Consider the following 254,665-nt stretch of genomic DNA (forward strand, 5'->3'; position numbering starts at 1 on the left):
CCTAATCTAACCCTGCTTTTCTTTGATGGAAGACTGGTGAGAGGATAATTTTGGTCATACCCCTGATAGCCACTGCACCTGACCCATGGGTATTCCTCAGTCCCAGACTGCTGCTGTTCCATCTACAGCCAGTGTGGTGTTTCTCCCTGTGCTAGATGAAAGATAAATAAGGCAGAGCCCTTGCTTTCATTCAGCTTACATCTTAGACCAGTACAGGTGAGGGAGGATGATATTATTTTTTACTTACTAGAACATTGTTAGCTGTGTAAATGTCATCCTGAATTGTGCTGGCAAGGATACTCAATTTGTTATTAACTCCTTGTTATTGCACATATGGCTGTAGTAGAAATTCTGCCCTTTGATCTTGTAAACAGGAACTAACTCTGACTCCACTATTGTTATTAGGTTTGCAATTTCATCACTGAGGGAAATCTGGATGAAAGCATATCTGCAAACTCTGGTAGACACCTCATAGCATTATATCTGTCTTGCTAAGCTGGGGACTATAAAAATTTTTATTTTAATGGTGCTTAAATCAGCAGTGATAATGGGATAAGACACAGTAATCTCAACTGCTTTCTTATCATTTCTTCAGAATGTCTTTTTATTCTAAAGAAAAAAGTATCTAAATTACATATGATGATAATAATAGGAGAAAAGTTTCCATCCAGTCTTAAAATTACGTATTTGAATGAGATCTTAAAGCTCCCATACAACAGTGTGGTGAGCAGAAATCAAGGGATGACACTACTTGCCTTTAAATGTCATGCTCAGTAAGACTTGTAGGAGTTTCAGCACTGAGCAGAAGAGATATTGTGAAGGGTTGTGGGCCCTAGAACTACCTTTTAAGCACTAACAGAAAAACTGTATGTACGCTCTTGGTCCTCAATATTTATTTGGTATTTAGTTTTTGTAAGTTTAATATTTAGTTCATAAGATAGGTTGTAAGTTTGATACATAGTTCTCATAAGTTCTTTATCCTCCCGATAGTCTCTTGTCCTGATGCCAGCATGAGGATGGTTAAATTTCAGAAGACTTGGGTCTTTAGCCAGCTCTTTCTGTTGTATCACCCAATTATTGTGGAGCATGGCTATCTTTGAAAGAGTAGTGCTGCTGATACCTTGGGTTAGTGCAGAACTTACTCACTGGTCAACTGGGATAGACATTTGGCCTACATGCCATTCCAAGAAGTGATGTAACCCTTCCTCACGTGGCTTCCACAATTTGTTTCTCATGCCTCATTTGAACACCTGGAGTTCTGGCCTGGTCTCTGATGTGATCTCAGTGTCTGGCTAACAGTGTGACAAAGTTAGACAGAAACAGCCTGGGCACAGAGCCCTGGCACTGGTGTGTAACAGTGCCATGTTCCAATGAACAGTCTGACCCACCCATTGCATTTGAGGACTCACACAAGGCACAAGCTGGTTTTGCACTCAGTATTCAAGCCTGCTCTTGTCTCTGTCTCGAATGAGTCTTCCATGCGGTCCGGCTTGTGCCAGTTCCTGTTGTGCCAGTACATCCTCAGCAATCAAAGTCATTGCACTCTCTTCACTACTGTGTTGTGATTTCCCATTTTTCTGGCAGACTGTGTCATTGAACCTGGAGAGCTTCCACCCCATGCCTTTTAGCAGAGCTGGGCTTCCTGCCCCTTCTTTGCCTTGCCTCTCCTCATGAGGCTGATTTGTGGCTGATAAACCCCACAGCAGAGCTCAGATGCGTTAGGAGTCTCTTCCTGTCTGTGTTTCGTATCAGAGAGACTTTTCTTATTCTGAGCTAGTGGAAGTTCTTCCTTCAGCACTGAAAATGCTAAAATTATACCTTCCACAAAGTAATAAAAATATAGTTTGTTTACATTTGTGGTGGTGATACTTTTTCAAGTGAAGAGGTACTCTGGCATGAGCAGGAGTGCAGTTATGAGCCCATATCCAAAGGGACATCCCAGTTACATGGAGAGATTGTGAGGAATGGGGCAGAGATGATGAACATCTGGCACATTCTTCTCAGGTTTAGGAAATGGTACCAATCCTGCTCCATATTACTGTTCTTGTGCATACTATCTCTGGAAAATCTAGCATAATTGGAAGCAAAACCATGTAGTCTGGGAGAGCGTTGTGCATCTATTGGTCTACTGGATCCTTACCCAAGTGAGAAGTTGTGCTGGAAAGAACTCTATTTGGTTTTTTTTTAAGTTTCTACTGTGCCTTCTATTACCTGGCAATTATTCCCAGGCCTTACAGGGAATATGTTTCTGTCCTTTGGTCCCCATCTCTAAAATACTTATGAAATCACCTGCTTACCTCAGTGATAGAGGGTGATTTGCTTAGCTACCAGATTAAATGTAACTTCTGACCTACAGAGGTCTTGATCAGCAGCAAATTTGTCTCTCTGGAGGCATTCTGCACATTGAGATGATCTGAGTGGGCTTCTGTGTAATCCTCTGGGATAACCTGGCAAGTAACAATGAATTGCAGTAGTACTAAAGCATTGGAGTCCGTGGTCTGATCTTCACTATTTCCTGGGTAAAACTTTGTGTTCACTTCAGTCTTGAAGCCTGTTGACTGGACCCTTTTGGGAGGGGAAAACCTGAAGGCAATTTCTGGATCTCTGGGGAAAAGTCTGCTATTTATTTCTCTTACAGTTTGTCTAGACAGCATCTAGCCAAATGGAGGAAACCGTAAATAGCGAACAGAACAAATGTAAAACAAGGCTACTGGCGGAAATCAAATACAGCAGATACTTGGAGGATGTGGCTGACGCAAGGTATTTCTCTGATAGTAACAGAAGTGGTGACAAGGCCCGCAGCCTCATAAGTCAGGACACTGAAGAATGATTTCCACAATCTACAGTATTCCTTTTGCCCAAAGTATTTTGGGCCAGTAACTTTTGAAAGGGGCCTAAGTAGGTCTTGAAGCATACCCATCTCTCGTCACCAACGAATGGCTCCTTTTGTGTCCTAGCAATGCCGGGTGTGCATCCTCTGTGTAACTGCATGTGAACTTGCAAGTTGTGCTGCTGCTGTAAAAAAGGATTTCTAATAACCAAGCACCATCCAGCTGCAGGAGGACCACTTCCACTGTGTGAACTTGATCTTAAGGTTAATTTAAAATACATACTCAGGACAGTGCAGCTTTCTGGTACTGAATTTTGTGGCTTTTGGTCACGCAGTTACACTACCACAAAGAACTAATAGCAGTCCAATTATAGTCCTGTGCAGTGCTCATTGTGCTGCTTCTCAGTACAAAAGCAAAATATTCTCTTTGGCCTGATCTACACACCACACTGTGTGGTTTAGACTGTTCAGAAACTGCACTGCCTATACAGGCATGCACAAACCTGTATGTCTAGGTGATACTTCTTAGTAGGTTAACTTTTCTTCAAAATACTTCCTAAAACATAGATGTGGTTGTGCAGAAGCCTCTTTTAACTAACAGTCAAAATGCTGACTGTAGAAGGCGGAAATCTGGCTCATGCCTGTGTTCTCCAGCTATACTGCTGACATGAGAGTGGCTGTGAGGGAAAGAGCATGAGAAACCATGGGGGGAAAGGAAACATCAAGACCTCGAAGATCAGACTGCAACAGGTTATCTCAGGCTCTGCCTCTTGTGTTAGTAATATACATGGTCATTCTCCTGCTCATAAGAGAAGAGTTTAGTATGTCAGAGTGTATGACCATGCTGGTCATAAAGAACAAAATAAAGAGGGGTTTTGCCCAACACAGTCACAGTATGGCGTCTGTTGGAATACCCAACACTGGTTGCAACTTCATGTGTCTCAGTGATATAGAATAAAAATAGAAAGGAACCTACCCACAGCATCGGGTTGTTCCCAAGCAATAGTTTGATTTATTTATGCTCCAGAAGAAAGAACAATTGTAGAATTTTTCCTTTAGAAAGTGTGCTTACAATTTCTCCCTCTGGAGAGGTTTGCTCATTGACAGATTCGAGACCTCTCAGACACCGAAATACTAAATACTTAATGAAATGGAGCCGTTTCTACTTCAGACACAAGTAATCCAGTACTGAACCTATGTGATGCTCTTTCTCACCAATGGCTAGCTCTGTGATGACAGGCTACAATATGGTTCTATCTAAAAGTAGTTGCCACTGGTAATGGTGTTGACACAGCTAGAGCCAAACAGCAGAAAGGCTGGTGCACGACTTTTGGCTTCAGTCACTGGCCCATTTTTCTGAGAAAAGTGCCTCTATGTGGATTACTTCTGTAAATGGAACCCAAGGATCCTGGTGCCACAGACCCTCGACAGCTAGTGAATCACACAGGGCAGCCTAAAGTTAGACTTCATTTTCCCATTGTTTCACTCTCATGATCTTTCTGGTACACACCCTTATATTTCAGGGTAATGTGACATACAAAGAAACGGACTTTTCAAGCAAGTTTCTAAAGCAAGCTCTTTCTGCTACACAGCATGGGGCACGGAGACTAAAGAGGGAATACTTATTTATCACTCTTCCTCAGTTTCCTTGCTGCTTTTCAGCAGCATTTGGGATTTGGATTAATGGTCATGGCTATAGGTTTCTTAAATCACTTCTCTTCTACTGTACTTTCCCTCTGAACCCTAGAGGCTCATTGTGTTTTTCTGCCATGATAAATCTAGCAATCCTAAATCCATCTGACTCAAGCAACACAACAAGTGTTGTTCACAATCCTGCTATATGAAGAGCTGTGTTACTCTTGCTCCATTTCCCTTTTCTGAAACTGGAGGCCTAGCCCTTTGTTTTTGTTGTTCCTACTTATAGGCTTAGCATTGGTTTGGACTTGAATTTATATGGACACCTTCCTGTGTTTGGAAATCCTTCTATTTCAAAGTGCTGTAATTGCTCTTGCAAAGACTTTTAGGGTCTTGGTCTACACTCACTTCTGCATGTAAAGCCTTACAATGACACTGGACTGTACCTGTGTTTTCATTCTCTGGAACTCATATATGTTCCTTTGAGAAGAAAGATTCAGTGAACAGTGCAGTGCATGTATGAGTTCTGCATTTACAAAATCTTGTCCCTGGGTTAACTTTGGCCTTTATGGGACTTGGCACAGCATATCACCAACAAAGGCAAACACTGCCGAACATTAACTGCTATGTCACCGCTATGGGTTTTCGAATGACAGATTGTCCACACTGTCTGGTATGAGTAAAATGTTATCAAATTATTGATCTAAGCTAAAATTTAAAGGGAAAAAAATAAATCAAGTATTGGGCTGAGGCAGACATCTATCACAGATAGTTCTAGCCCAAACTCATAACATTTAGCAATATTGTAAACTGTAGAAAACAGATGCTTCTAATGGGAACTGTTGCACACACTTAAGAGCTGGCTGTATGAGTCGCACCTACAAGCACCCACCCATGCTTCTGTACAGTACTTGCATAAAGCCTACTTGTGAAAAAACACAGTGTAATTTGTCAAAGGCTCTTCCTCCTACTCATGTTTCAGGGGGTTCCTTTCTATATTAAAGCTTTTTTTCCTCTCTCTTACCTAATCCCTTTCCAAAATGACAAGGTCCAGTTAGCAGAAGGTCCTGAAGTCACTCCTATGACTTCTATTAGTTATACTGCATGAAAGAAGACGGTCTATGGGTTAAGCTGCCACCCGGTCTAGTACAACCTAAAATCAATGTTGTTCTAGATTTCAGACTTTCTCTTTGCTCTTGAGCATGTAACTGCATGTAGTTTTCTAACTATAATCACATGCATATTAAAAGTGCTATTGTGTGAGTAAACTCACTGAAGATTCAGCAGTGCTTACCTAGCAAGGTATTGCTAGCTTGAGGTAGGTAGGATGGAAGTCAGTAGGGAGCTCACATGCTGAGAAGATGTGGGTGGATTTTTCATACATTGAGTAAAACATAAAGAACTTCTGGTCACAGACTTGCTGTCTTGCAAGTGAGCGTGTGTGGCAGAGGAAGACTTGAAACTTAATGATCTCAGTTTGTTTTGGTAATGGAAAGTTAGAACTAATGGTTGGTTTTCTCACAAGAAGCTCCACCTACTTCTTGCTCACTTTGTACCATTACTGTAAACATACTACATCAAGAAGGTGATAGAAGAAAAAAAGGCAAAGAAATTCATATGGTAAGTGCATATTATTAAAGGCTTAGAAATAAAACTGCCAGAAGTAGTAAAGAGAGGCCCAAACATTGCACAGCATATGTGACTGATTACAGATTGTAAAATAACGCACAATGGAACAGTGTACACAGGCCAAGGGAAACACTGTCCAGAAGGAATTAATGAGGGGCTTCATTATTTTGCCAGACTGTGGCTGGGCATCTGCTGGCATGGCCTGCAGCTGAGGCAAGCTGGGTCTGTAGGAGCAAAGAAACCGCAGGGGAAACAGCTTTGTTAGAAGTACTGGTGATAGCTTAATAGGGTTGTTTCTCACTTGCTTAACAGAAATAATGCACTGGAACTCAGATAAGTGTCTTCTGCAGATCATCACCTGCAGCCCATGGAGGACCCCACGCTGGAGCAGGGGGATGCCCAAAGGAGGTTGTGGCCCTGTGGGAAGCCCCCACTGGAGCAGGCTTTTGGCAGGAGCTGTGGCCCCGCGGAGAGAGGAGCCTGTGCTGGAGCAGGTTTGCTGCAGGACTGGTGACTGCACAGGGACCCATGCTGGAGCAGCCTTTTCCTGGAGGGCTGCACCCCTTGGAAGGACCAACACTGGAGCAGTTCATGAAGAACTGCATCCCGTGGGAAGGACTCATGTTAGAGAAGTTCATGCAGAACTGTCTCCTGTGGGAGGGACCCCGCGCTGGAGCAGGGGAAGAGTGTGAGGAGTGCTCCCCTAAGAGAAAAGGAGCTGCAAAGACAATGAATGATGAATTGACAGCAACCCCCATTCCCTGTGCCCCTGTGCTGCCTGGGGTGGAGGAGGTAGAGAATTTGGGAGTAAAGTTAAACCTGGTAAGAAGACGGAGGTGGGGGAAGGTGATTTTAAGGTTTAGTTTTATTTCTCATTACCCTACTCTGATTTGATGGGTAATAAATTAAACTAAGTCAGTTTTGCCTGTCACAGTAATTGCTGATCTCTCCCTGTCCTTGTCTCAACCCATGAGCATTTCCTTATATTTTCTCTCCACCATCCGGCTTAGTAGGGGAAGATGTAGAGCAGCTTTGGTGGACACCTGGCATTCAGACAGGGCCAAACTCTTTTATGAGCTTATCATAAAACAGTAACAGTAACCATATAAGAGAGATTTGAGATGAAGTCCTTTCTCATGCCTATGATTTATTTGCATATCATCCCTGCTCTGTAGGATTGAAAGGATGACTCAACTAGCTATACAAATATTCTGGCACAGAAATGCATGCTTGTAGTCAGTCTGAAGCTGTATGAGTTTAACAAGATATTTTCTGGTGGTATATGTGGAGACCAATAGGTTAACGGGATACAGAACTTTTCTTCCCTAGCAACTGCTTTCAGATCAACCCATCTCAAACTGAGCCACTAGTAGACAAATTTTCTGCTGATGTGAATGAGAGAAGGTGTTCACTCCAGTGGATGGGGACTTCTTAGGAAAACTTTGGTCCAGAAATCTTGAATGTCCATTTATGAGTAAGAAGGTGCTTGCCTTCTAGGGAACAAAAGTTTTCCCCCCACTAACTTTCTTTATGGCTGGGCATTATCTGCTCCTTTGATCTCTTGAAAAACCCTTGTTTGAAAATTAGTTCTTTTGACAAATAACCTACTGAATGCACCTAAGAACAAACACTAGATGTTAAAGGATCCTGTTTTCTGTGTGAAATTTATACTGCCCATTAATGGCTGGAAAGCATAGCCAAACAAATTCAAACAGGAAAGCAGGCACACATTTATTTTTATCTAATTCTATGTAAGGCTAAAGCTAGTTCTAGTGGTTTCCAACAGTCCTGCCCTGATGGTGAGGACTTTCAACAGAATCTTTGAAGAGGGCAGTTTTAGTCTCTCCTGCATGAAGGAAAATATCTACTATCCCTACTTCAGGAGGATATGGGGAAAAATCTGTACTTTTCTTCCAGGAAAATATTTCTAAAAGACATGCTAACAAAGAACTGTAGTTAAAATACATTGAACGAGGGGAGACTTGCTTGCCTTCTAGAAGGAGCCATTGTTTCTTTTATGTCTGCAAATCAGGGTGAGGTGATAACTGGGTTCACGTTTGAAGAAGAAACAAAAGCAAAGATCTGATTAAAATAAACCCCCAGATTCTAGAGTTACATCACAATTTCAGTTGCCTCAAGTCTCAGGCTGTGCTGTTTTTCAGAGAAGGATTGGGAATGACCAGTAATTCACCAGCATAATGCCAAATGTCACATTAATACAATATCTTGCTGCTACATCATGAGCAGACATCCAGAAAAATTAAGCATCTAGGTGAATGTGCTGGGAACTGCTCTTCACCTCCAGCCTTTGCCCTGACTCAAATGTGGACTGAAAATTCTATTTCTCATTCATTGCCATGGGAATATATTTATTGATATGTCTCCAGGTATTTTTTAATCTGGTTATTCATATTTTGGTGCATGAGGCTATATAGACTTGGTAATGTTCTTTCTGATGCGTTGTTGTGTGTAAAACCAAGGTAACAGTTCTAAAATATACTGTCTGCTCTTTAATCATAATCTTATGTGTCAAGCAAGTAATAACACTTACCTTGTAGGGTGGAATGAGACCTACTGTAACAGCCAAAACAGCACTTGATTCATTGAGGGGATTTTCCGGGCATTTTTTATTGTTGTTAGACTTCAGGGAAGACTTAAAGGTTTCTAGATGTTGGATCTGAATGTTGCATTCCAAGGCTTCTTGGGTGAAGCAAATTGAGGCATTCAGAAATTCAACATCCATCATAAATCTATTCCTAGCTCTGCCTTGGTACAGGATTCTTTTCTGGTGATCTCTGCACTGAGTTTTCAATTGTAGCCCTGAATGGGTTTTTGAAGTGAGTGAATGTCTGGTGCCCTGAGGTTTTGTGCAATGATGGAGTTCAGGAGGCAGTTTTAAACCAGTGTCACTGTGTGCTTACCCAGCCAATACTTTCAGCTTCTCTATAAGAATGTTGTAGGAGACCATGCCAGAAGTCTTGAAGTAGAGGTACGCAACATTCACTGCTCTCCCTGCTGCACAGAACAGGTCTAGTTGCTACCTGGACTACACAGTCACTGCTGAAGCCTGTTATCACTAGTGGATGTGCTGCAGTGCCAGCATGAAAGGCCAAAAATAGCCCATGGAAATAAACTTAGTTAAACTTCCAGAGTACACAACTGTCCTCACTTAACACGTGCTCCTTTTCTTCCCCAAAAAATGCTTAAATGCTTTTGTTCTTCTGAATGATGTCCACTGCTGGCATGCCTGTTGAAGGCTTGTGCCTTGTCTTCTGCCTTATTGTACAGAGGCTCTAAGTGGCCATTTTGATTTGTAGCCTGCTCCAAAGCAACCTCCTCTCCTCAGTCTTACGTATCAATAAGAAACATGGTTTGATGCATAGGTCTCTGAGTAGGTTTAGTTGTGAGCTTTTAATAAAAGATTTTTCCCTAAAATCTTTTGATTTAAAATATTTTTATAAAAATCTTTTGGCAAGCGCCTGAACACAGGGAAAATATAAGTTTACATCAGAATAGAATAGAATAATAGAAAGCCCCACAAAAGCAACTGGCATGTGTTGATGTGTAGTTGGAAGCCTGTAGTTTGGGGCTTGTCATGCTCCTAACAAAAGCTGAACATATTCCCAAGCTGCTTCCTGCCACCAAGCTTCCTGTGCTGTCAGTCTGGGAAAGCATGAGGAAACAGATAGGGCAACTATGCCTTCTATTTTTCACTTCTCACAGCTGGGTGAAGATAAATTTTCCATTAGATGTTAGGGAGCTGGAGGAAATGCTCTACCTCCAGTACTGACAGGGTGCCAGCACTGTTGACACATGACCCTAGCTTTCTCCCTCCTCACCCCCAAAAATAATAACCTGAGATCTTTTCTTTAAGTCATAGAACTATAGAATGGTTTGGGTTGAAAGGGACCTTAAAGCTCATCCAGTTTCAATTCCCCTGCCATGGGCAGGGACACCTTCCGCTGGACCAGGTTGCTCCAAGACCTGTCCGACCTGGCCTTGAACACTGTCAGGGATGGGGCAGCCACAGCTTCTCTGGGCAACCTGTGCCAGTGCCTCATCACCCTCGCAGTAAGGAACATAAAGGTTCAAGTCATGCCTAACCATGTCCTGGAACAGAAAAGGGGCTCTAAACCTTGCTTTTGAAAATTACTGTGCCAGCGTGGGGTAAACTGTGAATAGCAGGGTTAAATAGAAATGTTTGTGGTTTATTCATCTTTAGATACAAGAGGATCCTTTAAAATTATCAGTCTTCCCTTTCAGGCTGCTCTGCAGTTTCTCTCCCACCATAAAGAGATATTGTCTCTGACTAGAACACAGCTCCACTCACACCTGATCACAGTTGGCACTTGAGAGGACTAAGTGGGCCCTGCTGTTAAAGCAGATGTCCTCACCTTCCTGTCACTGGCCATTCCTTTCCACGCCTGTGGTACCCTGCCTTATGGCAGTCTTGTGGTAAATCAGACCACAAAGTTAACTTGGTTTTGCCTGTTGAGATCTCCAACTCCAGTGAGCAGCCACATAAACTTGTACCAATGTCAGTGAAAGGGACACTCCAGAGGTAGAAATAAGCTGACAACAGTGGGGTGGGCAGGAGGGACTTCGAGGACAGTTTGTGATGGCACAAAGTGTTCAAACAGTAAGTGCTTTGTTAGATATAAATCCTGCTGATACAACAAACTATAGATTGAGAGGGAGGCTGAGATTTCTTTTGCTTTCATCTTTAGCTCTGGCTGTACCTTTTGTCGTACCTTTATCCTTTTGAACCACCCCCTTGTCTTAAAGGGGGCCGATACGCAGCCCGACACAAGCAGTGATCCCAGCTGCTTAGTTCCCTACCTTCTAGTTCATTACCGTCAGCCCCATTGTCCCAGCATTGGAGCAAAGAGGTGATGATGTGCTCCCCTGGTTGACGGGTAAAATCTTTTCGCATATTCCATAGCTCGTTTGAGGTCCAGGGTCGAGAAGTCACCTCTTCTTCCTCTGATTCACGTAATAATAATTCCTGATCAGATGCTGTCCCGTGTAGTAAGTCCACTGTTTCTTCGTTGCCTTCCTTCGCCTTCCTTCACCTTCCTTTCTTGCCTCTTTTTTGCTTTTCTCCTTGCGTACAGGAGCAACCGATACTGGGATGAATTGTTCCTCTGGTTTAGCTACAGAGATCATCACTGTGGTTGGAGTGCCTGCAGTATCTGTTGTCAGGGTTTGGGTAGCTGCTGTACTTGTCTCTGGGGTTGGTGTAGTTGCTGTGCTTGGAATTGGATTAGCTGCGTTGTCTGTTCTAGTCAGAGTTTGAGTAGTGGCTGTACTTGTCACTAGGGCTGGTGTAGCTGCTGTGCTTGGAGCTGGAGTAGCTGCACTGTCTGTTGTCAGGATTTTTGCCAGCCATCCTGAAAACACCTGGCAGGTCAAGCCTATTTTGGCCAGTGCTCTGTCAATTTGGGCACTTTAGCACACATGTTACTACTTCACAGACATCAGAGGATACAGGAGCAAAAAGACATGAACTCCTCATAATGGTTTCTGAGGTAATCCAGTCTTATTCTACCTAGAGCATGTAGACTTAGGGAAACAAATCTACCTGCCACTTTTGTCCATGTGTTTATACACATGAAATGAAAAGTCGCTGAAGTACGCTTTTTCCTGTTCATTTTCTGTTTCCAATGTATGAATCATAGCATGTAGAGCATCCTTCTTTTCTTCTTACTGGTTGGTGTGATAACTTGTCAGTGGGATGGCTTAGATTTGAACCCTTGTACGAAGCTTCAGAATGACTGTGAAGTGAGAGCATCCTTGGGTCTCCCAGTGCTCCTGTTCACCATGCTCAAACAGAATAGTAGGGATATGAAGGGACTTGTACTAAGGAGTTGTTACACTGAAGTAGTGGTAATGTGGCAGAGACACAGCTGGTGGTGTTGAAGCAGCCTCTGACACCATTCTGTAAGAGAACAGGGTGTGAGGAGAGTTTTATGTAATCCTTTGGGGCAGACTCACCAAGTGAAAAAATGAGTCTGTGCTCTCTGTTGTGCATGCCTGCTGGGGAAGGACTGAGCCTGGGAAGAAACAGTTCTTATTTATGGGTACAGGGAGAAGAATTATTGAGGTTGGGGATTTTTTTAGTGTTCTTTTTTTTGTTTGGTTGGTTTCTTTTTTGGAGAACAACCGTTTTGGTCTGGAGTAAGTTGGGGGCCGGGGGGAAGGTCCCATAAAAAAGTAAGCTTTTTTTAAAAAACTTTTTCTCCTGCTGCTGTGGTTTAACCTTGGCCAGCAAATTACCACATCCCAGCCCCCAGGCCCCAGCCACTTGCTCTCTTGCTCCTCCCGGTGGAACAGGGGAGAGAACTGGAAGAGTAAAAGTGAGAAAACTCGTGGGTTGAGGTAAATTCAGTTCAATAAGTAAAGCAAAAGCTGCACGCACAAGCAAAGTGAAGCAAGGAACTAATTCACCACTCTCCATGGCAGATGGGTGCTCAGCCATTTCCAGGACAGCAGGGCTCTATCATGTGTAATGGTGACTTGGGAAGACAAACACCATCACTTTGAGAGGGTGAGAGGTAGAAAAAGCCTTGGCTCTGTGTAAGCACATTGCCATTGCTGTTATCAAAATGTTGCAGACACAATACAGTAAGATAATAAGCAGTACAGCAAGCAGTGAAAACAAAAAGCAGCCACCAGTGAGCATTAGATTCTAACATACAGTATGGCAAGCAAGCCCCACAGCAGCACAGAAGCCTGCCAATTAATACCTAAACAGCTGTAACAGCTATAAATTCAATCTCACACATTCCAATCAAATCTGTCATTATCACATGGTGAACACACCAGTAAGATGGGTGACCAGTGAGAGAAAGGAAGAAAAGTTCTTAGTTGCTCTGGTAGTTGCCCAGGAGCATGGGCTGAAACTCTGACTGTAGAAGGCTTAGGTTGCTCTATCCACCCTCTTTCAGAAGGATTTGTGATGACTTGGAGAGTAAATAGACCAAGGAGTAGGGTTACAGAACCCTGTGGGCTCTGGTACATGAGTCTGATCTCTTTTATCCCTGATGAAGGATAGACAGACTCTAAGCCATTCAAACAGAAACTGCAACAAAGGATGTGAGATATTTTTCTTTCTGGATGAAAACCTGACCAATCTGGAAAAAGGGAAAAGAAATGTAATAAGTAGAGCTCAACAAGAACATATCCTGAATACCATCGACACCAGAGGGCTGTTGCTAACCTAGGGCACATCTTTGTTGGTATCCATAAAATTTTTACTTGCCCTGCAGTTTGTGAAGAGAGAAAAGGAAGATGAGTCTTCCTCTGTGTACTCGCTTTGTGACATTCTTAGTAAGAACCAAGCAGAGTTCCAGCTTTGGGAATGGTCTTAATCTAAAATAAGATTGCTGGTGGAGTAGCTGTTTGCATGTAGATTTGTATGTGTAGGTGCTCAATGCTTGCTTAGCTCCTGCAGAAATGAGACTGAGCTGAGCATGACTTGCGTGCAGTCAGATGATGTGCACTGTGGAAATCATTTACCACAATAGCTACAGATACCAGTTAAAGTCAGTGCTGTTTTCGGCTTGCTAGCCTTTTGATAAAGCAGTTAGGTTACCACAAAGAATTAGCAGTAGTTTTTGATAGCCTCCAAACTGCTTATTCTTCTAGCTCTTGTCTCTGCGTTCATTCGCATTGTGTCAGCTCTGCAGAGTTCAGACTGTGTTGTGACCAAACAGTCATAGGTGACAACAGATGGATGGAATGAGGCTGTGTCTATAAATGTGACAGGAGCAGTTTCATGGCGCTGTGTCAGCAGAATCGTTGACTGCATTCTCCAGGTGTCATTCTGCAGCAACCACCCAAGGCAGCAATTTACACCAGTTTATCTGGCTGCACTAGAAAGGATGAAAGGCAGCAAGGTAGAGGCCTAAAAGCTGCATGAAGGAGGGAGTGCAGTGATATGGCATTTCCTATAAAACTAAACAACATTTCTGTATGTTAGTGTGCTGGGACTGAAAAGCTTGTTTGGTTTGTGGTTTGGTATTTTCTTAATTACTGAAGTTTAGGTGAGGTTTTGGCCATGGCTCCTTCAGTTGCTGGTTCAGATGTGAAATGAGGCTCACAGACCTTGAAATGTGGTCAGTCATGAGTAGAAGCAATGAATGAACAACAAAGATCAGAATCATGTTCCAGCTCTGTGGAAACCATGGAGTTCCCTGTTCTCTACCCTCTCCTTTTCCTTGTACATGTATATCTCCTTTCCTCTAACTCAGCCTTAGACAGGTTCTGTTCTGGGGTTTGGGCAATCACCCACCTTGTCAGCCTTAAACCTGGTCCATGTGTTCAAGGCACTACAAAGCTAATAAATCAGGCTGAGGTTCATTAATTCCCTCAGATCAGCTGAGGTTTGTGGACAATTGTGTAGGCTTGCCCCCTCAGAGAGCCCCAGCACCCAGACGAGTTTAGTGCCTTGTCTTCTGCGTTTTACCTTCTCTGTACCATATTAATGCCTCAATTCTAAGCCCAGGTCGCTGGCGGAGAGCTACTACCAGCTATGTAACCGATACTCCAAAAAATTAAATAGATGCTATAACAGATAACGGGAGGGGAGAAAAAAAAAAAAAAAAAAAGGAAAAGAAAATTAAAAGAGAAAAGAAAAAGGCTGTATTTGGAAGGGTTGTGAAGAGTGTAGAAAGGCCCAACAGCCCTGTAACCTGGGCATGTGAAACACACAGACACAGCGAAGCATGCCTAAGCCTAGCAAGGCTGGCTGTGGTACCTTCCCACTTCTGCCTTTATGTAAGCTGATGTCTCACAGGAATATCATTAACATCTCATTGTGGAGATGTAGCAGATTGGGTGGGACATGAAGCAGGTTGCATTAGTCACATTGCTGCCATATGCTGTGAACTTGCTGACAACAGTCACTGTCCCATTGTCATGGCCTTCTTCCCTGGGGGTAAAGCTGCTCTCCAGGACCCAGGAGATCCGAGCAGCCGGCTTCCCTGCCACTGCCTTGCACACGGGGTTCCCATGGTCATCGCAGTACAGGGTCAGCCGGGGGGACACTGCAAAGTGTCAGGAAAGGCTGCCAGGGCACAGGCTGGCTCATTCATCGCTGCTGACTGTTGTTGCTGGAGCTGTGCTTTCCAAGAGTCATTTTATCAAACAGTTCTGGACAGCAACCTGCACCTTGGTCAGTGCAGCTGCTGCTTCAGTGCTGTGTTGTTTGCTGGTTAAGTGCAAAACAACCATTTCTCATGTTCAGAGGCCCGCCAAGATGCAAAGATCACATTCAGACCACTGCAGCGTGAGGCTTACCATAGTTTCAGCCACAGAATTTGTGGGTGACATAGCTCAGCACTAAATGGCAGAGGCAGCAGGAAATAGTGGTCCAAGTCATGAAAATCAGAAGCTTCCAGGGTCCTAATTACTTGGGTTTTAATTGTGCGCAATGCATCCAGGCACCTCAGAGAATCTAGGGTCATTTTGGAAACTAAGACAGGAAAACTCCTGATAAATGGGAAGGGAGAATTCTCTACAGCAACATGTGGTGCAGCCTAGTCCAGCTATCTTTGGGGTGAGGCCTAATTTGATCACAAATTGTGATTTTTTTTTTTTTTTGGTAAAGATTCCTCTTGCTCTCTGACAGTGAAAATCGTGTTTGTGTTTCTTCAATTAACCTTTTGGGTTTTGACTCTTTGGATTACAGTCTGTTACAGACTACCATCAACAACTGTGTGATATCTCCTTTCCTCTGTGTTGTTTCTTGCTTGCTACCTTACTGTTTTTAGCCATTCTGTAAGAGCCCCGTTAAAGAGCTCTATAGGTACATCATGCCTTTAGCAAAGGGACTTGCTTCCCCCTTCTTCCCACCCAGTTACTGAGGTACCAACTGCTGGTTTTAGCTACCCTCCTGTGTGTTTCAGGGTGTGCAGCTGTAGAGTTGCTTAGTGGTTCCTAACAGCTCAGCCCCTGGGAGAGTGCAGTTCCGCAACGTTGGATTTGTGCTGCTGCTGCTGCTGCACAGTCCCCTCTGTGTGGGCTTTTGCCGGGGCCCAGGCTCTAGCTGCACCTTCCATCTCCCTGTTCACATCACACTTGTGCTGGAGCCCTTTTACAAGGCTAAAGCAGAGCATGTACCTGGTGAGGGTAACTACTGCAGGGTAATTTCAAGCAAACAGGTCTGCTGTCAGCAGCGGTGAGCTGCGTGGGATGCTGAGGCAAAACACTTGCTCTGTTTCTCATGTCACAGTTTGGCACAGAAATTGGAAACCTGCTTACTAGAGTGTTTACAAGCATCACCTCTGGCCACTGCGGTTTTTCTGTTGCTAGACTCACCAGCAGTGTTTCTGAAGTAATTCTTGATAGGTTTATTCTTCTGCTTAAAACCACGTACCTATGGCTATTGCACCCCTAGGGATGGCAGGAGACAGACCTGCTCTGTGGATTTCAACTGGTTTAGAACTAAACAAAGGTAATTTGTAGATTTATTGGGGAGTGCTTTTCTAAGCATGCACACAGCAGCCTGTGACTGTGGTCTGTCCCGAGCTATGTGCATTTGAGCTCTGTCTTGCTGTGAAACAAAGCAGGTTATAAGAGGCCTGATTTACATGGCTAACATAGAATAGTTTATTTCCCCTGTGCTTACACCATTAGCCTGTCACCAGTAATTGCTTTCACTGATCATGAATTTGAGAAGGAGGGTATGTATCTCCAAGACAGTTTGTTTTATTCCAAAAGCCGTGAATCTATTTCTGAGGAACATGCAGGTTTGCTGTCTGGCCTTTTCTTAGGGGATAGAATTTCCTCGCTAGAGCTTTGCAACCAGGCTCAATAAAAGAGTACGATATATCCTGTGTTATCTTCTAATGGTCCTTCCTGGCCTTAAATCTATTCACTGCAATAATTAAACCTGCCAAACTTTCAGGGCTTAATACAGAGGACTCTGACGGCAGAAGAAGAATGTGTCTGTCTCAAAGGAGAGGCAGCGTTCCCCACGGCCCTCACACTGGCCTGAGTGCAAGGTCGAACATCACACCGGCTCTTAGGAAAACGTTATCAGTGTAGCTGAGAGACGGAGCGTGCTGAAGGACATTGCTGCTTTGCCCCGTTTCATGGCCAAACAGGGCTCCAGCGTACAGAGCCCGCAGCAGCCCAGCGGTGTTTCCGGATCTGTAAAGAACAGAAGACGAGCAAGAGCCAGACACAAAGACCCGAGCCTAGAAAAGACGTGCTTGGAGCCCTCTGTAGCAGATCGCCCCGCGACCAGGGCACCCTCCGCACGCTGCACTGGGCCCTCCCCGCAGCGGCCAGGCGGGGGCAGCCGGGGGCCCCGCTCCGCCCTCCCGCCGTCTGCCTTCCGAGGCCCGGCCGGGCCTGCGCCGCCCCGGCCTTGCTCGGGATGCTGCTTCCGCGGGCGGGGGTCCGGACCCCGCCGCCCCTGGCGGCCCTGGCGCAGGTGCTGCGGCTGGAGCAGGGCCGCCGCACCGGCCTCCTGTTCCCGCTGCAGAAGCTGGAGCGGTACTTAGCTCCCGGCACCGACACGGCGCGATTCCACCTCTTCCAGCCCGGCCTGCCTGCCCTACAGCGCGCCGAGGCGTTCTTCAAGTCTGGCCGCGACCACCCCATCGACTACGTGAGCTCCGCCGTCCGCATGGCGCACGCTCCGCTGCTCGCCCTGCCCGAGGTCAGGTACCACGGCACCGCGGCCGGGTGGGCTGGCGAGGGGATGTGTAAAGTGCGCTCATTGCCTCTCCTCCTGCAGGTGTGCTTCATCGGCCGAAGCAACGTGGGGAAATCATCTTTAATCCGGGCCTTGTTCTCACTGTCCCCAGAAGTGGAGGTCAGAGTGTCAAAAACCCCGGTGAGTGACCTTTGTAACTTCCGGCACCCTTGGTCAGCGGTTGGTGCCAGCCTAGAGGATGGGGCTGAGAAAGGCAGGAGGAACCAAGCTCTTGGGTAACTTGAAACAGCAGGAGAACGTGCCAGCCATGGTGGCTGCCAGCCTGTGGCTGATGCGGGCCTTGCTGTAGCAAAGGAGAAGGTGGAAGGAGCCTAGTTTTAGCCCTACAGCCAGGGCTGGCACATGTGCCAGACAGAAGAGTCATGCAAGCTGAGCAGAAGACCCATGAAGGCATTTTTAGTCTCTTAAGGATAGAGCCACAAAGGATTGCTACAAAGGCAGGAGACCAGCTTAGAGCAACTGTAGTATTTTTGCAGCCTTCTTTTGGGCAGGGGATGGTGTGGTGTAGGATATAGACCAGATAAGCACCGTTTTGTGGGACATCTCCTAGTCCACTGCTCTAAAGCAACTTTTTAAAACCATCTCCTTCCTTCACCTTACCTACATACTCTCTGCAGGGTCACACCAAGAAGATGAATTTCTTCAAAGTAGGGAAGTACTTTACTCTGGTGGATATGCCAGGATACGGCTACCGTGCCCCACAAGACTTTGTGGAGATGGTGGAGGCTTACCTGCAGGAACGGCACAAGTAAGGGCCCTACAGCGCAACGAAAACCTGATATGGTGTCATGTAATTAGATGGTAAATGCAGGAAGAGCAGCAGTGATACTGTTGATTAGTTCTGACATTGTTTCCCTGGGAATCACTGTAGCGTCACTCATTCATGCTTAGATCAGAATAACAGAGAAGATTATGGTGCTGCTCCATGCTGGCCCTTGGCTCCCGAGATTGGCTTTTCTTGGCCCTTCCTGTCCCCAGATTCTATGTTACTTGTTCTTGCTTATGAATTTGGAAGTAGCAGAGCAGGCATGAAACAACGGTTGCTTGTGTTTCTGGCAGCTTGAAGAGGACTTTTATGTTAGTCGATGGTGTAGCAGGACTTCAGAAGACAGATCATATTGCAGTAGAGATGCTGGAAGAGTTTGCGATTCCTTATGTGGTAGGTAATGCTTTGTTCTTATTTTGGTTATAAGCTATAGATCATCTATAAAGGTGTGTACCCTCTACCTGATCTTATCCAAGTTATCTTACCAAAGTAGTAACAACCTCTTTATTGTTAATAAATATGTTGAAAGGGGTAAGTGGGATTTAAGGGATTTTTTGCTTGATTTATTAAATGGACACTTTCTTTTTCAGTGCCCACCTTGAGGGAGCTTGAAACAGTCCGCTAGGTATGCAAGCTAGAGAAATGTTTTGGTGAACTGTACTGTACTATTTTTCCCCCCAGATATGCTTCAGAGCTTTCAGCCTACCTTGGAGGATGGCCCAGGACTCTCACCAGGTTGCAGGCTAGCAGCAAAATAATCCACTTTTCCTCTGTTAATTCCCCCTTTCTGGATCCATGCAGATAGTGTTAACAAAAATTGACCGAGCTTCCAAAGGACTGTTATTAAAGAATGTACTGGAGATCCAGGAGTATGTGAAGGAGAAAACTCAGGGATGCTTTCCTCAGCTATTCCTGGTCAGGTAAAGCTCTTCTCCATTGCAGCCATTTCCTGTCAGGTGATGATCTCTGTGGGGCACACTCCCTGAAAAGGGTCTGCCTGTTCTAGAGGTGACAGCCCTCTGTGCCCCAAGATGGAGAGTGGGTGGCTGATAGTGGAGCACCCCACATGCATGTGCATGGAGTTCAGTTTTCAAGGCTGCTTCTTCCTTTGGCCTTTCTCCGAGGGGCAGCAGTCCCTGTGCTGCATGCTAGTGGGCTTTGCCATTCTATTTGGAGTTGTGTTAACAGTAGCAAGTGGTAGTTGTTGTTTACCAAGGTGTAGTTTCCCGCTAGTCGTGTGGTGAGGGACGGAAGCACTAGTTCCCTCCGAACTCGGGCTGAGACATAGAGCATTCACGGAATGCGGGTCATCAACGATTTATTGCGCAGTTACAATTCCTTATATCTGCCGCCCAAGCACCTCCCCAGAGTCAGCTGGTTCCTGTCCCTCCTAGCAGCTTCCCGTCCATGCACCAATCCCTACACCAAGGTTGTACTGCACTGCAGGAAATTACATTTAATACAGCCAGTGGCTGAGTTTGCTTGTATTGCTCCAAGCTGTGTCAACATCTCTTCTTTGTTTCCACAGTTCCGTGGAGTTTTCAGGAATTCACCTGCTAAGGTGTTTTGTAGCCCATGTTACTGGAAACCTGCCCATGGTAGAGGCCAGCTGAAAAGACTGGTTTGTCACCTGCTCAGCACCTCCAGAGCAAAAGGTACAAACCCAAAGGTCTGGATTATTGTAAATAACCCAAGGTACTAGACTTCATTTTTTTATAAATAAATATTTATAAGGCTAAGGTTTTTCTTTAATAGGAAGTTTCTTTGATAGGAGGTTCAGGAAGTTTGCAGTATCAATTTATCCAGGTTATTACAAAACTGTTTTATAAAACCTCTGTGACTGTGCCAAAGAGAGAAAGGGAAAGAAGACCTCTAAAGAGAAGCTAGGGTTTAATGCAGCATTTCCTCTCCTTCCACCAAAATGTTGAAAAAGCTACCACTGCATGCCTAAGCTGTACTGTGTTTAAGATGTGAGAGATGATAGTCTAGTAATCCCATTCATAAAAAGGCACTTCGTCTAGAAAAGAAAAACTATAGCCCTAACATTAGGCAAACTATACTTGCCAAGTTCAGTTGAGTGACAGAGGTTTGCTTCTATGTTTATGTAGCAGGGGCTAAACCGCAGCTCCTATGCAACCTGCCTGCTTTAAGGTGATCTTGAATAGAAACAGCCACATTCTTTGTAGAAGATGTGTTTAGGAGTTCTCATGTATCTTATTTTTGTAACTCTTCTGCATCATGTTGTCAATAGGTCAGTTGGATCTAAAGCTTCCACGTCTTAGCAGAGATCAAACCTGTGACTCTCTTAATATTTTACCTCTAATACCAAAATGCTCCAGAACAAACGAGCCGACGGGATGCTTTATCCTAGGGGGAAGTGCAGTAGTATCTAAACATATGAACACATGCAGGGCAATACTTTGGGAATAATCTTTTCTTAGTATCTTAAAATGACCATAAATCTTGCCAAGATCTCAGCCTTGTCTGAAGAGCCTCTGAAGATAAGCCTGTATATATAAAAGAAGGTTAGTTCTGTTTTTAGTCCCTCTTCTAAACAAAAACCTTTAAAGTGCTAGGAAATCTTTTATTAGTCACTTTAAATGCAGTAGATGTGTCTGGTAAATCCATTTATATTAAAAATGCTTTGAAATGGCAGCAGACTGTGAACTGGACCCCATGATCCTTGCCTTGAGGTGTCTCCTTAGCAGAAGTCATGTGGAGCTAGGTCTTATGTTTTGCTACTGCTGTACTAGAAACAGTAGGTACAGCCTTATCCTGAAGAACCAGCTTTACCTCTAGACACATCTCAGTTTTCTGCTGTGTTGGTCAAAAGATCTTCATTTACAAGTGCTTCAAATACTGGAATCACTCTCACATTTCGCTCAGCCGTCTGCAGGAGGGAACACCACAGTTCGTTACACTCAGGAATCGGTGCCCCTTTCTTCCTCCCTCACTGATTAGTGGTGGGCCTGGCAGTGTACTGAAGCAGTGGAGATTGTTTCAGTTTTAAAAGCTTTTGATGTCTTAAATTGTTTGCAGTGTATACACCACACTGCAGGCACCCAGCATTGCCTTGTAAAGCTTTGCCTGTTCTGCAGCTCTTATTTACGGAAATTATGTTGAGTACTGGCTTCTATGAAAAAGGATTTCACTTTGTGCATCTTTTCTGCTCTTTCAGCAGTACTTTCTCGTTTTTCTTCCCCTGGTGTCTGGTCTAGTCTGTTACTATAACCCTGACACTACAAAGCTGGTATTTTTGCAACAGTCACTATAGCATAGAATGCATTTTAGTAGGGACCTTGACCAGGTACTATGTCAATAACTCTATTTATGCTTCTTACAGCATTCTCCTGATTAAGTGTTGTGGAAACAAAGTAGGACCAGAACCTATTCTCAGAAGAGTGAAAGGAGGGAGAAGTAAGTTGTGGGTTTTCCCCATCCTGCAAACTGGGCATGCTATGACGAAAGGAACAGAAGTAAGAAAAGGCAAACTGACCTTACATTACATCCCAAAATAAAAATTACTAGTGAATAAATTACAAGGTGTGACTTAACTCTACAGCCCTCTAGATGAGAAGCCACCTTCTCTGCAATACACTATATCCAGTCGTGTAACTTCCGTTTCTTCTCATCCGATGCATTTACAGCCAATTGGTATCTAAAAGCACCACCAATGAAAAGTAAGCATCCTTTCCTCACCTGTACAAACGATATTAATACTGGTTGTGGTAACTGCAATTTGATCTGCTCCTAAGAAATACCTGCAGCACTAAGCCTGTAAGCACAGGTTTATTTTAACACTAATCTAACACTGTCCAAGCACTTCTTGAATACTGGATCTCTAACTACTTCAGATATAATTAGTCTGCTTTTAAGCATTTCATATATAACCACAGAAAACTGGTTTGCTCAATAAGGTAATTACTGAGACCCATTAAGTGTTTAGTTAAATACACAGCAGATTTTTTTCAGGAAAGGTAGCTCACATTTCTGTATTCTAATAACCTGCAGTGGCATTTGTGCAATTGTGACACATTTACAAAGTTTATACAATACAATAAATCCACCACTTGCACAGACATTGCTATGTGAACCAGTATTTTGTTTGAAAAACATTGAGAATGATGGAGAACATAGTATGCCAAGCAGTAAGGGCGTTTGTGGGGCAGGGAATAAATCTTATTACTCTTCTTGCTAATGCTGTTCTCCAAAAAGTTCTCCTCTGCTAGATCTTGTGTGATGAGACTTGCTGTCACTCCTGATGCAAGCACAGAAGGTGGTGTGTAGGGATGGCACCAGCTCCGATCTCCATCAGGGAAGGCTGTTGAGACTCAGACACCAGAAGGCACTGTACTCACTTCTTTTGATTTCATTCCTTGGGATCCTTCACTGCTTCATCAAGAATCTCTGACTACTCTCCAGTATGTTCTTGCTTCTTTAATATCTGCATCTCAGCTGCACCTTTTCCTTCTTCAGCTTCCTAGAGAAAAAAACGTTGCCCTGTGTGAACAAGGCATGTTCACGCTAGGAGAGTGAGCCTCCTACTGGAGACATAATGGATTTTTCTTTATAAGGAAAAATTAAGAGAAAGTTTTTTCTTAAACCAGAACCTCACAAAGACACAAGAAACTTGTGTTTCTCAAGCATCAGCAATAGCTGCTCACAACAATTTATGAAGGATGTAAGCTATTGTACAGTTCAGAAGTAGTATTTAACAGGGCAAAACAAACACACTCGAATCAAGATCAGTGTAGATTCAGCAGGACTTCAGAACCACGGCTGCCTTTGTGCCTGGACATGATAAAAGATGCTGCACTGATGTTTAGAGATTCTTTTTCATCTGAAAAAACATGTTATTCGGCCCCAATTACAAAAGATTTCAGAAATTCTAGAAACTGGTGATGGAAAAAATAAAATACGGAACAATACCTGCCAAGCATGATTACATGTTCCATGCTCACTTTATCAAGCAAGGAGGAGGAACTTATCCCAAATTATGCTAAAAACAACAGAGAGAAAAATAAAGCCTAGTCTTCTGTCTTGTCTAAGCCATATTGGTGCTACATTCAAGCACTAAAACTGCTTGCAGTTTTCTCCCTTTCTATCTATATTTACTTAGCCCGTATTTAAAACCATGGCATTTATAAGAACTATCCCAAAAGGAATAAAACCCCTACAAGTTTACTTTCACCTTTCACCTCTTTCTGTTTTTTAATGGTCTAAGAGCTATAAGGTCTTCAGTATTTAGAATTCATGCAGATTACAAGGACATTTATTTGTGTGAAGCCTGACAGGGCAGGCACCAGTATCTTACCTTAATATTGTTAAGTTTTCATCTTCGGTTTCTCCTGAACAGACCTGGGCGTCAGCAAAAGTGTGTTGTCTCCCGAGTCACAGAGGATCTGAAAGGGAAATTCCAGGATTTCATTTGGGATCCTCTTTCCATAAGACCCTGTCACAAAGCAGTGTACCATCTTTCAACTTCTTAGTACCAGCAAAAAACCCCAAACTAACAGGCCCACTGACTTCTGTGTGACACTGTAGCTGCTATTTCTCCAAAAATGGAAGATGTAAATTGAAATTTACTTTGAGCTTTGATACAGCACATCCACTGGTTTTCATATTTGCAGAGCACACATATTTATGTTCAGTATATACGTGCATAGGAACAGTCAGCCTCAAGTCACAAATCAACTCCCAGCGAAAGGCAAAGAGGAAGTTGATCTCATTAGCTGTTCTGTAATTACCTGTTACAATGATAAACATACCTTCTTCACAAGCTTTGGGATGAGAGGAGATGCAATAGGCATGACTGCATGGTGAGAACATGTCACTACCTAACAGGGTAAGAAAGTGGATGGACATTTCACCCTTTTCAAGTACCTCCAAGAAGTTTCTGTACCAGACACCTCACGAGGCCCCTTTCAAACCACATTATCCTCATCTGACATCCTAATAATGGGTATCATATGCAGATTTGGAGAGGGTTGCCACATCAATCTCAGAGTAATTCCTTTGTGCCACAGTTCAAATCTGGAAAAATACAACTTTTCATTTCGTAAATTAAAGAAATGAAAGAAAAGGATGCTCACAGCATCCCTGCTTCTGCAGGAATAGGATTTTACAGGCTTAAGCATGCTCATCTTTGCATTGTGGGCAAAGCTATTTGCTTTACAGTTAGTTATACAGTCAGTAGCAATAGTGATTGATTCAAGGTAAACGATCCATACTCCAGCTTCTCCCTGCAGTCCCCAAGTTACCCCTTTCTGGGCCAAGGCAAGTGCATGTACAGCCCAACCCCAAGCTGTGTGTGCTGAGTCAATGTCTCCTCCGGAACCGTTATGCTGATACAGGCTGGTGTCAAAGGCAGCAGCACCCCAGCCAGGGAGAGAGAACTCTCTGGTACCCCAGTGTTTCTTTTCATGCATCAAACCGTTTTTCAGGCAAGGCAAGCGTTTGCCTACACTGGGAAGTGGCTACATAGGTAGTTGCTGTAGCCAGAGAACTAAAACAAGTAACAAGGTCTACACCTACAAAAGGAAAATTAAACTTTACACGTTTTTTTTTTTTTTTTCCTCCTGAAGAAAACTCACTGTGTTAAATTCCTTCTGACATCAAAGCAGCTGAAAACGACATTGGCCTTGGAAGCACCAACTGCCGTCAGGGGGGCGCTTACAGCGGCCACGCAGACGGGTACCGACCGCCCCCCGCTAGGGTACCCGCCGCGACGGCGGCCGGAGCCGCCCCCACGGGGGCGGGGCTAGAGAAGCGGAAGCCCTTCCGCCCGCCCGGAAGTGCCCTGGGAGGTCTGGCAGCATGGCTGACGAAGAGGAGGACGCGCCGGTGAGTGGTGGGAAGGGTTTGTGTGCTTTCCCCTTCCTGCTGGACGGGACCCTTTGGGTCATATCCCAGATGTGGGGAGAGGGGAGGGAAGGGGAAGGAAAGGGGTCCCCCCGCCCCGAGCGCTGACGGCCGTCTCTCCTCCGCTATGCTCGTCTAGTTTGAAGAAGACGCGGAAGAAGCTGGAGGCGGCTTGGACGGTGGACAAGGCAAGAGGAAGAGACTGTTCTCCAAAGAATGTGAGTCGAGACCGGCCAGAAAGCTCAGCGCCGCGCTGACGGGTCTCTTGCTGGGAACTTACTGCAGCATTGGTTTAAGGATGATGTCCTTCCCTCAGACACAGCTGAAACTCTGAGGAGGCAGCTGTGGAGTTACAAGTTTGTTTTCCTTAAAAAGCCTGCGACTTCCATTCTATGCCCTGGCTGAAAGTGTGCAAAACTGTTGTGTAGGCCCCATAAAAACATTGCTAATTCATTCTCTGAACCGAAGTGTGCCGGCAGTCAGTCACACTGTCAGTACCTGGTAGGCTAAATCCATATTTAAAGGTTGTCATTGGCTATGCTTATGTATATACAGCACTGGGGTTTTGTTGCCTTCTGTCTATCTGCTTATTTCCTGTATGTTTGTTCAAGAATCATCTGGCCCAACAGATAAGTGCTATCCTGGTGCACGTATGTGTGGGCTCTAACTAGATGCATGCACCTGAAATGGATGAAAGAAGCCTCATGCTGAGTGTTTCTTTCTGCAGTAAGATGCATGATGTATGGATTCGGGGATGACCAGAACCCTTACACAGAGTCAGTGGACATTCTTGAGGACCTGGTAATAGAGTTTATCACAGAAATGGTAAGTCAGCTCTAGACAGCATTGTCAAAACCTCCTCAACAAAGGTTAATACCTCTGACTCAAATACTGCATTATCCCAGGCCCAAAACTCTGATGCTAGTAGCAAAAAGCTAAACTTAAACCTTGCTCTTCCAAGATTAAAGCAAAATCCATGCATCTTGCTCTATGTGGATTTAAAATGGTGTCTGAAGTCCTTAAGCTCAGTATTGGGAGGGAGAGGGGAAATACACAACTGACTTGGGATTTGATGTGGCATCACTGCATATGTAGCTGACAGAAAGAAGGCCCAGCTTTGAAAGTCTGTTGACTTTTTGTGTTCTTCCAGTGTCTTTACATGGATGGGAATGTAGCTCTGCACTACAAAAGAAATGCAGGTGGGACTTGAAGTCATCGCTCTCCCAGATAATTAGATACTGTTTGAAAGTTTGTTTAAAAAACAAAACCACACCAGTTATTCTGACTGTTTGCAGATCCCTTTTCTCTGCAAGGTTGGTCTTGCATTCCCCACATCAAAATGCCCTAAACTGTCCTGTGATAGTTACCTCACATTGCTTCCATGTTCTACCTGCTGCTGGTCACCTTCAAGCACTCTGCAGGCTGGGAGTCCTACATATAATCTGACCTCAATTTTGATGCTGTTACTATTACATCTATATAGTGGTATGTTCTGGGTATAAATGACAGGCAGACAGGGACAGCAGAGCAACAGTAAGCCCATGGTTTACTGAGAAGTTCTCTTGTGACTACGATGGTGCCCAGATCCTGCAATTGCTTACTTTTTGATTATAAAGTGGCAAGAAATTAAGTGGAATTGAGAGCTTAAAAAGGAACTAAGGAGCAAAGGAACTCTGACTCTCCTTTTTATCTCTAACAGACACACAAGGCCATGTCAATTGGGCGGCAAGGTCGTGTACAGGTTGAGGACATTGTCTTTCTGATACGCAAGGACCCCCGGAAGTTTGCCAGAGTTAAAGACCTCCTAACTATGAATGAAGAACTGAAACGAGCCAGAAAGGCCTTTGATGAAGCAAACTATGGATCCTGATTCTGTGCACAAGCTGTACTGAGGCATTACTTGGGCACTTGCTGCCCAAAAGGAAGGAACATCATGCATGTTGTTTGGAGGAACTATTCAGGATGGAGGTCACTGCTGGGATGTCTGCCCTCATTTCCAGCCTCTTCTGAGAAGTATTCAAGCAGCTGGATGTTATCTGATCATATGTGGTATACTTGGGTATTTTTGTATTGGTCTATGAACTGAGAAAAGAGCTCTAACGATTCTTGTAATGGCAGAAAGTCCAAAGTAGAACTGTGTTGAATCAGATATCTAAAGGGCTAATTATGCATGATTCTCTACAACTGTTTCAGTTACTGCTGGGTATTCCTGTGACAGAAAACCTAAAAAATGGATCTCAGTTACTGAGACAACTTGTCTTCAAGCCCGATCTGCTATAGGAATTCTGCTCTTTGCTCTGTACATGCTCTTTGAATAAAACATTTTAAGTTTGTCCCCACTTCTCATAACTGGATTGATCAGTTCACACAAGGTCTGTAATACAGGGGCTTTTATCACTTCCTTGGCTAGGAAGGTTATTTTTTCTTCTGTCCCAGCTGGCATAGCTCTTTTGTTTTCTACCAATATTAAGCCTAGAAAATGGCAAGTAGCTCTGGAATAGGTTGACTTCACTTACAGCTTTTCCTTACTGCTGTTAAGACAGGTGCTCTACAACAAAGCAGATTTCTAGTCTGCATCTGGGGACAGTTTTTTCTTAGTATATCCTGGTGATCCATTACGAGAGCCTGGCACAAAGCATCAACTCCACTGCTTGTTCTAACATTATTTAATAATACATGTCAAGAGTAGCTGTGCCTTACATTGCCAAGCAGGCAGAAATTGCACTTAACTTAAAAAATTTTGGGAACACATGCACTAGTCAGGAGTTTACTGCTGCAGGCCATGGCACATGGCTGTGCGGGGGAAACCCTGTTTCTGGAGCAGCTCAGAGGCAGGTTCAGTTAATGCCTTGTTTCAGGACAAGGACAACGTTGAACAACAATAATACTGCAAGTCAGGGCTGTCCCCTAAACAAGCAGCACAGAAGGAAGGGTGTAAGACTGCTTTGCTGGAAAAGTGGCAACAAGTCTTTTGTCCTAAGCAGCAGGAAGTGATCAGCCACAAGCTTCTGCCATGGATAGTAACTAATTGTGCTGTGCGTTTCACAGCAGCGCTTAACGTGGTTGAACAACAGAGAAGGGATACTGAGTAAGGATAACAAACTCTCCGTTCCAGGACAAGGCTAAGTGAAATGATGATTATTCAGGTTTTTGGTACACCCTTCCATAAAAAAAAAAACAAAAAACAAACAAACAAAAAACCACACAACAGCTGTTTTACAAAACTCTAATAAACCAGTTGCCACTTAGCAGAATTCAGAGTGTGAGTTACCAAGACACCATTAGGGTTCTGATTGTTTTACTTAAAAAAAAAAATTATATACATAATTGGAATGACTTGACCCTTTTCCTCCTTGCATATCCAGCGTCAGACACCTATTGCTGCAAAAATAGAATCAATATCCATGTTCTCAGTAGCTTCTTTCCACACAGGGCTAGGGCTTCCTTCTAGCAGCAGCCGCTTAGGGGTCTCTGCTGTGCTTAGTTTGACACAGCCTCTGTCAGCACTGGAACATCCTGCCTGACTCCAAGGCCCATCCTGGTAAGCTGGGAGAATGGATGATGCACTGTGCTCACAGACTCCAACAAGCTCAGGAGGTTTTTGCCAAACAGTCTTCAGAGTTCTCTTCAAACGTGCAGACGATTTGAACCTCCTTTGACAGAACCGTGCCTGGAGGTGCTGCTTTGGCCAGCGTGCCTTCTGTGACCCGTACAGGAGGTATTTACAGACAGATGTTTTGACACAGCACAGTTTTTTCTTCAAGCTTAAGGGGAGGAAGGTGCACAAATCATAACATTATCACATTATCAGCTGCTCAAATATTACTTCATTTGGGGTTTGGAGAGATTTGGTTTATTAGCCTTTTCTACCATTTTCCCAAGGAGATCCAATAGCACCTTGTTGTACTCTTGTACAATAGTAGCCGAGGTGAATGCCCCTTGTCTTCATCTTCCATGAAGAAAGATGACACCCCCGTATCATCTTTGTTATCATTAAACATGCACATGTTTAATGGTAACAATTTAAGTTGCATTTTCATCCTCTCTCTTAAGTATTGGTGCATCTGGTAGCCTTTAAATCCTTCACAAAGGAGTGAAGCTAAACACAATGTTCACGTCCGAGCATGCAGTAACCTGAATTAGTGATCCTGTTAGAATTTACAAAGAATGGGTTAGACCACTGTATTTCCCTACACTGTAGCAAAATACATAATATTAAAATGTAAAGTGTCAGACCCAGAAGCCCCACACCCATGCAAAATTACCTGCATCCTTGAGCCTCCACATGGTGCAGCCGGGTGCTTTTCAACAACTTGTTGCGCAGAAAATAAGCTTCTGGCTTGAATTTGTTGCCTTTGCACCACAGAATAACTTTCCTGAGCGCCTCTGACAGTTCACCAAATGATGTAGCTCTTTGTACCATCTGTACAAGAAACCCAGCATGCTCCAGTTTTGCTATACGAGAGGAAAGTGATGCCAACTTTGCTTTAAAAGGTGTTGATGCTATGCTTATACCCTGAAATAAAGAGTAACAGAAATAGTTAAGTCTTCTAAAAATATGACATGCCTGATTCTGATTTCAGAATTCTGATTTAAGCCCAGGCCGTAAATCAGAAACACAGTGCTGCAACAGCTACTAAGAAGGAGAAAAACTGACTGCTACTGCTGAACCCAGGACACCCTCTCTGCTGAAGAGGAGCAGAGCACAAAGGTTGTTGTGAGAACATTCCTTACTTCCTAAGGAGAAAGTGGAAGTGCGGTCTTGTTTTGTGAAATACAAGAGGCAGATAATAAGAACTTGTATTGCTGTCTACTACTGGCTTGCTCTCTGGTCATTTCACTTGACATACCAACAAATGCTCAAGCTCCTAAGCAGAAATTAGTAGTGATTTTCAGTGCAAAGCTTCCATGCTGACTTGGCTTGTTAGACAAGCAAAAATAAGGCAGGAAAAGGGACATTTTCAATCAGGGATATAATTTTGAGTGTTAGGGTCTTTTAAGTTAAAAAGTGTAAAGTGGTACCATACAAACCTCTTGTGCTGGAGGTCTAGATAGCCTAAGTAAGCTCTTCACATGAAGCCCCAGATGCTTCCCTACAGAAAAAGGGGAAAGTTCCCATTAGAAAGTGAAGACCGTTTTAAGTCTTTGCACACACACTGCAATGTTCTCAGCCCTGTTGAGCTCTCAGATCTACTGCCACCTCAGCAGCCTCACACCTGCACTCAGCACTTCAATGGGACTACACTCAAGGGATGAAGAGGATGCAAAGATTTACAGATGCTGGCAAAGGAGAACTTAATGGGCAAAAGCTCCATGCAAACACCTGAATGCCTGGAGTCACTGCCCACGGCCCTGACTGCAGGGGAAGACTTGGGCAAAGCCCAGAAGCAGTAAGCACAGGATACCTGCATCCTGTATTTACAGCTTTATCTACTCTTGTATGGACTGCAGACAATGTTCCTAGCTTCCCTCACTATTCTTGGGCCCCACCTATGCAGAAGCAGGAGAATACAAATAAATATTTACAAGACCAGTATACTGCATTCATTACCTGCTTCTCTGCAAGCATTGCTATGGAACAATGTATCATGTTTAATAAAAACAAAACCCCCAAACGTCACAACACTGACATTATCCACAGCTTTATAAGGCAAGAGTGGATGCAGCATTCTCCTCCTCTTCCAAGGACAGCAGAGGGGAGTTTGTACTAGAACTGCACTCTGTGTGTAGTAGCACTGCTTGGCTCTGTTGGACAGAAGTTGGGGTCAGTCTCTGAGATGTCAGAAACCAGTAGCACTGTGGCACAAGGCTTTACCTCTGCTGGCTCCAGTCACCAGAACTGGCTCTCCAATGTCCATGGGGCACGGGATGCTACAGTTTTTCACAGCACTCCTGCAGGTCACAGAATTTCTCTTTTTCCCAACATCTGACGCTGCCTCTGGCATTGTTGGGAAGAATTTCTTCATCCAGCTGGTAGGTTTCTTTGCTGTAAGCATTCTAGCCTTTTGCTTCTTCATCTCAGAAGAAACATTAATTCCAAGGAAGTTACAGATATCAGACGGGAAGGTAAAACCCCTGATGTAAGGCATCTGTTGGGTCTCAGATACCAGATGAAGCGATGTCAATAACATACCATACAAGGACACGAGGCTCTGCAATACACACCTGTACTGAATCCTGAAGAGAAAAGACAGAAAGGTATGGAGTCTCCTCTAGCAAAACCTTAGCTCAACTACCTTCAGCTCAAGCAGAGAGCTGATGGAAGAGATTCCAAGCTGCCCTTTCCCTACTCCCCATCAATACAAGTTTATCTTGTATGGTCCCATCACCACACTTCCTTAATGTTAGCCTGACCATTAATGAACAGCTCAAGATCAGAAGGTAGGAATGACTTGACTCATAAATTCCTGATTAGGAGCCCCTCTGCTTCCCTAGAGCTTTGCCGAGTTGCACACCTGGAACTTATCAGCTAGTCAGGTCACAGCCAAATCATTTGACATGAGGTCTTCCCCAAAAGCAACCTGTACCACCTCGGGACAATGGTACAAGCACTGATGCCATACAATCGCCTACTTGATGTTTACTGAGGAGACAGATTTCTTGTTGCAAAGAATGTTTTACCAAGTTCTTTACATAATGCTGTTACTCCTTCAGCTACATGTTTGTTACTTTCTCGAACCAAGAGACCCCAGAACACCGATTTTCCTGGAAAACTCAGCAGTATTATAGAATAACTTTATCTCAGCCTTTCCATTTCAGGTTGAGGCAGGACTTATGCCTGCTGCAGAGTACCAGATGTTAGCCTTTGTGGCAGGCTGGCATTAACTCTAAGATTTCATAAGTGCTACATAACATTTGCTATGAACCAAGAACAAAGCCTTCTGTAACAGCATGTAAGAAGTCTCTCTCCACTTATACAATTCTTCAGATACTATAATCAAGTCCAAAAGGATAGAGGGACTCCTCTCCTCCCAACTGAATAAAGCTCACTCAGCAGCAAGGACTAATTACAAGCCTTCTCCCTGACAGGCACATCAAACAGACAGACAACAAACAGACTTTTGAACACACAAACCATAGCCGGCTCAACAACCCTGAAGCCACAGTGTTCAAAAGTATGAATTCTTCTGAGCAGAGATGTTTAACGGACAAGCTGAAGATTATACCAGTTAAGGGTAAAAAACAAACAGCATGTAATGAGACTTGCTGAACACATCAACTAGAGGCAATTCACCAGGCAATATCCTGGATAATTTGAGAGATGAGTATCCAAATTTTGGGTTCCTCAAGGCCAGAACAGCAGCCAGCCAACAGCCCAAGGTTCCTACATAATAACTTGAAAATAAGGTGTTTGGCTATCAAAGAAACTTCAAGTTGCACATATGAATTGCACAGCTGAGTATATCAGCAATACAGGGCCTAGAGCAGACCTAGTTCTGGCCTCATGAGGTGCTGATGGTGAACTCTAAGAACACTTTCACTATGAAAAAAGGATACAGAAAAGCTTTACAGCAACAGTCCAGTAGACGCATTATGAGCTTGCAACCTCCCAATACTTTCAGAGCCACTGTTTCCAGTATAGGCTGGCTGGGAACCAAGCACTCTGCATGGCCTTGGGATGTATTTTTCCTGTATTGATACACAGACAAGGAGAGATGGTTATGGTCTAGCATCCCATCCCTTTAGCTCTGCAGACTGTTACTGGATAGTAGAACATAGGGGATCACAACACTTACTTGGGAATCAGTTCTGCCAGAGTTTCAATGCAGCCCACCAAGTTCATTTTCCATAGGCGCTTCAAGCATTGTTCTACCTAGAAAAAAGAAAACCCCTTTGACTGGCATTTTGAGAGATGGGAGTGCATTGGCCTAAGAACTGTTACTCTATCAAGTGACACTATCAGTTTAACAGAATAAATTGCAGGTTTGCATAAGGGAATATTCTGGCATGTTCCTGTATCTGCACTATGATGAAAAAGTTCCCTTTATCACACCACTGTCAATACAGAATGCAGTGAAGGTTTGGAGTAGGCCACTGTTAACTGGTGCTGCATACCTTCGGTATTGCATATCCTTGGTTTTGGCTTTAAAGAATGAAAATGCATAAACAGAGAACATAAGATTTTTCATCAGGGACTGTAGCAATAAGACAAGGGGTAATGGGTTAAAACTTAAACAGGGGAAGTTTAGATCAGATATAAGAAAGAAGTTCTTTACTGTGAAAGTGGTGAGGCACTGGAATGGGTTGCTCAAAGAAGCTGTGAATGCTCCATCCCTGGTGGTGTTCAAGGCCAGGCTGGACAGAGCCTTGGGCAACATGGTCTACAGTGAGGTGTCCCTGTGCTGGCAGGGGGGGTTGGAACTGGATGATCTTAAGGTTTTTTCCAATCCAAACCGTTCTGTGATTTGGTAATTCCTGTTCTATATAAAACTGTTATTTGAAGATACTGACAGTCCCTTTACTAGAAAGCTGGTAGAGTTCTTAAACCAGAACATGCCTAATATAGCAGCCTAGGATTATTCTCACACCCCCCATTATTACAATTAATTGAAAATTAAATCCTTATATTACTGTGTAGTACCATATATTACACACAGCCTGTATTCAAATGTATGCAATTGTATCTACTTTAAGCTACAGCATGGGTATAAAAATCCAAGTACTGAGTCCAGAGGCCTGGAAAGCCGAAAGTGCACTGGTTGCACAGAGCCTGGAATCCCACTGAACCAAACCGTGAAGAAGTTTAAAGACATCGAAAAGGTGCCTGCTCCACACCACTTTTCGCACGATGCGCCACGCATCGAGCACTAGCCAGGCGACTGCTGACTGGGGCCCGGAGCGCAGCGACGAGCCGCCAGGTACCTGCTGCACAGCCAAGGCCGCTCCTCACCTGCTGCAGTGCTAGGTACGGCCGGTGCCGGAGCAGCCTGCTGTGGTAGACGTAGAGCACGGCCCGCAGCACGCGTCCCTCGACGGCCAGGCCCGTCCCCGACAGCCGCTTGCGGGAGATGGCGCACAGCCGCCGCAGCGCCGGCAGACACCTCACTGCGGGCGGGACACAAACACCGTTTCAGCACCAACCGCGTACCCCAACAGCCCCCACACACCCCCCAACGCCGCGAACGCCGTGAGAGTAGTTTAAAACGTCCCTCCCACCCTCCCCGGCCCACGACGGGGACCTGCAGGGTGTTCGGCTGCCAGGACCACCGTGGCGCTGCTCGCGGGCCACGGCACCTCCAACCGGTTCCACGCCGCCTCGGGCGCCGCCATCTTTCCCCATGCGGAGGTGGTGCCGCGCAGGGCAGGAGGGAGGCCGAACACGGGCGGGACTAAGTTGGCGGGCCGGACTAAGTCACGCCGGCGGGGATGCTGCTCCCCGCGGTAGGGCCGGAGGAGGCGGGCGGGCGGCGCAGCAGCTGTTTGGGGTGGGCCTTGGTGCTGGGCTACGCAGTGCCTGGTATGCGCTCACCTTTTCTCGCACAGCACAGCGGGGCTTGTGGCTGACAAGCGCCTCAGAGTCGCTTAGGAGAAGCTCCCGGGCCTTCTGCCTGGCAGGGCCGAGCCGGAGAGCCGAGCCGAGCCCAGCCCAGCCCGGCCTCACTGCGGTGCAGATGCGGCCCGGCCATGCACCATGACTAGGCTGATGCCGGCTGTCCTGGGTTCAGCGCTTGAACCAGGACGCAGGGGCAGGCTGGAGGCCATGGGTCAGCCCAGAAAGCAGTGCCCGGCCGTGGTGGTCATTGCTGGCTGTGAGCGCTCACCACATGGCGTAGTGACACCAGGACACGCTGGCCTCAACGTGTTTCCAAGGCCCGGGGCTTGACTCTGACACTGCATTCCTAGAATGTCATAAGTGAGAAGGGAAAGAAATATGAAATATTCACAGTTCTTAAACCTCACAGTACTTCACAGTGCTGAAGGCCAGGCTGGATGGGGTTTTGAGCAACCTCGTCTAGAGGAGGCGTCCCTGCCCATGGCAGGAGGGCTGGAACTGGATGATCTTCAGGTCCTTTCCAACCAAACTATTCTAGGATTTTGTAATTCAGCGCCTGCCTTCAGAATTCAGCTGTTCGGAGCCAGGGCGGCAGCAGCAGCTGAGGTCCTCACAATGTGCTGCAGGCACTGTGGCTGCAATAGAGTTCTTCAGGGGATGATCCCATCACAAGCCATACAACTGTCCCTTCCCATCTCACACACACCCTTAAGGGCAAAACCCCTGTGTAACTTATTCACACCACTAGCAATTCCTGTCAGCATTTTGAACTGCCCCTGCTCTCAGTGCTCACCTGGCTTGCCTGGTGTCTGCATGCACTGGTTGCTCCCAGCCCCAGCTGTTGGTATTTCTTATGGCAGAGCCGAAGGGTGAGGGCCACGCAGGAGTGGGCCCTGTGGTGGACACAGGTGCCCTGTGGAGTTGATTGCTGTAATATATTAGTGCTCCCAGAATAGTTTCCCATGAAATGGATTGACTTTTCATGGTTTTCTGTGAGTTACTCTCTCCTGAGTATAAGACATTATTTCCTGCCTCCTTCCCTCTGCCTGAAGTTGAATGCAATCTTTTTTTACTTGCCAGCATTAGTATTCCACTTAATAGATTTGTTAGGAACGACAGAGTAAAAATTGAGTATGATTTTTTTACAGTCTTATGTTTAGAGTACATTTGTTGTATAGTTTGTATTTTCTGTCAAGGAGCCTCATGCAAATGCAGATTAAAGTGGTGTCCCTTTAAAGCTATAGAGCAAAATTAGCATTAATGGTCACACCTGTAGGGAAGAGGTGAGAGCAAACTAAACCAGCAGGCAAAGAGGATAAAAGGCCGCAGCCTGGCCTGGAAAGGAGAGTGTTGGATTTCTTAGGGTAGGATGGGAGCTGAGAGGTAAAGGTGAAAATGGAGTTTCTGTGGTGTGAGCAGAGGATTACAAAGGTTTCTCTAGTTGAGATTCTGAGGTGTTTTGAACATCCTTTGAGTGAGGAGCAAGCCTGGGCTGTCTGCTTTCAATGTTGCTGTAAAATGAAGCAGTTGGCCCAAGGGCTGTGTCCACCTCTCCATTCTGTATTCATAAATGGTCCTGAAAGCATCTTTATCCATGCTGATGGTACTGCTTCTTTCATGGTGTACCATGAGTCCGGTAAGTGTGTGTAAGGGCTGCCAAGGCTTGTTCTTATAACGTGCTGGCATGTGGGGCATAAAGTGGGGAAATACCCTTCCCTTCTCCCTACTTTCCCTTTTATTGTGTTGTCATGAAGCTATTCTGCTGCTTGAACTCAATTTCAAAGGGCCATAGATGAGTGATAATACACACACATAGCCTACTAGCTTTTCTGGTAGTGCCCTAGTGAGTTATTTGTTCTAGGGTATAGATGGGATAAAATTTTGTTACTGCTTATGTTATTTGAAATAAGTAGTGTGAGGCTTTATTAAATGTCCTTGTCTGTTAATCTTCCTATGTATGGTTCCTTTGTAATTGTAACTCTCAAGACAGGTCTATGATTGACCGTTTCCCTTTTTTTGTCACTACGTGTAGCTAAGAAGTGGCAACATGCTTTTCTTTTGTATCGCTTGGTTGCACTACTGCACTGGTCAATGCTGGGCTAACCATCTAGGGACAACAGCAGGTAATAAAGAATAAAGAAAAAGATCCTGGGTCTTCCTTGTGGTTAGATATGTGTTAAGTGTATATATATATAAGAAAGTATCCTGCAGCTGTTATTTTAGGGTTAATGCTGATAACAAAGAGAATGTCATGTATTGCTTTTCAGGAGTCTCTAAATATATGTCTGCATTCCCCAGGGGGGACTGATGTTAGAGGGGTTTGTTTTCTTATTGCCAAGAATAACAAACAGCCAAAAGCTGTTTGTTAGTGCCTATGCAGTTATCTTTTTCTTCCTCCGTTCTTTCCCTTTCAGATGTCGGCAGCATTCAGCAGTCAGAGGACAAGGTAAGCCTGTGTCTTCACGTTTGTTATGTGTGCAGATGCAATGCTGCTGTAGTAGAAGGTCAGTTCAGGAGATGCAGATGTCTTTTTAAACTATGAAAGTGCTTAAACTTTCTGTGCCCTGTGAGAGTGACTGTCCCTTGCAATCTGGAAAATGAAACGGAATGCCAGGACTGAACTCCAGCAAGACAGTGGGGCTGGGAAACAGTGTGGACAAATGCTGCCTATTGTGGAATAGCCGACAGTCTTTTTTATCTTAATAACATAGAGGTGCTAGATAAGGCTGCTTTAAAATCTTAAAGCAGCTTATTTAGGTAGTATCTCAGGCTATCCAATGAGCATCTGGCTGCCTTTTGGGGCCTTCTCGTCCAGAGAGAGGTGCTCAGCCCTGAGAAGCAGTGGAGGGTACACTCATGGTTGGGAAGTGATAGCTGTGAAGTTTTCCACACCACTTTGCACTACACTGTTTCCTTGGTCTCTGTCTGCAGCTGTTGGAGTACTTGGGAATGGTGATATATGAAGCCCTGGACTGGGGAATCAGTGACCAAGTGGAGCGAGAACTGAGTGATCCATTGGAGAAACTGCTGTACCTCATGTTGAAATTGGATGATGGGGCAATGAAACCAGCAGTCACCCTGCAGGATGTTATCAAGGTTTCCTTTTTCCCACTTAATAAATACAGTAGCTTTAGAAGAGTTGAGGAACCATGCTGTTAACTAAGGGCAAGACCATTTCTGGGAAAAGGCTCAGTAGCTTGCTGGGGGGCATAGAGGGAGCATGTGGCTTTCCAATCAGAGGAAAATCACACTCAAATGCCTATGGAAAAGAAATAAGAAGGAAGACTGGACATGGCTCTTGTATAGCTGTGTCTACAAAGCCCTTCTGTATGTAGTCTCCAAATTCAATACCTAGAAGACTGTGGATATTGGGGGGGGGATCACTTGTCCTTACTTTTCAGTTTCTGCAAAAGCTGTGATTTGAATGTCTCAACTCAAACTAATATTTTCCTCTCAACCATAATTTAAAGGTGTGAGGAACTTTCCATCTTATGGAGAACAAGATAAATAACACAGCTACTTACATAATTGTGCTTATAAGATGGGATGTCTTGCTGCTTTGTTCCTCTGCATCTGCAACAGTTGGGGGGGAAAGGTACAATGGGGCTGTGAGGAAGATGTTTTTTAACTATGGATTGAGAAAACTGAATCTTGCTTTATTCCATCCAAACATATTTTTCATTTCAAGATTTCTCTTAAATAGCTGCACTTCTTTCAGGCCTGTGAGGAGCACTTGTCCAGGTCTTCTGAGGCTACCAGCCACTACCAAATTACCTGTAGGAGACTGTTTACTGGATATATGGAACTCAAGAAGCTTATAACTGTCATCCAGACCTCCAAAGAGGTACATTTGAGATCACCCCTTAGCTGCCTATTCCCTCTGCATTTACACACTCATCTAGTTCTAAAGTAACCTTCCTGCTGCACTAAAAATAGAGTACCTAGTTGAGTACCTTGCTGAAGGGTTATTTTCACAATGCGAAGGTCTACTGTTTCTGCACCATGTCAATAAGTTGTAGCTTTTGATATTTTAGGTGTCTGGGGCTTCTAGGCTTTTCAGATTAACATTAGTAATTTGTACTGAACAGTACAAGATCATGACTTCATGTGCTTCCTTCTCAGAGTCTGAGAAAAATGGATGTGGAAGGTGTGGTGGAAAAGTCCCTTCAGAAGAAGGACAAACACTGGGTAAGGGATCTAATCCCTTAATTATGAGGGGTGTGGTTTTTGTTTACCTTGGCTCTGTGGCTTTTCATTGACTCTTCTATGAAGAGCAGAGCATGAAATCAGATGAAACTTCTTAGGTTGTTCAAAGCTTAAGTAGCTAAAGAGTTGTCTGCAAAACAATCTGGAGAGTGGACTTGAAGTTAAACCAATTTGTGTGTTAATCTCACATGGACATTTATTCCTCACAAAGATTGTCTTTGTGGTTGAACTTAAATACCTTCTAAAAAATGAAGTTTGAGGCAGTCTTTGGAGTGTTCCTTCCTGCAAATGAGCCTCCAGCTCTTGGCAGCAACTGATACTTCCCAAAAGCAATCTCTTCCTCCCTTGTAGCTGGACAAAAAACTGTTCTGTTGGTGGTAGTACTGGGGTGGACTAGTTCAGTCTTTCTGTGTGGAGTCTGTGCTGGTTCAGGGCTGGATGGGACTGAAGGCCAGTAGTTGTGTCCATCTTTGTGGCTGTGTAGCTCCAGCAGCTCAAGTGAAGGGCTGAAGGAGGGCGAGGCTGGAGATGTACCTCCTACCTTCTGCTCACTGCCTTTCTTGTCTTTCCATTCTCTCATTTCATAGATCTTGGACTCTGTTTGGGGCAGAAAGCAACTTATTCTTTTCAAGGCCCTGTGCAGTCAGGGCTCATTCAGAAACAAATAACTCTTCTGGCTGGAGCTCTGCCCAGCATAAACAAATGCACTGTAGTCTGGAGTCTGTGGAGGCAAGCAGCAAGCCCCAAGAGACTTGTGGACTTGCTTCCTTTGTCTAAATAGCACTTGCTTTGAAGCTTGCTCAAACTATTTGTATGAAAATGTTTGTGAAATGTGTGTTTGGGCATATTCTCAATTTTGTGATCTCTTAAAATAAACTGGCAAGCTATCTGAAACCACAAACTCATCAACTGCTATAGCTCTTTTCTGCAGGGAATACATGAATAAATACGCGGGCTTTGCCATGTGGCCTGAAGGCCAGTGTATTTGGCCTCTACTCCTTCAGGAGGCATAAATTCCAAAGCAGGATGTCTGTTGCAAGTCCTCTGCCTCTAGTTTCTAAGTCCCTAAGTGCCAGTTGGTTGCACTGCTCTGACAAACTCTTCAGTTTAAAATAGCCAGAATGCCAGCTTCACTGGGATCCCACAGATTAGAGGTGATGCCTTGAGTGGTGCCAAGCAGATAATGCTCTCTCTGGGCCACATTTTTTTGTGTGGACTGAAACCTAGATCACAGCCTGATAGCATGTAGCCTCTGCAGAGCTTATCCATACATGTCACAAGACAATCTTTGCCTTGAAATCTAAGCAGTGAGAACACAGCTGTCTTGCCACTCATCTGTTGAACTGAAGGCAGTGGGTTTAGAGTGTTGCAGCATTTTGTGTGTGACAGTCCATGGAATGGCTGAAGGGGTAAGTTGAGGGAAGATGCTTCATACTGTAAGTGGAAAAGGGAGAGGAGTTTAAGTCAAACTTTGTGCTGAGGCAGTGGTCTAAAATATTTTGCTTCCCTTTCAATGTTTATAATAGAATCACTTGTTCTCGCTCAGTTTGCCTTTGGGATCCAGATAAGCTGTTGACTTAGCACTTCCATTACAATGTTGTTTAAACATGCTATTGAGTTGATTTTTTTTTTTTTTTTCCCCTGCTTTTAACTTTTGTTGGGTTATACTGCATGCCTGAGCATCCTCAGATATTAATACAGGAACAGGATGAGCAGATGTCAATTATCAAGTTGTGTCTCCAGGCTGAAACTGCTAATGTAGGCTGCTGGGAAGGTTGAAGTATGAGATCCCCTTTTTGTTTATTTCTTTGTCTGTGGACCCTTCAGCCCTTGGTTTCTGAAAGTTCAGAGTATTTTAATGGTAAGATTAGGTATTTAATTCCCAAGGTTTTCTTAGATCAAATAATATGAAAAAGCTCTGGCACCTGGAGCACTAGCAGGAAGCGTTCAGGTATTCAAGAAAATGGCTCTAGCTAGCTGGCAGCAGAAGCTGTGTTTTGCTGAAGTATGTTCATGAAGTTAATGACAAAATTTGGGAATAAGCCTGGTGAGCCAGCTCCCAGCTCCCTTGTTGTAAATTGACTTCTGCAAAGATAAGCAATTCTCTGCTGTGGTACTGGGCCCTAATCTGGCAGTGAGTTGAAAGTAGTGTTAAGGACACACTTCTTATTTCTGAATGACTTCAGCTGCTAAGTGTGCCCTATTACATGGAGGGAGGGGATGGGATGGGATCTACTCTATGTGTTCTAGCCAGCTGTTGACTAGGCCCTAACTGGTTTTTCTGAGGCATTCCTGTGGCCCAGTGTTGTTTGTGAGCTGCAGAATGGTGTGAAGCTGCGTAAACCTACTGAGCGACCACAGCATCGCTTGCCTCCAGCAGAACGTATCCGTTCTCCCTATGAATTACTTTTGGATGATATTCAGTGCAAGAGGTTCACCCTTCGGAAGGTGAGTGACTAGAGTCAATGGACAACTTTGAAACCACCTGTTCTACCTCATTTCTAAACAGTATTTGTTGAGACCTCTCCTCCAAAAGACTGGCTTTCTCAAAGGTACTTCCAAGTCCAAAAGCATCTGGACTTAGAAGTACTCTCTCAGCTGCAGCTCAGCATTAATTCACCCTGTTTGTCCACTCAGGTTCTTAATTTCCTATAATTTTTTTAAGTTGGGGGTATCCACTCTTTCCTAAAGCTGAATGGTGAACTTCTCTTTCCAGGGGTCAGCGACTCCCTTTCCTGAAACAATTGTGTTGCCTTGCATGCAGCAGTTTCATGAAATGCTTTTGCCTACTTATGCTTCCGACCTTGGACACTTGTGTCCTCCCAGGCTCCTTGAGCTGAGCTGTACCTGGCATCTCTCATTTGTTTCCTTGTCTTCCCAGATATGGGATATGTGCAAGGGCAAAAGCGCTTTTGAGTTCTTCGCTCAGCCTCAGGCAGAGGCCTCTAGGCAGTGTACATGAGCTACTGCAGGAGTTTACTCAGGGTAAAAAAATTGCTGATTCCCTTCCAGGGGCAGCTGCTGTGCTGACTCAAGACAACAATGTGGCTGGTTGGTGAAGATGACCAGATACAAAAATGTCTGGGATGTCTCTAAAGGCTTGTGATGCTGTTCACTTGTTGCAGCTTGATCTGGGAATGATGAGCAGATCTAAAACATTGGCATAAGGCTTTGTGGCATTGGCATGCTTTGCAAACAGACGCCTTGGCAGAAGATGAGACAACTCTACTTGTAATGAAGAATATTTTAAAAGTGAAAACTTTGCATACAGCACTAGACATCGGCTTTTTTTCTCCTTGTTGGTGCTGCTAGGGGGCAGGGGGGTTAGAAGTCTCAGCTAAAGCCTGTACCTTTATAAAATCCAAGCTCTTGTTTGTCTTGGCTGTGACTCCAGCTTCCAGATAAAGCTATGACATTTCTCTGGAAGTGATCTCTTCATTGATATATAAATGAATAGTAGTGGAAAGGAGACAGTACATTGTAACTACTTATGTTCCTCGCAGTGCACTGTGTATCAATGCACTGTGCAGTACAGAACCATAACTCAAGGTGGCAGGATGAGCTGGGTCTTTATTTTATTTCCTTTTTTTATTTCTGTGGTTGACAGAGAAGCACAAACATGCTTGAAGAGTAGTAGTCAGAAATGCTAGAAGAAAGCACAGAGTGCTACTGCTCAGGTCTTTGTGAAGACTCTTAAGCAAGGATTTCCCCATCAGCTATTGTAAAGCTTCTCTAACAAACAGTACTCTAATTTGCAAATGAATGAAAACTACAGCTATTGTGGGAAGCTGTAGCGTTGTTCTACCAACACTCCCACCTGTTCGGAAGCTGTACACACAGGGAAAGTAAATGGCATAGCTTCAAAGTAAGAATAAGTGAAATGAGGCAGCTAAAGACATGCATGTGCAAGTTTACTTTTTCTGTCAGCTCTCTTCTATGCAGCGAGCACAGGGCTTGATGATCATAGAATCATAGAATAGTTAGGGTTGGAAAGGACCTTAAGATCATCTAGTTCCAACCCCTCTGCCATGGGCAGGGGTAAAGAAGATCACTACTGGTGCTGCCAGGAAAAAGAGATGGGTCATAGTGGTAGGGAACTCTACTTTGAAAGGGACAGAGGCACTCATCTGTCGGCCTGACCTGGTCTCGAGGGAGGTGTGTTGCCTACCTGGGGCATGGATCAGGGATGTTGCAGAGAGGCTGCCTGCTCTAGTGAGTCCCACAGACTATTACCCGCTTCTGGTCATCCATGTGGGTGCTAGTGATGTTGATAGCAGTAGGCTGGAGAACATGAAGAAGGACTACAGAGCCCTGGGAGAGGTGGTTAGGGGCTCTGGAGCTCAGATTGTCTTTTCATCAATTCTCCAGGATATAGGGGGGGACCTTAAAAAAGCTAGGAGGATTGGCCAAGATAATAAATGGTTAAAAGGATGATGCCATAGTCAGGGGTTTGGGTGTTATGATGGAGACAGTCTGCCTCCTGTGAATACCTGCTCTGCAATTCTATCTTGCTGTTGTTTCTAGTTTACATAGGACTGTAAGCCAGTCTCTGGCTTACATATAGCTTATGTATACAGCTTATGCATGTATATGTAGCTGTATGCATAAGCTACATAGATAATGTAGCTTATGCATACAGCTGCCTGCTTCTACTGTTCCTGTTACAGTCTTGTTAACCCATTCAATTACTCTCCTCCCTGGAGCTGAGTTGTTGCTGAATGTGATCCTGCTTGTCAGGATCATTCCTGATATTAAAATTTGAGTACAATGTTATTTAGTGGCTTTTCAGATCAGTTCACAAGCTAGAAGGCTGTATGCTTCTTGTGCAAGCCTCGTAAATCTGTGTCTACCAAACCCCATGTAAGCTAATCTCATAATTCTTGACTTCCCAACTCAGTTTTGTTATGCCTTTCCCACCTCCCCATTCCCAAATCCTCATTTGAGTCATTCACTGTGCCACTGAATTGGGAGTGTGTATCAGGAGCAGAGAAAGAACTGTTGTTTAAGCATGATTTCTGTTCTTTCAGGTGATCGAGCAGAAACACAGGACCCCCAAAGCTGATGTAGCTGTCCCCAAGCCTCATCTGAAACCTGTAGGTGACCTGGTGCTGCATCTAGTGATAGCAAAACAAGATGATTCTGCAGTTGACAAGACAACTTCTAGGAATATAGAGTTACTGGTTTGGGTTTGGGTATATTAATCATACTTAACTTTTGGGCACACCCTACTGCCAAAATACGTGGTTAGGAAAACGGGAGGTGACATCTGCATAGAAGAAAGATGATCAATCTGCCTAATTCCTCCACTGTTTCTCCCATTTGGAACATTTTGTGGTCCTGAAAGTACTCCTGGAGTTCTCAGTTTCAAATTTGAGAGTTGCTTAAGTATTCTAGTATGCATTATCTAGAATTTCTCTTGTGTGCAGGGCCCAGTGAGTGACAGGCACTTGTTAAAAAAGTGCCATTGCTGAAGAAATAGTTCTGTTGCCACTTTGCTCTTGACTTTTTCTTTTTGTATGTTTTGCTTTCAGGTGCTGGAGAGGAAGCTGAAAGAGCACATGCCGCAGGAGTCCAGCTGGCATGAACAGCTCATGGCAGAAGTAAAACAACCGCAGAAGCTTCAATCATCAGCAGCAAGGGAAAATGGGAGCGGGCCCAAAGGTACCTGCTACAAAGTGACCTATCAAGCATGCAAGTAAAGTCAGTGTTAACTAAAAGTAATAGATGGCTTTTGAAATGAAAGGCCACTCATCTTTTCCATAGCATGTATAATGCAAGGGAAGTGGGGATGCTAATTTTGTGTGATAGAGGTGGTATGGCATAAAAATGGTTCTTTCCAGAAAATCTGTTTGTGGCTTATTAAGTCTCAAAAGATGTTTCAACTTACCCTTTATTAAGTGGAAGTTCAAATTTGTCTGTCCACTAAGTGAAAGAACAAGACTTTAACCATTACCTAAAGCTAAAAGATTGTTACTCACCTGACAAATTCTAGCCAAATATCAAATTCTGATGTGTGGATATCAAATTTGTTATTTTGTCACAGCACAATATCTCTATCTTGTCTGTGTGTATGGGTGTTTTTGTTCCCTTCTCCCATGCAGAAATGCTTGTGACACCAAATACTGCCCTGAAATCTCCAAGCAATAGTTTCCAAACTCTCCAAGATGGCAATACAGGGTTTAAAATTGTCAACACTACAAGACGACAGCTGGGACCAGGAGTTCAGGTAAGGCTTTAAGTGAAAGGAGTCTGGAGAGGCACTAGATCTGCACACATATGTAGCTTGAGACATGAGGTTCAAATCCCAGTGTGGGCAATCTTGTCTCTCCAAAGTGAAGGAATGTGGTATTATTAGGCTCCCTGAAGTCCTTCCTGCTACAGAAGCTCATGCCATGTTTAAACACTTCTTTCTGTGGCATGACAGCAGTCTATAGAGCCAAGGCCTGCTCTGGTCTCTTAAAACTAGATCCTGCAGAAGTTTTAATGTTCACAGGAGTTTGGCCAATATGGGTTAAAACTATTCCCTGTCTTTGCTCACAGTGAAGCATTTGATGCTAGATGTATTGATATGTTTGCATTTCATGTGGTATGTGAGCTTGTGGAAGGAAAGCCTAATGATTTTTTTTTTTCAGGAAGCAACTTCTGGTGAATTCCCACTGCCTGTGGAAAAATTTTGGGAGCACCATTCTTCAGTAAACTATGATACATAGTCTTTGGGTTCTTTCAACTTCTGGCTTGGTCATGAAAAGCTTGACTGCCTAGTTCTGGGATCCAGTCTGAGCATATTCAGAAATTCTGTGGAACAGAACTTAAGCTCTAACACATCATGTCTAGCACAGATGCACTGGCATACAAACAGGAATCTGTTTCTATAAACACTTCTGTCTGAAATGCAATTGCTTAACTGAGGGAAACATATATGAATTAAAAACCTTAGCTATATTTGCACAAGTCTATGCTATTTGTAGGAATGTTCCACATTTGGGAACCCTGTGGCCTGATGTATTACTGCTAAACTAGAAGGACCTTCATATGGAGACTATAATGTAACTTCTGCTTTTCTAGAGAAGCTAGAAGCAGTGCTGTTGAGATACAGCTTTGGGTTTGAGTTGGGTTAGTGGGGCACAGTCTTTTGAACTGTTCTCTAGCATTGCTGCATGTGAGCTGGAGTCAAGAAAATAGTCCGGTGTACTCACAGTTGTATAGGGAGGATTTTGTGAAGTTGGTTCCTGAACAGATGAAACTTTGTGGCTAGTATCTGGATTGAACTTGGGTGAGAGAGAAAACAGGTGAATTTGAAATTTCACTAGCTTGGCTGGAGCTTCCAGAGGGAGAATTAACTTGCTATTACCTCTTGGAATGTAGACTTGCTAAATATACCACACTGATTTTTTTCCACTCCACTTTTGGCTGAGCCTTGAACATTTCTGGTCAGTCCTGGATATCGTGGGGTTTGTTTGGCAGCAGCTCTCCTGAGGAAGTGGACTTGGTATCTTTTGTATGTAGCTTATAAGATTGTCCTGTCCTCTGGCCTACAGGAAACTGCTCTGATGCTGCCCTCCAGCTCCTGGCTTGCCTCATCTAGGTCAGCAATAGTATCCAGCAACAGTGCAGGTCAGTGTACTTCTAGCTGCACATTTAGATCAGGTGTTGGTGGCCTGCTGGGTTCTCAAAGCCTTCGGTTGGGCTCACTGTACCCTTTGATCACCTGAAAACACTTTAACAGGAGAAGCTCCAATGCTAAGTAATGCTTCTGGGGAGGTGCCCTTAGAAAACCATTGCTCTGCAGTTGACTGAAGCTTGTATAGCTCCTGCAGCTTCAAAACATTGATAACATGTCCCCAAAGGCCTAACTGGAATCCACAGTAGACGCTAAATGGGTGTTTTGAATGTTCAAGTAGAAAGTGCACTACTTGATACTATTAAACTAAATAGTGCTAATGAAACCTTGTCACTGCCTACTGACAAGCATAATTACTGTAACCTCTGCTTTTTGTTATCTGAGCTAATGGGTGTTGAGAGAGAGAAATGTAAGCCTTGCTACCTTCAGAAGGCAGTGTAATGCTCTTAAGCATTCAGCTTTTGGGGTGAATACTTAGAAACTGCCTGCTGGTTTTCTATACCCTCGAACTGTCTTCCTCTCCAGGTCTTGCTGCAAGTTGCACATGTCCTCCTGTGAGTGCACCCACGCTAGGAGACATTAAACCTAATGGCTTCCTGAATGCTGGCCAAATGCAGCTGCCCCCTTACAGAGGAAGGTCCAAATCTGTAGAGAGAGGCCTTCAAAAAAAGAAGCTTGTAAGTCCAGCATGTCAGCTAGCACACCTGCTCTGATACTTCTGGTAATGACCAGAGCTTGCACCTTGATCTCTGTGCAAGCAGTAAGCCTGTTTTGTGGTTTTTATCTTGCACCATATTGTATACTGATATTAAGCTGATATATTATTCTCTCCTTGGAGGTGCTTAATTGAAGACTGGATGCTTTAGCATCTTTGTGGAGGCTCCCAGTTTGCGTGATAGGAAATAGAGTTGCTCCTCATACAAGAAGGGAAAAATACCACTGCATTACTTGAAAGTGTCTGTCAAGGCTTCCTCAAGCAGACTGTAGTTGACAGTGTAATTGACAGTTTATGCTTTTTTTCCATCTCCCCCCATTCATTTTAGATTCTGATACAGTAACAAACTTGTAAATATATGTGGTACTGAAGTTATCAGGCTTTGAATGACTGTTGTTGGAGCAATGATGTTTTGCGTGCACCTGTGCAGCCTTCTGAATTATGGCCTCACCTGACAAAGTGTGCTGTGCCCTTGCCTCCTTTCCTTCTGCATCCCTCCCTGCACCACCCTGGCAAGTCTCTAAACTGGCCACAACTCTGTGTGACCTCTTTGTTCAGTAGTGGATGGAGGTGGGCTGGGCTCCCCACCTGGGGATAAAAGCACTGTTGTCTCTCCTGGTTAATCACCAGACCATAGCTGCCATTGGTGTGGGACCAGTGAGTCCTGGGAAAGAGGAGGCAAGAGGGTGTTATGCTGCAGAAAGGGATCCTGTGCTGAAGAGGGGCCAGGAGGCCATATGTGCTGTGATCTGTACCAAAGGGTAAAATTCCCTGAAGGCTGGCTCTGGACATGGTATTAACTACTGTGGGGACCGAGTGACCTGCTTACCTAATGAGGTGTCAGGAAGCTGCTTGAAAACTGTAGCAACCACTAAAGCCCCTGTAGTAGTTCCTTTGCTAATATTGTCAGTCAACTGATGTTCCTCATCACTGGCACAGCTGAGTTTTGGGAACGAATGCTCCTGAGCCTTTTGGGACTGAGTTTTGAGCGTGACCTCCTCAGGTATCTACTTCCTTCAGCTTTCTCTGAATGCTTAACTTCTGTCTTTTTGATAGGACTGTCCCTTTCCTACAAAGTGGCCAACACCTACCATTGCTGAGCTGATTGGAACCAGATATGCAATGACGGTCCTGGAAGGGCAAGGCTTCTTCCAAGGAGGTAGTGATGGCGTCTTTCCAAGAGCGAAGGTATGTTTCTTCTCTTTGTGCTGTCCTTGCCTTTTCAAAAGCTGGCTGGCTTCATGGCCTTTAGTGCTAAACTCTGAGGTGCTCTGTCACGATATATCCTGTTCATGCAGCTGATCCATGTTTGGCCCGATGCTGTAAAAATCTTTTAATACATTGTGTGGTAATGGCTTCTAATCAAGCTTAAGCTGTGTGAGTTGTGTAGAAAGTAACCCAGCCTTTGCTTGATACTTCTTGTACTATTATTTCCATGCTAGGAGAGCAGACTGCCAAGTCTGTTGGCCAGCTCTGAAATCACGAAGTAACTAGCTGGGGTTTGGTACTGCTAAACAGACAAGGGCTCTTAACTCAGGCTCCCACACCTGAGTTGTGCTGACTGTGAAGGCAGCTGAATTGCTGAGTGAAGGCAGAGGTTAGTGAGATGAGAGGGACGGGGTGATCTGCAGCACCATCCTGTTGGCTGTCCACTCTGCTCAATTGCTGGCTTATTCACTGAGCCCCTTTAGATGGCATGTTGTAACCAGTCCTGCTATAACAGATGTTATGAGTACAAGCCCTTTGCACCACAGATGTGAGAAAGTCTGTGCTACCTGGCTTCGGGGTCAGTTTCTTGCCCTCACTTATTTAGCAGTACAGGCAGAGCCAAAGGGTTCTACTAGCAGAGCTGTGCTACTGCCACAATCTGTTTGATGCTCCTGAGACTGAATCCTTGTGTTCTTCTTGCCTAGGACTTACTATCCCTGCTTTAACTTGCCTGATGCCTGCCTATTCTAAAATGGCTCTCTTTTTGTTGTCGCTGCTGAAGTTCTTTTAGTTTTCTCAAGCTCTGCTTCTCAAGATAATATCACTTCTGACTGCCAGCTGTGTATGAAAGTATTCTATTTTTTTTTTTTTATAAAGTTCAAGTGACTCATCAGCTTCCTTATGACTCATTTTTTGCTTCAGGATTTGATTGAAATTTGCCCTAACTTAATCTCTTTGGGACTGCTGCAGTCTACCTCAAAGAATGTCTCTCTTCTTCTCTCTGTCTTAACTAGCTACTGTTCCACTCTTGCACAATACAGCTATTGTTTGCTCAAGAGCGCTTTTTTAACACTCCTGTTGTCTGGCAGCTGCCCCAAACCTCTGCATCATAAAAACACTGGCCTACAAGTAAGACCTTTTTTGCCTTTTTAGCTTTTATAATTCTTGTGTCTCTGCTATCCTTTATTGGATTTCTGTTATTGTACGTGAATCTAAAGCCTTTAGAAGGTTGGTTTATATGCTTGCTCTTTGGCAGTCAGTGGATACTGTTGGTACAAAGATATTTACCATTTGCATTCACAAGTAACTTTTCTTTCCACAGATCTGTTTCAGCTGCCATAAGCAGATGTTCCTTAAGTGGCCTTACAGCTGTTACCTCTGCAGCAGGTGAGCTGGTACAAAAGGACTGAATAAGGAGGGAGAAAAGAATAAAGAAACAGTGCTGAAAAATACTCTGTATTCTAACAGTTGCAGCACTGGATAGGAGCAGGTTGCTGAGCCCTTCAGTTTTGTCTTAATGCACAAGCCAGGCTGAAGTGTCTACAGCTGCAGAGGATGTGGAAAAACTTGCCTCTGAAGTGGTATCTCAAATTTAACCAATATATTGTTCATGTATTAGATTAAATTTCTCTGAGATCATGCTCTACATTCTGCTCTAAAGCCTGGATTTAACTTCTGTCAGGGGCTTGAGCAGGTTCTGGGAGAGGCTGTACACCAGAATATTCTGGTGAGCACCTAAAAAGTGAACTTCAGACCCTGTGACTGGGAAGGGAGTTGGACCTACTTGTATCCACTTATTCATCTGAGGGGTTTTGCTCATGGGAGGGCAAAAGAGGAACTTCAGCCTCATCAAGGCTCATCTTACATCTATTTGAAGCACTGAATTGATTAAAAGCAACAAGTAAACAACCATTGGAAACTGAGTAACTAGCTGGTGGTAGCGCTGAATGAAAAGTAGTGGGCGTTTGCAGTTAAAGCCTTCAAACAATGTATGCTTCATTACAGATCTGTAAATAGGAGGGTTGGCAAACTGAATAGTTCTAAGCTTGCTTACTTTGCCATCAAGTGATTGTGCCACAGTCACAAATTAAGACTTCCCTGGGAGAGTCACCCTTAGCTGCAATATTGGTATCTGCATGGAGCTTTGCTCAAATGATAATGCTGGGAACTGTTTTTTCTCTTAGTGTTGTCTGCTGTGACTGCTGCATCAAGGTAAGTCTAGTCTTTACAACAGCATATGGATGTTTTACATTTTCTGTTTTCCCTGCACCTCAGCTAGTCATAAGAAGCTTTCTGTCATCCCACTCATAACTCAGGTGTACACTCTAGCTTGTTTCTGAGAATAAAGGAGAGGGAATACTACAGGGTGCAAAAGCAGCCAGGGTGCCACAGATGTATCTTGTCATATTTGGCTAACGCAGCTCTGGTTCCTTTTTCTTTCATCCTGTGTAAAGTGGTTGGGATTACTCTGTGCTCTATATATACAAGGGTCAGACAGTTCACTGCATTAATGTCTATCTTCTAAGTGCACCAATAAATCAATTCCATGCCATGTGAATTTTCCTGCTAAGGAGGAGCATATGTTTTCCCTGAGAACTCAGGTGACTTGTGGTGTGATTCCAGATGTCCATGCCCTTCAGAACATGTGTACATCTCCCACTTCACTTTCTGAAACTTCTGAGACTCTCTAGAGAGGAGGACCCAGCTACTCAAGAGCAGAAGAGCTTAGAGTTGCTGCATGAAATAGAGCACTGGGAGTATTTTGGGTAAGCTGGGACAGGGATGTTCTGGTTTGTCTTAGAAGATGTTGCCTGTATATGCAAGTCTACAAACATGCTTACAGCAGTATGTTGTATTGTGCTGGTCAGCTGAATGTTATGCTGAATGACTGGTTTAGCCACTCATCTAGCTAGTCTACTGTTCTCTGCAAATATTATGAATTTTGGATGACCAAAAGGAGGATGTGTAGGTGAAATCCATTTTGCTTTAAGCTAACAGGCTTCTGACTTGGGTTCAGATGTGTCCGTGTTAGTCCAGACATAGAAGGTTCCTTGTGACAGCTTCATTTGTATGAGTTTCCAGACCCTATAATACTCTGCCCCCTGCAGCCAGAGGTCTGTCACTACAACCCAAGAGTAGCCCTCTTCTACCTAGTGTGCTAATGGTCTCAGCTGCAAGTGCCTGAAGAGTAATGCCACAGATGGCTTCTCAGTCCCTCCAAATACGTACAGACACCTTTTCCTTTTTGTCCTCAGAAAGGGAGCTGTTTCAAAAAGAGCTTTTGACAGTTCTGGGTGGAAAAGAAAGACCTTGTGGGTATAAGTGCAATATCTAGGGACTGGAAACATGTATTATCTCTTATCATCTTTCCAAATCAGTTATATGTTGTACTGGGGGAACAGGCATCTTTTCTCTCTGAACCCATTCTTTAATGGGTCAAAGTCACAGCAGTTTCTGGTTCAAAAGCTTGTACTTCAGTTGCCAAAAATCAGAGGTAGTGTTCACTACTGAAGTTAGCTATGTGGGGTGGTGGTTTGGTCTGTCTTATAATGCAGGTGCTGCAGAAGAGGTCTGAGTGACTGCATTACTTTCATACTTCAGGATGGCAAAAAAAAAACCAAACCCAAACATCCAGGATAAGGATGTGGCCATAACCTTGGATCAACCAGATACCCATTAGCCCTCAGCCCTTTGGCTGACATACTGTCAAGAGAGAGAAGGTGCCAGTAAATTAATCTGTTCTGGTGCTTAGTAGCCTTCCTAAGTGAAGCTGGCTGCTCTGTTGAACTCGTGCATCTAGCTAAATCACTTAGCAGTGTTGGACCACAGAGGGGGGGAAGGGTGGAAGAGTGCTACATACATCCTGCAACAAAAACCTCTGCCAGCTTTCCTGCTTTTCTTTTTCCCCTCTCCCACTCCAGTGTACCTGTTACTTTGGAGCCCTGTTGCCTAGCACGGCCTCTGTGCTGTTACACAGGGCCTGTGGCAGATTGGCTGACTGCAGACATCTGTAGACGATGTGAGCAGTATCTGTTGAACATGGCTTCCAGTCAACAGCAGAGCATCCCTCTCAGGAGAACTTCCTGTCCTTGAACCAAATTGGAATGAGTCTACTATACATTTCTCCTGTCACTTGTTCTATACCTGAAGTAAATTAAATGGCTTCATGCTCCCACAGACATAAAGGCCTGAATACAAGACCTCCCTGCTGGTTAGTCTAAGTGGGAAGCGCAATTGGTATATATGTATTGTGAAGTATTATAAAGCTTTGTGGCTTTTAGAACTGTTTTAATTCTTTCTGTGTTTTTGAGGAAAATAAAAGTTGAAGCACTGTCATGCCTCTAGCATTTCCTCCTTTGCACCTGCAGTTATTGTTCTGTGGCATTGTTTGCATTCATTGCTGAGCAGACTTTGTGCTATGTCAGAACTCTTAACCTAAAACTCTGTCACAGAGAGGCTTGAAAAAGTGAAGCTCTTAGTTACTTGTTCATATTACCATGCATTTTGAAAACACTTAGTCCCTCCTGGTAACTCACTAGAAAGCACTTAAAACTCACTGCTTGGCATGTAACACTTCTAATGGCTGTCAGGCAGCCTGCTCAGTCTGCTTGCTTGGGAAGCTAGCTCTTGATTCACTTTTTGTGTGCTCTCAGTGCTTTGCCACCATAGATCTCCAGTACGTATCACTGAATTACATAGTATATCTCAATGCCATCGTCACCTGAGGGGTAGATTGTTCTCAACAGATTTATTGCTCTCTGTATTGGCCTTAAGTTTTGCTCTAAATTAGACAGTTATGATGTATGACCTAGAAAAATACTGGTAAATTCATTGTGTGGTTAAAACGAAACGTGGTATGTGATTGTCTGCTTCTCAGGAATTGCCTGTATGGAAGGGGTATAGGTGCTCAGATGGAGTTCTCTAGTGTGTTTTGCAGGGCCTGGTTAGGCAGTGTTGAAGGATACAATGGACTTGTAGTTGGAATGAGTGATGCTGAAGAAAATAATGATTGAGAAGGGCCAGTCCTTCCATGAGACGAGAAGGGAAGAAAGACATGTTTAAGCTGAGCCCAAGGTCTGCATCCAAACTGCCAGAAGGGTCAATACCTCCAGCTGCTTTGTGCTGGCCTAACTCTGCTTCCTCTAATTTGTCTGTCTGCAAGCTGATGCCTACTTGCAGGTTTGGGCAAGCTCAGCAAGTAAATGAATGTGGGGAAGCTGGAGCTTGTGCTTCCTTTTGGAGCAAGTTCAAGTGTTCGTCTTCCTTGAGTCAATTAGGAGGGGTGCAGCCTGTCTGCCCAGGTCCTCTCCTGCATGTGCTAATTGCTGGTGCTGCTCGGAGGCACATCCATATCAGGCAGGTGGGCTCCTTGCAGGCTGCAGAGAATGGCAGCCAAGCCACAGCTGCGCTTGCTGGCAAGATGGGTACAGCATGGGGCCACGGGCAGGAGGTGCTCTTGGACGCTTGCTGAGTGGTTTAGAGAGAGCTAGAAATGAGCCTGGAGCAAAGGTGGTTCTAGGTTCTGTCTCTTGCATCCCTGCTGTGGTGCCATATGGGCTCTTTTTACTGGCTTTTCCTCTTCCTGCGTTGTGGCCATGAGTGGAGTGATGAAATGCCCTCACTTGCAGAACAAACAGGCAAAAGGGGGTGGGAGATGGATGCTAAGGGGCATCCTGATCTTCCCTGCCCCTGATCTAGTGAGCTGTCAGTAAGACAGTAGTCCTCTTCCACTATACTGGTTGCACTGGCATGCAGTGGGCTAGTGAAACCTCTGTCCACCTGTACAGGAGTGACATCTAGTCCTCTTTCAACTCTGGCGTGCAGCCATTACTCCTGACAAAGGTAAGTAATGAGAGCTTTTGGGCACACTTCACAGTATCACAGTATGTTAGAGATTGGAAGGGACCTCAAAAGATGATCTAGTCCAATCCCCCTGCCAGAGCAGGAACACCTAGATAAGGTCACACAGGAATGTGTCCAGGTGGGTTTTGAATGTCTCCAGAGAAGGAAACTCCACAACCCCCCTGGGCAGCCTGTTCCAGCGTTCTGTCACCCTCACTGAGAAGAAGTTTCTTCTCAAGTTTAAGTGGAACCTCTTGTGTTCCAGTTTGTACCCATTACCCCTTGTCCTATCATTGTTTGCCACTGAGAAGAGCCTGGCTCCATCCTCGTGACACTCACCCTTTATATATTTATATACACTAATAAGGTCACCCCTCAGTCTCCTCTTCTCCAAACTATAGAGACCCAGCTCCCTCAGCCTTTCCTCATAAGGGAGATGCTCCACTCCCTTAATCATCTTAGTCGCCCTGCGCTGGACTCTCTCCAGCAGGTCCCTGTCGTTCTTGAACTGAGGGGCCCAGAACTGGACACAATATTCCAGGTGCGGTCTCACCAGGGCAGAGTAGAGGGGGAGGAGGACCTCTCTCGACCTACTGACCACCCCCCTTCTAATACACCCCAGGATGCCATTGGCCTTCTTGGCCACAAGGGCACAGTGTTGGCTCATGGTCATCCTGCCGTCCACTAGGACTCCCAGGTCCCTCTCCCCTATACTACTCTCTAACAGGTCGTTCCCCAACCGATACTGGAACCTGGGGTTGTTCCTGCCCAGATGCAGGACTCTACACTTTCCCTTGTTATATTTCATCAAGTTTCTCCCTGCCCAACTCTCCAGCCTGTCCAGGTCTCGCTGGATGGCAGCACAGCCTTCTGGCGTGTCAGCCACTCCTCCCAGCTTGGTGTCATCAGCAAACTTGCTGACAGTACACTCAATTCCCTCATCTAAATCATTGATGAATATATTAAATAATACTGGTCCCAGTACTGACCCTTGAGGCACTCCACTAGATACAGGCCTCCAACTGGACTCCGCCCCATAGACTACAACTCTCTGGCTTCTCTCCTTCAGGCAGTTTGCAGTCCACCTCACTACCTGATCATCCAGACCACACTTCCTCAGTTTGGCTATGAGGATGCTGTGGGAGACTGTGTCAAATGCTTTGCTGAAGTCAAGGTAGACCACATCCACCGCTCTGCCATCATCCATTCACCGTGTTATTTCCTCATAAAAGGCTATGAGGTTGGTCAAGCATGACTTCCCCTTGGTAAAGCCATGTTGACTGCCCCTCATAACCCTCTTATCCTTGACATGCCTTAAGATGGCATCAAGGATAAGGTGTTCCATCACTTTCCCAGGGATGGAGGTGAGGCTGATCGGTCTATAGTTACCCGGGTCCTCCTTCTTGCCCTTTTTGAAGACTGGAGTGACATTTGCTTTCCTCCAGTCCTCAGGCACCTCTCCCATTTCCCAAGACTTGGTAAAGATGATGGAGAGTGGTCTAGCAATGACTTCCGCCAGTTCCCTCAGCACCCGCGGGTGCATCCCATCTGGACCCATGGATTTATGGATGTCCAGATTGCTCAGCTGGTCTCTAACCCATTCCTCATCGACTAAGGCAAACTGCTCCACTGACCTGACTTCATCTGAGGTCTCAGGAGTACAGGGCTCTTCAGGACTGCCTCCGGCAGAGTAGACAGAGACAAAGAAGGCATTCAATAACTCTGCCATCTCAGTATCTTCTGTCACCAGGGCACCCACCCCATTCACCAGTGGGCCAACCTTGCCTCTGGTGTTAGTTTTATCAGCCATGTATTTGAAAAAGCTCTTTCTGCTGTCCTTGACCCCTCTTGCCAGATTTAATTCTAAGGAGGCCTTAGCCATCCTAGCTGCCTTCTTACATTCTCTAGCAGCAGCCTTATATTCCTCCCAAGTGGCCAGCCCCTCCTTCCATGACCTGTAAACTCTCCTCTTCCACTTGAGCATACCCAGCAGTTCCTTATTTAGCCACGCAAGTCTCCTGGTCCTCTTCCTTGACTTCCTACATGTCGGGATGCTCTGACCTTGAGCTCGGAATAAGCAATCCTTGAATGCCAACCAACTATCTTGGGCCCCTTTACCTTCAAGCAGCCTTGCCCATGGGATTTCCCCTAGCAATTGCTTGAAAAGGCCAAAGTTTGCCCTGCTAAAGTCCAGGGTTGCAATTCTACTTGCTATTGTACTGGTCCTACCACACAAGATCCTGAATTCCACCATCTCGTGGTCGCTGCAACCAAGGCAGCCCTCAACCTTTACTGCTTCGACCAGACCCTCCTTGTTAGTGAGGATGAGATCCAGCAGCGCTCCTCTCCTGGTTGGCTGATCCACCATTTGGATGAGGAAGTTATCACCCATACACTGGAGGAACCTCCTGGACTGTGGCTGGGTTGCTGAGTAGTCCTTCCAGCAAACATCAGGGAAATTAAAATCCCCCACGACGACCACGGCCTGTGACTGTGAGGCCGCTCTCAGCTGCCTGTAGAAGGCCTCGTCAACTTCCTCACCCTGATCTGGTGGCCTGTAACAGACACCCACAACAGTATCGCCCCTGCCAGCCTACCCCTTAATTCTCACCCACAGACTCTCAACTCGCTCGTCCTCTGCCCCTGGACAGAGCTCAGTACATTGCAGCTGCTCTCGCACATAAAGAGCAACCCCACCACCCCGCCTGGCTGGCCTGTCTTTCCTGAAAAGGACATAGCCCTCCATGACTATATTCCAGTCATGTGAGCTGTCCCACCACGTCTCTGTAATTGCCACCAGATCATAATCTCCTGACTTAACACAGGTCTCCAACTCCTCCTGCTTATTTCCCATGCTGCACGCATTGGTGTGCAGGCATTTCAAGGAGGGAGATGAGCTCACCGATTCCACCCTAGGATTATAGGAGGCCTCCCAGTCTTCATCAATCCTAGAGTGCTGCCCCACTGGGGCAAGCCCAGTTACAACCCCATCCCCCTTCGAATCTAGTTTAAAGCTCTCCAAATGAGCCTTGGTAATTCATGCCCCAGCATCCTTTTGCCTCTGTGAGTTAAACCTTTCCCACGTGCCATCATCCAGACTGGAGCCTTATAAAACCAGCCGTTATCAAAGAACCCAAAGCCCTGCCTGCAGCACCAGTCTCGTAGCCAATTGTTTACGGACTGAATTTTCCCATTCAGTCCCACATCATCACTGGAAGATGGAAGAAGTGAGGAGAAGATCACTTGAGCCCCAGACTCTTTCACCATCCGCCCCAAGGCCCTGTAGTCTTTCTTCATCCCCCTCAGACTGCGTGGAAGCAGCTTCCCCCCCACCTGTCTGGAAGACCAGCAGCGGGTAGTAGTCTGTCGGGTGCACCAGGTTGGGGAGCGCCCTGGAGATATCCCTGATCCGGGCTCCAGGCAGACTACACACTTCCCTATGATGAGGGTCAGCTCTGCATATCGGGCCCTCTGTTCCTCTCAGAAGGGAATCGCCTACGACAATGACCTTTCTTTCTTTCTTATCAGAGGCAGTCTTGAGGTGCGAAGTCGACCGCCTTTTCCTATGCGACCTTGTAGGCCGGCCTTGCACCACATCCTCACCTACCTCTCCATCAAGATCCAGGGCCTCAGACCTATTACGGAGGGGCACCTGGGGAAGCAGGGCAGGAAGGGATGTACATGTATTTTAATACAGCTAAAAGAGCTGATGCCAAGGAGAGCCCATTGCAGAGAGTGGAGAAGAGCTGGGAACTGTGGGGTGGAGGAGGCACAGGCAGCATGAAGCTAGGGTGGAGAGTGTGAGATTACCATATGGAACAGATCTGGGACTGAGCTTTAAAGGCACCAAGAGCAGCCCTTTCCAGGGATGCGGAAGTGACTGTGCAAAACCTGCTCTGTTTGGAGCCCCCAAAAGGTGATTGTTTGGAGTACAGGATTTGATCTGCTTTCTAGTCTTTGGGTTGCTCTCATCATATTGGCTAGAGCCTTCCCTCCTCAAGAATCAACTGATTGTTATTAGTGTTGTGTTGGGGTGAAACCTCCCCATGGACATGGGGACCTTCTGGTATTCTCCCACCACTGCAGGAAGTACAAGCTCCACTGCTGGGTCCCATCACATGGCTCTCTACCTTAAAGCATATGTGCAATTTTTAGTCCTATCCCAGTAGTGAGTCATGGCTGAAAAACGGGAGCAGAAGTCTAATTGTTATTACTGGCAAGAGCAAGGGGCCTGGACTGGGGCACTGGGAGCAGAGGAGGGAGATCTAGAAGTGTTCAAGGATGGTGCTTTTGAGCAACCTGATGTAGTGGGAGGTGTCCCTGCCCGTGGCGGGGGTTGGAACTACATGAGCCTTAAAGTCCCTTCCACCCCAAACCGTTCTATGTTCCGTTCTATGATCTGTCTAGGCCAGTTTACTCCCACCTTGTTTCCTCCTCGGTTCAGCTCTTTGTGTTTGAAGGTAGGGAGGAGCAGTCAGGACTGAGGTGGGACACTTTCCATTCTGCCTCTGCGGGGTCTCCGAGCAGTGCCCCGCCGAGCGTGGTGGCTCTCCCGGCGGGACGCCCGGCTACAGAGGCCTCGCAGCTCCGGCAGGCAGCATCTGCGGGCACGGCGGGCGGCTCCCCCTCCCGCCGGCCCGGCTACCGCGGATCCGGGCCCGGCTCCCCACAGCAGCCAGCCGTGCAGCGCCGCTCCGGCAGGGGGCAGCCGCGGGCCGCGCCGCCTGCCGAGGCCGGGCTGGGAGCAGGTGGAGCGCGGTGAGGCGCGGGCTGCCTCGCAGTGCCGAGCTGCAGGCTCCGTTACTGTCCGTGCCCCGTCTTTATCCCCTTCTAGAACATAAGAGGTTTTAATCATCCTCGTTTGCCTTTATTTCTGTCTGTCCCATGGCACTGTCCTGAGCCCGGTACTGGGTGGGTACAGTGGATATTTCCCACTGGCACACTGCGTCTGGGCAGCCACAGTGGCTGTTGTGAGGTGGAAAGTGAGGATACATGGGACAAGGATGGCTGGGACATGTACATAGCAACACAAAAAGGAGGTTTTAGGTGGAGGTGAGAAGCAGGGGAGGCCTGACTGCAGTAATGTTGTGTGGCTGTCACAGTTGTGTGGTGTTTGATGCTTGAAGCCAGCGGGGGAAACTCTCTCCTGCAGGAAGGAGGTACAGACCCATTTGAATAACCTCTCCCAGGATGCCGCTGCCAACAATGTCTTGTTCGAGTGAAAGGTGGTTTTGAGAGGGGTTTCATCCTGCACCCCATTCAGCTTGACTTAAGTTTTGTTTTCTTTTGTCATAAAGAACAAACATAAGGATATAATACTTTCCACGTGAAATAAAAGTGTAGATGTGGTGTTGGGAGGGACTAGATTCAAAAACTCTGTCAGCAAATTGGGGAAATGGTGTGGAAGAAACAGGAGGCAGTTGAATGAGGGTAAGTGGAAGGTCGTCCACTTGAGCAGCAATATGAACTCCTCAAGTACAGAGGAGGGAGTGATGGGTTAAGTAGCAATTCTTCAGAAAAAGGATCAAAAGCTGAACACGAGTCAGCTATGTCATGGTGTTGAGGTGATGGAAAATAGGTTGGGGGGAGATGTGGGGTAATTAGATCCAGCCTGGCAGAGAGAACAAGCCAAAAATCGAGAAACCATTACCTACCCGGGAAGCCTGAAAGAACTGAAATTCTCTAACCCAAAGGAGGAGAGAACTGAAGTCTTTAAGCACATAAAAGGACATAATTGTTGCTCCTTGTCTGGGATGGGGAAGAGAGAAAAAAAAAAAAGTAAAAAGAAGGCTTAAGTCACAGCAGGAAAGACTCAATTTAGATGTTAGGAAAAACTTTCTAATGACAGGGATAATAAAGAATGGACTGCCTGGGGAGTGGAGAGCTTTAAGATCAAGTTAAGCAACATCTGTCAGGGGTGTCCGAGGTTTAGGTGATCCTGCCTTGGGTTAGCAGGATGGACTGGTCTGACCTTTCAAAGTCCCTTTCAGCCTTAATTTTTCAGTGGTTCTGTGGGCCAACATTAATCCTCTTAATGGTATTTAAACAGTCAGCAGCTTCTCATAAGTAACTGCTAGCAAGTCTCTTCTCTTGCCTGTGGTTTAAAATTAACTTAATTTCCATGCATCACTTTCACCCTCCAGCTCCCAAGTCCTGCACAGTCAACCAGCAGCTGAGTTCCTTGACTGCTTGTCAGTATCTTCCTTGCAGCTCTGTAGCCATCCACAAAGAAAAAGAAGGGATAGAAATGTTGCATATGGGTGGCTTTGTCACGCATGTCGGGGTGACCTCCTTTTCTGCTGCATATGGGTGACGGTGGCCTCCTTTTCTGCATTTGTACATAGAAGACATGGTCCTCCTTCTGTGATATCTGGATCTCATGTGTGGTTATTTCTTTTTGTGTGCTCTAGGGACCTGCCTTTCTATGTTAATTGCAGCTTTCTGAGGGAGCTGCTTGTGCCCTGCCTCTAGCAAAGACTGGCCTGTTTCAGAAAGGAGTCAGGTCATGCCATGGGTCTTCACTGTTGGTTTGTCACAGGTCAAGGCTTGAGTGTCCAAGCCCAAATATTGCATAATGTGTGCAGCACAACAACATTAATTAATACTTTAATACAATGTATTTAATACATCATCCACAAGTGGAGAAGCTGGCCCTCAGTCTGGGGGTGTATTCTTCCACTCCTTGAAACTACTAATGAAAGTGAGTTAAGTTTTTCACTTGCCAACAACAGAATACAAGGGGGACAAAAAGCCAGACCGTGATGTGCAGTATCTGCAATCCTTGTCTAGCGTCCTTGGAAAACAGGAGAGCCGGTGTGGCAGTGTCTGCAAACTTCTTAGTTATTTGCTTAAAACAGGAAATTTCCATAGCTGGGAAGAACTGTTCCTAATGAAAGAGGAACCCACTGTGTAGGAGTCCTCACCTTTGGCAAATAACTTATTACCAGGCACTGAGCTGCACCTGTGGATTGAGACTGTGGTGATGCTGCTCACTCAGTGTGACCATGAAAACTAGGTGGGTATGGCACCAAGAGGATCACTGACCCCACATCACAGCTAGGAGATCAGGATAGAGGAGACACCTATAAATAAAAACCAGGTTATCCGAAGTCAGGAAAACATGAGGCTTCCAAACCTTCTTTGCATTCTCCTTAGCTATTTACCCAAAACAGAAAAGATGATAGCTGAGGAAAATCCTCCCTAATTCGAGAGGGAACCACAAGTATCTTACTTGCCTACAGAGAAGCAGTCACAATTTCTCTCACTAATGTTCTCCAGTGGTTTTAATCAGCCAAGATAATTGTGGGCAAGATACACAGGTCTTCACATTTGCTTTTGTTAACTGAGCAAGCTCTATCCTACCTCTGTGTGATGGGTAAGTATTAAGAACATTATTTTATATGTGGGAGTAACATATAAAGAAACACAGGGTCTTTCACTCTCAGCCCTGAGCTCCTTCTTCCAGACCATGCTGGCAGCTCTGAGATCGGGGGGGGTTGTTATTTTTACGCGTAATAAAACACCACCTGAAGGCAGCTGAAGCCCTACCTTCGAGCAGCATTGACACGCTCATGACTTCATTTACAGCTATTTCACTTTGCCTCTCTTGATGCAGGGAATGAGAGTTTCAGGTGCGCTCCCATTTTAAAAAACCACTGTGAAATGTGCATGTTAAAGTTGGTTGTGTTTTTGTGGAGCCTATATCCCAAGCTATACAGTAGCTGCTTTGTGCACAAATTGCACAAAGTCACAGTTCCACTCCAGTGAAAACATGTTTATCAGAACCACGACAGTATGAATCTGACTCATTAAATAAGACCTCAAAATTTTTAAGGGTATGTTAGAAATAATACAAATACAGCAAGCTTGTCAAGCCCTTACAAGGTAAGGGTGAAGCAAGCTTACTCTTTAATTGTTGAAAACTGGGAGAGGTCTTTTGGAAGTGCTATAAAAATCGTAAGTTTTCTTAAGACATTCTGAACACTTGCTGTATCCCACAGGATTCGGGAGAAGGATGAGATTAGCCACCCAAATGTAAGTTTATTTGAATGAAGCAATTTATCTAAAGTGCAGTGGAATATTTCAAGATAAGAGGAAATTGGGTTCTTTTATTTTGCACAGTCACCACCACCTGGGGAACTCAGGTCCAGCGACATTTGAGCATCCTGCGTTTGGGCATTGCAAACTCAGAAGTTTCCCATCTGAAGAGTGTTGCCAGCTGCAGCAAGCTTGATCTGTGCTTAGTGCCAGAGCTGGAGCCAGATTCCATGCTAACACAGTATGGCTGCAGGCCTTTTCGGTGTTTTTACTCTGTGGAGTTTTTATGAGACCATATCTGTCAAACGTATGTGTGAAGATAAATCAAACAAGCACAGCCACGGCTATTAAATAAATGTGAAATCCGAGTGGCTTCTACCAGCCCTCAGTCCCTCCCCCTCAGCTGCTGTGCATACTGAGTGTTTTACAGACACAGCATGGTGAGGAATGGCTGGTTATGAGAAAGGGGAAGCAGTGGGGAGGCAGCTGCTAGGGAAGGGGGCGATTTCCTTGCAGGGGGAAGCAGAGAGCTATAACATAGGTTTGGGACTCATACTGCTGAAATATTTGGGTCTGAAAAGAGCCTGGTTTGGGTCTTGGTGACTTTTGAAGAAGGAGAAACAACAACTTCCATTAGGGATGTGATCAGACTGCTGTCATGGCATCCAAAGTGCACTGAACATAGGGACTCAGCAGAGGAGGCAAGAAAGTGCTGCATGCAGAAGTGTAATGAGGTACTCAGTCTCAGACCATGTCTGGGACTAATGCTGTGTGAGCATCACGAGGTTTCTGCTCCATGAATACCAAAGCATGAGAAGGACATCAAGCTTCTACATGCCTCACAGTGTGTCATCTTCTGGGAAATAAAATAATCTTGACCTGATCACTGCTCAGATTTAGCCCCTATTCCCTAAACTGTCTTTCCCCCAGGAGAAGGGTGGTCCTTCCAAGGTCAAGGTGGAGGTTACTGACAGGTCGGGGAGGGCAAGGTCAGTCTTGAAGCTGACTGTCTGTACCAAAGCTGTCCCACATAGGGAGAGGGCCTTGCAGTTTCCAAAGTCATCAATCTCCTCCCCACTTTCACCAGCTATTCACCTCTCCCAGTTTTAAGTGGAAGAAAATACAGCCAACCTCTTCAAGCCCTTGTGTCGCGCCTCTGGGAGCTGCATTCTTGCTCTCAAGTGCTCAGCCACCGAAACAGAATAGCCAATATATCACTCCCAGTGTCTTTATTTGGGGGTTGAAGTTGGATCAATGTATTTGAAGGCTACTGTAACCAGGAAATGAGTCTTCTGATTTCTGACAATGAGGCCACTTCTGCCACCAAAGAAACATTTGTCACTTCTCCCTGACTGCACTGGGGTTTTACCAAACACACTTATTTACCCCTACATGCAAGGAGAGCATCCTCGCAGAGGAGATGGGGACCCAACAGGAGTCAAAGTTAAGATATTGCATGGTAACAAAGTGCATGATGCTGGTGCCAATGGTGCAATAGGAGGGACAGCACTATACCATTCTGGACATGGCTCATAAGGCAGGAGTGGCACAAAGATTGTTGGACCTGGCTCCTGCGCTTGTGAAATCATTGAACCTCCATTGATTTTTAATGCTGATTGACACTAGAAGAGGATTTGACCCATAGGAATATAGTCTGCCGTGCACAGGTTGTCATGACGTCTCTTGGTCCTTCTGTGTATATCACCGGTGTTCAGCTGAATGAAAATAAATACTCAGAGATGGTTTTTTTGCCAGTAAATACATACAAGGAAAGAGAAGGCTAATGTACTTACAAGCGCATTTCTGCTGAGATGTTAAGGCGGTGCAAATTCTTAGTAGCAATAATTACCAATGCACATGAAACTACCATTGAACAAGTGATCTGTGAACACCCAAAAGGCCAGTAAAACACTTAGAAGAAACTTTCTTTGAAAGTTAATAATTTAGATTGCATTCTGTGGGCTCACAGGGCCAGGTTCCTTACTTAATATGCTGGCCCTGTTACTTTCAATGAAATCTAAATCAGCCAATTTACACAAGCTGAAAATCTTATAATAAGCTTTCTGTTGATCATCAGAGCCATTGTAATGTTAAACATTTAAGAGGCTAGCTTTTCATTGAGTGTTGGAGTTGGGTTTTTTTAAGATTGTTCTGTAGGTTCTGCTAATATATATATGCAGTTCCAAGTGATTCTGTTGCCACTTACCAGCTGAAATGCTGAGTCTGTACCATTATGTTACTGGAAAATAATTTGATTCTGATCCCAAATAACAGCACAATTCAGAGGTCCTGCAGCGCTTGGTTGTCAGGGCAGAGCATAGAGTGCAATTTGAGTTTAGAATGGGAACACAGAGGAAAAGGTGGTTGTGACAGATAGTGGCTATGTGCCTGCATCTTATCTGTGCGTATAGATACCTAACGACCCCTACTCTGCCATCCAAGGATGATATGTAGGTTTACAATATGTTTTACTCCTAAAACTGTGTTTCCCTATAGTACAATTCCATTCACAATGCAAGTTTTTGTGGAACAGACATAACACAGTGGGAACTTTCAGTTCTCTGGTCTTCAGTTTGCCCTACCTATCTCTCCTGGGGTCACCAGTCATTTTCTGTATAACCAGGATAAGAACCTTGTTAAGATCAGGTTAGAGATGCAGATTGGCTTTGACATTTACCATACTGTCGTTGTGAGGAAAAACCCTTGTGCTGGGATCTGTAACACGCTCTAAGGCAAAGGCAATGTTGCCTTGGGCACCAGACTTGAAGTCTTTCTCTTTGATTAGGGCCAGAGGAGACAGGCACAGGTTGCTGCTGAGGAAGCTGAGAGCAAATGCCAGTTTTCTGACCTCCCCAGGACAACGTTAGTCTGGACTGGCCCCTCCTGCTCTTCAGGCATGCAGCAAAAGCTGGGGAAGCACAACAAGATCAGTGATACCCGATGCAGGTAGGGGACCACGAGGGGAGTAAGTGGAAACAAGGCTCTGTGCAGACAGGAAAGGAAGTTTTGGGGGCAGACTGAGGAAGAGGGAAGGAGAAACATCCTAGCACTCCTCCCTGTCTCACTCAATACTCCTAACAAGGTCCTCCACTTACAATGGACCCAACCCAGCCCTCCTCCTCAGTCAGCATCCCCTACAAGAGGTGCTGACTACCCCCCAAATCTCTGTGCCCCCTCCAGATCACTGAGGCAGGATATATCTGTCATTCCTGACATCTGTCAAGCCTCTTCTTGAAGCTGTCCTCGTAGGGAGGCTTCACACGTGGATACTTTATGTATTGCTTCCATCTATTTGCTTTAATATTTTTGTAACATAGGTTAGAATCTTTCTTACTGCAGTTTAAGCCTGTTATTAGTTTTTAACCTCTCCATTTTGGGCAGGTAGAACTGACCAGTGCCTTTCTCCCCTTGGTGCAATTTTTCCTGAACTGAAAGACTCGTGCTTATCCTTGGTGTTCTTTTCTTAAGGCTAACCTTTACCAAATGTTTCAGATTTTCCTCCCAGATCATGTTCTCTAGACGTCTGATTATTATTCTTGTTTTCTTCTGGACTGTATCTAATTATCCCACATCTTTTTTTGGCTTTTCCAAGAGGATGGCACTGATGACAAACAGTTCAGTTTTCAATCTGCACTAAACCTCAGCTCCAGTAGTTCCATATCCATATTTGTACAGTCAGTTATTCCTCAGTGTGGAGTCTTGCATGGATTCCTACTGTGTCCTTTCTTTTTTTTTTTTTTCCCTGTTTCTTTAATTTGTTTTCTGTGGGGTTTTTTGGCTTCTTTTTTTTTTTTTGTTGTTTGTTCTGTTTTAGTTCTAATCCTGTCTTCGATGTATTTGCAGATCCTTCCAGCTTTGGGCACCCTGCACATTTAAGCATCTTTCTCCTAGTTCACAGTCCAAGTCACTGATAGACTGGAGTTAGAGACAGAAATCAGAACATCTCCATTCAGTAGGTTCCTGTATGTGGAGAATGAAGCCCTCTGTCTGCTCTGCAGTAGATAGACCACATATTCCTTGATGGTTTATGAGAATTTCAGGCAATACAGTGTCAAAAGACTTGCTCAAGTCAAGATACTGACATCTGCTTCTCCTTATTGGTCTACAAGATCTGTCTCCTTGTTTCAAAAGGAAATTAGATGGGTTTGTCAAGACTAGACTATGAAGCTAATATTGGTTGTTAGTCATCCCACTACATTCCAGTTCCTTACAAATAGCTTTTTTTCATGATGCATTCCAGAATTTTTCATGTAATTGAAATTTAATTCATTAGTCTATAATTCCCCAGCTCCTTTATTTTCAAAGACAATTTTTCTGATTTTGACTTTCCTTGCTTTTGCTATGCTTGTACAGTAATCCTCCGTAATCCAGCCTAAATTTCATTCTCTGTACATATATGTTCAAGGTCAACTGCAGCAGTCTAGTTCTTTTGTTCTTTTCTTGTACCCTTTTCCTTTCTGCACTGGTGTAGAGCTTGCTTGGGCAAACAGTTTCTTGCTGCCTTCCTGTCCCAGCAACTAGCTGGGTGCAAAACAATCCACAGTTACCACCAAAGCCTGGACTGTGTTTGAAATCTGCTAGTTGCTTCCTGGATGATGGTTCACAGGAGGCATGTCATGGTGACGAGGTCTACATCTGGTGATGTGTAGGCTACCCTAAGCTTGTGTTTTCTCCCTTAACTATATTAGCTGTAGCATTTCACCTGGTAGATGTTCTGAGCCACCCAACTCAGCACTGGTGCAACCTTGCAACCTTATTTGTTTCTTTTTTCTTCGGTCCTGTCAGAAGTGATTGGCATGAATGAGATGGCCACATCTTCAGCCATGCCCAGCAACTATCTGTTCCAGAATACTATGCAGGAGAGGGAAGGGATACTGAGCACCACTGGCAAACTAGATCCACCCCCTGCCATTAGTTTTCTTAGCTTTTGAAGTCAAGATTTGATCTGCATTACCACATTGCCATACTGGCAGTGAAGTCCTAATTCAAGCCATCTTTGGATAATGTTTGCTCAGGTGTAGTATCTTGGAAGTGAAATCATCGCTGCTTTTTCCCCAGAGAAAGATAGCCATTGTTTGCCACATTTAATTAAGTTTTCCCCTCTGTTCACACAGCCTCCCACATGCCGATCTGAAGTTAGTTTTATAGTTTCCTCTCAGCCTTCTCCTTTGATCCTAAAGTAGCTGTCACCTCAGTACCTACAGCCCTTCCTTTCTCACCTTGGCCAGCATAAAATGTGTTTGTGTGTTAATGGCTTTCTCCTCAGGGGCAGCTGACTCTTTTTACTAGTCAGCTGGATGCTAGATGAAATCATTCTCTCTGCTGGTTCAAGTATATCACATATATATATATATATATATCCCCTCCTGCATTTTTATGTTCCATCCCAACTTCATTCGTAGGAAATGATTCTGGTTTAGTTCATTTTGTTTTGGAAAGTGGATCCATTGCCAGGGGAATGTGAGAGATTTCCAGAGACAGGGTCCAAGTTTAGTGCAGGAAGGTGCTGCACAGACTTTGCCACACACAGCCTGCTGCTCCTCACTCCTGCACTGCAAGAGGCTATTCCCTCTTTAGTGCCTCCTCAGCACCAGCTACACTCAATCCAATGTGTCTTGTGTAAAGTCTCCGCTCTGGTCAGCTGTGCCTGTGACCTGCTGTCTCCACCTTACCTGAATTCTGTCGGCCAACATGCTCTATACCCAAACTAGAACCAAGGCTTGAACCCTCAGGTCTGTACACTGGGGAAAAATAACTGCTTTGATAACAGAGCCCTATTACAGCAACCAAAGCAGGGTAGGAGCAAGATTTAAGGTTCTAGTGAAGAAGGCTTAAAATAGCAAAAAATACCCCAACACAACCCCCCCCCCAAAAAAAAAAAACAAACCACCAAAAAAACCAACCAAACAAACAAAAAACCCCCACTTGACATAAGTAAATAACAAAAGAACCCTGTGGTACAAGACGTAAGTGCAATTAGTGCAATTAGTACCATTTTTAGATGTTTGTTGGGATAAAGTTCTGCAACAAAACTTATTAATAAAATGCTTCACCGCAAGTGTTGCTTCAATAGCATGACTCGGAAACCTCAATCTAACGACAGCTTGTTTGTTGTAGAGCCTAACTTGAATGCTGCATTCAGTTATGCCACAGGAGGTTAGATTGAAAATGCTCAATTAGTATGGTTAATTCAAATTATAAAGTAGACTGCACATTTTCTCTGGTGTGCCATCAAATCGATGCTCTTTAGCTCTGGTACTGGAATCAAGCAACAGGATCCGTCTCACAGGCATGGTGTATGAAGAGGGCTAATGGAGGAGAGGGCTGATTTGAGAAGGGCCTGGAAGAACAAGTCTAGAAGGGAGGAGTGACAGTGTGTGAAGTGAGATGTGTGCAGCTACATACAGGGACCTTAATCTGCCCCTCCTCTGCTCCTCAGAGGTGAAATCTTAAGCCACTGTAATTAGCGACAGATGCCGGCTGCTAGACCAGAGTTCTGCTCTGTCTCAGGAGAGGAAGGTGAAGAGGGCATAAAAGATGTGTGTTAGAGTGGTATGTGAGGAACTATTGCAGACTGCGCTCTCCAAAATGAACAAATGTGTTCTAGTGTTTGTGTTCTAGTGTTTGCTGTAGATTAACTTTTAATTAAAAAGTGCCCACATTTGTAAGGAAGAAGGTCTAGAGAAAAGTTCTGTGATTTTTACTCTTTTTTTTCTTCTTGGTTTATTACTATGTCAGTGAGCTTATTAAATCTTACTCGTACAGATAATTTTCAAATTTATGCTTACATTACGATCCAAAAGAATGAAGGAAAAAAATACCTTCATCCAAAAAAATGGCTGGCAGAGGATGAACAAAATGTCTGCTTTGGAAAAGAGCACTGTCTCTCCCTTTCTCATACGTGTGTACCTATACCCTTGCTGGGCAGATCACTGCTAATCAGGGTTTCTGAGAAGAGTTAAGGCCAAATCTGGAACAAGGGAAAACTCTGTCAGTAGAAACAGCTCAGCAGATGCACATTTATTACGTTCACTGCAGCAGCAAAGAAAACAAAACAAAAGAAAGCCATTTCTTGGTGCCTGTGTCTGATTTGCCTGCGATGACCTCTCTTTCCTTCGAGCCAAGTCCTTTCTTTCTGCAGATCTCCATGTATGGTTGGCATTCCACAATTAGGGAGGCATCAATAAATCATTGACAGACAAGCAAGGACTTCAGCCTTCCCTAGAGCTTGCACTTCTAAAAGTTCATCTCCAAGTGCTCCCTTTTAATTCCAAGCAGCAGTCAGGGTGCTTAGGGTTTGCGAGCAGGAACAGCATGGGCTGAATTTTGGCCAGGCTCTGAAAATGGAGTTGGAGGGGGTGGGGATGCAGATAATATTCAGTTGAACTGAACGCCGTTAGATATTGGACTGCACAGTGAGCCAAGAACTTGGGTGGTAGCTATTGTTGTGAATCACAGTCAAGAAATGTTGTTATTACATAGTGCTTTACAATGGGTTGAAGTCTGATACAAACAGTGGGGATCCAGCTCTGCAGAACATACAGACCAAAGAAAGGCTCATGAGGCAAAGGGACAGAAATGCATGTATGGAGAGAGTACAGTGTGGCAGAGAGGATACACTGTATGAAGCATCAGTGGCAGGGTTCAGTTGCAAAGATGGTTCCTGTGGACAGGACCTTTGCAGAGCTCCAACCTTGGACCTCACTCAAAACAAGGCTGCTTTTAAAGTTAGGTTATGTTGTCCAGCACTCTGTCCAGTTGGGTTATGAAAATCTGCGAGGATTTCACAATCATTCTGTAAAACCTGTTTCAGTGCTGAGACATCACAGAGCCATAGAATGGTTTGGGTTGGAAGGGATCTTAAAGCTCACCCAGTTCCAACCCCTGCCATGGGCAGGGACACCTTCCGCTAGACCAGGTTGCTCAAAGCCCCATCCATCCTGGCCTTGAACACTGCCAGGGATGGGGCAGCCACAGCTTCTCTGGGCAACCTGTGCCAGTGCCTCAGCACCCTCACAGTGAACAATTTCTTCCTTGTATCTAATCTCAGTCTACCTTCTTCCAATTTAAAGCCATTCCCCCTTGTCCTATCACTCTATTTCCTCTTAAGAAGTCCCTCTCCATATTTCTTATTGGTCCCTTTAGTTACTGTAAGCTGCTTTAACGTCTCCCCTGAGTCTTCTCCAGGCTGAACAAACATCCTCATAGACAGGTTTTTTTCCTTAGCTCCAATGAGCATTTCTCTTGTTGCAATTTGTGCCTATTGTTTCTTACTCTCTCACTGGCCTCCACCACGTGCAGTCTAGCTCTGTCTTCTCTTTAACCTCTTCAGATAACTGAAGACCTCAAGTAGATTCCCTGTTAGCCTTTTCTGCTCCAGGCTAAACAGGTCCCTTTCTCTCAGCTTCTCCTGATGGGCCCTCTGTAGCCTCCACATCTCTCAGTATGAAGTAATTTTCCTCTGCCCCTCTGTTTAGCCAGCAAGGTCTTTGGAATGGGTATCATTATTTAGTACATATATGGCAACCTGAGACCCCCTGGATCTCCCTGATAGGGTCTCACAGCTCAACTGCACACAAATAAATAATAGAGCACAAATGAACTTTGGAAATACACTGAGAATTTGGGGTGTGCAGAGAGGCCTGGCGAGGTGATGAGTTAGAGTGGGGGCACGTCAGCGATGTGGGTCGGGGGAGAGAGGGGCGGCCATGAGGGGTAAGAAGAGATAGTGAGGGGTCAGGGGAGAGCAGGAGTGGCCATGAGTGGTGAAGGGAGATCGTGAGAGGAGAGCAGGGATGGACATGAGGGAAGACCACAAAGGAAGAGGTGGGGCGGTTGTGAGGGGAAAGCAGGGGCGGCCATGAGGCATGAGGGGAGACCATGAGGGGACATGAGAGGTGGCCATGAGGGATGAGGGGAGATCATGACGGAACAGGAGGAACAGCCATGAGGGGTGAAGAGACATCGTGAGGTGAGAGCAGGAGCAGCCACAGGCTGTGAGGGTTAGCCATGAGGGGAGATCTTGAGGGGTGGCCATGAGAGGTGAGAGGAGGCAGCTATATAGCTATATAGTGTGGGCCGCTATGAGGGGGCAGATGAGGGGTGTCTGTGACTGGAGATTGTGAGAGGCAGCCATGAGGGGAGATCAGTTTGCCCTCAGTGACATGGTTTTGCGGTGGACTTGACAGTCCTGGGGTAACGGTTGGGCTCGATGATCTTAAAAGGTCTTTTCCAGCCTTGTTGATTCTATGGTTCTAGTAAAGCAAGGGTGGTGGATGATCACTTTATGGAAAACTTTCCTCTTGGGTAACCCCATTCCCTTGCTTTCTAGAAGTCAGAAAGGCGCTGTTAGTAAAGCTGCAGGTCCACTTTGAGAGCAGGACAGTGAAGGAGCACACCACTAAGTACTTGGTTGTGGTCTTGTAGACCATCTTCTGAAGGAAGATTCATTAGGCCTGAGCCGTCCCTGACAGGCATCTGTCCAGCCTCCACTTAAATGGTGCCTGAGAAGGAGAGTCTGCACTACCCCTCATCAGCTCCAAAGCCTCTCTATTACTGCTTTGTTGTCCTAAATCTCTGCTGCAAATTGACCCCAGTTCTCCCCATGCTCCCCCCTTGGACTCTGTACTCTTTAGGACAAGCCCTTATGTATTGAGAGACCATTATGTTCCCTCTCAGTTTTCTCTTCTCCAGACTAAACAAACCCGATTCTTTCAATCTGCCCTCACAGATTATTTTCTGAAGCTTTTATCGTGCTTGCTTCTTGCACCTTGGAGCGCTCCCCAGTTTGTTTACCCAGTTTGGAGAGTGCTGTGCCCAGCATCCCCAGCTGAGGCATCCCCAGGGCCAAATTCAGCACAGTCATTTTCTCCTATGCCTGGCCTATCAATCTGTCATTAATGGATCCCCTCAAGGGACTTGCCTGTTTTGAAACAGCATGGTAGTGTTGACTAATTTTTTGTCTGCGATCCCGGGAGCCTTTCCTGAAGCGGTGCCCTTTATCCAATTAGTCCTCATCTTGCATTGAGTTCCAACACCTCGCTGTGGTGTTTTGCACCCACTCTTGTGTGATTTCCATCCTGCTGATTTGAGAACAATTCTCCAATTTATCTCTATTGTTTTGAAATCTGCTGGTGCCTTCCCTCCACACACCCCACATGTCTGCAACTCCTCGCAGGTCAGTGGTGTATGTACATGAATGTTGTCCTGATTTATCCGCAATCTCCTTGGTGTTGTGGTCCCTATTTTATCTATTCTTGTGGTCAGGCAAGCTGTTGAACCAAACGGGTCCCAGGGCAGAGCCCTGTTTGCAGCAAATGCAGTCGCTAACCTGTTGGGACAGTGTTACAGTGAATTGCACACCTGCCTGTGGGATGATTTCATGCACCACAGGTTCCTGGTTGTTTATGAGGCTGATTTCCAGCACACTGGAGGACGTGGGGTATTGTTGGGCTGTGGTCTCTTCTGCTGGTCTTCTGGGAGCAGCACTGTTAAGTGATAAGCAAAGGATTGGTAAAATAAGCTACCTCGTAGTCCACAGCTGTGAAGAACTGAGCTGTGTAAAATATCCAGAGGGAACTTTCAGGCAGAAGGATGCACTGAAGGGTCAGGCAGACTTCCCTTTCTGCAGCTCCACAGATAGTTGAAATACCCTGGCCAGCTGGGGAGAGAAAGATTATCCCAGGGTGCATCCTCGGGACCTGAGGGCTCATGCAAGCCCTGATTCAGCCCCATAAGCTCTCAGCTGACTCCAGGGCCCCAGGAAGCACCATCCTCATGCCCCGGACCAGGGGTTTCCCCACGGGCTGAGCCCAGAGCAGGACCTGTCAGTACTGTGGGGGCTTCCCTGCACTCCCCTCCATGCCCGGCTGTCTCCAGGCCCCGGCTGCCAGGCTGGGATGTGGGTTAGCAGATTTTTTCCACGCTGTTTCTCCAGGATCCCTGACAGAGCCCATCAGAGCTGCCTTTTATCAGCACTGCACGCCTTAGTGAGCCTGTCGTGACTCACACACAATGTGCTCTGTGCTGGATTAATCCAGACGGCTTTCATGCTCAGGATGTGGGCGGCGGGTAGAGGGGGGGGCACGGGGACAGATGCAGGGCCAGTGAGAGCATGGAAGATGGGCAGAGAGGAGGACCCTGCAGTACTGAGGAGGACTTCATTTCAGGATGATCTGAAGGGGCAAAGAGAGAACAAGGGCACAAAAAAGAAAGGAGAAACAACAGGTGTGTGTGCTGCCTTCCAGCTTAAGATGCTTGTTGCTCCAACTGCAATCCGAGCCATGCTAGGGAGTCATGTAGAGGTTTTCAGCCCCATTGGTGAGTTATTTGTATGGCAGCACCCTTGGCTTTGCGTCGTCCCCATTCCTGGAAGTGCCAGGATTTGTGTCCAAAGGACCCAGAGGCAGGGGGCATCCCCTGCCACATCTTCAGTATCTCCAGCTCCCGGTGCACCTCGTGTTATTTCTGCCACCACATCATCCTCTCAGCCAACAGTGCCCTATCCCCAGCTTGCAGGGTCACAGGGTAGTAAGCAAGGTTTGGAAGATTTCCTGCAGCTCTGCTGTGCCAGACACCCAATTTGTCCAGCTGGGATCATGCCTACATGTTGCTGCAGGTACATGAGAATGTAGTTTGGTGTTCACCCAGTTAAAAGCTCTATCCAACCCTAGGAGAGAGGGAGAAACAGATATTTGCAAACTCAGGTGCAACAGCATTCCTTAGAGCAGCTAATACTTTTGATTTAAGTATAACATTTCTTTGATACATAAATACATCAGCAGAAGCAGATTGCTCAGGGGCTTGCACATCTGGGAGACCAGTACGTTTGAAGCCTTGGTCCATGAACTGAGGGAGGACAATGTTTGTAGCTTGCCTTTTATCTTTTGAGGAATGAAATTTCAAAGTATTTGCAGTTCTCAAAAATGTACTGGTTATCAAATAGATGTCTTCAGAAAGGGCTGCCATGAAGTCCTCCCTGAAATGTGAGGCAAGCTTGAGAACAGCTGCTTGTTTTCATCCCAGAGTTACCTGCATGCCGTGTAAATTTAGGATCTCTTGCTGCTTATTTTTGGAAGGTATTTGCCTCTCAAATGAAGAACTATGAAGCTGAGCTGAGAGAAAGTTATTTATACTAAAGGTAAAAAATACCCATCTATTTGTGCTCCCTGCATAAGTAATTTCTGTGAGCCCATCATCATGGGCGTTTCCTAAATCATGTTCAGACTGTGACAATTCAAGAGGAGTGAAGAGAAGCGTATTTGTCTTCCAGACTCTCTTTGGAGCAAGCATCCCCCTGACATGAGCTGCAACTGAAATAATGCCTTTTGGTGACAGTCACAGCCAGGTCTCCATGCAGGCTCCATCAGGAAGCCTGACCTGATAGAGGGAGCTGATACACCTTGTAGGGCAGTGCTACAGGCACTGCTGCTGCCTTCACTGCTGGCAGCTGCCTAGTAGAAATACCAAAAGGGGCTGGGCAATTATGCCTTGCAGTGCCAAAGGGGATGCTCAGACTATTTTGAGAGTCTTCCTACAGTGCATCACTCCAGGGTTTGGGGCAATCAGTCCAGCCCCTGGTTAAATGGCCTGGCTACTTTTTATTTAAAGAGGTATAAATTTGCTCAGAGAGCCCAATTCTGCACTAACAGCTTGGTTGATTGTTTAGAAGTATGCTGAATTCTCAAACATCACCATGCCTTTTTGAACAAAGAAGTGTGTTTCACAGCCTATTCAATTTAAAGAAAAAAAAGAATACACGGGAAAGTTTTAAGTATTTCTTGCCAGTTAAAGGTATTCAGTCATAGTGGAACAGTAAGGTGTGTAATATATCACCACATAGCTCTTTTTCATTGGTTGATTATTCCATCTTCAGCCACCAAGTAATGGTGATTTTCACTCATCTCCATTATATGCAGGGTGGAGAACCTAAAATGGCTCATTTTTCCAAAAGCTTGTCCTCTGCTTTAGGAACTATTTCCTTTTGCTTTCCTCAGGTGCAAGGCCCTCATTTAGAAAGGTGTTTAAGCACCTCTTTAAGCTTAAACATGTGATTAAGTTTATTCCTACCCAGCAGCACCTCTAAGCATGCTCTTGACTGTGTTGTCCAGCGGCAGTAAAGCTAGTGATTAAGCAGGTGCTTTGCTGAAGCAGAACCTAAATGACTACTTAACTCCTTTGTAAGAAGGAGTATAAATCCTCCTTCTGACAGGGGTGGGAGTGGGGATAGGTACATGTTATTATCATCCTCCTCTTTAAAGCTTGACTTGGTTTTGCCAGACTGCCTGGGCCCTTCCTCATTCTTATGGCCAGCTGGTAATCAGCTGTCATCTCTCTGAGAGCTGCGACCATGTATGAAGAGTTCATATTTACAGCAACACTGACAAGATCAACATCCTTTTTATGGAAATCCAACCTGGTGGCAAGGCAATGGGGTGTTGGGAGCTGGCTTGTGTTAACCCAGGCAGGGAGAAGACAGCAGGGCTGCCCCAGTTTGCACCTGCTGAGGACAGGGTGGTGGCAGGAAAGGTTAGCCCTGGGTTTATTTCACACCACACCGCTATCTTCTCATGGGAGCCGTGAAGCACTGCTGCGGTCACTGTGCCACTTGGAAAATGAATACCATCTCTGTTTAATTTTAATGCAACCCATTAATCTAGCTGCCTCGCTGCAATTTGTCCATCTGGGTCACCCTGTGCACACCGGAATTTCCCTTTCATATTACTCCCTATCAATTCAGGAGGCCCTTTTGATTCACACACACACACACACCCTCTCTGCAGCTCATCAACATTGTATTGCTGCAGCCTTTTCTTGCATCCCGGTGCACACACGGAGAGGATCCAACCTGTGCAAAGACAAGATGCATGCATGTTTCCCCCCATCAAAAAGCACTTGCTGCCATAAGAAAGGGAATAAGCACAATGGAGGGAGGGCCACAACTATAAGAATGCCCAGTTATTAACCAGGTTAAAAAAAAAAGGGTAGGGAGGAGAAGAAGGAAATAGAGGATAGAAGTAGCAACAGCAGGGGCTTGGGTGGGAAGGGGGCTGGGGGCAAGGGAGGCAGCCAGACAAGTAGGGTCCCTCTGCTGAGGCCATCAATTACAGGGCCCAGGGCCTGTTTGTTGCTGTTGTTGGCAGCATGGAGGGTTGGGGCTTCCTTAATTTTCTTCTTTTATTTTCTTTTTTTTTGTGCAACTCTGCCAAGGAGGGGTGGGGGTGGGGAAGCAGTGAATATGGGATTTTGCCCAATCCACTGATTCTCAATGGAAGCTCCAGACAACACTTGAGGGGCTGTGTGGCAGCACACACCCAAAGAAGGGGACCCTTGGGGGCCGTGGCAGGAAGGTGGGCAACAGCAGGCATTGCCACCCCACTCCCATTGCCAGGTCAAACACTGGGGATGCTGTGGAGATTTTGGCCCCTGAACCCTTGCCAGGCACTTGTGCAGTGCTTTAGGACTGAAATGGGTAAATAAATACAGTGTCCAGAGCAGCCTTTGGCTGGGGAGATGCTGGTCTATGCCTACAGGAGCTATACGTGTAAAGTTACACACATGCATATGTGTGTATACACACATACATACATACATATAAAAACCACATTCCTGCACAGACCATGGGCTGTAAGACTGGTGCTGGTGGCGATGGCTGCATCTCTCCAGCCTGGCCCCGCACAGTTCCTGCCCTGAGCCTGCCGTCCCTCCTAGGTGATATCATCTCTTCCAGGAAAACATCTGGTCCTGATTTCAGGCCTGCTGGTGACTGAGCTGCCGTTGCCCTTCTACGTAATGTGCCCTACAGATTAATTACTTTCACAGTTGAAAAAGTGCACCTTGATTTTCAGTCTGAATTTATCCGGCCTCAGCTGCTGGCAGCTGGTTCTCATAAATGACCTTTTCTGCTGGATTAAAGAACCCTTTGATATCGGGAATCTCTCTCTCCCTTGAAGTGCTTGTAGATCAAATTGCTCCTGGGAAGAACCAGGGAGATTATGCTTTTTCAAACTGCACACCATAGGGAGGGTTATCCAGACTTCAAACCCTCCCCCCATCCTGCTGAAACCTTTCCAGATTAAGCCATACAGCATTAAATATCCTCTGTCATCCACATCTGTTCCTGCATCCCTCACCTGCACTGTGGAGTGCTGCCTCCCAGCGTGGGATGCTCAATGTCTTCAAGATGGCAGACACAGCCCTGTGTGGATTGCTGGAGGAGCAGAGGCTTTGGGGAGACCTGATGGCTGTGTTTGGCCACAGAGGAGCTGCTCCTCAAGCACAAAAGGACCAATCAAATGAAACTTGTTGCCATTTTTGCTGCTCAGAAAGTCATGGTGCGCTGAGTGTGTCACAGCAATTCAGGCTGATCAACAGTGTGAGGAAGATTTCTAGCTGGCCAGCTCGTTGTGTACCAGCAGTCTTGGAGAAACAGATTAATCTCATGGATCAAAGGATGTTTAGCCACAATAATTGCTATATGGAAAAAAAAAAAAAAAAAAGAGGTTTACTTTTAAGAAAAAAGACTTTGGATTCTTGGTTTGCAACATTTTTTTCAGATTATAGCTTTTCATGGCATAAAATTAAAAACATTTCATTTTCATAGAAGGTGATAAAAGGCGGAAATGTTTTTAATGAAGCCTCAAGCTCACGAAGTGTGAGTAGCTTCCTGTCCAGCTTTGCAACAAAGAGGTGTCTGTGTCAGAGAGGGGACCCTGCAGAAGTTCATCTTGTCTGAGATGGAAAAAAAAGCCATGTTTTATCCCCATGCTATTATGTTTTACAGCTTTTGTTTGGTTGTAAGCTTTGCATCCAGTATTGCTGCTGCATTTATTAAGCCCAAAACTCAGGCAGAATGGCACTTCCGCTGTCCAGCACATGTCTGCTTGATTGCTGAAGTACCACAGTCTGTAATATGCCTCGTCTAAGAAGCTCTACCATGCTTGCAACCACCTGGGGTTATGACTAGCTGAAGTTTCAGCTGGTGGGGTATAACCAGCCCTGGTTACACCAGCTGAGGAACACGGAACGCTGCAGTTGGCTAAAGTGATTTGCAAAATGTCACCCAGGGCATTGGTTGCAGGGCAGGACCTGAATCCTGCTCTTTTAACTCTGCCTCCTCATCACTGAACCACCTCCCAGGTGGAGCCACTCAAGTGTTTCAGGTCAGGAGGAGCTGTCTGGGCAGCCTTTCCCACTAAACTGCATTTCTAAAGCAAGGGCTCTCGGTTTTGTGTTTTAATGCAGAGCTACAAGTCTTAAAGTGAGAGCAAAGCAGACTTTTACTGCAAAGCAGACATCTACTCGCCACCTCCTGAGCCCAGGAGGTAAATCCGCAGGGTGTCCCAGGAGGGAGGACCATGACAATCTAATCCAATGCAGACTGCAAAACTTTCATCAAAAGCTGAATTCAAATTCACCTTTCAGAAAGGTTTCATTTCTTTACAGACTCAGCGCAGTCTCCAATTCTGTCTCTAACCGATGCAAACTGAAGCAAATCGTATAAATCTCTTTAACCTGCCCAAGCAGGACAAGTGAGGTACTCCATCCCACTGGGGTGTCTCCTGGTGGGATATTTCCCCTAGGCCTGTATCTCCATCAGCAAAACTAGGGAGAGAAGTTGGCTCTTCAGCCACCAAACCTCTTTCTTCCTGTGTGGTGCTCAGTGCTAATGGGAATGGAAAGGAGAATAAAAATCTTCTTTCTTGCTTCAAATCCTTCTACCCCCATCCGAGTCCCAGAGGTCCTATGTGATATGAGACATGTGTTTTCCTTTCATCCCTGCCTAAGAAACTCATGTTTCTGCATTAGCATGCAAGACGGAAGAAATCCAGCAGTTCTGTGGGGCTACTTTGGGAGGATTTCATCCTGGAGATCAGTTTTACCTTTTCCTGACTGTTTCCCCATGTTGCCTGCTGCAGGAAGCCCCTGTCAGTTTGTTACCCATTCACCCTTCGAGGTGGTGAGCTGGATCTCTTGACCCTGTCAGTGATGCACTTAGACATGGTGACAAGTACCTCTCACTGCAGGCTGCTTTCAACAGCTCAGGTAGGAGATGCTCTATGGAGCGGGTGGCAAAGGAGGCGTGGAGAGGGGAGGTGGCTTTCTTGTCTCACTCTGTGAAGAGGTGTTAATTAAAGAGGCTTTTTTGACTTTTTCATGCCCTGACATTCTTTGTCAACTTTTCTACAGCCCAATGAGAACGCACATGACCCAAGTGGCCCCCCAGCAAGCGCCCTGGGAGATCCACTCTCCTCGTTGGCCACTCTTCACCATCCCCCCTTTGTCATCATCTCTCACCCCCCTCCTATTTGGTGCTGCTAATGCATTTCCATTATTTATGAGACATCCGTTGGCATTTCCAGTTCAGCTTTTCTCATTCTCTCTTTTACTGCTTTTTGCTTGGCATGTTGAGGTCCATGGCCCAGAATCAATGTGGTTCAACACTTAGGTACTAAACACAGATCCCTTGAAATTTCCTTTCTGGCAAGGTTTGCTTTCAGAGACATTTCTAAACAGCAATACATGATCATTGTACATTGTTGTATGAATGAAACAAAAGTGAGAAGCTCTGGATTAATGGCCCTGGAAGCCAGTGACTTCTCAGGTTGGCTGTAAAATATGTAACATACCAGCAGCAGCAACATGCATAAGAATCCTGTCAAAAGAGGGAAAAAGAGTTAATATTTTCAGGCCTTTTTTTTTAGTGATCTACCAATGAGGCAGCCAGCTGGTGCCTGTCATGGTAACAGGTTTCTTCTGCCTTGCTGTGCACAAGGAAATAACATGAAAAGTGATCAGTGCATGAGCAAAAGAGATCATACATGTGCCATCATCTGACAAATCCTTGTCCATCACCAACCCCTTGTTCAGGATCCAGAGCATTTTGTTACCGAGGGTTCTCTTATGTGAAGAATACTTAGTAGGTTTGAACTCATTGCAAGTGAGTTCACTCATTGCAGTGCTGCTCTGTAGGGAAATGTGAATATGTTATTCCTTTTTACGAGGCCTGCGTTTGCTCATGCAGAGAGGAGGCCCAGAGGAATGCTTCCTCACCAGACATCAGCCAGACCTTAGCTGTGTGACCTTACAGCTTTCAGACAGCAATTTTACTAGCATGTCCAAAATAAACCTATCCTTTGTCCTGATGAAGAAACTGCACGGAGGCTGTTTCATTTAGAAGCCATTCCTTGGACAGCTTATTTCTCCAGTGGCCTGGGAAGGCTGTCAGCCTCTCTTGTGAACTATTTACTACATCTGCCCTTTGTAATACTGAGTCTTATTGCTGCCTTGCTTGCTCCCCAGCACCCACGGCTTGTAAATAATAGTGCACACCCAATTCAAGCCATGCACAACTCCCCCAGCGTCCTTTGACAGCCTTTATGGATGTCCATGGGTTTTTTCATTCCAAGTGAAGGTTTCTCATTCCCACTGTAATAGCCTAGAGCTTGTCTAAATCTGATTTTGAATTAGGCAGGGGTCCATGGTTCAATGTCAATGCCAAGCTGTGGGTGGGGGCAGAGGGGAGGAATTTTTTTCCTAGGGACTTGAAATCTCTTCTTATGCTGTTTCTGAAAGATTTCATCTCTCCAGGAAGCAGAAGTCTCTCGAGATGAGCTGTTTATGCAAGACTCTGCCGTGTGGGCTTGAGCTGGAGGCTTCAGATGCAGCCAAACCAAAAGACTGCTCTTTTTCTGAGTTGGGTCCAGTCAGGATCCAAATTTCAGGGGAGGATTTTGATCCAAGAAATTGAATCTGAGATGCTTTTATCTTCAAGTGTTTCAGATGAAAGGATTTGAGACCAAGAAGGCATGTGAAATGCAGTCACCCTGCCTTAGTTGTGTCTCCAGGCGGGAGATAAAGCAAAGGACCAGTAAGTGAAGCTACTCTGGCTCGGGTGGGTGCTTGATGAAGTGACTGGAAAAGGGACACACAAACAGCCTGTGGTAGAGACAAGGGGGGTGAAAAAAATTACATACTGTTTTGTTATCCCTCTTTGATCCACAGAGACTACTTCGGGTGGGCCAAATACACAGCTGGCGTAAGAGCCTCCATACTATCCAAGTGTCAAGGAAAGACACAAATACAGACATTGAACTAGGGGTGAGTGAGCCCCATTTCTAACTGGCATTTATGACAAGAGCCAAAGCTAGGGTTCACATGAAATGCATCCTGTTTCAGATCACCAAAGCCCATGTCTGGGTTGGATTTCCTTCTATACTAAATATCAGGACTGAAAGCGTGGGAATGCCTTCTCTTAAAATATATCTTATTTCCAAGGTCTGGCTAAAGAGCTAAGATCTCTCATTCCCAAACCATTACAGCCTTTGTTTCTTTCCTAAATCTCGTAGCACCAGCATTTGCCGTGAAATCACTGGGTCAGCATTCCCCTCCCAGCTTTACTCCCCCCTTCTCTGCGACCTTGCCATGTTAAACTCCAGGTTGCATGCAGAAAGGAGAGATGTGAGTGCCTGGCAGCGGCAGTTAAAACACCACTGCATGAAACCCACACTTGTTGCAGAGTCGTGTTTTAACCTCACCCCATCCCTCCCTTTCCAAAAGCCAGGCTGGGTGGGAAAGTCAGGGAGAAATAAGACATTACGCTCATCCTGGGGAGCTGAGAGACAGGGGGATTTGTAAGCAGAGACCAGGGTAGAGGGCGGGGGGGGGGGAGAAAGAAACACGCAGAGATATTGATGACCCCCTATCTCGGTGGCCCCCTTTCGCAGCATGTTTCACATCTCTCGGCGCCGTGCATCCCTCTATGTGCATGTCTCTGTGTGCATGCGCGGGCAGAGGGATGGAGGGGGGGCCTTAGAAAGCTTCGCTGAGAAAGGTATTTCTTGTGGGGAGAAAGACGTGGGGGGGGGGGGGAAAGAAAGAGGGCAGGCCCCTTCGCTCCCCACTGAGCCCATTTCTCCTGCTTTGCCGGAGCTGTCAGCCTTGAATCCCGGTGGCGTCCCGTAACTAATTGACAGCAATGGGGGCCTTTGGGAGCCAAAGAATACGCGTCCTTGCTGGGCGAGCGCTGGAGCAGGGGCTGCGCGGGCAGCTGTGGGGGGACATAAAGGGCGGCTTTTAAAGCCTTTGTGCCTGCCCGTGAGTGCGTGCGTGCGTGTGTGTGGCGGTTTTGTGGCAGAGGTGAGGGGATGCTGAGCAGGACGGCGGGGGGAGATGGAGGGAGAAGCCTCCGAGGAGAAGTGAGTTTATCCCAAAGAAAAGGGAAGGGGGGGGGGAGGGGGGGGAAGCTGTAAACAGCACGATGAGCAAGCTCCCTGCGTGCTTAAAGGGTGTTGGTGCCTCCAGGAAGGAGTGGGGTAGGATTTCGGTGTAAAGCCAGGGCCGTCGAGAAACTAGCTCTCTGTTTTTCATCCTGCCCTGGCCCCGACTGTAAAATACGACCTGCCAGCTCCGCCGCTGAGCTGCAGCTTTGAGAAACAAAACCCCCACTGTGCTTTTTCTGGGCTTGGGAAATGGGCAAAGAAAGTCCCCCCTCCCAGGTGTAACCTGCCAGCATTGTCTCTACAGTCACCTTACTCCTTCCTGAGGATGTTCAGACACGCACCGAAGGAAGGGCTGGATCTTTGTTGTTGTCCCAAAGCCAGTTGAACAAACATGTACCAGCATCACAGACAAAATAGTGTCCGGGAGACATTTTTATGCGTTTGGCTTTACTTATACAAAAATGCCTCATTGTCTGTGACATTTAAAAAGACAATCTGTGATAAAAGTATTTTCACATTTACAGCTGGAAAGAAAGAAGAAACCTCTTGCATTTCTCCCGGGTCTGTCACTGTGGAATTTAATAACAGAAGCAATCAAACTGGGACAAGTGTATTAAAAACAGCTCCTGAGGCAGCTGGGCAAGGGCGCGTCTACCAAACATGCCCAGCACAATGGTACTGGCAACATGGGACGCTTATATTTTAGACCTTATCTGCAACCCAGCTTGTGAGAGAAAATGAGTGAAAGATGGACATTGGTTCATAGGTTTGAAGACCAAAAGAGATCATTAGACCAGCTAGCCTGATCTTTTGTGTTATACAGACCCTGGGATGACACCCAGTTACCCTTATATTGAGCTAAATTACTTGTATCTGACCAGTAGCCACTTTTTTTGTCACAGTTTTTTGTCTGTGGATTTCAAGTAAAAATGCAAAAAAAAATAATGGGTGGATGGGCTTGACCAGTCAAGAGTTCCCAGGCATTTGGCAAAGGGCATGTTTTTATTCTGCATTTGCCTCATTTTAATAGATGCTGTATTTTTGCCACCTCCTATGTGCGGTGATAAAGCATGGAAGTCCAGATCCTCAGAGACTGGCTTGCCAAGCAAGGCTAATCGCTTCTCTTGGCTAATAGAGAGAGGTACCAACCTATCTCCCAGTTCAAGTCCAGAGGCTGTTGGAAGTATCTCCATCCCCAGCTGCTGTGGGTGAGGCAGAGCCCTCATTCTTTCTGTTGCCTCAGAGATTTACGTTGCTGCAAAACAGGAGCTGTCTTTCCCAGAGACATTAAACAGGTTTTTGCTCGGCAAAGGTCACTGTGGCAATCCAGCTCCTACGCATAGTGTGTCTGTTAAGGTTTTCTCATGAAGCCAGAGTGGGCATGCTAAATGCAGAGAGCAGGGCAAGCCCTGGTGGGCACAGCTCAGGGCAGCCGGCTCCGCTGGTACCCATCTGGTGGCTGACTAGTGCCACTGCTGGTGTGAGTTAATGCTATTAGAAGGCGGCTGGTTAACGTGCTGTTAAAAAAGGGGAACACCTTATCTATCAGATCCTGCTGTTTCGAAAAGCAGTTCCTCATGTTTGGTGTTTGGTTGGTTGGTTTTTTTAAGAAGTAGAGAAAAGCAAAAAAGAAGTATACTTATTAATATTATTTAAACTTGATTTCTGGTTTGGTTTTAGGTACATGGATGGTGCATGTTTCAAGCTTTGAAAAATGACGCTTGGTCCATCTAGCAGCCGCTGGCTTCAGCCTGGGCTCCCAATGAACTCAGTAAAAAGATTGACTCAGCTTAAAAAGGAACATGACCTTAGTCTGTACCCTGAACAATGGTTCAGAAATGCCTGCCTAGCCACAGGCTGCAGTGACCTGTTGCCACTTGTGATAGTTGCACTGTGAGCTCTGGGCAGCACGTTTAAGCTCCATGTTTGTAGTGCACCCTGCAGAGGATCAATAGCAATTTTCTGATGGGTGCTCCTACAGATTGCCACAGCAGATTTTAATAGCAGAGCCTGCCTGTGCAGGCATGAGCAGGGATGGCGCTGCTTTCACCCTGCAAGCTCTGTAATGACAGGGAGCTGCACTGGCAGCCGTTTTGTCCACAGAAGGGTCACCGGTTCCTATGGGAAGAACAACAGGCTGTAACTGCTGGTGGAGGCATCAGTTCAAGCCTCCTGTTTGCTCTCTCTCAGCTGGCAGTAAAAATAAGTCAGTTTTAGATAATAAGGTGCTGTTCTTTCCATGTGGAAAAATCGGAAAGGCATGCAAAACTCTCCCTCTTTTTTCCTGCTAATTGCCTTGATTTCTGCTTCCACACTCCCAGCTGCCTCTCCTCTTCAGGTTGCCCTTTTTGACTCCTCAATTAACTTCTTTGTCCACCCGTTTACCACTCAGGACATGGCGACCTTTGGATGTAAATCTGTGCTGACGTCTCTCCCACTTGTGTGCTTTTGTCAGGGCTGACATCTGCAAGACTCCTTGTGGTGGAGGCGGGAGGGAGCTGGATGGATGGGGGTACCAGGCAGTGCCCTCCTCTGCCAGGACTGCTGCCCCCCTCCACCCTGCACTGCCAGCTCCCCGTCCCAAAGCTCAGCATCTTAGCCTAGGATGCAAAAAACACAGATTTTGGTCTCCAGCTACCAGGTAACATGAGCACAGATGTAGCCTGCACCTTTTGGGTCTCTGCTGGCTCAGGACGGACTGCCTGCTGTCACCTCCTAAAGCCACAGTCTTTATTCATTAACTTAATTGGGGCAGGCATTCTTGGTGAGAAAGCAGAAGCTTGTGTATAGGTCCAGCCCACATACAGTGCCCTGTTTGAAATGGGAGGCTTGTTCATCTCAGGGTTTGGGGGGCTCCTCCACAGCCAGAACAATGCATTTGGTCCTAGTGTTGCCTCATGTGGAAACAGGTCCTCCCTGAGCAGCAAGTCTCTGACAAGCCTTGCAGCTGGGAGGGGGCCAGAGACCATCACAGAGCCCAGTTGTGCACCTGACAGGTAGGGTGGCCACTGCACCATTTTCCAGGAGGGCCCTGTAGACTTTTGAATGAGATACACAGCTCTTTCCCATATGATGTCCCAGGCTACAGTACGAAGGCATTATTTGCTCTGAAGCAAGCTTTATTCTGTATGGAGTCTGACTTTGCCTTCTGGGTCACTGTGATTTTTGGTAGTATCTCCCAAATCCTGCTCTGAAGCCTTCTGTGTACCTCCAGGCTCAGCCCAGAGCCTTTATAAGAGATGTGAGCTGCCAGTTAACATTCAGCTTTCTAGCACCACGTAGGGCTTTTGCCTTTAACTCCACAGGCAGAGCCCCCTTCCCCCAGCCTTCCACTTATCCCCACCACAATGAGTTCAGACACCTGCAAAACCGAACTTCCAGCAAAGTTGTCCCAGTGCAGGACAAAGGCATGAGGTGGGGGGACGTGAGGGGCAGGGAAGCAGCTGCAGCAGAGGGGACACAGCTGGATCCCTGCACACAGCGCTGCCTCCCTGCCTCTCCCTTCTTCATCCTTTTAAAGCCCATTAGCTTCAAGCAAAGTAGTTTCTTCTTGAACCCCATGCCTGGCACCACTGCTGCCAGGCTAAAGTCTCTGGACAAGCTCCTTGCTTGAAAGCCTCACTGAACAGTAAAGGGAAGTAGTCTTGTTTGATGTTTATTCATTGAGCTCTTTTCCTCTGCTCAGCATTATCCAAATCGAGCATGACAACTTTGAGGAGGCTGAAATAAATGAGCTTTCCCCATTGGACCTGTGAACACCAGGAATGAGCAAGCTAAAAATCCCTGCCTTGTTTCACTAAGATCATGGTTTTTCTTGCTTCATTGGAAGTGGCACACAGATGACATTGCTGTCCTGTTGCCAGGTGCTTGAAAGATTTGGTTTAAATACTTTCCTGTGCTATAGTTTTCTTTCACATAAAAGGAACCATGAACATTGCAACTGCACAGTGTTATGAAGTTGGACCTACATGCTCAAGAGGTCTGTGACCCTTACAGAGTGCTGAAGGCAAATGGTTTTTAATGAAATCATATGTGAGTTGAGCTTTGTCCAGGGTTTTTTTGCCTCTTCCCACTCCAGTGAAAGGAAAAAAGAGGACATACCCTTTTCTTATAAAGAAAAAACAAAAAAGGAGTGGGAGGTTGTGTTAAGAAAGAAGCAGAGAGAAAAGAGAGCCAGACTCAAGGTGTCCTCTGTTCTACCTGAGACTGTCCCATGGATTATCTGAATTGCGACTGTGATTTGATATGGGATCTTTTCTGTTCCTATCACTGATCTGCTCTGTATTGCCATATGTAAATGGGAAGAAAAAAATGAGTAGATAAAAAAAGGGGATGACAGGTAGGGATGAGTAGAAGGATCATGAGTTTAAAAGAAAGATTAAAAGGGTCATCAATTCTCATGCTTCAGGATTCAGCTCAATATTTATACATTAAGTGCCATGAGGAAATCTGCAGAGTTGTATCATTCAACTGCTTCCAGCAAGATTTCCTGCGCTTCTTATTGACATTTGGCAAGTGGATCTTGGACAAGTGGATCTTGTCCAAGAGTACCTGCTTTCCACAGCACTTGTCCCTAGGTAAGCAGAAAGCATTGTATGAACATTGTATGAATCTGATGAGAAAGCATCTCTTACTAGAGATGCTCAGTTGGAAGGGCCAAGTGAATTCTCCACCCCATAAAGCTCTACAGTGGGGCAGTTACAAGGCAGCCAGTTAAGCATGAGCTGAGTTGAGGACTTCCAGTTTAGCCTCCCTGCCCTTTAGGAGGGGTCTGTTCTGCCCTGGGAGGAAGGGTGTCAGGCTTGAGGTCCCCTCACTGTCACACTGTGGGAATGTTGCTGGGGGGGTGCTGTGCCTCCCATCCCCTCTCGTGAGGTATGACCCACTGTGCTGCCTCCTGGGCTGAGTGGTGGTGGCGAGGGATGGGGACGAAGGTGGGGGGAAGCTGGTGGAGAGAGGAAAGGAAGCAACTTTTTAAATAAAACCCAAAATAAGTGATGAATAGATCGGCTAATCCCGGGAAACCTTGAGAATATAGAGCAGCGTCTGTGGGGCCTCCCTTTTTTCTTTTCTTTTTTTAATTTTCTTTTCTTTAATTTCGCTGCAGCACGTATAATCAATTATGGCTTGAATTGGGGATAAGGGGAGGGAAAGTACTTCAATTCATAAATCAATTTTATACGGTCATCAGTCAGGTTGTGAATGCAAATACCTCTGTCGGTTTAGGTTATTCAGAATTAATTGACTCCCACCGGGCTGGGCTGCAGATGGATAGAAGCTTTCTCACAACGTCTGCTCGGGCTCAGCATGGGGGCAGGCAGGCGGGCCGGCTTCCTCCTCCTCCTCTTCCTCTGCTTTCCTCTCCTGGATCATTATACTATTGGCACTGGGGAGAGTTTTGTGTGTGTGCGTGTGTGTGTCCCCCCGTCTCTGAGAGGGAGAGATGCTTGAAGAAAGAAAGGGATATGCAAAGATTAAAGTCACAAGCCCCCTCTTCAGCCCTGGCCTGCGCAGACACTTTTATGTGATTAGGAATGCTTTGCTTTCAAGGGTTTGCTTTTAAGCCTTGAGCTTCTCTTGAACTTCTCCAATAAGAAAACAAACAGCAGTGTCAAAGCCTCCCCCTGTGCCTGGAATTTGAGCTCAAGTCGTGTCATTAAAAAGCCACTTTGCTACTGGGACTTTGGCATCTGAGTCACTGTTTCAAAGCCAGTCTGGGGCAGGAGAGATCGAAAGTTGTTAAACATCTAGTGGTTGTTTTGGTGGCCTATGGAAAAATGAGGTTTGGAGGGTTTCAGGGCCACCAGGAGGACACAGAACAAATGCTGCCACCTGAATCCCCCCTGCTCCTGCACCTTCTCCCTACATGCCCAAAATGGTAAAGGGGGCTGTTTGGAAAGAACCCGAGAGATGGATTTGCTGGAAGGGTGAAGAAGGGTGTAACCTGCAGCACCTCCTTTCCTCCCCCATTAGCACTGCCTAGCTCAGCACACATCCTGCGCCAAACAGCAGGGCAGAGTTGATGCTGGTCCTCAGGGGAGGCTCTCTCAGCACCTCCCTGCCCACTTCAATCCCCTCATGGGGCTGCACCCAGCCTAGGAGGTTGTCAGCTCACATATCACCCTGGGGCTGTTACCCCACTCTTCTCCTGGCCCTGTGACCCCTTCTCTCCTTCATGGCCATCTCCCTTTGTCTTACTGATTAGCTGATGCTCTGGTCCTAGCCACGAGTGCCCCCACCCAAGGGACGGTTGTCTTAGCTTTGCGCAGGGTCTCACCAACCAGCCAAGGCTTCAGACTGGCTGGTGCATCCCTCAGGCCAACCACCCTGTTGCTGGAGGTTTATGTCTGTTCTGGCCCTTCCCAGACGTCACACTGGCTGTGTCAATAAAAGGCAGCATGGAGTGGGTGGGGGGCACCACTCCATGACACTCCATGGGAAAGAGGACATGCAACCCCCTGGCTTTGCTAAGCCAGAAGATGATACTGGCACGAACACCCAGGTGTACACCTTTCCCTCTTTGTTTTGGCTCATCACACCTAGAGCTTTTCAGACCTGGACATTTCAGCTTCAAACTGCAGGAGGTCATCTAGAGAAGAAGGCCTTCAGATATGCATCAGTAGATTGCTAATTGTGAGATCAGTTGTCAAAAGCACTCAGGGTATGTAACCCTACTTTATGCTTGGGGAAACTGAGGCACAGATGAAAATGTGTCTCAGTCCAAAGCATCACCCTTTAAAAAGTGGCATAGAAGGGAATAAAGCCTAGGTCTTATAATCTCTATTATTATGCCCAGACAGTGGATCACCAGAGCTGAACACAAGGGTCACTTCCATGTTCACTGCTGTACAGTGGGCTAAGCACGCCAGGTTTCAGTGGGGCTGGAGGAACTGGCATATCAATGAAGTGCTGGAGCTGACCTGATGGAGCTGATCTCTGCAATCCCAGGGAAACAAGAGGTCAGAAACACCAAAAGCTCAGAAGAGGCTGTGGAGGTAGCATTAACCGGAGAGGAAGCTTGGCTGTGCTTACAGCACCCTGTGAGGAGGAGGCTGCAAAGGAAGGTGAAAAGAGCTGTCTGTAACTGTTTGCAGTTAAGCGAGGAGGTGGGGAATGGCTTTACAGTTCTTCAGCAGGAAGAGTGGAGAGCAGGTCTTGGCAAGGGGAAGTGAAAAGGAGAAGCAGAACAAAAGAGCCATGCAACTTCCACTCAATGCTTTCCTCCATTTAGGGCAAATCTGCTATTCAAACGATAACCAAAGAGCCAGGTGCTTTGGATGGCCTTCCACAAGGCTCTGCCAGCTTCACAGCACCCTTTACCTACGAAATCCTCCACTAGTTTTTACAGATGCAATTTTGTCAAAGCCTCTTCCTGCAGCTCATGTTCCCTTTGCCTCCACTGTAGTCCTGGGCACCAAACACACACCATCCTGCCAGACCAACAGCACAGCACCCTATTTCCCCTCGGTGCTTCCACTTCATGATAAGCAGTGTCAGCTTGGCACTATGCATGGCAACTGAATGCCGTAAATTCCTTGTCTCATATCTTGCAAAAGGAACTTGTGTCATAGTCTAGAGGAGGCAAAGTTGGGTTCATTAGCTCCAGCACCAACTTGGAAACCACAGGGAACTTACCACTTCTGTCACATGCCAAAGTGCAACCCATTAGGAAGGGTGGGCCTGCTGTTTGCGAGCCTGTCAAGTCTTTCACACTGAAAATGAGAATTATGCAGACACTTCAGGCTCCCTTCTGCTGGGGTTGTTGTGCCTTGTGGGTCATCCACAGCCACTGTGGTGTCTCTGCTGCCCCTGGTCCTTATGGCAGTTCCAGTTGGATGTCATGCTCCGGGGCTGGCGGTGGCTGGGAGCAGAGGACGGGAGCCCATCGTGTGTGTGTGGTGCAGGAGGCATGTCAGGCTTGTGGCAGTACCGAAAAGCTTTGGACATATGGCTTATCACGTGGGAGCTGTGTTGCTCTCTCTTCCCATGCCAAGCTCCAAAAAATTAATGCATTAGATAAAAAAGTGTTGTTATGGCCCATTCTGTTCTTTGTGCACGTCTGAGTCCCACCTACCCAGCAGTCTGACAGTAACCAGGTCTGACTCTTGCTAACCACTCGTCCTGGGGGCCAAAAGCTCTCTCTACAGACCCTTGGTTAAATTCCCTACTGAATGCCCCTGAGAAGCTCTGCTTGGCATTCATCAGGTTGGAAAACAATTCAAAAAATCCCAAACCACCCTTCCGGACCTTTGAGCAAAGCTGTAGTATATGAGAATTAACCTATTTTTAATGCACCGCCTGCTTTCCCCACACTGGCCCGAGGCTGGTTCATCTTTCAGAGCCTAACAATGCCTCGTGTGTTTCTGTTTGCTCAACATTTAGAGGGGAGGCCTCCCTCTCTTCAGTGCTTTCTTAGCATTTTTTAATCATGTATATAAAGTCAAATACCTAAGTGACCAAAAGAGTGGCGAGAAGTGCTTCTCCGCTCAGCAGGGTACTGAAATCTCTTCTTGAGGTCAATGGGGAGAGCTATGCCCCGCTGAAATCCTGATCAGAGCTGGGGCTTTAGCAAAGGGGAGGAGTGAGACCCTTATGTTACTACATAGCCCCTTTCACAGAGGCCCGGGGAAGGAAGGGAGAGGTAGGGGGGGAATCTTTACACCCATGGTGGGACTTCTGAAGAATTTACAGTCATCTTTCCTAGAGACACTAAAGATTTTATAGCCTTGGTACCAGTGGTTACAATGCCCTATGGAGTGCAGAGCTGAGTGTATGCCAGGGACCCCTTCATCTCACCAGAGGCTGGAAGGTGGCCAGGAGCTTCACACGGGGAAGTTTATTTCAGAGAGAGAAGGGAGTAAGGAAACGGGAGGGAGAGAAGAGGGGAGAGAGGCCGAGTGGAGGGGGAGAGGGAAGGGAAAACAAAGGCATGTGAGATGGGAGAGTGAGGAAAAGAGGCAGGATGGAGAGCAAGGGTGGGGGAGTGGAGGGAGGCAAAGGAGAAGATGCCAGTGTGGGAGGAATAAGAGGAGAGACCAGGAGAGGAGGATCAGAAGGGAGAAATGAAAAGGAGGGAGAAAACCATTTTAAAAGTGGCAGAGGGAGGAAACGTGAAAAGAAGGAATAACAGAAAAGGAGCCAGCGACAGGGAGAGCAAGAAATAGCAAATATGAAGAAAGTTATAGAGCAAAGCAGGATCTGAGCGCAGGTACAAGAGGGAGGCTCAGAAATAGTGTACAGCCCAGTCCCCCAGGCGAACTCAGCACAGAAAATGGGGCTTTTCAGTGACTGTCCCCATTCTCCTGCCAAGTCTCTCAATTGATGAAGGAGCCAGAGAGAACTCTGCATACGCAATTCTGCACAGACCTACATGCTCAGGCTGCTCTCGGGCAGATACTCACGAAAATGAATACGTATCTACATAGGCATGCATGTGTGTGTGCACCCCTGCACATACCACACAAGCATATCGTACATCCAACGGTGTGACATCCATGCTTTCCCTCTCTTCACACTTCTGTGCACCTGCTATGCATATGCAGACTCTCCACGTACCTTCACCTGCCTCCACAGCCACCCGCACATCCAGCTCGAGCCCCACTCCCTCTCTGGCTGGCTGCAAAACAAGGCTTACACTTTGTGAAAAATGCTGAGGTTTGGCCATTTGGGCTCATTCCATTCTGGGGAGAAAACGAGCCTTTTTTCATGGGGAAAAAAAAATCCAAGAGAAAAATGAAGCCAGCAAGTGCTCCACCCCAGAAAATTAAACACGGACACACATTCATACAGCCTGGTGGTCTATGAATGCAGAACCCAGATTTAATTACAATTGTAGTGGCCAATTATAGCCTGGTTGTTTCGAGCCCTATGAGGTTATGCATAGGGCCACTAGCCTAGGAGATACAGCACTATCAGGGTATAAAGACTCAGTTTTATGTTCCTGCTCTTAAGTCTGGCAAAATCTACGTGATGGTATTTCCCTGGATGCAACGGAGTGACTTCTAGCATCCCATCTTCTTGGCTTGCAGCTGGGGGGAATGTTTGCTGGGGACTCTCACACAGTGGTATCCCTCCTGCTAGTGGAGCCCCGGCAAACCAGGGTTTCTCGGGCCAGAGCAGGCATAGAGCTGCTGCCACCTTCCACTGCTCATCACTGCATTTCTAAAGCACAATATGCCAATTTACTATCAGGGAGGATCAGCAATAAACTTAAAAATCCTTAAAGTGAGCATTGCACTCAACACACTTCTCTCTCATCATAAGGGACAGAAAGTGGTTTGTAGCAGAGAGTTTTCTAGACTTTTATAGGTGTTGCTACAGCCAGAAAGGGAAACAAACCAAAGGGCAAGAGACCTGGCAACTGTACATTGGGATGAAGAAGCAACAGTGGCTTAATTTACTATTAAAATCACTCTCCACAAGCTGTGCAAACTTTCTCCCATTAGACAAACACTGCACAAAGGCCCTGGGTAATATGTAGTTAATGGGACTCTTCTGTACTGATGGTAATCACAGCTCTGTGCTGGAGGACTCACAAAACACCAAAAGAGGTAGGTTTGTGCACGCCACTGCTGCAGGAGCATGTCCTAACATCCAAGTACCATAGTTAGAGTCATGAGGATGCCAGGGGAGCATCATTTCCATAGCAGTGTTAATGTCAGACCTCCTGTGGGACAGCTGAATGTTTTTGGAGGCCTATGGGCATGCTGTCCCCTGCCATAAATTGGCATCAGTAGAGTCACTCTGACTTAAGACAGATGAGATTTAGAGAGCTAGATCTCCAGTTAAACAGCTGTCAGGCAACAGCTCAAGGAAGGGATGCCTTTATTTCAAGTCCTTCCAGAGGCACATTTCCTTTGGCTTGTAATTCAGACTTTCACCTGTTTGGGAGTGCTCACCTAAAGCCACTGCCTTTTACAGCCTCACTGTGAAACACAACTGCTCCACAAACACCCCTTCCATCTTTCTGCCCTCATTTTCTTTGATTATTTTTTTTTGCTTCCCCATAGAATAACCATGAAATGCATAGGATACAGTGCAGGGGAGAGAAGAACATGGAGCAGGAGAACAGGAGTGCAAGCTAAGCACACCCTCTGGACCCAGCAATGGAATTTAAATGTACTTTTACTATTCAGGCCCTGTTCTTGTTTGGTCATCAGAGGTGGCTGTAAAGTCAAGGCTGCCTGCTTTGGAGATGTGTGGTCATTACTGCTAGAAGAGAGCACCAGGGAGCCTACATGTCAGGGCAGGAATAGAAAGGAACTGGTTCTTGTGCCACGACTTTCTTGGTAATCCAAGAAATTCACCCACAAAAAATGCTAAATGAGTTCAAACTATAGTCCAGAGGGGCCCTGGCATCCTCATGCCATAAACAGAGAAAAGTATCCAATAAAAATGCATACTTCTGGTAGGCTTGGAGGAACGCTACATGCTTTGTACATGGGAGTGGGAATCGGCATGGCTGGGCACAGGACTTTACTCTGAGGCTGATGCACTATAGGCTCATTAAATCTTTTACTCCTGCTGGGGAATAATTATCCACCTGACCCATTCCACTGCAGGCAGCGAGAATACCCTGTTAGTGACTTCTTCCCCAAAAATGGGGGTGCTTTTTCCTTGCCTAGCTCTACTTGGCCTTTGGTAACAATGCTTGGACCAGAGGTCTCAGTACTGGGTGCTGGCTGCTGGCAGGGAGGTCCCCATGTTAAGATACTACTGCAGGAGACCTGGCTTTTGAAGGCAGGGAGAGCGCTGGGCTCTTGTTGCCTCCCAAAGCAGAGCTCAGCACCTTGGGAGGTGTGGCTTAGGGCCTTCATTCTGATGTTATTCTGTTCCCTGATTTTGGAAGGAGCAGTGGAAAACAATTAGGTCTCTTAATTTCTCCGAGGCAAGACCCTAATACAGAAAAGTACACATCTCCCAGGCAGGGAGAAGTGGGGAATTAACTGCCTTTTTTTGGATGAGATCAGAGAAAGCTGATTTATGAAGCAAAGAGAAAGCAAAGTGCTTTTATGGGCAAAATGTTCCCTGCTTATTTCCTTTCTGTCAGACTACGTTCCTCCCACGCTTCTGGCTGCAAGCTTGCTCCTTGGAAGCCTGTTTAAGCATTTCAGCATGTGATGATTTAACTGGGCACGGATTCTGACAGATCTTTGCAAATAACATCACAGGAGTTGCTGGAGGTGACTGCCTAATGCCGTCCCGGGGCACGTTCCGGAGGACAAGGCTGGCAAACACAAACGCAGCCAGCCCCGTGCGTTCACAGCCTCTCCCAAAGCACCTCTGGGCACCAGGCTTTCGGGAGATGCCCCTCGCCATCTGCCGAGGTGGGGTGCATCTCACAGCCCACTCCTCCTGCTCTGCTCCCTTGAAGAGATGGAGGTGAGGCTGGTCTACGGCAGAGGGCTCAAGAGCTGAAGTCTCACAAAGAGCGGAGGCGTTTGGTTACAGCTCAGGCAGAGAGAGGGAAAGCAGAACCAACAGGAGAGAAATTCAAGAGGGTGGGTGGGGAATGAGAACGCTTCTGCAGTTGAATTTCCACACACAGGGCTTTCAGCTCCTGCCAATGTACATATAGGATGGGATGAACTCAGGAGAGCTCAGAGGCTTATGTCTAATAAGGGAGACTGTAGCAAGTAACTGATGTTGAGTTACAGAGTACCAGAACTACATCTGGAGTATCTTAAATGTTGATGGTTGGGCCATGCTGTCTGTCCTGGCCATGTGGTTCCTAGTGACACAGATGTCCCACCATGGTAGATACAAGTCCTGACAGATGTAGCTGCAAAGATTCATCTGCTGCATCCATACATCCACCCATGCCTTGTTCTCACTTAGATAGGTGCAAGCATTGGTATTGTCTACACTGCCACATCGGTGATCTGTGATGCACAAATGTGAGGCAGTTCAATGCATAAATGTAGAGTGTTTTGCACATCAGCCAGATCATTCTGGGTGGTGCTGTCAGGTTTTGGTACAACTGGCTGTCACTCCTGCTCAGGTATCAACCTGTTGATGACATGTCACCCAGAATGGACTCCAGAGCACCCACAAGGACACTGTAAGGTCCAGGGACAGGAACAGTCTAACACTTGACATACCCTCACAGAATAAAATTAGCAAAAGAAATGAAATTAAATTAATCCCTATGAAGTCGGGCAAAACAGGAAAATAGAGTTTAATAATTGATAATGATACAGAGAACCCTCGCACCCAGACCCCAAACTGCGGTAGGTTAACAGGGAGGAGGGAAGGGGTGAGAGGTGGGAGTAGGGAAGAGAAAGCTGTACAGATTGACCTCTCTCTCCCCCCTGCCCCCTCCTTTTTCTTTAAATCCCCACCTAGTCAGGAGTGCTCATTAAGGATGTCTCTCGTTCCCCTAATTAGGCTGCCCCCTTCTCTTCACAGGGCTCCAGATCTCTGCCATTCAGCAATAACAAGAATAGCAAGAAACTTGTTATTTTACAACCTGGGCTGAGGAGGAGGGGGAGAGGGAGAAGATGGCTTTGTGATGTGCTGCTTGGAGGAAAAGAAGCTCAGAAAAACCTGGGTCGAGGGAAGAGTTGCTCCTGTTAGTGAGACCTTATCTGCTTAAATGCTGCCTTGCCCTTGAACGTGCCTACACTAGAAGTAAAGCTGTAAGGAAGGGGAATTCAGGGTTTTTCCTTTTCTGCAGGCTCATTTTTTAAAGTTGTTTTTCTTCACAGCAATCACAGGTATGTGCACATGCTTTTATGTGAAAAGCAACCTTTAGGGACTCTGACACAACATGGGCCATCCCAGCTCTGAACTTGGGAGGAGGAGGTGGCAACGGTGGCCGTGGGATGCACAATGTGTCATTGTGGTCTGTCTTAGGCATCCATCAGCTCGAGGGAGGCTGCGATGGCTCACCTTGGGGAGGGCAGCAGCAGTAAGCCTCATCTCAGCCTGGGTTTCCAAGTTCACCTTTCCTTTTGGATGCTGTTGCCGTGCATGCTCGCCCAGCAAGTGAGCCCACTGGTGCTCCAAGTGTGGGGGGTTCACCGCCCAGCCATGCCACCCTCTCCACTGTGACAGAGGCAACCCCTATGCAACTTCACTGTCTCTGTTCTGCACCCAGCATGGCCCTGGCTGATGACCCCCTCTCACAGCATCCCAGCCAACCTGCTCACTGGATACTCATTTCATGAAGCTGCTGTGAAAATAAAAAAAGAAAAAAACCCTACTCCTGTTTTATACCCACTGAGCAAAAGTGGAGCGTGAGTGTAATGAAGGCCCCCTGACAGACTCCTCTGCGTCCCGATTACAGGATCAAGTGATGATCTTTCCTCAGCTAGCGTGCTTTCCCTAAACGTCGTGTTGTGTAGCATCCTGCCCCAGAAGCAAGCATGCCAAGTCAGCACGGCCAAGCATGTGTTTAAGTGTTGTTGTGGATGAGAGGAAGAAAAATAAATGCTCATCACCTTGCAAAATCAGACCCTCCCTGAGCATTTGGAATGGATTTGATCAAAACCATCTTATCATCTCCATAAACTGTCACAGATCCACTCTGCTTTGCAGAGCTAAACATTTCAACATTTTATCCGCATTACCAACTAAACCATCTTTGCTCAATTTATGCCTCATTTAAATAACTTATTACATCAGATATAGGGTTTTTTATAGTTTGGTTTTAAGTCTCTTTCTCATACTCTCCTTAAGACTTGCCTAAGTCTTTCAAGATGTTCTTTCAAGCCCTCAGACCAAATTAAAACATCATTCACTGCAGCTTCAGCGCTCAGCAGTTTCTCACAGATCTGGCAAGTACTCTTTGAAATACCTCGGGAGCAGAATAAATGCCAGACAATGTCTGCCTCAGCTTATCCATTGGCATCTGCAAGCATGAACGTCCAAAGTTATGCCTCAAAAGTAGGTGCAAGCATGTAAGAAAGTCGCCCTGATTTTTTCCGAGGTGACAAATGTCCCACAACAATATCCTGAAGGATTTATGATACTAATTATTTGGATTTCGCCTCCGAGCCTTTCTTTCAGATGATGGGTCATATTGTTTTCTAAATTCATGTTCATGCCTTAACTCAGTTACATCTCCTAATGGGTTCAGATTGTCCTGATTGTAAGTAGACAAACAAATATGTATCTGCTGGGACTAAGATTCACTGTGCCAAGCCCTCTTTAAACCATCTTCTCTTTCTTCCACAAAAAAAATGAAACCCCAAAACCACCAACAATTCCTCTCCCCCCCAGATTTAGAGGAAAGCAAATTGTTTCAGCTGGTAGGGGGTTTTTGTGCCAAACCCCAAAAATTTGGGTCACCTGAAATATTTAGCAAATTCACATCAAATTTTGCTGAATTATTTTGACTGAGAGAAAAGAAGCCATGTCTGCAGGGATGAGAAACAGCCAACCTCTTGCTTACAGCGTGGCCATATTTCTATAAGGCGTCCCAGCAGGTCCATCAGTCTTGGGAAAGATGATTGTTTGGCCTTTGGTTGTGATCAGCTTTCTCCCACCAAGAAACACTTAGCGAGGACACGGGCTGGAGAGAATGTGTGTTACAGGTTCATGGACGGTCTGAGCTGGTGGAGCCTCTTCCAGCCCATGGAAACATTCAGCATGTTCAGGACTTTGTCTTTTCCTGCTGGTAAAATATGGCTTTGCTTTTCCAGTTACCATCGCCCTCCTGCCAAGAGGGGAACTTGGATGTTTTGTCTATGCTGACCCTCCAGCTGGGGCCTGGAGATGTCTTTGCCACAGCAGGAAGGAAGAGACTGCCCCGGATCACACATCTGGTTTTACATCTCCTCTCACTTCTCCTGTTTCAAGCAGAAACATATGGCAGGTATCTTTAGAAGCACAATTATACCAAGTGCTTCTGCGTTGCACTTGGACAGTGGCCCAACAGTTGCTTTCAAAGTCAGATTTGCTGTCTATATTGAGAGTGGACATGGGAGTGTGAGAAGGACCTGGTGCGCCCCATGCTGATCCGGAGGCATCAGTGTGGTTTCGCAGGGGCTGGTGGATTAAGAGCACAATGTATTTGTGTATACTCTGGTTCTGTTGCGTTCATTTACTCTTTAGTCCTCTCATTAACTGTGTTGCAGTCACGTCTGAGTGCAGTGGTCAGGATCACAGCTGCCAGAGTGATAAGTAGTCCCATCCTGGCAGAGCTCACACCTTGTGGAGGTGAAGGTGGATGTGGATGTAGAGATGGGGGAGATCTTGGCTTCAGGCAGCTGCAGAACTGGGGTCACCCGCACACAATGCCTGCCACACTCCCCTTCACACGCGTGAGCACAATGGGGAGTGAGGTGCTCCCAGCTGGAAAAAGCAATTTGCAGTTATTCTGAGCTGTACTGGTTGGATCCCGCTTGTGAAAACAAACAGAGAGATGTCCCTCGTCGCTATGGACTTGCACTGCTGGGACAACACAGGCAGCTCTATTCGTTGAGCAAGAGGATGGAGGAAAAAGTCCCAAGTATTCCCCCAGTCCTGCCCCGTTCCATCCCTGCTGCCTTGGGGTGTATTGTCCCCTTTTGTCCCCAAGAAGCATGTGTGTCCGGTAGCACTGAGGTTATTTTTAGGAGGACTTGGCCAGCATCCACAGTGGTGGTGGCTTTGGTGAGCTGGGAGAAGCAGACTTTTCTCTCTCTGCCTTTCAATGTTTGGAAACAGTGAGGCTGCCAAGGCAGCCCGTCTCCTGCTCTGCACTTCCAGCCTCTGGAAAGCGAGAGTGAGCCCTGAAAAGCCTGGCAGGATGAGCGGGAGAGCCTGCCAGGCAGCAGGCAGCACCCTGCCAACACCACCAGCCAGGGAGAGCTGGGCAGGGGGGATGGAAAAGGGGAAGCAGCCGTGGAGGGAGAGGCTGGAAAACTGCACTGGTCCCCTCAGGGAGAGCCTTTTAATTTCCTGAGCTGACTCTCTGCATTCAGTATGGATGCAACTATGGAGGGGGGACAGAGCCCCACCACTCCAACAGCACGGAGCCTGGAGCAGGGGGAGGTGGGAACGGGAGAGTTTCACTGCAGCCCATATGGGATTTCTTGTATTTGAGACAAGGTCGATCTTGCTCAGAGGAGGGAGGTTGCTGGCATCGGCCAGGCTCAGGGACCAGAGCAGCTTGCAAGTGACAATACACTGGCCTGAGCCGGGACACTTGTGGGGCTCCTCTGGCCTCCTGACCCCTGGTGAGCAGGGACAGAGGCACCCCTCAGTGGGTCAGAAATGAGGAGGCAAAGGACTGCAATACCAAGGGGTGCTGCAGACCAAGAGCAAAGGGTACAGGCTGTGGCCAGCCCAGCACCTGGGTAATGGCAGTGGGGGACTTGATCCCCGATGGAGCAAAGAGCAACTCTACACAGCCTGTTGACAACAATACTGTTATTTTTGCCCCAACTATTCAAATCCCACCTCTCACAGAAAGCGGTTCTTTCTCTCTTCCTACCAAAAGCATTGCAGATACCCTGTGCCACAGCAGAGAACACTTGGGCCACCAGCAAGGCAGCTGGGACTGGGGGACAAGTCTTCTGGAATCGTTGGCATCCATTTCACCACAGACTCTTGTGGCAGGCCCTCACCATCAGGCCAGAGCCTCTCCTCTCCCGGCTGCGGTCCAGGGCAGCAGGTCCAGGGCAGCAGTCTGGAGCCCCCTTTTTCTCTCAGAGCCCCACCACTCCCGGCTCTGCACTGTGCTGCTGCCAAAAAGGCGAAGGGCTCCCGTGTGTGAAGGGGAGAGAAGAGGGAAAGAGGAGGTGCCAGCGTGTGTGTGTGTGTGTGTGCTGAGGGGGGGAGATGGAGATATCGGGTAAGAACAGACCAGCTTTCAGAGTTTGGCTAACACCCTCTCCAGCCTCTTACTCAGCATACGCAGGGTCCCATGATCTGAGTAGCAGCCCTCTCATGCTATTGTGTGCCTGACCTGCTTAAATAAACGGTGTTATTTTGAGCAAGGGCAGTCGAGCATTTGCCGAAGGTCCTTCTCTTTCTCCCATCCTCCTTCCCCCCCTTTCCCGCTGCTTCAGTTTCCCCTCCCACCCCACTTTCCTTTACACAGCACGATTAATCCATCAAACCGAATGGGGGGGGAGGAGGAAGGGCAATGAGCCCGCACTCCAGTGAGCACTGAAGAGGCCCCCATTCATAGGTCAACAAAACCAGGGAGGACTCTTGGACTTAATCAGCCAAGGAGCGCTCAAGTCCTGGAGACAATTAACATCAAAGCAGTGCAGGAGAAAGAGGAGACAGGACAGTCAGGAAGCCTGGAAACCCACATACAAATCCCGATTAAAAAGGGAGGGAAGTTATGACGGAAGCGGAGAGAGGGAGGATGCTCAGCAATGTGCTAGAGCTGCCATTTCATGGCTGCCTCTGGGAGCAGGAAACTGAGGTGCGAGGAGGAGGAAGGCCTTGCTCGAGGCCGATGCGTGGGGCGGTGGCATGGCCTCGCTGGGGGTAGAGTCCTGATCTCCTGACTTCTGCCCAAATGCTCTTGCTGAGGCTGCCCTGAGGTCAGATGCTACACAGTCAGTGGCTGGGACACGTATCCCTTACGCCAGCTGAAGTTTAATGAACGTCAGTGAGACCAGGATTAAGAAGCAGCACGTGGCTACGTGTTGCTAGCCTCACACACCTCGTTTTGAAGGTTGATTCCAACAGCCTTGTCACAGTATTGTCACAGTCCACATAATTGAAAAAGCTTAATAATACTTTATTACTACCTTTGGGCACCACATCAAACACTGCGTGCACCTAAAGATAACAATCATATATTGCCTTTGTAACAGATGGTCACTTGACTGCTTATGTAAGCTTGCAGCAGGCCCACTCAGTTTTAGGGAGCAGCAGGGGCTCCATGGCAAGAGCATGGGGCCCAGGCTGGACTGCCCCTGGTGAAGTCAGGCAAGCATGGAAACCATCCCTGCACTGGAGCTTGGGATTTATTTGTAGCTCCCTTTGGAGATAAAAGCAGCAGATGAGGTTATAGGTGAAGAGTGAGCAGCTCCTGCCCCTGTGGCTGTGGCCCCTACCCCCTGAGTGCACTGAACCAAAAAGAAGGGGCTGCTAAGAAGGGTAATGGCAAAAGAGCTCTGCAGGGCAGCTTTCCAAGACTTTTGCTGCACGCTTCCCCCCTTCATGGGCCTCACTCTGCAGGGATCTTTCCACACCTTGGGAGCACCAGGAGGAAACATTAGGCTGCAAGTGAGCTGTTGCAGTTGCAATTTACCATCTTCTTGAGTTACCGTGCGGGTACTGAATGGAAAATCAGATCTGTGCCACAGCCTGCGAGTGTATTCCTTCTTCTCGGCCCCAGACTGTTTAGACATCTCCTCCTAAGAGCTCTGTGACAGGTAGAGTTGTGGCCAGCCTGCAGCTCCAGCTGCTGTTGTCCTATCTTGTGGTCCATGTCACAGCATCTGCTACCATGAGGTTTGAATTACCTTTCCCACCATCACATTAACACTGACATAACATCACAGAGGAGCCGGACCCTCCTGAAGGAGAGTGGGGTCTGCAGGCACTGCCTGGTTAAACCCTGGCATCTCAGGTGCTCAGCAAGAAGACACGGTATGCACACAGATGCCACCTCCCCTCTCAGTGACCCCTCCATCAGCATTTTCCCTGCTTGTGCTTGCCTGTTTGAACCAGGAAAATCTCCAGGACTGGGACTTTCTCCTGCGGTGGGAAAGTATAAATCCTTGGAGCTCAGAAGTTGTCACCATAATCCCATTTGTTTAAAATATATAGGGAAGGGGGAGAGCATGGTGCATCACGATGGTCAGGCTTAACTTCTTATTTTGGGCTCACGGTTTCTGAGGAAACAGTTTACAGATACAATTCCATCAGGGACTGTGAACAGAAGCTAGGGAAAACAGAGAATAAAGACCAGGAAAAGCTGGGCAAAACCACTGCTAACATGAGCTACCTCTTCTAGTTAAAAAATGAGTTTCATACAAAGAAGAAAGGGAAGAAGAAAAGCTTATTGAATTGCCAGGTAGCCCAATGAAGCACTGTTTCCATATGCCGTGGTTTAAACCCTGGAATACGTCACCCAAATCAGAGTAACTTTTGGAGCATTTTGAAAAGCTTTTATTATGTTTTTCAATGTGAAAATGGTAGTTCCAGCCTTCTGTACGCTTGAAGCACTGATCAACACAAGCTTCACTGTTCAGGGACAGGCAGCCAACAAACTTTCCAAAGCCATGAACTGGCAGTGGATAAGGGTAAAAGGGCAGAGCTAAGCACATCCCTTGAAAAGCAGTACCCCGAAAGATGAGCTTGGACCAAGATCCTGTCCCTGGGCTGGTTCAAGCACTGGACCAAGCAGATCCTGTAGGAGAAGGGGCTCCTCTCCTGCCACAGAGGCAGCAGGGCATTGGTTAGGTCCCAACGTCTCATGAACACGTAGATGGTAGCCTGGGCAGGTCCACGCAGCCAGTTATTATCCATGGGAGAAAGGGTGACTTGAAAGCAGTCCCCATCTCACACCACTAACATTTCCCATGCTGGCAGCTGCTCTGGCAGAGGTTGGCTGACCGGGCCAGGTTTGGTAGCTGTGTGGCAGCTCTGTAGAGGAGGATTCATGCCTGGGCTATTGCCATCATGATGACACTGCTGGTGGTCAGACAGGAGAGGAGGAGATGAGGGAGCACCAGCCCAAGGAAGCAGCTCTTCGTGTATCAGTTACATCTTAATTGCAGCAGTCTGGTTGCAAGAAGAACAGGAAAGGGAGCAGAGGGCCAGCCTTGGCTTTTGTTTCATGTGCTGAACTTTTGGTCTCCTCTTCCCTTTCTTACACCCGCTTCCTTTTGCTCAGACAGAGTCACACGCATGCACCACACTTGCTTTTGCTTTCTCATATTGTCCTGTCATGGCTCTTCTCCAAGAGCTTGAAAAGTCTCTTGAAAGAGGGAAAGGGGGGAGCTGGGGTTGCATGGAGGTAAAATGCTGTGCAACACATTCCTTCACCTTCCTCCTCCTCCTCTGCGTCTCTTGAGCATTCCTCCCTTTTCCTCAGCAGGTACCTGAGGAAAGTGACCCTGTCAACAAAACCCCAGCAGGATCAGCCTTTGGTCTTGCTCAGGCAGATGGTTCCCATTAAATATTCTCAATCACTGAGAATTCTTTCTCATCTGAAATATTTTATTGTTGCTTTTCCTTTCTTTCAGTTTCCTAAGGAGAAAGGAGAGAAGGTTTATGTGTGTGTGTGCAGTGAAGGAAAGAAAGGGAATTTAGAGCTTGATCTTATCGTGCCCATGTGGAAGGCTGTGTATTAGCCAGCTGCTGTAATATGTATCCCCTCTTATGCACCCACTGAATTATTGCTCATCTTTCCATTCCCCTGCTGTCTCAGCTCAAGTCCTTGGGGATGAAAAAGGCCGCTGTTCCTCTGAGCATGAGCCCCTCATCTGCTTAGCTGCAACTACGTGTGGCCAAGATTTAACTGGGCTGGGTTACCCATGGTGGGAGGCTGAGAGGACTCATAGGAACAGCTGAGAGCTGTGGCATTCTGGGTTTTCTCCAGTGCGACTGGTTTTGGAGGACAAGAGGAATTACTTGGCCAGACAGTTTTTAAGTATCCTCTCTCCTGGACGGACACATGTAAGACCACTGTCTGGTGACACACATAAAACCAATGTCTGGGCTCTTCCTAAATCTGATGAGGACAGGATTGCCCATCCAGATGCGGACTGGTCCCAGTGTATGCCCCTTGAGTGAAACACGCCTGGAGAAGCTGAGCATGGAGGCCTTGCCAAGGGCTGGGGGCTGTGCATAGCGCCTCTGTGTCACAGAACACCACTCTTGTCCCATCTGTGCAGAGATCCTTTTGCCCAGCAAGCTTTCACCTTCATGTTGGGTACAGATGAGTGATTTCAAGCCTGAGGTGGCTCCTTGCTGCACTGCCTTCAGATCCCAAAGCTGTTTCTTCTCTCCGTGCAGCTCCCTTGCCTTGGGAAACTCCCTGGGTCAGGATAGGGGCTTTTCACCTCATACCAGGATTGGACCAGGCAAGATTATCACATTGCTGTTTTCACTGGGAGATGCTGAAAAGAGCCGGGGGCACTAATCAGGAGGTACGTAGTTTTGGGTGGTTCCTTGCCAGGGTGGGAGTTTCTCTCCTTGAAAAGTGGGTATATGGCTGTATAAACCCACCAGACTCCTGGCCTGGATCGCTCAGGTAAACCTATGACTTACTGCAGAGCTGCCATAGCCCAAGATGACAGAAAGTGTTACATAAATTTTCCCTGGTAATTGTCCAATCTCTGTTGCCTTCAAGCAGACAAAGAAGCCATGAAGCCCCCTGCTCTCTAACAAGCAAATGCCTGTACTTGGTTTTCTCCTCTGGAATTTCAGCTCTTTGCCTCTGCTGTTTGTTTCTGCCCTGCTGCCTGGCTGTGGCCTGGTGCGATGCCTGCAATATTCCTCCTGGGACAAGAGACACGTTTCTCCTCACAGCTCATTAGTAGGAATTGTCATATCATCTTCAGCCATCTGAGAAAGTATCCTCATCTGCTTGCTTGCAACTGGCTTGTGAGCAGCTTCCCCACAGGGCTGGATGGCAAGGGATCCTGCAACTCTCCTGCCTTAACATGAGAAAGAAATCAATCCCGAGTGCTTCGCAGTAGGGGTGTAGCGCTGGAAGGGATCTCCTATTTGACCACGTCTTGTGCCTTGCTATTGTCAGCAATCACATCGTGCAATCTTTTGCACAAATGTGAAGCTCCAAACAATCCTAACAAGTTTTAAGGTTCTCCTGCTGCCCCAATTAGTAGGCTTCTCCCCAACTTGACAGCTCTGAGGCTTAAACCATTCTTATTTCCAGTCTCAATTTATTCCTGGCTGGAGTATGCCCACTTGTTCTTGCGCCAACATTGTTTCAAGGCTTAAATAGCTCTGCTCCCTCCCTGGTGCTTATGCCTCTGATGTGTTTACCAAGAACAATCATATCCATTCTCAGCCTGCATTTTTCTGGGCAAAATAAATCAACAGTCTCCTGCCCCACGATAGGCACTCTCTTCCCCTGACCATCCTGCTAGCCTTTGTCTGCATCCCCTCTCTTCTCAAGCCTTCTATTTCCAGTGCAGAAGGTGAGTACTGGAGACCGTTCTCCATCACCTGTGCTCAGAATAGAGTCCCAAGCAGTGCTCAGGGTTTTGATGGTGCCCCAGTGGCCAGAGAAGGTCTGAGTTGGGGAATTTTTAGTGGCACAAACTGCCTCACCCAACTGATCCTGGTTTTGACCCGTGTGTGTTGTGCAGAGTAGTGCCTCGTCTCAGGGCAGTTTCTCAACACCACTAAGGAGCCAGGTACCCCACTCTGCTCTGAAGCTATTGTTGCTTGGCTGCTGGTGAAGCATGCAAGACTTGCTTGCAGAATCACAGGTATAAAGTTACTCTGGAGGTTTTGACTCATTTGGTGACACTAGCTGTTAAAGTTGGCTCTCCAATTTCACAGTTCAGTGAGGCACCCTCAGCTGTATCACTGCATAGCTTCAGCAGAAGGTTGTATTTGTCTGGTGGTTTTCTTACAGAGCAAGAGGTCCACGTAGGTGTTTTTCAGTGATGCTTTCCAGGACACTCTGAATTCCTGTCAACAGGATATTGAGAGGCCCAAGTACAAAAACATAAGTGTGGGAGTGCTTTTTACATAATTTAGTATGTATCTGACCTGGTACCTCATCTACAACACTTCCTTTTTCTCCTATGAAAGATGTGCAGGGTGCAGATGACAGGTTTTAAGCTAGGATACACTGCAGCAGAAAGAAACAAACAGGTCTACTTTTCAGTTAAGTCAAACCTGGGCTTCATGAAAGACCAAGCCAGTTTCAGCTCCTCAAAGAGCAGGAACTCAGCCATGCTCCTGATTTATTGGTTTTATAACTCTTTGACTCAACCCTTCTACACAGGATACTCTGTTAGTACCATGCCCTTTAGATTTGGGAAATGCAAGCACGTGGGGAAGTACAGTGCTTTAGGAACTGGCGTTAGAAGAAGTGACTAGCCAAAAGTGACTGCACACAGGCTGCAGTCCTTGGGGGCAGTGTCTTCCTCTGGAAGCTCTCATCAGCTGTCCCTTGCAGCCTTGCATTATTCTTCTCACTTCTACAAGGATGATATAAAGACATCTCTTCCCCCCCCCCCGACAGATCTCACTTTGGCCTGCAGTGGACCGTTATGGGTACATGTTCCCAAGTCTGCAAACTTATGCAGATGTATCACTACACAGTTGGAGGTTCAGAAATAGTGGGATATGATACTAGGAGAGGGGTGTTGAAAGGCCCCCTTCTCCCTGCACCCTTTCTGCCACCTGAGAAGCTCTGAGTTACAGAATTATTTTCTCCTTACTGATAGTTCTCCATCACTTCCATGCAATCCTGCTTTGTACATCTGTAACACTACTTCTTGTATCTTATATCTTAAAATCCTGTGTTTTGTCTCTGCTGGGACCCAAGAACTCAGAAAACACCATGTTGCCTAGAAGCAGCACAGCACAGAGATCTGCTTCTTGATGGACTGACTCCGCGCTTGACCAAATTGGTCTTTCTGACAGGGAACCTGTAGCCCAGACTGGTTGGGGTCCTTCCCAGTGCCAGGCAAGTGCTGCTGCTGTACCATGGCATGCTTTCTGTCTGCACAGGAAGGCTGAGGTACAACAGGAAACAATCCTTAAAACCTCAACGGCTTCTTTCCCCCCCTAAAGTCTTTTGTTCCTGAAACCAAAGCAGAGTAAATCAAGGGGTTCTGCCTTAAATTAACTTGAAGTGCTCTTTATTAAAGAAAAAAAAAAAACAACCCCAAAACAACCAAATCCCTAAGTCCCCGAAAGGAAGAGGAGGAGGAGGAAAGATGGGAACTCAGAGAGGATTCATAAATCACATTGCAATGGACCTGGTACAGATGTTCCTGCATTCAGCCACCAGGCAAAGCGCAGCACCAGAATGGGACTGACGGGCCATGTGTGAAAGCAGACAGAACGCAGCTGACTTGGAAGAGACGTGCTCTCTCTGGCACATATAATACACGCTCGGTCCCTGCCCTGGCCTCCCTCAGTCTCTCCTGCCAAAAATAAACAAGCCAGATCAAACCTGTCATGGTCTGGAAGTCTTCAGCTATCCCTTTATTTTAACATGGTGCGCATGGTCTGGTTTTCCAGCACTTAACGCTTTGGCACAGAGCTGAAAAACTGTTAATTCTCCAGTTCTTGGACTGTGGCTTCCCACCCAGCTGTGCAGGGAGTGCCCTGGCCCCAGGCAGCAAGAAACTGGAAGGAGGGGAAGGAAAGGGCCAGGCATTTCTCCACAGCCAGACCTTTCCCAGACTTTTTTGAGGAGACTCCTTTCTGAGTTGCCCAGGAAGCCCTAGCACTGCAGCACCCAAAGTCTGGAAGAGGAACCACATACCCTGATGCAAGCAGCCAAGGACTGAGGCAAGCACTGGGGCCCACAGGACAGAGCCTATGGGGTGGCTGTGGGGCTGGGGCTGAGCCAGGCATACGTAGCCTCACGTGGGTCCAGAGGAGTGTGTGTCCATCTTCTTCGTGCTGCTGCCCTGCCTGCATACCGAACTGGGCACGAGAGCACAGTCAGTCCCAAAATCCTCAATCCCTAAGTGTGCTCATTCACATCCAGGGGGTTCACAGCTCCTTCCCTAGTTTTCCAAGCAACCCGAAGGTCAGAGAGGATAGAAGAAAACAGCTCATGCATCAGGCAGCAGCCATGCCCTCCACCTAAGAACAGGCAAAGCAGGTGGCAGATGAAGTTTAAAGCCATGTATTTCTGTTGTTTGCCTTGGAAAATGACTTGTCCTATTGCACTGCCGAAGCCCAAAATCCCCCTGTTGTCAGAAATGGCCTCAGGATATTCACCAGGGTTTCCCTCAGTGTCTTCTGGTGGGTACCCACAGCAATACAATTGGAAAGAAACTAAGTCTAGGTCTCACCTGTGCTGCAACGAGCTGCATAGCAATTATGCTTGTTTCCTGTGCATCCTGGTACCCATCTGCCAGCATTTCAGGGCCCCAGTGAGTGCAGAGAGAGGCAGCCACCTTGCCTTTGGCCTCCAAGAGGCACAGAAGCAGGCAAGCGTCACGTGACTTGGGCACAGGATGTGTTATTTTTCTCCCCCCCTTTTTTTTAATTCCTTTGATTTGACCTCATTTCAGGAAGAAGGAATCACTCCCATTGGGACTGTTCTGTCCTTTGTGTAAGCGAAGGAAAAGACATGTAGGGAATTCCAGTGGGCTTTGGGGCAGCCAGCACCTGGGTGGTACATTGTGTTTAAAATGGTCTCCAAAAATAACCAGCAGCAAAAGGGGAAAAATTAATAAGGATAATTAACTGGTTTCCATCTCCAAGTGCTTTGGAGACATGAGCTAATCAGTCTGTAGGCGCACACAAGCACACACAATGTCTGTAATTAGTTTGCTTTTCTACTTCCTTACCTCTTCCCCTAGCAGATTGCGCACTGAGATCCCTACCAAAAAGAACAGGTCTCTTTCTGCCCCTTCTGCAGAGGCCTGACAGTCTTGCCCCTGCTCACAGTGCACCATCTCCCTGTCAGTCTGTCTGTCTACTTCCTTCCCCTGCTGGCCACGATCACATTTCACTAAATGAATCACAGTCTAGTGGAAACTCCCTCCGATCTTTGCCAAGAATTGCAAAGTTGATGAAAATGGGACTTGCAGCCAAAGGGAGGTTAGCATGGTGCCTTACTGGTTCTAACCAACTGCCTTCCTATTGCAGTTGGCTGCTTCTGGTTGTCCTGTTTCCGCTCTCAGCCTGGCACCCTCCTCCACCTAAAGCATCTTCCCCAGGACTATCATGTTGATTACCACACTTCCAGGGCCCTCCTGGCAGTTACAGCTGTTAGGGAGTTTCCTTCTACTGAGGTATTCCTTGTTTGCTTTTATTTTGCAACGAAGAGAACTTGTTGAGACCAAGTGCCCATCTATCCAGATCACCAGTGTGGGTCCAAATATCTTCTCTGTTCCCAGTTATCTGCTGCAGTTTTTCCCTCTATGATGACTTTATGGTTCTGCTGGTCTAGCAGAGCAGGTACCCTCTGACTACAGGTAACTACAGGTCTTCTCCCAGATGGGACCTGGATTCTCTGCGGAACCCTCAGAAATACTACTTTGCTTTTCTGACCTTCATTTTCTCTGCCAGTAAAATGAGTGGAATAAACTCCCTTCTGTAGCTGCTTTGGGTAAGACACTGGATTTAGTGCTAGGGGGGTATCTCATGGTGGAAAGGAACGACTGTGTGGTCTCCTGGGGCCCTCCAGAACACAGAAGTGAGGTTGCTTCATACCCTCAAGCTAACCTCCAAGGACTGAGTACAAATCTCCTCAGCCCTATGCTGATGATGAAGCAGAGGGCCTGGGAAATGTAGCACAGGAGGTCTTCAGGTTCTCAGTGTAGACCGAACTGGGGCAGCAGGTCATTTTGAAGTTATTGAGAGAGAAAAGCCCCAGTGCTGTCAGCATTATCATTTCCTCTCTGTGATCACCAGGAACGTGCTATGGAGTGTCACCATGGCCCTGCAGGACAGGCCCAGTCAGACTCATGGCTGCTTGTACGCTTTTCCAAAGTCTCTTTGTACTGGTGGTGTCCACACATCCAGAAACAGACCCATACCTCAGGCAGGTCCTGAGAAGCCACTGAAGAGAATCGTCTGGGAGTTTGTCTGTTGATAGAAAGCTCTTGACCCCTGCAGCTCTGCAGTGGAGTCCCAGGGCTCCTGGGCAGGACAGCATGCATGGTTCCCTTGGAGCTCCCCAAGTGTGGGGTCTGTCTGGAGGCTGCAGCCCCATCTGGCTGCTAGCATAGCACTGTGGGTGTTGAAGGCTGCACAGGAGAAAGATCTACATAAATCACCCCATCTCCTTATTCTCCAGCCTTCACTTCTCCTCCTTGCTTTTTCCCTTGGTAGTACCTCCTGTTCTCTCTTTCCTCCCTGAGCCTGTTTCATCTCTTGCCCTGCCTGCTCTCACCTCCCCACCCCTCTTCCCTCTCATTTTCTCTCTCCTCTGCACTTCCAACTCACCTACAATCACCCAGCTGGTGCCTCTCCTGGGAGCTGCCCATGAGGTGTGACATGCCCCACATCAACAGGGAGCAGCGGCTCAGGCTCATGCCCTGGCTCCTGGCTCTTGGCTCCCAGCTTTGCACCAGGAAAGATCAAGCCAGTACAGGAGCTGGTAAAGCCCAAGTGTGCCCCAGCTCTGCCTTCCTGCCCCAACATAAGCACCAGCCTTCCCACAAAAGCAGACCTCGGCACAGGCGTGGGGTCTCCACCAGGAGAAGGCAACGTGCTTGTGCTGCTGCCATCCCACACACGACCACCTCGCCCTGGGGGACAACCACAAGCCCTTATCAGGATTCAGCGCCTTGCTGTGAGGAGGAGGAATCGTTTTTCTTTCTGGGTCTCCCTGCTCTCCCTCTAACCCTCTGCTCTCTCCTTCCTTCTCATCCATTTCCTTTGACACTGGTCCCAGGCCCACTGCCAAGTTTCAGATCCATTAGCGAGGTGCCTTGCTGACTGAAGCACAAATCAGGACGGATCCGGGTGCAATTAGCAGCTTCTAGCACCTCATCTGGAAGGCATTAGCTTGGCTTTTTTTTTTGGAGGGGGTTATGGGTTTGGAGGAGAAGAGAGAAATAAGAGGGAATGGATATAGATGCCAAACAGAATAAATAAGCTATTTCTGCCACTCTTAGGAACCACCATCTAGCATTCAGCAGCAACATACAAACAGATGTGCAACAGCCGTCTGCGGGGGACATAGTTGATGTACCAAGTCGGTGTGACCCATATACCTCCCCTCCTGGGAGGATGCAGTTATTGGCTCCAAGAAGGTATCAAAGATGGCATGAAAGTGTGCAGTTGGCCACAGCCTGTGAGCAATGTCCTTCCTGGTTTTCCCTCATAGACCAAGGCTTGCAGTTACGGTGTCTGTGCATGCACTTTGGTCTACCTTGCCCTCATGTTCCTTTGGTGATCTCCTCCATCTGGCTCTCAGCACACTAAAACCCCTAACAACACAACAATGTGGCATCCTACACTTGAAGAGCCAAGATAGGCTAGCACGTACTAGTTATGAAGGCCCATGTGTGTGTCGTAGACACAAGGCCCAGATAATCAAGCCAGGACTCTACAAAATGTATTAGCCTTAGTTTTCTTCACCCAGCCTTGCAGATACCTTTGAGGAAAACCTCAGTATTGCTCTCAGCAGAGACGCCCCCGCTCCCTTGCCAGCTTGCTCTGGGCAACAGCCAAGGTACATGGATGCGCAAGAGCATGTGACTCTTGGGCAACCTCGGTCCCAAGCTAACAGGACAGAGCAAACATACTTGTAGTGTGGCCTTAGAGTTCCCAGAAAGCTCCTGCTCCTTCATGGGCACAACAGTCACAGAACATGTCTCTGAGGGATTATGATATTGCTGACCACTAGAAAATGTGACTGTCAGAGTGACTTTGAAAGCATTCTTGTGCTCCAGAACAAGGGTTGGCAACTGTATGCTTGTCCTGTCATCTCTGCAGAAAAATATGCTGTGCATTTTCTTTTAATTTGTCCTCCATTCCCTACCTTATGGAAGGGGCCAGAGCCAGCCTGTTCATTCCCTCTGCTCTTCCCTTCTGCTGGATCTCAGCTCTGGGGAGCAGGAACAGGCAGGTGGGGGAGCCAAAGGCTGTGCTGGGTCCCTCTGTGGTGACAGGGCTGTCTGCTGGGAAGCAGGACTGAGGGCCATGGCGGGCTGCAGGCAGCAAGTGGCTGGCATGGCTCTGAAATGGGGTGTTCAGGGATAAACCCATCACTGACTGCAGCCTCCCCTTGCAGGAGAGCCCTCTCACCAGCAAAGCATGGGCTGGCTTTTATTTACTCGTCTGGGTATTACCCCAATACCTAGAGGCGAGGTCCCCCTTGCCAGAGCACTCACAGGCCATTCCTCTTCTCAGGGCCACCTGCTGATGGGCAGGGGCTGGGGGAGCCAAGGCTTCCTCTGAGCCAGTGATCTCATGTTTTTCCTGTGCAGGCAGCAGCTGGAAGTAGCTGGAAACATCTCCAAGAGTAATTTTTCCTACACTGGCTGTTGCCAGATGATGGTCTGTGAAGCCCTGCTGGTTAGTGAGCTCATGGAAAGAGACCTGCACTTGGGCTCAGGGGCCAGCCACCTCCTCAAACTGTGGTGACAGAGGTGTGAGGCTGCCTGGCAGTGATGCTGAGGGAAAACACTGTTTGTTCAAAGATTTTGGGACATGCTGTTATATTCTGTGTTCTGTTGTTTTCCCCCAGGCAGGTACATGTATAACAAGGTAAAGGTCGTGACGGTTTCTCCTGCCAAGAGAAACAAGACTGGCAATGGATAATATTGGGATACCTTAGCAGGACATTGAACTGGCTGGAGGGACCCTGTGACTGTTCTGATGGGTTTTGGTACAAGGAGGCAGAATTTCAAGGCACCAGAGAAAGCCAGCACCTCCTCTTGTCCCCTCCATGCCTCTTGCCAGCAAGCTGTGACGGGAGACACTGTAAATTCTCCAAAGCCAGGACTGCTGAAGCACTTTCTACTATGCCAGTAACTGTGACATTCATCATTTCAGCATCCTGTTCATCTGATCAGCATGTCTAGGAGGCAGCCCTGCGGTACTCAATGTTTCCAAGCAGTCAGACATGCAATACACAGAGAAGGACAGACTCCTCCGGGTGAGCAACACCAAGCAGATGGGAGAGGGGCAGACATGGGGGAGTGGATGTACAATGAGGGGCACGAGAGCTGTGGTGGCAGGAAGCACACCCCATGCCGGGTGCTGCTGTGCAGTAGCAGGGGACAAGGGAGGCCACATGCCCCGGGGGCCACAGAAATAAGCGAGTGCCCTCCCTCTGTCTGCGAGTGTCTGTGCCTTGCCTACATGCTCGGAGGCAGAGGAGGACACCCGCACACGCGCTGCCGGTGGCTGCCTGCACGTACTGCCTTGTTTTCCTGGCTGGGGTGGAGGAGAAGGCCTGGTTTTGGTTAAGCCCTCAGTCACACAAAGATGCCTTTCCTATTACTCTTTTGTTTTTCCTTCTAAGCAATGTTCCCATTTAACTCTTCCAACTCTCCCCCATAGTGTAGGCTGCCCTGCCTGGGGGCTGGTCCAGGTCAGAGGCAATTTGGGAGCAAAGGGGAGTTGTTGGAATCCAAGGCTGGAAACCCTTCAGCCTTGCAGAGGGGCTTTGGGAACCTCAGCAAACAGGAAGGATGACACCACTGAGAAGAGCTAGGAGGCCAGGATGGAGATACTCCAGTGGTGTAGTGCTGAGCATGGTAGAAATACCTAAAGAGTCAGTCATGGCATTATCATGACTGAATTTGGCTCCAAACTTCAAATCTGCAAAGAGGGAGTGGGGGAGGCGGAAAAGAAAACATGCAAAGGCCTTTTCAAAACCCAAGACCACAAGCAAAAACTTCCTATAAACAAATCAGATGGAAATATTTTTTTAGCTCTATAAACATTTTCCCTTGAAGCGTTCAACCCAAATATTGCATCACTGTGCTAAGACATAAACAAATCTTGCAGTGAAAGAGATGCACACCAACAATAGACTAGCCTGTTTGCCTTGTCCGGGCTGGGAGAAGTGCAAAAAATAAACAAACAGGGCAAAGACTGACAAGCAGGAGAGAGATGTCTGAGGACTACTTGCTTGAATATTCGAGGGAGGGAAGAAACACATACCCCACCCCCCAAATCCCCCTGAGGGTCAATAAGGAATTTCAGGTCCTTCAGGGTCCTTAGAAAATCACAGCTCTGGCAAACTTGTCTTTCACAAAGAAAGGCAGCTTCTGGTTTTCTCCAAATGCATTATTTAAAAAACTTATCTGACACAAGTACCTCATGGGTAGAGAGATGTATTTATTTTTTCAGCAATTATAATGGTGGTAGCAGGAACTAAACTGGCCAAGCTGTGCTGTGTTTTATACCAGTGTCGTGCTTCCCCTACGGGGAGCCCGGCCACTGACCCATGGGAAGGCTGTCCTCTGAGCAGCAGTCAGCACGCTGCCAGTAGGAGGCAGGGGTCTGAGGCCTGGCTTTTGGTTGGTGAAAGTCTTTAGAGGCACTATAGAAGGAAGAATTTGGCACCAGACTAGAAAATGCGAAGTACCTCCTAAGAAACACACCCCCCAGTAACAGCAGTATAAGGTGACATAAGGACCTCCAGGCTGCCATTTGCTTATCTTTGCGGCATATAGGTACCCCTAATCTGGCTCTACCCCCCTCAAGGAGCGTTGACAAGGACATGCTGAGGTGGAGGAAGACAAAGGTGAGGGATGGGGTGGCACGTACCATAGCACAATTCCACCTAGCAACTTCAGTGCTGCTCAGTATCATGTGCTTAGAGTCACGGGACCATGCTGGGACCAATATTTGGCTCATCCTTCATACAGACACAGTAAAAGCTGTGAGGAATCTCATGTCTTTGTCTCTGCCACCAAGAGAGACAGTCATTGAGCTGCACAAGCTGCTTTGGTGGGAGGGGATTTCACTCTTGTTCCAGCTCACGCGAGAGACACTGAAGAAAGGGCCACCAAAAAAAAGCTGCTCAGCAGTTGAGTCCCACGGGAAAGTTTCACCACCAGAAAGCCAGTATAACTTGAAACCTCTTGGGCAGATAAACTGGCTCTGTGTGATGCTGAGATGAAACAGAAATACGACTATGCTTGATCCCTCAGCTGGGGTCATTCTGCTCAGTCAGTGCAATAAGCAGAAGCGACTATGATTTCTCTGTGGCTTAACATCCTCCTCGTGTGCTTTCTCCTGGTGCCGGGCTGTGCGACACACGGTCCTCACGCTCAGCGACCCCAGCCGAGCTGCCAGCAGCACTGCAGGGAACAGCAAACCTCCTGAGGCCATTTGATCTCCCTGGACTCCTGGCAAAATGTTCTCCATGCGTGCTTTGGTCTTGAGAAAATGACTTCAGGTGCTGCTGCAGGAGCTGATTTATGAGGGGAGGTTGGGAGAATAAAGGGCCTCACACACTTCTCATGTTACATTGCATCTAGCTGGTGTGAATTCAGAGGCGTTTACGCCCAGCTAACTAAGGGAGAATTGGGCCCAGACCCACTGTATCTCTCTGACCAACAGAGAGGATCAAAGACCTGTAAATGCCAAGCAAAGGTTGTCCAAAAATATTAGACTCAGAAGTAATGGGATGAACTGTATCAGAGTAAAAATTCAATTTGTAGAGAAAAGATTGCAGCCGACATCCATTCCCTAAGCCAGTGTTCTGCTTTCCACAAGAGGCTTCTAGATATGGCTTGCATCATCCAGGAAAGGGGATTAAACGGGTTTTGGGTTTCGCATGGTCTGGCATCAGCAGGGCAGACTAGATTGTGAGTATTTTGATGGCTTGCAAGACTTCAGAAGGTGGTCTGCAAGTGGATTACAGCATCCTTCTCCAAATTCCCACCCATGCACTCTTGCCTCACGCAATATCTAACACATGCCGTCAAATGAAATGGTGACAAATAAAAGCAGCTGGCAGAAATGAAAAATGCAGAATTTCAAAGCTTAGCCTGATTTTTATTTGGTTATAACCGCAGGCTGCTGCATGGTATCATGCCAAGAAAGAATCTGTGGATTTCTTTTTTCTCCCCTGAAAGGTTAGTTTGTTCTTTAGTTTAAAAAGGGATCAGAAACACTAAGCTGTAGAACCTTTTACAGTTCATCTAACCCTTGTCCTCAAAACCCGCAAATTCCTGAGCACCATGGCCTCCTTATCAGCTGTGATTCTGTTTTCTAAAAGGAGACCTGGTTTCTAAAGTTACAAAGAAATGACTGGAAGGTGCTATGCTACCCTGCTCTTTAAAATGCAGTAGAAGTGTATGTGTGCACAGTCTGATGAGAAGACAGATCAGGGCTTATAAGCACAGAGCCACAGAGCTGCAAGAGCAGCTCTTTCTCTTTTTGCCTTTTACACAGTCTCCAGTCTGTGGCAGGATGACAGCATTCAGTGGAGACACCATGTAACAGTAGAGAGGAGAGTATTAAAAGGACACTGCAGATAGGCAATGCATAGCCAGATTGACCCAAAGGGGAGGGACATAAAACAGTTCAGAAGTCAGCGCCTGCAAGGCTTAACAATGGAGAGTTGGAGATACTGCTGAGGATTATACAGCAGGATCATACTAGGAGTAAAGAACAAAGAAAGGGAAACTGCAGGTTGGGAAAATAGTCATGTTTTGAGAGGAGTGTCTCTGGATTAGACAAAAGTGCTGCAAGGAGCAGCCCCATCTTGGGGCAGTGTCTCCTGCAGTCTCACAGATGGGCTAGCTGCTGGGGCATGGGTGGAGAATGTAGGTTCAGGGAGGGTGACACCTCTGACATTCTTCGGAGGTCACGAATGTCCTCTGGCCAGCTGGTCCCTCTGGGGAGAAAGGGGTTATCCAGGGTGCATCCTCGGGACCTGAGGGCTCATGCAAGCCCTGATTCAGCCCCATAAGCTCTCAGCTGACTCCAGGGCCCCAGGAAGCACCATCCTCATGCCCTGGACCAGGGGTTTCCCCACGGGCTGAGCCCAGAGCAGGACCTGTCAGTACTGTGGGGGCTTCCCTGCACTCCCCTCCATGCCCGGCTGTCTCCAGGCCCCGGCTGCCAGGCTGGGATGTGGGTTAGCAGATTTTTTCCACGCTGTTTCTCCAGGATCCCTGACAGAGCCCATCAGAGCTGCCTTTTATCAGCACTGCACGCCTTAGTGAGCCTGTCGTGACTCACACACAATGTGCTCTGTGCTGGATTAATCCAGACGGCTTTCATGCTCAGGATGTGGGCGGCGGGTAGAGGGGGGGGCACGGGGACAGATGCAGGGCCAGCGGGGGCCCGGGAGACTGGGGATCCCCAAGCTTTTCCTTTTCACTTGCTGAAACTAGGGACCTGTTTGAGGGCTGTTTATGGGGACAGAGAAGAACGAGCCACAAGCAATGAAAAAGAAAGAAGGAAAGGCAACAGGTGTGTGGGAAAGTGGTGAAGGAGGAGAGATTATAGGTAAGTAATAGGTGAATAAATGGACTGCAACAAAGAGTGAACGTGATGTAAAGGGAGATCTGCATGCCTTAAAATGTAAGCTCCCTTGCTGATAGACATGACAGGTAGTTATTTCACATAGGTGTAATTACTCAGGGACAGTACCTCAGCTAAAGGGATCTTTTCAGACTTCAGCATTAACCTAGAACACCTTTAAGATGCCTCCATACCTTGACTGTTGATGTCTGTAAACCCTCAATAACTTACTTCAGATTAAGGGAATCAGCAAAAAGTGTGAAATCCTAAACCCAGCCACTTCTGTACTGATGGGAATAAGACACCCATTGACAATTGTAGCACCAGGTTTCCATGCATAGTCTCCACAGAGAAAATAAGGGGTTCATCTAACATGAGAAGAAAAAAAATGCTTTTTTCCCAACCAATCTGCAAGCTTCAAATGGGTATCAGGGGAAAAGGATTGGTAAAAGTCACCTGACCTGATACTGCACAAACATCTCATACTCCCTATCATGATTCCTAGCTGAAGGTGTGCACACACCAAAAGAAACCGTGTTTTTCTAGGAGATGGGGATGTCGCAGACATGCGTATACGCATAATGTGAATGCATATGCTAACACATCTATATTGCACATATGCACATATATATCTCCTCCCACTTGACATTCACAATGTTCATTTGAAATTATTAATTCTATCTATTGCATTTTACCCAGAACACCTTATTTTCAGCACCTACTGCCTAAGTTCCCATCTCCACTTGGAAGGGTGAACTACTTCGTAACATCCTATCCTGTCTATCCACTGCACACGCATCCTAAGGTTTCCAAATAATTTCTCGCTCGAGGACCTGCCTGCTGCTGAAATGTCACCTTCTCTGCGATAAAACACAAGACCTATCAAAAGCACATAGCAACACTGTCATAGCAAAAGATGACAAGCATGATCTTGTTTTTATGTCCTGTCCATCAAGGGAGCATTTCTCACCATTACCCTGAGATGGAGTTTTGGTCATGAGCCATTGAGGGCATGTACTACCTCTTCTTGCACACAGCAGGTTCATGCTGCTCTTATATTCAGTCTCAGAACTTCCATCGTCCAGCACAGGCAGTGAGGTGTGTGGTCATGATCGCAAATGTGGTTGCCTTGGCTTTCACTGCATGAGAAGTTTTATACTGTAGAAGAGTTGTTGTCTAAGTTCTAACAAAGGAAAGCAGGATCCTGGGGGAAAGTGGGCGGAGAAGTTATTTATTTAGGGCATTTCCCTGAGCTCCTTAATCAATCAAAAGGTTTTACCCACTGCATTTGATAATTTCCAGTTAACAAAACATTTTCTTAAAGAACCTGTCCTCCACCCAAAACATTGAGTGACACTGTAAAACACTCCCCATACACAAGAGGATCTCTCTGACTCCCAATCCCTGAACATTTTAAGACAAGGAAGCAAATGGACCTGAGCTGGGTCATCTCATACACATAGGAGCCTACTGACTGTCTAAATATTTCCTATCAATGAACCAACTACAAACAGAATGGTAGCTCTTTACAACATCTCCTGCAGATACATACTACAGAGCATAGGCACAGCTGTACCATATGTAAAATATTTTATACAAATATACCTATCACTGTGCAGAAGGAGAATGATAACCTTTGTGGGGATACGTTTCTTTTATATTGTTTTTACTGTACCAGTAATCCTGTTGCCAACCCCTCTCCCACGGAAGGCAGAGCTAGCACTGGTTCACTGAGATCTATTTCATTTCAGAATACATGCATTACCCTCGTGCACATTCGTGTTTGCGTGTGAGGGGTAATGTATATATTCTGAAATAAAATAAACCTCAGTGCACAAATGGTATTTCTGACATCAGGGTGAGCTCGTCACAACTCAGGCTATGTCCCTGACTTGGACCCTAGTGGTAAAACTAAACTGACATCGAGCTGGTTTAGTTTACACCAGCACAGATTTCCCAATATAGGCAGGCCCTATCTCTTGTCCTCCCATCCAACCCCCTACTCTTTAATTTGGTTCTCTTGAGTTTTGATGACTGAATCACTTCCCCCTTTGTTTCTCTGATTTCTTTCCTAATCTTCTGCTCCTGAAAGATGCTTAGTTCCTGAATCCCTGTACAAATACACTTTCCTTTCTAAGCTTCTCAACAGCCAAAGAAGGTTTTATTTGTTTATTTAATTTGACATGCCGAGAGAGAAATGATCCCATTTCCTATGGATTATCGAAGTAACAAATAGCTTTACAAGAGGGTAAACAAAGTAAAACTCATGTTGAAACCCCTTTGAACCAAGAGCTTCCCACTGATGTCACTTCCCAATGTGAGTCTTTCCCCTCTCCTCCCCACTACACACAGGATGAATTTCTCGTCCCTTTGGCCCATGGCTGCTGCCCTCAATCCAGTCCGCTGCTGGGGCTGAGACAGTCATCACCTCCTCATCCTTGCTTTCACCCACCATCAATCTCCCACAATATGGTCAGACAGCTTTGAGCTCACTCTATGAATGAGCATTTTCTCCACCTTGTCTTTGGCTCCATAGCTCAATTTCCTCCATCAATTTTCCACTTTTGCAAAGAGTCAGAGCTAGAAAAACCTGTGGGTGAGCGCAGGAGCTTCCATGGAGGCAGGGATGCCACATGGATTTTTGTGGGGAGTTTTGCCTAACTCAGGCAGCAGGCGTGGACACTTGGTAGCATAACTCTGCATGCACACCACCTGCAGAGTACATTTCTGGAGGAAAAATAAATAAAACAGCAGAAAACAGGCCTGAATCTGAGCTAAAATTCAGAAGGATTTGGAACCAGGGTGCTGATGGGCTCCCCCCAAGATGACAGATACCAGAGTGTGCTGCTCACACTTTTTTGGGGTGCTTAGGTTTGGTGGCTGGGGCTTAGCCAGCTCTCCCCCTGCCCCCAACATGCCTTTCTGTTTATTACTCCTGCAGTAATTGGGAGGCATGTGTGGATGAATTAAACATAGCAGGACAGATGAGAAAACTCTCCCTCTTAGCTGGCTGAATGAGCAAATTTAACTGAGCCTGTTACCCACTGAGTATCATGCCGACATGCCAGGGTCCGGTTTCCTTTGAGCTCGCCCTTTCATGCGGAGTCCCTCCGTGCCCCCTGCCTTGCTCCGCACAATATCAAACAGCTGGAGTTTTTGTGGCCCCAACGAGGAGCCTTTGCATTTGACGACAGCAGCAGTGGGAATTTCGCCTGGGATCAGAAATGGATGGGGCCGATCCGGGCAAGCTGGTAGCTGAGGATCAGGGGGCTCTGGCACATCCTGAGGGGAACAGGTCCTCCCCGCAGCCACAGGCTGCGCCTGGTCAATGTCCATGGTAAACTCTTCCTTATGGCTGAGGGAGTGGGGCTAAAGAAGGGGGGATTTGGCTTTCACACTACTCCTAGCTTCAGCCAGGCCAGTGGTGCCCGGAAGTCATTCTGGTGGGTAGTTTGAAATAAATGAGCGCCAGCCTAGAGCCACCATCCCCAGTACAGTATTAAGGCAACCGCCTTTGGCAGGACAGCCACTGTCTTGTCTGGGGATGCCAAGGGGATGCCAAGGCTGCATCAAACATCCTGCTTTGTCTCAAGGCATTTCTTCCAGCATTAACAATGGGAGCAGGTGGGAAGAGAAGTGCCCTGTGTTTCCCCTACCCCCAGGGGTAAACAGGGAATGTAATCCTGCAGGGCTGCAGTCTTATTTTTTTTCTCCCCTAGTGTTAAACAAGCCCCAGGGCACATCTTTGCACAAGGTAGCTCCAATTCTGCTCCCTCACCACTTTCTTCCCACCTCTGTAAGCCCCAAACTAGCCAGGGCTAATTCAATTCCTGCTTTAATTTAGGACAGTTTACGACTGCTCTAAATTAGGAAACCACTGTTTTTCAGGCAAGGCAGGTGCTAGAGGTCTTAGCACTTCTAAAAATCAGGCCACTTAGTGAGGTGTCTACATATGGATTTAGCACCTGAGGACTGGGTTACCGAGCAGCATAAGGAAAAGCTTGTAATCTGGGAAGCAGTTATTTAAAAGATAATTAGACAGCAAAGTTAACATTGTGGAGGAAGGAAGTTTGTGTTCAACCTGATAAGCCTACCCATTCAAACGCAAGTTGAAGAGCCATCAATACCTATTCCCCTGGAACTCAAATAACCCTGTGGAAAGACAGGTTTTGACATTTTCAGTATCCTTGTCATAAACCAAGGAAGTAGGAAACCCAACTCCAAATATAAAAAGACCAAATCCTTCAAATCATCCTTATGTGTGAGAAGTGGGTAATTCAAGAACACAGGCCCCTCCTACATTGCCACTAAGCAGCAATAACGCTGGAAACTGATGATGACATGAGGATAAACTTTAACTCTTTCACCTTCTCTGACTGAAGGACTTCAGATTTAAAAACTACAGATCATATTCACAAGCTATACTTTGCACGGCATAGATGTGAGAAACCTATCCCAGTCTTTCAGTGACACAGGTTTGTTCCAAAGAAACAAAGCCCTTTATTGAAAGGCTTTGAAAGATGGAGTATATCCTGCACCCCTGGGTAAATTCATGTTTTGGGGCATATATTCATCCTTTGATGTGGTAGGAAGCAGTGAGCAGGAGCTGGTTTGGTTTAATCCCAGAGGGTGGTGTCATTTCTTTTAGTGAAAATTTGCACCTGAGACGCATTCCCTGAAAGCAAGAACCTGCCAGGAGGGATGGCTGGAGGAAAAGATCTTTGCCTTCTTGTCTCGGTTTTCTCCATGTCACCTCCAGAGAAGCTGCACACCTCATGGTTTAGGAAAAGGAGTCAGTCATCTTCTTTGCAACTAGCTGAAGTCACACATAGACTGACCTCCATGGAAAGGGACTGTCACCATTTAGCAAAAAATTAGCCCCTGTGCTTAGGGGGAAACTGCGATTTGAAAGAACTATTTGGATGCACGCATCTTATTTAACCTGGATGCATGCAAAGTTCTGCCTTTTACATGGTCATTTCTCTTCCTCCTTCACTCCTTCCCTGCCTTCACTTTTGCTTCAGGTGTCTTGATGTCCTGATCCAGATGGTTGAACTTCAGCCACACAACTGGGGAAGCTGAAGCATGTGATCACAGGATGTGCCTAATCCCACCCAGCAGCTCACATATGAGGAGAAGGACCCGGGGGCACTGGTGGATGAGAGATTGGATATGAGCTGGCAGTGTGCACTTGCAGCCCTGAAGGCCAACCGTATCCTGGGCTGCATCAAAAGGAGCGTGACCAGCAGGTCGAAGGAGGTGATCCTGCCCCTCTACTCTGCTCTCGTGAGACCTCACCTGCAGTACTGCGTTCAGCGCTGGAGTCCCCAGCACAGGAAAGACGTGGACCTGTTGGAGTCCAGAGAAAGGCCACAGAAATTATCAGAGGGATGGAGCACCTCTCCTGTGAGAACAGCTGAGAGAGCTGGGATTGTTCAGCCTGGAGAAGAGAAAGCTCCGGAGAGACCTTGTTGCGGCCTTTCAGTTATTGAAAGGGGCCTATAGGAAAGATGGGGAGAGACCTTTTAGCAGGGCCTGTTCAACAGGATGAGAGTAACGGTTTTAAACTAAAAGAGAGGAGATTCCAACTGGATGTGAAGAAAAAACTCTTTACAGTGAGTGTGGTGAAATACTGGCACAGGCTGCCCAGAGAGGTGGTGGGTGCACCACCCCTGGAGACATTCAAGGCCAGGCTGGATGTGGTTCTGGGCAACCTGATCTAGTTGGAGATGCTGCTCATTGCAGGGGGTTGGAGTAGATGACTTTGGAAGTCCCTTCCAGCTCAGACTATCCAATGACTCTTTATGGTTGCTCCTGCATCCTTCCAGCAGGTGCCTGGCGCTGCAGGGACGGGTGCACAGAAAACGCGTCGCTCCCTGGGAAGCTTCACAGGTGGCGAGAGCGATTTCTACACAACTTCCCGGGCTTGGTCCTTCCCGGGAAGATCTCCCAGGAGGTCTGCCACAGTGTGATGTTTATCAGCAACCCATTTCATTACAACTAACGGCTGCCCGAGGCCCCACCACTGCCCGGTTTCACAGCCAGGATGAGGCAGAGATGGCCGCCGGTACAGGAGACTCGGGGGGTTCCGTGAGCCGCTGCTCGTGGCTGGGGTGACCACTTCAGCCATGAAGGCTGGCGGCTGCCACCGCCGGGCCCGGGGTGTGTGGGGGGGCACGTCCCCCGGCCCCGGTTCCCTACAGCGGCAGAGCCACCTCCGGGCGCCCAGGCCAAACTTTCCGTCCCAACTTTCCCGCTTCCGCCTGCCGGGGAAGCATGGCGGGCGGCGGGGAGACGCCCCGGCCGCCTCCTCCGGGGGTACGCACCCGCCAAATGATGCCGGCCAGTGCTCGGGGGTGCGCAGGGGGCGGACAGAGAATACGGCTCTGCCGCTGCCAGGCTTTTGGGGAAGGGGTTTTATTTTGCGCTTTCTCCCTCCTCTGGCTCCTCCTCTTCTTCCCTCCTCCTCAGGGGGAGGGGAGGAGGGAGGCTCTGGGGCAAGAGTAGCCGGAGCAGGGAATTGTTTGGGAGTTCAGTCATCCAAAAGCCGTCTCCCGTATGGAGGGTCTGGCTTCCCGCATCCCGGCGCCTCTTCCCTCCTCCTCCTCCTCCCGCCGCGCCTGAGCTCAGCGCGGCCCCCCATCCCCAGCGGCAACCCGCAGAACAAGCACAACCACCACCCCAAACCAACGTCCCCCCCTTTCCCCTACCCCAAAACCAGGCTTTCCCCCTCTCTTTTCCTCTCTTTTATTATTTTTTTTCTCTGTGTGTGTGTGTGCTGAATTCCCCGCAGATCCGGCCTGGAAGTTCCCAGCTCCTGGAGTTAAGCCTCTTTGTTGCTTCCCTTCGTTTGGGGCATCTTTGTGTTATCCCCCGCCTGCTCCGTTGGAGACCGCGGTGAGTGAACCGAAGGGGGCCCGGGGCTCGGAGGATGGCTGTGGCGGGCGGCGGGGCGCAGGGCTTTCTCCCCTTCTTCAGCCGGCGGCGGCAGTGGCCAATCTTTGTGTCAAGAGTTTGGGAAGTTGGTGTGGGGATGCGGGGAAGCGGGTCTGCGCCGGGACGCGGGAGACTGACAAGGGAGTAGGGAAGACACGCTGGTCCCCACCAGCATGGGGCTTGTTTTGGCTCAGGCAGGTGAGATGTGGGGGGGCTCGGTTGTTTCCTCCAGCTTTTCCTTCTCGGTCGGCGTTAATGGAGGGCCCAGTGCGTACATACAGTCCGCGGTTGCCTGAAACTTGCCTGAAAGCTTGGTCCAGGATGTGACCCCATCCTCATTGCCAGCTAGTTGAGGAGGGATGGAGCGCAGTGGACGGGGAGAGAGAAAAGTTGTGCAAAATAAGCCCCAGATTCATCCTCCGTTGCTCCAGCTCTTGTCAAAAGCTGATGGGAATTTGCAGACAAGATCCAGCTCTTGGAGATGCAAAGGCATTTGGGTTTGTGCCCTGCTGCTGCCTCAAAGAAAAGCGGGAGTGGGTAATCTGCGAGTAGAAATCTTGTCGTCTTCTTATGCAGCCGTAAAGTTTTTAACCCTGCCACGATGAGGAGCGATTTGGGTCGGGGGAAGTAATGTTCTGCTCGGTGGTGGGATGCTGTAGGATTTGTGCATGCCTGCCTCGCTGTTTGAATGCGACTTTGGCAGGTCCTCTGCATAGTGACTGTAAATAGAAAATGTGTTGTGGAGGAAGTGGGATGCTGAATTTGCAGCAGTGTCTGAATGAGACCTTTTAAAGTGTTCTAAAGATATTGATACTTTGAAAAATAATAGTAGACTTGAACCAATACCCCTGGTTGGCAAAAGGTATTTAATACAAGTGTTGTATCTTTCGGCGCTTCCCTGACTAATTCTGATACCCCAAGTGTTATTTCACTGGCATTGTGCTATAGGCAGTTCAGGTCTATTAAAGAGAGGGTTTTGTCCTTGTTTGTTTTAAAGAAACTCTCTTGACCTCCCTGCAGCGTTATGCAAGTGGGATAACAGGAATTCACACACACACACTCTGCACCCGCATGTAATTCCCAGCATGTCTGAAATTGATTGGTTTTCTTGGTGCCCAGTTCTCTTACTTTCTACATAGGTACCGTGGTGTCCTTTTGACACGTTCACTTGCAATCTGCCATTAAAAGTTTCTTTTCCCATGGGCTAGAAAACTGCTGTGGAAAATATCAGAAGAGTGTGGGTGTTTTGTAAGTTGGGTTTTATCTTAGTTTTCTTTTCTTTTGAAACTGACTGTCTCAGTGTGCATACTTTTAGAGGAGGGTTCTTGCATATTTATGGATATATACATACATGCAGATACTTTTATTCAGCGGGCTAAATATTGAGGTTTATGGCTCAGGGAACGGTTTCAGCAGAAACACTGGGTTTGCAGTGAAGATTTGCTCTGTTTATTGAAGTGACCTAAAGAAATGAAGGTGAAATAACTGCCCATGCTAATAGGAGTCATCTTGGGATCTTCTGAAGTAAATAGCACAATTAGGGAGAGCTGTGAGCTCCCTGCTGGGCGCATGATATTCTCTGACAAGAAATAAATGGAGTTTTGTTCCATGTACTTTTCTTAACCCGCCCCTTCAGATACAATTAGAGGGACTCATCCTGTATGTGCAATGGAGACAAGGTCCCAGAAGGTGTTTGCTGTGAGGGTTGAAGTCAGATACAGTGCAGTTCTCCCTGCTGATGTCGTTCCTATTGAGGAAAATGAGGCAGGTTCATCGGAAACGTGCACAAGGGTCCTGTACAGATTTGAAAAGCGAGTTCTGTTTTCTTCCTATCTCATACACGCAGAAACACCTACAGAATCTTTCTTTGAGAGATATTCCAGAACAAGCAGTTGAATCCACACATTTCTCTGCTTGGTGCAAAGAAGCATTACAGGTGAATTCATGTGCTACAGACTGGCATGTCTTATGGGTGCTTTGTAACCCTACAGTCTGGAAAATACAGCTTTTCTGTACCTTGTCCTGACATGATACAGAAGCACAGAGTGAGATGTTCTTAAAGATTGCAAAGTGAAGGCCATTACCTGGTGTTTGCAGAGGTCTGTCCAGTCCTGTGGGTGTGAGATCCCAGCTTGGAGTTTTGCTCCATTGAAGGACAGGTGCCTGATTCCCTCACTCCTTGAAATCCTGCTCTGTTCTCAAAACTAACAGCACAGATCCCTCCGAACCTTCAGTACCAAACTGGCAGCCCCTGCAGTGCTTTCAGGATGCTGGTATAGCTCCTTCCACCTGACCAGGTCTGACAGAGTTGGCCCTTTGGGAGCCAGCTGAAGTTTCCTGCCGAGCAAGGAGCAGGCAGAAAAGACACTCTTCAGGTGGAGACATGGTTGGATGGGGAGGTGTTTGAGCTGTGTCCTCAGCCAATGCAGGCCCTTTGTGAGCTTAAACAATTTCCTCTGCAGCCCTGTGCCTTGGTTTTCCCATGAAGAAAATGGGGCTAAACCCTGTGCAAAGGTAGGGTTTAGCCCCATTTCCCAGGCGAAAGCAGGCTGTCTCCCAAAACTCCTCCTTGTGAGCCTTACAAAGTAGAGGAGCAGTGGCAGGGAAGAGCCCTTTGGGGACCACGTCAGTTGTTTGAGCGCAGGTTGGCCTGTGGGTGGGTTTTCAGATACCTCAGGTTCAGTTAGGCTCGGTTTAGTTACCCAGCCTGCAAGAGGTTACAACAGCAGTAGCCAGTGCAGCTCCAGGTTAACAGAAGTTTATTTGGCAGTAAATAAAGGTGGCTTGTTTGTTTTAATGCCTAATGCTGAGTGCCTCAGAGGTATGAGGCATGATTCCTTGGACTTCTTTAATTTGCAGAGGTGTGTTCGTGCTGCTGGCATGTTACGGACCAAGGCTTGCAAATCTCTTGGTTTAAACTGTTGCTTCCCTGGCTAAAAACTTTGCAGTGCAAAGTCTCCAGTTAGGATGGGATATCCCGCAAGGAAAAACCTCTCTTGCAAAATCTTCAGAGACTTCCTGTTTCTGGTTAGACTGAAAACATCCTGAGGGAAAAACCTGCTGCAGTGTATTTTGGTGCTCCTGTGGTCAGTCTCGGTTTAAGAGGTTGTTACGTATTCCAGTTCCTAGGCCACAAGAACAATTTAAGGTGAATAATGACTAAATAAATTGCAGGTCTTTAGGTGGAACAGGGGTGAATATCGTCCAGTTTTCTAAATGTGCTTTGGGCAATTATTCAACAAAAGGTATCACAAGCACTTTTTTTTTTTATTTCCTGGTGTTCGGTTTAGTTCCTCTTGGCCCCGAATCATACGACATTGTTCCTGGCGCTTTGTTGGCTGAACATATAGCACTTGGAGCCGGTTTTCTGGAGGGAATGCTTGCAGGATGGGAAGCTTTCAAAATTTGCTTCATATGCGTATTTGCACATAAGAGATTTTTAAAATACTCTCCACAGGAGTGTGTGCTCCAGCAACACAGCTGTATGAGCATCTGTGGGAAGCTGAGACACGGGGAGCATGGATGCAGTGGGAGCAAATCAGCTGAAGTGCTTAGAGAGGTACTTGTTGCAGGGAGGAAAAACACTCAATGTTTTGAAAAACAATGACAGTCCCAAAGGTGCCACAGGCAGTGCAGGGTTTTCTACATAAATAGGGATGAACAGATCCCTGCCCTGAGGATGTTGCATGCTCCTTTTATTAAAATGGCCTCTCTTCTTCCCTGCAAAAGGACAAATGGGATGGGAGGCTCAGCTGTGCCTGATGGGGTTGTTAGCAGAGCACCTGGCACAGTGCAGACAGGGTGCCTGAGAGGGCTCTCAGGGCTGCTCTTGTGTGTTGTAGGAGCTCTTGAGCATGACGCAGTGCCAATTTATTTTGGCTCTGGTGGGATTGATGGAGGGAACTGTGCTTCAGGGAGCGTGTGGGACGTGCTCAAGCTTCTTTGCCCTCCTCATGGGCACTGTGCCAGCACAGAGGTGAGAGCCAAACTTTACCCTTGCTTTCTACTCCACTGCTCTGCGGTGGCTGCTGCCCTGTGGCCGAAACCCATCCTTGAGCTCCCCTAAGATGTGAGAATTGTGACTGCACCTTGTGTCCATGCAGCGTGTTGGAGGCTTGCTGGGCAAAGTCCAAACCACACCACAGCATGTTGCCCCTATGAAAACCCACTGTTGTCAAGTTCACAGAGGTTTTGGGCTGTGGCATCTCTATATAAGTCTGTGAAAGCCAGATGGTGTTTTGGAAACCGGTCATTTTTCATTAACTTCTATGCCTGGTGCAGGCAGTAAGTCTTTCACCCTGAGCCCTGTGGCAATGCCATTTTGGCTGTCTAAGGTCCACTCTGGCAAAGAGATTAGCCAGCAGGTCGTACTCTTATGCAGAGACACAGTCCTAAGGCTCTGCCAAATGCAAGGATGTGTTCACTGATTGCAGTGTCAGCGAGTCTGAACAAGCTTGCGGGTCTAAAGACTGTGCGTCAGGACCTTCTGCTGTTCTTTAAATCATTAGAGTGAAGAGGAAAAGGGTGTAAAGAACCCTGTCAGAATTGTGTTGTCAGCTTTCAAACACTGAAATAATGTTGCTTTTTATTTTTCTTTAACTAACAGAAGGACAGGGTTAGCAGAGCCCTGTGAATCAGTGTGTTGAGCTTAGTGTGGTTAGTAAAGCTTGTGGTGATATTTGAGAAATAAACCTCAAATGTGTATATGCTGGCCTAGAATATAGCATTTATATGCAAAACATGGCTTCCTCCAATAACGTCACTGTAACTTATCCTGGTACTTTTAGGTAGAGCTGTTACCTCGCTTAGTGATGCCAGTGCTTTAGGGCAGAAGCCTGGGAAGTGAAGAGAGCTGGGTTTGGTTTTCTAGATTGCAGATTTCCCCCCAAGTTGGGGCAAGTTGTTCTTTGCCTCCACTCTCCACCTGCAAAACATGTAAGTGGCACTTCCCTGCCTCCTTGTGGTGTTGAGGATAGGTCTGATGGAGATTAGGAGAGACCATAGGTTTGCTGGCCCTTGAAAAACCTCTTAGATGAAGGCCACAGTGGATTTCAGCAGGGCATTGGCAGCCCACTGGGAGGCTCTGCAGTTGCCTCTGGGGGCATCTACCCCTGCATGCTGGGTGGATGTGGGCTCTGTAAGGGCTGTGTGATGCTTTGGTTTGGAGGGTAGGCTGGGTGTGAGGCTGTAGAGAAGCCCCTCTCTGAGCGTGACCCTTAGGGAGTCTCCTGTAGGTAGTAGCACTGCAACTGCACCGAATTTATGGCTCCAGCCAGTGAAGGTACAGAGAGGCCATTGTAATCCTCTGTACTGTACAGTGTACATCTCAACAGGCAAAGTGGCTCCTGGGTTGCTTTCGCCCCCTCCTCTCCATCCCTTCACGTCTACTTTATGAAGTTCCTCCCCTTAAATTGCAAATTTGGCGTTATCTTCAAAGAAGCTCTTTGGTGCCAAGCTTTTAAAGGTAGGGAGGAGGCGAGAGCAAAAACATCAAATCCATTTACAGCCCAGTTGCCAGAGAAAATGTTTTTTAAAACAAAATCTGAAACCTTAGTGTTTGAGATCCAAAGCTGAGATTGAATACAAGTATGGACCTTGTCCCTAGAGAGTCACAGTGCTGGGAATACACTGGCAGAGACCATGCAGCAAGGATTCTTGTGCATGCACGCACACAAATAGACAATTATTTGGAAGCCAGTAGTGTTCTGGATGGTGAATAATAATTTACTTCATCTAGTGCCTTCTGTCCCAAATTGCTCCTTGAGCTGTAGCTGACGTGGAGAGCATTCTCGTTGCTCTGCTTTATTGCAGTCCCATATGGGGCAGGAAGGTAGTGCTTGATTGCGTGTTACTCAGCTGTGGGTGGTAAAAAGGACTATCTGGCCCTGCTTCTTTAGAGCCTACCCCTGTCATTGAGAGATTCCTTTGGGCCCCCTGAATGGTGATGGGAATGTGATTTTTATTCCCCCCCGCCAGGAGAAAGCTGCTTGTTTAACAAATCCAAGCAGTGTCAGATTGAAGGAGTAGGTTTGAGACCTGGCGTCAAGTGATGCTTTCAGAAACATGCTGGGTGGGATATTTCACAAACACCTGGAGCAACTTTAATGATGTGGTGGAAAGTCAATGAGACTTGTGCATTGAGAGCTCAGGCAGCTCTCCCCTTGCTTTTAAGTACAAGGTCGTGCTTGGTGGGTTTGTGAGACTCTCACTAGTGTAACAGCTGCCCAAATTAGTCTCGAGTGGAGGAGGACACTTTATCTCAAAAGTGGCTATCAGGTACATCTTGCCTTGCAAGTAGTTGAAGTGCATCTGCTAAAACAGAGCCATCTGGGCAGATGGAGAACAAGGTGGTCCAATTATCCAGCTGTAATGAAGTCTGAATCCAGTGAGGAGCACTCCGTCACTGGCTCCTCCTTGCACCTTGCATCATGGCCGGTTAGACCACAGCAGAGCTGTGGGACCCTGGCAGGAGGAGGGCTTGACATCCACTAGCTTTTGAGTCCCTGTGGGGACTTCCCTACCCCTTAGCTGGCCAAGCAGGGTATCTGGCTTGTAGCTGTCAGCTGCCTTGGGAGCTGGAGGCTTGTAGGGTGAGACAGGGCTATGAGAATCTGCAGTGTGGAGGTCTCTCCAGAGAGGCATACCAGCTGCTCTGGATGTGTCAGTCATCACTGTTCCATCATGCTGATGTTGTTCTTGAGGTGTCTGAGGCTGGCCTGAAGAGAAAAGGTCTTTGCTTCCCAGCAGGAGAGCAGCAGAGCTCCTGGTTGCATGCCAGCTTGCGCCTGAACACTTCTGTAATGCTGTAGAGAGAGAGCCCAAGGTAGCACGAGAGCTAGTTGCTTTTGAGAACCCTTCTGCTCTGGGTGCCTGAGCTGCTGTGAATGCTGCAAGAGTAGTTTAGCACATTGACACCCCAGCTCCAGGTCCTGCCCAGCCAGCAGAGAAGGAGAAGGTCTTGGGATCAAGGTCAACTATGCTTGGTGGCCACACAGGCCATTATCTCAATGATAGATACTGAGAAAGGGAGGTTAATACCAAAGTATGGAGCTGAAGCTGCTGCAGCCTGAGTATGTGTTTGCTGACCCTACTCCCCTCTTGACGGGGAGGTGAGTAGCTAGTTTGAGGGAGCTACTTTAGGGAAGAGCAGTGTGGTGTACATGGCTACAGCAAGACAAGCCAGCCTGTGTCTAATAGGACAGGCATTGATCTGCGAGAAGTACTGCCTTGGCAGTACAAGCTGTGGGATCCTGCTTATTGCATCATGAAGCTTGTTGTCTTTTGGGGCAGCAGGGTTCAACTATTTACATCATGTAGCAAGTTAGGAACATGCTTGCCAAGTGTACAGTTGTCCAGTTTTCCTCATGATTGCCTGGACTGTAGATTTGGGCTGGAGGGAAAAGGAGCACAAAGGAAATAACATCCAGAGCAAATTGGCAAGCCGTGTTTATCCTTGATGCCTGACCTGCACTCTACCCTATAATCTGTTTCCCTTGGGATGGCTTTGGACATCCCTAGCCTCTGAGCCACTTCAAAGGCCACCTTTACAAAAATCCCTCAAACTAGTGACCAAGCAAACAAGCAAAGATTTCAGCAGCCACAAAAATGTGAGCATAACCCAGATTTTGCACAGCTCCAGCATTGAAGATAAGTGGAGGTTTCTTGGCTCTCCGGATGAAGGCTGAAGAAAGGCCTGTCATGCCATCTTCCCCCATCGTCTTATTCCAAAACCTAAATTATTATTTGTATTACAGATGTGTCTACAAATTTTAACCTAGGCTGGGACCTGGCTGTGTTAAACACCATGCAAACTTGTAATGGGGGATGGCTCCTACAGCCCCAAAGAGCACATAGAAGTCTGAGCATGAATAAGGGCTCATGTGCCTTGCAGAGACTCAGCAGGCCAGGACTGGGGCTTAGAATAGACCCTGTATTGCTTGACACCCCATCCCATGCTCCATCCTCCTCCTTGCCCTGCTCTTCAGAAGAGGTCAAAATTGAATGTTGCTATGGCTTGACTGGGAGTTGTGTGCCTCAGAGCTGAGAGTTGTCTATAGCAGAGTCTTGTCTTCCATAGCTCTTGGCTCACATCAGCCAATAACGAGTGATGTGGCTTCATGTGCTCCAGTAAGTGGTTGCCCAAATGGGGCAGTTGGCACTGCAGATGTTGGTGACATCGTGCAGCAGTGGCATGCCTTGTGCTGGGGCAGGCAGCCAGCCTTGCAGAGCTGAAGCTCCTGCCTGTCCTCAGAAGGCAAGTAAGCAGGAGGTCTGTGGGGCACCGGGGAGTGGCAGGTGGAAAGCAAGAGCCCATGGCTGAAGGGGAAGGAAAGGAGCCAGTTATCACTTTAATTCTGTCTTGTCAGCTAGTTTTCAGTTGCGGCATTGTACTTTGAAAGATAGCTGGGAGAGCAGAGAAGAAGGGTAATAAAGGTGTTTTGCTTGCAGCGTGCAATCTCAAGTAAAAGGATCTCATTACATAAATATTGTGTGCCTTCTTTCTTGAGGGGTCTGGGACTGTGCCCCTGTTCTGGAGGCACTGGCTTTCAGTTCACAAGCCAAGGATAAACCCTACCAGATGGTTCTAAGGCCAAGTCCATGGTTTGCACTGTGGCCAGGTGCAAGAGGAGCCGCTGTTCACATCTCCATGGTCAGCGTACCTTACACTGTAGGGAGGTACAGGAAGAGAGATAATGAGCAGCAGGGTTACAAAGAGCTGCTCTTCGTGATTGCTGCAGGACATGTTGAGCATGTGGCTGAATAGCCAAATGCTAACCTGACACCAGAAGGCACAGGTAGCCCAGGATGGAGCAGCTGTGTGGACACCCATGGCAGAACATGAGCCAGACCGGGCTTGATGACGTAACTGAGAACTGTCTCTCCAAGGGGATAGGATTGCTTCAGTGAAACCTGGGCAGGTTCCTTCACCTCTCCTTTTTTTGTCTGACATACAGCAGGTTTTGGGGAGCAGGAGGGGATGCATAAGCGTCCTCTTCTGGCACCTGTTTGTTTGCAAAAAGCTGTGGACAAACTCTCCTGGGGGGCTGCTTGTGACTATGCCCTGATGCTGTCTGAATTAACAGCCTGAACTTCAGTTGGAGACTTTTTGCTTAGAGGAATGCTTTGAAGCATATCGTTTTTAATGGCACTGCATTGCTGGGGGCTCCTTGTGGCTGGATTGAAGAGATGACTTTTTGCTTTGCTCTGCAGGGAGAAGAGCCTATCTGAAGCATGACTCCTTCATTTTGCGAGGGGCTTTGATCTGCCCTCTGCAAGCTAAATAATTTAACTACAGAAGAGATCTTAGATGAGGTGTTTGGGCCCTTACAGTTCATCCCTGGCTCAGTCAGTGCCTTGGGAGTGGGAGAGTGGTGGGAGATGCCAGACAGCTGCAGAGTTACAGCTTTTCCTTCTCTGTTGGTCCCAGGTCATCCCTTGTATGTGAAACACTGAAAGGAAGCACCAACATAGCTGTTGCCTCCATGTCTGTCCAGCTGAATTAGGCAGGGTGTGGAATGGAGGAGGTGTCAAAAATGGGTTTGTACCACCCATCCCTCCTCGTGCTTAGTGAAAACAATCTCTTCCTTTCTCCTGGCACACATACATGCTTCTCGGTTTTACCAGGGAGGCTCTTCTATTTTCTCAGACCCCACAATGAGGAGGGAAAAGGGGATTACAGCTGAGGCTGCCAGCGTGCCCCTGTTCCCTGCAGTGTGCTGCCTCCCAAAGGATGCAGGGGCTGCTGCCAGGCCCCCACAACCCCCTTCCTCCCTATTTTCTGTCTTTAATTTCCCCTCCTCTGCCTGAGGTCCCTGTGCTGCCAGCAACAGTTGCCGGGGCTGAGACAGGCTTGTTGGGCCATATCCTGGATGCCCCTGCCCTTACTTGTTTTGGGGAAGGCTGATAAGGAACAACTAGAGGTGCATCCCCAGGCACTGGAGAGGTGCTCCTAGCCCTCGCTGACCCCCCGAGGCAAGTGCAGGGCGCTGGCGTGTTGGAGCGGGTTCAGGGAGCCCTTGCCCGGGCAAGGTGGCTGCCTGCGGTTGCAGGCAGGGCTGCTGACTCCCCAGAGGTTATTCTGGAGAAGTACCATCCTTGAAAGGAGATCCATGTCTCTCCTGCCTTTCATTCCCCTTGGCTGATGGATTGGGGCTTGAGGGTTCAAAGGTAGTATTTCCAAATCTCCATCAACGTTTCTGATCTCACAGTATTTTGCAAACTGGGAGGGTTTTGTGTCATCCTGTCTGCTTACAGGCAGCCAGAGAAGCTGCTCAGTGAGGCTGGCAGACATGGCATGCTCTGAGGTGCCAGCATCTGCAAGGGGCATGTAGGCACCAGGCCAAAAAGCCTCCGTGAGCTCTTAATGAGCCACAGATCAACAGCTTAGTCTGGGAGCCTCCTGCCTTGAGCTTCTAGAGCTTTCTGACAAAGAAATGTATAAGTAAAAGCTGGTGGTAGATAAGGGTTAGGAAGGAAGACCCTAAAATAAAGATCCTTAGAAAGGCACTTCTGGGGTGAACCTCAAGAGATTGCCTTGGCAAGAGGCTCCTCCTGTGTTTTTTCTGAAGGTCTGCTCAACTAGTTGGGGGCTGCAAAAACATACTCATTTTCCATGTAGTGCTTTTGTAGTTGGTAGCTAAGACCAGTGGAGGTTTATTTGTGGCTTTTACAAAAGGGGCTCTCTAGAGGCTTTGCTGAGGTACACAGCCCTGGAGGCTGTGACGGATGTGTTCCCCTCTTGCACAGGGAAGTACGCTCCTGACAGATGTTTGTTATCGGCAAAGCAGAGGAGCAGACAAACTTCAGCTGGCAAGAAATGCAAAGGGAAATTATCCTTGTTTCCCTGTTGGGCTTGCAGAGGGAATTCTGGAAGCTGCTTTCTGTCCCACTGTTACAGTTTATATGTATATAGCTTATCTCTTTCACGAGGGACTGTTAAATCCTGTGGCTTGTTGTGGATGTGACTATATGAGAACAGCTTGCTTTACCCATGCCAGGGCAGAGTGTGCTAGCTGCACAACTGGATTTAAAATCATGGAGCAGCGTTTCTTCAAAACTGAAAAGTACTTTCATCCTGAAAGTTTTATTTTCCAAATTAAGGAATGGTCAATGATTTCTCTATTGGTAATTCTGAGATTGTATTTCCCTTACACAGTTGAGTTTTCCCAGTTGCTGCAGGGAAGGGGAAGTCCTTATTCCTTTCCAACTTCCAATATTGCATTTGTGGTCTGCAGCAAGTGATGGTATTTAACATAATTTGGAGGGTAGGTACTGACTGAACTGGTCTACAGATGACTTTGCACTGAATAGTGAAAGTTTTTCTAGGGGTATTTACTGCTACAGGACAGTCACAGACTTCCCTTCTCAAAGAAAGCGTTGACAGTCTCTGTAAGCAATTAGAGATAAATGTCCCTGAGGCAGGCAATGTCTTTTTATTGTGGTTTTGTAGAGTACCTAATACTGAGGTCTTAAAGGAGTCTCTGGAAAATAAGAGAATTGAATACTCCTTCTGTTCCTTTACTGGAGAGTAACGTGAGGATCTTTGGAAGATTCAAAGAGTTTTAAGTATTTTTTTTATACTGGTAGACAAGTGAGCAAAGGGCAGAGGTTTGCTCTGTTCTCCCAGAGCACCGCTGGGTGAGGCTTTGGAGAGGGTGATCTGATCTTTTCTGTGAAACACCATCCGACACCTCTCCAGCAAAGGTGATTTTGCATTAAAAAGGCTTTCTGAATTGATAAAGCGATTCACAGCATCAAAACATCTTAGTCCTTTGCAACAGAGGAAGAAGTAGACTTCTTGGCTTCGATTACTGCTGGGGCTTTTCAGAATTTCTTGGGCTGAACAGTATGCATCAGTAGATGGAGAGTAGATTCACTTCTGTTCTGCTTCTCCTGTTGTCACACTCTGAGGCCCAGGGGCTGATGTCCCTGTTTTTTCCTGGCCTCTTTACTGCTTACAGCTTTCTCCAAAAATGGCTGAATGTATAAAACAAGGACTGGGTTTGGGGGCTGAGGTTTTCTTTTCTTTCTCTTCTCGTATTCTATTACAGACACTGACCACAGTTATGTATTTGTTTTTCTCCCTTGCTTCCAAATGCAGTCATGTAACAATAGACTGGAAAAAAAGTACTGGAAGCGATTTGGTCATGAATTTGTTTCCTTTTTTGGGCTGCAAGGAGCGGGTTAGCATTTGGGTGAGGGGGCTGGGAGCTCTAAGCCATCTCTTCCAAGGCTGAAGGGTGTTTTAATGGGCATCATTCTGGTAAAATGAGTAGTACTGGAGAAAGGCAGCCTTCTGGGGCAAGCACTTCCATTGCTCCATGTGCAGAGCCTCATGCTTGGGGCCTTTTTTCTCAGCTGGCCCTAAGATGTTACTTGCTATTTACGTAATAGTAGTCTTGTGCAGACACTGCTAAACAGGCTTTGTCTGCCACTGGCAGGCAGGGAGAGGCTACAAGAGAAATGCTGCCTCCCGTATCAGGCTTCTTCAGAAGTGGGTGACTGTTTGCTTTCCTTAACAGATTGCTAATAGAAGGTGGTGGGTGGTGTTGTCTTGTTTATTTTATGTATAGTGATTTTGAATGTTGTCCACAGCTGTAGAAACTGATTGGTTTTCTACACTGAGTTGACCAGGATGGAGACATGCAAGCTGATGAGACACAAGGGATGGTCTGCAAAAGAGGAAAACCAGTTAGAGTACCAGTTGGCTGTGCCATCTCTCTCCTGAGGAGCAGAAAAAAGATGTATTTTGCAGATAGGGGTGAGAGATATGTTTTCAGTATCTGGATCTTTGGGTCTGGGGAGATGCTGTCACCATTTACAAGGAAAATGAAACGTCATCGGGTGGTACCAAAATGAGTGTATGATTGCTGCACTGATCAGGAGATTAGTTGTTAAATTCTCAAACAGTACAGACAGTGAAATCTTGACATTTTCTTGATGTTTCAATGGATTTGGTACTTATGGAACAGAAGGCCAAAGCAAGTGGAACTTAGGCATACTAGAGAGAGAATACCGTTTGTTAAAGGCTAGACCAGTAGGTGAAGTTCTCAAATTGCAGATTTCCTTACAGTCTTTATCTCTTTATGGCTTTGCCAAAAAATTTTCAACCAAATGTGTTTAAAAATATAACAGTAATGAGATACTTAAAAATGGAGTTAGTCTCTCTCTGTCTTTGACATGCTGCAGAGCACCAGCTGTGGCACAAGTGAGCCGTGGGGAATCAAAATGGCATACTCCTGCAGCCAGAGTCATATGCTGGGGAGCCAAACTCTGGAGGGAAGCACTCCCCTGTGGCAGGTCACAGGGATGCTGGAGGGGTGACCCCTTGGCCATCCTCTAGGGCAGCAGGTTCAGCCTGCCCAGCTCTTTAGGGCTCCCCAGGTCTCCTCAGATCCCAGAGCCCCCCAGCCACTTGTCCTCAGGGCAGCGAGACCCAATTTTGTGTGTGCTGCTGGGAGGCCTTAAACTGTCTCTGACACCCCCGATGGGGAAATGCTGGAATGAGGAGGAGGGGAAACCAAGGGCTTTTGTACTGAGGGAACAGAAAACATCCTCTTCTTGTCCCTGAGTTCAGCTATTGCAGACTCTCCAAATTGGGCTGGTTTTTTGTTTTGCTTTTAAATGCTTCTTTAGCCAATGTGATTTTTATGTTTTGGCTGGAGGGTGTCTCTTTGGGAGACAGACCCAGTCTGGGACTCTTCATTTGGCCCATCCAGCTTATCCACAGAACAGTCACAAGCCATCTCCTCTGGGCTCATTTTATCTAGCATTTGCAGTGGCCTTTGTGTTTGGTATTGAAGGCGGAAAGGCCAGTGAGGGCAGCTGTGCTGTGTCCTCCAGCCCTCTGCCAACAGGGGCTCAGTGTGGGCTGGGGGATGCTGGGAGGCTACAGCTGTGAGAATGCTGAGAAATGTATGTGGGGATTGGCAGAAAACTGTTTTGAGGAAGAAGATGCCTCTTCTGATGATGGGGTAGCAGATAGTGGACTAGAAGGGTAAAACAAGTTAGGTTTGCTCCTAGGTAGAGAGGATTGTGTGGAGAAGTCTTGTCTCCTCTGGGCCTATTCGTTTCAGCATCAAGATGTCACAAGAGAAAATTCTCCTTCCCGCATTGTTTCATTTTTCCACCAATGGTAGCTAATCAAGATTCAATTTTAATGACTTCCCTTTACTCTCTCTGCTTCCTCTCCCCCTGCCCCGCACATGCCTCTTTTTTTATATAATTTTTTTTAATGCATTTCTTTTTGGCAGGAGTTGAAAAGCAAGAAGCGTTTGGACCAAGATGAAACCAGTGGAGGAACATGTTGGGCAGTGCAGTGCTTTGTTCTGAGTTCAGGGGGAGAAGAGGGGGAAGCGAGGGGGGACAGGATGTCATTTTCCAGATGGGGACCCTGCCAAAGATATTCTTGCTTTGGAAAGCAAAGAGCGATTTTTGAGGCTGTACCAGGTTTAACCCTGTATTGTCCCATTTCTGCCGTGCAGGGAAACATCAAAGTCCTGAACCTAAAATGGGACTGTGTTCTGTTACATGGTGCGGGTGACCTGAGTGGTCTCAAGCCAAAGTCTGCTGTTGTGACTAAACAATTAATTTATAAATTTAATAAATTGATGAAAGTCCAGGATTAGTGTTGGAAACTGTAATGAGTGGATGGGAAATCTGTGCTTGCTCATCAGTGAGGGTCCAGTACTACTGTGGTTGTCGTTGGAAAAACAAAATTAGCTTGTTTCTTTACAGAGGGTCAGGACCACTGTGCTTTTTCCTGCCCTGCCAGAAGTACCTGGTGGGACTTAGAATGCTGCTGAACTGTGCTTCAGCTCTTCCCATCAGGGGGCAGGGAGTAATGTTGCCTTGTGATGCACAAGATGCTTGGTAAACACCTTGTCCTTTGACCAAAGGAGCCGTGCACTGCTGGGGCTGGGCAATAGCAAGCCCCAGCCCCAGGTAGCTAGTGGTTATGCCGGGGAACCACTGGGAGGTCACAGCACTGGTTCCTCCTCTCTGTTTTGAGCCAGTCACTTGTGCAAGACAGCTGTGTTGTTGGAGGGTATGGGGGCTGGAAAACCTTTGTAGGCATGCACTGCTGTATTTGTGACTGCCTTTGGCCATAAATACTGCATGATGTGTAGGCTGCTGATTTAATTGCTGCAGGTCTGTTGCACAGTAGCAGACTGATGGTGAGGATACAGGAGGTGAGCAGAAAAGGAAAAGTTAAAGCAACTCTCTCTTCATTAAGACGTTTTCCGGGTTGTAAATACTTGGAGCACTTATGTCAGGACTCCAGAGGAGGTGATGTATCTATTTCCTGATTAAAAATCCCCCGAGGGTTTTGGTCTGAGCTGGGCTGTTGCTATGAACATCCAGTTTCTTCAGTCTGGATAGGGTTCTCCTGGGAAGACCACCTTCTTGTCTCAGAGGAGAGATTTTATGCATACAATCCCTTTGTAAACTCAGGCAGAGTCACTATTCAACACAACTAAGCCTGCAAGCCCCTTGTTCATGGGGACCAGCAGTATCTCTAGCCCTCCAGTCTCTCACAGTCCCTTTTCTGTAGCCAGGGGGAAAACAGCTTTCTTAACCCCCCTACGAATCTCCTGAATATAACCACAATCTTCAGATCCAAAGAAGGTGTCGATAACTTTGCGCTAGAGACCACAAACTTTTTCTCACCAGCATCTTTGGCTGCAGCATGTGAATTTTTGATCAGTTGCACAAAGTGCAGCTGGCTGCAAACATGCCAAGGGGTGGGTATAGCAGCACTGCTGTGGATGTTGGTGGCCAGTGACTAACAGAGAAGTGATGCATCCAGTGCAGGCCTTGAAACATGCCTTCAGTCTTGCATGCCTCTTTCTAGACAGCTGAGAGAGGTCTGGTCTGTAGGAAATGAATATAGCACCACTCTGGTGTCACCCATTGGGTTGGCATGGGGAAAAATAGCAGCATGCGGACAGAAGATCCGTGTGCAGGATTGCCTGTGGTGGGTTTTGGCTTTATTTTCTGACATGTGCAATCTTGAATGCTTTCCCATGGAGGTCAGTAGAGCTGACTGGAAACTTCATATGCACAACTTGCTGCACAGCATGTCTGAACTTGCATATATTTCACCCCTTTCCTTGGGCCCTTTAAGTTTTCCATGAACCCTTTTCAGCAGTCTCGTGAATCGTGGGTGGGAAGCACTGATTGATGGATAGGCACGTGGGTGGGAAGCAGAAGACCAATGTTTCTCTTCACTTGCTCAGTGCCACCAAGCATCCCTGGTTTCAGGGCTGGGATCAGCTGACTTGACCTTAAAGCCTGTGGTGTGTTTGGCCTGGGTGTCTGACTCCTTGTAAGCACAGTAACTACCACCACAGACTTCTAGGTAAAGTGGGACTAAAAATAAATTCATGATTATTGCTTGTTATCTTTCTTGGAAGACTCCTTTCAGCCTGGAATTTGGCTTCATTTCACTTTGCCCAGGTGATTGCATCTGTACGCGTGTGGTGCAGAAAGGTGCCTGTTGAAGCCATGCAGACACAGTACCCACACCTACCCAGGTCTGGAAACCCTGTGACAGATTGAAAATGTTTTGAAGGTGTGAATTACTCATTGTTCATCTAACCTGGTGATGGGTCTTCCTGGCTTCACTAGTGCCTGCTGATGGCCTCAGCTGGCCTGTGACAGCTGATCATGGGGCGTTTCCAAATGGCACCACATTGACTCTGATGCTTCTCCTCTCTTTCCTTAGTTCTTGGCAACTGCACGTTTGAATGTTTGCTTGACAAACACCTTACCTGAGTCTCTGACAACAAAAAGTTTAGTCTGACAAACCCCACTGAGTTCTCCTGTTCTCTGTTGTCAATAATCTCTTGGTTGCTGTCTCCCTTAACCACAATATTTTGTGTGTGATGCAAATTCATATTTTTAACCCTTGCTGCTATCAGCCTGCCCCTCCCTGCTTGGTTCAGTTACTGAGGCTGTATCCCCAGGATGCTGACATCTGTATTTTATGAATCCAGAAATCCTGGGGCTACCAGGAAGCAGTACAGATAATAACACTGCATACCTGTGTAGCACCTTTTATCTGAGAATCTGAAATTGTCTGACTCATGTTCATCTGGTTACTGCTTGTACCAGCTGGGGTTTGCTATTCCTGTTTTTGCAACTTGGGAAGCCGAGACGCAAGGTAGGGGTATATTTTTTCCAATGGATGTAGAAACAATTCCAGAAATGTGGTGTCATAACCTCCATGCCCATGAGTTTCTATGCCTCTTTGTCTTGCAATACCTAATTTGCCCTCAAAAGGAAAGAGATCAGTAGGTTGGTTGGTTATGAGCAATGCTTCATTTGCAGTGATCCATGGCTTTCTTTGTCCCAGGAACAAAAAGGCAATTGCCTTTTCCTCCAAAAGATTTCTCCAAGGTAAGTTTCCTTCCTTGGTTGCAATTCAGGGTCCATAATATAGTTCACAGGAAGAGCATACCCAAATACTGTCTCTTCTTGTCAGTTTGGTGGTGTGGAGCAAGGCTGAACAAGTGTTCATAGTGGGCTAGGAGAGGGGAAAGATCTTGCTGTTTTTCAGGGGTGGTAACAGACTGGTGAAAGCATGTCTGCAGGTGGTTGTTGGGTGATCAGCCTGGACTGTCAATCTCTCCAGCTGTTGGCCTGTTTTGGATGAGGCCCAGGAGCAGGTAGGACACTGCTGCTTTTCTTGCTGCCTCCAAACCCAGCTGAGGACCTTCCAAGAAAACCTAGGCTGGTTTATGGGTTTTCATGGAAACCACAGGCAAACCACATCAAATTACTGGATTCTGCCCCAAACCAGGCGAAGTGTATGGGCTTCTGTTTTGTTTCACTTGAAGGCAACTGGGAGAGGAGGAAGATGAAGGAAAACCTGTGTGGATCCAGCACTGACATAAGGCTATAAGGGAGCTGTTCTTAAAGTCTGCGAGGTGCCATTCTCATGGTTAGACCAGACTGATGAAGGGAGAATAATACCTGAGCTGATAGCCTCTGAAAGTTTGGGTGTAAGGGAAGGGATATTTTGTCTGAAACCCTTCCAGAAAGGGACAGTTGGGGGTGTTAAAAAAACAAAATATAAAAATGTGGAGGAGGAGGTTTAGTGTGAATTGAATGCGTGCCCTCAATGTATGTAACCTCAGCCAAGGTGATGGGGAAGTTAGGTCAGGTTTTCTTGCACTGTGGACCATAGAGCACAGTGTGTGTGGGGAAGAAGAAACCCTGAGAGAGAAAGGGGGAGAATTGCAAGCCCCAAGATGCAAAAGTGTGTATATTGTTCATGTGTTTGCATCAGAACACACTAATTTTGCCTGGGAGGGATGGCAAACGTGTGCAAAACCAGCCCTATCCAGCTTGCTAGGAGAAGCGTGATGTGGAGTAGCTCAGGAGATGTTGCTGTAGCCCTATCTCTCCCCTCCACCTCCACGCAGGGCACAAGATCAGCACCCATATGTACAGACCTCCCTGCAGGCATGTGCCAGAGCTTTGTAACAGAGCCACGCTCTCCCTTTGAGGCCAGGACACCCCTGGTTCCCCACGCTACCCCCCTTCTCCCCTTCCCCTTTCTCCCATGTGCTTTTATTCCTTTTGCAAACAGCGTATGCCAAATCCGACTTCACAGCTGGCTCTGCTCCACGTGTTTGTTTTCTATGGCTGTGCAGCGCTCGCCAGCTCTGCTTGCGCCATGGCTCAGAGTTGGAGGCAGCGGGGGGAGAGCAGGGCTGGTAGGGAGAGAAACAGGAGCAGGCTGCTGCTTGCCAAGCCCTTATTTGTTTAAAGCTTTAAGCCTGTTTGAGAGAGCCTTTTTGGAGTGAGGGGTAAGTGGCAGGGGCGGGATGCGGGGGAAAGGAGAAAGTAAACTGTGTGTCAAGGAAAGCAAACTTTGCAGCTGGAATTGCTGCTGGTGCTTATTGTGTGAAAGGCCTGGGGAGGTGTCTCCGGCTCTGTGCTCGTGCTCTCAACAAGGGTGTGAGTGTCAATGGGCAGGAATGAAAAGCAGGGAGGCAGTGAAGGGTCCGTGCCGTGCGCCATCAGTGCAGGCATTGCTGCCTGGCAGGCACGGACTGCGGCTCTCAGCAGCGTGGCCAGGGCACAGGCAGGTGAGTCCCCTTTCCTAGTTTCTGTGGCACCAGCATTTTGCCATCGTTCTGTTGTGGTTCATCCCCTTGCTCAGAGGGAGAAACCAGGTGCTGGCTGTGCAGGGTGATGTGAGGTCTTGCTTCATCTCCTGCCCGTGTTTGGGTTGCTGGCCTCAACTGGGCCATCATTTTTAGAGAAGCATATTTATTGCTTGGATGATAAAATATCATCATGCAGATAACATGCAGACACAATATTAAAAAAATCAAAGAAACATGACCGTCTCTTCTTCATCTCTGGGGCAGGGGAAATCTCTCACCTACCCAAGACCCTGTTGTGTGTCCCCCATCATTTCACCCACCCCAAGACCCTGCTGCAGTGTGTCCCCCATCACTTTTCCCTTTCAGGTGGGCCCTGTGGGGTTTTGGAGCAGCATGATGACTGCTGGTCACAGCACAAGTGAGGGCCGTTGCTCTGTGGCTCAGCCCATCTGGGTTCTGGCCCCCACACCCCACCTAGGCATTTGGCACCAGTCAGAGCATTTTCTATGGGCAGTCATTTCTGTCCCTTTGTTTTGCTGGCCTCGAGCTTCCTCTTGTGTTTTTTGGAGTAGTGACATGTCTTCCAGGGGAAATCTGTCCCAGCAGAGAGTTCTAGTCTTTTGACCTGCTCACATACCCAAAATTATTATTGTTAGTGAAAAGCATTTAAATGACAGCTATGGAAAGTAAAAAACTCCCATTTATTCCCTAATTCATAAAAGAGAAAAAAATCCCCAACTTTCAAATACCGTCTTCAAAGGACACGAAAAATGGGCTTGTGCTCTTTTGCATCCCAGCAACAAGCCGTTGCTGAAAGGAGTGCAAACTGGAAGGCAGTTTCTCTTTATGGTGGTGATGGGGATGTCTCTAAAGCCAACCATGTGGGGATTAAACTTCGTATTGACGTTACCATCGAGTACTTTGTCCTGTCTCTTTTGTATGCTCTTCTGGATTTTGATGTCAGCTGTGTTAAACTAGCCTTGTGCTTGTAATGCAGTTTCTGGGCCTGCTCCCATTGAAGTCATGGCAAAGATCAGGCTGAGTTTGGAGGCGGCAGAATCAAGTCCTCTGTTATAATTTTAGCAGGTATTTCTGCTCGGCCACTGCTTGTATTTAATATAAGCTTGGTTAGTTCTATACCGTAGCTGCTATAGGCACCCTTGCTCTTCAGATACATACTGGAAGAGGGCTTAAAAGCTAATAAAGTTACCCAAGTCTTTGCTGTGCTCCAACAGGAAAATTTCCCCATTGCAACTTCCCCCAAGGAAGGCTTAAGTGTCACTGGCAGTTTCTGTGGGCTTTTCTGGTTTGGGTTTTTTTTGTTTCTGTATTTGTTTCACTCTATTATTGTCCCTAATTGGACATGGACAAGATTTTTCTATTGTTCCTAGACAAAGATGGCTTTGTGGTTTTTGGTTGCTGGTTTGGGGTTTTTTGGGGAGGAGTGAGGGGGGTTGTTTGGGGCTTTTTGGAACTCAAAGGTAGGTTCATGTTTAAGCATGTAAATAACTAGGCTGCTGTCAAAAAGCACCTGTATTTGTGTTTCTCTGGCCTGTGATGCTCTGTGAACAAGAGCATCTGAGACCTGGTTAGGAGGTGGCCATAGCCTCCAGACACAGCAAAACACTCCCTGCTGCCCAGGCACTACTGCAGCACTTCATGCAGGTGCAGACCAGTGGTGGTTGTCTGGTATACACTCCTCTGTGGTTTATATCATAGGCATCCTGTTTTCAGAGGGAGGAGTGTTTCATCTGGGGGTTACTAGCATGAATGGACTCTGTGATATTTATTGTCTGTCTTGTGCAGGCCTGACCCCGTCATGTGACAGAAACAATAAAATTGAGATTGATCTCTTCAGTGTAGCTCCGTGTCACACCTTTTCCATGATTCGTGGTCCTCCTTCCCTGGAGCCCATTACTGATCACTGGTACAGCTGCAGAGAGGCCACAGAGTAGGATCAGGTACCCTAGGATGTGAGATTTATGGCGTTGTTGTCACATCAGTAGTGAAATGATCATTTTGGTAGACATGGTGGTGTCCTGTGGTTGGGGGGTGAGGGTTGGCTGGGTGCATGTGCTCCCCAAGAGCTGCTGCGTGAAGCAGTGTAGAGCAGAGCTGAGTGAAAGCAGCTTTGGAGGAAAGCATCCTGCTCTCCCTGTGGAAAAATGCTGTTTCACTGGACCAGAGCACACTATGGAAGTGCATTTGTTGGCTAAACTTTTGGAACAGGATGGAGTTTCTGGTGAGAGCAGGAGTGGTTCTCCTGCTATCATGAGTATCCCACACCTAAACAAAGTGAAAGAGTTGCAGCTGAGGAGGGACATTTGCTTGAGATGTGGTGGTCCCAAGTAACAACCCCTGCTCTGAGAAAGGCAAGGCAAAGCCATGGCATTGCCTGCTCCTTGCCTGCCCAGCCCCTGGAGCAGTGGGGACAAATGCAGCGTAAGGAAATTGGCCAAAGTTCCAACTCCCCCATTTCTCCTTCTTTCTTGACCCTCTCACCTCAATTTAATTTTCCTTCCTTTTCCTGTCTGTCACCTTTATCACCAGCTTTCCTTTACTATCTTGGAAGGCTTTTGCACAGCATCACTTTCCCTGTGCCTGCTGAGTCTGCCTCCTCTCTGACCTCTCCCTAACCCAAGAACTGATCAGAGCCTCAACCTCAGACTTCAAGACTTGGGTTTTTTTTTTTAGTTTGGAAAGGATGAGAAGGGAAAAACAAAAGCAGTGCCCTGATTAATGTAAACTAGCCACAGGCGTATCTGCGCCAGCGTGATGACAGCTCCTGGTGAGAACTGCCCATCCCTCCCAGCGCTCTCCTCCACTGCAGTTGCTGACAGGGGTGAACAACCTGACACCCAGCTCACACTGGTGAGGGATTCGGCATGGTTGGGCCCAGACCAAAGCCAGCAGCATTGCTCAGTGCTCACTGCCCCTCCTGTGTGTCCCCCAGTGCAGCCCTCCCCTCAGCTTTCCTTGCCCAGGTGCGTGCTTTTCCCCATTCCCAGCTCCTTGTTACAAGCTTTGCCTCCTCGCAACAGGAAAAGGCCTAGGTAGATAAACTGTTACTGTTTGTATAAAGCATCCTAAAAGGAGTAACCCTTCTAGCCAGGGGTGTGAAGTCTGTAGGACATGGGATGGATTTCACTCTCTGAAAGATTAGCATCTGGCCGGCAGCTCTGACTTCATTGACACTGATCACTGGCTTTAGTTGTGATCTGAATGTTAAAGCAGGTATAATTTTCATAGGCAAGAGATAGGATGCTTCAGGCAAGTAATGCAGTGCAGTAAATCCCCTGTTTTTAAGACTGAAGATCTGTTTTCACACCACACCTGTGTCAGTGGGTGACCCCTTTCCTCCTGCTTCCTCTGAAGTGATTCTCACTGTGAAGATGCAATGTTGTCCCTCTGCAAAGCCTCAGATAAGCCAGACTTTCTTGCTGCACCCTGAGCTGAGTTTGTAGCGGGCATGGAACAAACTGAAAACGCTCCAGAGTGGTTAACTGATCTCCTCAAGTATGTGGCTACATTGATGTGGTTTTCCGAGGGGATCCTGATGCTTTCTCCTGATGCCAACTTTGGAGGAGCAGGTTGAGCTGCATCCCTCTGTACACTTGGCTAGGGACTCACAGGACCTTGACAGCAGTAATTCTGCTGACTTTCTGACATTTGATGTTCAGGCCCTCAGAGGCACCCTCAATAAGTGCTGCAGATGTGCACTCCCTCTGAAAGTCCTCAGCTCTTTAAATTAGGTCGTTAACTGGAGAGTCTGCAGGTGAACCAAGGATGAGACGGATGGGGAATGTGGAGGAAAAGCTGGTCTAAAGCTGTGCCAGCTCTCCCGGCTTGGGACTGAAGCTGGACGGAAAGGTTTTGACCAGAGAGGCATCCTGCTGCGGGGCCACTTTCCCTCATCGCGCGCTTGGGAGAAGGAGCCAGAGAGCAGCCAGCAGCTTGGGGCTTGTTGCAGCAACAACATCTGTTTCCTAGGTGCACTTTGTTTCTGAAGAGGCTGTGCAGCACGCTCCATCTGCGCCCTGCTCTCTCTTTTCTTTCTTTCCACCGCTTGTGCCGCGTTCGGCAAACGAGGATGGAGGCTCCGAGGGGAGGCGAGCGCTTCCCGGCAGGATCCTGCGCCAGCCTCCGTGCCAGCCCTTGCACCCGGAACAGCATTGTCAGCATCTTGACAGCTGGCTGGCTGCATGCTTATTAGTTGCTACTTTCCTCTTGCCCTCCACCTCTCCTTCGCCTCCCTAATCACCACCTCAGCCCTCTCCCTTCCCCCTTCCCGCTCCTGCCCTGCTGGCCGGCCAGCCCTTTGGGGAGCCCCCAGCCTCTCCAGATTAGAGCTCTCCAGGGACTTGGTCCTTTTGAATGGAAGAAAGGAAAAAAAAAAAAAAAAAAAAGGAAAAAGAAAAAAAAAAAAGTAGGGGGAGGAGAAGGAGGGGAGGAAAAAATTTATTTAAAAAAAAAAAAGTGAGGAAAAAAAAGAAAGAGGGGGAACAGAAGAATGAAAACAGACCCAAGGGGCAATAGTCCCTCGAGCCATTTCACTGCATTACAATGAATATGGACTCTATTAAGCTCCGTTCTGCCTGTTAGTGTTTCCCAGGGCAACACAGCTCCCATATGGCAAGCATGCAGCAGATTAGGGTAGGCCTCCAGGCTTCATTGAGGGCCCAAGGCTTGACTGGCAGTTGAACCCCATCCTTCCCCCCCGCTCCTCACACTTGACACTGCCTGTGTTTATCTAAAGCAAAAAGGGCTGGGGTGGGAGAAGGGGGCATTTGGGGGGTTATTGTCCCGGGCAATGGGAGAGGGCAGGGAAAGGGATGGGGGGGGTGTGATGAGGGAGGGAGGTGGGATGGAGGAGAAAGGGGGTGGGGGGGCGCATCCCCTCATACATATTCAGGAGAGGTCTTGAATGGGCAGAGGAGAAATAAAGCAGATGGAATTCATGTTAAAGAACAGCCACAATCGCCCTCCAAAAACAAGGAGAGAAAAGCGGGCAGCCTTAAAGGAGCGTAGGGAGCAGCGTTTATCCAATTAGCAGGGTTGTCAAATTGAATTTACTCAGAATGGAGGGGAAAGCCGGGGGGGGGAAGGAGGGAAATTAAGTGTCTAGGGCATGGGGGGAGCACGATATTGAAGAAAGGACGTGGGTTTTCTTTCTTTCTTATGCTTTAGCCTTGTCTTTTCAAGGGCTGGAGCTGTTTTCAAGGCATGCCAAGGGTCAGCAAAAGCCAGCATATATACTCTGGTTTAGCATAGGGCTCCTCTCCTGGTAGCTGCAGAAAAAGGGAGGTGTAGCTCATGGGGCAAGGCCATCCCTGCATCCCTTTCTTGCCTGTAGCAGGGCTGTCTCAGGCTGACAGCTCCAGCCACTCTGGGACAACCATGCCGCAGGCATTGCCCAAGGCAAACCACACTCGCTGTCGTGCCACCACTAGGATGACACTGGAAGCTCATGGCCGGCATGAGGATGCTATTTGGTTCTTCAAGCCCCCTCACGCTCGCTGGCTGAGGAATGCCAACCTGAAGGGGTTCACTGAGGCCCAACAAAGTCAGCCTGATCAATGCCAGCTGGAGAGTGGCTCTTTCAGAGGAGCTGTCACATGGAGAGGTGCCAGAATCTGCAGGCACTGGGTCTGCAGTGGTACAAGCTGAAGTCAGACAGGCGATGAGCAGGCTTTGCATCCTGTTGCTAATTCGAAGCCAGCATGCTCAGCTCCCTCCCTGGTAATACCACAGGCTGTTGTGGAAAGGGGCTGCCCAGGGCAGCAGCTTCATCTTGAGGAAGACAAAAAAACAGAGTCACAAAGATCAGTGCACGTTTTGCTTGGTTCATTGCTGGTTTGGTTTTCATGAACAGTTCCATTCAAGGAAGAAGAGCTGTTTTACCTGCAAGTTCAGTTTATTTTTTGGAGGGGTGTCACTACTGAGCTGCTCAGGACTTGCCTGGAGAAAATCTGTGGTTCTTTTTTAAGGTCACCCTTGTTTACAGGCGAGCTCACTCATCTGCATGATGGTGGTGCCCTGCCAGGTTTTGCTCTCTATTTTTTCTTCTTCCAACTACGAGCATGAATTTATCCCAGGCTTTCTCAGTTGTGGCTTCTTGATGGACTGGCTGAGCTCACAAGTAGCCAGTGAGAGACTCTTCTTTGCCTAATCACTTTGAAAAGGGGGGGGCTCATCACACAGTTAATCAAGGGCTATGTTAACAGAGCTAATGCACTCTGAAGTCAGGAGCTTTCAGTGCTATAGAGGGAAGCAGGCAAGCTTTTATCCCTGTTTGCACATACACTCTGCTACCTCCTTGACTTTAAGCATGGCGGTGTAACGTTGGATGCTGCCTCTCTCTGCCCCCTCCTGACATCACCCACTTCCCATTCAGCTCCTGCCTCTCCTTATAGCGTCCACACCTCCATCCTCTTTGGATGCCTGTGCCTGATACATGGGAGGGGGAGCAGTTCTCCTGCTGCAAACTTCTCTTTTTCCTAACCTTTTCAGAGAGAGTGAGTATAACTTAACAGTGTGAAATTAATACTTTGGAGTGGGGATGGAGGTTGGTGGAATTTTGGCCTGTGAGATGTTGCTGTTTTGGCCTGTGAGATGTTGGCCTGTGATGATGTTACTGTTTGATGATTTAGGGAGAAAGTCAGGGGTGCCCAGATTGCCGTCCATGACCAGGAATCATGTGGGGACTTGGCAGTTGAGCTGCTCAGGTGTCACCTGGGCAGTGTTTTTTCAGCTAGAGGTTTACAGGTTTCAGCTAGAGGAGTTGTATGGTGACTTTTTTTTCAGACAGGATGAGAAAGATTTGGGACCAAGAATGACTTGCCTGATGGGATGGAGGCCCCAGTTAGAGAGCTTCCAGCCCTAACACTGCTTTACTGTATAACCTTGGGCCAGGTTGACTTCCTCTTCTAGTGCTCAGGTTTCTGCATTTGTAAAGCAAAAGGGTACTGTGGCTTTTTCCTCCTTTACAGTTTCTTTTTCAGTGCCTTAAGCTCTATGAAACAACAGCAACAAAATACTGTCTTGTATTAAAAACTAATGATTACACAAAGCAAACTGGCTAACTGCACTGAGACATTACCGCCTCTGAAGAGCTTAAGTCTGAAAGTATGAAACAGGGAGCTGGGAGTATCACTGTCCCTACATGACCTGTCAGAAACGGAGACCAGCTGCAGTGAATTCTCCAGTCACCCAGGGTGTCCCCAGCTGAGCCTGAGCTGCTGCAGCCTTTGCCTTAGTGCAGAGCAGCCCCTTCCCCTTCCCACCATTCCCCCCCTGCAGGAAGAGGTGCTCAGGGGCCGGCTGCCTGACAGAACCCCAGACCATTCTCATGTGCATTGGTGAGTTTTCACCTTCTCCCAGTCTGCCTCTGCCTTCCCCGCAGCCTGCCCCTGCCTTCCTCTCAGCCTGCCCCCTGCGCTGGGGTTTGTGGTGCAGGGACACTGCCCCGGAGCTGGGGCAGAGCCTGGTTCCTATTTGGGAGCCTTGTAAATTACAGACAGTGTGGCAGTAACAAGGGTTGGCCGGCCCTTGTTAAACAGGAGGGGGCTTGGGGCTGTGAGCACCATTTCCTCAGTAAACCCTTCAGTTTCTAATCAGCAAACACCTCTCCTGCTGCCTGTGCCTAATTCAGATCCCTTTTTCCTTTTGAGCTCTATCACCCCCCTGCACGCATGCGGCCTTTCTTCCCTTTTATATCTTCACCTCTGGTTTTTCTTCCCTGCTGCCTTTGCAGTGCCCTCCATCACACTGGGGCTGCGCGGGGGCCTCGGCGGGCTGAGTGTGTGGTGGGAAGCGAAGCCGACAGATTTGACACCCCCACCACCCCTCCCTATCTGATGAAGCTCTTGTTAATTTTGTTTTCCTAATGGCCCCTCCTTTGATTTACTGGGCTGTCTAAAAGGGACGCAGAGCTCCAACAGGAAATTGTTATTGTAACCTGGCAGGAAAGAATTAAAAATAAGTAAACAAATAATTTTTGTTTTCCCTTCCCCCCTTGAAGCCCTTTAAATTACTTTAACTCTTTGTTTTCCCACACAAGCAGGAGCTGTTCAGGCTGGTGGTGTCAGTGGCTGCGGAAGTGTCAGTGCAAGGAGCATCTTGTACCTTACCTGCCTTGGGGAGAGAAGGCAGCAGAGCAGGACCCTGTCATGCAGCTGCCCCTTGTCCAGGACCACTGCCTCTGGGAAGGCAACCAGAGTGACTGGAGCCTCCTCTGCTCCCGACCTCTCCCATTGAGGCCTGCTCTGGCGGTGCTTGCAGTACACTGGCAGATCAAGAGCTGCCTGATTATTAAAGTTCCTTGCTTTGCACTACTGCAGGCTGCTGAAGGGCGGCATTTTCAGAAGAGGTCAGTTCCCATTTAGGCATCAAAATAAGTTGGTTGCCTATTTAGGAGAGCTCAGCATGTTGAGAGCTGAATGCTTTTGAAAATCTGGCTTCAATTGTAGAAGCTGAGAATTTCAAAATCTGGCCCTGGATCCTAACAGTTCTTTTGGAATTGATGTTTTCATTCATTCTCCTCATTATTTTTATGCTGTCCATTTACTTCTTGTACTTCACTCAGCTGTGAAAGAAATGGCCACATGTCTCTATTTGGAGCTCATACTTTGCCTGGAGCTTTGGGAGGTACCAGGCACTTGTTGCGACACACCTTCTCTCCTCAGTCTCTGCTCAATACTGTTCAATCTGCCCAGCACGATGGCTGAATTTTCCGATCTCCCCTTTTTCTCCTCACCTATTGCTCTTCATCTTTTTACAGACCTGGGGCAGCCAGTTTCATCGTCTCATCGATGTGCTTGGGTGGTCCAGGCTCACGAAGGGTCCATCACCCATCTCTGCAGCCTTGGCTTTGCCCTTCTGGCCAGAAGCGCTGTGCGACGCAGAGCTGCAGGGAGGTCTGGTTGGGAAGGTTTTTGCCTCCCCCCTTCTCCCAGCATGGGCTCCAAGGAGCAGCTCTTTTCCATCCAACATTTTTCCTTCTTGCTGCCAAACCCATCTAGAGAGGGGAATGACTCAGCTTCGCTCTGTGTGCTTCCAGCACTGAGGAGCAAGACTTGAAGTCCTACCCTAAATTGTTCTTCTACATTGGTATAAAATGTAGGCTCTTATGGTGTGAGATTTTAAGCCTAAACTAACTCAGTCTTTTCTAGATGAGTGGTACATCAACTCGCACATCAGCAACAGTGCCAGCAGTGCATGTTCTGGTATGAACAGACCTCAGGCATTTCTATGGCCATGGTCATTGGTGGTTTGCATTGATGGCTGTGGCATAACAAAGAGTGCTTTGGTGGCTGTCTTACACAGAGGAGTGAACTTGAGGAACTCAGATGGTCTCCAAGACAATAGCTAAAGGATTTCATACAACAGTATGTGCTGGCTGACAGGGGAAACTCTTCAAAGATAAATTGTTGAGACTCTCTTCTTTCCTTGGATGAGAAGAGTGAATACCAGGAAGGATGAGGTGCTTGAGAGGGAAGTTACCATCTTGTTGCTTTGTCACTGAAAGTTATCCACAGAGAGTTTTCACATGTACAGGGCTGTGGGCTGCAGGAGCTAGAATATGAGTCTAGTTGATCTTTCTAGGTGCCTTCAGAGTGTGCCCAGCCTGACACCCAAAGGCCAAGCTCTGTCCATGCTCCTGGCTCCCTGGAAGCCACGTCAGGCCATGCCAAGTTTGGCCTAATTTACCTGCCTCTCAGCGGGGCTTGTCATCTTGGCCTCAGGACCATTCTAACCACGACTGTGTGACTTCTGGGAAAAAGCTGTCTTGAGCACACTAGACAGGCCAGCCAAGTGAGCTCATATTGGTCTGCAAAGTGCCACATAATGATGCTCTTTGTGGCATTTGCAAAGCTCCAGCTGCAGGTTGCTTTACTTGCTGTTACTTCCTTTTGAAAGCACCAGCTCTGAGGAGGCTTTTCTTTTCCTTACCTCTCTTCAGCTGTATATGAATGTCTCCTCCAGGGCTTCTCACCCAAGCAGTGTTCTCGGGCATGGTGGGGGGAAGAGGACAGCTTGTGAGGCTGTTGGAGGAGCAGCCCAATTTGCAGAGAGGCATGCAAGCTGGCTAGCTGGATTCTTGCTGTTGTGATGTGGAGCTCAGTACTGCTGGCCTTTGACGTTGCCCTATACTGCATTCTTTCACCTTTGCTGCCACTAGAGGCTAAGCAAAGTCATTTAAGAGTAACTTGGTGAGATTTCCCCAAATGCTGTGCTTCATTGCTAGCAGTAACCAGCCTTGCCTTGAACAACTCGCTGAGCATCTCATGGGGAGGCTGGCAGTCCTTACTTCAGGAATTAATTAGTTTGGAAGCTGTGCTTGAAGGGACTTATCCTCTCTTTTTGACTGAGATGGTTATGGGAAGGATATGCTCAAACAGGTGACTGCTTGAGCAGTGATTGTGGTGGAAGTAGGAAATACTGCTCTGCAGAGTCCAGGTGCTCTTGAGAATGGTGGTTGCAGCTAAGAAGCTTGTTGTGTATCTGCAGGGAGAGCAGGCAATATAACTGTTGTTTGGGCTCACTTCCATGTCTGGTTTGGTCCTGTGCTTCTTTCCTGACAATGTAGGCATGGAGCAGTTCTGAAATGCCATTGGCACTTGCAGGTAATTTTCTTAGTGTTGCAACTGGAGGAAGCTCAATCCTGTATCTGTGTTATGATGTCCATAGAGGGAGGTCTCTTCTTGACTTCAGACTTTCGCCCTTGAGTGAAGCTGAATTCATTCTGATGTCTGAGATGCCTTTTGGAGCAGCCACTTACATCTTTGATCCCCCTGACCTGGCTTGTCTGAGTGTTCTCTCCACAAGAGCTGCTGTGGTGCAGCTCTTCACATCAGCCTAGGCTGTAACAGGTCTTGGACTTCAAGATTTGTGGAGACTGTTGCTGCTTTTGACTGTGAACCTGGTGGTTTGTCCAGACAGGGTAGTTCAGCTCAAAATCAGCAATGTGTTTCAGGCAGAACAGTCAATGTGAAATCTTTCCATAGGCTGGGTCTCTTGGTTTAGAATAAAGGTTTATTATGCCAGGTCAGTGTGATCCGCTGTCAGGTCACTGCACTGAATTTAAACAAATTTAGAACTGAGCATTTCTTTCCTCCTGCAAAAGTGCCCCCTCCTCTTCAGAATAATTCCTTGCAGAGATGCCCTGAAAAACTTTTACATCTCCTAAGGAGTCCCGTCTGGATTGAAACACAGGTATGCCCAGCAGCAACATGGCCGGTGTCCAGGAAAAGGCAGTGAAACTGCAGGATCACCTCTGTTTTCTCATAGCTTGGGACTTGCACTACTCACTTATTTTTGTGTTCAGGCTAGAATATGTTCCAGACAGGGCCAAGAAGTGGCAGCAACACTTGGTGAATATCTCCAGTGATACTTTGTCGGAAATGTTCGTGTTTTGATCCTGAAAACTGCCTGGTGTGCGTTGCTGGCACAGTACAGGCATTCACTGCACCGAGTCTGAAATGGGGCAGTATGTGTCTGTGCACACACACATAGATTTGTACCGAGAACTAAGGATGGGAATGTCTTGGGAAACTCACAGCCATCCTTGGGGGAGAGGCTGGAGAAGAGAAGTGCTTGTACCAGTGTCTGTAGCCTCCTCAGGCCTCTGGCTCGGTAAATCTAGGAGTTCAGGGATGTTGGTAGAGAAGCCAGGCAGGGCTGGAAAGCAGAGGGAAGTCTGAGGGTTTCATCCATCACGTCTCTTGTCATTCACAGGAATCTGCTGCTGCACATCCACAGCATCTCCTGAAGCAGCTTATGGGACCCTTCCCTGGGCACCCCAGGACACACTGCATGGGATAGCAATGACACGTGGAAAGAAGAGACCCATGTCCCCCATCCCTTGCCTCATCCTTGCAGCTGCTAGCTGCTTTGCCAGACTGAGTGAGTCTCTGGGTTTACCCATTTGTTCTGTTTTTTGAATGTTATGCCTTGATGCTGCTTAGCATAGCCATGCCTCAAGCACAGCGCATTTTCCAGTCTCCAATGCAAAATGTACCAGTACTGCCATTTTTAACCGTGTCCTTTCTTTTTCTTAGTCTCACTGAGCTTTCTTATTCCCATTTTTCCCCCCTGTGCAGGTGAATCTCTGCAGGTCACAGTGCAACCTGCCTCCATTGTCCAAAAGCTTGGGGGTTCAGTCAGCCTGGGGTGTGTGGTGGACCCCCCCAGAGTAAACCTTACCTGGAGACTGAACGGAAAGGAGCTGGCTGGATCGGACAAAGTGCTGGGCATTCACATTGAGCGAGGGAAGCTCGTCATCACAGCTCTCAACAACCACACTGTGGGGCGATACCAGTGCATTGCTCGTGTGCCTGAAGGAGTCATTGCCAGTGTCCCTGCAGTGGTCACACTAGCTAGTGAGTAGCTTTCATCCTCTGCCATCCCCTGCATTGCGTGGGCCGTCACTCACTCATCTTGAGAGACTCATCCATGCTCACTTGTTCATGCTGACATCAAGGGGGTTCTCCTTTGACTTAGGCCATTTTGTAGCATTTCTGGTTGTGGACTGGCTGTCATGTTGTGGCCTAGCATGACCCAAGCAGTCCTCCTCAGTGGTAGGCTGCAGACCTGTCCTGCAGTGACAGTATTTGCAAGACCAGAATATAATTAAGCGATGGGGTTTGTGTGCATGGTTGACTTCCTGAGTGCTGCGCTGCCCCATCTGGTTTGCTAACTTCTTGATTGAGGTCAACAAAAAGTACCTGCTAGTGCTGATGGCCAAACCACTGCCTGGGCTGCTGCTGGGCTCTTACCAGCACTGAGTCAGCTTGTGCTGACTTTTACTGCCTTCCTGACCCACAGAAATTGAAGTCCCTTGCCCTGTTGTGCTGTGATGGGACCTGCACTTTTTTGTGCTGCCCCTGGGTTCATCATAGCCAATGTACCAGCCTCCACACTCACACTGAGGCTAGGTTAGTCTGGTTGCTGTGAGGAGGTGCACATGAGCACCTGTATGAAGTGGCTGCTGGTCCTCTGTGTGCCACTGGGAAGATGCCTTGCCAAAAGGCAAGGTGAGGGAAAGGGATGGTGGGAGAACAGGTGCATGCAGATGCCAGAGGCAGAGACTGTGCTGTCCTCATTTCGTAAGGCGGGTGCAGAAGTGGACAGGACAGTGGCATATCTAAAAACACTCGTAACAAGGTTTCTGTCTGTAAGGGGCAGGAAGCTGTATTCATTACGACTGTGTGCCCCACCTTTCCAGGGCTTTGTCCTCTTCCTGTGATGTTGCAGTATCATGGCAGCAAAGAGCCTCTTTGTTTCTGAGCCAGAGCTCTAAGCAAGGGACTTTGCCTCTATCCCTGAGCTTACGTGCTCCTCACTGCTGCCCTCTGGCACTGGCGGCAGACCAAGGAGACCTGTATGTGTGTGAGGTGTCTTAGAGTAGGGAACTCCTCTTACAGGCACCTGGTTTTGGCCAGATGCAATGCTCAGATGTGAGGAAGTGCTGTATTTGGGTGCATCTGAGAAAGAGCTGTCCCCTGTGCCCTGCTTGGAGGTAGGGGGGCTCTGTGTGGACCACTCCTGCTAGGCAATGGTGAGTCTGATCTTCCCAAAGTTTCTGGTAGGGCAAGTGTGTGCAGATGAGCTCACCATCCCCTGGCAGTGGCAGCCCCCGGGCGTGGAAAGGGCTTCGTCTTCCCAGCAAGGGGGAGTTTGGGGCTAAGCTCTAAGAAAATGAAGACGTGAAGATGTTTGTGCAAAGTAGGGGCTGGCTTTGCTTTAAAGCCAAGAGCTGTTGGCTTGTCACTGCTACATTAATCAGGAATGAAATGTTTAGGCCAGGCTGGGTGGGAGGAGGAGGCGAGGGGAGAGTTGCTGGGCTCTGAGGTGGTGGGAGGGGGCTGTCACGGGGCCGAATCTGTCGGGGGATTTGGCCTGAGCCCCGTGCTGAGATTAAATTTCGGAGAACGCATTCCAGAGCAGAAAGGGGGCTGTGTGCACTGGTGGCCTGATAGCGGGAAGGAGAGCAGGGGAGAGGTGGATGGGATTACCAAGGGCATGGTTTGCATTTAAGAGAGCAGGGTGTGCGTAGCTCCTCAGCCTGATCAGTTCCTTCTGAGGCTGATCCCCTTTTCTTTGTGCTCCCCTCACCCCAACCCACCACCAACAGCTCTGTCTCCTGGGACAAAGCGTGGCTGTTTGATCTTTCTGTCTGCTTTGGTCTAGCATTAGTGGCAGTTGGGATACAGGTCCTAGAGCACCAAAAGGTCTTACTGTGTCCCTCAGGACAAATGAAAGCCAAAGCAGAGTAGTCGTTCAGCCTTCTCCAGGAGCCAGCTGGGGGCATGGGTGCAAAAGAAGGGGACTTGCCCATTGCTGCAGTCCCTGTCATGGCAAAGGCAGGAGCACCATTCAGTGGAGCTCACAAAACTGGAGCCAGAGGTTGGCTGAACAAGCAGTTAATCCACCATGGAACACCCCTGTGCTTTGCTGTATGGGTCCCTTGTCCTTGAGGGGAGCTGGGGGTGACGGAGGTGGTATCCCATGCACAGACAGCCTCGGGCGGTAGGGAGCCCACAGGTAGGGGAGACTTGACAGTCAAGTGGAGAGGGGCAGCCGAGGAAGGACGTGGGGCTGAACGTGTAGCAGTGAAACTTTCTGGCGGCATTCAAATAACCAGTTTGCTGTTCGTGAGCTGGAGGCTGCTGGCAGCAGCGGCTTTGCAGTGATCTGAAATAACAGGTGGCACCAGTCTGAGGTGGGACTGAGTCTGAAAGCTACGGTAACCCATGTGCCAGGGGCTCTCGCTCCTGCTGCAGGCCTCCTCCACAGCCCTGGCAGGTTGGCGCTGCGTGGCAGATCACCTGCTGGGCTGAAAGAAAACCCTCTGGAAGTCTCAGCCCCATCCAAAAGTTATGTGGAGGGCCGGGGGGAGAATGAAACTGGTAGAACGTGAATGAAAACAGGGGGAGAGGGATATTTTCAGGGATTAGAGGTTTAGGTTTATCCTGGAAGAGGACTTGAAGTCACTGGAAAAAGTATCTTGCTAGTTTTGAGGGATGTGGGTCAGATCATCTGGCCATTTTCTAGGCTATTTCTATTCCTTTCTCCCACCTCCTTAGGAGGAAACTTTCTCAAGTGTCCTGGGCTCTATGTGCCCACTCTCTCAGGGCCTCCTTGTGCTTTGCTGGCAGTCAGCAAGCAGATAACCATCGCTGCAGTGCTGGCAGCCACAGTGTAGCCTTGGGACCGATACCTCCTTCTCCCATCTGTGGTGCAGCGCCGAGTCCATCTCTGTTCTCTCTGGCTCAGAGGGCTGGTTGAAACCAGCATTTCGTTCCTCCAGCAGAGATAAAATAGCTGCTGTATAGACAAGGGGTGGGGGAGAAGGGATTTGCAGAAAGGGGATGATTCCTTGAAGCAACAGAAGGAGCAGCACTTGAGGCACTTACTTGGGCACCATGATCCCACGTTCAACCTTGGCAGCCGGTGGCACAGCCGTGCAGATAGGTACCTGCTGATCACTGCTGGCCTGGCCGTGCTGCACAACATCAGCCCTGCGTGGCCCTGAGGCAGCCCTTGATGGCCTGGAATCTGGGATACCTTGAATGGGCAGCCCTCCGCTTTGTGGCAGGAGGTTTGGGAGGCCAGGCCTCAGCACACAGCACTCACGGGCAGTGACCCTGCGCCGGGTCGGGCTGGGCATCCCCCAGGAATTTGCAGCTGCTTTCTGAAGACAGCCCCATTCATTTTCCTCTGCCTGGCCTCTCCTCTGACGGCTCCCCAGAGGGGAAGGCGAGAGGAAGGGAGGGAAGGGGGTGGCTGCGTGCTGGAAAAGCATTTGCTGAGCAGGCACGGGGGCTCTGGCCCCGGGGGCAGAGGTGGTGTGAGGAGGGGAGAGAAGGAAAACACAGGTGGTGTTTGGTGAGCCAGAGGAGCTGTGGCACGAGGGCTGTGAGACGGGCCTGGGGCAACGAGGGGGAATGGGGCTGGGGCACGGCGAGAGGGATGTGCTAGGGCTGTGTGAGCAGGCAGGGGGCCTGGAGCTGCGCCTGTCCCAGTGGGGTGGGAGGGAGCTGGTGGTGACAGCATCAGTGCCCAGGCTGCTGTGGTGCTGACCGGGCAGGGAGCAAGAGCCATGACCCCATGCTGCACTGACAGCAGTGGAAGGTGACTGCCTCAAGCCTGTGGGACCCCTGTCCCTGCCCATTCCCCTTCTCGGAGTCACTCCCTTCACTCCGTCACCCTTCACTACAGCAGGGAGGACTTTCACCTTGAGGGCTGGCGTTTTATTTACTACTGCTTCTTCTCCAAAGTTATTTATGGTGTCCCATTCATTTAATCCTTTCTGTCTTGCCTGCCTCGGTGCTTGGCCCCCAGCCCTGGGATTCATCTGGTTTCGCTCCCCGATGACAGCAGCACAGCTAGCTGCAGGGCTGACCCTCCCTGTGCCCCAGCTCACCCCATCACGCCTCAGAGTGGGGCACAGATGGACGTGAGCATGGCCTCTGGTTGCGCTAAACAAAAAAGAGAAAAGGGAAAGAATCCGTGCTGTTATCCCAGCATGGCTCTGTCTGCCCCCAGCACCTCCCACCGGTGGCTGGTGGATGAGGATTTACTGCTTCCCTGTGGTCAGGCATGTCTTTTAAGGACAAGGACATGGGCTGGCATGCCGGGCGCTGCCATGTGAGAAGGAAAACCCAGCCAGTGGAGAGGGGATGTGGTTTTTCCCAGCTGCAGCGGGAGCTAGGCTCCGAGTGCAAATAGCATGTTAGACATGGGGCACAGCTGCTGCTGGGCAACCAAAAGGGTGAGCGCTGCATCCTCCTATGCTGCCCTTCTCCTACACCCCCTGCACTGCTTTTCCTGGTGGGGGTAGGTGTGTGTGGCCCCCACATCCTGGGGGCGGGTCATTTGAAGCTCCAGGATGAAGCTGGTTGTCCCAGCCTAGCGCAGCACTGTCTGTTTTGCTGTGCTAGCACCAAGTGAAGGGGGGCTCATCGCATGCACAGAGGGAGATGGGGGTGCGCCCAACCACCCCTCGCCTGCTCTGGCCAACCCATCGGTGTTAATGGACAGCTATATGGGCCAGTACCAGCGGGGAGTGGGGCCAAAACCCAGTGGCAAATAAAACAGGCTTGTTCGCTGTGTGGGAGCAGGAATTTGGGGGAGTAGCTTGGCAGGAGGCTTGTACACTTGCATATTGGAAAATAGTTTGTTCTAGTCCCCACCTGATGTTTTCCTCCTCTCCCCTGCTGGTTTTGCTCCATTCCTCAGCCACCCCAGGATCCCTTTCCTCCGTCCATTCCCCCCTCCATCCACAGCTTTGCCCCTCATCTCCTGCAGTCAGGCTGGGAGGGGAAGGCAGGAAGGGCTGGGTGTCCAGCTCTCTGCCCTGTGGGACTGCAGCACTAAGAGCCATGTGTCCCTGGCACAGGGACATCATTTCCATCTTCAGGAGCATGGTACTCCCCGGTGGGCTGCACTGTGCTGGGGCTGTGGATCTGCTCTTCCTCCTGAGCCCCTTCTCCTCTGTGGGATCTGTGTGTGCGTGCACATGTGTGTGTGTGCAGATCCCTGCCAGCATTGCTGGAGCCTATGCCTTGGCTCTGAAATCTTAATTTAGCTGTGATGAATCCAGACCACCAAGGCACACATTAATTTTCCTGATGCTCGTTTATATTTTGTTGATCAGAGAAATACGCGTGATGTGGGCAGGCAGACGCTGGGCTCTCGCCTCTTCTCCACCTCTTTCCATTGCTGTGGCTCTTACTATTTTATTCCTTGATCAAATACAAAAGCAAAGAGGAGAAAAGATCCAGCAAGCACCCTTCCCCTCCCCAGCAGAAACTTTCCTTGTTGGAGGGGCGCGAGCCAGCTTTGCACAAGTGAAGAGTTAACCTTCATCTGGCTTTAGTACCCAGTGGAAACACGGCTCCCCTCCTCAGCTTGTCTTAAAGGATTAATCACATTTTTTTTTATTACTATTATTTTAATTGAACGGTGCCAGCACATTCCAGCAGTATGAAGCATGTTCGCTGCAAATCATCTTTATGACATTGCAAAACCTCCCCTTTTCTTTTCAACCTCTTCCCCTTCACTCAGTTCTGGGCCCGGGATGCTTGCTCCCCCGGCAGCTGCCCGGCAGCCCCTCCGCGCCGCACTCGGGGAGGCTCTCGCACCGCCCTGCCAAGAGAGCTGGTTTTTATTTAAACTCCATAAAGGATCTTGCTTTAATCAGAAAGTCTGCTTGAGAAATTTCATGTCACTTTTCCATGACTGTGGGTGGGAGAAGCTTGGAGCCAGAGTTGTCTTTTTGCTCTTGGAGCGCTGTTGCATTTCCCAGAGAACAAAAACACATTGCTGCCAAGGGAGGCTGCCTGCCGTCCGCCCGCCGCCAGCCCTCCTGCTTCACCCCCTCCAGCTCTCCACACTGCCCGAGGTCGCGGGTGCCACGTCTTGGGATGGGTTTTGAGGGGCGAGGGAGCTGTTGACAGCACGTGGCCGTGCTGTGCCATGGTGACGGACACGCCGCACTGCCTTAGCGTGGGGCTCTGAAAGGACGTGTGGTCCTCGCCAGATCTGGCAGCACATTGCTGGTGGGACGTGTGCTAGCGCTGGGCCTCAGGGAAGATGCGCTGGCTTGAGCCTTGATGTGACAGTGTGACTCGTGACCAGCTGCGGGGTGTGCAGTTGTCACTGGTGGTCGCCTGGGCTGGTGCACGGCACTGTAAGAATGTGTGCTCAGGACTTTCTTCCTGACACAAACCTTTCGCCTCCCGGCACAGGCTGGCTGAGACAGAGTTTGGGCTTGCAGTGAGCCAGCAAGGTTTGCCATTGTGTTTAGGGGGAGCGGAGACAGGTTTTATCACGAGGAAGCTCGGTGGGGCCAGGTTTCTGTGCTCCCTGTGGGGTTTCACCACAGTCCATTGCTCCTGCTTTCAAAAGCAGGGAAAAGGAAACAAGCAATCAAGCACCCTTTCCTCCTCACCCCTGTGCTTCCAATCCTGCTGCCTGCATCGGCCCCATCAGAGGGGCAACTCCTATCACAGCCTCATCATAGCGGGACACATGCTGAGACAGGGCATTTTCACTGGAGGGGTAGCTGTACAGTGATCACAAGGATCTGCTTTTCCTTGCAATTCCCTGTTCTTCGAACTGGGGTGTGGGCACTGCTTGGGCATACATGGAAGCATCATGGCTAACCATCCTTGGCTGTGAGATGCTTGATGGGAGCAAGAGTACCTGGAGAAGAGATGCTGATTGCTCAGGTTCCAGAGGAGCTCAGAGCAGCTCTGGGAGCATCCAGCATTCATGCATCTTCTCCCAGTGTGCCACCCTTGAATGGGCTCCCTGAGTTACCACTACAAAGTCAGCTTCTTGGTGTCAGGACTGCAGCCACGTTTGAAACAGCAGGCAGGAGAAGGACCACTTTTGGCCGCCCTTCAGTGCTGCAGTAAGTTGGCTCTTCTTTCACTCTTGAGCCAGGATTTTTCGCACCCAGTTTCCCAGCTATGGAGCAGGAGGTTTCTCCAGAAGCTATGTTTTAAGTTACCCATTTTGTAGTAAGGAGGAGGAGAAAAAAAGCAAAGCTGTGAAACCAGGCCAGTTTCCCTAACTGCTGGGGATGGAGCGGTCCTCTGCCGGCACCACAGTGAAACATCCCTGGGTCCGCAGGGGAAGGATGAGCTGACGCTGAGATGCTGAGCCAGCCAGCCATGCCCTGTCGTTTGCTCTCTGCAGATCTCAAAGATTTCAAGTTTGACGGCCAGCATGTGATCGAGGTGGACGAAGGGAACACAGCCGTGATCGCCTGTGACCTGCCTGAAAGTCACCCCAAGGCTCAGGTCCGCTACAGTGTGAAGCAGGAGTGGCTCGAGGCCTCCCGAGGTGAGTGCCACAGGGTCTGCCCCACTGGGTCCCCTCCCTGGACCCTCAGTTTTACCTTTCCCTATCAGCAGCATCTTGCTCTGCCTGCTGCCTCCTTGTTGTCCTTTTGCTGCTGGTCTGAGCACAGGTTAGTCTAAGAGTCCCTGCCCAGTATCCTTGATATCCCTGCTCCCTAGGACTGGGGAGCTACATCTGCATATAGGCAAAAGGAAGCAGAATTAGGTGATGCACAATGTCGCTCTTCATTGGGCATCTCCATGTGTCTGTGAAGCATTCTTCTAGCCCAGCCTGGATAAAGGCACCTTTGGATTTGGTGAAATGTCTTTAATGTGGATCTGAGTTTTGCAGCTTCACTGCATCTGCTGCACGTACCTGTGATGAGCTAGCTTCACCTGCAGCTCTGTTCCTTCCATCGTTGCACCATTGCTCCCCGTGATGTTCTGGGTAGGAGCATATCTTGTGACCACCTCCTCTTCTCTCTCTACAGACAATTACCTTATCATGCCATCCGGGAACCTTCAGATCGTCAATGCCAGCCAGGAGGATGAGGGGACTTACAAATGTGCTGCCTACAACCCCGTGACACAGGAGGTGAAAACCTCTGTCTCCAGTGAGAGGCTCCGTGTGAGACGTAAGCCGCTCTCCCTTCACTGCACATGTCCATAGTGCTTCCAGCCCTGGGAGCACGTACCAGTGCTATCTTAGCTAATTTACTGTGTGAACCAGCATTATCAGTTGCTGGGAAAACTTCCCAGCAGCAGAAGGCCCCAAAGCTCCTGGGATATGTGTGCAACCCTGGGATTGCTGTACCTCATTAGGATTTGTTCTTGCTGATGGCAATCACAGGCCCTTAGCCTTTCAGCACTTACTGTGTGCACGCATCCCTTAAGGAATGTCCCTCTCAGCCTGTGTTGCCATTTATCCACTGCAGTGCAGGGGAGCAGTGGGCTTAGCCCTATCATTACCCCTACCTGCACTTTGAACAGGGTGCTTCTCCACCAGCCGCCTTCCTTCCCACCCACCTCCTTCCTCCTCCTCTCCCCACCAGGCTCCACAGCAGAGGCAGCCCGGATAATCTACCCCCCTGAAGCTCAGACCATCATTGTCACCAAGGGCCAGAGCCTCATCCTGGAGTGTGTAGCCAGCGGGATTCCCCCGCCGCGGGTCACCTGGGCCAAAGACGGCTCCAGTGTCTCCGCGTATAACAAGACACGCTTCCTGCTCAGCAACCTCCTGATCGACCCCACAAGTGAGGAGGACTCGGGCACCTACAGCTGCATGGCTGACAATGGGGTTGGAGAGACCGGAGCTGCATTCATCTTCTACAACGTCCAGGTGTTCGGTGAGTGGTGCTCTGGCCCTTGTTTCAGGAAGGGCTTGGGCCTTCTTCACTGCTTTCAGGGGAGAATACTAGTGCTGCTGTACTCTTTCTCTCACTGGGCAAACCACCATGTAAAGCAAACCCCTGCTTGTGATTCCAGTTTCTAGATGACACAGGTTCTTCCTAGAGGGTGACAGTTCTTCCTTTCTGGCTCCAACCATGGGCTGGAGATACCGGATCCTCCCTTCCTCTGCAGAAGCTCTTCTTGTGTCATTTGTAGCACTGGTTTGCTCTAACACTTTCTTGTGGAGGACCATCTGCTTCTTAGACATGTTTGACACTGGCATAAGGAAGGCGTCAGAGTGTATTGCTTTCTGTTCTGTTCTATAGGGAAGCTCTTTCTGGGGTGAGAAATGTATGGGGTACTACACGACAGATATTTGTGCCATGCATTCTTCGCTTTCTCACAAGCATTAGGGAGGCTTGTTAATAAACCTGAGTTTTATTGGGTTGCATTTCACCCAGATGCTGACATGCTGTTTTGGCACAAGCATGGTCTTTGCAGAGTAGCACTTCAGCTCAGAGAAATGGGACTTTTAGGTGGCTGCTGTCATCTGAGGCAGATGGCCTTGGGCCACCTCTCCTTGCAGTTCACGTGGATGCTGAAGGAGAGGTGCTGTGCAGCAGATACCTTGTAGGCCCTCTTAAAAGGAGTGGGATTTGGGGGTGGGGTAAAGATGCATCACTCTGCCCTCATCCCCGCCACAGAGGAAGGTGCAAAGCCATGACCATGCCATACTCTCTGCCAAACAGCACTCAGCAGCTGTGTTTTGCCCCTGCCACAGAACCCCCGGAGGTCACCGTGGAGCTGTCCCAGCAGATCATCCCCTGGGGCCAGAGCGCCAAGTTCACGTGCGAGGTGCGAGGGAACCCGCAGCCCTCGGTCGTGTGGCTGCGCAACGCCGTGCCCCTGTCGGGCAGCCCGCGGCTCCGGCTGTCGCGCCGGGCGCTGCGCCTAGTCAGCGTGGGGCCTGAGGACGATGGCATATACCAGTGCATGGCGGAGAACGAGGTCGGCAGCGCGCAGGCCATGGTGCAGCTGAGGACAGCCCATCCAGGTAAGTCTCTCTCTCCAAACTGGTGACCATTCAGTTCCAGAGCCTAACACGCAGGGACAGAGCAGAAGAAAGTTAGTGTGTAACCCTCCCGCTTGCGTTTCAGCTGCCTTGCTCTTCCCTCCCTTTTATCCTGCACAGCGAGTGCTTTTTTGACTGGGATCTCCATATCTCTCTGTAGGAACAGATGGAAGCGGTTTTGCTTCTAAGAGCCGTGCCATATGTGCATACTTGAGCTATCTCTACATGATAGACATAGGACATTTGGGTGTACTGCCTTATCCCATGGTTTACTCAGCTCTGCTTCTGAGCTTGCACTGGGCAAGAACATAACCACTGATGTGGTTAGATTCACTTGGGGAAAGAGAGGTACCACCTGATTCCTTGGACCCTGATGAACTTACCCAGGGGCTTCAGAGAGGGAGAAAGCCCCATGTGGCCAAGGCCTGTGCTTGGAGAGGCCCCAGTAAGGTGTATTAGGTTTATAGCTGGAGAAAGAGAGATTGTTGCCAACACTTTTTTGAGTGGCTCACCAGGCATCACCTGGGACCTGTGCTGCAGTGGGTGTATAGCATCAGCCTTCTGAGAGGCTCAAGGGGCTCATAGCTCTGCCTTCATCGCAGACTGGGGTGGGCATTTACTCTACCTCAACACCTTGTCTTTCAGGAGCTACACTCAACCCTGGGCGAGGTGCTCAGCTGGGTTCAGCTCAGCCCCCAACACCACCTTCCAGGGACAGTGCCTTAAAGCTGCCCCTGGATAAAGCTGGACTGCCAAAGACTGGGACAACCCCACTGACAGCATCTCCACAGTGTGCAGCCAACAGGGAGATGGTGTCTCCAGCTGAGGCCCCCATCATCCTCAGTTCCCCACGGACATCTAAGACGGACAGCTATGACCTGGTGTGGAGACCCCGGCCTGACAGCAGAGCCCCCATTCTCTATTATGTGGTGAAGCATCGCAAGGTATTGTTGTTTCGCCGTGCTCCCATCTTTGCTCTGCACCATTCCACACCAGGCTGCTGGCCTCACTGCAGGTTTTCACACTTCATGAGCAGGTGTACTGTGGCAGGGACACCCTGGTGACACTGGTTGGTGGGACCTCCTCAGCTGCAGCCTCAGCCTGTTGAGGTACAGGCTGTGAGAGGAGGTTTGCCAAGGTGTCCCAGAAGAGCTCATAGTGGTGCCCATCTGCCTAAGTACGCAGAGGCCATATGCACACACATGCATTTCCAGTTTGAAGAGCTTCCACTTCTAATTCCCAGCTGCGTGCTTACACAAGCAGGAAGTCCTGAGGGCAGACTGTGCAGTGACTTGCTCTGTGATGCCTTTGTCACAAGCCATGGTGACACCTCTACCTTGAAAAGCTTGGGCTGCAGGACACAGGGCAGCAGCCTCTCTCTGCTGCGCATACCTGCCCAGCTCAGCAGCACTGAAGCACCCATGCTCAGTTACTGAGGAAACAGCAGAAAGGCATCATAACCATGCTAAATCCTTTAGGAAGCTCCTCAAGCACCAGCTTCACTCTGAAAGCTGAAAGGCAGTGCAGTGTTGAGCATCTGGTGGCACACCATGAGTGCACAGTGCACTGTGTGAGCCCAAGGGCTCCTGCCCTCTGTGGTGCTTCTCAGCATCATGGGCAGAATGGGGGCAAAGCTGTAGCCAGCAGTTTCTCTAAATAGCAAAGCATTGTTGAGGTAAAAATTCTGCTTTTGAGGTGTAGACCATCTCTTCCCAATTTGCTGGGATAAGCTGGGAAAAAGTAGCTTGAATTTATCTGTTTGCTGCTTGTATTTCCCTTGGGTACGCAGGGAGTTGCAGTAGAGAGGTAGGTTTTGCTTTGGGGTTTGAGTATGTTCCAGATCTGGTATGTTTTGGATTCCCAGCCACTGCAAGGCACTGTTTTCAATTACATGTGAATATATGTGTCTGTTTTCCTGGAACTGTTTGATTTTTGTGAAAATATATAGGTATGACAGGAGGCTGTTATAATCCCTACACATGCTTGATTTCTTTCTAAACAAAACCTCAGCTAAGGGTTTCAGCTAACTATCTCTTTGAAGAACCCTTTAAAACAAAGGCAGAAGATGCCAACACAAGAACACAATAGGGCAAGCTTAAATAAAAACCAAAAGATGCCAAAAGCCTCACCAGACTATTGGCTCTGATTGTCTGCCAGGAAGAGATGTGTCCCCAACGCTATATCATGTAACTACCAGTTCTGCATGCGATTTTCACTGGCAGGCTGGAGTTTGTCCATATTTTATTTGTTTTCACCTGGAAGGGGCTGTAGGGCAGTGGAGGTCACCATGGGTCACTGCAGTTTGCAGTAATATGTTTTCAGTGTAGTCCAAATTCTCAGCTGGAGACTCTTTCTTGGGATGCTTAAGGATTATGTGGAAAGGAATTAGTCCCAATAACCCCTTAAACTGATTTAGAAGGAGTCTCTATCAGAGATCCTTAGGATCAACTTATATAATGATCTGGTTTTGACAACTCTGACTGGAAAAGCATGTGTGCAGAGAGGGAAGGAATTGAATCAGCAACAAAAGAAAAGGCCCTTTGTGTGGGAGATGTCTATAGGGAAGTAAAACCTACTGACAGGAGGCTTACATTTGTACAGGGCAAGGTCTGCTTCTCCTCTGGAAAATACCTGTGGATGTCTCTTTTCCCTTGCTCTTACGCTGCCCCTGAAGTCTCAGCAGCCACCAGGCACTCAGATGCCGTGCAGCCATTACCTTTGTTTGTTAAGAATGTCTCTTTCTCTTTCCTGGGCAGTAGCAGTGTCCAGGGCTCCCCTCCCTGGCCTCACAGCTCTGTGGGCCCGGAATAAAAATAAAACGAGGCAGGCATTAATCAGTCAGTGTCAAACGCTTGGAGAGGATGAATGATACAGCAAAGCCCTGGCATTTCCGTTCTGCTGTGTTGCCTGCATTACTAATGCTCCTCTCGGCACCGGGTCACTTCAGTGTCCTGCCTGTTGGCCTGCAAAAATATTATGCTTGCAGCTGGGGAGGAGGAGGAAGGTCCCACCTTCCCTCCCCCATCTGCACAGGGCATCCGGCATCACTGAAAAACAGGCTATGCTTCCAAGCCTTTCTGGGGGCCACAAGCATACATGGACCCTTTCCTGCAGAAACCTGTGCTCAGATCTTAGAATCAACTATGCTGGAAAAGACCTTTAAGATCATCAATTCCAACCAGGACTGCCAAGTCCACCATGTTACTGAGGGCCTCATCCACACGGTTTTTGAGCACTTCCAGGGATGGTGATTCCACCACTTCCCTGGGCAGCTTGATCGCATGTTCCAATGCCTGATCACCCTCTCTGTGAAGAAAGTTTTCCTAATATCCAATCTAAACTTTCCCTAGCACAGCTCGAGGCTGTTTCCTCTTGTCCTATCACTTGTTACCTGGGAGAAAAGACCAGCCACCTCCTCTCTCCATCCTCCTTTCAGGTAGTTGTAGAGAGCGATAAGGTGCCCCTGAGCCTTCTCTTCTCCCTCATATGATTGCAGGGCAGGCAGCCCTGGTTGATACACCACCTGCCATGAAATCTTCTGAGCTTGGAGCAGACAAGAGGCCCAGCCTGCCCCAGCTTTGCAATGCCCGCCTTGGTCTCTCAGCAGGTTGCCAACACCTCAGACAGCTGGGCAGTGAGGGACGTTCCAGCCTCGCAGCACCGTCTGACCCTCACCAGGCTGGACCCTGGCAGTCTCTACGAGGTGGAGATGGCCGCTCACAACTGTGCCGGCGAGGGACAGACAGCCATGGTGACCTTCCGAACTGGTAAAGGTCGAACTTTTCCCTGGGTGTTCTGCTGGAGTTCAGGGCAGGGCCCCTCTCTGAAGTCCCATCTCAGCCCTGAGGCACCAGGCTTAGGACAAAGGGGCTGTTTTCTGTTCTGGAAACCCATCTGCCCTCAGCTTAGAGTGACTCCATCAGAAGGGAATGTGGAGGGTGGGACTGAAACAGGATGGGGAAAATCAGGTTTCTCCTCTGCCTGGAAGTGCCTTGGAGTAAGTCCCTTTATCCCTTGGAGTCTCAGTTGGACACCTGCAGAACCATAGAAAATAGGTCTGGTGGGGATGTCAAGAGGTCATTTTAATCCATCCTCTGCCTGGAGACAGGATGAGCCCGTGGGGGTTGTTCCTGCCAGGTGTTTCTCTAATCTGTCCTTAACAGCTTGCCGTGCACCAAAGGGAACTCCAGGACTTCCTATGTAGTCTGCTTGGTGCAGAGTTGTCTTTGGCACTAAAAGGATGTTCCAAATGTCTACACTAAGTCCCTCTGCCCCCTGGCTGCCTTTCATGTCTCCAGCAGGTGTGGGGAATGGCATTCCCTTTATAGCAACCTTCCCAATGGCAGTGGGCTTGCTCATGTCTCCCTTCAGGCCCCCATCTTGCACCAGTTACTACCTTCTCAGACAGAAATCTAGCAGCATTTCAAGAAAACCAATTAAAAGTTTTAGAAAATTAAGCATGAGGGGAACCTATTAACGGATTAACAAACCTGCCCCTTTAGCTTTAGTTCCTGCCTGCAGGTTGAATGCTTTGAACCCCTCAGTTCAAAGAACTCAACTTAGGGGTTCAAAGGTTCAACCTAGGGCGGTTACGGTCCAGGACTACTTACCTCAGCATCGTGGTTGGGAATATTTTTAATGCTTATCACAGCAAAAATTAACCCTGATCCACATCTGCATGTCACTGATGCCGCCTCTCCCTTCTGCACAGGCCGGCGCCCAAAACCAGAGATTGTTGCTAGCAAAGAGCAGCAAATCCAGAGGGATGACCCAGGCACAAGCACTCAGAGCAGTAACCAATCTGACAACAGCCGTCTGTCCCGTAAGGCCCTCCCTCAGCTGGGCAAGGAGGGAGGACAAGGGGTGCTGGATCTCTTGTGGGTGGTAGTGGTCAGGCCATGCTGGGGTTGAAGTCTCCGCTGGGTCTCCAGGTCTTGACAAGGAGAGGTCCTTCTTGGACACCCCTGCATTGACAGGCAGTCTGTCTTAGGGGAGCAGGCTGATCCCACTACCTGTCCCCACCATTAATGTGAGGATTTGTTAGAAACTCTGTCTTGTGCTGGGTTCCATGTGGTGCGTTCAGAAAGCCCTGTGACTGTGTGGGGCACAGCACCAACAAGCTGGGGGAGTGTGGGGCAGGAAGGAAACCAACTCCCTGCAGGCCCTGGCATCCTCCTCTCTCAGCCAAGCCTTGACAAGGGGTAGTTGTGCCCATTCTAGGGGTGCAGGGTATTTTGCTGCACAGGAGAAACATCAGCTCCTTACTGGTTAATACAATTCATTGTTTTTCCCATCTTGCATCTGCCATTACTGTTATTCACCAGAGCCAATATCCTTTCTGTGAAATTCACTCCTTCAATCCTTACTCTTTCTTGTGAAGTCCTCACATTCAATTACCCACACTCATTCATGTGTTGCCTTTTCTTTCATCTTCACAGCTCCTTTCATCTCTTTCCTCCAAACTTTTGACTGTTTTCCTATCAAATTTCATGTCTGTAGTTCAGAACTTTTCCCTGTTTCCTCCTCAGCTGGTCTTCTCAATCTCTCCTGTTTTCATCTCCTACACTTTTCTGTCCCCACTGTCAGTCTCCCCTTGCTCACTGCTCCTACTTCAGCCAGGCCTTTTGCTCTGTCTGCAGCTCTGCATCCACATCTCTCGCTGCTGTCCCTCCCATGATGGGTGTACACACCTCAAATCCTACTTGAGTTGGGAGTGGAAATGGAGGAAGATGCAAGCAGGAGTAAAAGGTGTTTGCAGGGCACAAACTGAAAGGAGTGAGGATTTGGGGATGCCAGCTCTAATGAAGAGACAGAAGAGAGCAGGCAGGACTTAAGAGCATGCGGGTGGGTGCAATGCAGGTAGACCTTCACCCACATACTTATAAGATACAGGATCCTCCAGACAGGGCAAGAGAAATGTGTTTCCTGTCCTGATGTCCTTCTGTGCCCCTTGCAGCTCCAGAGGCACCAGACCGTCCAACCATCTCCATGGCATCAGAGACATCCGTGTATGTGACGTGGATCCCCCGTGGGAATGGTGGGTTCCCCATCCAGTCTTTCCGTGTGGAATACAAGAAACTGAAGAAGTTGGGAGACTGGGTCCTGGCCACCAGTGACATTCCTCCCTCTCGCCTCTCTGTGGAAATCCCAGGCTTGGAGAAAGGTAGGCAGGTGTTCTTCTCCCTGCTTCCTGGAGGTCTGTAGGAAGCTGTGCAGTCCCTGTAGGATGGTTAGCCATCTGTCATGTCCTGCTTAGCCCTGGCATGTACAAGCAAAACAAAGCTGTCCCAGCTTCAGCCTTACATGCATGGGGAAAAACTGCAAATGCTTCTCCAATTTCTCCAGCTGCAAAGACCAGCATAGATTTGACCTCCCTCAGGGAGGCTTGTGCATGCTTTTCTGTATTACAGGATATAGTTACTAAAGGCATTTGGTTTTGCCATTTACTACACAGGACAGAACTTTCTTTAGCCACAGGCAAGAGAGATGGGTACACAATTCCCATTGCACTTCACATGAGAAAAGACAGCATGACTGAGCTGGACAGTTTAAAAGGGCAACACATCTACTCCAAATTAAAGACCAGTAAAATCATGTTTGGGTAAAAAATTATTTAGGCTTTGAGCTTTTAACTGATGTTTATGTACTTAATTTCTGTGAGGTAGGGAAAGGACGCTTTCCCATACCTGCTATTGGGTCAGGACGTATCAATCCACACACACACACTTTCCAGAACTGCTACTGACCTCTAGACCATCCAGACAAGAACTGGGGAAGGCAAATAAAAGCAGGCTTCATTTAGCACATGGCTGAAATCTGGCCTTTCAGTGCTTGTACTTTGATCAAAACCTCTCTGTAGGTGCTCTGCCTTTTGGAGGAGGTGTAGCCCCTCTCCACAGTCAGGCCTGGGCTGACAGTAGAAGTCTTGGAAGACTTCAATCTCTGCAATTCTTTTATTTCCCATTTTTCCCCGTAGGCACATCCTATAAGTTCCGTGTCCGGGCGCTGAACATCCTGGGAGAGAGTGAGCCCAGTGCAGCGTCTCGGCCGTATGTGGTATCTGGGTACAGCAACCGAGTCTACGAGCGCCCTGTGGCCGGGCCATACATCACTTTCACAGATGCCATCAATGAGACCACCATCATGCTGAAGTGGATGGTAAGGTTTGTAGGAGTGGAGGTTACTGAATGTGCAGGAAGCAGGGGTGTAGCAGGTGCTACTTGCCATCTTGAAGGCTACCACAGTGGGAGCTGTCACCAGCACAAATGCATCTATGATCCAGTAGCTCCCTGCACCAAAGGAGGATTGGGCTTGGGCCATGTAGATGTGGGGGAAGTCAGAGAGCTTAGGAAATCCTTTTTGTCTGAATCCAGTGCTGTACACAGGAGGCATTTCAGCAGATCATCTCAGGGTCTTTGACCATTTTGTTCAACAAGCACAGTTCAGCAATGCACAGGATAGCTGCTTGCTCTCCCAGCCAAATTCCTGGAATCCATTAGCACCTCTGTCTTAGTAGTTAGCAGCAGATACATTCTTCACTCTCACTTGCTGGGTAGCAGTCCTAAGTGTTGGTAATCTTTTTAGGAGTGTTACTTGTCTGTTACTTGGGAAGCAAGGTGTGAGAGACCTCATATAGCACTGAGCTCTTGGAAGGAAGCCCTTACCACACAAACCAATGGCAAAACAAGGACGATTCCCCTTCTAGGACTTCCTCCTGTCCCATCCCATTTATGGCAACTGCTCCTCACCTGGTACAATATGGAGCACAGATATCTCTGCTGATTTCTGCTTTCCTGTTCTCTGCAGTATATCCCAGCCAGCAATAACAACACTCCCATCCATGGTTTTTACATCTACTACCGCCCCACTGACAGTGACAATGACAGCGACTACAAGAAGGATGTGGTAGAAGGTAAGAGATACGGAGAGACTGATCCCAGCTGCTGGTTCCTTCTGGAAGAGCAGACAGCCAGAAGGAGCCTGTGCACAAAAGGCTCTGCTGCTGCTGTCCAGGCCTGCTTTACCTAGCAGTGCTGTAGGACATGCCAGCTGCATGTTTCCTGAGGAAGCCAACAGCACCATGTGTTTGTTCCCCCCTCAGGAGATCGATACTGGCACTCCATCAGCCATCTGCAGCCAGAGACCTCATATGACATTAAGATGCAATGCTTCAATGAGGGTGGTGAAAGCGAGTTCAGCAATGTGATGATCTGTGAAACCAAAGGTAATCGCTTCACAGGGCACCTCTGGGAGCACTGCATGCTGCCTTCCCTGCCTGCAGGTGGGGCAGGTACTATCTCTGCCTGACCGTGTGGCATGCAAGCTCAGGCAAGGTGATGGAGGCAGCACTGGGGAGAAGAGAGGCAGAGGTTTGTTGATGCTGCTGATGGGTATGTATATATACTCATGTCAGTACTCACAGACCCCTTGTGCAGGTTCCATCACTGTTTCCTTTGAAGAAGTAGTTACCTTTTGTTTTCGTAAGTGTCACACAGATGGTGACTGGAACCAGAAGGGCTAACTTACCCTTGCTGTGCCAAACTCTTGTGTTTGGTTATAAGCAGGTCCCACGTTGTCTTCCAAGAAGCTGCACTGTCAGGATAGGAACAGCATGAAGTCCAATTGTGTGTTTTGGAGAAGCTGTTTCCCTTTTGCTTTAGCAGCCCAAAAGTCTGGCAGATCTGTAAGCCAAGCACAGATTTGTCTGTACTGCAGTATGCAATAGCCTAAGAAGTCCTCTGACATCCAGGGGCACCTCTTTAAAGCCACCATAGAAGTCTGTCTCTTCCACAGCAGCACAGACATGCCTGGAGTGGGTTGCTATCCCACTTGCCATGCGTGTGTCTAACGCTCATGCTCTCTTCCCTTTGCAGCTCGGAAGTCTCTTGGTCTGCCAGGTCGTCTTCCACCCTCCACAGTAGCCCCCCAGCAGCATCCCCCACTCAGTGGTGGGCACAGTGGCCTGGGGGCAGGAGCCATGGTGGCCCGTTCCAGTGACTTGCCATACTTGATTGTAGGCGTTGTGCTGGGCTCTATCGTACTCCTCATCGTGGCTTTCATCCCCTTTTGCCTTTGGAGAGCCTGGTCCAAGCAGAGTAAGAGTTCTTTCTTGAGATTTACCAGATGTGCTCTGCCTTGTGGGTTATTTTTGCTCCTGGGTGTCATTGGGTCAAACACCCAAATTGTGAGACTGCACATTCTGGGCCATGGGGAGAGGGTGGGCAGAGGGCAGTCTCAAATGGAACCTCATAAAGACAAAGCCACTGTTTGTCCCTTGTCCTACTTACCTTGTTGGGAAGGACCCTGGGAACCAGAATGGGGGAAAAGGACACTCCCTTTACTTTCATGTAGGCCCCCTTTCCATTTCTCTCTAAGGATGGTTTGGGTGCCAGAATAGCTGCCTGGATAGAACAGCTTCAAGAAGCTCAACCTTACCTCTGATTTTGGCCTCAGAATTCCTCTTCTTTCCCTCTGCAGAGCACACCATTGACATGGGCTTCCCAGGAGCTGGGCTGCTGGTCTCGTCCTGCCAGTACACCATGGTGCCTCTGAGGGGCATCTCTGCTCCTCGTGCCAATGGACATCCTTATGTTAACGGGCAGCCCTATGCCAACGGGGCACATCTGAATGGCATCTGTCCCTCTGCAGGAGTGGGGTATGCAAGCACCAAGCCCCGAGAGTACAGTCCAGATGAACTGCCACAGGTATGTCTGTACCTGTGGTTAAAAGTTGGTTTGATATGAGCTTGATGGTTGCAGTGAGAGGGCTTCTGCAGACAAGTCTGGCACCCTTTGCAGCATGTACAAGTGGCAAGACTGGCTTCTTAAAAGAGATTTCCCCTTTGCAGTGGAGTCTGAGACATGGGAGGAATGGAAAGGTCTCCAAAATACTGGTGAAAAGTGGTTTCTTGAGGCAGTAGCTCTAAGTATGGAGGAGGCAGTGAGCAAAGGCTACTCTTACAGGAATGGTTCCTGTTTCTCCTGAGCCAAGCTCACAGGGACTGACAATGTTGAGGACTCAGTGTGCAAATAGTAACACCGGCTAAGGCAGTGCCATAGCCGAGACTATAAATTGGTTATCATCCCCTTTGATTCAGCAGTAAGCATGAAGTGAGTTTTTCTGTGCTTTGTTCCACTGTCCTCTGTAGCAAAAGAAAGTTACAGCTTTCCCTGCCCCATGGCCCTGGTTCCCAGATCAACACCTTCTTCTTAATGCTGCTGTGTGGCATTGCTCTGCTGAGAATCCTTCTCTCTCCTTCCAGTCACACGAGGAGACCAACGCTTTGCTGCAGGCGAGAGTGCTCCAAAATGGGAATGTCCAGCAGGACTACCAGCCCTCCAGGTTAGTCCTAGCTTGTGGAGGGGGAGTGTGGAACGATCCAGCAGAACCCACAAGAGACTACATGCTTGCAAGAGCTTCTTGCCCTTACCACACTCCCATCTGTCCCAGTTCACTTGGGAATCAACTCCGTGCTCCAGCAGTAGGCCTTCTTGGTCTAAATTCTCTTCACACAGCTCATTTCTTTTAGCGTTTGAGGGAGGAATAATTTATTTGTATAGATGGCCAAGACATACTTCCCCCTGCCTCCTTTTCCCCCCTCTGCTCCTAAGTGGGAGACTGAAAAGTAGAATGAGAGAAGCTAACATCTATGAATGGTTGCTGATAAGCAGCTGCCCCAGAACCTGGCCAGGATCCAGTTATGGGTGCTTTGTGTCTTGTTAAGACATAAAGTCATTATTCCCATGCTCCCTGGAGGAGGTATTCCTTCCAACTCCTATGGTGCTCATTAGGTGTTGAATCATGAACAACAGGTCCCATTGCCTCATTCCCATCCCACAAGTACATCCCAATTTCTCCTTTTCCCTCATTAGGAATGCTCTGTCACTGCACTGATGCAGCTGGCAGAGATGTCTAGCTTTCAAGGAAGCAAAATCCCTGCCCATGGCAGTGGATTTGGAGCTAGATGATCTTTAAGTTCCCTCCAAACCCAACCATTCTATGACTGTGATCTGTTAATAGTGTTGAACCTCTTTGTCTGCCTCCCCAGATTGCCCAACCCAAGAACAGAAGACAGCTCATTCCTTTACAGTCTCCCAGATGACTCCACTCACCAGCTTCTTCAGCCGCAAGATGACTGTCCTCGCCTTCAAGAGCACTTTGTTGGTCTCCATCATCCAGTGATGGGCAGCAAAGTGGGAGGCCCCAGCCTGGATGCTCGGCGGGATCCCTTGTTCCACCAAGGTCAGTGGTCTGGAAAACTGTGTTTGTTTCATCTCATTGTTTCAGGCTGATCTTGCAGAGAAATCCCACTGTAGAGCCTTTCTGATGGCTCTGTTCATGCTTGCTTCTGCAGAGCAAGTACAGTTTTAACACAACAGCATGGAAAGACTATACTAGCAGTTGGGGAGTGTAAATTGCATCAGTCCGTTTTAGAGCACACATTTCTCTGAAAGCTTGCACTGTAAAGCTGCTGGAAGGGCACACACGCAGCTCCAGTTACAGAGCTGCTGTCCTTTAGTCCTTAATTTTGCATTTCCAAACTGCCAGTAAAACAGCAAGGTCCCTGAAAAATTACGTGAATCCATCTCCCTAGAACACGATCCATTGATCCAGCCCCAGCCCTGTAGTGTGGATCAGACCTGTGGTTTGCAAGCATAAGATCAAAGTCCCATGTAGCCAGGGCTTTCAGAATGCAGCTCTTCCTCTTTGATCAGAGTACCTATCCTCATAGAGTGGATTGTTGACAGGAGAGCTACCACAGCATCTCTCATTGCCTTATGCATTGTAATCATTTCTTGCTCGTTTTCCTTTCAGGAAGCCCTTGCTGCCTCGGCCTAGTGCCAGTTGAAGAGGTAGAAAGACTGGATTGCTGCCAGCCCAGAGGAGATCCCCATCCACAGAATCCAGTGATCTCATCTTTGGGTCAGGACCTACCAAGACACCTGAACAGCAGCCCACCACCACTGAGGCCTTTAGAGACTCATTCTGCTGCCAGCTAGGGACCAAGCTGCCTTTTGCTAAAGATTTATTCTAAAGAGAAAAAGAGAATGGGTATTTATTTTTGTATAACACCCCTATTTATATATTTATGCACTTGTATATAGATGTATATGTGCCTTTTATAATGCTATGGAGACAGAAGACATCCTCAGCACGGTCACAGGAGGGCCCAAGAAATACAGCAGCAGCTCTCCTTGGCACTGGGCTGTTCATCAGAGCACAAAATGGAAACAGCAGCACAAGAGACGTTGCAGGACATAGGTGCAAACAGAGCTGCCACCACCAAGATCTAGCACCCTCTTGGAATGAGGGCTTCATGAAAGATAATGCTGTCAAAAAGGTCTTTCCTCTCCCCCACAGGAAAGTTTGTCCCAGTAACCCACTCCTGGGAATGAACTGGAGTTATGCTCTCTGCCTGCTCATCTTAGACAACCCTTCACATACACGCCATCTGCAGACGCATATCTGTAAGACAAACCCACACTTTAACATCTAAAATAAAGGCTTTAGTCTTTTCTGTGGCTGGCTGTATGCTAAATCCTGCCACAGAATGAACCTGCTCTTTTTCACTTGCAGACATACAGCAAGCAGAACATCTGGGGAGAGGGGACATTTCCTGATGCTACAGTTTTCTAAATAGCCACCGATACAAATGTTCTTAATGCTGAGCTCAGGAGAAGAGGGACAGCTGCTGCCTGCACCAGCTAAGTGACATGGAGCTTCTAGCGAGGAGCACAGCTAGAGGAAATTTTCATTTATCTCCAAGGACAGCTGCATGAGTTTGGTGATGGGGCAGATAGACAGAGGCAGATAGAGAAGTAAATCTCTGCAAATGTTGTTTCCTTACCTGCCATCCTGTGGTTTGTGAGCTTCAGAAGCTTTCAGCATCCCAGCCCTGTGGACAAGGGTGGGTTTTCCCCTGAAGTAAACAGGGGATGCTCAGCACCTTCACAGGGACCCACTGGAAAGGCAGGCTGCACAAGTGCCATTCATGTGGTTGTACTGGGGCCAGCAGGGGCAGTTCTTGTGCCTGGCTGGGATATGGTTGGATCCTGGATGAGTGTACACCAGAGACGAGCAAAAACAGGGGAAGTGGGGAGGAAGAGCAAGAGCAGCTGTGGGTTGTTCACTCTGTTTACTTAAAAATTAGCAACAACCCCCAAGTCTCCGTGTGTGCCTTGAAAAACTTTGCACTGGACTGAGTACAACACAACCCCTCTGCTTTGGGGTGAAGGAAGTTTCCACAGTAAGACAGGGTAAGTGCTGTAACTGATCACACACTGCTGCCCTATCAGATGCCAGAGGTAAAAAAGAATAAAACCTGAAACCATACACTCTGATCAGGCTCAAGCCAGTGGAATTACAGGCTGACTTTGCATTTGCTGTACCCTCTTCCTGCCAGGCAGATACCCCATCCTGCACTACAGTGCAGTTTTCCACTGCTACAGAAGCAAGTGGGAAGGTATTCAATAGGCTGCATTCCCATCTGAGCACTATAGGCCCTGAGGATAAAGGTCCCTTTGCTTTTCCCAAACAAAGGGCACTTCCTTTAACCCTAACTAGCTCAGTCAGCAGAGAAGTACCATTGCTGCTAGGATATTCAGCAATAAAAAAGGCACCCTTAAAGCGATCTCTTTTACCATTTTTGAGGACAAAAGTACCAAACCTCTATATGCCCAAGCAAAACTCATATCCAGCTTTCAGCAGCTACTCATGTGAAGAACAAACATATACACAGGGCATCAGCCCTGAGCAAATCTCTGCAGTAGACCAACAACAGCCTTTAGTAGTTGTATTTCCACTTCTTTATTCCATATCTGTCGCTAAAGTCATATTTTGATAGGAGAAACAAACATAGCCCATTAAAACTAAACCCCTGCATAGCCAAAGGAATACATTTCACACTTCCAGGTGTGACTACTGCCACAGTTAACTACATCAATTTTTGAGGGAAAATAACAAAACTTAGAAAAACTAACTGTTTCTGGTGTAAGAACAGGGAATGACGCAGTTGGTGTCTCAGGATCCTGTGGTGAAGAAGGTTGTAGAAAGAAGCACCCATCTTTTCTGCTAAGGACAGTGAGTTCTTCTCAGTACCCACCTTTTCTGTTTAGAAGACTGATTTCTTGTCTCAGGAGGGCTGTGTCACCAGCAATGCGCTTGAGCTGTGACTCCAGCCTGGCCTTCTCTTTGATGTCAGTAGTTCGGGTGTGCTGAAATTCTACTCCCTGTAAGGAAAGAAAAAAACAACTCCTATAAAACATAAATAAACGGTGGAAGTTATTTCAAGTGGGAAAGAAGCTTCCCAAGAGGCAGCACAGCTCCATGACTTCTCCACTCTTCAGTCAGAACTACTTGTAAGTCGGAGTGAGGGAACACTGACTTGGACTCAGACTGTCACAGGTGGCTGCCTATTCCCTAATAGAGAGCAAAGAAAATACTGCATTTGGCCATTTCTGTGCAACAAAGGGATAATTTTGACTTGCCATGAGATATTTTTTAATTAATTTTAATTAGAAGTAAGATTAATTTGTTTCAATATTAGAAAGCAGCTAAGTAGGAAGTTACAGAGAAGCTAAGATAAGGCCTGCTTCAGGATCAGTTAAATCATCTCCCTTCCTACAAGACCTGGGGCAGCCATTCAGCCTGTGCCACTAGGCAATATTAGCCCAAACTGCTGACAGCAGAGCAGGATGTGAGACCAGAGAGCTGCTGAAGGCCAGATGATCGACCCCTTTACCCATGTCTGAGCAGCCCCAAACCTGCAGTGGTTAAAGGCTTACCATATCATTCTTCAGTGCAGCCAGCTTAGTTTCAAGTTGATGCTTTTCAAAACAAAACTGGTTCAGCTGTTGCAGCTTGCTGCTGTTTTCCTTTGTCAGCTTTATTAGCTGCTGCTGCAGGTCTGAGATTCTTTTCTAGAAAGATATAAAAGGTTGAGGTGAGATGAAAGAGGACAAAAAAGCATGAGGTGAGGAAGAAATGCTAGGTACAACATAAGTGTCACAGAAATGAGGCAAACCAGACTGATTCTGCATACACCACCTGATCCCACAGTACCTTTAGTGCAATCTGTCACCTATTTATTTTTTTTTTTAACACTGCAGATGCCTAAGTAGGTAAAGCAGTTGGGCAAAGGTGTGGGAAAGAGAAAGCCAGTAGGTACATTGTACTTCTGTATGTGCCCTTCTGTAAAGGCAGCGTAAGAGTGTTGCCAGCTTGCACCACTGTAGCTGAGTCTTAGGCCCCCCTAGGTAGAGACATGAGTTTTGCACACTGCACAAACTACTGTCCCAGGCACAAACCAGGGCTGCCCTGGACTCAGTTTGTTGATGAAGGTGGCAGGAGGAGGCAGTAGGTGGTGAATGGCAGCTGAAACCCAAAGGAAAGCACTCTGGAATAACTTCATGTAAGGACTGAAGCAGAAAGATGCATTTGAGGAAAGTAACATAAAAAGATCATCAACTGCCTCCACAAAAAATAGAATGTGTGTGCATCAGCAACTGGAGCAGAGGCAGGAATGACGGTAGGAAATGAGAGTTGGACATTACTGTCTATTAATGACAACTGAAAAACACCTTAAACATGAACATGTTCACGAAAGATTTTAGTGTAACTATTCAGTCCCAGAGAAATTACACCTTGACAGACCATCATAACGCTCTTTTCCTGCTCCTTACCTCCCACTCTTTGAGCTCCTGGGAGTGCTCATATTCTTTCTCCATTATTTGTACTTCCAACTCTTCCACACGTATGTTAACAGAGTATGATTGAACTGCTTCAAAATCAACCAGCCGTCCAAACTTCTTCATCATCAGGTAATTGCACTTCTCTTCCAGTTCTAACAGAAGGGGTAGGGCACAAATGGCAGCACTGTCTTTCATTGGTTAGTAAGAACTTCCGCCTTATCCCCAGCAGCTTGTCTGAGCTCTTTGGTATTTGCTCTGTAATAATTAATTCACACAAGCCCACAAACAGCTCACAACTGAATGTTGCTGCCTGTCCTTGCCCATGACTGTGACTGTGTGGTCACTAAGTCACACTTTAAGCCAGTTCTAGTAACCTGCTCCCACACCAAAGGCCGTAGAGGGCCTCTGGAGGTCTGGTGGTGCTAGACACATCTTTGGGTTTGGCCCTTGGGAAAGTGTTTTGATTAGAGCTTGTTTCATTCTTCCTGTGTTACACAGAGGAGGAAACTGCCAAAAAAGCTTTGCGGAAAGTACATTTTTCCTAGCAGTTCTGATTTACAGCCAGAAATAGCAATCATGTGTCCTGACTTCCAGTATCTCATCTCAGTCAACTCGCCTTATACTAAGTTCCCAAATGATTTCAGAAGCCTAATGACTCTGCAGTGCTGGAGAACTACCAATACTTCATCAAAACATTCCACTTCATCTGCTCTTTCTGTTTGATTTTCTGCAGTAACCAGTTGTGACATCTATGTGAGTGTAAAGACAGACATCAGACATCTGGTGATTTACCCACACCAAGTGAGGGAGACAGAATGAGCATTAGTATGCTGTGCTGTTCAGAGTCTCTGTTACTCACGTCGAATTGTTATCTCCATCTCTTTTTTGTCCTGGATAAGCTGCTCATGTTGCTCCTGAGCCGCCTTATAGATCTCTCTTTGCATTATCTTTTCTTTATGCAAGTTCACAACTCTCCTCTGCAAATACTCTAAGGACTGGTTGGTAAATACCAAAGCCTGGGAGAAGTCATCAGGCATCTCCCCATTAATCAAGTACTCCACCTGGAAGAAACAGCCATAAGCAAGGCTGACTTCACTTTTGAAGGGTGTTGGTGATCTCTCTGGATAACAAAGATGTGAGTGTTAGAGAACTAATGAGTGAGGTAATAGTAAGCTTGGGCACAGCTCACATTTTGGGTCAGGGAATCACTATGATTCAGTAAAGCTCAGACTACTGAGAGCTGTGATGACTGCATACATATAAAGATGTTTACCCTTCTATGGCACCTGGAAGAAGAGGGCAGTAAGGGACTCCCTGTCAACTGTACTTTTGAATGATCTAGGAGCTGCAGGATTGCATAGTCAGGCCTTAGACTTGTATGTCTTAATTACCAACCTTTTAATGAAGGGAGATAGAACACAGAGAGAACTTAGCTTGCCTGAGAGGTATATAAGCCACAACAGGCTTGTTCTCTCTCTGAGGACAAGATTCAGCCTAGAGGAAATAAGAGTTTTCTCATCATCCCTGTGTTCACAGGGATGTGTAGATGAATGCATTGCATCTAATACAGCATTACTAATTTGGCAATACTCACAGTAGTTTCAATAGTTTGGGGACTTCTTTGGTTTGTTTTTTGGGTAGGTGAGTTTTTTTTTTCCAAGAGAACATCAGTGGGTATGGACCTAACAGAAAATCCCATGACTAACCTATAAAACACTTGAATACTATGCACATTTCAGCAATGGGCTGACCTGTCTGTCCTTGCCTCTTTTCCGTCAGTATAGGAAAAGGGGAAGGAGGAGGAAAGAATCTAGAGGAAATAGCTGCATGAAGTTCAATTAATGGCACTTCACTCCCAGGAGACTATGGTGATTCAGGAACTAAGGGCCCCAAAGAATAGTAACACCATTGTTCAGATGTACATTGGCCATTCTGCAGCTGCAGATGCACAACATCTTGAATTACCTGATGGAGTTTCAAAGGCACAACTACATATAGATCATTCATTCTCTGCTGTTTTTCCCACTGGAAGGTATCCAGTTCCCTATCTGCTGTGTCCAAACTGGTTTCCAATTCTTTTGCCTGCAGAAAGACAAATTGTGACAAACAAAAATCTTGTGGTACTCAAATACAGCAAGGTTCCGTGTTAGAGTTCCTGATCCAAAGGGAAAGAAGCATAGGAAAAAAATGCTCTTGGTTTTTTTTTTCTACATACTCCGATGAGTTTCAGAGGCAGACCCAAAGCTTATCAACATACTCAAGCAAAATTCTACCCTGAGTACCTCTGCACACATGTACACTTACAATGTCTCCTTAGTAGAGACGCCATGTATGTATCAAGAGACAGCTGCTTTGTTTAGCATCTAAAACACTTCTAGATCTATAGAGTCTAAAAGATATTTTTTATTAGGTTATGCCTGAAAATGCTTATTGATTCTGCATGAGAAAAGAACAATTCAGACTCAAATGTCAGACCCCAGGGTGAGTATGTGGCAGCTGGCACTTAAAAAAGCTTTTAAAAACTAAACAAAAAACATTGTAAGTTAAGCATATTTGATGGAACATTTTTGAGACACAATAAAAGCAAGACTTGCATAATGCTATTTTGGCAGAACTCTCTCTCTCTATCCCGGATAACCCTCCAAATTAAGATATTTTTGAATTAATATAAATCAAATGTCTTGATGAATGCAGGAGCTCAAAAAAAGCTGAAAGGAAAACTTGCACAGAGAGTTTATAGAGTCATTACTATGACAAAGAGCAGAATAAAGTAACTAAAAGCAAAAGAAAGAAATGGAAGAATAGCATTTTTATGCATTTATTTTAACCTGCATTTGTGTTAGGACAAGTATTCTTTAATCTCTCTGTCCCCATACACATGCATAGAGGGTAGGCCAGGCTACACCAGGGGTAGCCTCTGAATCTGCTGCTGCATGATGGACCCAAAACCTGATTCCAGCCTCATAGTGGCTAAGGCCAGACCATCTTGATTTACCCTTTTCAGGAAGAAAGGTGACCCATGCTGAGCTGCCTCCTGCCTCTGTGCTACCACAGACATCTCTACCTAAACTGAGGCCTCTCAAAGTGTTAAGATTTTGTTTTAAAATCTTAGCCAAAATGGTTAGCACATTTTCACTGTAATGGAGCCAGCCGATGCTTGCTGAGAAGAAAACACTACAATACCTTTTTGGCCAAGGCATTATATTTCTTTCTCAGGTTAGCAGCAACTTTCTTCTCCTTTGCTAAAGCTTCCTCAATTTCTAACCACTTCTGCCGGAGCTGGATGGTGTTTTGGAAGAGTGCCTCATTGCAGTCTGAGAAAGAAAGAGTCAAAGAATAGCTCAGTTTCATTAACACTGGACTACAGTTGCAGGCTTGAACTATTGGCTTCCCCTACTGTGCACATTGCCCAGTGTTACCCGTAATAAGACCACGCTCTTGGGTCCTTAGAGCTTTCTCAAACATAAACCATAAGTTACTCTGTGAGGGGGGAAATGTCTTGGATGGATCTTTTTTTCTTTACAGTCAAGACAGCGTGTTTCCAGAAGTAAGACTAAATGCATCAAAGCCAATATTAAAGAGGAGTATTCAAAGGTTAGCTTTTCTAAGTAATGCAGTCCCAGTAATTAATACAATATAATCTTCAATTATGTGAGCAGGTAGTTGTTTGTCATAGCTCCCTCCACCATAAATGATGAACTGCCTGTAGGCATCATTTATAGCTCTATTTGTAAACCAAGCTGAGGGTTCATAGGACCTCTTTCATTTGTTTCAGAGAAAGGAAGATCTGTGAATTTCTATCTAATGGCAGTGATTTCAGTCTCACTAATAAAGTGCATAATTATGCCCAAATAAGCAGGCATAATAAAAAGAAGAAAAAATAGTCCAATAAAGGCAAAGCAAATGACACATAAAGAAACAAATAAAGAGGCTAATGCAATATGTAATTTCCCTATTAAATTAGTAATATGGACTTTTTTTAAGAAAAAGTTAAAATCTTAATTTCTTCCCAGGATTTTATTGAAAAGGAGATGAATCAAAAATTCAATTTGTCAAAATGATGCTAAAATCCAATTAAGAAAAATATGATAAGGTAATTTCTTGCTAAGTTCTAGGTGAAAATAAAGCAGTGTTGTTACATGGTCATATCACACAAAGATTTTTTAAAACTCCAACACCCTAAACTAGTTAAACTAGTTAAAGCGGGTGGGCAGAAGTTACTTGCCTTTGTTGAATGAGTGAATAAAGAGGATTTTGCAGAGTAAAGCTCTTAACTGTTCAGATACTCATAAGAAAGTAGCCTAGCAACAGGCTGCATAAATCCACGAGGTGGTAACAAAGAGCTTAAATTAACAGCACTGTAGGGCCCCGCAGAGTTTCCCTAAACAGGGATGCAGCTAGGCCAGGAGGCAGGTTCCCAGAGAACAGCTACAGCTCCACTCCTGAGAGGAGCCTTTCCCCTCTAGAACACAGCTGTGAAACAGTGAATGGTTCTTTACACAAAATAATTATTTTTAGTGCTTAGTCAAGTTTTACTTTCCCAAACTCTTTAATAAGGGTACCCTATACTACCAGTGGTTTCACTATCATCTTCACTGAGATTTCCTGGGAAGAAATGCTGCACTCAGGAGAAGTATACACATTCTGGCCCTTAATGGCATTAATATGCAGTGAATTACGAAAAATACACAAAATTCAAGATTGCCCCTAAAGCTAAACAAGTGGTCAACCCAAGGAAATGATGGCTTAGGTACTCTCTGGGCAAACAGAGTCATCAAAGGCTTCATCTTCAGATACGGAATTTTCTTCATCAATCCCCAAGCTCAACTCTCCATCATTCTCTTCATTCTCATCTTCATTTTTCTCTTCATTCACATCTTTTCCACCTGGAAGAAAAGTACAGTACTTGCAGAACACCCCCAAACCCACTAGCTGTGCATTATGCCAATGTGCTGGTGAACACGATCCCAGTTATCCATGAAAGATCATCCCGGTAATATGTGAATCCATGCACCTTGTGCCTATTGCATCTATCTAATAATTTCACAGAAAGAAAATAAAAGAAGAAGAAAAAAATGAGGGAGAGAGATCACCTGATACTGCCAAAGGCACAGACACAGGCACATTTTTGGGACTTCCTTCAATAATATTTCCTCTCTTTAGATGTGCTTTAAACCTTATGGGTTTACCATTCTACTGCAGAGATTAATCAACCAAGCAAAATACAAAGGCACAAAACTGTCACAAAAGCATCACAGTTGTCTGCACTTTTTGCTAACCATGTCCCACACGAAATCAAAAGCCAAATCAGAGCAAGAGCACAAGTATTTTAGCTCAGTAAGACTGCCTAGTCTTACCAGTTTAAAACACTCACTAAGATAAATGAAATCCTTTCATAATATTTTTAGTCCTGTGAATAATACATGACTGCAGATTAGGTCTCTGATCTCTCATTAGCCAATGGACAGATTAAAGGAGAATGTCATGAATGTGGCAGACTCATCACTTATCTATAGTTATCATTGGTACAGCACAGGAAGTATCTATTTAAAGCTTTGCCTCTTCTTCATACCCATTATTATCAGTCCTCAAAGTCCTGGGTTACAGGAAGTAAATTGCAGGAGTTTCCATCAGACCAAATGTAGTCATGTTAGAGACTGAATTACATCATTGTTACCAGTCAAGATGGCTGCTACCAAACATGTGTCCGTACAGAAACAAATCTGGGTGGGTCTGATCTATGGCTCTTTGAACTGAGTTCCGTGTTTCATGTACTCAGGGCACCAGCTAGATTGACTCAACCACATGGAACTAAGTGTAACAAATCCATAAAAAGAAAAGAACAGTATTCCAACCTGCTTCTCTTTCTTTTTTTTCCATACACTTGACTTTCTTCATCAGAACCTTGGTCAGAAAATTGGCAAACTCATTGTTCTCTCCAAGGGATGCTTGGAAGTTGGCATAAAGAGCTTTCTCACATTCCTGAAGCCTTATAATCTCACACTTTCTATCCTCAATCTGTGCAATGCAGCCATTCAATTTCGGCTAAACAAACAAAAAAAACCTACTTCAGTTAAAAAGTACAACCCATGTGTGTGTATATATATAGGATGTATTTGTGAAGATGTGGAAATGCAAAACTTGTCTTTCTCTCTTTAAACCTATTCTTCAATCAAGCAAAACCTGGAAGTATGTTCTTAAATTTAGACATAAGATTTGTCACTTATTCCACAACACAAAGTACCTATTAAAATACAGCTGTTAAGATTATGAAAAGATTAACTATTGGAAGGTAAAAGCGACCATCTTAGGCTGATCATCAAAAGTTTCTCCTCTTTCAAAACTTAACACTGGACACTAAATCAGTGCTAAAATAAAGAGATGCCACCATTTACTTGTTGACTTGCTTTTGTTTTGAGGTGTGCATTAGTGGTACTGGTAAATCCAGAGACACACAGCCTACTTACTTGCATGGCCTCCTGCTCACCGATGAGGGTAGTAATACACTCCCGGAGAAGGTTCTCGTGTTTCTCAAAGTTCTTCAAGATAAGCAGCTCTTCATACCATGTGACGTAGCGCAGTTCAGCATTTTTCATCTGCACATCCAGCTTCAGTTTCTTGTGACGCAGTAAGCGAAGTTCAGCATCAAAGTTGATCACCAGTGCGTTGATCTGGAGCATATGAGAGTCAAATGAGGAACAGGGAAAGTATTAGGAGCTGAGCTAAACATGTAAGGCTAGAGAAAGGAGCACAAGAGATCCTCTCTGCCAAATCAACAGTTCACCCATGCTATTTACTGATTAGTGAAGCACTTAGAAAGATAGTTAACCCCAAATATGTCTTCATTCTCAGCACAATAGTAAAAGAATCACCAGAACTTCACAGGAATGTTTCACTGCATCTCACTGCTGCCTGGAAGTATTTTACTCTTCAGAGAATGTTTTACAGTAGCCTAAGTATTTCATGTAACAATCCCAGATGTAGCAATAAACATGGCTTCTGCCTTGGCTGACTTCTTTCAGAACACCTCCCAGCTCTTCCCTTAGACATTTACAGTTAAATCAGTACTAGCAGTTGCCAGCATCATCATATATATATGTGATAGTTACAGCAGCATTTGGCTGTTCTCTCAAAACCTTCACACGCATGAACACAAAGGAGTCTGTACTAGGGTAGACCAAGGAGTCATGGCCAATAGAGAAGTTAGAGAAGACAATAAGAAACAGAGCAAACAAGTGAACACTCATACACATCTGGCACATTCTTCTCTGTATCCTCCCAAACTCTGACTTAGGGACATCCTGAGCTGGAAGCAGTATGTTTGCGTTCAACAGCTTTGACTGGATTTTTCTTCCAGACTTTATCAAATTGTAGCTGCCCCCACATCCTAATGCTGAGTTCCAAAGCTTAGTTATTGTAGGATAGGAAAAAAAATTTCCATTTGAATGTTTCAAGCTTTCTACGTGACTATTTGATAACTCTCCTCCCTTTTAAGAGATGATTCCCCCTCTTCTACGCTATTCATAATTTTATCACCTCTGCTACAACCCTTTCAGTTGCCCCTTTTCCAGGCCAAAGGTGCTTTATCAATTTATCTTTTAAAGAAGCTTTTCTATGACTAAGGATTTTGGTTACTCTCTTTTATACCTTTTCTAATTAAAGTAAATAAATAAATTTTTGAGACTAAAGGATCGGGACTACAGTTAAGACCTGAGAACATCATGAATCTACACAGTTGTAGTGATGCTCCTTTTTTAACTCTTTGTCACTTTTCAAATAATTTCTAATATTTTACTTTTTTTTTGGCCACTAAGCTCATAGATTTATAGAGCAATCAATAAGAAATCTAAGATCTATTTTGCAAGTGATAATAGTCAGCACACAGGTCATAGCAAGACTTATACTGATTTACACTGTAAATTTGCACCAGCTAGCATTCTAAATTCCTAAACTTCAGAAGACAAAAGTAGCTGCAATCCTGAGATGGAAGACGTTTTGGGTTTATTTCTAATGCAGTGGGATTGTTCAATCTGACAAAAATAACTTTTGATTTCTTACCTTTTTAATCAAGGTCTCCTGCAAGTACAGATTCTTTATCTTCTCTCTCTTCAGAATTTCCAGTTCTATTTCTGTTGGCTCTGCCTTCTCTGTCTCAGAAACCCTTTGCTGCTCTGTGACCACAGATGATGCTGTTTTCATCTGGTGTGCACCTGCAGCCTGTGTCATGGAGTCAGCCTCTTTAATGGATGGAGCTCGAAGAAACCCTTGCCTAAATGAATGAGATGAAGGAGACCCTTCCAATTGCCCCTGGGGCTTTGGCTTGGCCTCCTGATCCTCTTTGAACTTCAGGAGGATGTCAGTGTCATACTCAAACTTTTTTTCAGGAACCTCATCTGGGTGTAACTGAGGGATCAGGGGAAGAGGGAGGCGTTCTGGTAAATCCAAGGCTGCCTGTATGCATTTCAATTCTTTCACTAAACACTTGATTTCTTCAATGACAGAAACCTTGAGATCCCGTAGAGACATAATCTCATTGTTCATATTGACTTTCCTCTTATGGATCTGCAAAGGAAAAACAATTTTAGTAGGATTCTTCAGGAACATAGTATGTAGTTTTCCTGACACAAGTAATGGTTAAGAGGCTTGTCATACTGACTGACTTTCCTTCTTTCCATACTAGCTTTCTTTTCTGTACCATCTCCACACATTAGCATTTTTAAACAGCTGTCTTTCAGTCTGTGATTTTAAAATCTTTGGAACCACCTCTCTTCCTCTTGTTCACAGAAAATAGCAAAGGTGTAAGAAGGGAAATGAGGCTTCCCCATTCTTTCAGTTCTTGGCTTGATTGTGAGTTTCTTGACAAGAGATGCTGAAGCAGTGCAGAAAGCAACCAGAAGCTGTGAAAATAAGCTGTGGGTGTTAGAGGATTAATCATTTGTGCTGTCTCATTAAATACAGAGAGTATTTCAGCTTTGATATATGGCTCTCTTTTTCAGGCATATAGTACAAATAATACTCTGACAAAAAGAAATTTAGATATTTTTTAGTATTTTGTAAAGCAAGCTTCCATCCCCAAAATGAAAGAGGTCCTGAAAGGATCTTTACTGTACACACTACCAAATGTGCATCTATACAGAAATCTAGACTTCTTGGACACAGACATTGAAACAAAGCTGTTATCTCACATGACCTCAAAGGTACTGAAGCAGTCATCCATAAATGTAGGTTCTGAAAAGCAGATGAGATTCTTGTCTTTCATATGTGATGCTGAAGCTGAGACTACTGCAGGTGGTTAGAATTGGAACAAAGTTCTGAATTTTCAAAGTATAAGAGATAGCAATATCAAAAGTAGGAAAGAGACATTCTGTCAAATGCTTTTGGATTTCATGCAAGTTCACTGCCCTGGACTTCAAGAGAGCAGACTTTGGCTTCTTCAGGAGCCTGCTTAGTAGGGTTCCCTGGGACAAAGCCCTAGAGGGCAGTGGTGCCCAAGACTGCTGGTTGATATTAGGAGTGTTGTGTCCCAATAGGAAGGAAATGGGGCAAGAAGGCCAGGAGGCATCTATGGATGGCTAAGGAGCTGCTGAGAAAACTCAGAAGGAAGCAGAAGCTTATAGAAGGTGGAAGCGAGGACACGTGGCCTGGGAAGAATTCAGGGACATTGTCCAAGAAGCTAGGGATCAGGTCAGGAAAGCTAAGGCCCAGTTAGAATTGAGTCTGGCAAGTGATGTGAAAGATAACAGGAAGGGCTTCTATAGGTATGTAGCAAACAAAAGACGGACTAGGGATAATGCGGGCCCTCTCTGGAAAGAAGCAGGAGAACTGGCTACCGTGGATTTGGAGAAGGCTCTAGCCACCAGCAAGTGCTCTAGCCACACTGCTCAAGTGTTGGAAGACAAATGCAAGGACTGTGAGAATGAAGACCTTAGGCCCACTGTAGGAGAGGATCTGGTTCGAGACCATCTTAAGAACCTGAGCGTGCACAAGTCCATGGGACCTGATGAAATCCATACGCAGGTCCTGAAGGAGCTGGCGAATGAAGTTGCTAAGCCACTGGCCATCATATTTGAAAAATTATGGCAGTCAGGTGAAGTTCCCGACGACTGGAAAAAGGGAAATATAACCCCCATTTTCAAGAAGGGGAAAATGGAAGACCCAGGGAACTACAGACCAGTCAGTCTCACCTCTGTGCGTTGCAGGATCATATTCTCCTGCAAACCATGCTAGGGCACATGAAAAACAACGAGGTGGTTGGTGGCAGCCAACATGGAAGTTGTTGCATGGAAGGGCAAATCATGCCTGAACAATACAGTGGCCTTCTACGATGGTGCTACAGAACTGATGGATAGGGGCAGAGGAGTCAACTTCATCTACCTGGACTTGTGCAAAGCGTTCGACTGGGTATCTGGTAACATAAGCACTATAGTGAAGTACTGGAGCCCAAGCATGAGATTAAAATGATCCAACAAATCCCCAAGACTATAGCATTGTTTCCATAACACTTAGACTTCACTATCAAAGTGACCCAGCCTAGAGGGTGCCTGAGATTAGGCAACAGTTCATGAGGTTAAGACTGGAAAAGATTCAGGGCTACTGAGAGGATAACTTACACTTCTCTCAAAAACAGATAAACCATGCAGTGAAGATGCTCCTCAGTAAGCATGTCAGTAAGCAGGGCAAAAAATAACGCCTTCCTACCAAAAAGCAACTAGATAGTTCCAAGTTCAATAGATATATTTCTTCACTGTTCTTTCAGATGAAGAAATTTGTCACTCTTTTTCACTCCAGTCAAATAAAATGAAGAACAGTTCCTATGAGAAGTAAGATGAGGGAAAGAAGTTACAAAGAAAGCAACAAAGATACTGTACAACATTTGAGTGTCTTTGTGGCTAAAAGACATGTAGTAGCTGTAGGAGTCCTGGTGCAGAAAGGTGCTTCCAAAAGACCTGCTTTCTCAGGAAGATTCCAATGCTTAGTACCCAGGAAGAGTAATTGCCAAAGTGCAAATATGGAGAAGCCACACTAGAAACACCTGTCCTTGCTCACATCCCTGTTTTTGTAAAGGTATTTCATGGCAAGGGTTAAGTCAGAGTTTTAAGAAAAGCATATCAGTTACTAGATTATAAGACTTTTTGAAGAATTCAAAAAGATGGATGTTCCTGCTGAAGTAAAAAGCTAGCTGAGAGTTATCCTGGGTTGATGCAGGTTTGAGTTTGGTGCAGTTCCAGCAGTTCATAAGAGAAAGGCTGATTTGTAACTAAAGCTGGCTCAACACTGCCTATCCTTCAAGGACCTTTCCCACATCCACTTTGATTTCCTTTCAAAAAAATTCTTCAGTGACTAATACACTATCCTCCCTCCCACAGAAGGGGGAAACATATATATCACTGCGTCAGTCTACATACCAACACTTCCAGGGATGTAAGCTGTGTCACCTTCTTCTCAATGTTCACAAGCTCTTGTTCAGGGACTCTGTAGTTAGGGGCAGACTTCAGCTTATAACATCCTATATTTTCCTGTGCTGCTTTGATCTCCTCAACATCTTTGGGATTCTCATAGTCATCACTAGGTTTGCTCTTGTATCTGGTAGGTACAAACCAAAACTTTACTTTCAGACAGAAAGCATACAGGTGAACAGACTGGGTCTTTTCATACTTTCTGATTTATGCTACAATGCTATGGAGGCAAGCTAGGGATCAGGAATCACACAGCCTCTTTCAGAAAAGAATGGCTATTTTGGGAAGAATATCGTTGCACATTTGAATGAAAACCTCCGATTATTTTTCCCCCCCAAGAAATCTTACAACAAAACAATGCCATGGGACAGGTTAAACCTTTACACTAAGTTCTGGGGTTAGTGAGTACATGCTGCTCTTAATCTCAGGGAGCTGTGTGTCAACACTCCACCAGTCTGTAGCACAGAATACCTGATTCTACTCTATATTGTTAAACAATAACCTTAAAAGCCTTGTATTCTGACTCTACATTAGTCCCATTCCCTGTCATTCTTTCCTAATGAAGAACTTCCGTATTTCTCTGAGCATTCACAGATGTATTGTCCACCTTTGTTGCCTCTCAAGATAAAGACCAGCATGGACCATCACAGACACTCACATAATGGCTGTGATGTTAGTACAACTGACCTAACACAGCTGTTACAGCATCTGCTCTATGTGGTACTAGCAGGGTTAACAAAGAGTTGACTGTAATGGTTTAAGTGTACCTCAGTCATGATCAATTTAGACATCTGTTTACAGCCTATTTGAAGATGCAGCTACCTAGCTGAATACAAGACTTTTAATATTTTAGAAGAACCAGGGAAACTAACTAAAAGTCTCTTGAGATTTTCAGTCTTGAGTCTGAGTCTCTTGAGACTCAGAGATATATGAAAACTCATCTATTTTAATTACAATCATTAGGAAGACAAAAAACTAGGGAGAGAGATTACAGTGCCATGTGACAGCTAAATAGCATTACTTGACCTCAGATAAGAAGCAGAACTAAAAAGGCAGAGTCAAGTTCAAGACTCACAATTCCTCCCACTCTGCTTTCCTCTTCATGATCTTAGTCTTCACCTTGTCAGATTTCTCAACAGATCTTCTTACTTTCTCACGTCTGCTTTCTATATAATGGGTGGTTGGCTTTTGGACTTCTGTGATCTCCACAATTTCTTCCTCACCCTCAGAAATTGTAGTACCTGGACCAAAAAATAACCAAGTGAAGATGTAAATACCATGCAGCACAGTGCAGTCCCAATTAGTAAGATCCACCCTGGGACAGCTCCTGCAGAGCTGGTGTCAATTAGCATAGTTCCATTATAGTAGATGTTCTGAAAATATTTGAGTTCTTTTACTTGGCTTGGTCACATTCTACCCATGGGGTTGACAAACAATTGCTGACATTGACCTAAACATTGAAAACTATGTATGTACCCCCATCTCTAGACATATCAAGGATGAGGGGGTCATTAAGAGTAGCCAACATGGTTTTACCAAGGGGAAGTCATGTTTGACCAACCTTATAGCCTTCTATGAGAAAGTAACTAGGTGGATGGATGATGGTAGAGCGATAGATGTGGTTTTTCTTGATTTCAGTAAGGCATTTGATACTGTCTCGCACAGCATCCTCATACATAAGCTAAGGAAGTGTGGGCTTCATGATCAGGTAGTGAGGTGGATCAAGAACTGGTTGAAAGGAAGAAGGCAGAGAGTTGTGGTCAATGGGGCAGAATCTAGCTGGAGGTCTGTGACTTGTGGAGTCCCTCAGGGGTCGGTGCTGGGACCAGTGCTGTTTAATATTTTCATCAACGACCTGGATGAGGGAACTGAGTGTACCCTCAGCAAGTTCACTTATGACACTAAACTGGGAGGAGTGGCTGACACACCAGAAGGCTGTGTTGCCATTCAGTGAGACCTGGACAGGCTGGAGAGCTGAGAGGGGAGAAACTTGATGAAATTCAACAAGGGCAAGTGTAGAGTCTTGCATCTGGGGAGGAACAACCCCATGTACCAGTACAGGTTGGGGGTTGACCTGATGGAAAGTAGCGAAGGGGAAAGGGACCTGGGGGTCCTGGTGGATAGGAGGATGACCATGAGCCAACACTGTGCCCTTGTGGCCAAGAAGGCCAATGGCATCCTAGAGTGCATTAGAAAGGGTGTGGTTAGTAGGTCAAGAGAGGTTCTCCTCCCCCTCTACTCTGCCTTGGTGAGGCCGCATCTGGAATATTGTGTCCAGTTCTGGGCCCCTCAGTTCAAGAAGGACAGGGACCTGCTGGAGAGAGTCCAGCGCAGGGCAACAAAGATGATTAAGGGAGTGGAACATCTCCCTTATGAGGAGAGGCTGAGGGAGCTGGATCTCTTTAGCTTGGAGAAGAGGAGACTGACGGGTGACCTCATCAATGTTTACAAATATGTAAAGGGTGAGTGTCAGAATGATGGAGCTAGGCTTTTCTCAGTAATGTCCAGTGATAAGACAAGGGGCAATGGGTGTAGACTGGAGCATAAGAGGTTCCATGTGAACATCAGGAAAAACTTCTTTACTGTGAGAGTGACAGAGCACTGGAACAGGTTGCCCAGGGGGGTTATGGAGTCTCCTACATTGGAGATATTCAAGGCCCAGCTGGACAAGTTCCTGTGTGATGTACTCTAGGTTACCCTGCTCTGGCAGAGGGGTTGGACTAGATGATCTTTTGAGGTCCCTTCCAACCCTCGGGATTCTGTGATTCTGTGTGTTACTAAGTACCTGGGTACTGAAAAAACATTCTACAGTTGTAATTTCTTTACTTATATCTAAAGAAATTACAATTTCTTTAGCTTGGACTCAGGAAAACAAACTTAGATGAGAGATAGAAACCATATTGCTGATAAGATTTAAATGATCATTATTAGCCCTATACATACGCCTTGACTCTATGCTGATCTGCTTCTTTTCTGGTTGTTTCCATGCCTGTTTGAGTACTGTCCTCTTCCAAGATGGACGTTCTTTACCTTGGTAGTATTTATGAGACATTACTAGAAGTCTGTAGGTGGAAATTTGATGATTGCTTTGAATAGCGTGAACAACAACAGTGTCAAATTCAAGTGAGTCCCGAAACCTGAAAAGACAAAACCATCTGATGTCAGTAGGCACAACCTACCATTTTGCCTTGACCAAAAGGACATGAATAATGTAGCTTACTTACTGCACATACAATCATTACATGTAAATTCACAAGTCAGTAAGTAATAGCATGACAAGGATAATCAGGGGCCTGGAGCACCTCCTGTATGAAGATAGGCTGAGAAAGTTGGGGCTGTTCAGCCTAGAGAAGAGAAGGCTGTGTGGAGACCTCATAGCAGCCTTCCAGTATCTGAAGGGGGCCTATAAGGATGCTGGGGAGGGAGTCTTCATTAGGGACTGTAGTGATAGGACAAGGGGTAAGTGGTCGAAACTTAAACAGGGGAAGTTCAGATTAGACATAAGGAGGAAGTTCTTTACTGTTTGGGTAGTGAGGCACTGGAACAGGTTGCCCAGAGAAGTGTTAAGTGCTCCATCCGTGGCGGTGCTCAAGGCCGGGTTGGACAGAGCCTTGGGTGCCATGGTTTAGTGTGAGGTGTCCCTGCCATGGCAGAGGGTTTGGAACTGGATGATCTTAAAGGCCTTTCCAACCCTAACCTATGATTCTATGATTCTATGACATCTGACACTATCTATTTACTTTTATCCAGTCTAGGAATGGAGATGCTGAAGAATTAAGACCTCTCCTAATATATAAACTTACACCAGGTTCTTCATGAGAATGTCTTTTATCTTCCATTACGGATTGATTAAAAAAATGGCTTTAATCAAGTCTTTTTCCCAGTCATACACTCTGTGTGCATAAGGTGGGGTTTTTTACTGTGTATTGTGCATCTATTTTTACACATTCATCTTTTGCTATATACTTAGATTTAAGAAAATCAACCCAAAATGTATCCCGAACTTAAACTTGTGGTTTTGAGAAAGTTAATTTTGTAAGTTTAAATTGTATAGGGAGCACTGTGTTAGCAATAACACTAAAATATCTGACAGACATGCAACATGCCTGAAAAACAGGGGTTCACATGTTGTTCTTCAAAGTTTCAGTAAGAGTTTTTGGTTCTTGGTGAAATTACTGCCAAAACCCAGGCAAACTTAGTCTTAAAACCCCAACCCCAGTTTCCTTAATGTAGAAGTAAATCAGAATGAAGCTACTTTCTTGATCTGAATATTTGAAATTTTACCAGAGATTCAAACGTAGTAAGTAAACCCAAATATCAATATATAGTCTTGTTTATGTTTCAAGTAAAATAAGAACAGGATCAATACAGAAGAGAAGAAATATTAACTATATGAGATAAAAAACATCACATTCTTTTTCCCTGTGGCAGGTACAACTTTGTAAACGATAAGCCCCGTGAAAAGTCAGAAGGAGAATTAGAAGAAAAGTGGTACTTACTGATTTTGCAGTTTCTGGAGCCCAACTGAGTGTTTCTCATGCTCCCAAGCTAGCTCATTTTGCACTAACTGGATTCTCTGTGCCGTCTGCCTATCCAGCTCCTCAAAGATCTTACGGTCCATCTCAAACTGCTGCAGAAAGGCAAAAAACCCAGTATCACATTACCCTGGCTACTGGGTTTTGGTAATAAATATTTTTGTCCAGGTGCCAGAATTCCACACGCATCAACACAATCCTTTATTTCAGGAGGTATTCAGATCTCCAGAGAGAACCACATTTTTCCCACATGCTTAAATGGCACAAATCCTCAGCTGTGATTCAGAAGTCCCAGCAAATTATACTGTCCTGGGTTCAGCAGCAGCAGCAGTCATCTTTGTCCTTCTTAGTAGCTGGTGCAGCTCTGTGTTTTTGACTTTCCGCCTGGGAACAATGCTAATAACACCAATGTTTTTAGTTGAAGCTCAGTAATGTTTACTCTGACCAAGGACTTTGTGAGTCTCATGCTCTGCCAGGGAAGAAGGGAAGCCGGGAGGAAGCAGAGACAGGACACCTGACCCAAACTAACCAAAGAGGTATTCCATAACACAGCACGTCATGCCCACTATATAAACTGGGGGCAGTTATCCAGAAGGGCTAGATCACTGCTCGGTCAGGCTGGGTATCAATCGATGGGTGGTGAGCGGTTGTATTCTCTTCCCTTGTTATTTCCCTTATCACTATCATTACTGGTGGTAGCAGCAGTGATTTGTGTTATACCTTAGTTACTGGACTGTTCTTATCTCAACCCGTGGGAGTCACATTCTTTTGATTCTCCTCTCCACCCCTCCGGGAGCAGAGGGACGAAGGTGGGGGAGTGAGCGAACAGCTGCGTGGTTTCTGAGTGACAGGCTGGGTTTAAACCACGATATATATATTCAACAGAACTACCATAATCCAAAGGGTTGGACACCTTTCGCCCCAACACATTACCTTTTAGAAGAAGGTGCCTCTAAAGGTAAATGACCTTTGTATAAACCAGATGTACCTCTCTGTGCAGTTGCATGTGCTTGGGCAACTTCTGATTCTTCTTCTGAAGGAGAAGAAACTCATGCCTCAGTGCAATTAACTTCTCTCTTTTCTTTTGCTTTTTCTCTTCAGCTTCCTTCATTTTCCGGTCATACTCCTTTTTCTGTTTGACTTCCTCAATGCTGAAAATGCATGATAAAGAAAATGGTGTTATTGCAGTAGAAGAGAGGAAAGATACAGCCTTAAAGTCCCAATGAATTCAATAGTTCTTAAGGTAACTTAGAAAGGAATCTTTTTCCTGTATATTTGCACACTTTTGACATTCAGGGGCTTTGACCTTGACCTTTTCTTTGTCTCTGAAGTTAAGAAATTCTCAGACTACTGTATTTGTATTACTACCACAGAAAAGTAAATTAAATTAATGGAAAGGCTGAAAAAACTTTGTGTGTGACAAGGAAATGACACAAATTCAGCGTGATCAACTTCTCCCTCCTGTTGGGAGGCAAAAAGAAGTATGCGGTCTGAAGAAAGAGCTACCAACACTTGAAAAATCTCTTTTATCATTATCCAAGAATCTCTTACTTGTGGGTATTGGGATCCTCAATGTCTTCAGCAGCCTTCTCCTTCTCAAGACCACTCTAGAATGAAAATGTTGGTTTGCCTTTAAACAAGCAGTAATAGTTTCAACAGACAATAAAGCTTTTACAAACATTAAGACAGAGCTCCCATTGCTTCTCAAAAAACCAAAATAAACCCTTATGAACAATATTTTTATATAAGCCTTAAATATCAGATTTTAATGTTTCAAGAAGCAGCAATCCAGTTGGTTTATATGTAAAGGAACTAATGAAGCATAATTCTTAGAGACAAAGAACACAAATCCAATTTCCTTACTATCAACATTAACCATTACATTTCTTGTCCTAACTTCACTAACATCTCTAATTCTCTATTCCCCAAACTCAATTCTGTTGTCCCCCCTCACTGCCATGTTGACAAGAGACAACATATCCTGGGCTAATTCCAAGTTATATGTGTGATTATTCTGTTTTGCTTCTGCTGACTGCATAATGGGTTCACAATTATTAGCTGTGAAGAATGACAGATGGTTGGACACTGCAATCACACAAACTTGATTTCCCTAGGCAGTCATGCTCTAGAAAAGGAGGGGGGCCTATCACCCTACAGTGAATACAGTCATATTAAACTGATCTGTAATTTAACTCAATCAGTTTCAGAGGATTTGTATTTGATTCTTTAAGAATCTCATGAAGTTTAATGAAGATGGAATTTTTAAGATCTTCCACATTATTTAAAACTAGAATAGATACTTAAGATACTTTGATAAGGAAAAAAACTATTAAGATGGTCTTTAAGCAATGTTGCTAGCCTGAACAATAGAAATTGACCATTAAGATCTTTATATAAAGCTACTGACATACTCAAAATGATAAAACTATATATATGCTTTATAATTGTCTATTAATCACATATTTGTAATACTAGAGCTAGCAAGGGTCTCATATCGTAGGTTCCAATCATTCACTTAGTTTAAGAAAACTATTTTGAGTCTCTTCTTAGTGCTATATGTTCTTGTGATACTGGTAAAGAATTCCAACCAGTTATGAACAATTTAACTTAATGACCAAAATTACAATTTCCCCAGCCTCCCTCGCCAAGCAACTTTGAAAATGTAGTTACTAACTAATATTGAAAATATTTAGAAGTTGAATTTGTTTTGTGTTGACACTTTCAGGATTTTTAAACTGTAGTGAATTTCTATTTCTATTTGAAAATCCATTGTGCATGATAGCACTTCCTTACTCAAGAGGCCTTACTGCTTCTTTCAAGTTACATTTGTTTATTTCAGGCACTGAAGAGATTTTTTAAAAATTCAATAAAGTCTGAACATTTTCAGTGATGGAGTTGACACCTCTCTCTTCTTGTGTAGAAGAAGAAGAACTGAGTTCCTTTGTCATCTGTTCAAACATGCTAAAGGTGATGAGCTCTACACTGAACACAGAACACCTGTTAGAACTACTAATTAGAACTACTAATGCTGCCCAAGAGTGGTAAAGCAACAGGACTGGCATCATGCTGTGCTATTTTGCAAATTTTAAAAATCCAGCTTGTGGATTGTATATGACTCATACCAGATGCTCTGAGAAACTACACATTTGGTATTCTCCAACATTGTTTTGGCAGTCCTGGGGTAATGGTTGGACTTGATGGTCTTAAAAGTTTTTTCCAACCTAGTTGATTCTAAGATCCTATGACTCTATGATTATTTATAGAATCCCCAGCCAGAGCAGACTCATACTTTATTGGCGTTAAATGCAAGACAAGTATTAAGTATGACAAATTTTTGTGGTTCTTTCATTCTAGGAATGTGCATGAACACACCTTTTAGTGGGAAGAGATGAGTAGAATATTACATTTGAATAACACATGCTATGTTTATTTGGAGAAAGCAACAAAACAGCAAGAAGGAAGAATGCAGTCATAGTACCTGTTCATTAGGGAATGTTTTGCAAGAGCTACTCTTCTAAACTGGGAAACCTCAGCTTTTGCTATGAAACATCTATGATGCCAAATAACTGAACTGCATTTTACCTATCTATCTGGAGTATTTTCACAGTAAATAGGCCTAATTCCGTGAAAGAGGGTAGCGACTTACCCTAGGAGAGGGGATTTTGGCTTTTAGTTCTTTCTGAACATCCTCTGGAGACAAGATGTTGAAAGTAAAAATGTTTCCATCTCCACCGCAGGTAATCAGAAACCTATCATCATAACTAGAACAGATTCCCCGGATCTGGCCGTAATCATTGTCATGTACACTGAAGGACCAGTATTCCTTCAGGGTATCTGCTGAGAGGTCTTTATCTTGGAGAGAATAAGCACGCAGTGAGCCATTCTGCATCCCACAGAACATCCATACTCTGCTGGTACTGTCAAATAAGCAACGTAACAAGTGAGGGCACAGCTGAAAACATGAAACTTGAAAAGAGCTAGCCTAGCTTAATAAATATAGCTTTCCCAAATTTGTAAGCTAGGAGGAAAATGTTTGCATCATTTCAAGTATGTGTGATACAACTATGAATTTGTTTTCCAGCTGAGTGCTCTGGAATGTTCCAGCACTTGCTGGGTACCGTGGAACTGATCTCAGCCCTGAGTTATGCATGGTAGCAGACATCAGGTTCAGAGTTAGAAAAGCAGATTTCCCCCCCTGCTCTCCATCCATTAGAGACGGTGATGAACGCGGCCAGCTGTAGACTAAAGCCTGAACTAAACCTACCTCCTTAGATACAGAATATGCCTAGCCTTACAGGCAACCTAACATTGGGAGTCTGAAAAGAGTTCAACCTTTTCATCTGTACGGTTCACAGTGTATTCTTTGCACAAGAGGGATGGACTGATCCCTCCTTGTTCTCCTCAAGGGAGGACTGTGCCCTCTCTTTGCTAACCACAAAAAAAAAAAATTGCTTTTCTGGTGATCACAGTTTGCAGAGACTTCTAATGGTTCTCCTGGAGTTCTACAATCCAGGATGTTTGAGTTCTAATCAATACTTAATTAGAAATCAAATGTTTGCATCTCTGATGGGCTTTTTAAATTATTCTGTCAGACACAGTACCCACTGTGTCCATTAGGAATTTTAAGTGAACCTCAGTGCCTGGAAGACCAAAGGAAGTTACTGCATACTAGAGTTAAGCCACAATTAAAAAAGTGACAAAGTGGTGTACCCTCCTCCCTTCCAAGTTCAACTTCATCAAGTTCTATCACAAAGCTGTTGCACTACAATGTTTTACCAGAAGAAGATTTGGTGGATGGGATTGTTGTCAGTGTCCTCCATAGGAATCACTTCAAAGGGTTCATCTTTCCTATCTTCAGGGTCTTCTTGGTCATCATGTGAGAATTCACAGTGATAGAGGAACCCTGAGTCATACCCACCCTGAAGAAGAAAAGGACCACAAAGAAATGGTAACAAAAGAACACTGCACAACTGATCAAATAAATTCAAATTTCAGAGTAATTCTTCCTTTCTTAAGGAGCTACAATAGGTTAGAAAATGTTACTTCCAAACATCTAGAGATCCTATTTACCCAGAGAAAAATCTATGGTGATCACTGGCATTACAAGCCAGCCTACCGATACGTTAAAATTCTACCTTCTATTTGTGAGAGAACAGCTTAGTCTTTCTGCCCATTCAGGCATCACCAAGAAGCATTATCTATAGCAAATTTACTGAACAATCTGAATTGGAATGACATTATGGGTTTACTTCATAAAGATTGCTGAATCTATCAAGTATGAAGAGAATTCAATGTCCTAGAAATGGCAGGTTTCAAATAATCAGTTTTCTAAGTCAGCCACATGTGAAGGGAAGGTTGCCACATCTTTCAATCCTACCAACATGAAATAAAAATTGATTTACCAAGGAAAGCCAAAATTTTCCTGGTGCTGAATAAAACCCACAGAGGATGGGACTGGGTTTCTCTGGTATGTAGATAGATGGCAATGGCTCTTCTTCGGGTTCCTCTTCAGCTTTCTCTTCTATCTTGTTTCCCATCTCCTGTTGCTGCCTTATCCATTCAAGTTTTGCTTTCTCCTTCTCCTCCCTCTTTTTCTCTCTCAGTGCAATCTCTTCTTCCAGCTATTTCAACACGCAGAGAAACACAGGGACATGAAAACAAGGCACTCAGTGCATTACTGACCAGAGGAGTCTCATAGATGAAATCCAAGCTGGTTCTGGCATTATATATACAGAATATCTAGAGAAATCTGTTTTCTATCAACTAAGCAGAATTAACCAGACTTCATGGGATTCTCCGGTGGAACATCCCCATTTTCCTCCACCAAAGTATTTTAAACTCATTGCCCTTTGAAACAGAAACCATTCTGCATAAGAAGCACACTTCAGCATTTCCTCAAAGAGATTATTCCCAATATTAACACTACTACCATACTACTTCTGCAGAACTCCTAAGCCCTGTCCCGTGCCTGCCCAGAAGACAGTAAAACACTGGAAAGCTGAACTCAGATTCCCAAGTTCTAGAGCATCATTGATGTAGAGTGAAAGAAAGAAGCTGTTACGGACTTTGGCTCTTCTGAAAAATGAAGGGAAGACATTTGCAGATGTATAAAACTTTTAAAACCCCTTTTCCATTCATGCTTACTTTAGCATTAACAAACACCAAACATTCTGTAACAACAGGATCTTCCCAAGAAGACATTAGATGGAAAAATCATAGAGAAAGGTCTGGAAAAGATCTCAAAAGAGCATTCTTCTGCCTGAAAGCAGAATCAGCTGAACCTTATGACTGATATTCTAAAAATCTCAGGCTATGGGGACCCTACAGCCTATGCAAACTATTACAGTGCTTCACCACCCTTACTGTTAGAAATCTTTCATAGAATCATATAATTATAGAATGGTTTGGGTTGGAAGGGACCTTAAAGATTATCTCGTTCCAACCCCCCTGTCATGGCAGGGGCATCCTCCGCTAGACCAGGTTGCTCAAAGCCTCATCCAGCCTGGCCTACCTTACACTTTATCCAAAATATCCATGTTGTGATTTATTAATTACTGATCTATTCTTAGAAGAAAAGAAGAGCAATTAACATTCTTTCTCCCTGTAGAAGCCTTTTCTATTTTTAAAATTTATAGTGTTTCCCAAAAATATTTTTCTTTTGACTGAAAAAGAAAAACCACAAAAAAAAACACAAAAAAAACCCCACACAAACAAAAAAAAAGAAAAAAACCAACCACAAACCCCCCAAATAAACCCTACAAAACTCCATGCACATTCATTTATTATTTCTTTATATATGTATGCTAGCTTTGTGATCATTCTTGTGGCTTTTTTTCTGTGAGGGAATCCCCAAGAAATCTTTCCCCCCAAATGCTGACTTCCTCATAGTTATAACAAAAGATTAGGCTTTGTCTGATATGCACCACTCAAAAGACAGAAACAGTTAATAGAGAAGGCAGAGAAATGATAGGTTAAGAGCAGAACCAGGGAGGCTGTTTGATTGTGGTGGGCTGAACATGTGACTGACAGCCTGCTCACTGTATTTCTGCTCCTGAACCTAACATCAGCTGGCCTTTTAATTTCACAAATTTAACTAGCTGAGAGCTGGCATAATTCTTTTCTTTTGGTCCCACATAGTCATGGAATCACAAAATGGTTTGGGTTGCAAGGGACCTTAAAGATCATCTAGTTCCAACTCCCCTGCCATGGGCATAAACACCTTCCACTAGGCCAGGTTGCTCAAAGCCCCATCCATCCTGACCTTGAACACTATCAGAGATGACCTTCTAAAATGTTAGTTCTCATATAGAAATAAAACACACACCTTTAAAACTATTACAACATTTTAAAAAAATCAGAAATTGCTGAAAATAATTACATATGTTTCACATTTGCCTCAATGTGATCACATGTGTGTTTTATGACTGTTCAAAGGAATTTCATACAGGGCTAACATCAAGCACAAGAAACACACTTCTTGTGAAAATTACCAAATGAAAACATTTTGAGAACTAATTTGCTGTATTATTTTTCCTTTTCACAAATGTTATTTTCTAATTATATTCAAAATTCACATCATGTTCTCAGTGTGATGTACGTTCTATTTGAATAGATAAATAACAATTTATTTCACATGTTGAAACTCAGCCAAAAATGGACTCTACCTGGCCTTCCCCTTTAAGAAGCTTAGCAAAAAATCCTATGATGAATATAGAGACTAAAAACCTTTCTGCATAGTTTCGTCTTCTGGCACAATGAAGAACATGAAATTCCACCACAGCAGATTTCTTTACCTTGATTCTGGATTTAATACTATAAAAATGGAAGTACTGCATCGGCAGGTTCTTTAGTTGATAGGTGGACGCTGTATTATGTTCATTAGGGACTGGGGCAGGGACCTGAAGAGCAAAGCCATTCTCACAAAGGATGAGCAGCGTGCTCTGCGCCTGTACGAAAACAAAAGTACAGGGCAGATGTATACATGCAATTGAGAGAAATAGGAAAAAGTTAGAAGATACAGAGGCACAAAGCCAAGCTCCAGCGAGGAGGCATTAACTTTAGCTGTGCTCTTATTTTAATGGACACTTTTGCATAAACATTAGAAATCAGGGAGCTGCTTTTATGCTATGTATTCTTGGCAAAGGTAAGGAATTGAAGAAGTTCTTGCCATGTACAAAACAGCTATCATTCTGACACTGCCTAGCTTGGAAGCAGCATGATGATATTTTGGGAGTTTGGTTAAATTAAAAATCGATCTGACTCAAGTTAGGAACTGAGGGTTTGGGTTGATAATTGTTTGGAAGTTCATATGTTTCTGTAGTAATAAATCCTTTATATCTTCAACACTGGGCTCAAAATCTTGTCTAATGCTATTTAGCTTTGAGTTTGTTCTTTGCTGGTACCTGCAGGGCCTTTAAAATGCAAAGTTATGAAGTATGTGTGAGGAGAGGGTAATAATTATTTAGTGTTTCAAGATTTTAAAAGGCAGGTCTGTAGTTTTAAGTTTCATAAGCTGTCTATCTAGAGAATGAGAGGTTTACTTTATCTGATCTATCACTAAAAATGTGCAAAAGGGGACTATTAGGAGTTGCTATGGAAACCTTAACTAGGAATTATATAGGTCTTGTGTCTGTAAAATCTCAGCTTTACAAATGCACTTATTAAAAGTATAGTATTTAATCACCAAGGTGCTTTTTTAAAGAGAAAAAAAAGTAGTTTAACACTAAGATGCTTGTACTAGGTTTAATAAGTGTTCACATTTAGCAGTGGAGACCAGATACTGGTAGACAAAATTACTCAGGCAGAATCTAACATACCAAAGACACGATGGGTGCTTTTTCTAGTTAGTAGAAGTACCTTGTCCTCAAGGAAAGGACTTGAAATACAACTGTAAGATCAAGATCTATCATTCCTGCAGTAAGACAGAGCTCACACCAGCAGGAGTTCTTTTGCTAACAGTTTTTATCAGCTCCCATGAATGAGGAATCATAGCTACACTTTGCCACTGTGTACCTGTATTTCATATCTTGCTGGCCACTTTTTCAGCATCTAAATATGACAAACAATCTCCCCTCAAAATACGAATATTGGATCAACCAAAATTTCAGGTGTTACTCTAATCTTATAAAACTTTTAAAATATTAACAAGAATCTACTTGAATATGTCACTGACACACTTCAAAGACAGAGTGTGAATTCCAAAAAACACCCAAAAGCTTTCTTGACATGGTCCAGAAGTTTTGCAAAAGCCTGTTTTAATACAGGCAAGAGGCACAGGCAGTAAAGCGCGAAGAACTCTTTTGTTAAAGAAGACTAAGACCTTCGAAAAGCTAAGGCACATGCCTGTTTCTTCAAGGCAGGAACTCAAAAAGCTGAGCAAAATTTTATGGTTTACATATGTTTCTGCTCTTTATTATCCAAACTCCAAAACAAATCCAAAGTGACTGAACCAGATATAGCTACACAGAACCTATGTGTCATGCTGAAGCAGCATGAAGAACAAAGTTAGCAAAGCATCTTTTCCATTGTCTGTAGAGAACTTGGCTAGGGTCATGATCTTCATCTATTTTCATTTGTAATTCTTTTCAAAATGACGTTTTAATACAGTAGGGAAGGAAAGAAAACAAACATGCACTACTCACATGAGAAGGTGGAGACCACTGTAATGCCTGCACAGGCCCAGGGACACAGATGAATCCAATTGGCTCGTATTCATCTTCAACATCAAAAAAGAAAACAGTTTTGTCTTTACTCTGAGGAAAAAAAATAATCAAAAAAAAAAAAAAAACAAACCAATCATGACTGAATCAAAGCTTGACTAAAAATTCAAAAGACTGCAAGCACTTTATGACAAACACATACTTCCAATGTTTTGTAGCTTGACAGGGATACTTACAAATGCCTTGGAACTTAGAATTGGATTTCTCTGATGATTACAGGGAGGAAATAAAAATCCTGCCCACCTTGCTCCAGGGCTCTGAATGCACCCATAGCACTTAAATCCCCCTTGACAGGACAAGGGGGAATGGATTTAAGCTGAAAAAGGGTAGATTTAGATGAGATATTAGGAAAAAAATTCTTCACTATGAAGGTGGTGAGACACTGGCACAAATTGCCCAGAAAAGCTGTTGCTGCCCCATCCCTGGAAGTGTTCAAGACCAGGTTAGATGGGGCTTGGAGCAACCTGATCTAGTAGAAGGCATCCCTGCCCATGGCAGGGGACTGGAATTGGATGATCTTTAAGGTCCCTTCCAACCCAAACCGTCTATGGTTCTATGGCTAATTGCCCTTACGAGCTTCACCTGACATCCCCAGCCACGTGCTTTCTGTTCCTTGCCCAAGGAGCTCCTTTAAAGCTCAAGCTCAGGACTGTTTTTTCAGGTGAGACAGCACAGGCTGATTTCCCCAGATAACAAGGAATCCAGAACTGGTGCATAACATGATGCATAGCTGTGTAAATCCTGCATTAAGTGAACTGCATGGTCATTCAGCTCAAGGAACATGTTAATTGCAAATGCATTGAGCATAGCTAAAGTCTAGATTTTAAAGAAAGAGACCACATTGACTGGAAATCATCTCAAAGACTAGCAGGCACACTGACAAACCAACTGGTTGATCCTGTTGTAAGGCCAAGCAGTGCTGAGTAGTAGCTGGATTGAAGTCAAGGTGGTGTACAAACCAACTTGGCTTTACTAATTTCAAGATACTCTTAAGCTAATTCCAAAATGAACCAAATCCATCTTCAAAGGGGATTACAGAATTCACACTAAATAGTCCGGTAATTCACAAAATTAATTGCATGGATTGCACGGTCGCTTTCCTTTGGAAAACAAATGTGAGAGCAAACAGATCCTTCCCTTCCCTCAGCACTGCAGAGAACTAGAAGCAGTAATCAACACAGTAACAGAAGTATAATGGTGTTGTCAGTAAACAAACTTCACCTTATCTCTTTAAATAATCTCTATGTTTGTGGCCTAATAAAAATAACCAAAAGAATTAATACATACCCCTGTGGCAAGCACAGCTCCATTTCGTTCATATGCCAGGGCTGTAACTGCAGCAGCATGAGGTTTGAGAGCTTTTTTCAGATTTAACTCTGCACTCCCTGTTCCTGCAATAGCGGGCAGTCCTTTGGGATCATAAACTTCAATTATGCGGAAAACACCATCTTCAAACCCCACAATAATTAGACTTCCTTTAGGATTTACCTTTGAGTGGAAGAATGAAAAAAAAAAAATCAGTCTACATCCGAGAACTTAGAACAAGAATCTGTATGGCACATTCTCTGGCGTTAACCTGTAACTCATCTTATACGGAAGTGTTGCTAAAGCACAAAGGTTGTCTCACACATGGGCAATGTTGTTTATTCTCCCTAATATACTACTGTAAATGGAGTTGGAGGACTGGGAGTTATTTTTTGGTTTGGATTAGTTTTGGCCTTTTACTGATAACATACCATTGAAACTGGAAATGTGAACAAGGATGTGGCTGTAATTCATACTGATATACAAATAAATATATATATATATATCAGAGTCACAGAATCATTAGGGTTTGAAGGCACCTCTGGAGATCAACTAGTCCAATCCCCCTGTCAAGGCAGGGCCACTACAGGAGGTTACACAGGAACATGTCCAGGAGGGTTTTAAACGTCTCCAGAGAGGTAGACTCCACAACCTCCCTGTGCAGTCTGTTCAGTGCTCTGCCACCCTCAACAAAAGTTCTTCCTCATGTTGAGGTGAAACGTCTCATGGTTTAGTTCATGGCCATTGCTCCTCCTCCTGTCACTGGACACCACTTGAATGAGTCTGGCATCATCCTTCTGGCACCTGCCTTTGATATATTTTTATACATTAATGAGATCCCTTCTCAGTCTTCTCTTCTCCAGACTGAACAGGCCAGCTCCTGCAGTCTCTCCTCATAAGAAAGATTCTCCAAACCCCTGATCATCCTTGTGGCCCTTCACTGGACCCTCTCCAGTAGCTCCTTGTCTTGTACTGAGGAGCCCAGAACTGGACACAGTACTCCAGATGGGGAACTCAAAAAAGGAATTATTGTATTACCCTGAATATAATACCAGGCATTGAATGTGGGTATGATTTTTGAAGAGGTGAGGACACAGACTTGGGTCTGGCTGCCCTATGTATAGTGCAGTTGTCAACAGGGACAGCTACTTGGGATGGAAAGAGGAGGCTACGGAGTCTTTACCATAGACCCTGTAGGTAAGCCGATTGCTAAGAGTGTAGACAGGCTTGAATTGAGAGAGAAGAGTTAACAGAAATAGGCCTGTGTTTCAGCTGGGCTTGCAGATTTAGCTGATATTAGCCATACATGGTAGTCTCTTGAAGTGATTTACAAGCTGAGCCAGCTCCAGACATAGCACAGATCAATATTAATGAACACCATAAAAGAGACCAGAAGGAGATTTCTGTGTAAAGAGATGAGAGTGAATGGTTAAGCTCTGTGAGCAATTGGCAGAAGTATGATCTTAGAGTATAAAAAAGGTTATTGTTCAGAAGGGAGCTGGGGGTAACTGTCTTCCCATTATCTGGGAAGATCAGGCCGTGATGTCTTTATCTTAAAAAGCTCCTCTGTAATAAACAGATGCACAATAGCATTGCTCAGTAAATGACCAAGCAGAGTCACTCACAGACCTCAAATTTATGGATCTGCATTTGACTCCATTAATTCCGTATCTCTTTACCAGGGAGCCAACACTCCAGATGTGCCTTCCCAGTGCTAAGTGAAGAGGAAGGATTGCCTCCCTCAAGCAGATGATAACATCCTTCCCTAATGCAGCCCAGGATGTTGTTGGATTTGTTTGGGTGCATCGCTGGCTCATTGTTAGCTTGGTGACTCCCAGGATCCTCCTCTGCAGAACTGATTTCCAGCTGGTGGACCTTCAGGCACTACTGGTGCCTGGGATTATTCCTACTCAGATGCAGTACTTTGCATTTTCCTTCACTGAAATTACTGAGATTCTCCTCAGCCCAATTCTCCAGCCTGTTCAGATCCTCCTGAATGCCAGCACAACCTTCTAGAGTACCAGTCTCTCCTCTTAGTTTGGTGTCATCTGTGAACTTGCTGAGGAACTCTATTCCACTGTCCAGGTAATTAATGAAGAATATTGGCACCCATCATCACCCCTAGCATATATCCCTACAGACTTGCCTCTAACTGGACTCTGCTGAGTCACTACCCCCTGAGGCCCAGCCATTTGGGCAGTTTTAAATCTGTGTCATTGGTCACTTATTTAGCCTGTATGTTGTTAGCTTGCCCATGAGGACATTATGGTATACAGATGCTTCAAATTATGTTGGATGAATTTCTCTTAGATTAGTATCACAAATTTTCAAATACATCTGAGTACCTTAAGCTATGTGTAAGTATCTAATGAGATCTTAAATGCAGCTAGATTGATTTTTCAGATTGTGTTTAGTACCAACTTTTGTAAAACTGAATTGAGTCAGTTTTGTAATGCTATACAATTTACTGTGGCAGTCAGCTTACTTCTTGAATGTATAGGTCATCACCTAACAGTATCCCAAAAAGTCTGTATGACCAGAGTTATAATTCTAAGAGCACTGTCCCAGTGTTACCCTTACTTTGGAAATTCAAGTAAGCACCTTGGTCCATGAATTTGCTTATAATGAACCAACCAGACTCCCTGTGTTGCTTCAAGAACATAACTAGACACTATTTTAATTAAAATTAGCAAATATGTCTGAAAGTGATAGACTCCACACTCCACAAATGATCAGTTCTGGCAACAGTTTTTTATGATTTATCTCCAAATGTTTGTGAATTGTCTGGGTTGTCATTTCAAAATGTGTTACTAACTCATGTTAATTGACAGTTACTCTAAGTGAGTTAAACAGAAGCTGTTAGTCTATAAACTATTTCCTGGGACTGCACACTGAGCTGATTTTCAAACCTGAGAAAAACACAAAATAGGATACCTGATAAGCCACAGGAAAGTCAAACTGTACACATACTATATACATTCATACTACTCCACAAGCGTACATACACATACCACTATAGTAAATTCCACCACAGCCTAACAGTGACATCTTTAAGGTCTTGTGCAGCGAGCAACTTTCTTGCTGCTGGCAAGCTCATAGGCCTCTATGGGTTTTTGTTAACACACTAGCAAAAAACTCACAACACGAGGTGCCCATGTCAGTGCTGTTCCTCCTTGTTTGAACTTCATTTCACCCAGTTGTCTGTCGCTGATGAAATCATAGACACGCACCGATCCTGTGTGGAAAGGAGACACCTGCAATGTCACTTACATGTTAAGATCTATGGAGAAATGTGTATACATTTGAATTCAAAGCCGGATAGAATGTTAGCAATTTTTCTCTCCAACTATCAAATGCCCTACTGGAAAGACATGATTGACAGTTACAGAGTGCCAGAGCTAGCATGGTGCTCATGAATAAAACATAAGGTTTCTTCACCCTTTAACTTACGAGCTCCCAAGAGTCGGCAGGGCTAAGAGCTGTAATGAGAAGTCCCTTGCTGACCACCATCTGTAATTTTCAAGTAATCACAGAACTGTAGCATACTGTAAGGAAAATCTGTACTGGCAACACAGGAAAAGGTGATATACTACTACTTGGTATTGCTCAGGGAGGAATATATTTAAATGGATGAAAATGGGAGATTGTCCAAAGAAAGATTTCACCAGAGGTGAAATTAATAGATTCATACACACACACACTGGTCTGCATGAAATTCTATTCCAGCAGGCATATATCCTAAGTGTCATTCACTCAACAGATAGGAGTTTGTCTTCAAGCTAGAAGAGCACGGACATCCCACAACACAGACACATGAGGAGCTACTGCTGACAAGAATAAAGTTAAAGACCTTGTAGCATGTTCTGAGAAGTGTAAATAACCTTTTTAATGTTCTGGCCAGTGATGATTCTCTCAAAGCATGATAAAGTTACCTGTGAGATGGCTACTTTGCAATATTTGTATGTTAAATAAACATGTCTGTAACTATGTTAGCTGTTGTTGAGAGCATCATAGCTGTTGCATTTTCTAAGAAAGCCACAAATATTAGTATTCACAGACTTACACAATGCTACAGATGTATATAATTCCTTTCAAAACAAAAATCCCAACACTTATCGATCCAGAGCCTTGAATACAGTGCTGTTATTCAAACCTAATGTCTCACCTTGTAAGCCATTCCCTCAGAACAAACAGAATTGACAAAGTTTCCCATTAAAAGCTTCTCTTGTTTAAATGCCAGGCTTTTAAAATTAAGCAGTCTTAATGAATTATTTCAAAACATTAATGATTTGTGTTAACTAGAACTGATCCCAGGAATAACAATTTTCTGCCAAGTGACTTTTCAAGAGCAAATACACAACTTCAATTCAAAACAGAATAGTTCCAAACCAAATATCATTGCTCTTCAAAAACAATAATTACACTGCTATGAGAGGAAAGAATAGTGTACTTTTGACTTACGGTCAAGAGCAGTGGTGGCCAAAAGGTATGTGATGGGAGAGACACTCATGGCCTCAATCCTTCCAGAGTGAAAGGTAAACAGGCACTCTGGATCTTGGGTCTGCAGTGCACAAGAGAAGAACAGAAATTCTGTTACGTTCTAGAGCTGGTATCACCAGCTATAGTATTACCAGGTAAACGTGCAGCAAACCTGGAAAATCTAGGCAGGTGCTGTTTGTGTGAACAAAATTTGGCATGAATAAGGTACCTTTATGCAATTTATGCAATTCCTGTTTGCTTTTTTTTTTTAATTAAATGTTCATAAGATGAGTATGAGAAAACTTAGTGTAGGAACATTAAGTTAATTTAAAATTTCATCATTTTATATGCAAAAATAAAGGGGAATGCCTTTCATTAAGAGGTATCAGGCTTGGGATTAGTATTTTTAACAAAGAATTGTTGCTCTGAATGCAAAAAAAAATGCTCTAAAGCCTAGGACTTATGCTGTGTGGGAAATAATTTCATCATTCAAGGAATTCTAGGTTTTGCTATGTAATTTTTATATTAGATTTACAGTATGTTTCGTAAACCTTTTATGGATCATGAAATTCTTGGAATATGATTTTACCTGTTGCCACAGGCAAAGTTTCATGAATCAAAACTCAAATTATTTTTTATAATCCTGCACAATCATTATCATAAATAACATTATGAAAATACATTTTTAAGGGGAAAAGAAAAAAAATCTGTTTGAATGCTAACATTTTTAACTGTGCAGCTTCATAAAACACAAACTTCACTGCAGATGTATCCAGTATAGTTAAAGAAGTTACTGCAAAGGAATTGAAGAAATTGAAAATAAAAAACAAACCACCAAGCTTACCATATTTGAAAAAGTCAAATCCAGCTTCCAGATTGCTCCATTGGTATCCTGAAGAAGAAAAAACAAAACATGTAACTTGGATATTTTCAAATTCAATTTGGAAATAAAACTGCTCACAGCAACTCCTTAAAAAGTCCTTAATAATTATCATTGCGAAATTGAAATGACTGAATGTGATGACATTGGTCCTATCCATCAGTCCAGGAGAACAGAACTTGGACAACACCTTTTGACAGTATCATAGAATCATTGAATAGTTTGGGTTGGAAGGGACCTTCAAAGGTTATCTAGTCCAATACCCTGCAATGAGCAGGGACATTCTCAACTAGATCAGGTTGCCCAGAACCACATCCAGCCTGGCCTTGAATGTCTCCAGGGGTGGTGCACCCACCACTTCTCTGGGCAGCCTGTGCCAGTATTTCACCACCCTCACTGTAAAGAATTTTTTCCTCACATCCAGTCTGAATCTCCTCTCTTTTAGTTTAAAACCATTACTCCTTGTCCCACCATAACAGGCCCTGCTAAAAAGTCTCTCCCCATCTTTCTTATCGGCCTCTTTCAATAACTGAAAGGCCACAACAAGGTCTCTCCAGAGCCTTCTCTTCTCCAGGCTGAACAACCCCAACTGTCTCAGCCTTTCCTCATAGGAGAGGTGCTCCATCCCCCTGATCATTTTTGTGGCTCTCCTATTCTTATGTAGTTCTGGCTCTGAAAGCCAGTCTTAGTTGTTACTATACACTAAAAACATAGCACAGCATAGCATAGTTCAGTTAAAAGGGACCTACGATGATCACTTAGTCCAACTCCCTGACCACTTCAGGGCTGACCAAAAGTTAAAGCATTTTTCTAAAGGCATTGTCCAAATGCCTCTAAACACTGATAGGCATGGGTCATAAACCACCTCTCTAGGAAGCCTGTTCAAGCATTTGAAAGAAGAAAAAAAAATACATGAAAATATAGATGATATAAATACAGATGAAGAATTTTTTATATACATATATATACACCTATCTCTCCAGAAGAAGACTGAATTCTGCCAAAGAGAAACATACTGGTTTGTAATGGATTCCCACTCTTACTGAACATCACTTCCCTCATTCTATGTTTCTCCACAGAGCTGTATGTACTTAAATGTATCTTACCTGAGCATACCAAAAGGCCTGTCCAGAGTCATGAATTTTTGACATGAAACTCAGGCTGACATTCTTGCCAACATGAAGTTCATTCATAGGCTCCACCTCCAGTAACCCTGTGTCATCCACAGAATCAGCAGCATCAATTGTCTCAACGTTCCACAGCTTCATAGCATTGGAAGCATAAAAACCATAAAAGAAATGTTTTTTTATAAGTGCACGTTATGTTTTCATACAAAATTAATATGAAAATTCAAAATTATAAGAAACCAGGGGAGTATAGATTCTACAGGTAGAGTATGAAACCTACCATATCTGCCTCACCGCTTTGAATGTAACCTAGAACAGTGACAACCACCAACTACTATCTAATACATTTGGGCGCAATGCAAAGTATATGTGAAAGTTCTCTGTCCAACTCTGAAATAACAGTAGCTTAAATTCAGCCCTGGCACTAGCAGAGCTATACATGGCAGCCTCAGAAATACAGAGAACAAACGGTATCTGCTTGCCCTCAGCACTGCTCATACTGAAGCAGCACAGAAGAAAGAATGGGAAATCTAACACATTCGTGTTCTGCTCTGTGGGATAAGGACAAGACATCAGTTGGCAACCTTATAACTAAGGGAATTTTTAATAGAATTAATATCAACTTATAAAACACAACAACAAAAACTCCAGGGTGTTTGAAACCCTCCACTGTCTGTAATAGTCAGCTTCCCTTTCGTTTTCTAGGTTTTTTCACACATCAGCAGAAGACACATCATGTCTTCCCTTAAAGAGCAAGCAAACAAGACTGTAAAATCCTTGATAATTGACAGGTGAGAGCAGACTCTGGTAGCACAGATAAGGAAAACTTTTGACCTTAATTCACAGAATTATATTTTAACTTCAAGATGACAGCACCTCCCATATGAAGATAGGCTGAGAAAGTTGGGGCTGTTCAGCCCAGAGAAGAGATGGCTGCATGGAGACCTCATAGCAGCCTTCCAGTATCTGAAGGGGGCCTATAAGGATGCTGGGGAGGGACTCTTCGTTAGGGACTGTAGCGATAGGACAAGGGGTAACGGGTTCGAACTTAAACAGGGGAAGTTTGGATTGGATATAAGGAAGAAATTCTTTACTGTGAGGGTGGTGAGGCACTGGAATGGGTTGCTCAGGGAAGTTGCGAATGCTCCATCCGTGGCGGTGCTCAAGGCCGGGTTGGACAGAGCCCTGGGTGACATGGTTTAGTGTAAGGTGTCCCTGCCATGGCAGGGGGGTTGGAACTAGATGATCTTAAGGTCCTTTCCAACCCTAACTATTCTATGATTCTATGTTTTTTCTTTTAATTGTTCCTCTATTTCAGTATATATACATCTACATCTCTGAGATGTTGGTTAATTTCTATGTCATTTTAATATTAATAATCTAGCTTTCAAATACATCAAAAATTAATTTCAAATATTGCTGTAGTTTATCCTTTGAAATAATACCAAATGTGTTAATAGGCCTGAGAGTTATAAAGATTAACCAAAACTACACATGAAAAATATGTTAGAATGCAGGAAAAAACAAAGCTGTTAGAGAATCACTGCAAATTATTTTGATTTACTAAAGTAAAAGGTGACTTTTTACTACTATTAAACAGAGAATGTTGCATGAACTCTTTCTAATTCAAACATATACACTGTGGTGATGTGATCTTACTCTGCTTGTTCTACAAATTCATTCTCAGAAAGAAACTGTACAGCAAAATTGCCTCCACAAATAAGCCTGGGTAAAGGAAACGTAACATTTACCTGCTGACCACAAATTTGCACACTCAAAGGCATGAAAGAAACTATGAAAAACTTACACGAATGAAGCCATCTTTTCCAACTGTGAAAAGTTCTCCTTCCTCCAGAATTAACTGGCTGATAGGGCCACTGTGACAGGGCTTTCGTTCACCTTGACAGAGCTCTACTTTAATTAGGCCCCCTTCCCAAAGCAGCAAGTTGCCCCACTCAGTCCCTGAGATAACCTTCAATACAGATGAAGATAAGCACATGAGCACCTGCACTTAACCATGCAGAAACATTGGCAAAAATCTGATTAACATTTGTGGCTTCCTTCCGTGAAAGCATTAAATTGATAGCAATGTACAGATATTTGCAAAAGAAGGCGTAAAGGATGAGAAGATTCAACTTTTTACAAATGTGACATAATTTACATGGACTGAAATGCATGTAAATGTATTTAACATCCATTTACTTGCATGAAATGCATGTAAAGATTCAGGCTAATAGTTTTTGCATTTATTTACTAATGTTTTCACTACCCCATTAGAGGACCCTCAGCTCTAAATCAGAAATCTTTTGTTTGGGCATTACAACACTAACCATACTTTTCAATTATTACAAAGCAAGCCAGGGCTTTGGCAAATTAATGTTAGTATTAGCTTATCAGAGCAGTGCATCGAGAGTGTAACTCAGATCACTTTGAAGCAAGTAGTAACTCTGCAACTTACTCAGTAGACCTTATATCAAACCCTGAGAGGAAACTTTAAATCAATTAAACTTTTTCTTATTTACCTTCCCATCAGGCAGCTCCACATAACCTATAATGTCAGACACTGCTGTTTTTCCAAACCTGCCCAAAGCTCCTTGCAACTTGAGACCAGTGAATGTGAGAGCCATCTTCCAGAACCTGAGTATAGAAAAAACATCCCTCTCTGACACAAGATCTCCTAAACACACTCACAGACATTGTAATAATCTTACTAGGGATGATGCCGCTGAGGTAAGGGCTGCTCATTTATTATTCGTTTCACAAAGGACCTTGGCATTTTCTTTTGAAAATGAGATCAAGCTTTGTAACTTGAATATAACTACCCCAACATTTCCCTATGCTACTTCTATGGTATCCTATTTCAGACCCACCTTGCAACCAAACTATAGAGCAAATCTCAGACTTCGACGTGCTTCCTCTGTTAAAATTCAAAGAAACACTAGATGTGCTATAATTTTAAAGAGATATTTAATCTATTTTAGATATTTAATCTATTACAATAGCATCCAAGTCATATCTTAAGTCTCTGCTGTGTTAACATTGAACACTGGATAATTACAGAACAGAGAACTAATCCCTGTCCCAAACTGATTAAAACTGTGGTTTATTTTTTATCACAAAAGGATCCATGAACAGAGAGGGGAGTGTACAGAAGCATATAATTGGTAAGGCTTTCTTGCAGGCTTTTGGTGGTATCCTATTGTTTCTGGTCTATGACTTGGCAACCAGTTCTAATGGGTGCCCAAACAGCAGATGAGTTCAAGAAATCAAAGGTAGAAAGCCCAGAAGGCACAGGAGGCGTATGCTATGTTACCAGCTAAAAGACACATGTATATAAAATACCTTGTACTCTCTCCAGTACTTGTTGAAATTACAATAATGGAGCTAGTGGCACCCTCAGTCAACACCAAGCATCACCCTTTTTGGACAGCAAAGGTGACAAAAGACTTGGTTGACTAGCTAAAGGACTTGAACATTCTCATTTCTGTAATTGTAATGGCCAAGTAGCATTCCTCATTGGTCCGCGCTTGCTAATGATACATTCTTATTAATCATTTTGTACCTGGTATGACTTCAGAGGTGATATGTATTAATCCTAATCAGTAAACCTACCTGATGTGTCCTACTCCACATGTAGTCAGTTGCTCTTCATTATCAGCAGAAAATGTGACCTTGTAAACATCCTGTGAAAAAGCTTTTGACCTCAACACAATCTTTTCTTGTTTCCAATCCCAGATAGTCAACATGTAGTCAGGGCTACCCCCAACACTAGCCAGCAAAGTGCCATCATGTTTGAAATCACCAAAAACATAGGCTTCCTCCGTTCCATCTGAAGAAACACAAAAGCACACATGGAAAAAAAACCAATAGGAAAATCTACTTAGAAGGAGATCAAGTTTCACTGCAATTATTTTGCACTAGGTAATAGCTTTCAGTTGGCTATTTCCAGTGAATAAGTTTCCTCCCATGCAATAGTGAAAAAGCTTGAAACCAGTGTTTTCTATTTTGCTGTGAAAGACCAAAGGTTGTATTTCCGTTCAAACTTACAGTGACTCACTACTCCACCTGCTGGGATCGACAAACAACAGCCCATTTGTGTAAAATAAAAATAGAACTTTTTACACTACCTCGCAGTATTCTGTAGGGCCTCAGTGAAGGATAATCGTAGATGATGAGGTTTGGCTTCCTTCCTTTTTCTCCTACTGCAAAGTACTGCTTAGTAGGGTGTGCCTTAAAAAAGCAAAAGTCCCATTGCACACTGTAATTACACCTTTGTCTCTATCCTGCTAATTATTGAGTAATTGTATTTACTTATTCATTAGTCAAAAGATATTGCCATAAATACTAGGTTGCATTTTTCTGTGTGTTTATTCTGAACTGCCAATCTATAGCTCAATATCAGAATGAAGCCACTATGCACATAAAATGGTAAAACCATTATGCACGCAATATATTGCACTTAAAATGCAGAACCATGACAAATTGTGAAATAACTGGCTTTATTAAGCATTCTTCTATTATTCCTACCTCACTCAACCACTAGCTGATCTTTCCATAAAAACCTTTGCATCAGCAGCCATCTACTTCACCAGACAGCTGCGGAAGAGCCATCCCAAATGACACTGTTCTGAACACAAAAAGATGTACTGTAATTCCCCGGAAAAGGCTGCTTATAGTGAACCACAAGAGTGTGAGGCTGGTATTTTGCAAGCCTTGCTGATGTGGAATAAAACTGAGAGATGTCAGAGTCATTCACAGGGTAAGGTGCTTCAAATATAGAGATACCATTTGAGAGTCGAAGCTTTTGGTAAGAGTTTACTAGAGTGAAACAAGATACCTTTTCTCTGAATTTGTCCAGGAACTAGTCTTTAAATTTTAACTCTAAGCAGAGCTCTATACTAGTATCAGCTGTGAATAGGACAGCTGAAGAGTTAAGAAAAAAAAGAGTCTTCTAAGGTACCTGAGTTTGGGACTGAGGTATACAGATTATTCATCCTCTGCCAATTATATTGAAGGGCTGAGTAGCCCACATTGCATGGTCGACACATTCTTTTAATCAGTATTATACTTTCATATATATATGCACATGCAGCTGTAGAAATCTCCCATCAAGCAACCAAGTGAATATTTTGTTTCTAGAATGTGATTAGCATCCTAAAACAAGAAACAAAAGCAATACCATAATAAAGCCAATTCCACCACCACCACTGCTCCGGACATAACGATGAGACTTAGTTTTCAGGTCCAGGAGTACCACGTAGTTGCCTGCTATATAGAGCAGTGTCTGGCTATCCATCATCAGCAGATTTGCCCTTCTGGTGCAGTCATATCCAAAAGAATGTCTGGGAACAGTTCAGTAAGGAAAAGATTTGACACTGGCTTTCTAGAAAAGTTTACTGAGCAAATAGAAATGCTTAAAACAAAACTGAAACAGGAATACTGAAACCAGTGAGTAAGAGCCTCATGGTAGGAGATAGCTTTGTTCAGTATACACCAAAGGTAAAATGTATCAAGCATCTATAACTGAGGAAAAATCACAAGTGAAGACCTGAAGTTCATATTCCATCCTATCATCTCCACTACAGGGCACACCGCTTGTCTCTGCTGGATCCTTTGAGGCTGCAAGGAATTCATATTCTATCAGTATTCTCTTTTACAAAATGTAAGAGATGTGCATCAGAGTACTGTGAACTATTCTACAGGCAAGAGGTCAAACCAAGGACGACTGGAAAAAGGGAAATATAACCCCCATTTTCAAGAAGGGGAAAATGGATGACCTGGGGAATTACAGACCAGTCAGTCTCACCTCTGTGCCTGGCAAAATCTTGGAGCAGATTCTCCTGGAAGGCACGCTAAGGCACATGAAAAACGAGGAGGTGGTTGGTGATAGCCAGCATGGCTTCACTAAGGAGAAATCCTGCCTGAACAATTTGGTGGCCTTCTATGATGGGGCTACGAAACTGATGGACAGGGGCAGAGCAGCTGATGTCATCTACCTGGACTTGTGCAAAGTGTTCAACACTGTCCCACATGACATCCTTGTCTCTAAATGGGAGAGACATCAATTTGATAGGTGGACCACTCGGTGGATACAGAACTGGCTGGATGGCCACACACAAAGAATTGTGGTCAGTGGTTCAATGTCCAGCTGAAGACCGGTAACGAGTGGTGTCCCTCAGGGATTGGTGTTGGGACCAGTCTTGTTCAACATCTTGGTCGGTGACATGGACAGTGGGATTGAGTGCACCCTCAGCAAGTTTGCCGATGACACCAAGCTGTGTGGTTCGGTTGACACGCTGGAGGGAAGGAATGCCATCCAGAGGGACCTTGACACGCTTGTGAGGTGGGCTGATGCCAACCTGATGAAGTTTAACCATGCCAAGTGCAAGGTCCTACACCTGGGTCGGAGCAATCCCAGGCACAGCTACAGGTTGGGCAGAGAAGAGATTCAGAGCAGCCCTGCAGAGAAGGACTTGGGGGTGTTGGTCAATGAGAAAATGAACATGAGCCGGCTTCAGTGTGCGCTCGCAGCCCAGAAAGCCAACCGTATCCTGGGCTGCATCAAAAGGAGTGTGACCAGCAGGTCAAAGGAGGGGATCCTGCCCCTCTACTCTCCTCTTGTGAGACCTCACTTGGAGTATTGTGTGCAGTTCTGGTGTCCTCATCATAAAAAGGACATGGAACTGTTGGAACAAGTCCAGAGGAGGGCCACGAGGATGATCAGGGGACTGGAGCACCTCCTGTATGAAGATAGGCTGAGAACGTTGGGGCTGTTCAGCCTGGAGAAGAGAAGGCTGCGTGGAGACCTCATAGCAGCCTTCCAGTATCTGAAGGGGGCCTATAAGGATGCTGGGGAGGGAGTCTTCATTAGGGACTGTAGTGATAGGACAAGGGGTAACGGGTTCAAACTTAAACAGGGAAAGTTTAGATTGGATATGAGGAAGAAATTCTTTACTGTTAGGGTGGTGAGACACTGGAATGGGTTGCCCAGGGAGGTTGTGAATGCTCCATCCCTGGTGGTGCTCAAGTCCAGTTTGGACAGAGCCTTGGGTTGCAGGGTTTAGTTTTAGGTTTCCCTGCCCATGGCAGAGGGGTTGGAACTAGATGATCCTAAGGTCCTTTCCAACTCTAACTTTTCTATGATTCTATGATTCTAAGTGCTTAAGCTCAATTGTTTTATGTTTACAGGCAGATGTAGAGAAGGGAAAATTCAGTCTTCAACAGCAACTTGACTGTGTCTGCAGAGGAAACCACCAGCACATGTGAAAGTCACATATCATATCCTACTTGACCATACCTAGCAAAGGACTTACTGTAGCTCTTAATTGATGGGCATAACTTCCTCTATCCTACCACTTTAGATCTTGTGAGCATCAGTCTACAAATCTACCTGGTCTCTTCCCCGCTTCTCCCTTAGCAGTACTGTGAGGAATCATGAAGTACACAGCTGCTCTTATCCTGCCCTTGCCTCAGCTTCTCAAGTGTGGCTACACAGAAAGGGGGAATTTTGCAGGGGATGTTCTTACATTAGTCTTCTGCCTTGTCACATTAACTTGTCCATGATCTATTTCTACAAGAGTACTTATGACAGTAAGCATTATGCCCATTAATAAATGCTTACGAGGTCATAGAATCATAGGATAGTTAGGGTTGGAAAGGACCTTAAGATCATCTAGTTCCAACTCCCCTGCCATGGGCAGGTCAAGACAACATTTAAGATTAAATTCACCCAGAACCATAACTGGTCAGGTTCTTATCTGTCTCAACCAAAGGTGTCCCACTAATGCCACATAGGCCACTCTGAATTAGACAAGTACAATTTTAAGAACACATATTAAATAACCTTAGCTTTAAATCTGCACAGCCTCAACAGAAAGGATACTTTAGAGTAAGAAGGTTAATGGGTATCCCAGAGTTTTCTGTGACAAATGGCCGTGAACATATGTCTTCATAATTATAGAAGAAAGTTTCTGAGATTTTCTTTTCTACCTGGTCAGGTTTTTTTTGTGCCTCCGAGAGTTCTTCACTATTATCTTGCTCTTCGAAATCACCTTCTGCACCTCAGAAGTGGGAACATAACAGAAATTTATATTCAACATAAATTTTAGGCTCCTTGCTGCCATTTGCACCTAACTGCAAAAAGGAAGAATTCACACACTCCTTGCCTCCTTCAACAAAGAAATAAGCACTCCATAGCTCAAAATAAGGAAAATATCTTAGTAACAACTCGTCCTGGAGCAGTCTGCAAAAGGTTCTCTCTCGGTCTTTTAAAAAATATTACTGTGTATATTCGAAAATGAAGAATTTAAAGAAGAAAAAATTTGAGATTGTTTTAAAAACACTGATTTTAAAACTCAAGACTTACTAAAGTACTTCACCTTTGCTTGGTGTTTAGGTCTCAGCTTTAGAAACCAAAGAAAGTTTAAAGTGTCTATTTTTTAGTAGCTATTGAATACATATCATTATTCAAAACAATTAGTAAAAATTATAAAAAATGCACATATGACAGACCACAAGAAGACACCATTGTCCTCAAGAAGGCATATTGCTAATGCATGACCCACTGTAGTTCTTCACTGGACTGCAAGGCAGAATACAGTCAACTTGACTTCCAACTAGTCACAAGCACTTGTTAAAAGCACTTTTCAGTCTGATGCCTCAGATGAAATGCCCTTTACCTATTTCATAAGCTTTTCACCTTGTCTTGATTTTTTTTTTTTTTTCTCCTAGGCATTCTATGAAAAATAATGAAAGGGGTCATGAAAAAGAGCAGAAGTACATGAGGTAAGCCAACTAAAAGAGAGCAGAAAAACTCAATTACTCTACTTTGAGGCACTGGTCTGAGATGCTGTTCATAACAATAACAGTGAAAAAATGAAAACTAGAAAGCACTGCGGTTTTTAAGTTTGTGCCATCATCTCTTCAGTGGAAAGCAGTACTCACCAACGCTCCCATGGTCTGAGTCCACTTGCTCCACATCTTCCTCTTCTTCCTCTGCAGTTGGGGATTCCTCTGGAAGACTTGGTTTGTTTTCTTCTGCAAAGGACAAGTGAGATCACTCTCGTAGGTATGAATTCTTTTGACTAATTTGCTCATATGTGCTAAGCAGTAATTTTAAAAAGTCCCTTTTGTCCAACAAGGGATTTCCTGCTGTTTAGCATTAAGGGTAGGTAGAATTTGCTTTCACAAAAAACCCATAATTTAAAACAGGGGAAGAAAAGAAACACTTCCTGTAAGAGGAAAAAAAGTATAATAGGAAGATCAAAAAAAAAAATGCTGAAAATAATGTGTCAATATAAGCATCAAAAAATCCTTCCAAAGTTCCGAAGGAGACTCACAGTGTCACTTATTCTTTACTTCAGGAGAAATTGTCTTATGTGTTACTCCTCTGCTTGTCTTTATTTCACATGAAGGAGCTCAGTTCACCCCACAACTTTGTTTTGCTTTCTTGCTTCCAATTCTGACTCATCTTAGCACCATACTATGAGGCTTATGAGCTAGTCTATGCTATTTTTCTGTCCTGAGGTTAGCGCTGTCCTAAAATAACAACTGCAAGGTTTGGCTACCATAAGGGGTGTCTGCTGTGAGGAATTACATACTAATCATCTGTTCCAGGCTATGGCATCTTCTTCAAGTTTAAGTTGGATTAACTTTGGATTTCTTCCCATCTGCCAAGTTCTGCTTTTTAACTCATCTTCAGATACAGTCCACAGATACAGTCCCTTCAGACACAACAGGTTTTACCTGAGTCTTCCTTTTCTTTACAAAAACCAGCATGCCATTGAACAAATCTCTCAGCATTGTTTTTAGCCTTCAGATGACATTAGAGAGCATCAGCAATCTACTGGGCTGCAGATGACAGCAACATGTGTAAGCAGTGGAGTTCTGAAAAACTTACTTGCATTCAAAAAAAAAAAATAAAATAAAGTCTTTCAGTGCTTCTATACACAAAGCAAAATATCCAAGTGTAAATTGGGCACAGCTATCCAGTGCTGTCTGTGTATCGTTATCAGTCAGCATTACAACAATAAAAGTAATAATAATAAAAGTCAGTCTTAGGCAATCAATCCCAAGCAAGAATTTTTTTGTACTAAAGAATATTGCTGTCTCTCTTACAATAGCTACAAGACTTGAGAGCAAGGAGAATAACAGAAGACATCAATTCTCACAGCAGTTAAGTATATAAAATATTTACTAGTCAGGGACTGAGACAGGAAAGATAAAGCTACAAAGCAGGGTCTAGACATATAATCTTTATTGCAGCTCCATTGTCTCTTTTTTCACCTAATCAGCGAACAGGCATGAAAAGAAGAGCCCTGCTTAGAACCTGAACCTAATTTCCAACCTTACAACTAAAGTAGTCCTCTGTCTGATCGAGATGTCCTAGCTCTGCCTCATGCAAGCAAAAGTTTCAAGTCTCTGAAAGTCTGCCTTGTGAGTAAGGGTTACTAAGTTTTTATTGAGCAGAAACTGGAACAGGTGACATCAGCACAGTTACTTATTAACTTACAGTGTAAAGGAAAATCATAAAAACGAACATGAGAACACTGCCACAATAACAACAGTATTAGAATCAACTGTCTCACACATGGTAAAGCAAAACCAAATCCCACATTTCAAATGAAGTACAGAGTGGTCTATCTCAGCTGCAGATAACATTCATTCCTGTTTCACTTTTCTGAAGCTGAGCAGTGTTCTTTTATTCTCTACCTGAGCTTAAAGGCTTTTCTTTCCTAAAAGCCTTTGTGTAGGAAGACTGATCCCACACAAACTCCAGCACACAAGCCTGATAGCATTGGCCTCACACAGGGGTGCAGGCCCTTCCTCTTCCAAGGCCGCCTTCCAGCTGGACACCAGGAAAAGGCCACAGCGAGGCCGAAGCCCCCCGTGACAAACTGCTTTGTGGGGGACATCAAAGGGCAAACGAGGAACCCCCGGAGCTCCGCAGAGAGAACAGGGGAGGGAGCCTCTGAGGGGCCACGGGGAGGGTGCCACAGAGGAGAGCAGGGAGCAGATGCCCCAGTTGCAGGGGACAGGTGCATGGGACGCGGGAACACACAGGGGCCTGCGGCCACCCCGAGGGCCGAAGCGAGCCTGTGTGGGGCCGAAACGGGCAAGGGAGCTGACCCTCCCCACCACCCGTACCTGGGGCCGCCTCCATCGCGGCGTTACCGGTTTCCAGGCAACCAGCCCCGAGGCGCCCAGAGAGGCAGCTCGGCGGGCCTGGCGCGGAGGGGTGCGCGCATGCGTAGGTCCGTGGGTCCGGCAGGCGGGGATCGGCACCGGTTACCCCAGAGGAGCTGAGGGGGCAGGCGCGGTTCCGACTCCGCCGTGCATTAGGGGGGTGGTTGGTTTGCTTGTTTGTTGTTTTTAAGTAACAACTCTTTTGGGCACAGTTGCGGTCATTTCAAAACTCAGCTGGAAAATCAGACGAATTCCCTGAACTTATTGCCCACACGACGGAGCCAGTGTCCCGCGCTGCGGTCGGCTACGGCGGTATTTCCCCAGGCGGCAGAGCTCGGTGTCAGTATCTCCACATACACCTGTGTGCACATTACATACATGCATACATACATACATACATACATATATATATATATATATAAACAGTTTCTGAAGTTGGCAGCTGGTATTTGCCTGGCTTTGCGGCTAAGCGTACAGGTGCCGCTAGAGGCGGGCGGGCACTGAGGGGCCGCGGAGGGAGGGGACTGCAGCCGGCGGCAGCGCCCGGCCATGGGACAGGTGCCACGGGAAGGGGAGGGCCTGTGGGCGCGGCGGGGTGGCTTGGCGCGACGGCCCCGGGCGGGCGGAGGAGGCCGCGGCATGTCCCCGTGCGGGCGCTGCTGGTGGGTGCTGCTGCTGGCCTGGCTGCCTGCCGGTGAGTGGGACCAGAGTGGCGGCGGGGGCACGGCACCTTCCGGGGACCCACCCGCCCCGGGGCATCCCTGTGGCACCGAGGACCGGAAGGCGCCCTCGGGTTTTGCCCGGGGTTAACGTGGTGGGGAGCAGTGGCGGCCCCGCGGTGAGGGGAAGGGGCGGCCTGGTCCGGGCGGTCGTTGTTTCCCTCATGGTGACCTACGCCGTCGGGCGGAGGAGCGGGGTTCTCCCGAGCTCAGTACAAAAGCCCTCCGGAGCGGAGTTTCGTTACCCCAGAGGTGCGGCTACCTGCTGTCCTAGGAGGAAGTGGCCGCCTGCTTCCTGGCAGCCTCCGGTGTCGCTTTGTGTGCGGCGAGCGTGGTTTGGATCTGAGCACAAGAGGCAGACACGGAGGAGTTCCCCTCTGGCTTGTCACAAGCCCGCACCTCAACCTCTATGGGCATCTGGTGTGGCTGCAGTGCTGCTGTACCTGCTAGGTACATGTATGGAGAACAGGAGTTCACCTTCGTGTCCACAGGCGGCCTTCGGCAAGCAGAGTCTTTTCTGGCAAGCTTTGCAGGTTGCCCAACAGCTTCTGATCTCCTGTAGGAAATAAAATGGTCGTTTTGCTTCTTGGATGCCTGGGTCTTTGCTGGTGATTTAGATTTAAAACTAAAAGTTAACTTTAAAACCAAAACCAACATTGAGTTTTTCACAGAGAACCAGTAAAAGAAGCAAAGAAATACATAGGTGTGCTTGTTGATTGTCTTGCCTGACAGCTGTGTTCCTCATGATGTTCTGGCTAAAATTTGGCTTCACTGGCTCTGAAGGTTAGTGTCTTCAATGCAAAGACATAGGCCTGAGATAGCTGTAACTTTCAAGGTTGGTGGTGTCCAGGTTTGCTCTTTCCAGCCAGGATAGCAGCATGTGGTGAAGTAATGCAGTCCAAATTTAGAAACCAGCCTTAATGCCACAACTTTTCGGTTTTCTTGGAGGAGGTTGGTATGAAACGTCAGATGTGCATTGACATCAGGCTATCCTCCAGTGGGAACGGTAGGTTTTTAACCTCTTTAGAAAATAAGAAACTTAATCTTTCAACTCTCTCTCTTTTTCAGAACAGGTTTCTGTAAGTGATTTTGAGTATTTTATTTTTGCTGGAAGGATGCTGCTGTAGGAAACCCATGGATAACCTGTTATGTTTACATGAGCATCAACAGGTCAGATAGAATTCATATGGAAATTAATTTTACTGACAAGGAGATCAAGGTTTTGCCAACCTTGAGAGTTTGATTTTGGATTGACTTCTTGTGGTTTCCCACAGTAAGATCCTGTGGGTCAGCTATTTCACAATGAAAGCTGAAACAAGATCTGTTGAAGCACAGTGCTCTTAAATAAAAGCAACTGTAAACTGTAAACACCCATTACTAGTATGGAACTTTGCTACAGCATTGTAAAAACTGGAGATCCTTTGGGGTTTTAGAGGTTTGCATGGCTGCTAGTACTTCTGTGTATAAGTGTGTATATTTTATTTCTCAGAAAAGCCTTGAACTCAGAGTTTACCCTGGTCCTCTCTGTTTGTGTGGTATTTTTAAGGCAAATGAGTTCACTCTGCCTGTGCTTTTGAGTTGGCTGACCAGCTGCCCATTTCAAACCAAAACCTGAGCAAGTACTGCATTCACAACATTCTACTGCAGATTTACTTGTGGCATCAGTGTTGCATCTCTGCAGCATGTTTTCCACCAGGTGGAAACTGAGTGAGCTCGTATTTGCCTGGAATGTACTGCAGAGGTGCCGCCTAAGAGGACACTGAAAGAATGATGCTTGCAGTTGCAATCCAGAGGTTATTACATACTTCCTTGTTCTCTTGCTCTCATCCTGAAACATGGAATAGGGAAAATCTTTGAATAGCAACAAAAAAACAAGTGTTGGTTCATGGAGACCCTTTCAGTTGGTACCTTCCAAGCATCTCCGTTTCCTTCCCTCCTTTCCCGATGCTGTGTTCCCCAGTTAAGAAGCAACTAGCATAGCACTGCAACCCCTCACTGTTCTCCTGGGTATATTCCAGAGAGGGCATCACACATTTGCTCCGCACTGTTTGTATTCCCTTATCAAAGGCAACCTGTGATAACTTCGCTATTGTTAACAACAAGCACAACTTACTGTATTATCAAAGTTTAAATAAGATAGAGGTGTCTCTGAGTGTGGCTAAAATAAAGCATAGCTTAGAAGAAACTTTGTATAACTTTCTTCAGTGGTTGCAGCTGCTTGGATGTGTGCTGTTCTGAGCTAGTAGAAAACAGATTAAGTTTAACTGATGTTACAGCCCAAAAGTTGTATTGTCTTATTCGTGGTCACATTCTGATGACTGTCTTAGCAAGACCGTGATAAAATTAATTTGATGTTTTTATGAAGGGATGGCACTGCAGAACTTTTCTGGTTAGGATGACAAGCCAAGGCAATCCCATCCTCTGTGCTTCTGGGCCCAATGAATGATCTTCCTCAGCTTGGAGGGACACTCTTCCTCCTGCAGAAGTGTCCTCCTGCAGAAGGAGAACACAGGTTCATGTGCTACATACTGGCTGCTAATAGTTGCTTTGGAGAAAATAACTTAGTTCGTAAGGCAGGGCAATGCAGCTGGCTCAAGCTGCCTTCTGTCAGGGAAACAGGGGACTCACATTCTAACCAGGATTTATAACTCTGGATGGCTTCACCAGAGAGACTGATGAGGTCCATAGCTGCAAGTTCTGGATGAGGCTGAGAGAGATATACTTTGATTATTGGTCTGGTACAGTGAAAACTGTGATGTAAGGTCTGTTCTTGCTGGCTGACTGCCTTCTGTGTTCTCATTTGCAGGTTGCCTCTCCCTCCTGGTGACAGTCCAGGATGCTGAGCGTTATACCACCTTATTTGCCACTGTCATTCTCAAGTGTGACTATAGCACCTCAGCTCAGCTGCAGGATGTGGTGGTGACCTGGCGCTTCAAATCCTTCTGCAAGGACCCCATCTTTGACTACTACTCAGCCTGTAAGTGTTAGGTTTGTCCTCCAAGGAGTACCGCTACAAATGGACAGGAAGGGAAAGGTAGACTTCCTGGATAATACAGGCTTTTGACCTCTTCCTGCCCACAAACCAGGTCAGGTGGTGGTATTTCCCTGCGCTCCAAGAAAAAATGTCTGTTGTGATTTCCTTTGCAATGTTAAGGCTTTCTGATATGATGTAGAAATCCCAGCCAGAGCAGCTCATTTGTCCTTGTCATCAATTCAGATGGCAGAGAGTTTCAGCCATGTTGGACACATGTCAGTCTTGCCAGCTCCCTCATGCTTTAGCATGTTTCAAAGCAAGGGTCCTGCAACAAGTGGACTTCATGATTTCGTGGGGGACCCCATGGTTGGAGCTAGATGCCAGTGACCAGATGTTACTGCTTTTAGAAAGTATAAGAAATATGTGCATTTTGGAGGGCAGAAAGACTTCTAAATCATAACATTTAGTATTGGTGGCAGCATATTTTATGTGCAGACATTCTGGTGCGTGCAGCCTTAATTCAGGAGGTTTTAAGATGGTTCTTAAAAAAAAGTATGCAGACTGTATCCTGGGGTGTGTCAAACACCATATAACCAGACGGTCAAAAGAGGTTATGATCTCACTATATTTAACATTAGTGTGTCCTCACCTTGAGTATTGTGTGCAGTTCTGGGCTCCACAGTTTAAGAAGAATGTTAAGATACTTGAATGCAACCAGAGGATGGCAACAAAGCTGGTGAAAGGGCTGGAAAGCATGTCCTGTGAGGAGCAGCTGAGGACTTCAGGTTTGTCTAGTTCAGACAAAAGGAGTCTGAGGGGCAACCTTATTTCTCTTTGCAGCTTCCTGGGCAGAGAAAGTGGAGAGGGAGGTGCTGAGCTCTTCTCCCTGGTATCCGGTGATAGGATATATGGAAATGGTTCAAAGCTGTGTCAGGGGAGGTTCAGGCTTGACATTAGAAAATATTCCTTTGGCTTCCTAGAGAGGTGGTCAATGTCCCAAGCCTGTCACTTTTTAAAAGGCTTTTGGACAATGCCCTTAATAAATGCTTTAACTTTTGATCAGCCCTGAAGTGGTCAAGCAGTCGGACTTAGATGACCATTGTAGGTCCCTTCCAACTGAAGTATTCTATTTTTTTATAAACCCTGCTGTCTGTTTAAGCTGGCCAACTTAGTGCATTAATTAGTGCATTAATTGCACACTTAAGAATGAGCTCAGAGTGGGGAGCCTGGACTTGTTTGGTGTCTTGGTGCCCAAACTCTCCTTTATGCAGTCTGGATGGTCTGGGTAGTGCTCTACAGCCTAGTCCGCAAGCAGGTGGGTCCCTGGCTTTGCTGATCCCAGGATAATGTGAGTACTTTGGGCCCAGGCTTAAGCTAGTAGCCTCCAGCAGGGATAGAAAGCATGAAGGTCACAGTGTTTGCTTAGCTGGGTCTGTTCTTCATGATCCGTTCAAGATACAGCAATGGAGGAGCCTTTGACAAGCTTTGTCTTCTCTTTTCATTTCAAGCCCTTTACAGACAGTGCTGACTGTATCAGTTGTCTCCACAAATCTCAGCTCCCAAATACCTGGAATTTCAATGTTAGTTTATATTGTGAGTCTGCCATAGGAGTATTGCACAGAAAATGCCTCTGGTCCTCCATTAATTCTGTTAGGTGTCTCTACACATAATCCTCAGCTGGAGTCACATGATGGATTTTTTTCTGTCTTTATGAGCTCCATAACATCTAATGGGATACAGCAGGGAAAGGGAGACAATCCCTACAGCAGTTCATGTATGTCTGGAGATTTTGTTTGGTAAATAATCACACTTTTGTTTTAGTTCCAGTACTCCTGGGAGTCTTACGACTTTTTTTCCTTGCAGTTTATCTTCATACTGGGAGCTGCCCTCCAGCTTTACCACCATTAGCTTCTTTCTACTGTTGTTCTTTCAGTTGTGAGTAAAGGAGGCATCTCCTCTGCAGCTCCTGTATTCTCAAAATCTGTCATTCCAGTGGCTGTACCTCTCTCTGCTTTTGAGTACTTCAAAGCAACTTTGCTGGTCTGAAACCATGCTTGCTTTTACTAAACCAAAGCAAATGCGCATATGCATTCAAAAGTTTCTCTACTGCTCACAAGGGGATAGAAATTGGTCCTTTGAAATAACTTTTGGCATCTTGATGTGTGTTTGTAGCATACCAGGCTGGTTTAAATCTTCACCAGGACCCATCTACCGACTGCAATGACAGTCAGCGAAAGGTGCGCATCGTCATCCAGAAATATGGGCAGAAGGAACCTGTGCTGGGTGTTGACTATCAGCAACGAAAGATCACCATTCAGAACCGTAAGTGACTTCACCTCCAGGCAGGCAGCAAACTCAGTAACTATCCAGTATCTGGGCCTATTAAGTGAAGAGAAGCATAATCAGGGCTGATGTCATCTGTAGCTTACATATCCTGTGAGGTGGCAGTGGAATAAGCTGTGAAGGGCTGGCCTGAGGGTATTGGAAGCACTACAAGCTAAGGCTGAGCTGAGGATCCCTGAGCATTTTGCTGAAGAACACAGAAGTAAGCTAAGGAGCCCAAAGGCTAGAAAACAGTTACTTCTTTTATGAAGTACTGCATAATTGTCCAGGTGTATTATATGCCCTGGGCTGTCCCTGGAACAATAGCTGTTACTGCTGCCAGAAGAGTTACTGGGATGGCTGGCCTAAGAGAGACAGTGATTTGTGTTCCAAAACCTAGGGCTAGCAGTTGGCAGCAGCCAGTTATCTTAACATCCATCATCCAGCAGCATGCTGGTTATGTCACTCCATGGAGAACTAGTCCCGCTTCTAAGTAGTGTTTGCCTTCCAGCAACACAAATCAAAAAGGGACTAGCAGTTAATGCTGTTTACAGGAGTTCTTAAGGGGCTCAAGTGGGATTGTTTGAAGGTGATGCCTATGCTTGGGAAGAGGGGAGATGCAGTACTATATGTCAGCTGCAGGCAGAAAGCCCTCTTAGAGTGGGGCCTGAAAGTAGTGTCTGTCAGTACCAAACACCCCACTGATCTCTCAGTCCCTCTCCCACAGGGGCAGACCTTGTCATCAGTGAGGTCATGTGGTGGGACCATGGCGTGTACTACTGCACTGTGGAAGCACCAGGAGATACCTCAGGTGATATGGACAAAGAAGTTAAGCTGATTGTTCTCCGTAAGTGCCTGTGGTTTTTTGTATTTTATTTTATTAGGTGGTAGATATTTCCTATTCTCTTCCTCCCCATCCCAAGATGTCTCCAGCAGAGGAGAGGTGCTCAATAATTTGCTATGCCCAGGTACATCAGCGTCCTCTTTCTCCCTCTGTTTTTCCCACAGACTGGCTCACAGTAATCCTCATCGTTCTCGGTGGCCTTCTCCTCCTTCTGCTGATTGGAGTATGCTGGTGCCAGTGCTGCCCCCAGTATTGCTGCTGCCACATCCCGTGTGTCTGCTGCCCTACCCGGTGCTGCTGTAATGAGGAAGGTGAGGTTCAAGCAGACGTGTGTCCATTCACAGCTTCTGTCAAGACAAAAGCTTGACTGGGATCTTGCTGAGGTCCACTTTCTCCCTCCAGTTCAGTGCCATACAGACTGAGATTTTTCTTTGGCAATGTGACCACTATGACCAGCTTATCTGAGTTTAGAGGAGGGCAGCTAGGATACATGGAGCCCATCTTGCTACTTTGTGTCCTACTTTAAGAAGTTGCTCCTCACTCACACCTTCCTTCCAACTTCTCTCATGTCATCCAGGGCACCATCAGCTCCCTTGTACGAGTAGCTCAGGACTTTTCTTCCCTGTCTTGTGGTTCATATGCCTGTGCATGTGAGGAGGGCAAGCAAATGCCGTGGTATTACTCTCCAAACCGGCCTAACCTGCAGGTGTGTTGCTCTGAGAGGACTTTACGTGAAAAGTTAAATTTTCTATTTGCATGCTATTTCAGAGCTGCTGCTTCCACAAGAAAAAGGTTTTGTTTGGTTTTATTTGGGGAAGGAAGTGAGGAGAAAGAAAGGAGAAGGATGGTCTCTCATGGTGGTCAACCATGCAAATGCATTCTGAGAGTCAAGAGAAACTTTCTTGTGTGTCATTTTTAGCAGTAATAAAGATTCTGCAGCGAGACTGTGTTCTCTTAATAAGGCTACCATTTTAATTTTGGCTGCTAAGGTCATAGAACCTCTGTGTTCCTGTAACTGACACTTGGCAGCAACACAAAGCAGACTAGCCCCTCTGCAGCTTACACAAACTGACAGCAACAAATTGCAAAAAATACATTTATTTATCACTGGAATCACCAGGTTCTTCGCCAGATGCTACAGGAAGGGGATTTATGAACAAGGAGCTCTGTTTCTGATTTCCTTTTACCTGCAAAAGAGCTAATTGCTGTACCTTGGGTGTTTATAAGTTGTGACAGGTTTAGATTTAAGCTTAATTTGCTTAGCCTTTGCAAAGAGCTAACAGAGCATCCCTCTTATTGCTAAAAACAAACCAAAACACTTTCTGGGGGCTCTGCAGCCTGTCGAGTGAAATGCGTAGTGTTGAGGAGGCTATGGAAATTTGACAGAAAAATCAGTCGCTATGAAGGGAGAGAGAAGTGATGGAGATGAAAGACATGTATCTCCAGACTTCTAGTTCTCATCGAAAAAGGGATTCAGAATATGTGCAAGCTCCTTTTTGGTGTTCTGTGCTGTAGGAGATAATAGTGTACTCCTTCTTCTGTAGGAGATAATAGTGTACTGCTTCTGTTGTCTTTCCTGTCTCCTGTCGAGGATAGGTAGGAGGGACTCTCATGCGGTTTCCTGCTCATGAGTAAAGTACAGACAAGTCCAGTCTCCTTGACTGACTGCTGGATTCTTTGGCTGTAATTTTTATTCCAGCTGCCTGCCATCTTTATCTGGTTTGCAAGGGATCTTTGTGCCTGCTCCCCTCCTGTAGTGCACCTTCACTTCATCCTGCTTTTGACTTAGTTTTTTGTAAGTCATCCAAGAAAGATTGATACAGGGGGTACCTTAAAAAACAGTCCTGAGGAATAACGGTTCCATACAGCTGAAGAGAAGGCAGAAATCCTAAAGAAAGTCTCATGAGTTACACTGCGAGCCAGGTATGGGTGATTTCTTCCCAATTATTGGCCACTAGAGGGTAGCCTGGATCTGCTGAACAGTCATTGATGCCATCGAGGCAATATAATTCTGGGTGGTTTAAGTCAGGTCATTAACTAACATGATTTTGGGCCTAGCAATAAAACAAGTGCATTGTTTGGGTAATTCGGAATTGGTGTGCAGAAATACTAAACATTTCCCGTGGAAAGCTCACCAGGGTAAATGACCAGGGTATGACCTCCCTCTGTTCTATTAGTTTCTTTTCTACTGTGGACTTCTTCCACTAATGAATTGATGCAAAATAGGGTATACTTGCACCTGGGTCTGACTAGGTTGGAAAACATTGATTTTTTTTTTTTTAATATAATTGGATAAATGGTCCGGCAGCTGTAAAGTCTGTCAAAGGTGAAGAACAACCTCTCTCAGCAGGGAGTAAGCGGAGGGAACAACATGACATTCTGTCACAGTCTTACAGCAGTAGGTAGGTATAGGTATCAATCTATCAGTTTTGGAATTTGGGTGAATCTGACTTTCCACAGATAAATATGTGCACTTTAAAAAAGAGATCTGAACTTTACTTCCGTTTTTCAGGTAGGGACCAGAGTATGTATTGGTTCAAACTGTATCTGTGGAAGGAAGAAAGGATGAAGGTAGTGAAGGAGGTCTGAGGGTAATACTGCACTTGTCCAGCTGTAAGAAGGGATCAGAGAATTACAGGGACAGGGTGACTTTGGTTGTAGTGATTGTCTTCATACCCTAAGGAGGGGAACCCTAAAGTAGATTTGCCCACAGTTGCTGAGCCTTTCACTTGTTGGGCTAAGACTGTGGTCAGCAGGTTCTCAAGCTGATAACTGGAGGAACAGGACAGAAAGGGATAAGGCCTTTTCCTTCTTTTTATCCTTTTTCATTTTCCTCTTTCTCTCTTCCTCTAAGTTTGAAACCAAAACTGGAGGGAAATCCCATGGGAAAGAAAAAAACAACAATACAAATTTGACATAAAATGCTTGAAAGCTGCTACTTCAGGCCACACAGCTTTGAAGAAAAATCAAAGTATTAAGATTAAACCACCCGAAATTTCCAGCTTTGCAATTCACTCTGGTTGGAGCCAGGCTGGAGAGAGAAGGGGATTTTGGAGTGGAGAATGAAGTGGAGCTGCATGAACAGTGGGGAAAGGGAAGGATGTGTTGATTGCATGGTTGGTCGCTGTTTTGCTACAAGAGGTGCTCTGTATTCAGTGAAACGGCTAAAAGAGAACGTTTTAAATAACTGGAGTGCTACCTGCAATGAAGAGCGCAGTCTCAAAGAGCGTGTAGGCTAAATGCTGCCTGCTGCAGTTGAACCCAAGGGACAGAATTAACTGGAGCTTAGCTATAGCCTGGTTTCTCAAGGAAGCAAGGCTTATGCAGTCAACCTGTCTGTCTATCCCCTATGTCTTTCCTTCCAATAGCTTTTAATTTCATCAGTCAGATTTCTCAAAGGGATAAAAGTCTCAAAGGCAATTACACTTCTATCTGTCTGCTGAACTGAATAGCCAGGAATGTTCGGTTCCTGCCTGACCAGAGAAGACACTGCAGTAAAAGCCTGCCACTTCTAAAACTCCAGAGAAGGCATATAAAAGAAATCTTGCAAAAGCCCAAAAGCTCTGTTGCAGAAAACCTTCACCCAGTAATGACAGACAAACGATGTAGAGTCAGGCTTTGCAAGGTCTGGGACTTGCAGAATTTACTTGCTCAGAAACTTAAGTTTTGATTGTCCGTACTAGAAGTAAGTTTCTGTAAGATGTTTTTAGGTATTCCCAGAAAAGAAGCAGCAATGAGTGAAGACAGGGATGGTGAGGTTGTCTGTAGAGGAGGTGAGATGGAAATGCTGCAAAAAGCGAAGTGGAATTGGAGCCTGACCCCACGAGTAGGGATCTGCAGTTAGCATTAGTGGGCAATCTGAGGGAGACAAATTTCCACTGACTTTGCTCGTTTGGCACACTGGCCATTGATGTTGAGAACAGGAAATTCAGTTTGTTCACCAGTTTGACCATACTTTCATAATTCTAGCAGTCATGCTGAGGTAAACTACAGAGGGAGACAAGAGTGGTTGAAAGACTGAAAAGGGAGAAGCTGGACAGTGCATGTCTGAGTGCCCTATTTGCGGAACAGAGAAGAAATGATGGAGTATGGTGTGGAAAATATGATCCGGGCAGAGCCTACATGAAGGTGGCAAAAAAGATTGTGTTTAGCTTAAATCAGAGCCAAAAGGGGAAAGGACCAATGATGAGCTGAAAGAGTTTTAAGAGAGAGAAAACTATAGCCTTGCTGTATGAAACATTATTTCCTGCCTTTCCACAACTGTACTCATAATGACAAGGCAGGTGGAAGTCTTGCCTTTGGTTATGTGCTGCATACTTAATCATAGTGCCATTTGTTCCCAGTTGCTGGAACTGTACCCTGAATGTCAGGTAGTAACCCTTTTTTTCTGTTCTAGGTATCTTTCTGAAGCTGTACAACTTTGCATTGTCATTCCCTGTACTCTACCTTTGTGGGGTGGAAAGAGCTTTTCATTGTGTGAATTTCCTGTATCTGATCACATCCAAAGGCTACAGTCTTCATGCAAAATGGTGTGTGATCTGCAAGCTGTGCTCTCTGGACAGCTACTGTAAGCTTTCTTCTTCATTTACAGCACTAGAACGGTACCGGATCATGAAGCAGGCTCAGGCACTTGCACCTTGGATATCACCCAACATGTTCTACAGAGGTGGCGACAGGAACTCACAACTTTCCTCTTACCAGCTGAACCCTCTACTGCAACGAGGTGAGACCGTGGGTGTCATTTCAGAGGCAAATTGGAGTGAGAAACAGCTAACTTTTTGGGGAGGTTCAGCAGTGAAGCTTTAGTCTATGTATTACAAGAGAAAGATGTTCCTAACATGACTGCGTGTCCTAGCACGACAGCTTTGCTACATCTGAGTGTACTATAGACTTGCCTGGGTGAATAAATATGGTCTAAGTCATCTTAAGTGTCTTGCTAGGCTCCGTGCTTGGTGAAGTAATTTAATGCTAACTAAAGTGTATCTGTGCTACACCCTAGTGACTGCAGGGTAAATATACCCAGCTTATCTTGCTTCATGTGGTAGAGAAGGGTACTGTTTCTTTGTTCTGCTGTACTGGTCACGGTCAACTCCTTATAGCCAAAATTGACATGACAAGTGAGGTGCAGTTTGTTTGAGTTCTTATCAAATGTCTAGTCTTCAAATGATTAAGGGCAAACTGCCTTCTGTGCAATAGATGCAGCCAGCATGCAGCAAAAAATTAAGAACTCTTTAATAAGCCAGGCAGAATTTTCCAGTTGTTCTGCCCCAAAATCACCATAGAGGTATTAGTGTATTTGTAAGTTTAATGGAGGATGGAAGATGGAGTCTCTGAAGTCCCAGAGAAATAAGTAATAAAATAACTTATTACCAATAATATTATTTAATCACCTAAGGAAAATATGAGAATTTAACATAATAACTTCTCAAATAAATGTGACTTATTTTTCATCTGAAATTAAGCTTTTGATCACGATACAGCAGTCACAGATTTACTTTGTGTCTGATGAGTCTTAACTGTTGTTTGAAGAAATAGTTTGCAAGCATCTTAAATATTAGATTCAAGATGTCTGAGTATATACTTTTTTAGCCCACTAATTAATTATACAGTTACCATTTTTCCTAGTTTGGGCACCAGTTTTTCTGAAGGAGATCTGGTGACTGAGCTACCATGATTTAAGACAGAATACAGAGTCTTCTTAAGGAAATCCATGCTGGCAGAAAATGGGCAAGTACATTCCTCGGGCAGTTTCTTAGCCCGTGTTTTCAACAGGCCTTGAATCTCCTGTGCTTAAGTTTCCCTTAAATCTGTTTCAAGTCAGCTTTTTACAGATGTTGGCTGGAAGAGACCTCTATGGTCATCTGAGCCTACCTCTTGCTCAGATCAGGACTATCACCAACCTGTCACATTAGCTGTGGCTTTGTCCAGACGAGGACAGGTGTGCTGTATGACTCATTTCTTACTTTTGCTGCCTAAGAGACAGATCATGCTGCAGCTTACTAGTACTATTCTTTGCACCTTACCTTGTGTGATCTGGATGTGCTGGTTGTAGTGCCTGAAACTCGTGCAGCTCTTGCATTGAGGAGGAGCAAGAGAAGAGAGGCTCAAAAGGGACTCAGCCAGGATCATTAGTATAGTTTCCCCTTGACTTTCTGTGTGCTTCTGTGCTTTTATCCTTAGATGTGTCTCTGCAGAACAGTCTTCCACTGGTGCAGCCACAAGCTCAGCTTTCTGCTAACAAGGGTGTTTTGGACTATCTGGAGTCTGAAATCCAAAACCTTAACATGTCACAGCTCCAGCCACCCTCCCACCAGCGGCAGGCTGTGCAGCCCAGCCTGCTGTCCTCCCTGGGCTCTGAGATCATGCCTCTCACAGATCGTATCTCCATCCATGGGAGCAGCAACTCTTCACGGCCACAGAGAGCTGCCCGCACCCTCAGAACTTGGGACTATGCAGCAGAGGACAAGAGGGAAAACCGGAGGTGGCCCTTGCCTTCCAGTGGGGATTCTCATTCCAGCTACAGCCGGGAGCCCTGGGACAGGCAGCGAGATGACCATCCTCAGAGGCAGAGGACAGATGGCTACAATGGCAGGCCCCTCCACTCCAGACGGGATGCGTCACCCCCACGCCAGGCTGACAGGGGCAGGGGCAGCAGCAGCAGCTGCAGTTTCTATCCGGAGGAGGCCAAGGAGCGCTCTGGCCATCATCATGGTGGGAGGCAGGAGCCCACAGGAAGGCGAGACTACCAGCACCACACCAGCAGAAGCAATAGCTCAGGTCAGCGGCGGCACAGCTACTCTCCCCCCTCTCGCCAAGGGTCATGGAGCTCCTCAGAAGAGCAAGTTCATCTCCCAGTGACAAACGGCAGACGGCGATCCCGGTCTCGGGAACGGCCAGAAGATAAACCCCCCAGTTACCGCTCCTTAGAAATCATCCCAGGTCAGGACAAGAAGCACAAAGGCAGTGCAGGGCCACGCTCGGTGAGTCAGCTGCCTTTTCACTTTCTCATCTAAGGGAAGAGATGGGTTTTGGGGAGTAAAAGTGAATGTTACTTTCTGCAGCCTGTTGGCTTTTCAAACAGAGGGTAAGGAGCACTGGGTACCCTGCGCAGCTTGCCTATGAAGAGATGTGTTGCATGGCTATCGTGTGTTCAGGGGCAAAGTAAGCAGTCAAAGCAGGTCCCTCATCACATCCCACACTGTGTGACATGTTATACACTCTCACTCCTGTCCCCACCTACAGTCACTTGGGGCTGTATGTATGCGTTGGTGTTAGAATAGCTGTTCTGGCACTGTCAGGGAGAGAAAGCGCTTCCAAGTAGGCAGCAATACTGAGTATCCTCTGCAACCCTCTCTGATGTTGGTTTACTTCTGATGTCTTTTAATATGTGCATGATTCTCCTATTATCTCCTATATCTCCAATATTTAATTTCTATAGTATGTTGGTGATATTTCTAAGACGGTTCATATGGGAAAGTGTCCAGGTAAGATGCCTGAAGCTACATGATACAGGCTTTAAGATCATGAGAGACTGTAGTGGTGAGAAATATGCCATCCTCCAAGCCAGGTGGAGGAGGATGGCTCCTGAGAACTGCGCATGAATTACATGGGCAGTGAACAGCTATTTTTCACAGCTCATATTGTCAGTTTACACTGGAACTAGATTTCAGGTAGCAACCTAAGTGTGAGAAGCTTCATATCCAATTGCTAGTCTCTAAGTTAGACAGTGTATTCCACCTTTAAAACTTAAAGGGTTTAAAATGAAAAAATGTTAAGTGTCCCTTATCACATATATGCAGAATTTTACTAGGTGAGAGTCTTCTCAGAAGGCTGTATTTTGCACATTACCATTTTCCCTTCTGAGTTTTGGAAGGAATTGCAGTTCTAGTCCCAGCTAGGATGTGTATGGATGTGAATGGGTTTGTTATGGTGATCAGAGCAGGTAGAAAAACATAATACTTCCATTCATCCTTCCTTGATCTTGAACCTTTTCTTTTCTCTTGCAGGACAGAGGAAGTTCCCACAGTGGAAGAAGCATAGTCATTTAATGCCAGTACTGAAAGAATTAAGATTCTCACCAGGCTCCTCTTAGATCCTTCTACTCTGTAGGTTGGGGTGCTGCTCTTGATTGAACAGACAACCAGCAAGAAACCCCAAAAAACAGATAAAGCAGCTTCCCCTCAGACTTACAGTTCCAAAGGATCTTCGTCTAGTGCCCAGGAAAGCAAAACATAACCCATTTTTGTTCTTGCTGTGATTTGGAAACTTAGGTTTGCAATGGGCTATGGTCTGTTGGAAACAGCAGGTATTTTTCAGTAAATGGTACATCCCCAGTCTTTAAAAAGAGATACCAGTTGTCTTTGTTAGGTGCCCTGACACTGCAAGGAGCCCACTCCATAGAATGCTGGTCCTTTGCACACTGGTTACTGGAGAAGAGCTACAATGATTAGAATTATGAATATAATAATTTAGGTTGGAAGAGGCCTCCAAAGGTCACCTGATCCAGTCCCCTGGGAGTTTGGTGTAGGAAGGCACAGCATCTGCTTTGTGAGGTGCTCTGTTGTGCTTCAGAATATGTAATGTTTGGTGCTTCTGCTGGGCTGCTCAGCATAGTTGGGGCAGTTTCTTCCTTTTCTCTCCCAAACACAAGGATCACCGAGTTGGAAGGATGTTTGACAGGGCTCACTAGCATGTCTGCAAATTACCAGCTTATCTGCCTTACACTGACTGAAACAACCTGCCCTACATTAAGTTTACACCTTAGGGCCTTAAAAGACATTTATTCTAGCCTTTAACCCAGGCTTGAATTTATTTGTAAACTTAAAGGGCTAAATTGACCAAGGTTTGGCCATCTCTGCGGAAGCTGGGCTTGCTCAGTGCTGACTACTGTCCCTCACACTATGGACCAGAATGTCCTTCAACTCTAGGAAGCATGGCTTTGGTGCCTAAGCCATGTACTCTTCCATGCATTTTATATTCTCCCTTTGCTCTCTGTGCCATGTATCATATACATGGGGTGGTATAAAGGGCTCTGAAAATGTTTTACAGTCACCTTTTTTATTAATATCCTTGATCCTTACCCTGACACTTTAACCAGCTCCACATATGTTGTGCATCTGATGTGTAGCTAGATTGCAGGGATTTCTCACCTCTCACCTCGCCAATAGAACAGAGAATTTCTTTATACTCTAAGACCAGTTGTGAAGGAGAAGAACTTGCCATTTATCCTTGATGTGTTTCATCCACTGTTTTCATTTAAAATGTGCTGGAAAAGGAGAGGTTCTCTGACTGCTGGCTGCTTCCACAGGAAACTGGTTTGCCAAAGGCACTTCTTAGGATTCAAGAGACTCAACTGTTGTCAGGGAGCTTTTGGAGTATCTTGTGCATCATTTTGTAACCCAGAGGCACTAGAGATTGGCCATTATCAATGACTCATTTCCTAGCTTATCTCCCAGCCAGTGCCACATGGGACACTTGCTGCTATTTGGTCTTTAATGTCCTAATTACTGATGTGCTTATACTTTCCCCTGGAAGACTGACGGGGAGAGGCTTTCATTTTGCGCACTTCCTTCTTTTCTTTTCTTTGGGCAGTGATGGGAAGCATCATGCTTGGAGCAAATGCTCCTACCTGAATGCTCTGATGCAGTTACTGGTTGATCAAAGGCCACTACAAAGAGTGCTCATTTTCCTACAGTTTCTTGGCTGACAGTGCTTATATCTAATTGTGTGTATGGAAGTAAAACAGGAGGACCCACTAGCTTCTCTGGTTGACTTTGTTTCAGAACGAAAGGCCTACTTTTGAAGACAGAGGGGCTGTTCACCAGCAGTTGATGGCTAGCACAAATAAAAATGAGTGGAAACTCCAAAGTTTGAATTCAAGAAAGGAAGGCTGTATTAAGTGTAGTCCTTGTCTCCATTAAACCCAAACTATGAATAATGTGACTGACCCATGAGTTACATCTGAAATACATGGAATTAAGTGTGTTCTCCAAACTTGCAAAGCCAGTATCACTCTAGAATCTGGTTCTCAGCCACTGGCTGTCAATCATTTTTATTCTTATTTAATGGCATGCTGAGGACTTTATGCACCCTGTCTTCCATGATGTGCTAGTATTTTTATTAGTTAGGAGGAGTTTATGGCAGTGGGATGACAGAAAATAATATGGACTCCTTCTCCCAAAACTAGCATTCTGTTCTGACTTTAGCATTGCCCTGTGGCAATTTTTACCAGATGCCCGGGCCCTGCAGATTCTACCTTTGGAAGCTAAATTGGTGGTTTGGAATTTGACTCTCTCCTTATGCTTCCAATAGGTCCATATAGCATGCAGAACAACTTCCTGTCATCTCAGCCCATTCCAAACATCCAGGTTTCAGGGAAGGGCTGTCCCTCTCTCCGTCAAGAGTAGAGGTTATTGAGACATCAGGTGAGATCCCAAGATGTGTTCACTTTCCTTAGCATTCAGTTGTGTATAAGCCAACGTATATCCACCAAGTTTTCTCAAGAGCAAGAGCTCCCTCACACAGCAAGAAAACTCTTGAAAAGAAAACCCAGATGACTGTATGTAACAGTAGAAGCTGTTGAAGCTTGCTGTAGAATGCGCACACTAACTGTAGAGGTTGTGCTTTTACCCAAATGCTGTGAAGGAGCCCTCCATCTTTATTTGTTCCTCTAGTCTCCATCATTGAGTTAGGGTGACCAGTTGTAGATTGTGTGAACTTAATTTGTGCTGGGTGAAGTCTGAAGAGTTTTATCTTTATCATACCAGAGCTCCTCTTCAGTCACCTTGTTCATGTTTGTAGAAATATTAAACAAAACTCTTCAGGGAAAATTGATTGTATCTCAGTCTTCTTAAATTGTGTCAGAAGTAGATTAGGTTATGTAGCAAGGAAGTAGAAATGGTACCAGGTTTACTGGTTTATACGGGTTTAACAGACCCACTGCAGTTTGTAAAACACCAGTTAGTAGGCTGTGAAATAATGACAAAGGAAATGTATATATTTGTGCTTTACAACTGCAAGCAGACGGAAAAGTAGGAACAAAAAAATTTGTATGTTTCACATATGGGAGTTTTTGCCATTCTAGACTTTTACTCTTCCTGTCATGCACTTAAAGGGATATACCTTACCACCAAGAATGAATTTCCTGTCTCAGATAAAGTGCCTTGATGGCCGCTGGAGTTACCCTAATTTAAAATGAGTATGTAATAATTAAGTAACCATGCCACATGGGCAGATAAGGATGCCCATGCCACTCCTGTCCGCTGCTTTCCGCCTCAGACCAGAGATTCATAAGAGAGATAAAAAATCATGTAATTTTAATTTGATTAAGAAAGGACTTGCAATATCTGGCTTTTTGCTTATTTGCAGAAGCCGCTATCATTCTGGAATGCCGTTCCAGGAATGGAGGGCAAGGGCTGCTTCTTGTGCAATCATTGATCCGGTCTTGGCAAGTGCCTGTTTGGCAGTAGAAAGTGCTGAAAAGCCCAGTTGCTATCTCTGGGATTGTATTCATGATAGCACTAGGTAAGGTTAGGCTAACTTCAGGTAGGGGGAAGTTACCTGGTGTGGTAACAACCACAATGCAAAGCTCTTCAGTGGTACATATTACTGCATAGGGTAGCTAAGCCCCCTTTGTGTTACTACCTCCAGCAGCACATCAGTTTAAAACACCCACTTAATATGCTTAGTGCCTTCCATTTGTCAACCTGACACAGGAAAGAGATGACACTTGAGGTTGTATTAAATTAACCTCCACAAGTAGTAACTGCTTCTTGCTATTTCTGCTAAGTTTAATGCCTATAATGTGCCTTGTGCTGGTCTTCTGAATATTATTCCATCTAGAAAAGCAGATGGTAAGTGTGCGTGTAGATTCTTTTCAATGACTGTCAAATGTATAATTAAAATATAAGTTTCAACTAGTTGCTCTTGTGTGTTCTTCCTAGACCATAAATTGCTTTCTAGTGTTTGCACCACAAGTAGAAATGGAAATTCTCTGTTCTCACTTCTGGAATTAACCTTGTTACATGTTGGTAAGAATTTTCTGTTATTTTTAGAACAAAAATGCAGAATGGTTTGATTGTATGGGGGATTTTTTGTTGTTCTTATTTTGGGATACTTTTTCCTTTGTTTTTCTAAGAAAGAATATAGTTTGAATAAATACCAAGAGAATGGAAAAATGTCTGGGGAACCATTGGCAGCCCTCTAATGATGTGACCAACTGTAACAATTGCTGACTTGATTGCCATGTCTGTAAAACAGGAACACTTACTGTTTGATGCTAAAGTAGTCTGAACTCCATGAGAAGAAAAGTCTTCTAGAAATTTTGATTGGTTGATAAATGAAGATGCTGGTTGAGCTTTTCACACTTTCCACATGTGACAGTCACCTAGTAAGTAAATGGCTAACATAAGAATGGAGGTCTGTTTGGTCTCACACAGTAGGCTTAATTTATGCCTCATGTCCTCTCCATTCCCCTTAGCTACTGCCCTATGAGACAGTGTTGGAGCCTTTCTGTCTTCCCCCTACTGCTCAGTGGTTGCATGTGCCAAATACAGATGGCTGGCCAGACTGAAACGCCAACAGGCACTTGGAACTTGAGCTATGAGAAAACATGTCCTACAGTGGCAATGCAGCCACTTTCTAACCGGGCCCAGGGAGCCTCGGGAGAAGCTATCATAAAATGGTTTGGGTTGGAAGGGACTTCTCGTGATCATCTCATCCATTCTGCCCCTGCCTTGGGCAGGGGTGTCTTTGACTAGATCAGGTAGCTCAAAGCCCCATCCAATCTGACACTTGAACACTTCCAATAACAGGGTTATTGGACAACCTGCTCCAGTGTCTCACCACCCTCATCATAAAGAACTCTTCTTTATATTGGATTTAAATCTACCCTCTTTCAGTTTAAAACTGCCTCCCTTTGTCCTGTCACTAAGGCCTTGGTAAAAAGCCTTTGTCTTTCTTATATTCCCCCTTTACTGAAAGGCTGCCTTAAGGTCTTCTTGGAGCCTTTCCTTCTCCAGGATAAGTAACACTAATTTTTTAAGCCTTTCTTCATAATACAGGAGCCCATCCAGCCCTCTGATCATTTTTTTTGTGGCCCTCTGGACCCACTCTAATAGGGCCATGTCTTTCTTGAGCTGGAGGCCCTGCAGCTGGATGCTTCCCCTCATAGGTTTTGATAGCTGGCTCAGATGTGTGCCCATCTTGTTGGTGTATGCAAAAAGACTTGTGCACGAGGAAAATAAATAAATAAATAAAAGAAATGTGAGTTGGGTGCATACTTACCCCTGTGCACTGTTCGGTCAATGCATTTGTTGGACTAGCCACAAGTAAGTTCCAGCTGTCAGAGCAGTGTGGTTAGGGCACAAGCCTTCCCGTAGAAATAGTGTGAGGAAAGTTGAGCTCAGCTCTAGCTATTATTAACATGGAATTTGGTCAACTTATGAAAGGGGCCTCTATGACATGGTTGACTGCAAAAGTAGTGGACTCAGTGACCCAGGAGTTGCCTTCCTCTTAGGCTCAGGTCAGACTGACCATTATGAAATCTCAAAAACAGGTCCAGAGTCCTCCACAGCTTCTTGCCTGTCCCACTGAGTTGGATGTGTTTGCAGAAGAGCAAATGGGGAAACAAAGCAGGACCTTTGACCCCCTGCTATGGCTATATTAGCTCTGCATAAATGACAGTGTCTCAGGTGAGCATCTACCTCAGCTTCGCCCTGACAGAGCAAGCAGGACAGGTAAGAGTGGAACTCTCTGATCTGGGTGCTACTGACTTTGTGACAGTTGTATTTAGGATATAGAGAAGTGAATGGAGGTGGTCTTCTATCTTGCCCCAATTTTGCCTTATTTTTTATTGCAAGCCAAAGCGTGGGCCTTTCTCACGCTACATAGCCAGGAATACTGCTGAAATGAAGGAGGGTGGGAGTGCTTGTGGTGACCTGGACTGAAGCTGAGTGATGGATGCTCCATAAGACACTCATACGATGGTCAAGCCAATGATAGGGATTGCAGAGTTTCAGTGTTGGAAGATACATAACCTTTTCCTAGCTGCCTTCAAAACAGGGACTACAGGCTCTAAAGCAGGTAAGATCAACTCTTTATGCTCTTGGGAAGCAAATTCATACCTTTTATCTACAGAAGGAAACACTGACTCTAGGATTAAAAATCAAGAAAGGCTGGTAATGAAGCAACTGCTGCTTTCAACAAATGTTTAGTGAATGAAGTGGTAGCTTTTGGAGGTAATCTGTACGTAGAAGGAAATAAAAAATGGAAGCAAATTTCCATGCTGCGGGAGAAGAAGGAGCATTGACTTGCAGCTACCTGGCACAGGATTTAGCAAAGCAGACACGTCATAAACTTGTAGCCTTTTTTGCCATTGCAATTCCTAACACTGCAATGTTTTCTTCATGTTGCTCTGACTGATCCAGCCTTCTAACTCAGGGTATAAATTTTAACTTCTAAACACCTTTTTAAGTGCAGTATTTTTGAAAAGCTTGTTTAGATGTAATGCCATCTTTTTAATGTACCAAGTACCAATTTTCAAGAGTTCCTCCAATTCTGACTGTTTTAATAAAATAAAGGAGCTAAAGTTTGCACTTACTTTACTTTCTCCTTTTTGAGAACTTCTTCTGCCTCCTATCTGCTTCCTTAATCCCGGTGTGGAAAAGACAAGAGAACCTAGTTGGGTTGTTGGGTCTCTCCTCAACTACTGCAAGACAAAATAGTCAGATCACTGGGGCACTAAGATGATCATTGTATGTGATGCACTCACTGGCACAATGTTCTTTAGAGCAATTTACCAAATTTAAAAATAAATAAATGAATAAAATACCACAAACAAATAAATCCCTTTTTGTGATTTTTTCAGTTGTACTTACGTGTGGAGTAACTCAATTCTGACCTCTGCCAGTTTTCGTGGTTTGCTCATGTGCTGAAACAAGGCATATTAGCTCTTGTATAAAAAAAGTAGCTTGAACTGCCACATATTTCTTGGAGCTCTGAAAGCTACCATTCATTGTGGACCTTTGTGATTATACAAATAAAAGGACACTTTCATTTTTATATTATCTTTCCCTCGCTTCTTCAGAGGAAATGCATCGTGATCTTTCCTGTTCTCTTCTTCATTTATTGGGTAGGTTTGTTGCAAAAACCTGGTGTTTAACTTGTAGCGCTTTATTTCTCTGAAAACAAACAAAATATTGTATGCTGATTCCAGCAGGTCTCTTGGTGTAGAGAGCAGAACTGCTACTGCAAATCATGCTGCAATCCAGGGCATTGGTGATAGCTCTGATTCTGCTCCTTAGCACGACTCTCCCTGGTGAGTCTAAAAAGCTTTTCTGTCTGCTTGAGACAAGGCTCAGCTTTAAGGGTGCTCACTTGCTTTAGAGAAGTCTAACCCATCTTAAAGTAGGACTTAAGCCCAATAGCACAGTTCAAGACCATAAGCCTACAGTGCTTGGCAGTGTGAAACAAGTTGGCAAGGGTCTGGCATAAAAATTGTCCATATCTGGTGCAAGGCTATGTAAGGCCTATGACCTAGTGATAAGGTACTGATGGATGCTGTGACAGCAAATACTGGGGGAGGCCTGAACCTCAGAATTCAAGTCTTTTCCCATTATGCTTGGGGGTAAGATATCGGAGACACAAGTGGACGGAGAAGCCTCATGTTTTTCTGCTTCCTGTTTCTCAGAAGTGCATTCAAAGTCCATCTTTGAGAAAGACCGTCGTGACTGGTTGGTCATCCCTGATGCAATTGCAGCTTACATCTATGAAGCTGTGAACAAGATGTCCCCTAAAGTTGGTCAGTTCTTGGCAGACGCAGCCCAGACTCCAGCAGTTGTTGTGACCAGGTATGGAAACTAACACTTCAATAGCCATGGATAAACAGGGAGAGGAAGCAGTGGGACAAAGAACAGATTAATCAAGTACCTATACTGGCAGGCCCAATGGTAAATGAATCAGCAACCAAAGCCTGGTGTGACCACAATGGGAGTGGGGTGCTGGAAGGTGGAGTGGGACAATATGGTTTCATGTGAAAGTGCAAGCTCTTCACAGGGATGCACATTGAACATGGCAATGCTTGTGGGAATAGCAATTACTGCATGGATAGTGAGGGAGGGGGCCATTGTCTGGTGGGGGATCAGTCCCCTTGGGAGGGTGCCAGGAAACACTGCCATCACTGAATGCAAATCACAGAATTTACTCTAGCTGTGAATGCATATTCCTCAAAGAAGGGGAACAAGTTTCCTCCCAAAAGCAAAAGCATGATGACCCTAGAGATACAGTTTTATGTAACTCATGGCAAACACATACTGCCTAGTCCTGTATTCTGATTAAAACCCTTCTAGGACTGCTGACAAGATTTGCAATCTCAGTGAGAGGCAGTGTAATAACTAACATCATGTATTTGTGTATCTTACCACATATACTGTCATCTCCTGCAGGAACTTCCTCATCAGAGAAACAACTAAACTCAGTATACTGGCTGAACAGCTGGTGGAAAAAATAAAGAACCTGTGGTACACAAAAGTCCTAGGCTACTAGCCGGATGAAGACAAGTCACTGTTTCTCCATGGGAGTTGGTAACACCCTACAGTCTCCTCCTTCCTCCTGCCCCTACTATGGACCAAGATCAGCCAGCAAGACAGAATCGATGCTCTTCTTAATGCCACTAGAGGAAACAGCTTCAAAGACTAAAGGATGGAAGGCATCTGCTGAAAGCTCTTCTGAAAACAACCCCACAGCTGGGCATAGGGATGGCAATGAGATTGTACTGCTCTTCTGTAGCCAAATCCTGAGAATTAATTCCTCCTGAATGGCTTGGCCATTGTCCCTCTAATAAAAAAATGTTGGTTGTTACACTTCCTTAAGTTTCCTGTTTGTAGTGACTGTTATAAAACCACATTCATCTTGGCATCCCATTCTGCTGAGAATGTAGCTGTGATTAGTAAGTTGTTGCAGACAAAGCTAGCAAACCCTGACTGTTCAGGCATTTTTAACCTCACATCGGAAAGACCATGAATTTTAAGTCCTACTGATTGTGCTCCTTAATTAGGTAAGAATTAAGTAGATTTCAGATCTTTTGGGAAAACAAGTGCCAGTAGACTGAACTGTCCATCAGTCTTGGGAGGAATACAAGAATGTTGTGAGACAATGCAGGAATGTAACTACACAGGCTAAGGTCCATTTGGAATTAAACCTCACAAGGGATTCTTCAAGTACAATGGTAGCAAAAGAAAGGCTAGGGAGAATGTGGGACTGCTGCTGCGTGATATTGGTACCCTGCTGATGAAGGATACAGAGAAAGCAGAGTTAGTGAACACCTTCTTTGCTTCAGTCTTTACTGCCGAGGCCAGCCCTCAGGAATTCCAGACCCTGGAGGCAAGAAAGTCTGGAGAAAAGAAAACTTTCCCTTGGTCAAGGTTTGAATTAGAGATCATTTAGGCAAACCTGATACCCACAAATCCATGGGGCCTAATGGGATGCACCCATGATTGCTGACGGAGCTGGTAGATGTTATTGCTAAGCCACTCTCCATTACCTTTGAAAGGTCATGGAGAACAGGAAAGGTACTTGAGGACTGGAGGAAAGCCAGTGTCACTTTAGTCTTCAAAAAGGGCAAGGAGTACTTAGGAAACTACAGGCTAGTCAGCCTCACCTCCATCCCTGGGAAGGTGATAGAACAGCTCATCCTGAATATCATCTCTAAGCATGTAGAAGAAAAGAAGGTTATCAGGAGTAGTCAACAAGGATTCACCACGGGGAAATCATGCTTGACCAATCTATGCCAACCTAATGCCTTCTATGATGGAATGACTGGCTGGATAAAGCAGGGGAGAGCAGTGGATGCTGTCTACCTTGACATCAGCAAGGCTTTTGACACTATCTCACATAACATACTCACAGGTAAACTGAGGAAGTGACACCCACCATTAAGATATTTGTAGGCACTGATAAGATCCCCTCTCAGTCATCTTTTCTCCAGGCTAAACAGGACCAGCTCTCTCTACATGAGCAATTAGAATAAAATCAGTGCCGCCACGCAGAGCAGAGCATCAAGCTCTTCCATCTCTGATCACTTCACCACTTCTGCAGAGCTCTTTATTGCTGCCTGTTTTTTTTAGATTGCCTGCACTTCCTTGGTCACACATTAATGTGTACATGCATATATGTAATAAGTAAATGCACAGGTATTTAGAAGGCTTAGAAAAGCACAGTTTGAGCTGATAAAAGCATTTACCACATGAAAAAAACAGGATCTTTAGCTCTTTCTGCTACAGAAATGATTTCCTACCTGCTTGTTTTGCATCTGTCTGCTCAGTCCTTCTCTTTTCCAAAATACAACACTTGTAGGAGAAGATCAGCAGCTTAAATCCCCTCTTGACCCAGGCAAGAATTCAACATTCCAAGTTTTCTCAGGCTAGAGCTTGGGGTTTTGGCATTTCAAAAGTATTACTTTCTGAAAGAATAAAAGTCATGAGTCATATGAAAGACCCTGAATGTGCCCTCAAGAGTTTGTCCTGGAAATTGTTTCTTCGATGTTTTCAATCTATTTGCATGCACTGCCAAAAAGGGTAGGAAAAAACCCCTGGAAAGTACAAGGGGCTCATGTTGTATTTCAAGCCTGATGTGTGAATTCATCGATGCAACCCTGCAGCATTTCTGTACTACATCACTACACCGCTGGAACAGAGCTGTACCTGCTATGAATTCCATGCTAAAACATAATACAGTTTTGGTATTTTGTTAAATGCACTTAATTATAATCCTCTGTTCTTCTACTACGTAACCTCCAGAAAAATCCAAGCTAGGCACATGCTGATGAGGTGCTTTATATCTGACTAATTTAGCATACACAAAACTGAATCAGACCATAGATCTCTGTATGGAATCTCTTGATCGTGTAGCTATCTATGCATTTTTATGCTTTTAAAGAAGGAAGCAGAAAACCTTCGAGATAGCTAATCTGTTGTGCAATCTACAATGTACAGCAGCCTAGGGAGAGCAAAGTAGACAACCTCCCACTGCCACTTCTGACCCTGATGATACTGGCACCACCCTTTGCTGAGTTCCTTAAAGGCAGATACTAGCAGCTGAGACAGCATTCAGGCTGAGATCAGCTAGGGGAGAAAAAAAGCATTTTATCCCAAAATGGATCCTGGGGCAAACTCATGGGACAGACAATGAGGGGTGCATACATTTTACTCTCAAAGTTAAAATATCTCACATCTATTCCTACTTTTCAGTAGGAATAATCAGCTTAAACTGTAATTTCTTTGTAAAATAGGGATGAAAATCACTTCCCAAGTGATGTCTGTGCCCGAGTGCTTCTCAGTTCTTGGAGAGTCTTTGTAAGTGAAGCATTCACTTCAGTGAGATTCATGTCACAGAAGCTTTCATTGTGAGTAATCGTCATTTACTCAGCAGCTTTGGGAAAGCTTGTGGTGTAACCAGTTCAACCGAGTTCATTGAAATGAAGTCTTAAGAAATGTCAGGGGTTTGTTTCTGAGATGGATGAATAACATCTTATTGTGTTCCCGACTTCTGCAATAATGCCCTTTCTCAAAAAAAGTATTTATTATGGTGAATACGTTGCACCATTTTCAGCGGCTCAGAGTGTTGATGGCAAAAACTGTTTGGCTTGTACACTTCAAGTTCCCCTTACCTCTTACTTTAACTCTCTAGAAAAATCAATTAATACTGAAGAACAAGGGTCTCAGGTTCTGTGCTGCTCTGAGCAGTGATGCCTGTCCTTGTCAACAAGCAGCCCAAATCCTTCAATAGCAGAAAACACAATGCAATGTGTTTTCTCCTTCCAAGGAGAGATGACAATGACTGTGAGGCACTGGCACAGGTTGCTCAGGGAAGCTGTGGCTGCCCCATCCCTGGCAGTGCTTAAGGCCAGGCTGGATGGGGCCTTGAGCCACCTGGTCTAGTGGAAGGTGTCCCTGCCCATGGCAGGGGTTGGAACTGGGTGAGCTTTAAGGTCCCTTCCAACCTATACCATTCTGTGATTCTGTGTGACTGGGAATAGTCACAGAAACATGGAACCATAGAATGGTTTGGGTTGGAAAGGACCTTAAGATCATTCAGTTCCAACCCCCTGACATGGGGGGTTATTATTCCTGCATACTGTCTGAAATGTATGGCTGGTAGTCACACTTGAAGAGCTATGCAGTAATTTCCCCTCCACACACACATTTCCATCTACAGGTACTGTATTTTGTTGTCCTCTGGCGATGGCAGCACAGCAGGGACCAAGAGGTGATGCCGTTGCCGTGAGGGAGAGGACCAAAGATGGTGGATGCCTAGCGAGGTGCAGAGCTGACACTACCTTCTTGCCGGTGGTCCTGAGCTTCCCACATACTTTTAGCCGAGAAGCTTCTTCGGATTTTAAAAGTGAACACCAAAATCACAAAAGCGAGTGTGTGTGAGGGGCTATCTGTGTGTATGTGGTGCCAAAAACGAAAACTGTCACCCACAAAAAGCAGGTGGCTCCAGGGAAGGCCCGGCGGTGGCAGAAGGAACAAAGCCGCTATCAGCCCTCCAGCAGGTACGGAGCTAGCCGCCGGGAGCAGGAGAAGCGTCTCAGGCGGGGCCGTTGAGAGTGGCCGGGGCTAGGGCATGGAAGGCGGCCGGCCGGGGGTCAGCGCAGTGCCGGAGAGGCGCGGGTGGGTGCAGCAAGCTTTGCGTGCCAGGCGGCCCGCCGGCGGGCGGCAGAGATCAGTCAGCGTCTGTCTCCCTTTCGCTCACAGCCCGCGGCCTCCACCGCCGCGGCGAGCACTGACTCAGAGCGACACCGGCGCCGCGGGCCGCTTCGCACGCGATGCCGTCGGCCTCCCCCCCTACCCCACCACCATCACCATCACCATCACCACTCCCCTCCTCGCTCCCGGCCCCGCTCCCAGCCGCGCCGCCGCCGCTCCCGCGCCACTCCTGCCCCTGTCGGGGCCGTGACAGCGGCACAGGCGGGAGCAGCCCTGGCGCGCAGGTAGGGTCTGGCAGCGGGCCGGGAGCCTCCCTTCGGCCGGGCACCACAGGGCGCGCCTGGGGAGGCCAAGAGGATCCCCAGCCCTACTTGGGGCGACTCGGGGAGGCGGGAGGTGGGTAAGGGTGCTTGGGGGAACGGAGGAGCAGTTTTATAGCAATAAAATCCACCTTTTGGTGCGGCTGGGACGGGCAAATCACTCCCTCCAAATCAGGGAAGGCTCAGCATAGAGCCTGTGAAAGAGGAAGGGTGTTTTGGCATGGGTTGAGTTGGGGTTGAGGGGC

General features: G+C 46.0%; 8 protein-coding genes and 1 long non-coding RNA gene across 17 annotated transcripts; 6 read left to right on the forward strand and 3 right to left on the reverse strand.

The window, feature by feature from the left end:
- Positions 1-17,155: 17,155 nt before the first annotated feature.
- Positions 17,156-25,296, forward strand: GTPBP8 (GTP binding protein 8). 9 transcript variants are annotated; one of them, XR_013956371.1, is made up of 8 exons: positions 17,156-17,762; positions 17,841-17,939; positions 18,437-18,567; positions 18,879-18,978; positions 19,387-19,505; positions 20,114-20,240; positions 21,929-22,002; positions 25,170-25,271. XR_013956371.1 is itself a non-coding variant. In XM_080612426.1 (7 exons), the coding sequence occupies exons 1-6, from the start codon at positions 17,478-17,480 to the stop codon at positions 20,196-20,198; spliced, it is 819 nt and encodes a 272-aa protein (XP_080468552.1). In that variant the 5' UTR covers positions 17,156-17,477; the 3' UTR covers positions 20,199-20,240; positions 25,206-25,262. The 9 variants fall into 9 exon arrangements, 5 of the variants coding, with proteins under 5 accessions (XP_080468552.1, XP_080468551.1, XP_080468550.1 ...); XR_013956372.1 differs by lacking the exon at positions 25,170-25,271 and adding an exon at positions 22,815-22,916; XR_013956373.1 differs by lacking the exon at positions 25,170-25,271 and adding an exon at positions 22,801-22,914.
- LOC308218389 lies at positions 22,931-25,304 on the reverse strand. Its single transcript, XR_013956375.1, has 3 exons — positions 25,179-25,304; positions 23,900-23,987; positions 22,931-23,065 (listed from the first exon to the last, which is right to left on the reverse strand). It is a non-coding gene; the product is annotated as an uncharacterized lncRNA (long non-coding RNA).
- Positions 25,290-27,785, forward strand: TAF13 (TATA-box binding protein associated factor 13). Its single transcript, XM_080612438.1, has 4 exons — positions 25,290-25,428; positions 25,586-25,664; positions 26,174-26,271; positions 27,146-27,785. Exons 1-4 carry the CDS (start codon positions 25,402-25,404, stop codon positions 27,314-27,316), a joined length of 375 nt encoding a protein of 124 aa, XP_080468564.1. The 5' UTR covers positions 25,290-25,401; the 3' UTR covers positions 27,317-27,785.
- Positions 27,786-27,880: 95 nt separating this feature from the next.
- RMP64 (ribonuclease MRP subunit p64) lies at positions 27,881-34,716 on the reverse strand (the record flags this gene model as incomplete). Its single annotated transcript, XM_080612423.1, has 9 exons — positions 27,881-29,210; positions 29,712-29,962; positions 30,478-30,539; positions 31,262-31,623; positions 32,522-32,599; positions 32,944-33,075; positions 33,183-33,259; positions 34,337-34,491; positions 34,626-34,716. 9 exons carry the CDS (start codon positions 34,714-34,716, stop codon positions 28,814-28,816), a joined length of 1,605 nt encoding a protein of 534 aa, XP_080468549.1. The 3' UTR covers positions 27,881-28,813.
- Positions 34,717-37,313: 2,597 nt separating this feature from the next.
- Positions 37,314-52,782, forward strand: LOC308218957 (protein spire homolog 1-like; the record flags this gene model as incomplete). The annotated part of the gene is made up of 15 exons (XM_080613496.1): positions 37,314-37,385; positions 37,871-38,035; positions 38,658-38,783; positions 39,062-39,127; positions 41,432-41,593; positions 44,173-44,238; positions 44,677-44,806; positions 45,247-45,371; positions 46,684-46,759; positions 47,292-47,443; positions 48,538-48,669; positions 50,012-50,076; positions 50,874-50,901; positions 51,313-51,455; positions 52,611-52,782. 15 exons carry the CDS (start codon positions 37,314-37,316, stop codon positions 52,780-52,782), a joined length of 1,680 nt encoding a protein of 559 aa, XP_080469622.1.
- A 71,143-nt stretch (positions 52,783-123,925) lies between these two features.
- BOC (BOC cell adhesion associated, oncogene regulated) lies at positions 123,926-178,161 on the forward strand (the record flags this gene model as incomplete). Its single annotated transcript, XM_080613497.1, has 22 exons — positions 123,926-124,115; positions 124,591-124,877; positions 152,631-152,766; positions 153,022-153,075; positions 155,588-155,755; positions 155,953-156,231; positions 163,559-163,705; positions 164,193-164,336; positions 164,754-165,047; positions 165,872-166,144; positions 166,808-167,106; positions 169,767-169,929; positions 170,874-170,984; positions 172,119-172,325; positions 173,139-173,320; positions 173,969-174,074; positions 174,264-174,386; positions 175,036-175,257; positions 175,640-175,866; positions 176,424-176,503; positions 177,210-177,407; positions 177,981-178,161. 22 exons carry the CDS (start codon positions 123,926-123,928, stop codon positions 178,159-178,161), a joined length of 4,071 nt encoding a protein of 1,356 aa, XP_080469623.1.
- A 949-nt stretch (positions 178,162-179,110) lies between these two features.
- CFAP44 (cilia and flagella associated protein 44) lies at positions 179,111-227,177 on the reverse strand (the record flags this gene model as incomplete). The annotated part of the gene is made up of 36 exons (XM_080613498.1): positions 179,111-179,214; positions 180,264-180,390; positions 180,946-181,080; positions 181,843-182,003; positions 182,711-182,912; positions 183,817-183,933; positions 185,035-185,165; positions 186,606-186,737; positions 187,707-187,896; positions 188,319-188,522; positions 189,910-190,413; positions 193,257-193,434; positions 194,383-194,548; positions 196,251-196,444; positions 197,807-197,937; positions 198,831-198,993; positions 199,394-199,449; positions 201,489-201,759; positions 202,619-202,761; positions 203,245-203,463; positions 205,636-205,788; positions 207,484-207,594; positions 208,849-209,049; positions 212,007-212,101; positions 213,328-213,427; positions 214,190-214,237; positions 215,332-215,487; positions 217,160-217,324; positions 217,875-217,989; positions 218,965-219,181; positions 219,480-219,582; positions 220,532-220,694; positions 223,235-223,406; positions 224,296-224,388; positions 226,498-226,652; positions 226,990-227,177. The coding sequence occupies 36 exons, from the start codon at positions 227,175-227,177 to the stop codon at positions 179,111-179,113; spliced, it is 5,763 nt and encodes a 1,920-aa protein (XP_080469624.1).
- On the forward strand, positions 227,176-241,443 carry ILDR1 (immunoglobulin like domain containing receptor 1; the record flags this gene model as incomplete). Its single annotated transcript, XM_080612976.1, has 8 exons — positions 227,176-227,230; positions 230,062-230,232; positions 232,402-232,551; positions 233,279-233,398; positions 233,560-233,706; positions 237,987-238,118; positions 239,576-240,375; positions 241,402-241,443. The coding sequence occupies 8 exons, from the start codon at positions 227,176-227,178 to the stop codon at positions 241,441-241,443; spliced, it is 1,617 nt and encodes a 538-aa protein (XP_080469102.1).
- Positions 241,444-248,650: 7,207 nt separating this feature from the next.
- LOC308218759 (apovitellenin-1) lies at positions 248,651-249,937 on the forward strand (the record flags this gene model as incomplete). The annotated part of the gene is made up of 3 exons (XM_080613128.1): positions 248,651-248,711; positions 249,084-249,243; positions 249,838-249,937. The coding sequence occupies 3 exons, from the start codon at positions 248,651-248,653 to the stop codon at positions 249,935-249,937; spliced, it is 321 nt and encodes a 106-aa protein (XP_080469254.1).
- Between the last annotated feature and the right edge of the window lie 4,728 nt (positions 249,938-254,665).

Source organism: Psittacula echo, assembly GCF_963264785.1.
Source record: "Psittacula echo genome assembly, chromosome: 3".
Lineage (NCBI taxonomy): Eukaryota > Metazoa > Chordata > Aves > Psittaciformes > Psittacidae > Psittacula > Psittacula echo.

What these genes read in the sequence shown, in the direction of transcription:
- GTPBP8 (XM_080612426.1), top strand. Translation starts at nt 17,478, where the DNA reads ATGCTGCTTCCGCGGGCGGGGGTCCGGACCCCGCCGCCCCTGGCGGCC. An exon ending in TACCTGCAGGAACGGCACAA is followed by an intron (nt 18,568 to 18,878) that starts GTAAGGGCCCTA and finishes TGTTTCTGGCAG; the next exon opens with CTTGAAGAGGACTTTTATGT. An exon ending in AGTTTGCGATTCCTTATGTG is followed by an intron (nt 18,979 to 19,386) that starts GTAGGTAATGCT and finishes GGATCCATGCAG; the next exon opens with ATAGTGTTAACAAAAATTGA.
- TAF13 (XM_080612438.1), top strand. Translation starts at nt 25,402, where the DNA reads ATGGCTGACGAAGAGGAGGACGCGCCG. An exon ending in ACGAAGAGGAGGACGCGCCG is followed by an intron (nt 25,429 to 25,585) that starts GTGAGTGGTGGG and finishes ATGCTCGTCTAG; the next exon opens with TTTGAAGAAGACGCGGAAGA. An exon ending in TAGAGTTTATCACAGAAATG is followed by an intron (nt 26,272 to 27,145) that starts GTAAGTCAGCTC and finishes TATCTCTAACAG; the next exon opens with ACACACAAGGCCATGTCAAT.